Genomic DNA, 288,358 nt, shown 5'->3' with positions numbered 1-288,358 from the left:
AAATAAACTTTAGATGGGGTTACCAAAACCTTGTTTACATAAATCAACCCATCATCCAAGGCAACAGCAGGGGATGTAAGAAATCGCCTAGATAAGACATACTTCCTATATTGCTCTTCAAGCCAGCTTACAGGCTCATAGCAGCATTCTCTAAGGTGAAATAGCGTCTCCAAAGCATGTTCTATGTATTCCATCCTGATTCTACTCGGATCCACCAAGCGAAAGAATTTTGCATCAAGTGCAGGCCCTGGAATGCAGCCATGTTGAACTAGAGAATTGATTTTGAACAAGATTTTGAATTGCAGTTTAATGCCATGAGGTGGACTGATCATCGGGACAAGATCAGTATTGCAAGAGAATGCAGAGCCTGGTACTAGAGTGAACTGCACTGGACTTTCTTTGTAGTAGAAGAAATCTTTCAGAGTTTTCGGAATATGAGCCCCTCTGGGAAGTTCCAAACACATAGCAGATGATTGTCCAATGCTTGAAGATGGAGTAAAATCAACTTCACGAATCCAGTGGACATCTTTCTCATAAATCTTAGGAGCACCATGCAACTGGCAACAGAAAAAAAAGAAAACAAGCTTTTAGCTTATGACATTTGAAAGATGTAAGCTGATCGATCATACATCACGGTATTGAAGTTATAGCTTTCTTGTAAGTGATCAATTTGCAAAAAGCTGCATTTCTTGGTACATGACATGAAGTGATTCTTAAAAAAGAAAATCAGATTAATAATTTGTAATAAAGAATACAAACCTGAATGACAAGATACTTATCAGAGTGACGACTGGAACGGTGAAGCACAATCTGCCAAATGCTTTCATAGGAGAGCTCAAGCTTATAATCTACAGATGCATAAGACAGAAAGAACATAAATTTTCTGAGGTCCGAACACAGTTTCACAGAAACATTTTCCTGTGACCAGAGCACAGAAAACTTGTCCTTGGAAATTTGGCATCCAAAATTCAACTTCAAATCATCATCCAACTTGTAATACGGGGTCCTTCTCTTTTCATCGGAAGCTTTCAGATAAGATTTCCCGTACCACAAAAGACGCCCAGCAGCCAACGACTTGATTAGTTCCGCAGCTTCCACAGTTGTGAACTCAACTATAGCATGTGCTCTTGAACCTTCCTTTTGTCCAACTTCAACATTAGAAACAGTTCCTTCACCGGTATGTAGCTCCAGAAATTCCTTCACAGCTTTGGAAGACACAAGTGAAGCAAATCCAAACAAACTGATCATCTTAGCCATTTCGTCAATGCAATTTCAACTGCAGTTTCAATTGTGCATTATTGAAGTTAGCAACTCATACAACACCAACTTACGCAATCAATTAACGATAAAAGGCGACACATGCTCATACAGAAATATATAACTAGGACAGAAAGCAAATTCAAAACCAAATACAATAAGCAAATGAGTTACCAGGAAACAGTGATTACTCACGGAAGCTTGCAGCAAGCGATGTCAATGAACACTAAGTAGCTTTGTGAGAAACAAATGGTGATCAAGGAGGGAATATATAGAGAGAAAAGCTCGTTAATGCCTTCTTCTTGGTCTTCAGTTTTCAATACTAGGAAACTTATCATATAAGCTGACTTGACTATGACCTTTGGGCCCCATTGATTGTGTAGCTGCTTAAGTTCGCCCAAACTCCCATGTGACTGACACGTCTCGACATCTCATTGGTTGAAATGTGCCAGATGAAATAGCTAGTTTTAATTCAACACACAGGGTCACGCGGAGTTAGAAAATGCCATGTTGTGTCCATAGTGTCTTCGTAAGATTCTTCAGTTAAAGTGGTCATTGGTTCAACGTTGACATGAATTGATCCACTGTGAGAGTCTCCAGAGTTTCATGCAATAAACTGTCAATCATTTACGTACACATCGTCAAGATACTTTCTCTGTTGGGTTGTCGCACAAGATTATTGATCAGTGAGCGAAGTTCTCGAATGTTCCCGCCATATTTTAATGATTTGATAAGAGAATAAAGTGTGCATGCATTTAACTTCCATACAAGGAACACATATTTTAATGCTAGCAAAAAGGCCAAAAGTGATAATGAAAATTAATGTCCCTAGTAGCATTACAGGGAAGGAGAAGGGATCTGAGCTGCTCGAAGAAGGATGAATAAAGAGATAGGTGCTTTTGAAATATTTCTGTTTTGCATAAAGTTGTGGAAAGCGGAAACAATAACGAAACTTGCATGCCACGAAGAAAGACAGTACATGTCAGTCAGGTTCCTAGAAGCTAAAGCTATATCCAATAGGAGTAATAGTCCTCGTTATTCCATACACTTTATTATGACACTTGCATTTAGTTATTCATATGCAAATTATATTTCATTAAACAAGTTGTGTCTCACTTCATTTAGATATAAAATAGTAGTTAAAATAAGATATTGAATAAGCTAATTAAGCTATCCAATAAGATTTCCGATAAAATTTGTATATCCTTAAATGACTGTTATTGCTTTAATTTTTTTATATAGTTTTTTTTTTTAAGTGAAAACACTTTTACAACATGATTAGCATTAAATATTTTCAGAAATCCAAATCTAATCCACTAGGAAAGACAATGACAATCAGACTGGCATGCCATGAAGGTGGAAAGTGCAGTAAACTTAGAAAGACTATCGACCCACCATTCCACCAGGAGAAGCTCAAGGAATATATATACCTTTATGTGTACTAATGGAATATGAAGTTCCATAATGCCATCATTTTCTTGCTTTTTTTTTAATGAAAATCCACTACGATGGTGGGGGGTTAGGCAGGGACCCCTACCTGTAAATAAATCAATCAATCAATGAACATAAAGAGGGGGATATAAACCAAAACCTTTCAAGAGAAGCAAATGATTTAGTGATCAATAAAAAACCAATACAAATCAAGGTGATTAATGTTGAATACATGGAATTTCGAGAGTGTCCAAATGAAGAATGCCTGATAAACCAATTGGAAGGTCTCCGGGATTGAAAAATCGCTGACAAGTATGATGAGTACAAGCCTAGTTGGCCATAAAGTCAGCAGCAGATGCAGCTTCTCGAAAAACATGCCTGATAATAATAGATGGGCTAGAAGCCAATGCTCGAACACGCTCAAGGAGGTAAATAAAATCCCACTACACGAATCCACTTGAAATAGCCCAAGAAACCACTGTGGCTAAATCAGATTTCACCTCAAGATCAAAAAAATCAAGTTGAGCAGCAAGATCTAAACTCTTTAATAAAGCTATCAATTCAGCAAGAAGAATAGATTGGTGCCCCAAAAAGGAACCAAAGGCAGCTAATACCACACCTTAATGATCTCACAAAACACCACCTATAGCAGCCATACCTCAGTTTCCCCTAGAACAACCATCCACACTCAACTTCACCACCCCCGACGGCAGTTTCATTCAAGAAACCAATCGAGGTGGTCTACGGGGAGGCATGATAATCCACAACCCTCCCCAATCTGAGTATCCAAAATATCCCTCAACTGAGATGGATTGAAACCAAACGCGTCACTAGCTAGCCTAATATCCAGGAGCACTCTAAAAATAACATCTTCTGCATTAAAGGCAACAGAATCATACTTAAGGGTGTTTCGAGCCTTCCAAACATGCCATAGAATGAAGTATGAGAGAATGACTCGAATATGTTTTAAAGAACAGCAACACCGCCGCCAGTGACTAAGTAAAGCATGGGGAGACAAAAAAGAGAGATACGGACGACCAATCATTGAATAAAACCGCGGCCAAACCTGTTGAACCATTGGGCAATCCAAAAGTAAGTGTCTGATAGTCTCAACATCCCGATTACAAAGACACCGAGAAACCATGTGCAAACCCCTCAAGCAAAAAGCATCATCCGTGGCCAAGAAACCATGCAACACGCACCACAAGAAAAAAGAGACCCGTGAAAGAATATGTTGTTGCCAAATTAAAGGAAAAACCTCATTCTGGCTATGAGACCCACCAATAAATTCCCAGCTATTCCCTAGAGAAAAATTCTCATCCCTAGATAAGGCCCAACAAAGTATATCTGGCTTTTGATACAGCTTACGTTACGTTGACTGCATTTTACCAAAGGTGCAGGGAAATAATTATTAAGTGGGAGAATTTGATGTGTGCTGAAGGATCATGTGAATTGGATGTATGGCCTTGTCTTATAAATTTGATAAGTGATGTGATTTGTCAAATGGCTTTTGGGAGCAGCTATGAAGAAGGAATTATAAGGATTTATATTGTCCATTAAAGCCTCTATTGGGACCAGTAAAAGGTCTTGGAGCAAATCCTCTCATAAGATTAAAATCAGGCCTAAAACCTCCTCTACCACCTCTGCCATGATACCTTTGAGGCACAAAGGCAGGATTAAATCTATTCTTACATTTATTAGCTCCATGTACAGGAAAAAGCAAATTTAGGAAATAACGGAATCAAAATTGCCACCCTCATTGCTGTTTGAACCTGAATTAAGTGTGTTGCTATTAAAAAAATTCCCTTGTTGATTTCCAGAAACACCTTTAGGCATCACTTGATTTTTCTGAGCAAAATTTGTAGTTAAATTGTGCACAATATCATAACTAATCTTGCCTTTCTTCTGTTCAATTCTCATCTCATGGCTTAAGAGCAATGCATACAAATCATCTACACTCATACTTTCACCTCTGTCTAACAAACTTGTAACAAGTGACTTATATTCCTGAGACTATAAACCAGTCAAAATATAAGTAACCAGATCAGCATGTTCAACTGGTTTACCAGCAATAGCAAATGTACCTGCCAATCTCATCATCATAGTAAAATATGCACATATATTTATTGATCCTTTTATAGCAGTTTGTAATTGCATCTTAATAGACATTATACAAGCTTGAGTTTGAGAAACAAACATACGTGTTAAGAAATCCCACAGCTCTTGAGATGAGACACAGTGAATCACAAAGGAGAGCAAATTTTCTTGAATTGAAGACATCATCCAGCTAAGAAGAAGCTGATCTGTTCTTATCCAGGCTGAGAAATGAGGATTCTTAGTTCTTGATCCAGATCCAGTATTAGAGGAGCTAGCCGCACTTTCATCTTAAACAAGATACTGATCTGGACATATATTTTCTCCAGTGATAAATCCTTCTAGGCCATTAATTGCCTTTAATCGAAGTTAACACTTGAGTTCTCTAGATGATAAAATTGTTTTGATCTAGTTTCACAGGTGTCACAAAGTTATATAAAGTGTTTGTTTGATTAGAAAGTGCTGATGGCTCTGATACCATGATTGAATTCAGCTAAATTGGTCTTTGGTTATAAAGAAAATGAAATGGAAAGTGAAAGGAAAATGTATTTTATTCAATCATAACATCGAACACACAATGTGTTCAGATCTCACTAATTATATTACAAGATGGATACAAGAATCTCATAGTTAGATTGTTCTGGAATCTTCATGTATAGTTAAAGGCTATTGAATCTGTTATATCCAACTTGCCAAGTCATCATAACTAATTCTCATCTGGTATACTAAGCTACATGCTAAACCACCAGCTTTATCATGTTCTTCTATCATACTCTGTAAACTCTGCATAACACCATATCAGAATCACTGCATAGCATCATCAGCTCAACATCACTGCACAATATCATCAGCATCATCAGATACTCTAACATTCCTTATCTAGCTGATTGCTTGTTTTGTTTACGTACAACCCAAAAAAGTAATAAACACCAACGATGCGTGATAACTGGTAGGAATCTGTTATCTCGCAGTCTCCCCTTTATATAGTGTCAGGGTGAAGTTGGATACTTGAGATTATGAATTTTTTGTAGCGTCAGTGTGCAGAGTGTAGTGTCCAAAAAATTATATCTTTTTTTCTTTTGGTTGACTAGTTTTGCATTCTTTATGGTCTTTTGAAGCTCCACTACCCAAAAAAAAAAAAAAACTGATAATAAATCACATTCAGTTTATGATCGGTTCCACCAAGTCATAAAAATATGATAAACTCCTAATAGAATTTTCGTCTATCAAAAGATTAATGATGGACTTATGATTGAATTATTATTTAACAAAAATATATGATAGCACCGTGATAAAAATATATTTTTATCCCTTATAATCCATTAAATGTAACTTTTCACTTACGGATACATACAAATTGGACTAGTTTTGATTTATACATATTTTATAAATTTTAACTTAATATCATCAATTAAAAATGTGATTTTTTAAATAATGTTTTTTATAATAAATAGTGATAAGATGAAGTACTAAAACTTTATTAAGATTGCGCATGACAATAGGAACTTAGGCAAAGAATCAAAGTTTGATTTTCCCCTAATAGAAATTTATTTTGACCATGTTTGACCATATTTTAAATTGTAAATTTATTAAAAAACCAAAATGGGCATTCGCAATCTAATTCCCTCATGTCAAAAAATTGGAAAACCCTAAGCTGCCTAACTCTCTCTCCCTTGTCGTCGTTTCACCAACACACCCTCTCTCGTCAGTGTTTCAGCCTGTCAGTCGCCAGCCCACCACCATTTTGATTGTGCCGATTGACATGACAGACTCGCAGCTTCCATCTTGTCGACATCGTGGCTTCCATCTCTTCGCCATTGCAGTTTCCATCTTGTCGGCGTTGCAGCTTCCATCTTGTTGGGGTTGTGGCTTCCATCTCATTGGCGTTGCAGTTTCCATCTCATCTGCATTGTAGCTTCCATCTTGTTGGCGTCGTCCCATCTAACTCATCGGTTTTGCAACTCCTTCACTTGATGGTAAGTAGTATCTTGACTCTTCACGGTTTCAGTGTGTATAATTTCTTAAAGCTAATTAAAGAAAAAATCTGTTGGTTTTGTGTAAATTGGTGATTGAATAATCAAAGTGATAAATTGTTGTTAATGACTTAATTTTTTTGACATTGTTAAATTAATGTTATTGTTATTGGTACTCTTTTCATTTTTCTGTTCTTATTTGATTGCCTTCGTATTTTAACTTTATATGGGAAAATTTGATGTTTAGTGGGTGCCGTGAGTAAACTAGTGCAATGTATATATATTTTTCTGTTATTTTAGCTTTAGAAATTGTTATTTCAGCTTTAGAAATTGATTGCAATGATTTAGAAAATAAGTTAATTTTATGTTATATTTGTATGATGAAAAATATATAATATTTTTATTATTTTTATTAAATTTATTATTTAAAAATCATTTTTGTAACAATTATTAATATTTGTTGTATAATTACAAATTTTTTCTATAACAACTATAGTTTAAAAAATTACAGTACCTCAATATCCTCGAAAAAGTGAAAGTTTATTTTTTTAATCTTTTTTTTTACCTTTTTTCCATTTTCATTTTAGCATTTATTTTTCCCACATTGTTTTAATCCTTTATATATATATTTTTTTAAGAAAAATACATACATAAATACATATACATATATTTGGAAGAGCGGATAAAAGTATATATGTAATTTATATGTGACCTCACACTTTGAGTATCTCACCACAATAACTGTTTTATCTGTATGTGTATATATATATATTTTTCCTTAAATGGTTGAGAATCCATAATAATGGGCGCCAAGCTAGTGGGATTTAGTCGAGTGGGTTTCAAACAATTTTAACTAGTCAACCAAATTCAATAACCCCATTTTTTTGAATCAACCTCATTAAACTAAAAACTTTTTATTTCTAGTAAAAACTTAATTAATTTAATTATAAAAATAACGCTCTATTCTGTAAATTAAATGAAAAACTGATCAAATCTCTGTTAAAGATGCAGTTTAATTACACTTTTTATCTACAAATTGAAAAATTGCTACTTTTTTTTTTCGAAATATGGAATTTCTAAAATTGAATTAATTAAGTTACCGAGATTCAAGGCAACTGGAGATTGGCCATCCGCATAGCAAGCATCAAAAACAACTTTCAACTTCTAATAATTAGAAACTCCAGCAACCTCCCGTCATTCAAATACATGCCAGATCCTCAATATCCTGCCACAATGATTAAATAACTTTTCCCTTCCTCGCCCTTGTGAATCATTCATTACTTACAAGCTAGACACACAAATTTGTACACCGAACCAAGAATTGCTGTTTCATTTTTTTTGCACAATTAAATGGGCCTAATAAGAACTTTAACATCATGAATCAATCAATAAAACTGATCGTTCTGTTCCTTTTGTGGATATAAGCTAATACAAGTTAGCCCAACCACGTTACAAGCTGTGTGCTGTGTTTCTTTGATTCTGTTACTGTGATTCTATTGCTTTTGTTTCATCATCATTTAAATCTAAGCTTTGATTCTTGTGCACTGATCTAAGATTACTTGTGAAGCATCACGATTGATCAAGATTGAAGGTCTTGGGCAGTGTCTTAAGTTTTTGGTTTCATAAGTCACTACAGTTTTATCTCTTCTTTGTCTAATTGTAGAAATTTAAGAGATTTAAGCTAACTTATAAATGGAATAATTCCCTCCATCTAGTAGACTACACTTTTTAGTTAGATACTGAGAAATCTTAAGCCCAACTCCCAATAAGTGATATCAGAGTCAAACCCTAATAGTCGGAATATGGTGGTGGACTAGCTCAAGTATGTAGGATGAAAGGATTGGGGTCTGGTTATAGTTTGGTCCGATGGAAGATTGTTAAAGGGGGAATTGTAGAAATCTAAGAGATTTAAGCTACAGTTATAAGTAGAATAATGCCTTCCATCCAGTAAGCTAGTCTTTTTAGTTGGACACTTAAAAATGTTAAGTCCAGCCCCAATTAATGGTATCAGAGCCAATGGAATAGCTCACGTATGGAGGACGAAAGGACTGAGTTTGGTGGTAGTTTAGTCCAAGAGAAGATTGTTGAGTTGTGTCCCAATATTGGTTTGGATACCTAGAATGTAAAAGTGGAGTAGCTCAAGTGTGTCAGACGAAAAGACTGGGTTCCAGTGGTTGTTTCGTCCAAGGAGATTATTGAGTTGTATCCTACATTAACTAGTAAAAGACAGTTAATTAGATTTATAAGTATGATAGGTGCCTAGTTAGTAAAAGGAAGTTACTTAGATTTATAAATAAAATATGTGCCATCACCTAATAGACAATTATTTTGGGATGGACACCTAAAAATCCTAAGCTTAACCCCCAATATTGAGGTTTTTTCTAGGGAAAAATAAATCATCTTAAGAAGAACCATAGGAAGTCTTTGAATCAAACAAAGAACCGATGTTCCAGCTACTTCTTTATCTAGTCGGAGAGGATGTTTTGGGTGGGGGGGAGGTCTTAAGAAGAACCATAGATGGCCTTTGAATGAAACAAAAAGCCAATGTTCTGGGTAGTACTTTATCCAGTCGGAGAGATGTAAATGTGACTGCAATATTCCATTCTGTTGAGATCGACCGTACCAAAAATAAAAAAAATCTTAAAACATGTATCAGAGGTGTAAAGTGAAAATAGGCATCCATCTAAGCTAGCCTTTGTCAACGACACAATTATAGATATATGTATCGTACTCGAATTTTCTTAAAATTTGTATTTTAATTTGATAATTATAGCTTAAACAGTATCAAAGTTTTTAATAAATACTTATTGCAATAATTTAAAAAATAAGTTAATTTTATGTTATATTTGTATGATGAAAAATATATAACATCTTTTTATTTTTATCAAACTTATTATTTAAAAATTATTTTTATAACAATTATTAATATTTATTTTATAATTACAATTTTTTTCTATAACAGCTATAGTTTAAAAAATTACAGTACCTAATATCCTCCAAAAAGTGAGTTTATTTTTATCTATTTTTTAATGCCGACTTCAATTTATACTTTAAGTTTGATATATTGCATTACATTATGAACTTTGATTGTACATTTAAACTTTTGACTTTGGTTGTATTGTATGTGGTATATATATATTAAAAAAAATTAAAATTACTATGTAAGGACTTATCATTCAATTAAAATATAGCATTAACAAATGATGTTGTACTCCCGGAACAGAAGCACCTAAGACTTCCTAATCAAACCCTATCTAATAATAACAAGTAGAACATAAAATATGAAATTATCAGTACTTAAAACGTCACTTCAGACCAACTAGCAATTTGGTCATTTACTATCAGATCAATAAGGATGGCAATGAGACGAGTTCGGGGTGGAAATTATGGTCTCTGCCCCATTCCTGAATTAGAAGTAATTCCTGAACCGACCTCGTACCAGCAAATTTATATTTGGGAATAATTTGGGGATATTCTTGATAACTCCTGAATGGGACGAGGATTAAAATGGAGACCCAATCCTCAATTTTTTAATATTTTATTTTTTTAAAATACTAATTATACTATAGTTAAAATTTTAAAAACATAATATTTTTACCGTTACTTGCATCTTTTATTGATGTTCTTATGAACCAAACAAAAAGTTTGTTAATTTACTGAAGGATCATGTGAGCTGGATATAGGGCGGTAATGAGTTGGTTTGTATTGAGTTTTAGATCAACCCATATTAAATAAAAAAATGTCTAGATTCAATCCAAACAAATTTAAATATTTTCTTAGCTTAATCCAAGTTAACTTATTTAAGTTTGGTTTGAATTTTACTATCAAAATATCTTTTGTTTTGATAAATTAATTTATATCAAAATTGTAATAATTATTAATTATTATACATATTAATTATTAAATAAATATTAAAATATGAAACATATATTGTGGATAAAGTTATTATAAAAAATAAATTTTACAATAACTTCATCCGCAAATCAAATAATACTAGAAAAATAAAATAAAGTTGAATAAAGAAAATTTTTATTCTTAATAAATGAGAACGTAAACTCTAACAATAAACTTATACAAATATGACATTAACAAGTTAATTGAAAGAAAGAAAATAAAAATTATTAACCCATTATAACACAAAACTCTAACAAATTCCATATAACTAAAAACAAGACAAGACAACCCATCATAATCATTCCTATCAACAATACTTTCATTAAGAGCTTCCAGGTCAATTGAGTGTGCTCCTTCACTAACAAATAAAATAACAAAAAAAAATATATAATGTTGAATAGTTACAAAGACAAGAGTAAATTTGGAAAAGAACATGCTTCATTCACCAAAATTATTAGAATAACATCAATTCAAAGTTATTACCTTTGTTGTTACACTTAATCTAGACTCTACATTAAATAAAAACAAATTAGTAAAAAAGACTAGTGATAAACAAATATGTAAATACTTTTTCTTATTATGATGAACATTTACCTAGCATCTTGCTTTGAGTAAGTTTCTAAGGAATAAGTATCATGACAACTTTGAGTTCTCATCCATCTAAAATTAATTGAAAAAAAGAATCATATAACTTTGGGCCAATAACTTTAATGTAATAATTAAAGATTTTGATAAATAAAACAACTATAATTGAAATTTTTTGATTTTGCATTTCGTGCAAGAGAAATTATATATGGTTTTAGATGCCCGAAATTTCAAGTTTGGAGCGAGAATTTGACATTACTAATTGATAAATTAGCTACTAAGTTCTTGAGGATGAAGTAATCTAATAGTGGTATTGTATAATCTAAGAGCAAAAATAAAACGAACATTTAAATCGAATAATGACATTTAAATTATATCAAGCACAAGCGAAAAAAAGAGAAAAAAATTAATTTGGTAGGATCACATAAATAATTTCATCACTTGTTGCCTTCTCAGTTCTCACTTTCTAATTAATTAATCTTAAAAAAAATCATATAGCTCAACAAATCTCAAACCAGAATCAAAACCTTTCAAAAGGAACAAATATTGCGATTGAATCACCAAGCAAACAACTTCAATTAACTAAATCCACTAATTCCAAGCATACCCATTAGACAAATCATTTAAAACAATTAAAAAAAATGCTATTCATTCAAATTAAGCTTTACCCATTAAACACAAATGCAAGAGCACCTCATAAATTAAACCATCAGTCTCTTCTAAAGCTAAAGTCTTGGAGGACCACTGCACAGTAACCAAAGAAAAAAAAAGTTGAAGCTTTTGTAGCAGAAACAAAACCTCACCTTAGATCAACAAAAAGGTTGTAATCGAACTTGGGGGCTCTCAAGATTCTGTAATTTCAGTTGAGGACAAAAAACAAACAAACGCTGTTTAGGAAGTTCTGTGTCATGGTTTTAGATCTAAGTTAGTTTCCATCGACGATTGGCGCTGTCGAGAGAGAAGAGAGGCTACTGATGTCGACAATCGGCACAGCCGCTGCGGCAATGTCGAGTTTTTGGTTTGGATTTTGAGTGAATTTTTAAAGGGGTTAACCAAACCCAAACCATACTTCTACTATTTGCTCAACGCCAACCATTTAATTTAGCTTGGGCATCCAGTTGGATGTATGGCCTTATCATGTAAATTCGACAAGTGATGTGATTTCTCGAACGACGTTTTGGAGCAACTATGAAAAAGGAATAAGGATTTTCGTACTCCAAATAGAACTATCTAATCTCCCCTTGCAAGCTTTGCAGTTATTTGAATTAACAAGGTGTTTGGAACGAAAGAAAGTGAAAGAAAATTTGACTAAGAAGATTCTGGAACAATCACAAATCTAATTGATGAAAACTAATGAAATCATTCTTTGTAAACGAGCTAATCACTATTTATAGTTACACACATACTAATTACAAAAACAGAGCTCAAAACTGCAATGTTAACAACTAATTAACCTTCCAATCATATTAAGCCGGCTGGACTATTAGCTACAACTTATTCAGTGCAAATAACAACCCACTCTAGCTCAGCAACTTTTTACACATCATCAGCCAGCTCAGCTTACACTCTTAACAATAGTTGGTTTACATTCCAAGATAGAGATGCAAGAACTAATCTCTAGTTAATTTGAAAAGGATGATAAGTTAAAGCTTTGGTAAGGATATCGGCTAAGTTATGAGAACTGGGAACATAGGTGACTTGAAAACTATTATTAGCAACCTTTTCTGACAAGAAATGAACATCAAGTTCTATGTGTTTAGTTTGAGAATGGAATTTAGGATTACTTGCTAAGGCAGCTGCACTCTGGTTATTACACCAAATGACAGGAGTAGAGGCGAGGGAAATGTCAATTTCAATCAACAATTACTTGAGCCACAAAACTGTTAACATGTGGATGTCATTATATTGATTTTGATGATAACAAATTTTAAATATTTTTTATTAAAATGATGGAGTTTTTCATTAAACGATTTCTCAAAAGCCGTATAATCTTTCTAAATGTGTTCATAAAATATGGATAATCATTAAACTTTAACCGGAAAATCATTCCTTGTGAAATTTCATTAAAACTGTGATGCTGGAAGTAAACAGTGAACCGTTAACTTTGAAACGATTAATCGATAATTTCCAAAGAGGAAGAAATCCTTAAGTTTCAACCATTTAGTAAAAACGGATAAGGCAAATGAGATTTGTAGATTACTGGAATTAAACGGCGAACCATTAACTTCAAACGACTAACCGATAATTTCCAGAACGTCATTCCATGCTAACCTTCAACCGTTTAGCAAGAACAGATAGCAGGAATTTGTTTTGCAGGTCTCTGAAAATTAATGGCAAATTGATAGTGACAAATTGTCAACCGTTTATTTGAAATTTCAGCTTAACAGACACTTAGACCAGTCAAAACGGTTAATCGATAACGGTTAACGGCAATCCGATTTTGAGCAAAAAGTCAACAACAACTATTTTTCAACTCCAACCATAAATAAGCTCAATCAAATGCAAACAAGAGTTGATCACAATATTATCATTGAGCTTATAATCGAGAATACAATATTCATTGAGTTTTAAATTCATTTTTGTTCATTTATTCACACATTAAGCATTAATTTGTAATCTTATATATTGTGTGAGATCAAAACAAATTTGTAATATTTGTTTTGAGTGATTGTAAGTGTTGGAATACACTTGGGTTAAGAGATTGATGATAATCTCTGGATGTAAAGGTTGATTGACACCTAAGAAGTCAATTGTAAATGTTCTTGAAGTCTTGAAGGCTTGACTAATGGAATCCTTAAGCTTGGTGTGCTCGGAGGCGTGGTCGTAGGCAAGGTTGGCCGAACCACATAAAAATTTCTATGTTTGAATCTCTCTTCCCTTATCTTTTTATATTTGGTTGATTTATTCATTATTGTTTTAAATTCATTTAAGATTTGCATTAAGTTTTGTTTAAGAATTGCTTTTTTTATAGAAACCCAATTCACCCCAATTTTGAGTTTTTTAGATATTATTTCAAAAACTTCAGAGGCAGCCATTGTTAAAGCTCTATATTTTGATTCAGTACTTGGCCTAGACACCACTCCTTGTTTCTTTGAACACCAAGAGATTAGATTTGGACCAAAGTAAACACAGTATCCAACAATTGATTTTATGTCATCTTTGTCAGCTGCCCAATCTGCATCACTGAAACAATCTATGTGCAAGAGACCTTGATTAGAGTATTGTAACCCCATATGCATTATACCCTTAAGATATCTAAGAATCCTTTTACATGATTGCCAGTGATTGATGGTTGGAGCAGCCAAAAATTGGCTGAGTTTATTTACTGGAAATGCTTTAAGGTCTGGTTAAGGTAGTATACTGAAGAGCTTCAATTGTGCTTCTATACAAAGTTGCATCAGCAAATGGTTCATTGTTAGTTTTGGTAAGAGGAGCATTTGCAGCCATTGGAGTTGAGCAAGGAGTTCAATCTTGCATTTTGACTTTGTTGAATAGATCAGCTATATACTTTGACTGAGAGAGATGCAAACTTGTTTTAGTTTTTGTGACTTAAATACCAAGAAAATAATGTAGTTCTCCAAGGTCTTTCAGAGCAAATGTAGTCTGTAGATTGTCAATAACTTGCTGAATCTGAGTAGAATCTGAACCCATAATATCATCAACATAGACTAATACCAGCAAAAGATGACTTTGAACTCTCTGAAAAAACAAAGAAGTATCTGACTTGGAATTCTTGAAACCCCATTGTTTAATCAACATTGTTTTTAGTCTTTTAAACCAAGCTCTAGGAGCTTGTTTAAGACCATACAATGCCTTTTGAAGTTTACAGATGTGTGTAGGTTTTGACTGATACACAAAGCCTTCTGGTTGTTGCATATACACTTCTTTAGTAAGGTAACCATTGAGAAAGGCATTGTTAATGTCAACTTGTCTCAGTGACCAGTGATTTAGAACAGCCAAACTAAGAATAAATTTAACTGTAGAAACCTTCACCACTAGACTAAAGGTCTCATTGTAATCAATGCCTTGAGTTTAATGAAAACCCTTTACTACAAGTCTGGTTTTATACCTTGAAATGCTACCATCGACATTGTATTTAATTCTAAATACCCACTTGTTGCCTACTACTTTGACAAGGTATGTAGGTTGAACAAGTGTCCAAGTTTGATTATCAACTAAGGCTTGATATTATTCTCTCATTGCCTGAAGCCACTTTGGATCATTTAGAGCAGTTGAAAATGTAAATGGTTCTGTTGGTTTAGGATCACATTCAACTAGATAGGCCTTTTAGGTTTGAATATCCCTATTTTGGATCGGGTGATCATAGGATGTCCAACAATAGGTTGAGGAGGTGGAGATAGTTGATGAATAAGTGATTACTGATTTATGGGACTAGGAGTATGGGATGGGAAGTGATTTTCAGAGGAGGATAAATTTGAATTTGAAGAAGCTGGATTGGAGGGCAACTCAATTGCTGAAGGTGAAGATTGAGAGGAAGATCTATCAAGCTTTGCAGCAATCTGTGATAAAGTAAATGAGATAAAAAGGATTGACAGAAGGTCTATCAAGCTACTGCCTCTTTAGCTCGCCATTCTGTAGCTAGGGTATTAGTGGAGTATGATGTCACTCAACCTCTGTTGCCACAGATACGAATCAGTGTGGGTGTAACACCAAAAATTTCATAATATTAAATCATGGAAATTGGGCGTTCATTAGGAATCATGCGTGGCCTTATAACCTTTATTAGAAAGGGATATTAAATTATAAATAGGGGTTATTTATGAGATAATTTTTGGAAAAGGGTTATTTTTCCAAATTCAATAAGGTTTCTTAAGACTCCCTATAAATTCATATTTTTTCCTTCCATAACTCTAAACCCACAACATTTCTTCTTCTTCTCTATTGCTCATTACGCTCTTACCCAAACTCTAGGATTCAAACCTTTATTTAAGAGAGAATCAAAGCGATTGGTAAGTTTATTCTCTTTATTCTCCACAAGTTTTTCAATCACTCTATCTAGGGTTTAAATTGGCGTGATTTTAGATTGTTATAGATCATAATGCATGATTTAGGATGTGTTAGGCTTTGTTTAGGGCTCCGATTTATTATGAGTCTAGTTAATTAATCCTTGATGCATTAAGCGCCCAGGATAATTCTGGACAGCGTGAGTACCTCGAATTTAAACCTGTATTTTCTGAACGATTTTTCTTAAGAAATTTATATTTCTGGAAACTAGACATGTAGGGCTTCTTGAATAAATTTTTTTTCATTAAATTTGACTTCGTTTTTTATTTTATCTCTATTTGCGAAACAGACACTGCTGCACTGGAAAACTACGATTCCAGTGCTACGACCAGATTCAAAAAATAATATATACTATCAAATGAACTCGAAAAATTCTAAAATTTTATTTAGAAGTTAATATATGTGTCTAGTATTTCTAGTTTTAATTTTGTAATATTCTGATTAGTATCTGATTTTATAAAAATCTCAGAACTCTCTCTGTTCAGTAAAGGTATTGTGAAACAATTTCAAAATTCATTAAGAAATAAATAGTTTTGAAAATATTTTTTGGTATCGGATCCTCTTGAAAATCTTACATGCGGTACCCATGGATGTCCAGAATAGTTTCATAGAATATTATGTGATTCTGAGTTTTAGATTAAGAGTTAAAATTCTGAGAATCAGACTTGTACGAGTATGAATTAGAAAAACCAGATTCTTAGAATAAGTTATTAATTATCATATCTTGTATGTGTTTAAGGTGTTGGAGGTGATTGAGGCTCTTAGAGGCTTAGAGGTGTGTTAATTCAAATTCTTTTGTCGAGGTAAGTAACTTCATTCTTAATGTACTGGATATATATATATGATTATTTTGATATTATTATAAGTATAAATGTTTTTATACTATTTAAAGGATTAATTGATTTTGATAACAAAATTAGTTTATGTAAATGTTTTCAAACCTAAATTCTTTCTAACAAAATATTTTATAAATGCTTTTTAAGTATGTAAGTTATTTCGTTACATAACTACCTTTTATGATATTGTCTTTAAAATATTATGCAAGCCTAAATTGTTGTTATGAATATTTATAAAATTGATACGAATGTTTTGCGCCCACTTATGATTTTAATTATTTATGATTGTATGGGGGCCACCTCTTGAGGGTCAAAGCGCCGCAAAGTGCCACATATGGTGCAAAGTGCCACGTATAAGTCATTATGTATGAAACACTGATTTGAATGTTTTGGCTCATTATCCGTAGTTATTCTGATTTTGATTTTGATTTTGATCATATTATACGACATATATGTTCTAGACCAATACTGTGTTTCTGTTCTGAGTGTGCACACGATATTCTGATTCTGATTCTGATTCTGTTTCTGGCCGGGTCATCGGGACTATAGGTGACACTATGTGACATGAGCTAACATTTTGTTTTCTGTGAATGTGATATATGATTTGCTTTCATAAGTAACTATGCTTTTGATATTTTGAATTACTATGAATTTGTGTTATTCTATCATGATATATCGTTTTATGAAATTTATGAATTATGATATATGTTTTTAAATAAAAGAAGGCTTGCAATATTTTTGGTATCGATAGGCCTAGTGTGTTAGGAATGGTTTTACTTATCGCGTTGATGGCTCACCCATCGTCATTACTTTTTGCATATTAAGTTTCTTTTGAGAAGAGTGCTTAGCTTTGGAGTTAGAGATTTCGTGTTTGTTTGCTAGTTGAATAGGAGGAGGAATAAACTCATATTTCTCTTAATTTTATTTCTGTTATGAACTTGTAATTTGAGAGTTTTAAGACTTTTGTCATATTTATGTCTTGGAGAGAGAATGATTAATATTAGACATATGGATTTGTGGATTTTATTGAATAAAATTTAAGGTATTTCGGTTTGAGATTTTTGGCATAAGGATTTGAATTTGTAAGTAATCTCATTCTGCACGTGTTAGATTTGGGGTGTTACAGTGGGAGATTCTGGATTTTGGCAGAGTGTAATTTTTTAGAAAACGCCACTCTACTGTGCTTCTTACAAGCACCTTTGGTCATACCATTGAGACATGTTACGTGGCCAATTCGAAGCTCTATCTCCAGCGACCCAGTGGGAACTGGCAGACCATAGTAGAAAATAGTAAGAAGTCAAAAGTTCTGCCGTTAGAAACTCCACAACCCTCAAATACTCCACGACCTGAGCCTTCCATCACTAAACAGATTGCGGATGCGGGGTCTCCGATTACCAATGTCTTACCTACAGAGAACCGAGCTAACGTTACAAATTCTACTTCCGTTCAGGAGCCGATTTCCCAGGATGCCACAACTTATAATTCTAGGGTTTGAAAACCTCGAGATCAAAGCCCTTTTCCCCTGCGGAGCATTGGTGACTATAATTAATCCACATCATCAACGAGCATCCAAGACAGATTTTAGGCATTACAATTCTCATACTGATAATAATGATAGTTCTGGCGAGCACCTGGCGAATAATGACCACTTTTTGTTTGCACCTGAGAATTTTGAGAGAATTGACTTTAGCCTTGATTTTAGTGTTGCCAGTCAACATTCGAAAAGGGGCATTAAATTACTTGCCAGCCGCAAGTATCGTAAGAAATATTATAACCATCTGCATTAGTCATTTTTATTATGCTTTTTACCTTAGGCTATGCCTTAATCATTTCTTTTACTATTGTATTTATTTCTCTTGATTGGAGGGTTTGGTTTATGTCTCCTGGCAACGGCGCCAAAATTTGATGGTTGTCGAAGCCAACAAAAATAAATTCATACTCTAAATAAATTGTATATAGTGATTGAGCAGGGTCGTGTCCACAGAGATCGGTAATTATTTAAATCCTTTTAAAACATAAAACATAAAATGGGGGTTTTGTTGACAATAATAAAAATCAAATTAAAATAACAAGAATGCAAATTAAAGTTGTAATTCAAATTGGAGAAAGCTCTGGTTGAAGAAATTAATTCAGCTTGATTCGACTACTGATCATTGATTCAAATATAGATTATTATTACTTATGAATAGACCGGTTATAGCTACTGAGACCCTCTAATAGCCAATCTCTCCTTAACTAGTCGATAACCAAGGTACGACCGTTGGCTATTTCCCTAATCAATAGACAACCCTAGATACGATCATAAGATTTAATCAATTGATAGCCTGAAAAACTAGAGAGACCCAAATCCTAATCAACACATACGATGATTCATTTAAATTAGATTGTTTATTCTCATAACACAACTCACTACTATGTTATTTGTCACAAACATTAAAATCTTCATACGATGAATCCTTTAATTAACAATAGATTAAGTTGATAATTAAATAGTGGCCAATTACCTAATTAACAAACATAATCATGAAAATAATTCAGAGAATAAACAAATACCCAAAAAGCAATAAAACAATTAAAGCATAAAATAGATCTCACAGTAGTGATGAATCAAAGCTTCATTATCATTCAACCAGAAAAATAGGTTTAATTCTTCATAGAGAGAAGAGAAAAGTTTAGATCTAGGGTTTATTTCTCTTCTCCAAAAAGTCCTTTTTTTCACAATAGATTCCTCCCTTAAATACTCTCTCTCTCTTCTCCTTTAGAGTTCTATTTAAAATAAAATACTAATATCTGAAATATTAAATTTGTAATTACAAAAATAACCAAAAATACAAAACACGTTAAACTAAAAACTGCAGGTCCGTAGTTGACAGCACGCGCCCACGCCTTATCAACAAAGTTCTTCTGACGCTCATAATTTCTCCAAGAGAACAATCATCTTTAAACATCATCTTATAGCTCAATTTTATCACAAATCAATAAAATTGCACCTACAAAAGTAAAACACAAGTAAATCATTATTATTAAGTGCAAAACATCGATATTAAGGGAAGTAAACAATGCAAAACTAGTGCATAAATTGCACTCTAATACATAGGGTCACGCGGAGTTAGAAAATGTCATGTTGTGTCCATAGTGTCTTCGTAAGATTCTTCAGTTGACGTCGTCATTGGTTCAACGTTGACATGAATTGATCCACTGTGAGAGTCTCCATAGTTTCATGCAATAAACAATCAATCATTTGCGTACACATCATCAAGAGACTTTCTCTGTTGTGTGGTGGCACAAGATTATTGAGCAGCAAGCGAAGTTCTCGAATGTTCCCGCCATATTTTAATGGTTTGATAAGAGAACAAAGTGTGCATGCATTTAACTTTCATACAAGAAACACATATTTTAAGGCTAGCATGATAGGGAAGGAGAAGGGATCTGAGCTACTCGAAGAAGGATGAATAAAGAGATATGTACATTTGAAATATTTCTGTTTTGCATAAAGTTGTGGAGAGTGTTGTGTCTCCCTTCATTGAGATATAATATAGCAGTTAACATAAGATATTGAATAAGCTAATTAAGCTATCCAATAAGATTTACGACAAAATTTGTATATCTTTAAATGACTGTTATTGCTTTAGTTTTTTTATACATATACATACACACACACACATATATATATATATTAAGTGAAAACACTTTTACAACATGATTAGAATTAAATATTTTCAGAAATCCAAATCTAATCCACTAGGAAAGATAATGACAATCAGACTGCCAAGCCATGAAGGTGAAAAGTGCACTAAACTTAGAAAGACTATCGACCCACCGTTCCACCAAGAGAAGCTCTACCTTTATGTGTACTAATGGAATATTAAGTTCCATAATGCCATCATTTTCTTGCTTTTGATAGAGCTTATGTTGCCTGCGTTTTACCAAAGTTGCAGGGAAATAATTACCAAGTGGGAGAATCTGATGTGTACTGAAGGATCAGGTGAGTTGGATGTATGGCCTTATCTTGTAAATTTGATAAGTGATGTGATTTGTCGAATGGCTTTTGGGAGCAACTAAGAAGAATGAACCAATCCCAAACAGAACTAGCTGATCTGGCCTTACAAGCTTTACAGTCAGTTTACATTCAAGGATATATGGAGGTGTAAAAAATAATCTCTGGCTGATTTGAAAACATGTGCATCAATCATAAAGTTGAAATTTACTTATGACGATAGTAAGTATTAGTCTCCTATTTCCTTAGTCTTTTTTATTTTCATTTCTATAAATGTTTTTAGAAAAATGAACTTTATTAAGTGCAATTTCCGTTGTTATTGTTGTAAAGACTGAATTTGCATATTTTGTAGAGTGCAGACTTGTGCACTTAAGAAAAACGGTTTCTTGTTAATCTCATTTTAGTAAATTTTTACTGCTTATATATAGATATGTCCCTACTAAGAGAAACAGGACAATGATGGACCTTGACAAGGAAATCCGCTCTTAGAAATAATGAAAACAGGGGAAGCTAAAAAGGATGACTTATTAGGTTTGCTTATGGAATCAAATTTTAGAGAAATTAAAGAACATCGAAACAACAGACTTAAAGGGATCAGTAGGGACGATGTTATCTGTGGCTAAGAATGTAAGCTATTTAACTTTGCTGGACAAGAGGATACTTCAGTTTTGCTTCTTGGCACAATGGTTTTGCAAGTCTTTGGTGATATGAAAGTTGAAAACTGACTTCGATGGATTGAATCACCTCAAAATCGTAAGTATATATAACTCTAGGATTTCATTGTGATCAATATTTTCATCACACAATTATGTATCTGTTAGGATAATAATTTAATATTTATTTAGATACCACTCCCAATGATATTTTTAATATGTATGGATATCATAAATCGTAACATTCTTTATCCATGCATCTGTGAATTCCAAGTAATCACACAACAAACCATATTTTTATTTTATTACAGAAACTAAAAACAAGTTTCAAATTCAAGTACAGATCACACCACACTTGCATCTCACAGCAACAACAACAACTGCAGCAGCAACAGCAACAACAACAAGAAGGTAAAGAAGCCGTCACACAAGCTGCTTATTTAAAAAATAATTGCACACACTTAACTATTTTAATGTCAAATCGCTCCACCAACTAAGAGCACAATCCATGTCTGGAATGGCACTCCCTAGCGATGAAAATTTTCAAGGCCTGGCCTTTAGGAGCTCTGTTTTCCCCTTTTGATCTCAATCAGCTTGTCATGGATGCACCACGGGAAGCTGAGAAAATGGTCTCGATTCATTCCTTCTCGTTTATACCGACCCCAGTAACTTGGATGGTAAGTCACATGGTACCAAGCTGAAGCTTTTGCGTATACAGCTTCATGGCTAGAATCTGACTCATTCTTCTTCTTGTTGAACCAGGTCCTGGCTTCTTTTCTTAATGACCTTACAGCAAAAGTGATTGCTTCCAAGTCTCTTTTCTTATCAAAGGACTTTGCCATTTCCATGATGCACCCACTCAGTATTTCAGCCTCAGTTTTGATCCCATAATAATCCATCAAGTTCCCCAACTTGATAACATACTCAGTTTTGTAGTTGAAAGCATCGATGATGTAGTGCTTAAAGCCATCAACTTCCATATCAGTATCATAGGACTGCATTGCCACTTCCTTAGTAAAGGATTTCATAGTGGCTGTTGATGGTGCAATGCCTTTTACCTCTCGATAAAGCTTCCCAATGACACGCTGTGATTCATAGCAGGTTTTGTTTTGCTTCTCCATAAAGTCTGGATATTTCTTGACACGTAGTCCACTGGGTATTGTGGCTGCGACTCCAGTTTTGGAGAAGTCCACTGCAATGGAGGATAGCTTTGCAAGCTCAAGACATTTGCTGCTCCTCGCCTTGTCAGGTTCTGAATCTGCATGCACGACGTGGGCATTGCAAATTATGCCCAAGCTGTCATTGACTATGTAATCGGCAAAGTATTCCTCTACATCCTGCAGCATAGAAATGTTAAGGGGCAAAAAAAGGATCACGGCAGATTAAAGAGAGAAAAACAAATGATGAGAAGTTTTTCAGGATAAGATGATACGCTGCAATGCCTTTGGCTCGAAGAAATTAGAAATGACAGAGTGTAATTACAAAAGAAACTAAGCAAATAGAAGAGTTTATTCATGCATATGAATGAAATAAATCTTAAAACATTACTAGAAGATTGAGCAATACCTCGATTGTCACGTCACGATCCAAAACCTTTTCTGGTGCCGGAGTATAATCCATTGGTCGAAACTGAAGTGGAGGAATAAGTTCGTGGTCCCAGCAGACAAAGTACACGTCACCGTCCAGGTCACTTCCCGAGCATTCATTTGTATGGGGTCTAACAAATAATGCAACCATTGTCAGTTTACACAGGTATATATCTGAGCATTTATCAAAACAGAACAAGTCGTAAAAAAATGTTCCAATAGAATCTATTGAAACTTTCATTAAGAATAATCTATTATGAATCATACCATAAGTCATTCTTGGGGAAAACCAGAAAAAAAAAAAAGCTTACCTTTTTCCTTTTGCCGGGAAAACAACACAATCCACCATGTGATGCAAAGCAGGTACGTCCACAGCCCTTAGCACACGCATGTCTCCTGGGTGTAGACATGGATTTTTAGCAACAACCACCTTTCCCTCCACAACACTAAGTTCTCCTGACCGATTGTTGCAGGAATTATCCAAAAACTCTCTTCTTCTAGAGGCAGAACATTGAACAAATACCTGACCATATTCTAATGTGCCTGTTTCATCAAGACATCCCATCATTGCTCGTCCATTCTGGATAAATATCCTTGTTCTGGTTCTCAGCTCCAGCAGATTTGATGCGCGGAATGTGTGTAGCATCATTGACAGAAACGGTTCTACATCAGGCTTATAACCACACATAAGCATTTCTTTCAAAACATTTGTGTTCTCCCCTGATGACATCAGTTCCAGTGCTTCATGTGCCTTCAAAGGATCTGTTAAAATGGCATCTAATTGCGCGACGCCCTCTCTCTGCTTCTTTTCAAAAACACGATCTCTAATGCCAAGAGTAGACAAAAGGGTTATCAACTGGCGATTAAGGAAACAGGGCTGATACTTGCTATTTGCCAAAATGTCTAGACTTGTGCTTTCTGATTTGTACTTGAGCATACTCTTCCTCAATGATAACTTTGTTGATGAAGTTGGATCAACTGCTACAACACCTTTGTACCCACCATATCGGATCTGAAATGCAGATGGAGTATAAATCGTGAAACCACAATTTTTAGCCACAATTTCAGCTAATTCGGAAGATATTTTCCCTATACCATCCGAGAAACAATATGTAATCCCATCCTCCTCCACCTCTACATCAGGAATGATTTCAATATCACTACTGTCAACATGCAGTGCCTCTCTAGATGAGCTGAAAGACTGACCAAGTCTAGCAGCATACTTTGCAACATTCTTTATGTCGCGAAAATCACCCATTCTCTCTCTGATATCTGCTGCAGTAAGCTCAGGCCTGGATGCAAACATCCACAAAGAATTATCTTTCACTTGACTATTTGAAAATGCCAGAGTTTCAAACTTCTTATCTCCGATGACTATCCCATTTCTTAGAGTTGAGAGTACTCTTTCATATATTCTTGTATGTCTTTCTTCATTGGTGGAAGATGTCACAGGAGACAAAACTGTTGAGTACAACTTATCCAAGTCCTCATCAACAAAAGAAAGACGAAGAAAGTTGTCAATTTCATCCGGATAACTTCGTAACACACGATTTGACAGACTGATCTCCGGACCACAAAAATAAACCTTAGATGGGGTTACCAGAACCTTGTTAACATAAACCAAACCATCATCTAAGGCAACAGCAGGGGAATTAAGTAGTCTCCCAGATAAGACATACTTCCTATATTGCTCTTCGAGCCAGCTTACAGGCTCATAGCAGCATTCTCTTAGATGAAATAGCGTCTCCAAAGCATGTTCTATGCATTCCATTTTGATTCTACTTGGATCAACCAAGCGAAAGAATTTGGCATCAAGTGCCGGCCCTGGAATGCAGCCATGTTGAACCAGAGAATTGATTTTGAACAATATTTTGAATGGCAACTTAATGCCATGAGGTGGACTGATCATAGGGACAAGATCAGTGTTGCTAGAGAACCCTGAACCTCGTACTAGAGTGAACTGGAGTGGACTTTCTTTGTAGTAAAAGAAATCTTTCAGCGCTTTCGGAATATGAGCCCCTCTGGGAAGTTCCAAACACATGGCAGATGATTGTCCAATGCTTGACGATGGAGTAAAATCAACTTCGCGAACCCAGTGGATATCTTTCTCATAAATCATAGGAGCACCATATAACTGGCAACAGAAAACAAAGAAAACAAGCTTTTAGCGTATAACATTTGAAAGAAGTAAACTGATCGATCATGCAACACGGTATTGAAGTTATAGCTTTCTTGTAAGTGATCAATTTGCAAAAAAGCTATATTTCTTGATACATAACATGAAGTGATTTTATAAAATGATCACATATTGATTAGTTGTAATGCAAAATACAAACCTGAATGACAAGATATTTAACAGAGTGACCTCTGGGACGGTGTAGCTCAATCTGCCAAATGCTTTCATAGGAGAGCTCAAGCTTATAATCTACAGATGCATAAGACAGAAAGAACATAAATTTTCTGAGGTCCGAACACAGTTTCACAGAAACGTTTTCCTGTGACCAGAGCACAGAAAACTTGTCCTTAGAAATTTGGCATCCAAAATTCAACTTGTAATACGGGATCCTTCTCTTTTCATCGGAAGCTTTCAGATAAGATTTCCCGTACCACAAAAGACGCTCAGCAGCCAACCCCTTGATTAGTTCTGCAGCTTCCACAGTTGTGAACTCAACTATAGCATGTGCTCTTGAACCTTCCTTTTGTCCAACTTCAACATTAGAAACAGTTCCTTCACCGGTATGTAGCTCCAGAAATTCCTTCACAGCTTCGGAAGACATAAGTGAAGCAAATCCAAACAAACTGATCATCTTAGCCATTTCGTCAATACAATTTCAACTGCAGTTTAAATTGTGCATTATTGAAGTTAGCTACTCATACAACACCAACTTACGCAATCAATTAACGATAAAAGGCGACACATGCTCATACAGAAATATATAACTGGGACAGAAAGCAAATTCAAAACCAAATACAATAAGCAAATGAGTTACCAGGAAACAGTGATTACTCACGGAAGCTTGCAGCAAGCGATGTCAATGAACACTAAGTAGCTTTGTGAGAAACAAATGGTGATCAAGGAGGGAGTATATAGAGAGAAAAGCTCGTTAATGCCCTGTTCTTGGTCTTCAGTTTCAATACTAGGAAACTTATCATATAAGCTGACTTGACTATGACCTTTGGGCCCCATTGACTGTGTAGCTGCTTAAGTTCGCCCAAACTCCCATGTGACTGACACGTCTCGACATCTCATTGGTTGAAATGAGTTTTGTCCGATAAAATAGCTAGTTTTAATTCAACACATTGTTTTACACCGAGTAAGAAAATGTCATGTTCTGTCCATTGTGCCTTCGTAAGATTCTTCAATTAAAGTTATCATGAGTTCAACTTTGACATGCAATTTTCTAGTGTCACAGCCTCCATAGTTTCATGCAATAAACAATCAATCATTTACGTACACATCATCAAGGTGCTTTCTCTCTGTTGGGCTAAACGTAATTAATCATCGATTGATCAGCTTGAGGCTTTGAAGTAAAGGATAAAGAGTGATACAGCGGAGAGGTCATTGACTCGCTGAGAAATTAAATCAAAGCAAGATATGTCGCATTTGATGAAGTTACCACGATGCCAGCAAAATGGAAAAAAAGTGACAATTAAAATATATATATGTCCCCAGCGGCATGATAGGGAAGGAGAGTGGGCCTTTAGCAGCTTGAAGAAGGGAGAATGATGAGATAGAGATAGATACTTTTGAAATATTTCCGTTTTACATAAAGTTGTGGAAAGTGGAAACAATAAGGAAACGTGCATGCCAAGTAGAAGTAGACAGTACGCTGGTTAATAGAAGCTAAAGCAATATCCAATAGGAGTAAAGTCCTCATTATTCCATGCACTTTATTACATTTGCATCGTAATTCATATGCAAATTAAATTCAGTAAGCAAGCGTGTCTCCCTTCATTAAGATATAATATATTGGTTAATTAAGATATATATTGAATATGCTAGTTAAGCTGTCCAATAAGATCAATGAAAAAATTTGCATATTTTTAAATGATTATTATTGCTTTAATTCTTTTTAATATGTGTTTTTAATTAAAAACACTTCTACAACATGATTTAAATTAAATATGTACATATTTCTAGTAGGTATATAAATTAATGTTCCTCTGAAATTTTTTTAATTAATCTTCTAGAAATCAACAATTAATCTTCAAACCAAAAAAGAAGCGGCTTAATAAACATAAGAAATCTAATCCACATCTTAACTTTTATCAATCAAATCGACTCACTATTTTAGAATTATTATCACAAATTCCAAAAAATGAGTACTTGAGGAATCAAATAATTAGTTTTTTTCTTCTTTTTTTTTGTTTTACTCTGAAAAATCTCAAAAATTAAAATAACTATGCTTTGAAAGTAAAGGTGGGTTTAATAGGAGCAATTTTGTGTAATGGCTTTGTTGCTTTGCTGGGTTGGGACAATTGCAGAGTAAAAGAGTGGTGATATTTTACCCCCTTAGGGTGGTGAGATTTCCACCCTACAATTTCTGAAAATCTACCCTACTTTTAAAAAATAATTATAAAAATTTCTCTTTATTTTTAAAAATTTCAAATAAAGAAGAATTCTGAAGAATTAATCAACTAAAAATTATCTTAATTTATTTTGTTGTGACTTAGATTTTTTTTATTATATTGACTAATAAGATTGTTTTAACCTAAATTTAAATTGACTATTTTACCCTTAAAGGGTAAAAATACCAAAAATTTAATTTAACTTCAACAATTTTTTAATTTTATCCAAAATTCATTGTTTCTAAATAGTTAGTTCTGCTTTATTAGTCTATTTATTAATTTTTAATTAAACTAACATAATGTCTTTATGAGAAATTACTCATTAAATTGTTAGGCTATAAATTTATGTCATTTACATGTAAAATATTGAAAATTATTAGATTTCATTTAAAAAATTAGATTACAAGTCACAAATTAAGCACCTAAAGTATTAGATACAAGAATACATTTTTTTCGGGCAAGTGGGCCATTTTATGTCATAAAGTAAAATAATTAAATAGAACTTTAATAGTAAAAAAAACTAAGTAAGAAAACAAATATAAGAATGATTTAATTGATTAATTTCATAAATTTCTTTTGTTGATTTGTATTTATTAGAAAAAATGTGTGTTTATTATATATATTTGGAAGAATTGGGGTGGGTTTACACAAATAATGGGGTGGAAATATCCCCACCCAACCCCTTATCATATCTCATCAACCCCCACTTATCAGTTAACTCTATTAAAAATTGAGAAATTATCCTTGCATCACATTTGTTTTTAATCTTATATTAATCGACCACTTTAACACTAAAAATTATCATTTTACCCTTAAATGAATTAAAAAATTATTTTATTATACAAAATTTTAAAAAAATAAAAAATTATAATTATAAGAATACATCTAAATTAAAAAAAAATAAATCTCAAAATCAAGATGATAATTTTTTAAAAAAATTATAGTTATAAAAATTAGCATCTTGTAATTATATTTTTTGTAATAATAATTTTATTTAATTTTTTAAATTAAATTAAGTATAGTGAAGTTTACAAAAATTAACATGAAGAGAAAATCTCCCTATAATTACTGTAAAATTCTTTGTAATTAATATTAAAAAGCTTTCTTATACAAATTAAACAAAATTATAATTACAAAAAAAATTAACATTATAACTTTTTAAAATAGAATTATAATTATAAAAAATTAACATATTGGATTTGAGATTTATTTATTTTATTAAATTTAGGTATCTTTGTAATTATTATTTTTTATTTTAAAAAATTTTATAAAATAAAATGATTTTTTAATTCATTGAGGGATAAAATGATTTATTAGCGTCCAAGTAGTTAACAGATACGAGCTTAAAAAAAAAGTAGTGCAAAGAACATGTTAAAATTTTGCGGTGGTGAGATGTAAATATTACAAAACGAAGTGGTGTAGAGATAATTTTTCTTAAAAATTTTAAATTAATCTTTATTTTTCTACATACCCCACCTAATCCCAAATTTACCCTTATTATAATTTTTATCTTTTTTTTAAGCACCCATCATATAAAACTTATAAAATCTATTTTTTTAAAAAAATTATCAAAATCACTATAAAGAAAAAGATTTATATATCATTGCCATAACCATAAAAAAGATTTGATACTTTTTCATCATCCTCTATTGAGTACTGTAAATTAATTTCTTCCATGATTAAAAAAGTTGAATAAACAATAGTTGAGAAGAAATAATAATTTAAAAAGTTAAAAGAAATTAGGATTTAAAAAATTAGATTAGCTATATTAGATGTTAACAAAAATTATTATGTGGGTGCATGTAAAACCTATTTATCCTTTTAAGTCATTTCAAACGAGGATAAAAAAAAATCGGTATTAGAATGGAAGTGATTAGTGGGGTATGGCGAGATATAATGAAGGGGTCAAAATATCACAACTCGGAGGATAAATCTGTTATTCGAAACTCTGTTTGAATCCCATCAAAACAGCACCACTTTTACCAATGAATAAGACTTTTGACACCACTAAAAATTCCTCATAAAATCCTTTCTGAATTAAAATTACCGAAATAATGAAAGACAAAATAATTCTTTCCTTATTTTGAATGAGAATTCAGTTAACCACTTAGCCCTTATATAGATTATTCTTTTAACAAATTTTTTTAGATCAACCCCATTTCATGATTTATATATATATTTAAAATTTAGTTGAAAAAATAAATTATTTTTTTAGATAAGTAAAAGAGTTTAGAGTTATGGGGATATAAACTATATAATGAGAATAAAATAATTTGAGATTTTAGGATTTAGATGTATTTCATAAATGAAACTTAAAAGAAATTTTTTTTTTTTTGTGAAATTTGATTGAAAGATTATTAATTTTAGTTTGTATTTTATATATTAAAGTGGGGGTTATTTAGAAAATAAAACTGAAAAGGAGTGTTGTAAAGACTTTGAAGGGTTTTAAAAGCCCTCACTCTTTACGAATAACTGTCCAAGGGCACTTTCATTAAAAAAAAAAAACACATTAATTTAAGAGCAATGATATTTAATCAGAAGGATGATAAAATTAACTATTACACCATACAACGTAAAAGAAAAGACAAAATAATCAATTAACACTATAAGTCTATAATATTATATTCATTTGTCTCCCATCTGTCTTTCTTTTGTATTTTTAGCATTTTTCTTAATTTAAATATATCGTATTCGACAGTTAATTTGCAGAAGCTATAACTAGGAAGGTAATGAGATAAACTTATAGCGAAAAAGTAAAATGCTTCTTAATTTCATTTCTTGATTAAAAATAATAATAATAATAATTTAGTCATTTCCATGGTAATGCTATCATACATTAAATTCAAAGACATTGATCCCATAACAAATCTATCAGGTTCTGTAATATGCTAATGCTATCATGCATAAAAACTAAAACATATTATGTCCTGACAAATTAAGTTGCTAGTTATTTGATATCTAGTCGGATGTCTGAACTTGAAAACGACAATTTCTTTCTAATCTCTTTTTCAATAAAATTTTTATTGGCAATCAAATTTAAACTTCAAATTTAGCTTCTATTTGAAGGTTATAAACACCTTATTATTTAGTATTATAGCTGGATAGCTATAATAAAATATTTAGTAAATACTTATTACTATAGTCTGAAGGTTTAGTTGATTTCATCTCACTGATGAAAAATATAAAATAACTTTACTATTTTTGTAAATTCTATTTATAATAAATTATCAAAATTTATTTTATTGCTTCAGCTTTTTTTCCCATTGCAAGTTGAACTTTTAAGCCACATACTTTTAACACCAAACATACTCTAAATTGGATCTCATAGATTGCTTTGAAAAAAAATCGAAGTTCATGCCTACATCTAGAGAATTGTCAACGTGCGGTGCCCAACTTTTTGAGAGGCCGGCCCAACATTGCCCCACTTGGACCATGGCTAGCAAGAGGCCCATTGCTTTTTCCTTTTTTTTCCTTCCAAATTGAGTTGGGCTGCTTTTATTATATATATTAAAAAAAAATTCGTCATATATCTTAAGTTTAGTATGTTATCAAAAATACTATAAAAATTTAAATTTATTTAATTTTTCACCCTAACTTTTTAATTTATGTCAATTGTCCACCAAAACGTTAAATATTTAATGAGTAATAATACAGCTACAAACGTTTGTATAAACTTATTTTGTACAAATTGATTTGACATTAACTTATTAGTTGAATAAAAATATAAAATAATAAAAACAAATCATGTGGACCAAGGGACATCTAATCTAATCAATTAAATTATGTCACATTAGTTTGTACAATAAAAATTTATACAAGAATTTGTAACTATATTATTACTCATATTTTTTTTGAAAAATATTATTACTCATATTTAATAGAACCTAAGTAAAATGACTATTTTACCCTTGCATTCAAAGAAAATTATAGTCATCCATCTTAAATTTATCTTGTTATAAAAAATAATACAAAAGTTTGAATTTGTTGAATTTTCCACCTAAATTTTTAATTTGATCAACCTTAACCAAAATATTAACTCTATTAGAATATCTTACAGAATCTAAATAAAATGATCTTTTTACCCTTGAATTCAAGAGTATTTTGACTTTTCAATATAAATAATTAAATTAAATTAAAGAAGAAAAAATAAAATATCAAACCCAACAAAATCCACCAAAGATTTTGATCCCTAACCACAATTTGCATCAAATCATTTGTCAACCAAAAACAAAATAAAATACATCTCATTATGTTCTTTCTTATCTTCTCTCTTTCCAAATTTTTAGTGTTCACAAAATCAACACTAAAATCGTACCAAATCCTTAATCATCAACATCCTTCCTCACTAAATCCTTCAACTATCTACGGTAATTAACAAAAACATGCATTGGGCTATGAAAACCGGCCGTTGAGGAATCCTACGACAGTTGTAGATATTCATGAGGCTAGCAAAAGTGGTAACGGCAGTGATGATTAGCGATAATGGTAGCTATGTTACTGCAAATTGGGGTTGATTGGGTGTTCATGAAATCAAATGTAAGGATTGAATTCATTGGTGTCGATGAAATAGGGTCTAGGGTAATTTGTAGATTGATTGGGTAGTTTAGTGGACAGTTGATGCAAATTAAAAGCTTAGGGTTGAAATGTGAACCAATTTTATTTTTTGTAATATTTTTTATAATAAGGTAAACTTAATGTGAATGACTGATAATTTCTAAATACTTAGCATGTTAAATGTCTAAATTGCTTTATGATGTCCACATCAGTTATGATGATAGCTAACATTTTGGCGGATGATCCAATATAAATAACTTTGGTGGATGATCAATGCAAATGATAAACTTAGGGCATAAAATTAGTCAAATTTAATTTTTTATAGTATTTTTTATACCATGATAAACTTAAGGTATCTAATTGATAATTTCTCTACAAAAAAATTACAAAATTGGCAATCTTGGTTATTAAGCTCAAGTTCTCTAGCACTCCAACACTTTAACCACTAAGCCGAGCCAATTACGGGTAAATAATGTAAACAAAATTTTAAGTAGGGCATAGAAAGTTCAATCGTTCAAATTTTTTAAAAGATAAACAGTAATAAAATTAAAAATTAGTCAAATTAAAATATTTTCCATTAAATTTGATTATAAGGGGAATTAATTAAGGAACTTCAGGTATATTAAAAGAAAAATTTCACGTATGTGTAACATAATAATAATAATAATGAAGAAGAAGAAGACTTAACAAACTATAGTACACTTAATTATAATACAAATTCAATTAATAACTAATTAATTTGTAATTTAGAATAACATAAAGTTAATGAATAATACAAATTCATCCCAATTGAAATGAAACATAATATCATCTAAATTTTCAATTCAATCACATTAATTTAAAGAATATTGTTGGAGGAATTAAATAGAGCGACCATGATCTCCTCCAAGTGAAAGTGAGCAAATGGTTGAGCAGGTCACCTTGACCAGGTGGTATGAGCTTGATCAGATCACCTCGACCAGGTACAATGAGGTTGAGCAGATCGCCTTGACCAGGTGGTATGAGCTTGATCAGATCACCTCGACCAGGTGGTATGAGCTTGATCAGATCACCTCGACCAGGTACAATGAGGTTGAGCAGATCGCCTTGACCAGGTGGTGTGAGCTCGAGCAGATGACCATGTGGTATGAGCTTGAGCAAATCACCTCGACCAGGTGCTATGAGGTGGAGCAGATCACCTCGACCAGGTGCTATGAACTCGAGCAGATCACCTCGACCAGGTGTTATGAGCTCGAGCAGATCACCTCGACCATGTGCTATGAGCTTGACCAGATCACCTCGACCAGGTGGTCTAAACTTGAGCAGATCACATCGGCCAAGTGATGACCAGGAATAAAGACTCAGTTAAAATAAACCACCACAAAGCTCTTCCGAAAAATCAGGGCACGAATTTGATTAATTAATGGTTATTGTCACGATCTAAGGTCGTGGGTGTGGGGTATTTATAAAAACCCCGAGAAAACCACACGAAGAGGGGGAGGAAAGGGGGGGCTCTTTTTCTCTTGATCTCACTGAGAAATTCTTTCTGGAGACTTTACTTTTTTGTAAATTATTTAAAAAGCTTTTGGTTTGAAGGCAATGTTTATGAAGCCATATGAGAGATGGCATATTTAGTTTTTTCTGTAAACTCCATAACTGACTTGAGCGTCGGAGGGTTTACGCCGGAAAAACTTCCGGCACCTCTGACCATTCTCTGTAATTTCAGGTACTTATTAATCGTCAGCTTGAAGATTATATGCTCATGAATGTTCTGCTCATAGTTAGAGAATATTCTTGGAGATCAACCAACAGCTTCCCACCAAACAAATTTAATGCTGATGCAGGGATCCGAAATTGAGTCACTAACCAACTGGTTCGGATTTCGGCATCAACAAATATATTAGTGTAATTAAATTAAAATTTAGTCATAAAATTTAAAACATACTTTTTATGAGTTTTTTCATGTGTCGTGCTTTGACCTGTCTCAAATCATGCCGCACTTTTGAGGCCAACATGCTTGAAAGTTTAAGTATGGCCCAGACTACATGTATGCCATGTTGTGTTGTGCTTCATGACGCTAGGGTGTTGGCCATCTCTACCTACATTAGAGAATCAATAGAGAATTCATGATTGCTATTGGAATGAACAAAATTGATTTTTAGAAACTAATAGTCAATTTAAGTATTTCATAAATTATTTTTAAAATTAATTTTGACCTGGTAAATTACTTTATTCTAAAACAAATTTTAAAAAGAGAGGAATGAATCGGTTTTATCCTTTAATATAATTTTAAAAATATCCTCGATTATGTTAAATAAACCTAAATATGTCTTTAATTCCAAATATAAAAATAAAAAGTTATACAAACAAAAAGCATCTTTACATAAACTGATCTTTCGATTCCAAATCCATCTACAAAACAAAAATAATATAATATTTATTCATCGTTACACTCATTTTAGTCATAATCAAGATTTTAAGAGTTAACATTTGTTACTTTTAAAAAGAGTTTACTAATTGCAATGAACTTCTTTTATTGATTGCTTATACTAGCATAAGTAACAGTGATTATCTTAAAAATTACATCATTAAGAAACTAGCCTCAATATTGCCGCCACAAACATTAATGTCTCGAGTCTCAACTATAATGTTTAGAAAAATGAAAAAAAAATATACACACAAATATTAATGTCTCGAGTCTCAACTATCATGTTTATAAAAATGAAAAAAAATATACACAAAACGTTTTAGCGTATTTCCGCTCTGTGTTATTCCAAGAATTGATTAGAATCCCAATTGACTTGATAGAAATTTACTACAGATGTAAAAGAACCCGTAAATAGCTTGTCAACTGCAGATGTAGAAGAACCTGTAAATGACCTAGTTTGTGTATGGCTTCCATTCTGTTCTATGCTGAATTGGCAATATGCCCTCATTACTTCGGACTTGGTTTCATCGCGTTTGATAAACTTGAATCTGGAACGGCAGCCCTGCCTTCGAGCATGCTCACAACGAAAGACATCAAAGGCCTATTTGTAGGAGTCACAGAAGAGCTACATTGATCATTACCATCACTTGTTCTTCGATAAAATTTGAACCCAAATTTGGAACAACTAGCTCCATTAAGTTTCCTTGCTCTTTTAAGATAAGAGCCTAACTAGAAATAGGTAGAAATAACATTATATTTGGTTTAGTTATAAATTCAATAGCAATGGAAACAAAAACCTGTAAGAGCCAAAGTTACCCAATCTAGAAGATAAAATTTATCCTCCTTTGTCCTGCAAATAACGTTGCTTCTCCCGCTCTCAATTTCCAAAGTAACAATCCCGAAACTACAGACCTCTGCTTTGTCCGTTAAATAGCCATGCTTTGCATATTCTGGTGCCATATATACGCTGCACAGTCATGAATTTGGATTTGAATATTACATTGATTTTCATGAGAAGAAAAAGAGAAAACATTGATCAGAAATTAGCATGCAGCAACCCACAAGGTTCCTGCAATTCAAGTTCTTATGTAGGGGTTCTCTTCTTCATCAAGTTTGGCTATACCGAAATCGAATATTTTTTGGGTTTAGGTCCTTATCAAGAAGCACATTGGTTGCTTTAGTGTCTCTGTGCACAATCGATATAGCTTTACAAGATTAGGGTGTTGTAAAGCAGAAATCATGCCAATCTCATTAACGATTTCTCGATTTCCTTGCTTTGATTTGGAAGAAAGCTGCTTGACTTCAATGACTTTGCCATCTGCCAATAGGCCCTGCAATTTTCAGAAATGTAATCATATCTCTATATTGAAGAGATTATTATTAATTTTTTTTTTTGAAAAAAAGTAATCATATATAAATCTCCTATGCTATGAAACAGAAGGTATTATTTATCATGCATAGAATACTCTGTAAACAGGGCCAAAACCGCCTTCACTAATCTCGTTCTCAGAAGCAAAGTTGTTTGTGGCAGCTTTAATTTGCCGTAGGTGAAAGGAACCAGTATGTAAGTCTAGGCCCTTCAGCTCTATGGAAGAAATAACTGGGTTAATCTTCAAAAACAAGATTCTTCACATGCAGATTCTGAAAAAGAGACAAATCGAACTATAGATTGGAAAGAAAGTTTGTTTTTTATTCTCATTTTAAAGTCCTTGTTCCAATGTATGTTTTCTTTTGGAAGAAAAAAACCCTTCTACCAAAGGACACTAACAATTAAGATTAGAATAAATGCTGCTACTGCCACAATGCCGAGTACTGTGCCTACATTTGTACTATTCCTGCTTCCATTTATTAATGGGGATATGATATATGCTTGAAAAAAAAAACAAATCACTTAATACAAGGAATTCACATAGATATAACATTAGGGGACTTTTTTAAAATCTATGAACTTGCAATGAAACATGCCTCGTGTTAGTATTAAACCTACCAGGAATGTAAAGAGAAATAGCTGATAAAAGAGGACTATAAACTCCTGTATATAAGGGATAGTAGTTGTCCCTTTTCCAGCCCTATAGAGACGAGTCTCCATGGTATTGTTTGTCACAAAAGCAGAAAATGTTTTCAAAATTACTTTACAACACTACCAGCTAATATCGAAATCCTTCAGCTCCAGATTCCCCTGCAATAATGATACCCAATCAACTTAACTTTTCATACAGAAACTGAATTGTGTAAAGATTGAAAACAAATTACCTGAATGTAACCATGAAATATACGTCTTCCTAGACTGCGGTAAGTTTTGTCGTCAGTGAAGAATACTTCTGCAAATGGAGATTGACTATGTAGTTTCCATTTACCATACAATATCCACAGAAAGCTAGAGAAATGGGAGAAATGCGTGCTTCAGTGTACAACTGGGACCCATTCATCAACAATCTAGATGTATTTATCTGAATATAAAAGTCTTCACAGGTACTATTATCTATGAAGTGACCAGTGGTGCTAATTTGGAAGCCCCTGCTGCATCTGAATCGTCTTCAAATGTTGTATTTCCATCGGCAATCACTTGTTTCCCACAGCAGTTTATATGAAGAGACCAGTGATCTGGGACGATAAAGAACTGTCAGCATCTAATGCACAAGAAAAATTGTAGAATAAAAACTTTTAAAAGAAAAATTAAAAGCCAATGATTTTTTCATAGCATTGTTGTACAATATAAACAGCATTAGCAGAGTTTTTTTTTTTTTTTTCTCTTTATAATAATGAAACCGTTATAAGAGCTGTAAGGAAATGGTCTTGTCAATTATAAAATGGATTTCTGTCCCATATTTATTTAATAGTGCTCCCATGTTCCTCGAGTTAAGAAAGAAACTTTCTTGTTCTGACTTACTTGTTGGGCAGGTGAAGCATTTCAATTTCTATAAGGATGCAAGGTGGTGGTCAGAATTATAACAACATAATAAATAGTCTAAACTTGATTAAATTATGAAAGAAAACTAAGTCAAGGCAATGCAAAAAGTTACTTTTAAGTTGATAATGATCTTACACGCTTGGGATTTCACAATTTGAATCTGAGCTCCCAGCAGTGAAATTATTATATGAATGAGCTCTGCAATAGATATTTCTATGAGACTGATCATCTCTCGCTGTGCAATGTAAATTACATGAAACAAGCAAAAGAGATAAGCTGACTGTTGAAATGATCAAGAATGATTATCAAGTCAATCAAAGAACAAATAACCCTTTTAATAACAGAGATGAAAGCAAATAACAACACAAACAATTTTTATAGAGGTTCAGCCATAGTGGCCTAGTCCTCTTGAGAAACGAAGCTATAGCCTTATGTTTTTCTTTGAATCAAGTTACAATCTTACAGAAAGTATTACGAAGAACGCAATGAATCATAATAAAGCCTAAAAGACCTTATATCTAGCTCTAGAAAGATCCAGCAATTTTGTGAGTCATCCAGCTTGCATTCTGGGTTTGTTATACTTTCCCGCTCTTAGTAACCGTTTTTTAACAGCTTCTTCCACGTGCTGAACATGTGAGACCCATTAGTGAATTAAACGGCATCTGCATATGTCGTTTTAGGCGTATAGATGATAAGTGTATCACGTGCAAGTCACATGCTTCACTTAAAACTACATTCGACACCAACTCATTATCATAAACATGATTTAAGCTTGTAACCGACATATCATTAAGAATAAAACCGGCATGTGAGCTATAACTCGCTGATCCATCTGACCATGTCCTCTATTCTAGAATTCGGATTCTGATTTGCATTTCAACACTTATATTTACTTGTTTCATTTACAGATTTACTGACCATCCAATCAGCTGGTATAGCTCCACTTAGCAAGTTTCCAATCAAGTACCTAAACAAAATGACTGTAACTCTGTACAAGTTATGTCTGTCTGTTGATGGAGAGAATGAATTAATGAACATTATGGAAAAAAAAAAAGACATAGAAGTTTGTCAAACAACCTGCACTTGGAGAAAAATAGGATTAAAAAAAAAAATTGCTTACACGTAATTTACTCAAGGACCAGAAAACTTGCTTGGAATTACTCCATTTGGCTTGTTAAAGATGAGATCCCCGCAAGAAAATTCATGACAAAAAAAAAAAAAAAAAAACTGATTTTTCTCCTATGTGTACCTGGGAAGAAGGAATTACAGTGAGTTCAAACTAACAAGACTCTCAAGCCTATCATTTGTGCAAGATATTCAGGCAGCTCTCCTGTAATATTGCAACTCCTCAATATCCTGCAGTGTCACAACCAAACAGTAAGATTTTCAAAATAGTCGAAAGACGCAAAAAAATTCTATCAACTGGGTATTTACAAGTAATTCATCTTCTTCACATGACTAAGTGATGGAAAAGGTCCTTCAGGTTCATTCAGGTCGCTAATTCTCCAGCATATTGAAATTCAACGAAAACCAAACCAAGTATGAATCAAATATGTTGTAGACATGATGTAAAAAAAAATTAAAACCTTTTAAAATGAGAAACCATACATACAGGTCAGTTGATTCTACCGGAGAAGCAATGCCAGAAGGAATTGGCCCAACCAAACGACTTCCCCGGATGACTCTGTTGATGCATATAATTTTTGTTTCATTAATCATTAGCATTATTCACATAATTCTTGTTATAAATAGTATAATAAAGAACGAAGCTAGCAATCTAATTATTTTTATTGTGCTATAATAAAATAAATTAATTAATAACACTGTACATAAATTTTTTCATCTGTGAATTGTTAATGTAATCACCTCATTTGTTGACTCCATACAATCTTATATTTCAATCAAGTAAGAGTTGAATTTTTACATTTAGATACATTATATTTAGATGCCTAATTTGTAGGTTGGTTGATTATTATCGTATATCTAACGCCGCATATATATATTTTTATATCTAACACTAGATTATTTATTATTCTCGTATATAATAAATCGCGGTGTATTTATGTTTTTATTTTTTTAATAAAAGAGGACTAAATGTTTTCGAATTTGTAGTTAAAATATATGAACATATTATAATGTTTAAAATAAATTACAAATTTGATAATGAGGTTTTCATGTAGGCAGGAGTTTTGCCCGACCAAAATGTAAACTAATTTTTTTAATATATATAACTTCATATTGTTGAATGATGATTTTATATTTATTTGATAGAATACTAATTTTTAGAACGAATTGTATAAGAAACTTTTAAATAATTTATTATATAAATTTTGTAACACTTGTATAAGTGCCTGTACATTTTTACTCAAATTAACTTAGTTTAATATAAAATTTTAACTATTATGTATAAACTAACAATTATAAATAAAATAAAATAACATGTTGATTAATGTTAATAGTTGCGCTAAAAAAATATTGTTCTAGTCAAATCTTACCATAATGACTAAATTCTATTTTATCAGGACGATAATACCTAGCTATGATTAATATTGACAACATCAATAATAATTTTAGCGTTACAAAATCATTCATCAAAATGCAAATTACGGCAGACAATCAAATATTAACATTACAAATATACGCTTCCATTATAGAATTATAGTTATATTATATATATTGTTGAGACTTGAAATTTTGTCTAGCAATGGCTGGTGTTTAAGTGGCTTTGCCTCATGTTCTTATTTTATCCTGTTGAATTGTGCTTAGTTGAACCATGAAGTGGCACCTTGACGCCACATGCGTAAACAATATTGCGTGATTAGCAAAATACGTTTTCTAGAAATTTTATAAAAATTATTAATGTGTATAGTTAAAATATATACTTTTAAGCATTGACAAATCTTACTATACTAATTATATATATATATATATATATATATATATATATATATATATGTTTGTTTTTAATGCATTTATAAGGGCAAAAACATAAAGAGTTGATAAATGAAATATTTCGTTAATTTTTTTATGTCAAGGGGGTAATGAATTATTATGAAAATAGTAAGAGATAGACAGTCCGCAATTCTTCATACGAGAAAAATTGACAACCTCTCTTGTAAACTCTGTAGTCAAACTTATGATCAATTTAATCAATCCAATCTACGTAAATAAAAATAGGAAGATTGTCAATTTCTCCTCTACTGTAATTAATATATATTATTTATCCCCTTATTATTTTATAATGGCCAATTACCCCCTCTGATAGCATAAGTTTACGATATTGCTCTTATTTTCAAATACACTTTTAAATAAATCACATGAATGAAAATTAAAAAAAAATTATTTATATTTATTTATATTTATCATAGATTAAATAAATCACATGAATGAAAATTAAAATAAAAAGATTAAATATTAAAAATAAGAAATATATGTTTTGATGTGAAAAAATTAATAATAAAATATTTTTCTTGTACTTTTTTATTTTATAAGCATTTTCTTATAATAAATATATAAGAAAATTATTATAAAATGATAAAAAAATTATGATAAGAAAACTTGATGATAAATAAAAAATTATTATAAAATAAATAATAAAATATTTTTCTTATACTTTTTACATTTAATTTTAAAATATTTTAAAATATTTATTATAAGAAAATGTTTACAAAATAAAAAAGTACAAGAAAAATTTTAGAAATAAAAATTGATTACAATAATGGGGAAGTTTGGCAATCTCCCTAAAAATATATCTATGCGGCGTTAGATATACGAGGAAAATTGACAACCTCTCTTGTAAACTCTATAGTCAAAGTTATGATCAATTTAATCGATCCAATCTACGTAAATATAAATACAAAGATTGCCAATTTCTCCCCTACTGTAATTAATATATATTATTTGTCCTCTTATTATTTTATAATAGCCAATTTCCCCCTTTGATAGCATAAGTTTACAATATTTCCCTTATTTTCAAATACACTTTTATTTATATTTATCATAGATTAAATAAATCACATGAATGAAAATTAAAATAAAAAGATTAAATATTAAAAATAAGAAATATATGTTTTGATGTGAAAAAATTAATAATAAAATATTTTTCTTGTACTTTTTACATTTAATTTTAAAATATTATAAAATATTTATTATAAGAAAATGTTTACAAAATAAAAAAGTACAAGAAAAAAATTTAGAAATAAAAATTGATTACAGTAATGGGGAAATTTGAAAATCTCCCTAAAAATATATCTATGCGGCATTAGATATACGAGAATAATCAACCAACCTTCAAATTAGGCATCTAAATATAATGTATCTAAATGTAAAAATTCAACTCTTGCTTGATTGAAATATAAAATTGTATAGAGTCAACAAATGAGGTGATTACATTAACAATTCACAGATGAAAAAATTCATGTATAGCGTTATTAATTAATTTATTTTATTATGGTACAATAAAAATAATTAGATTGCTAGCTTTGTTCTTTATTATACTATTTATAACAAGAATTATGTATGCTAATGATTAATGGAACAAAAATTATATGCATCAACAGAGTCATTCGGGGAAGTCGTTTGGTTGGGCCAATTCCTTCTGGCATTAATTCTCCAGTAGAATCAACTGACTTGTATGTTTGGTTTTTCATTTTAAAAGGTTTTAATTTTTTGTTACATCATGTTTATAACATATTTGATTCATACTTGGTTTGGTTTTCGTTGAATTTGAATAAGCGGGAGAATTAGTGATCTGAATGAACCTGAAGTACCTTATAAAAATAGTATGGGTAAATGATATATATTAATTATATTAGGGGAGAAATTTGCAATCTCCCACACAAATATTATTCTAATTAAAGTTATTAATTTGTACTTATTGCTGTTATTCACTAGTTAGTACCAATAATATTGAAAATAAAATATTTCACGGTAATTAGTATTTAAAATGTGTGTACTATCAACTCCATAATGAATTTGTTATCAATTTTATTTACAAAAATATAAAGCATTAATAATAAGTATATATATATTTCCGGATTAAAAGACTAATCTGGTCTTTGTCAGTCCTATCTTTAGAAATTTGTAAAAAAAAAAAAAAAAAAAGGTACATTTTTCATTTTCAGTTGAGGGATTTTTGATAATTTTTTAAAATAAAATAGATGTACATGATATTTAGATAAAATGAAGTAGCTTATTGATAATTACCATGGTTTTTTTTTTTTTTTTGGTTTCTTCAGCAATTAGTGGTCTCCGTCGTCTAGGGGCCAATAATTTTAGAAATGAAAATTAAGGATCAGCTCTGTGGGATGCACCGCTGTAACAGCTACCTAGTGTCTCTAACGTCACGTATCTAGTTTGGGCGAAATTCTTTAATACATCCGTGAGTTTATGTCATATTCTAATATGAAATCATTTACTAATAACACTTTAATACTTATCAAAAATTTTATTAATTATTTGAAATATCTTTTTCGTCACTTTTTATTTTCTTTTCATTTTAAAATTTTTCTCTCCCTCTTTCTTTCTCTCCCACTTGTATTTCCAAATTTCAAAAAAACAGAAATCAAACATTAATTATGTATTTTTGTTTCTCTCAGACTCCACTAGGCACTTGATTTCTCATAATTCTCTTTCCTATTTTCTCTCTTTTACTCAACAATTTAGTCATTGTATTTCATATATTTTGTGTACATTTGTAGCTTGGTCTATCATCATCTTCGTCAATTTTGAATTCTTCCGCAATCTCGGTTGTTCGAAGTTGGAGAATTCAACAATGCCCCATGACACAGCATTTGAGCAAGGCTAACTTTGATAAAAAATGGGTTTTGCTTAGCGGCAGCCATGGCAATGCAACTATAGACTATTTCGGTTCCGTCGTTGAACCCTGCGAAGTATTTGTGAAAATGTATTTGAATTGCGTTGCTTTGTAAGAGAGTTTGAAGGGAGAATGGGGACGGGGAGAGTTCAAGAAGGTTCCTGAAGAGCTTCGAAGGTGTTTTGCAAGATTCTTCCTTGTAAATTAGTAACCTTGTTAATGCAAAGACATTCAATTAAGAACATATTTATATATTTTTTTTTCTTTTTGGGGACAAATTTAAGCATATGATTTAAAAATTAATTTCCATATACTACTGTGCATTAAAGATTTCAATGTGGGTATACCGCAATATCCTGTCTTACTTTTAACTTAATTTCAACACAGATCAACTAGAGCATCAGTAGTTTTAGAGGTGCATTTATTATTACTCTTTTGAATTATATTCGGGCAAGCCTAATATCTCCTAGTTCATAGTTGTCTTACTTAAAAGACAAATCGGTTCAAGAATATGGCATAATTGCTAAAAAAATTTCTGAATTTTTTTACCAAAGGAGCGGTGGAATACCTTGTTGTCTTACAATTAATTTACGTCACTATGTCTATACACATTACCTAAAGATCCAAAATGCAAATCCTCAAGGCCATGTACTTTTTGAGTTCGAAAACCATCTCAACGTGGTCATTATCGTGTAATATCAGTGAAATATTGATTAGAATAGAAACATAATCTCATACTAATAAAAGATTAATTCAACTACGAAAGCATTAAGACGAAGAAAAATAACACAACTAAAATGATCATTTCCACATCAGGGATAATAGCCATTTGTCTTCTTATCATACACAAATATGGGACTGTTCAATGAGCAAAAGGAACAAATGGATAGAACCATAAAACATAGCACAAAACAGAACTGCATGCTCTCTCATCTCATTTTCAAGTTTATTCTCAAAACATGTTAATATCATCAAAATCAGAATAATTCAATTAGCTCGTAGCTTCTAATGTGTGCTGTTTCACCATTTTCTGGATGTTTTTCACTCGAAAGCAGGATATAGTCATTTCGCCCACCAATGAAATCACCGGCAAATTATCAGAGTCACATATCTCCCCATCCTCACTCTTCATTCAATTTTATAAAACTTGTTACAAGACAAACCCAGTACTCAATGAACATATTTCAACAACTAAGCTTCCTGCTTCATTGAGACATTCTCACAAACACCTTGCTAAGGAAAAAAAAAAAATGGAAGTCAGCCTTGCTCAAAAGCTGTGTGGCGGGACCATCGTTGAAGTCTCCAATGTGGAAAAAGCCAAGAATGTAGAAAGATTCAAAATTGAGAAACACGAAGATGCACCAAGCTACAAACATACAAAAAGTATATGAATAAAATGACTGAATTGTTGAGCAAAACAGATGAAAGAGGAAAAAGAATTATGAGAAATTAGATGCTAATGAAGTATGAGATAAAATATAATTAATGTTTAATCTTCTAGTTTTTGAAATTTGGAAATTGAAGAGGGAGGAGAGAGATCCAGAGAAACAAAAATTTCAAAATGGAAAGATGATAAAAGTGAAGAAAAAGATATTTTAAATATTTAATAAATTTTAAGAAAATTTTAAAAGGTGTTAAAAGTTATTAGTCGAAAGGTTCACGTTAATTATAACATGAAACCACCCATATACAATATAACAAATGGCCGGCTCGAAATTTCATTTTCTATTTTCCTTCCTCTCTTTCGACTTGACTAATCTCCTTTGCAGTGGCAGCACTATAATTCCTACGCCTATCCCTTCATTCCCTCTTTTAACCTATCTATATTTCAGAAAATTCAACGCTTCATGAACATGGAAAGAGCAAAAAGTGGAGACTTGGTTCCTTTTCCGTCTTTCTTCGCGATGCGAATAGTTAGAAATAATTTATTGGAACTGGAATGGAGAGGGGTCGCCCTTGACTTCAATTTATTGACTTTGCGTACACAAGTCTTCTCTGTCTTGCCAATTCAACTTTTGCATCTTCACCATCTGTTTCAACAAAGATTATTTGATCAAGTGAGGATCAATCTCGTCGCCACATCGCTATTCACCAACAATAATATTTAATAAAACAACTGACAAATTAATAAAAACAATAAAAAAGAAAAAAATATATAGATGATTACACATTATAGGAGAAGTACTAATAAGTAATAACTATATTCATTCGTAGGTGAGGTGAGCCTTGAGAGTTGAGAGCGAGAAATTGAGAATCCACCAAATGCCTGCCTTCAAATTGTTCATGTTCTTTCTCTTTCTGTCTTTTCTAAGAAATTTTCTGGGTTTCACAACTGCAGCCGACCCAACTTACCTCACTGATTTTTGCCCAAATACAACAACTTTCACCAGAAACAGCACTTTCCAATCCAACCTCAATCTTTTCCTCTCTTCCCTGCCCACCAACGCCAGCCGCAGCAATGGATTCTCCGGCGGTTTCTACAACGCCACAGCAGGCCAACCCTCTTACTCTGACAGAGTCTACGGCCTCTTCCGCTGCCGTGGCGATCTCGGAAGCACGGCCTGCCAAGACTGTGTCACTTTTGCTGCCAGGAATATAAGTCAGTGTTGCCCGTTGAAAAACAAACCACTATATGGTTCAACGAGTGCCTTTTACGTTACTCAAACCAGTCTTTCTTTTCTATCACCGACATGTCTTTCCAACTTTCTATGTAGATTACACAGAATGTTACAGAACCAGAAAAGTTTAACAAGTTCCTGGGGAACTTGATGAACCAAGTTGATACACAGGCTGTGAATGATCCCAAAAGGTTTGGGATTAGAAAGGCAAATTACACGGCGTTTCAGACAGTTTACAGTCTTGTACAGTGTACGCCGGACCTGTCAAGTAGGGACTGCGAGGTATGTCTTCGAGGAGCTATTGGAGAGTTGCCGAGTTGTTGTAGCGGAAAGCAAGCGGGTAGAGTTTTGTATCCCAGTTGTTGAAAAATAGCATATCAATATGCTATGGCACATTTTGAATGGGTCCTACTTAGCGAATGTGGGAAATCTTGAGAGGTTTGGATTCTACTCCGTGAATACTTCGAAAGTGTATATTTATTTACTCAAAATGGTGCTTGAGTGAATGAGAAATTAAATCTCAAAATGCACCCTTGAAGTTGGAAATTTAAAAGGAAATGAGGCTTATCCCACAAGGGAAAAATAAATCAAGGGATTTGTGTTTATATATAGACACTTACCCTTGCATGAGCAAGAATTTTAAAGATAAAAGCTCTTTACACACGCGTGTGCGCGGTGCGAATCTAAGATCAATTTGGTTGAACTCATGTGCGTCCTGCGTACACGAATGTCACCCCAAAATTACCAAAGCTTACATGACACATTTTTAATTTCCTTTTGAATTTTTGTAATTTCACAATTATTATTTGTGAATCTTTTGAATTCAATGGCTTTGTAACAGCTTCGCAATTATTTTGGCTGTTATGCAATTCAATTTTTGAATTCAATAGGCTGAATTGATTGTTTAAATTTAACGGGCTGTCATGTGTATAAAAAGGCAGCTTCCTCTTCTATTATAAAACGCACAGAGCACTTAAATTTTTTTTCCTCCTTCTAACGTCTTATTTTTTATCGAATTTGTACGTTGTTGTGGTTCGCCGGAATTATTTGTCTGTACTTGATGGATAATTCGTGCCCGTTGTATCCTGGGAAACAATTACCAGCAAACTTAAAGCACTACAGTAGGTGGTAAATCTGTTTTAAGGAAACTGTGTTACAGGCCTTGGGTTATTTTCTTCTTTTCGTTAATTTCTTTACCTGTTGTTTGATTTCCAGTTACTATTTTTCTGTTGTTTAATTCCAATTGTTGTTCTTGCTGTTGTTTAATTCTGTTACCAATTAATTTCACATAAATTAGCTACTATTTTTAATTGTTAACTCATTGCTATCTTTCTAATAGTTGTAATGTCAGATATGAATTCTACCCTTTTTACAATGAATCAGTCATTGTCGTGCTTCCATCTCCTCCACCTGCTGCCTCCGTAACAAGACCTCAAGGTAAAGTTAAAATTGTTAAATTCAATAATTTTATTAATTATTTTTAACCAATATGTTTCATGATTTCATTTGATTGAGTGGAGGATGATATGATATCTTTGTAGTCGAACGCATTGGCAAATTTCTATTCATCCAAAATGATGACATAACTATAAATTTTTGTATAAACTTGTTTGGGGCGGAAATTTCACCAAGCCACGTGTCATAAGGATGGGTTCTTTCTGGAATTGGGCTTAAATAGAAATCTAGATTAGATGGTATGCGATCCGCCTGATCCCGTTGTGTAGTTCGAAGAGTGAGGCCCAAAAGCGTATTCAGGTGTTGATGTGGCCCAAATAAGCTCTTGTTACGATTTGACCTTGGCTTGAGTAGTCACAGATGCCACAATATTGCATACCACATGATTACTTTATTCTTGGCCTTTGAATACTCCTGGCATGAATAGTACCATATACGTGAACAATGCCGTATACGTGAATAATGTCGTATATCTAAGCAATAGCTTTACTTCAAATAATTACACTCAATAGCTCTGGTGATGCCGTTTATGGATTAGAGAGCGAAGTAGATGCACAACTAAAATGAAAAAAATAAGAAGTAAACATCACACGAGAGACACAAGGATTTACGTGGTTTGACTTTTGAGCCTACGTCCACGGGAGAAGATGAGAATAAGTATTTTACTAATTGTATAGAATTACAAGTATTGTTGTATTTATCTCACAACCCAAAATCCCCAATACACCCTAAACCCTCAAATTAAGAACTTAAAATTTTCAAAATACTCTCTCAATTGATGCTTCTTCCATACTACACTTGATGGCCTCTTCATACCCTTAACTTACCTATTTATAGGGCAAGCCAAGCCTGAAATGTCCATTTTGGTTGGCTTTAAAATAATAATTTATTTTATTTTATCAAAATTGGTGTGCATTAAAATAATAGTTTATTTATAAAAATCAAATCATTATTTTGGTTTATCAAAAATGGTGGGCTTTAAAATAACAATTTATTTGTAAAATCATATTATTTTAATAGAATAATTTGTTTTGTCAAAATTGGTTGGTGATATTTTATTGCTATCATTTTACTGTATTTGGACTGCAATAATAGGCGTTACTGTTGAGCATCTCGAACAGCTAATCTGACTTTTTTTTTTTTTGAAAAGAAAGTAAACCTTTCATTAATCACAACACCTTGATAATACCATACAAATCAGCTGGAATATTTCCCAGCCACATACAGGGAGAGATTTTCTCCAAAGCTATCTTAGCTAGGTAATGGGCACAAGCATTACAATGTCTTGGAATGTGATTTACAACCATTTTCTGGAAGTTCTTCATCTGGTTTTGGATTGCCAGAATTGTCCAAAAAATTTCTGATCTGCTGCCCATGGTGTTGTTCACTAGCTGGACCACCTCTAAACAATCAGACTCAATAATCAAAGAGGATACATCCGCCTTTCTTGCCAGCTGAAGGCCCCAAAGCACTGCCTCTGCTTCAGCCAAGCTAGCTGACCCCTGTAGGAGGTTCTGATTGACCCCAGCCGCAACTATCTTTCCATTAGAGTCTCTAATCACAACGCCCACTCTTGCACTCAGATTCTTTGAATTAAGAGCAGCATCAACATTAACTTTAAAAACATTCTGGGGAGGGGGGAGCCATGCCTGCTGCTTCTCTTTTAAGGAGATAGAGATGTGAGCTTGCTGGGGCTTCCTAACTCTCTGAAAAGCTGACAAAACAGACTCCGCTTTAGCTGCTGATATAATAGGATTAATCTCCCTGCCATCGAAGATCCATTTGTTCCTAGCATACCAGGCAGACCAACACAGAGCAACCATTAATTCCAGATCTGATTTCCTCAGCTCTTTAGCCATATTTTGCAAAGTGCTGAAAATGTCATGAGAATTGGCTTCTAATCTAGGGGCTGGAAAGGGGGATTGGAGCCAAATTTTTCTCGCTGCCTTACACTCCAAGAGAGCATGGCTGATAGTCTCAACACGTAGATTGCATCGCTTACAAGTTGGCTCCTCCACATCCTTCCTTTTCCATAGATTTTCCGCCGATGGAAGCAGATTATTAGAGGCCTTCCACATGAAGATTTTAAGCTTCTCAGACAACTCCAGTGTCCAAAGGGCACTCCAGTACTTGTGGGAAGCCTCTGTGCAGCTGGTGGAATCTGGAAATTTTGATCTCAATGCTAGCTGATACCCACTCTTGACAGAGTAGTTCCTTCTTTTGTCGTAATGCCAAAGCACTTCATCTTCTTCTTTCTCAGCTGGTAGGGGAATCTTGAGGATCTCTGCTGTGTCTACATCCATGAAGTGCTGTCGAAGCTTTATTTCATCCCATTGATTATCAGCCTTAATTAAATCTGCAACAACTGAGCTTACGGGCAAAGATGGAGGGAAGATAGGTCTGAAGGTCTCTGGTCTTGGCAGCCAGTTATCCGAGAAAATTGCTACGTTCTTGCCATTACCTATCCGCCATCTCATACCCTTCATAATCACCTGCCTACCCCACGTGATGCTTCTCCAAATATACGAGGCATTGGCTCCTGCCTTTGCACATAAAAAGCTGGAATTCCTGAAATATCTTGCTTGAAGGACTCTAGAGACCAGCGAATTTGGGTACTGCAGTAACCTCCAAGCTTGCTTAGCTACCAGCGCTTGATTGAAGCAAGAAAACTCTCGAAATCCCAGCCCCCCTCTAATTTTTGCTTGGCTGAGCTTCTCCCATTTCCGCCAATGGATTCCGCGCTTATCCCCTTTCGAGCCCCACCAGAACTTCGCTATAGCTCGCTCAATATCATCACAAAAGCCTCTTGGGAGCTTGAAAACACTCATTGCATATGCCAGAATTGCTTGGGCTGCCGCTTTGATCAGAACTTCCTTCCCCCCACTAGACAACATTTTATGCTGCCATCCTGCAATCTTGTTCAGCACTTTCAGCTTGACGTCGTTAAAGAACCCCATCTTCTTTCTCCCAATCATTGATGGTAGACCGAGGTATTTCTCTGTGAGACTACATTTGATTAAAGATACCCCTTATAGCAGCCCGTTGATGCTCTGGAATTTTTCCACTGAAGAACAGTGAGGATTTCTGGAAATTGAAAAACTGCCCTGATGCTACAGCATATTTATCAAACATTTCTTTTAAATGCCTGCATTCAGCCACTGATGCACGAGAGAATACCAAGCTATCGTCCGCAAACAGCAAGTGCGTAATTGAAACTTCCCGCGCAAATTTGAGCCCTCGGATCAGCTGGTTCTGTTCTGCCACAACCAGCAAATTGGAGAGAGCCTCTGCACAAAGGATAAAAAGGTACGGGGATAGCGGGCAGCCCTAACGCAAGCCTCTTTTTGGCTGGATCATTCCTTTTGGCACACCATTAATAAGCACCGAGAATGAAGTGGAAATAACACATCTCATTATTAAAGCTACCCAATTACTAGGAAACCCCATCTTTAGCATAGTTTGTTCCAAAAAAGGCCACTCAACTCTATCATAAGCCTTACTTATATCCAATTTTAAAGTCACAAGTCCGTTCTTCTTCCCTTTGCTATGTCTAATTTTATTAAGGCATTCATAACCAATAATAACATTGTCGGTAATGAGCCTATTGGGGATGAATGCACTTTGCATAGGGGAGATGATTTGGGAAAGGATCGGCTTCATTCTATTTGCAATGGCCTTGGCTACAACTCTATAAATAACATTACAGAGGCTGATAGGTCTATAATCACTCACTTTCCTAGGATTTGCAATTTTTGGAATCAAAGCTATAAAGGTGTGATTGAGTGTAGATGGGTTACCTTGCTCATTAAGGACATTAAGGCACGTTGAGATCACTCCATTACGGACAGATTTCCAATGTTTCTAGAAGAAGGCAGCTGGAAGACCATCAGGCCCTGGGGCCTTTGTGGGACACATGTTGGCAAGGGCTTTCTCAACATCTTCAGCGGTGAACGGCTTCTCCAGCTGAACATTCATCTCCGAAGTTACTTTTACTGTCATGCCTTGAAGGGCTGCTTGGATTTGGCTTGGAGTCGGGCTGGAAGAAGTGAAAAGCTTTTGGAAATGGCTACAAATCTCCTCCTCTATTTCATCCATTTCCTTCAACCAAATGCCCTGGTCATTCTCAATCCCCCACACCTTGTTCTTTCTTTGTGGGCAGTTGCTTTGGCGTGAAAATACTTCGTGTTCTTATCCCCTTCTCTAAGCCAGTCAGCCCTCGAACGCTGTTTCCAGTAAATCTCCTCATCAACTAGCATAGAGTTTATCTGACTTTCCAATCTCTTAATTTCCTGGCCATCATCCAGCTTTGAACTTCCTCTCATAGCATCATGGAGGCTTTGCATCAGCTTTTCTTGCTTTCTTTGCCTACTATTAAATTCGGTTTTGCTCCAAAGTTTTAGCTGGGCTAAGGAAGATTTGGCTATTCGCTGAAATTGCTGAACAGGGGCTTCCCAAGCTCTAGCCCCATACCGGCTCCACTCTTCCTGGACTATACTCCTATAGCCCTCGTGGGAGCTCCACATATCCTCATAATAATCTCGGGGGAGTGATTTGCCCGCATGTCTCGAATTTTTACTTCGCTCATGGAAATCTAGAATGATTGGGCAGTGGTCCAAAGACCAGTTCACTAGATTTGTGCCTACAGATTCTTGAAAATTAATCCCCCAATCTTTACTACACAGAAAACGGTCCAATCTCTCCTCAATAAGATGATCTCCGTATCTTTTGTTTGACCACGTATAGGGATATCCCTTACACCCCATATCCTGCAAATTGCAGCTTTGCACAGCTTCCCTAAACTCGGCAACCCTATTCAGGTTTCTTTCATTGCCCCCGTTTTTCTCATGCATATGCATTATCTCATTGAAATCACCAAAACAGCACCAAGGATAGGAAAATAGGCTGGCTAACCTTTTCATGAGGGTCCAAGTATTATGCTTCTGGTTGAGCTCAGGATGGCCGTAGATCCCGGTGCATCTCCACCTCAAACCACTTTCACTACTCACTAATGCATCTATATGATGAGAGCTGTATGAGGTAATGCTAACATTAACATCTGCCCTCCAAAGCAAAGCTAGACCACCCCCCCATGCCCGTTCTATCTACAGCAAAACAGTTCTCGAAGTTAAAAACTCTACTAACAGATTCAACCTGCCTAGCCAACATCTTGGTTTCACAACAGAAGAAAATTTGAGGCCGGTGCAGGTGGAGAAATTTTTTGAGAGCTAGGCGCGTTCGAGGCTTCCCTAGACCTCGAACATTCCAACTTAAGAGTTTCATGGTTGTCGGCGGGCCTGAAATTCAGCACCCGCCGATACTTCTTCTTCCATAGCTGCCACATAGTCCCCTTCATCTGATATCTCTTCTGTTATCTGAAGCTTCCGGGCTGTTTTGTTTGAGCTAGTGAAGTTGAACAGCTAATCTGACTTAGTTCCATATTTTCTTTACAAGTTTCTTATTGGGCAATGTCTGACGCAAACTCTGAGAAGCATGTAACATATCCCGTGCCTAAGCCTTATGGGCTGATTTGAGTTATTGAGCCTAACATCGATTTTTAAGTAATAACAAAACTAATGTAACATAAATTTATTGACTAAATTATGCAAGGAAAGAGTTATTTAATCCAATTAACTGATTTGTGCTACATCAGTTTGTATAAAATAAATTTGTATAAGAATGTAGCGCTCAATTATTATTCTTTGATCTTTTTATTCTATTAAAAATCCTCATTCCGTGTATAGTTCAATGATTCCGCTAAGATTCATCAAACACTAGATATCATTCTAGTACTAAATCAAGCCAATGCGATTAGGTTTCAATCTATTCGAACCGTGATTAGATCTCATTCTAATCCAAACGGCTCAATGAGATTTTTAATAGCGCATAAAGCGAGATTAGATGACGCTCTAATCCAAACAACTCTATAAGATAGATTTCGATAGATAATCCTACAGGGAATTATAAAAGAGGGGTTTTATTGAACAATTGAATCTGAGTTATAAAAATAATAATAAGACCTCTCTATTTATAATAGAGAAGACATACTTCTCTAAATTAACTTAAAAAGGGAAATTAAATCACAATTATAATAGAAATAAAAGATTAAAACACATATCATAATGGACTCCAATTAAAATAAAAAGCCCTAGAATAATAAAAATTCTAAAATCCTAAATTAATCTAAATTAACGTCTTAGATCAAGGTGTAATGTCCTTGTCTCTCAACTAAAATTCTTTTTTAAATTTTGGGTACAGTGATTTTGTTGTCAACACGATTGATAATCTTGACTGTTTGATCCTTTAGGCCATTATATAATTAACAAGGTTTTGAGCAAAAAGAAGAAACTTCTGAAGATAGATGTTGATTTTGGTTCTTTAATCATTTAGTTTATTGTTTTACAACCGTGTATTTATACTTTTACCAAACGAAACACATTACTGTTCTTGCAGGAAAGAGTGGAGTCTCATCAACAACAATTATCGCCATTTGTAGCTCTAATTGTTGTAATTGCAGTGCTTTTTATTGCCGCCTTATGCTTCCTAAGAAGGGGGCATAAAAGAAATATAATGTTGTAGCGGAACAAAATGGTAAATACAAAGATCTATTTATTCATTAAATCAAACAATCTTTTAACCAGATTGTGAATTCATAAACTTGTGGTAGCTTCTTTCCAAGAGAGAGTAAATTACTCTTTGTTTGTGCAGCTGATAATGATATTACAACTTTGGAATCCTTGCAATTTGATTTTGAGACAATTGAAGCTGCCACAAACAAATTCTCAACTGATAATAAGTTGGGTGAAGGTGGATTTGGTGAGGTTTACAAGGTATCTTCTCATTTCCATGATCTGTTCTGAAAGCTTTTGAAAATTGATTTAGCAATTCCAAAGATTACACAAAAGAAATCTTCAAATGATTGGTTATTTTACATTTACAAGGTGTACTTCCTAATGGACACGAAATAGCTGTGAAAAGGCTATCAAGAAGCTCTAGTCAAGGTGCTCAAGAAATCAACAATGAGGTTGTGGTGGTAGCCAAACTTCAACACAGAAATCTGGTTAGGCTACTGGGATTTTGCTTAGAACGAGAAGAAAAGATACTTGTCTATGAATATGTGCCAAATAAAAGGCTTGACAATTTCCTATATGGTTAGGACCATTTGCATTTGAAGAAATGATACTTCAATGTCTTAAAAGAATTGACTATCCAAGATTTGAAAAGATTTTTCGAATACATAATTGCTTTTTATTCCCTAAATTTTTTATTTTGATTTATGCTCAGAACCTGAAAAACAAGGCCAATGAGATTGTTCAAGACGCTACAAGATAATTGGAGGGAGAGGGAGGGATTGCTCGAGGAATTTTTTATTTTCATGAAGATTCTTGAAAATTATACATCGTGATCTTAAAGCTAGCAATATACTCTTAGATGTAGAGATGAACTCTAACATTTTAAATTTTGACATGGCAAGGATATTTGGAGTTGATCAAACTCAAGGAAATACTAGCAGAATAGTTGGGGCATAGTAAGTATTGATTACTACAAAAAATTTTATTCTAAAATTAAAATTCGAAATCAAAGTGTCGGATGAGTTTATAACATTGTAAATGAAACTAGTCAAAAAGACAGTTTACAACATTGTAAACTCTTCTCGTATACTTTATGTTTCATTAGTTCACAATTTATGCATCACATCCCTTAGCAAAACCATTTAGCCTAAATTTGTTTGATTAATTTCAAAAGATTCATAGTTGTCTTTATATTGACTTAATTGTTGATTTACAGTGGTTACATGTCCCCAGAATATATTATGCATGGGGAATTTTCTGTGAAATCATATGTATATAGTTTCAGTGTCTTAGTTTTGGAGATTATAGCTGGCCAGAAGAATAACGGCTTTCATCAAACCTATGGTGTCAGAGATCTTTTGAGCTATGTAAGCACAAATAAGATTTTATATATGGACACTTTCCTCTTTGTTAGTGCCTATATATCATATCACATACAACTAAACAAGTAATATGTCTTGTTTTGTATTGAGGTACTGTGTGAAAGGAATTTAGATCTATCGAAAATAGATGTAGGCAATTAAAAACAAAAAAATTAATTATTTAATTAATTTTTTCGGAAGAACTGTTCACTGTTACTGTTCACTGCAACTGTTCACACTTACCATTCACGGTTACTATTCATCCGCATAAAAAATATTAATTTTTCAAAAACACAATAAAATGTAGAAAATAAATGACATGGAGATTTTTACGTGGTTCAGATTAATCAATCCTACATCCACGAGGCCACGCCCAGATGAAAAATAATTCACTAAGTTGAGATGTTACAACCTTTGGATTGACCAAACTTAAGACTCTCACTTACAGTTTAACAACATACAATTTACTCAACCTTAGAATGAATCTGCTTCTCTTGAATAATTGCTACCCCTCTTGATCCACGATCCTCAAGGCACTTCACAAAGTGATCAATAGCAATTCTTCAATGTCTAGTGATCCAAAATCCACATAGACTCTCCACGAAGATGAAAAGAAGATAATAAAACAAATCAACACAACATTATGCACCAAATCTGGATTCTCTAGAGAGCAGGCCGAATTTCGCTTCTCTGCTTTATGCTCTGTGTTGTGCGATCAAACTTCAATTGTGAAATACCTCTTTTTATAAAGGCACTAGGGTTTCACCAAAATAGCAAGTTTTAAAAGACTTGGATTCTTTCCAAATAAGAGTTTCTTTCCTCTTATATTTCCCATGAATCTGAATATGATTAAATATGATCTTCTTGCCTTACTTGTCTTCTAAGAAATATCTAGAGCATTTAATGACTTCATGTTTGAACCAACTTCTTGTTCTAAATAGATCTCATGCGTCAATTATAGAATCCCACCATTAAATGACTTCCGAAAATAAACATCTAATTAAATTAGAAAACAAATATTCCTAATAAATTGGAATCTCACTAAATTAGGCAATTAATAAATTAATCCCTATTACAAGATATGCAATAAATAAACTTCCAATTTAACTAGACTTACCATAAAATGCCAACTCTATAAATAATGGACTTAACAATCTCCCCCTTTAGCATACTTGTGGCAAAAGCAATCCAACACAAGTCTTCCATGGACTTTGGCGCTAAGATATGAACCTGGACAAGTATAAACAACAACAAGGAACTAGCCAAAAATAATTGACAATTAGCATGTTAGTTCATGAAAATAAACCAAGGTAAGAATTAAAATAAAATGCTAATTTTATTGATCAATAAATGGAAAGACAACATTAAGCAGAAAATTAAGAGCAATAAAAATATAAACTCCCCCTAAGAACTAGAATCCAAAAATTAAAAATTCTTGAATAAAATCTCTCCCTAGAATGGAAAATACTACTCCCCCTAACTCATTGCATTGAGCAATTGAAGACTTGAAACAAATTACTCCCCCTCTTTTGCCAAAAGATTACAAAAGAGAAGTAGTTTTGTATGCAATTTGGCCAAGCCAAACGAGTAGAAAGATTAGCAATATCTTGCCCTTGTTTCAAAATGGTGGCCTCAAGATGGACAAGATTAGGAGCAAAAGAGGAAGATGGAGGAGAAGAGCGAACAGAGGTGGCAACAAAAGTAGGAAGATCACGAAGAGTACTAGGAGGAGCTCCACTGGTGACGGCGCGTGAGGGTGCGTGTGGCGGCGGCTGGTGGTCGATAATGGCAGCATGAACAATGGCGGCATTGGTGGTGATCCTAGCGTTAAAGGAGGAAGGGCCAGAGTGAAAACTATCTTCACTAGGATCATTTTCCATGGAGTCGCTGTCACTTGAATGCATGGATTCTTCAGGAGGTATTTGTCCAAATTTGGGATCAAAATCCTCATCATCATCAAGTATATGAATCTCATGAGGCCGTCCACAACCAGAACAAAGGTAAGGTGTAAGAGTGGGACAACGCTTGGGATTAGAGTAAGCATGAGAGCTCTCACCAGTGTTAAGCTTAGAAGCCATGGAAGAGGAATATTAAGAACAAGGGAAAAAAAATTTTAAAAAGAAGAGCGAACAAAATCTGGACCAGCCAAAAGAAGGGAGAAAGAAGCCACAAATTGGAATGCAGAACAAGGATCTAAGGGTTGCTTTATATAGAAGAACTTGACTTGTTCAAGTAAGGTTTGGAAATCCAACTAACATAAGAAAAACATTAATAAAGCGGATTGTATTCCAATTTAATGCACTAACCAGCATAGATTTTATTCCAGATCAGTAATTAAACATAAACCAACTCAAACAAGTCAGAAACAAAGAGGAAAATATCAAAACGAAATCCCATGCAGGATACTTTACGAAACAGACATACAGTGCAGAGCAGAGAATTTGAAAATTAAACTGGGAATGAATGAGACAGAATCAAAATGCAATATATATACCATTGGAAAGCTTATTGAATCAGATTTTTACAGGATTTTACAGAATCAAATTTAGAGTTCTGTAGACAAAGTTATGACCAAAAGATCGCAACATGCTCAGTTGTGACAGGAAAAGCTTGTTAATGCACTTTAAAAAAAATTGAGTTATGCTTAAAAAAAATGTGTCTCTTAAGACTTAAAAGCATATCATTATGTAAGAACATGAGAATGCACATGCAACATGAATTTTTTTTTTGTTTTAAAAAAATGCATTAATAATGAAATTGAACAAAAAAATATTTGAGATTTTTTCACAACAAGCATTAATTCATGTAATCAAGATTATAATTTCCTCAATTAAGTAAAGATTAAAGAAATCTAAGCTTGTGTGTGCAAACAATTCAATCTAAACTTTTTTCCCAAAAATTCATCAATTTTCACAGTCAAAGTCTTAAATATAAAACATAGAGTTTATCAAACTAACCTTATCATCTTGATCTCCAATTTTTGACCATTTCAATTGACAGACCTTTTTTTTTTTTGTGTTCTTGCAAAGCCTTTTATTCATTTTTTTTAAATTTACGGTCAGGAGCTTTCACTCTACCCCTTCAGGTAGCCTTCTTCTCATGATTTGTCCTCTGTCATATTTGTGATACGCAGACTCAGATTACTCAAGGATAGCTTCACTCTTAAGAGTTATAGGTAGTTATTTCTGACCATAGTGTCTGCATATATTTGAGGTCTTATAACAAGATAAGAATCAAGGCAAACAGTTATAACTCAAGTTAAATATTCTCAACAAAGACCATGTCAATATCAAAACCTTGAGTCAAAGTAGAGGCTGAATTGTCATTCATGTGCTTTTGAAGAAAGGTTAAATAACTCTAATAAAAACTTATTCAAGACTTTCAAATCTTTAAAAACATGAAAATTTGCTTGTCGTTAAGAAAATGGAACACAAAAACAATGATTTAAAATTGAAATTTATAAATGCATGACCTATATATAATGTAAAAATGCATGAAAAAAAAAACTAAAGAAAAACATTTGAACTTACATGGAACACACACCTAAAGCTTTCCTTAAAGATTCAAATCGTTTGGAGTCTAAAGCTTTTGTGAAAATATCTGCAAGTGTTTTTATATCAATGTATTCTAAGGGCACGGTCTTGCTCTCAACTAAATCCCTAATGAAGTGATGACGAATATCAATATGCTTAGTTCTACAGTGTTGAACATGATTTTTAGAAATATTGATAGCACTCGTGTTATCACAAAACACAGTCAAAGTATCCTGAACCATACCATAATCTGCAAGCATTTATATCATCCAGAGCAATTGGGTGCAACAACTTCCAGCTGCAATATATTTAGCTTCAGCCGTGGAAAGAGAAATTGAATTCTGTTTCTTACTACGCCACGGTACTAAGTTATTTCCAAGATAAAAACATCCTCCAGTGGTGCTTTTTCTATCATCAATATTGCCAGCCCAATCTGCATCACTATATCCTGCAAGACTTGAATTAGTGTCATTAGTGTACCAAATTCCATCATTAACTGTTCCACTAACAAAACAAATGATTCGTTTGACAGTAGCTAAGTGTGATTCCTTTGGATTTGCTTGGTACCTAGCACATACACCAATACTGAAACATATATCTAGTCTACTTGCAGTCAAATAAAGTAAGCTACCAATCATGCTTCTGTAAAGACTAGGATCAACACTAGAACCACTATGATCAACAGTTAACTTGGCATTAGTGCTCATAGGGATTCTCAAGTGTTTTGCAGAATCTAAACCAAACCTCTTGACTAAACTCTTTGCATACTTACTTTGATTAACAAAAATTTCATTCTCCATTTGTTTCACTTGCAAACTCAAAAAGTAAGTTAATTCTCCCACCATGCTCATCTCAAATTCCTTTTTCATTTGACTCACGAATTCATGCACATGATAAGAAGAAGTAGAACCAAACACTATATCATTAACATAGATTTGAACAACTAAAATCCTTGAATTAAGTTGCTTAATAAATAATGTTCTATCTACTCACTCACGCTTATAGCCATTTTCAAGCAAAAAATTGGTCAACCTTTCATACCAAGCTCGAGGAGCTTGCTTTAAACCATACAAAGTCTTTTTTAATTTAAAAACATGGTTTGGGAAATAGGGGGTCTTCAAAACTTTTGAGTTGTTCAACATAGGCTTCTTCGTTTAAGATGCCATTAAAAAATGCACTATTAACATCCATTTGAAATAATTTAAAGCCTATTAAACAAATAACTAGAAAAACCAAACGAATAGATTCTAGTATAGCAACAGATGCAAAGGTTTTATCAAAGTCAACCCATGCATACCAAGAGAAATCATCTACACACACAAATGCATACCTTTTTCCAGCCAAACTTTCAACTTGCATTAGTCCTATAAGATCCATATGAAGTAGTTGTAGCACCTTTGATGTTGCTTTATCCTGAATGGCTTTATGCGACGCCCTTTGTTATTTTCCAGATTGACATGAGCCACATATTCCAGGTTGTTTCTTTTTAAGCATTGGAACTCCTTTTACAGCACCTGTTTTCACAATTCTAGCTAGTAATCTGTAGTTCAAGTGACCCAACTTTTGATGCCACAATTCTGTGTCATCAAGAGTGGTCTTATGACACACAATTGAGCTAGTCAATTTATAACGATGATCAGATGATTGATGTCCTTCCAAAATGCAATTTCCATCAACATCAAGAACGCGACATTTGTTCATGTCAAAATTGACAAACAAGTTTTGATCACAAATTTGACTAATACTGAGTAAATTTGCTTTAAGATCCTCCACATTGTCAAGTTTTGGAAACCCTTCCACATTTAAAGTTCCCTTTCTAAGCACTCGACTTTTCACACCATCAGCAAATGTTACATTTTCTCGATCAAGTTTTTGATAATTGGTCAAGGCATTTCTATCACCTGTCATATGTCTAGAACAACCACTATCAAAATACCAAAAATCAGTAGTGTAAGTTCTCAAGGAAATAAAGGAAACATAAACTTTATAATCAGTCTTCCTTATCCAAGTAGTTCTAAGTTTATTTTCACTTGTCTCAACCTTAGGTCTAGGTGTCATCCTAGGTTTTACATGAGTATAATTAAAGAACATAGCCTTTTTCATTTATTTAATGAGCTTGAAACAATTAGGTCTTATATTTCCTTTCATATGACAAAAATGACAAGTGGGAATAAATTTGTTGTTCTTACCTTGATGAACTGGTGAGAATGTGCAACAACTTTACCTTTTTGAAGATATGGAAGTTTAACTATAGGTGGAGAAGTTGTTTGTGAAGAAGCTTTAACAAACACACCTTGAGAATTTGAGTCTTTACCATGTTGATATCCAAGACCATGATGATCTAAGCTAGATTTGCCGAGTGACAAGATATGGTTTAACATCTGAGTTCCAGAACTCATCATCTTAAGTGACTTTTTGGTATTCTCCAATTCTGTCGTCATTGCAAGCAATTGGTTATCTTTGTCAGTAAGTAAAGACTTGTAATGAATTACCTTACTCTCAAGTTTCGCCTTATCATCTAAAAGATTGGATACTTGAGTCATCAATGTCACATTCTCATTGTAGACTTCTTCCCATTTAGCGAACATCATCTTGTAGCTTTCATGAAATGCTTTCTTGTCATTTATATCAATGTCACTGACGTTGCTATCTGAATCATTATTTTGGTTAACATGTTGCACAATTGTGTCAAGACGGGAATCAGTGTCTTCCTTGCAAGGAGCTCAGTGCGAGGATTCAGTTGTGGATGCATCTCTGATGTTTGATTCATGTTTATTGCTATCATTATGCACAATAAGTCCTCCAACAAGATCTTCTTCATCAATGCTATCATTCGAATCATCATCACTCCAAGTGGATTGCATTGCTTTCTTTTTCATTAAAGTGTTAGCACATTGTGCTTGTATGTGCCCTATGCCTCCACATTCTCTGCATTGAATACCCTCAAACTTATTAAGATCAAACAATTTAAAATTAGGATTAGAAGAACCTTCTTGAGTTGTTGGAGCCACTGATGTAGAGGTCTTCCTCGATTTGTTGAAGTTCTTATTTTTTCAACATTTTCTTGAAATTATTTGCAATGAGTGCAAGAGAATTATTAACGTACACATATGGTGAAATACAAGTGTGCAACCCAAGAGGGGGGGTGAATTGATATTTTAAAAATTATCCTAACAAAGCCACACAACAATCTAATTTAACGCCTTAATAAATTCGAAAACAATAAGTTCAATAAGAGCACCATAACAAATGAGTAAGAGAGAAGAGAAACAAACACATGAATTTTTACGTGGTTCAGCAATCCCCGCCTACGTCCACGTCTCCAAGCGATCCAAACTTGAGGATTTCACTATCCAAGCCTTCCAAGACTTCAAACGATTACAATTGACTTCAAGGTGTTAATGAATCTTTACAACAAAGAGATTATCTCCCAATCTCTTCACTCAAGTGTCTCACACACTCAAACACTCACAATTAAGATGAAGAAATGAAAGTTACAACCAAAACTCTCTTAAAGAGTAGATGTACAAATTGAAGAACAACAATGATTCAATGAATAATGACTTGCGAATTGAGAGCTCAAGATATGTTGTGTGCTTTTTGTTTTTGCTTGTTGGAGAGCTTGAAAATGAATTGGATTTGAGTTTTTATAGTTTGATCTCAAAAACTAGCCGTTATGCACATTTTGGTGATAACCGACTTACCATTTATGGACATCTAGTTAGCCACTTAATGTTACCGTTAAAGCCAAAATTAAATTTTTGAACATTTAATGGACATCTAGTTAGCCACATTTTGTTATTTTATATAAGCAAGCTTAAGTTAAATGAAAAAGAAAGGTTTACGAAAGAAAAAGAGATCAAAACGAGAAAAATGAACTCATTGAATGAACTTATGATATCAAAATGCTTATTTCTACTCAAGTCACCAAGAATGTAAACATTTTTTTTTGTTTTTGTTTTTGAATCAAACAAAAGAAACGAACCTTGCACAATTTAATTCAAGCATAATGCTTGTTGATCTAATTGAGAAACTTTATTACAAGGTAGAAAAAGCAACAAAATATATCCACACAATGAGTCCAAAAATCTCCTTAAATTGAGGCTAAAAAAAAAATGGTTAAGTAGACGGAGAGAATTAGATGGATAATTGTTAAGGCTCAAACAAAGGTGGCAAATAAAGGTCTTCGGGTAGAGAAAAAGGAAAATGCGAGAATAGAAAAATGGTAAATGGTTTGCCCTTATCATTTTAATGCATAAAATCTCGTAATGTGGCTTCAACATGCATAATAAAGCAAGTTCTAAAATAAACAAACTAGGATTGATATTCACATAACAAAAATAATTAGAGCAAAGTGGTTGCTCATAGGCTCAAATCCTCACAAAGTTGGTAAATTTGCCATCAAATCCTGTACACTCTTCAAATGAATCAACCATCAATAGTGGTGTAGAATGAGAAGAAGGTATGAATGAGATATAAAAGGAAAGGTAAAAAGGATAATAAGCGAGAAAGATGTATGTAGTAATATGAAAAGTGAAAGATAAAATGTGAGTGATGAAAAAGTATGGTAAAATAAAAATAGACATGAATAATTTGAGATAGATAGGAAAAAAGTAGTGAGAAGGAAAAGAAAAGAAAAATAATAATATATGAAGCATACTAACTCCAAAATCATTTAAGGATGAGTAGAGTGAAAATAGATGAGTAGAGTGAAAATAATAATTCCAGGCATCAATAATGCAAAAATCCCTCCCCCACACCAATAACTTACATTGTCCCCAATGTAAGATAATCAAAGCTCACATAAAAATTAAAGCGTAAGGATAAAAGATTAAGGGCAAAAAGAAACTTCCCTGAATTGTGAGCTTTGATCCACATAACGTCTATGGGCTTGGCGGAAATGGTGGGGTAAATCCCACACTCTCGAAGTATGCGGCCAAATTCTGCTCCATCTTGTTCAGCTTGTGCTCCATTTTCTCTAACTGAATACTCAAAGGTGGTGTGGATGTAGAAGGAATAGTTGGCGGGGCAGCAGTCTCGTCGTCAAACTCGTCATCAGAGGTAGCACCACTCCTAGCATAAAGCTTTTCGGAAGTTGAGTGGGTCCTGGTTCAGTAAACTGAAATCTCCCCTCCTTGAATTCAACCACACCTATTCTTTCAAACACAGACATATCCAAAAATTCCTTTTTGCAAGCAGGATGCAAATCATTATTGTCGAGATCAAGCACACATAGGTTTATGCTAACAGAGTAATGTATGGACCAAGAAATAAAGTCCTATACCGTTTAAGCACATTTTGAAATTGATCCGCTAATCAAAAACCTAAATTAGGCCTCACATCATTTAACATGCACCAGATAAAATAAAATTCAGTTTTAGAGAAAATTCCTGAGTGATCTTTCTTGCCTAAAAAATTATATGCTAAGAATCGATGCACACATTTCAAAACAGGATCACGTAAGAAAGTACTCTTTGATTTACTCGGGTCATAGGCATTGTGATCAACAGATAAATTACGCCAAAGACCATAATGCTCAAAATTTTCGCTAAAGTCACAAGTTGTTCCTAAATATGCATCACTAGAAGAATAATCATCATCAATGAATCCTAAAGCTAGGTTAAAATCCGTGATAGAGTGTGAAAAATTTCGTCCCATTAACCTAAACTTAATGACATCCGGGGTATGCAAAGTAAAATCATTCGGCATAGTAAATTGAAAAGTAGCATAAAACTCCCTAATCAACTCAACATAACCCAAATAATCAACATCAATAAATTTACGCAACCCAATCTTATCTATCAAAGAATCAAAATTATCCTTAACATTCAATTTTTCAAGAGTCGGGTAATGCATATACTTAGCTGGAAGTATTTTGCGCGTGGAAATATCTTTGTACCTCTCTTTCTCTTGTTGAGTCGCGAACGCAAGGCACCCTCCGAGATTGGATTCCGCAAGTGGCAAAATACTCATGCCTTTTCCATGCTTCGATCTTTGTCTCACGGCTTGGCGTGAATCTGAAATTGTGTTCCATGGAACCGTAGTAGGAGCGGCAATCTTAGATTTCTTTGCGATGGGTGTCTTTTTCGATGACTTGGAAGTTGATGCTTTCCTCTTCGGTATTGTTACAATAATTGCACTCACGGATTTCGATTTACCCGGATGGAATACAGGGCGTAAGCTGGTTGCATTGCAGGGCGTGCCCGTTGCTGCGTTGCGGGCTTGCGTTGCGCGCTGGTGAGGCTTGCTTTGCGGGTGCTGCGCTGCGTTGCGCGCTGGTGGGACTTCGTTGCGCGCTGCTGGGCTGCCAGACACGGGATGCTGGTGCTGCGCGCGCAGGGGCTTGCGTTGCGCGCTGGTGAGGCTGTGTTGCGCGCTGGTGGTTCGCGCTGCGTTGCTGGGCTAGATCTACGCACTGCTGCGTTCGCGTTGTGTTGCGCGCGAGAGCTGGTTCGCGCTGCTGGTCTGCTGCTGCTCAGCTACGTTGCGCGCGGCTGGAGCTGAGAATCTGGGTTGCTAGGGCTTGCGTTGCGCGCGACTGGTTCGCGCTGGCTGCTGCTTGCGTTGCGGGGTGAAGGCTGGAGCTTAAGCGCACTGCTGTAAAACGATAATCAACAGTAATTTTTGAATTAGGGATATGTGAACAGTGATTTTCGATTTTTGGTTTTTTTTAATAAATAAATAAATAAATATATAAAAGAAAGAACAAAAGAAAATCTCTTTTTTTTTTCGTTTTTTTTAAAAATAAATTTAATTTAATTTAAAAAAAGATTTTTTTTTTTTTTAGTGATGAAACACTTTGAGACACAAAAAATTTCAGAAGTACTTTTTTAATAAGCATGTGGGCACGCCTTAAAACTATTTTACTTTAAAAATTACAGAAGTATTTTTTAGTTAAGACGTGGGCACGCCTTATCAAAAATTTTCTTCTGGCCAAAATAAGCAAACACATTATTTTAAAAAAAATCTGAATCAAAATTAAAAGAAGATATAACAAAAACCAAAATAAATAAATCATTTGGGTTGCCTCCCAAAAAGCGCCTTTGTTTTATGTCTTTGGCTAGACACATTTATGCATCAATCTCCATAATTGGGACTCTCGAGAGCCACATCCTCCACAATATTCACCGAAAAACCTTCATAAAAAGGTTTTAAGCGATGACCATTAACCTTAAAAACTTTGTCAGAGGTCGGACTCCGAATCTCAACTGCACCATGAGGAAAAACATTAGTAACAATAAAAGGTGCAACCCAGCAAGAATGTAATTTACCCGAAAAAAGTTTAAGCTTAGAATGAAAAAGAAGAACTTTTTCACCAACAGAGAACTCCTTTCTCAAAATCATTCTATCATGAAATGTCTTCGTCTTTTCCTTATAAAAAATTTCCTGCGCTATAGGTTTAATAACATCCACAGAAAATACCGAATGTTCCTCACTAGGATATTTCATGGTATCATTCATATTGAATTCTATAACCTCTCCATCAAACTCCATAGTGAGAGTCCCTTTATGTACATCCATTTTAGTCCTAGCAGTCTTAAGAAAGGTCTTCCTAGCAAAATTGGGACAGAATTAGAGGAGTTATCATCTTCCATATCAAGTACATAAAAATCAGCAGGAAAAACCAACTCATTAACTTATACTAAGACATCTTCTAATACCCCATCAGGATATGCATTAGACCTATCAGCTAGTTGAATTATCACGCCAGTTTCTTTTAATGGACCAACATTCAAAGATGAATAAATGGAACGAGGCATGACATTAATAGAAGCTCCTAGATCTAACATAGCCTTTTCAACTCTAACACTACCAATTTTACAAGGGATAGTAAACATACCTGGATCCTTGCACTTAGGAGGTAGTTTCTTTTGGAGAACTGCTGAAACATTCTCCCCCATGTGAACTTTTTCATCTTCTCTTAATTTTCTTTTGGAAGTGCACAGTTCCTTAAGGACTTTAACATATCGAGGTATTTGTTTTATAGCATCTAATAAAGGAATATTTACCTCAACCTTGCGAAATGTCACAAAGATGTCTTTCTCTTGTTCCTCCTTCTTAGATTTTGCAAATCGGCTTGGAAAAGGAGGAGGTATCACAATAGGTAGGGGTTTCGCTCCGGTGGGTTGTGCATCTTGAGATTGAGGCATCAATTCATTCTTCTCAAGCTCATCTTCTACATGCTCTGTCACTTTCTTACTAGGCTCTTGCAATTCCTTCCCACTTCTAAGGATGACAGCACTAACGTTTTGCTTTGGATTCACCTCAGATTGTGAAGGCAATCTCCCTAATACTTGAGACTCCAGACGGCTCACTGTAGTCGCCAATTGACTCATTTGGTTCCCCAAGTTCTGAATGCTTGTTGTAGTTGCCTGCTGAAATTATTGAGTGTTAGTCGCAAGTATTTAACAATTTCTTCAAGAGATATACCTGACTTGGAGTTTGACTATGGAGGTGTTGGTTGTCTTGGTGGATACTGTTGTGGGAATCCTGACGGCCTAACTCCATAGTTGAAGTTGGGATGATCCTTCCATCCCGGATTGTATGTTTGTGCATAAGGATCATACCTCCTCTGAGGCATGCCTAGAAATCCTCCAACTGCATTGGCTTGTTCAACGGGTTCTTCTTGAAGTGTAGGACACATATCAGTTGAATGACCCATATTGTAACAAATGCCACAAGTCTTCACCTGTTGCACATTACCTACAACAAACTTTTCCACAAGAGAAGTAAGTTTATCTAAACGTTGTTCAACAGAAGAAATATTTACCTCATTCACCGTTCTTGAAGTGGCATCTTGTCTGCTGCCAAATTGTTGTGCATTGGCAGCCATATTTGAGATCAACTCCCTTGCTTGAGTAGGGGTCTTGTTCACCAACACACCTCCACTAGCAGCATCTATCATACTCCTATCCATCAATGACAGTCCTTCGTAAAAATATTGAATAAGAAGTTGATCAGAAATCTGATGTTGAGGACAGCTGGCACACAATTGTTTGAATCACTCCCAATACTCATACAAAGTCTCCCCAGGAAGTTGCCTGATCCCACAAATATCTTTTCTGATGTTGGCAGCTCTTGAAGCAGGAAAGTACTTCTCAAGGAACTGCTTCTTCAAACCATTCCACGTTGTAATCGATCCAGGAGGCAATTAGTACAACCAATCTTTAGCTAGCCCATCTACAGAGAACGGAAAAGCACGCAGCTTAATCTGCTCTTCAGTCATGCCTTGCGGCCTCATACTTGAGCACACAACATGAAACTCCTTAAGATGTTTATGAGGATCTTCACTTGCAAAACCATGAAACTTGGGTAATAAATGAATAAGACCAGACTTTAATTCAAAATTTACCTCCAAATCTACATATTGAATGCAGAGTGGTTGCTGATTCAAGTCTGGTTCAGCTAACTCTCTAAGAGTTCTTTCTACAGGTGCAGGTCTATCCATCACTTGTTCTTCTGAATCACTAAATGATTCAACTAAATCAGGTACTGTATCTATTTCAGAAAGCAAAGGCGACGAGGATCGTTGCTTAGCTCGCTTCGTCTGCTGTCTCAACTGGCGAGCTGTCTTCTCAATTTCAGGATCAAACGAAAGTGTACCTGTACGAGAAGAACGAACCATACACCAAGTAAAACGTAAAAAGGATTAAATAAATGACACCAATCCCCGGCAACGGCGCCAAAATTTGATGGGTGTCGAAGCCAACAAAAATAAATTCCCACTCTAAATAAATTGTGTATAGTGATTGAGTAGGGTCGTGTCCACAGAGATCGGTAATTATTTAAATCCTTTTGAAACGTAAAACGTAAAATGGGGGAATTGTTGACAATAATAAAAATCAAATTAAAATAACAAGAATGCAAATTAAAGTTGTAATTCAAATTGGAGAAAGCTTTGGTTGAAGGAATTAACTCAGCTTGATTCGACAACTGATCATTGATTCAAATATAGATTATTATTACTTATGAATAGACCGGTTATAGCTATTGAGACCCTCTAATAGCCAATCTCTCCTTAACTAGTCGATAACCAAGGTACGACCGTTGGATATTTCCCTAATCAATAGACAACCCTAGATACGATCATAGGATTTAATCAATTGACAGCCTGAAAAACTAGAGAGACCAAAATCCTAATCAACACATATGATGATTCATTTAAATTAGATTGTTTATTCTCACAACACAACTCTCTGCTATGTTATTTGTCACAAACATTAAATTCTTCATACGATGAATCATTTAATTGACAATAGATTAAGTTGATAATTAAATAGTAGCTAATTACCTAATTAACAAACATAATAATGAAACTAATTCAGAGAATAAACAAATACCCAAAAAGTAATAAAACAATTAAAGCATAAGAAAGATCTCACAGTAGTGATGAATCAAAGCTTCATTATCCTTCAACCAGAAAAATAGGTTTAGCTTTTCATAGAAAGAAGAGAAAAATTAGATCTAGGGTTTCTTTCTTTTTCTCCAATCCAAATCCCCCATTTTCACAATAGATTCCTCTCTTAAATACTCTCTCTCTCTTCTCCTCTAGAATTCTATTTAAAATAAAATACTAATATCTGAAATATTAAATTCGTAATTACAAAAATAACCAAAAATACAAAACACGTTAAACTAAAAACTGCAGGTCCGCAGTTGACAACACGCGCCCACGCCTTATCAACAAAGTTCTTCTGACGCTCATAATTTCTCCAAGAGAACAATCATCCTTAAACATCATCTTATAGCTCAATTTTATCATCAATCAATAGAATTGCACCTACAAAAGTAAAACACAAGTAAATCACTATTATTAAGTGCAAAACATTGATATTAAGGGAAGTAAATAATACAAAACTAGTGCATAAATTGCACTCTAACAACATCCGGTATGCCGCTCGTGAAATCCGAATAGCCGTTTAAGTTCTAGAAACTTTCTGCCCAAATTCGGTCTGCCGTTTGTCAAGATCCGGATAGCCGCTTGCTACAGTAACTGCTACAGTAACTGCTACAGTGAACTATTTTCTAAAATTACAGTTTGACCTTAAAATTTTATAAAACTGTATTATGGCCCAAAACGTTATTAAAGTTTTCAAATAGGTCCAATTTTAGAATTTCTAAATAATACTTTGTCAATCCTAAAACTTTCTAAAATTATGATATCACCCAAAATATGTGAAATTATAGAATGACCCAAAATATTTAAATATTTTCAAATAGGTCCAAATTTGAAATTGAAAACAATATTTATTAAAATCAAAGATTGTAAAATTCTTTCATTTTAGTCCACAACTTGAAAAACAACTTAACTCCATAAAAAACATTTTCTTATTATAAAAGCACAATACATAAATCTTTGTTTGATCAACACATGTGGTTTGTTATCATCAAATCAATATCTATAACCATATAGGCTAACATATGGATCATCCTTCTCACTTGGTTTGGCAACGGGAACCTGTGTTTTAGCTTGCAAACTAATACCTTTTTCTTCTTTAAAATTCAAATTCAAGTATTTAGTTTTATAAACCATCAATTTTCCTATAAGTGAACCCCTAGTCATAGCAGACATATCAGCATATTCTTCAATAGCCAAAATTTTAGGATGATATCTAGGATGGACATATCTTAAGATTTTTCTGTTAATTTCTTCCTCATAAATAGGTTTTCCAAGAGCAAAAAAATCATTAACCATAGCAAGAATTCTAGAATTAAATTCAGATATGGTTTCATGTTCATGCATTTTTAGATTTTCAAAATTAGATGTAAGTTTTTGAAGTTTAGAACGTTTTACTGTATTGTCGCCTTCAAAGGTACTCTGGAGTATATCCCAAGCAGCTTTGGATGTCTTGCATGCAGAAATTAGTTGGTGCTGAAACACATCAACTCCATTCACAATGGCATTAAGTCCTTTTACATTATATCCGGATGCATCAAGTTCATCATTAGTCCATTCTCTGACTGGCTTGGGAGATGCTACATCATCTTCATCAATTTTGATAGGTGGAGTATATCCTATTAGTACGCATTGCCAAACTCTTTCATCAATAGCTGTTAGATAAATTTCCATCATTTACTTCCAATAAGCATAATCCGTCCCATCTAATACAGGTGGACGAGCCAAAGAGCCTCCATCTCTTTGCAAACTCATACCTACAAAATAGATCTAGGTTCCAAGAATCTCACCAAATAGTTAATGTCCCGCTCTAATACCAATTGAAAGGAATTTAGATCTATCGAAAATAGATGTAGGCAATTAAAAACTAAAAAATTAATTACTTAATTAATTTTTTCGGAAGTATTGTTCACAGTTATTGTTCATCCGCATAAAAAATATTAATTTTCCAAAAACACAATAAAATGCAGAAAATAAATGACATGGAGATTTTTACGTGGTTCGGATTAATCAATTCTACATCCACGAGGCCACGCCTAGATGAAAAATAATTCACTAAGTTGAGATGTTACAACCTATGTATTAACCAAACTTAAGACTCTCACTTACAGTTTATCACCATACAGTTTACTTAACCTTAGAATGAATCTGCTTCTCTTGAATAATTGCTACCCCTCTTGATCTATGATCCTCAAGGCACTTCGCAAAGTGATCAATAACAATTCTTCAATTCTTTAATGTCTAGTGATCCAAGATCCACATAGACTATCCACAGAGATGAAAAGAAGATAAGAAAACAAATCAACACAACATTATGCGCCAAATCCGGATTCTTTAGAGAGGAGGCTGAATTTTGCTTCTCTATTTTATGCTCTGTGTTGTGTGGTCAAACTTCAATTGTGAAATACCTCTCTTTATAAAGGCACTAGGGTTTCACCAAAATAGCAAATCTTAAAAGACTTGAATTCTTTCCAAATAAGAGTTTATTTCCTCTTATAATTCCCATGAATCTTAATAGGATTAAATATGATCTTCCTATCTTACTTGTCTCCTAAGAAATATCTAGAGCATTTAATGAATTCCTGTTTGAAGCAACTTCTTGCTCTAAATAGATCTAATGCGCCAATTATAGAATCCCACCATTAATTGACTTGCTAAAATAGATATCTAATTAAATTAGGAAACAAATATTCCTAATAAATTGGAATCTCACTAAATTAGGGAATTAATAAATTAATCCATATTACAAGATATGCAATAAATAAACTTCCAATTTAACTAGACTTGTAATAAAATGCCAACTCTATAAATAATGGACTTAACACTGTGACTTAAAAGTTATAAGTATCGGTAAAAAAAAACTGTAGTTATGAATTAAATATTATTAGTGCATGTAAATATAATTCTTAAATAATAATTTTGACAAAATAATAAAGATATTTAAGTTTTTTGGTCATAAAGTGTGCAATAAAATTAACTTATCTTCCAAAGTACATCAACTATTGTTTATCTAACACTTCAATGGCTTAATTTAGAAGATACAGCTACCTAACTAAGGGCTATAAAGTCGCACTAAAAAGGAGTTTTGAATGACAAACCCTTTTTATTATGACTTGACACATGATTTGCAGGCTTGGAAACATTGGAGTGATGGAACACCTTTGCAGTGATTCGTTCTCAAGGAATGAAGTGATTAGATGCATGCATATGCGCTTATTACGCGTCCGGAAAGATCCAGCTGATAGGCCATTAATGGCGACAATAGTTCTTGTGCTCGACAGTTACTCTATCATACTTCCAGTGCCCCAGCAGCCTGTATTTTTCATTGGTAGTTGAACGGAGGGGAGCTAGCCAGCAAAAAAAATTTGAGTGCTCTAATAAATTGATGAGCAAGTCGATGCCATGGTCTGTTGATGAAACATCAATTACTGAAGTTTATCCTTGTTAACTGGTAACAATGTGTCTGTCGAAACATGCATTTGTTAGTAAATGATTAACTAAAACAATGAAATTGAGAAGAAAATGATTCTTTATTATTGAGGAAGCACTGTATTATAAGGCTATAGTGCCTACAATTTATAGTGCAAGCTAATGATTCTGCAATGAATATAAATTGGAAATAGTCAAGCTAACTAATCAAACTAGAATCTTCCACAATTGCAAGACAAGGTAGGGTCTTGATATCCCTTGTTAAAAATTTGGGGATATACATGATCATTTTCTCAAACCTGACAGGTGTAAATGCCTTTTTCCCAATAATTTATGAACGAATTGTAATAACAAATTTTAAGTCATTTAGTATATAAATTATGTAACACTTATATAAGTGAATGTGCATTTTTACTCAAATTAGTTTAATTTAATATAAAATTGTAACTATCATGTATAAAGTAACAATCATAAATTAATAAAATAAAATAAAACATTTTTTAATGTTAATATTTGCCCTAAAAATATGTTTTTCTAGTTACAATGTTAATTTGGTTCAAATCTTATTATAATGACTAAATTCTATTTAGAGCTCGTTTAGGATTGCTTTTGAGAGACTAAAAAGTGCTTAAAAAAGCTAAAAGTTAATTTTGTATTTAGTTATTTTTTTAGAAATTATTTTTAGCAAAATCACCTCATCTTACAGTAGATTTTGAAAAACAGGAAAAAGTAACTTTTCAAAATATGATTTTAAGAATCACTTTTATACTTAATATAATCCTATATATATCTTCATATATATAATAAAAATATAATATTATCCTTTTTAAAATAAATCGTTAACTTTAAAGAGAATATTATTATTGTCAATTATATTGAGATAACAAAATAAAAATAAAATTAATAATATAAAATATTTATTTTATTTATCAGTTATTATTTATAAACAATTAAAAATACTTTATATGCATGTTTATAAATGTATAAATAAATTTTATTTAATATTATATCCAATTTACTTATTTAAATTCTTACAATATTTTAATAGTAAAATTTATCAAACATAAACGACTGCTTTTAAAACTCACAGCGCTTTTAAAAATAATTTTTTTTAAATATTTAATTGATTCTCTTCACAACTAATTATTTCTACAACACAACTAATGATAATTATTTTAAAAGTTACAATATTACCAAACTGGCCCTTAATCACAACGATAATAGCTAGCAATGATTAATATTGACAACATCAGTAATAATTTTAATGTTACAAAATCATTTAATCAGAATACAAAGTACGGTAGAAAATCAAAATATTAGCATTACACATATAAGCTTCTGTTGGGTGAATTCTATTGCTATAGGTGTCAATGTGCAAGTGTACACAACATTGCAATTTCAGGCTAAAATAAAATAATCAATGAAACTAATAAACTAATGAAATTAAAAATGAAATAAACACAATGTGATAAAGAAAAATCTTAAATCAAACACGAGAATAAACGCAATGGGAAATGAGTAGTTGAGTGATTAAACTCACTTAATGGTATTAACAATTTTTCCAAATAAGATTCTGTTACTATAACATCTACGACAGCACTGGGCAGAATCCCTCATGAAACCTCAACTGTCGCATGTTGGATATCTTATATCTAAGTGCAACCTAACAATGACAAGTTGTTACACTAACATTAGATATAAAATTATGCGCTTTTGGTTCTAATTGTCCTACAAGGTGAATTCCTATGTCTATCTCTTCACTAATTTTAGATCAAGTATGACCTTATTCAAATTGAGATTAACTCAACTTGGGAACTCAACCTAAAACCATGTATTTTCTTAATTTGTTCTACTCAGTCAGACCTTTTTTAGGCTCCTTCTTAGTTTGTATCCTCGAAATGGGTGGTTAGCTGAAATAGGAATTGCAATAAGTAAAATCAAGGCAAAATACTCCAACAGATTCAGAGCAACACACATATACCAGTCAATTAACCATTAAACTTGTTTATTACTCAACCACAACAAAGTTTAGTTCATGATTTGTGATAAAACAGTAACAAGAATCATTTTAGCCATCAAATATATTCCTATAAATATAAAAAAAAATAAAGATGAGAAAGTGAAGCTCACTTGATCTTGCGATCTCTCTTCCTTTTTCTCCTTGAATCCTTTGTTGCAGCCCTCAAATCTCTCTTATTCTCTGTTTTCTTTTTGTTTTTCTCTATTATTTTTCCTTAATGACGACTCTCCCTTTTTCTTTTCATGCGTACTCTTTTTATAATTTGGAAGTAGGGCACCCAAAAGCATGTGGCTGCGTATCTTCTATTTTTGGAAACTTTGGATCACAATATTTCAATAAACATGAGCGAAAGCTAGTCTACAGTTGCTACAGGATTGCTGCAGCAACGGCTACAACATCTTCACTATTCCAGACTCATTTTATTTCCTTTGTGTTGTGCAAATTTTAATGTACTCGCAAGCGCACGAATCTATTGTAGTATAGACTAATGGTGACGAGTGTTGATCCCACGAGGAGGTGGATTTTAATTATATATAGAATTAATTTTGTAAATGGGTGGTTGGAATTGTGGTGGAAGTGATTTAAATTATCCTAAAATTGGAATTGAAATGGCGATAATAAATTCTAAAATTGGACTTGCAATAGCGAGAATAAATTGAAGAGAAATCTATTGAAATGACGTACTTGGGTATCTGGATCCGTATCAACATACATCATGGGCTAAATATTCCTTATTAATGCCAATTAAATCATGAGGGGGGAATCCACATCTCATGAACCACGCTCTAATCAATATGGTGCTAAGGGCTTATCGTGCCAAATAATAATAACCTTGTACTAGAGGGCCGGTGAAACCAAGGCGGTACTAGACAAGATTAGTATTATTTGTCGACGAGAAGTCAAAACATCCACAAAAACTAGAGGGGAAGAGAAAATAAATTTACCAAATAAAGCTCATGACACATGTTGAGACTTCACCTTCAACCCAAGCTTGAAAGAAAATTAGCCACTCATAATTGAACTAGGGGCAAAATGGGAATTTATTAAAATACGAAGAAAATACAAGATGGAGAGGGAATTACAGAAAATGGAGTCCAAAAATGGATTCAGAGATATCAAATTAGGGGGGAGAGGCCCCCTTTTTATAGATACATGGAGTAAATCATGGCCATCGGATTAAAAACAGTTTGGACGCTCAGGATTGCGCCACGTCATCAGTCAACAGTCCACGGTTTGACCACGCGGATGAACAGTAACACGGTTTGACCCGACTTTGAACAGTAACGCGGTTTGACCCGGATGAACAGTAACACGGTTTGGTTGAAAATAATCCTGTGTGATGCATGCACCGTACGCGAGATTTTCCGTCCACTGATATGCTGCCACGTCACCATCAACAGTACATAAGAATTTTAGTCCAACAGGATCGTGACACCTCATCAGTCAATGCCATATCATCGGTCAATGCCATGTCATCATCCGTCTATGTGAACAGTATCGTGAACAGTAACGTATACAGTACCGTACACGTGAATAGTACCATACATGTGAATAGTGCCATTTTTCCTTTTATGCTCCTCCTAAGGTTTTTGACCGTCCTGAGTTCAAAAGTGATGTCTGTTTTGCCGTCTGATTTCTCCTTTATTGTGAAATGACTATAATGCCCCTAAAATACATAAAATACTTAATTAAAATAAAACACATGTAATTAAATCACAAGAAGGTTAAATACATAAAAGTAAGGGTTGTTAGTAAGACTTGAAATGTAAAATGACGGTTTTCTCCTTTATAAATATGCATTTTCTAACACTCAACACACCCCCCAACCAGCTTATTGCTAGTCCCTAGCAAATAAAGCGAAAACAAAATTCAAATTCAAAATGATTTTTTTTTTTTTTTAGAAATGTTGAGTGTTAGAAAATGCATATTTATAAAGGAGAAAACCGTCATTTTACATTTCAAGTCTTACTAACAACCCTTACTTTTATGTATTTAACCTTCTTGTGATTTAATTACATGTGTTTTATTTTAATTAAGTATTTTATGTATTTTAGGGGCATTATAGTCATTTCACAATAAAGGAGAAATCAGACGGCAAAACGGACATCACTTTTGAACTCAGGACGGTCAAAAACCTTAGGAGGAGCATAAAAGGAAAAATGGCACTATTCACATGTACGGTACTATTCACGCGTACGGTACTGTCTACGTTACTGTTCACGACACTGTTCACATAGACGGATGATGACGTGGCATTGACCAATGATGTGGCATTGACTGATGAGGTGTCACGATCCTGTTGGACTAAAATTCTTATGTACTGTTGATGGTGACGTGGCAGCATATTAGTGGACGAAAAATCTCGCGTACGGTGCATGCATCACACAGGATTATTTTCAACCAAACCGCGTTACTGTTCATCCGGGTCAAACCGCGTTACTGTTCAAAGTCGGGTCAAACCGTGTTACTGTTCATCCGCGTGGTCAAACCGTGGACTGTTGACTGATGACGTGGCGCAATCCTGAGCGTCCAAACTGTTTTTAATCCGATGGCCATGATTTACTCCATGTATCTATAAAAAGGGGGCCTCCCCCCCTAATTTGATATCTCTCTGAATCCATTTTTGGGATCCATTTTCTGTAATTCCTTCTCCATCTTGTATTTTCTTCGTATTTTAATAAATTTCCATTTTGCCCCTAGTTCAATTATGAGTGGCTAATTTTCTTTCAAGCTTGGGTTGAAGGTGAAGTCTCAACATGTGTCATGGGCTTAATTTGGTAAATTTACTTTCTCTTCCCCTCTAATTTTTGTGGATGTTTTGACTTCTCGTCGACAAATAATACTAATCTTGTCTAGATACCGCCTTGGTTACACCGGCTCTCTAGTATAAGGTTATTATTATTTGGCACGATAAGCCCTTAGCACCATATTGATTAGAGCATGGTTCATGAGGTGTGGATTCCCCCCTCATGATTTAATTGGCATTAATACGGATTATTTAGCCGATGATGCATGTTGATACGGATCCAGATACCCAAGTACGTCATTTCAATAGAATTATCTTCAATTTATTCTCGCCATTGCAATTCCAATTTTAGAATTTATTCTCGCCATTTTAATTTAAGTTTTAGCATATACCAAATCATTTCCACCATAAATCCAACAACCCATTTACAAAATTAATTCTATACACAATTAAAATCCACCTCCTCGTGGGATCGACACTCGTCACCATAGATCTATACTACAATAGATTCGTGCGCTTGCGAGTACATTAAAATTTGTACAACAAGAAACACTCGTGTTTATTCAATCAGATTAATGATAGCAATCAAATAAAAGTATAAGCATTATCTCCAGTCTAAAGCAACATCACACCCACATCAACCATCCACATGAATTAGCCCAGTAGACTTTGTTATAGCTACTTTCAAGAATGACATGTCAAACCACAAAATCTCATTGGAAGTAGTGACACTCTCACAAATAAATTAAACCCAATAAAAATAGTCACTCCAATGAATGGTAATTGAGAGAGAAAATAATAAAGAAGTGATATCACATGCTCTCACCAAGATGAAATAAATATGACCTCAGCTTAGAAATAATACGATCTCAAGTCAAATAAAATGTTAGTCAACCCACTTTATTTATCTTTTTTTTTTAATTATGCATCACTACATCTTTTTAGCCCATATAACTAGCTTCTACTTCGGACTATAATTCCCTAAAATCAAGAAGGACTTTTATTAGGACGTAACGTAGGCTAGGGACATGGTTAACAAAGAAGGGAAATAAGGAAAACAAAGTGTATGTTTGAGAAAAATGCAGAGAAATTTTTTTTTTTTTTGGAAGTTGCAAGGTGGATTTCACCTATTATTGTTATTTTTATTCTTTTGAAACAACAACTTTTGTTTTGTTTTTTTTTTCTCTTTTTTTTTTTGCTTTTATTTGGCACAACTTCACTGAACAAAATAATTATTTACATTTTTCTCAAACATAAATAGGTGATGGACCTTATAAGACATCGGGTAATACTCCAAATCGGAGTGGGTCAAGATGATAAGTTGACAAAGAAAAGGTTTCTTTTTTTTTTTTTAAAGGCTCAAAAGGGTTAACTATGGATATATCACAAAAGGGATGGCTAAAAAGGCTCAAACGGGACAAAGATGGCCTTTCCATCGTCTTTTAGGGCTCTAAATAATCATTCATATCTACTAGTTAGATGGGCCTCCCAATGTAGCAACACACATTTTTTTTTTAAGGGTTAACTCAAAAGAAATCTAAAGATCGTATATAAAATAATAAACTATTAAGCTATATAAAGAATGGACAAAAGGGTTACTCTCCAAGAAAAATGATAGGCTCAAAAACTCACTTGGTACTTATTATGACATGTTCATTCCTTCAAGCAACTCATATTTGTCTCTAACATCAACATGTAGAGTAGCAAAAATAATGTAACATCACTTAAGACCAAAGATAATACAAATACTAAAATTTGAAATTAATCATGTCATCCAATGTTAAAACAAATCACACAATTTTTTTTTAAACAACATTTTACCCCCCAACCTATTCTAAACATGAAAGGAAAATATGCATGCAGAAATGTGAAAATGATGCAAAAAAAACAAATTAGAAAAAGTACACTTAAAATGATAGAAAAAGAAAATGGTTTTTTTTTCTTTTTTTTACTAAGAAGATGCGTTTCTAGAGGCACTACACTCTATATTCAGCCATCTTCGACTCAAAAGTTGGAAAATGTATATTCATAGAAGAGAAATTAAAAAGAAGAAAAATAAATATCAAAACTTAATAAAGAAAAAGAAAATGTCTAATTTTTTTTTTGAATTTTTTTTTTGAATTTTTTTTTGTTTTTTTTTTTCAAACAATGAAGATGCGTTTCTAGAGTAACTACACTCCATATTCAGCCATCTTCAACACAAAAAGTTAGCAACAGTTAGTTTCTACAACAAAAAATCAGTAAAAACCTAACCAAGATTCCACAATTGTCGACTATTCCCTCCCCCCAACCAAAATGAAACATTGTCTTCAATGTTTGAAAGGAAAGAAGTAGAGTTTAGAAGACATCACCTGGGTGGTGCAACACAGAAGAAAATATTTACAGGCGGAGAGTTAAATCTAATTTATACTTCTTACTGCTGCTACTGTTACCATCATTATTTGGACGCTCCAACACAAAGGTCCAGGGGTCTGGCTCCGGTCTATAAGCTTGTAACAGATCAAGTAGCTCATTAACAGTGTGAGCATAAATAAAGAGTTTTTTCACATTAGCGGGAATGGAATAGTTTTTTATTGCATGGATAAGAAATGCGATAAAGCCATCATAAAAGTTATTGACATTTAACAAACCGATGGGTTTCTGGTGGATGTGGAGATGGGCCCAAGATGCTAGTGTGATAAGTGCCTCTAGTGTTGCAAGATCTCCTGGAAGGAAAATAAAAGCATCAGCATGATTAAGCATTTCAGTTATTCTTTCTTGCATACCTGAGACGACTAACTCCTCTCCAGTTGATGAGTCAGACGAACTGCCCAATGGTTTTAGGACTCTTGGGATGATGCCTAACACTTGACTTCCTCTGATAAAAGCTGCTTCTGAGACCATTTTTGATAACCCTCGATTACCTCCTCCATACACCAAGTGTAATTTTCTCGCTGCTATGCTTCGACCAAGATCTATGGCTGCCTCAACGAACTCTTTATGTTTGCCATATGTAAATCCAGAAAGCACACAAATGTTCTTGAATTGTCTATTGGGAGTGGCTGACATTGTGATACTTCTCAAAAACAATTTGTGAGTGCTTGACAAAAAAGAAATCACATTTAAGAGTCTCGGTGATAGTGGGTCATGGTTGTGTATGAGGTAATATGTCAGTGTCAAATAACGCGTAAAGCACGTGGCTCGCAAGTCAAAAAGAAAATAGTAAAAAGAAAAAACAAACAGTAATAAAATTATTAAAGACAATAATGCAAACAATAAGACAATAGTGAAATAAAATAACAATAAAGTAAAAGGATATTTACAGGTAGTTGCGACTGTGGCTCACATCTTCCTCTGGTTTTACGTCCAGAAACGGCTTGAACGCCCTCTATGGGTCGAGGATAGGCTTCCTATCCAGTTTTCTTATAAACTGGCAAACAGGGTCGTTTATAGTCAGATTCCCGAGACTATATCGTGCATGCTCTTTCTGGAATAATGGCCATAACTGGAGAATCGCTCCTTGCACATATCCACTGGGATGCGTTTCAAGAGACAAAAGGATATCATCCAATGACTCCTTATTCAAGCCATCCCTAATGAATTGAATCTTATCTTCCCTGTTATCAGACACCATTCCTAAAGAACATGGGTTTTTATTGCAACTCATTCTGGAACACTTATGACAAGCAACAGAAATTCTTCGAGCTCGTCGTTTTCTTGCATAATTTCCTTTACCACAACCAGGCATGTATGCAATAAATTTTGGAGGTAACTCACCTGCCGATCGTACTTTAGCCTCGATTAACCAACGGATGTCAGCAGGTATGTTATTCCTCATGAGTAATCGCATGCGTTCGGACCGAGCTTTATAGATCGTAAGGAGGGCATTCTGAGGAAGTGAAGGGAATCGCTTGTGAAGCTTCGCTAGAATCTCGTTTCTGTCCATACTTTCGCCTCAGAATATCAGTTATTATGGGAAACTGAAGTAACCGACTTGATTGTCACGGAGTACCGTTATCCGCCACTTCACTGGGGTAACAAACTAAAGCACACAAATAGAAAAAAAAATTAAAACACACAAAGAAAATTAAAATCGTCCTCTTATTGAATTTGCCTCAAGCTCCAACTGGATGTCGTAAACACTTCTCTCAATGTCTCTGAGTTGGCGTTCTAAACCCTCAACATAGGCTACTAACTCTGGTGGTTGTAGAGCCCAAATGCGTTGTGTTTTACAAAATTGAATCTGCTTTTTGATATGAGTTTTGACAAGTTGAAGTGGTTTAAGAATGTTCAGAAGGAACGGTCTAAGTATGAGACTCATGATTAAAAATGATAAGAGAAAACTTAATGGTAAAATAAACACACTTATGCAAAAATAATTTCAATTAGCAGAAGAATAATATAAAGAAAGAAAAAAAAATCAAATCAACGAAAAAAAAAAAATAAATTCAACTCTGGTGGGTCACTCAAATTTATTTCGGTGTCTTCTCCATGTGGTTGGTATTCTAGATATGGCTTTAATCTTTGACCATTAACTTTAAACGTGACACCATTCTTTGGGTCCTTAATTTCAATTGCCCCATGTGGAAAAACAGTATGAACAATAAATGGGCCAGACCAACGAGAGCGTAACTTACCTGGGAATAGGTGCAAGCGAGAATTGAATAAAAGCACTTTCTGACCTGGAGTGAATGATTTTCTCATAATTTGCTTATCATGGAAGACTTTCATTCGTTGCTTGTAAATCTTGGCATTTTCGTATGCATCATTGCGAATTTCTTCAAGTTTTGCCAGCTGTAATCTTCTTTCTGAGCTGGCTTGCTGCATGTCAAAATTGAATTTCTTGATGGCCCAATACGCACGATGCTCGAGTTCCACAGGTAGGTTGCAAAATTTTCCATACACTAGCATGTAGGGTGACATCCCAATCGGGGTCTTGAAAGCCGTTCTATATGCCCATAAGGCATCATCAAGTCTTAATGACCAATCTTTTATGTCTGGCCTCACCGTCTTTTCTAATATGTGCTTTATTTCTCGATTGGAGATCTCAACTTGGCCACTGGTTTGCGGATGATACGGAGTCGCCACTTTGTGTGTGATTGAATACTTTGTCAAAAGAGTTTTGAATGCTTTGTTACAAAAGTGGGCACCGCCATCACTGATTATTGCTCGAGGAAATCCAAAGCGTGAAACAATGTTACTTTTCAAAAATGCTATCACCACCTTGTGATCATTGGTCCTATATGGAATTGCTTCTACCCATTTCGATACGTAGTCAACAGCAACCAATATGTATTGATGGCCAAAAGACGGGGGAAAGGGTCCCATGAAGTCGATACCCCATACGTCAAAAATTTCAACCACTAAAATTGGATTTAATGGCATCATGTTCCTTCGTGTAATGCTCCCCATTCGTTGACACCTGTCACATGAAGAACAAAAAGTGTAAGCATCTCGAAATATAGTTGGCCAATAGAAACCACATTGTAAAACTTTAGTCGCTATTTTCTTAGCGTTGAAATGGCCTCCACAAGCTTGTTCATGGCAGAATGAAAGGATATTCTGAATTTCACTTTCTGGGACACATCGTCTAACAATTTGGTCTGCACAATACTTGAACAAATATGGGTCATCCCAAAAGAAATTTTTTATTTCTGCAAAGAATTTAGCCTTGTCTTGCTTGGTCCAATGCTCTGGAAGTTTACCTGTAACAAGATAATTAACTATATCAGCATACCAAGGTAATAATTCCACACTCATTAATTGTTCATCTGGAAATGACTCATTCAATATTAATGGCTTTGTAATTGAGTCAAAATGGAGACGAGAGAGGTGGTCCGCCACAACATTTTCTGTCCCTTTCTTATCTTTGAATTCCAAGTCAAATTCCTGCAACAGTAACACCTAACGAATTAGTCTAGCTTTTGCATCTTTCTTTGTGAGAATATATTTAAGAGCAGCATGATCTGTGAATATAATTATTTTACAACCAATGAGATAAGATCGAAATTTCTCCAATGCAAACACTACTGCTAGCATTTCTTTTTCAGTAGTTGAATAGTTCAACTGTGCATCATTCAATGTCATACTAGCATAGTAAATAACATGGGGAATTCGATCAGCTCTTTGTCCTAAAACTGCTCCTACTGCATAATCAGATGCATCACACATTAGCTCAAATGGTAAGCTCCAGTTTGGGGCCTGAATGATGGGTGATGATGTCCACAATTGCTTTAGTTTTTCAAACGCCATAAGACATGAATCATCAAAGACAAAAGATACATCCTTAGCAAGTAAATTGCATAAGGGTCTAGAAACTTTGCTAAAATCTTTAATGAAACGTGTATAGAAACCAGCATGCCCAAGAAAAGATCTTACTTCTCTGACTGTTTTAGGTGGAGGAAGATTAGAAATAAGATCCACCTTGGCTTTGTCAACCTCAATACCTTTGCTCGAAATGATGTGACCGAGAACAATACCTTATTTTACCATAAAATGACATTTCTCCCAATTTAAGACCAAATTCTTCTCGATACATCTCTGCAGAACTAGTGTTAGATGATGTAAACATTGATCAAATGAGTCACCAAAGACAGAAAAATCATCCATAAAGACTTCAAGGAATCGTTCAACCATATCAGAAAAGATGCTCAACATGCATCGTTGAAATGTAGCAGGTGCATTACATAATCCAAATGGCATTCTCCTATATGCAAATGTGCCAAAAGGGCAAGTGAAAGTAGTTTTCTCTTGATATTTTGGTATTATGGGAATCTGATTATATCCTGAGTAGCCATCTAGAAAGCAATAAAATTCATGTCCTGCTAATCTATCAAGCATTTGATCAATAAATGGTAAAGGAAAATGGTCTTTACGTGTGACAGAATTCAACTTTCTATAGTCAATGCATACACGCCATCCTGTAGTCACTCTAGTGGGTATCAATTCATTATCAGCGTTCGTAACTACTGTGACTCCTGACTTTTTGGGGACAACTTGTACAGGACTGACCCATGAACTATCAGAAATTGGGTAAATGATACCTGCGTCTAATAGCTTAAGGACTTCTGTTCTAACAACTTCTTTCATATTAGGATTTAACCGACGTTGCATTTCCCTAGTAGATTTAGCATTTTCATCAAGGTGAATGTAATGCATGCAGTCTACTGGGTTTATACCTTTTATGTCCGCTATGGTCCATCCTAATGCTCCTTTGTGCTCTTTTAAAACATCCAACAACTTACCTTTTTGTTCGTCATTTAGGGATGATGAAATGATTACCGGCAGAGTACTTTCTTCTCCTAAAAACGCATATTCCAATGTGTTAGGCAATGGTTTGAGCTCGAGTTTCGGTGGTGATTCTGATGATGGGATGAGTTTCTTCTCTGATGGTGCTAGTTGCTCAACTCTTGACTTCCATTTATTAGTGTCCATAGATGGTGCTGAGTCAAGCAGGGCGTTGACCTCATCGACCGATCTGTCAATATCAAAATTCAAACCAAAGTGAGTTAAACATGTTTGTAAAGGATCATCACTAAGGTTTGAAACAAAAGTATCATCAACTAATGCTTCAATTAAATCCACATCAACAATTCCATCATCTGCACTGTGAGGTTGTTTGGCAATGTTGAAAATGTTTAGCTCCATAGCCATGTTACCGAAAGACAACTGCATGTTTCTAGTCCTGCATTGAATGTGAGCATCCGCAGTTGCCAAGAAAGGTCGGCCTAGAATAATGGGGATGTGCTTCCTTGAATCCTGTATTAGTTGAGTGTCAATTACAATGAAATCAACATGAAAATAAAACTTGTCTACCTGGATAAGCACGTCCTCCACAATACCATGAGGTATTTTTGTGGACCGATCTGCAAGTTGTAACACCACTGGAGTTGGGTGTAATTCTCCAAGTCCAAGTTTCACGAATATAGAGTAAGGCAAAAGATTTACACTAGCTCCTAAATCCAACAAAGCATTCTCAATTGTGTGGTTCCCTATACTACATGAGATAGTGGGGGAGCCTGGGTCTTTGCATTTTAAAGGAATTTTATGTTGGAGTATAGAACTAATGTTTTCTGTTAAAAATGCCTTCTTTTGAACATACATGTTTCTCTTTTTAGTACAAAGGTCTTTAAGAAACTTGGCATAAGATGGAACTTGCTTAATAGCATCAAGCAAAAGGATGTTAACACTTACCTGTTTGAAGATTTCAAGAATCTCACCTGTGGATTTTCCCTTTTTTCCTTTAGCTAACCTCTGAGGAAATGGAGCTTTGGGAATATATTCCCGTGGGTTGGTTTCTTCTTTCTCCTCCGGTGATGAGTCCTCAACACTCACAGGTACAATTTGATTTTCTTTTGTCACCGGCATCTCCACTTTGTTGTCGACTTCTTTTCCTTTTCGCAAGGTCATTACTGCTTTGACCTCTCCATGCTGCTGTGGTGAACTGGTACTTGCTTCATGCACTCCTTTAGGATTAGGCACTGGTTGACTTGGAAACTTGCCTTTCTCAACAGTCATTGCCAAGGTCTGAACTGAAGAAGCAAGTTGTCCCACCATCTTCTCGAGGCTTGAAACTGATTGAGCTTGTGAGTTGAAACCTGCTCTCAACTCATTTCGTAGTCCATCAATGGTGCGGTTTTGTTGCTCAATCGTGGAGTGAGTAAGATTTTTGAGATTCTGGAATGAATCCTCCCATGGTCTGGGTTGAGAGAAATTCTGGTTCTGATTGTATGGTCTAAATGGTGGCTGAGAGGCTTGAGGAACTTGAGGAATTTGTTGCATTGGTGGAGCTGGAGCTGCTGGTCCATTCTGTTGAAATCCTTGAGACCATGAAAAATTGGGGTGGTCTCTCCATCCAGGATTATATGTGTTGGAGTATGGGTTATAATTTGATGGCTTTCTCATTACACCTATGGCATTGGCTTGATCTGAGTATGAGTCATGGTCATGTGGTTCTGTTGATTTAGCAGTCGATAACGATGCTATTTGTCGAGCAAGACCTTCAACCAACTCCTTGACTTCTTTGATTCCCGAAGTTGACTCGCCAATTTGAACCTCATTTACTCCTTTAATTCTTCTAGTATTCCTGAGTGATCGACTCCGTTGTTGGGAATTATCCGCTTGTCGTTGGAAGAATTCCCAATCTCGGATGCACTTTTTGACATTAGCTCTCCTCCACTTGTCGCCATTAGCCATTCTTGCACATTTGGCAATAATCCCTCCAAAAAGTATTGGCATTGGTGACATTTCTCGTACCCATGATGTGGACACTTCAAGAGTAGCCCATTGAATCGCTCCCACGTTTCAAAAAACTGCTCGTCATCTCTCTGGGTAAACTCCGAGATTTCCCTGCGAATAGCATTGGTTTTATGCACTGGGAAATATTTATTCAAAAATTTCGTTACCATTTGTTCCCATGATGAAATGCTATTAGCAGGTAAAATATTTAACCATGAACGAGCTCTATCTTTTAAAGAAAATGGGAATAGTCTAAGTTTAACATCATCATCTGAAAAATTTTCATATTTAAAAGTTTGACAAATGGCATGAAAATCATTCAGATGATTATATGGATCCTCATTTTCTAGGCCATAAAATGTTGGGAGACAATTTAGCACACTGGGTTTTAATTCAAAACTCCTAGCAGCTACATTTGGGTATCTTATGCATGATGTGCTCAAATTAGCTAAAGGACTAAAATAGTCTTTAAATGGCCTCTCCTGCGGTGCTTGTAAATCCATTTCAAATTTATTTTTAATGTGCTTTTGTGTGCGAAGTGTTTTTTCTAATTCAAGGTCTATAGGTTCAAGATTAGGTAATAATGACCTACGACCATGTATGCAAAACAAATAAAATAAAAATAAAGATGGGAACAAAACAAATAAAAATAAAGAAGAGGGAGAAATTACGATACTAACCTTATTGCGCTATTACAACCTTACTATAAAAATACACAAAAACAAATACGTGAAATAAATTAAATAAAAATAAATTAATAAGATAAAAAAAATTACAAAGAAAAAATAAATTGAAAATTAAATTACAGAATTTTAAAGAAGAGAAAAAGAAAAGAAATACTAACCTTTAAATGTAGATTTTTTTTTAATAATTAAAAAAAATACAAGAAAACAAATAAAAGAAATTATTCACAAAAACTAATTCTATGAATTAAAATTACTTACCTCCCCGGCAACGGCGCCAAAAACTTGTTGTGCAAATTTTAATGTACTCGTAAGCGCACGAATCTATTGTAGTATAGACTAATGGTGACGAGTGTCGATCCCACGAGGAGGTGGATTTTAATTATATATAGAATTAATTTTGTAAATGGGTGGTTGGAATTGTGGTGGAAGTGATTTAAATTATCCTAAAATTGGAATTGAAATGGCGATAATAAATTCTAAAATTGGACTTGCAATAGCGAGAATAAATTGAAGAGAAATCTATTGAAATGACGTACTTGGGTATCTGGATCCGTATCAACATGCATCATGGGCTAAATATTCCTTATTAATGCCAATTAAATCATGAGGGGGGAATCCACATCTCCTGAACCACGCTCTAATCAATATGGTGCTAAGGGCTTATTGTGCCAAATAATAATAACCTTGCACTAGAGGGCCGGTGAAACCAAGGCGGTACCAGACAAGATTAGTATTATTTGTCGACGAGAAGTCAAAACATCCACAAAAACTAGAGGGGAAGAGAAAATAAATTTACCAAATAAAGCCCATGACACATGTTGAGACTTCACCTTCAGCCCAAGCTTGAAAGAAAATTAGCCACTCATAATTGAACTAGGGGCAAAATGGGAATTTATTAAAATATGAAGAAAATACAAGATGGAGAGGGAATTACAGAAAATGTAGTCCAAAAATGGATTCAGAGATATCAAATTAGGGGGGAGAGGCCCCCTTTTTATAGATACATGGAGTAAATCATGGCCATCGGATTAAAAACAGTTTGGACGCTCAGGATTGCGCCACGTCATCAGTCAACAGTCCACGGTTTGACCACGCGGATGAACAGTAACACGGTTTAACCCGGATAAACAGTAACGCGGTTTGATCCGGATGAACAGTAACGCGGTTTGACCCAGATGAACAGTAACGCGGTTTGGTTGAAAATAATCCTGTGTGATGCATGCACCGTACGTGAGATTTTTCGTCCACTGATATGCTGCCACGTCACCATCAACAGTACATAAGAATTTTAGCCCAACAGGATCGTGACACCTCATCAGTCAATGCCACATCATCGGTCAATGCCACGTCATCGTCCGTCTATGTGAACAGTGTCGTGAACAGTAACGTATACAGTACCGTACACGTGAATAGTATCGTACATGTGAACAATGCTATGTTTCCTTTTATGGTCCTTCTAAGGTTTTTGACCGTCCTGAGTTCAAAAGTGATGTCCGTTTTGCCGTCTGATTTCTCCTTTATTATGAAATGACTATAATGCCCCTAAAATACATAAAATACTTAATTAAAATAAAACACATGTAATTAAATCACAAGAAGGTTAAATACATAAAAGTAAGGGTTGTTAGTAAGACTTGAAATGTAAAATGACGGTTTTCTCCTTTATAAATATGCATTTTCTAACACTCAACACTTTGCAGCCAAGTGATATTGTCATCTCTGGAAGTCTGTTGCAGCTTTCCATGCATAAAATTTGAGCTTTTTGGTCCCCTACAATCATGCACATAATTATAATTCAAAGTATTCTAAACACAACTAATTTTTTAAAAGAAACTTAAATAGATGCTCATGCAAAATGTAACTAAAAATGCAATAAAAACACATCATTTACTCTTTAAGTAATATTGGTTTGAGTCTAAAAATGTCATGATAACTTTCATTTCATAGAGCTATCACACCCCCAAACTTAAACCATTACTTGTCCTCAAGTAATGACAACAACACTAGCACTTCAATCACACAATCATGCAACAAACAACTTAGCCCTGTCATCTAACTTGCTCGAATTTATCAACCCTCAGATTTCATTCTTAAACTTGCAAAATTACCATAAGCAGTTTCAGTTCTAGACTTAGGTCTTATTCTATCCAAAGTGTGTGTATGGCACTTTGATCAAGTTCCAGAGGTGTTGCAGCATTACACATGCATCAAATATAACTTGAAGATAAAACACAAATTCATTCATATCTGGGGGAACATGGGTCAACAATAAGTTCAAACTGTGCTAAAGAATTTTTTTTTTTCAGTTTCATACTCTTCATTGTAACATTGATTTTTTATGTAAATGTCTATCACTTGTAATGATGACATCCAATTACTTGACAAATGTACATATCAGAGTTACTGTAGTAATAACATTTAAGATGTTAGAACATAATCTTATCTTTAGACACCTTTGACTCAAGGCTGAGCATGAGGCTCATGAACAGACCTGGCTACTCAATATCTTCGATATAAGACCTATCTTCCTTTTTTTTTTTAAATCATATCAATTGCTACGACAATACTCATAACTCTCGCTGCTTTTTTACTCAAGTCTACATATGGGGTACATACTCAACCTTGGTTACTCAGCAGCTAAGTCATTGGAGAATTTTATTTCATATCTAGTACATTTTTTGAATTTTCAAGTTCCCCCCAAACTTGAGATATTTTTGACCTTGTTACTCTACTTGGTTTTGTTACAGCATACTCATAAAAATCAACCAAAGCCTAAGTGTTAAGATAGAGTTTCAACCTTCATTTATAAATTGTCCCTGCTTGACAGTCATTTATGCTACATTTCAACACTCAATTCATCCTCATTGGGTTTTCTAATCCAAATACAAATGCTAGGTACACAGAGCTATACACACAATTACACACATTCACAAAAACATTCATAACACTTGAATTTTTTTTAGTGACATTAAATTCCACAAGACAACACACATTCACTCAACACAAACATATTTCAAAATGACATAATCCCCTCCAAACTTAAGAGGTATTGTGTCCTCACATACACACAAAATAAATAAAAAACACACATGCACACACTTAAAATAAAGAAATGCAACATTAACAAGATAAAATAAAGAAAACAAAGAAAAGTTTTAGAAATAGCAAACTAAACTAGGCTGGCGGGGGTACTTCTCTATTGTTGGAAGTTATGTTGCAGCACATGTTGTAAGGGTTCACTTCTTCTTTGACCCACTTCTCAGTCGTTCATTTGGTGAACTAAGTGATGCAGCAACTGGCTGTTTCTTTTTTTAGCTCTTGGTTGGACTGATTGGAAGGGTTTCGACAGCTTCTGTGACTTTGGGTAGAATTGTCTTTGGTTTTTTTTATTCTAGTTCTTTTGGTGCTCGCATTGCTGCAGCATCTCCAGAAAGATTGTACCCTTTTTCTTTTGTTGGATGCCTGAGAGTTGATACAAGAGACTTTGAGGGAGTTTTCTTTGCAATAGCTGGTGGAGGAATTGTTGTGGCTAGTTGCTTGGCAGTGATGCTTGCAATGATTTCTCTCAAACTCCTCTTGGCTTCTGCTGTCCTTGTGGCCCTATTGATGACCTCTTCAATTGCTGCATCAATATCCTCTTCCCACTCTGAATCCATCTCCTCATTGATCAAGATTTTCTCTTTACCCTTACTCTTGGGAGTCACAATTGGTGGTTTCTCTTGATTTTCCTCTTCTTCTTCTTCTTCGTCTTCACTTTCGTCTTCTCCTTCTGCTTCAACATCTTTAGCCTCCCCTTGCTCCTACTGCTGCTCTTCTGCTGACTCTCTTTCACTCTCTACTTCTTCACTTTTTTCCGCTGGAGCAATCTCTTCTACTCACTTAAAATTAAATTGCTGCAGTAGTGACTCAGGGAAATCTACATATTTCATCTTCATATATCGTGCAAATTGATGCTTCTGTACTTTAAGATTCACTAAGTCTAAAACCACTGATTTTCTTCCTTTTGCACTTGGACACATGTATTAATGCTTTCACTGAGTTCTTGCATCATTGTCTTAAACCCTGTGGCTTGCTCTCCTTTAGCTACAGTAGGGTGTACTGTGGTTGCTACAGCAGTAGATTCCACAACAATCCTTTCGACTGTCCTAGCTATGATAGCCCCCTCATTCTTCACTCTTTCATCACTTGCCTCAAACTTTACCCCAAAGGCCTTACAAATGCCTATGATCAGTGAAGGAAATAGAAAGACAACAGATTTTTGCTTCCTAGTTGTAAACTCTCTAATTTCTTTCTTAATGATCTTTCCAACATCGATGGCCAAACCCTTGACTATAGCATAAAGAAGTATGAGTCGATCTTGGGAAATAGTGGTAGTGTGGGTGGTTGGCATCAATCTAGATTTCAAGAATTTTATCAAAACCTTAGCAATAAGTTTCAAATCTATCATATTGACCACTTTACCCTCTTCATTCATCCAATCACTACCCTGAATAGTCAAGGTCTTAAAAACCTCTCCACACTTCTTTATAGTGATGTTCTTAGCAAATTTAGTGTACTCACAATCAATCACACTAGGCAAGTCATAAAAAGTATTAATAACTCGAGAGTCTAAAGGTATTTGCATTTGCCTCACAATAATGTTGCGTTGGTCTTACTTTAACATGTTGGAATAGAACTCCTTAACGACTGGGATAACGAGGTCTTGGGGGTGAACAAAAAATTTCAGCCATCATCTTTGTGCTATAGCAGTATGGATGTTCATCATCCCCGTTGGCTGTTTTGGAAAGTGAAAACCTTTTGCTTCCAATATTTTCTGAGTCTCCATAATGTAATGTCTTCAAATTTTGCCTCGACTTTATAACTATGGAAATGCTTAGAATCCTTCAATTTACCAGCCGTGCTTTAATATTTGGCATTGCTGTAGCAATTTAATTAGAGTTTTATTTTGGTAAAAAGAAAAGTAGAACGTGAAAAAGAATTGTAAAAATATTGAGATTTACAAATGGGGAGAGAAATAGTTGTAGTGAAATTGAAATAGGCAAAGTAAATCCCAAATTTATAATAAACAAAAAGTGGAAAGAGAAGGGTAATTAATAGGATAATCTTGGAAATATATTTAAAGTGAAAAAAAATTTGAGAACTTTGAAATAAATAAGTATTATGTTAAAATTCTAAAGATGACCTCTTTGAAAAGTTTTATAAAGTTTTGGGTCATATCATAATTTTAAAAAATTTTAGGAATAACGAGTATTATTTAAAATTATGAAATTGGATTTGTTTGCAAAGTTTTAAAACACTTTGAACCATAGTCAAATTATTAAAAATATAAGGCAAAAACATAATTTTAGAAAATAGTATTACTGTAGCAAAATTCAAATTGTAATGGTAACTTGCACTATACTTAGCGGTGAGTCAGGATAACATGCACTGTACTTATAGGTGAGCCAACTAATTAAGAGGCTAGTCGCTTGCTTGTTGGAATTTGTCTATAACGGCAAGTTTTTGGGCTGAAACTATATAAAACCAAATCCAATTCATTTTTAAGAACTTTTGCAAGAAAAAACAAAAAGCATACAACATATATTGAGCTTCCATTTCATAAATCATCATATATTGAATCATCATTGTGCTATAATTTGTATATCCACTCTAAAAGAGAGTTTTTGTTGTAATCTTTATTTTCTCATCAAATTTGTAAGTGTATAAGTGTGAGAAACACTTGAGAGAATAGATCGAAAGATAATCTCTTTATTGTAAATGTTTATTGACACCTTAGAAGTCAATTGTAAAGAACTTGATGCCTTGGGAGGCTTGAATGGTGAAATCCTTAAGCTTGGTTGGCTTGGAAGCGGGGATTGCCGAACCACGTAAAAATCATTGTGTTTGCTCTCTCTTCCCTTACTATTTTATTATTGTACTTTATTAAAATTATTGTTTTTTATTTCATTAAGGCAATAGATTGAATTGTTATGTGGTTTGTTTAGCTTAAATTTTAAAATCTCAATTCACCCCCCTCTTGGGTTGCATAACTAGTATTTCAATATTTAGTCCAGTGGCAAAGCTCACAACAGTAAGAGTTCTACTTACACTCACAACTAGTAGAGAATATAAATTGTGGCAAATAGATGTAAAAATTGTCTTCTATGCGAAGAATTAGATTAAAAGATCCATAAACCAACCAATAGGATTCGAGAATAAAACTCATCTGAAGTATATAAGCAAGCTGAGAAAGGCACTTTACGATTTAAAGTAAGCACCAAAGGCAATGGTATGGTAAGATTGCTAAATTTCTAACTCATAGTGGTTATTCAGTAGCATATGCAGTGAAGAAAAGTTAGTAATTATACTAGTGCACGTAGATGATTTGATTCTTACCAGTGGCAATGAAGAAGAGATTTAGTGAACAAGAGAAAACTTATCAATTTGTCTTCATACGAAACACCTTGGTTAGCTTGAGCACTCCCTTATTCTAGAAGTTGATCGAACAAAAGAGGGCTTATTTCATTCATGAGAGCATGAACCCATGTTCTGTACTAGCTTTGTTAGTGCCAAAGAAGGATGCAAGTTGGCAAATGTGTGTAGACAGTAGACGAATTAACCACATTACGGTGAAGTATCAATTTCTCATTCCAACCTTTTGAGATTTGTTGGACCAATTGGATGGTGCTCGGGTTTTCCCAAAGAAAGAGTTGCGCAATGGAAATCATTAGATCATAATTCGACCTAATGATGAGTGGAAGAAGACATTCAAGACAAAAGAAGGGTTGTATGAGTGGTTTGTGATGTCGTTCGGATTATCAAATGCCCTTAGTACTTTTATGTGCTTGATGAATCAGGTTTTGAAACCATCTTCCTGCAAATGAAAAATTTGTTGTGGTTTATTTTAATGATATCTTGGTTTGTTGTGGTGTATTTTTCACTTGACCAAGGCAAGTGCAAAATTCGATCACGGCATGAAGCATATTTTGCGATCTAAGTTTATATCTCTTAGTTATTGTTTGGTACAATAATGTACGAGATCAATTTCTAATTATACTTTTAAGTTTGAACAATTTTATGAGTATTCATATTATTGTGAACCTTAAGAGGATACAATTACAAGGTTTTTGAAGAGGTTAAGTTTTCATATTCAAAATAAGATGCGTACATACACTATCTACAATTTACAACATCTAATTTATTTAGCCACACAAATCGAGTTGCAAATTGAAACACAATATCAAGGAAACTTAGATGATGTGATCAAAAGACTTGATGAAATTAAAGATTTAATCAAGCAATGGCATGTTTCTATGAAAGTGCCTAAAGTCATACCAATGAGTTCACTTATAGTTAAGGAAGAAGACTCGTATACAGTGAGCAAAAAGTCAATAACAGCTAGTTTTCAGCTCCAACTATAAATAAACTTAATCCAATTCAAACAAAAATAAATTCAAGAGTTATCATTGAGCTTGCTATTAAGCATAAAACTATTATTGAGCTTTGAACTTGTTTTTGTTTATTTGATTCACACATTGAGCATTCATTTGTAATCAAACACATTGTGTGAGAGAAAATTCATTTGTCATCTTTATCCTTGAGAGGTTGCAAGTGTTGGGATACACTTGGGTTAAGAGATTGGGGATAATCTCTTGTTGTAAAGGTCCATTGACACCTTGGAAGTCAATTGTAAGCGTTTGAAGCCTTGGGAGGCTTACTTAATGAAATCCTCAAGCCCGGTGAGCTTAGAGGCGTGGATGTAGGCGGGGGTTGCCGAACTACGTAAAAGTCATTGTGTTTGTTTTCTCTTCCCTTACTATTTTATTATTGTGGTTTGTTGAATTTATTATTTTCGATTCCATTAAGGCATTAGATTGAATTGTTGTGTGGTTTGCTTAGCTCAATTTTTAAAATCTCAATTCACCCCCCCCTCTTGGGTTGCCTAGTTAATATTTCACATTTACGGGTGATTGCGGGTGATTGCGGATGATTGCGGATGATGGCGCCCATCGCCCGCTCAAGTGCAGTATTGCCTGTATTTCCTTACACTAACCCAAATGAATTTTTGTTTTTGTTTAAATAATAATCTAATATCTGTTGTGTTTAATTTTCCGATATGTCCTGCAATAAATGCCGCCTTAGACTTTAAAGATACCAATTGAAGATTACTTCTAGGTATTCTAACAAATTTAAAGAAAAGGAAGAGAGTGATTACCTTATGCAAATAAAATTGATAGAAAAACAACAAAAGTTGTTCAGGAAATCAATATTAGGGCATTTTAGTAGTATGAAGGAAATTAGATTTATTGGCATGGTCGTGCATAATTTGTTGATTAGACAAGTAAAAAACTTGATAAATATTAAATGTGGTTTCGTGTTGGCGATGAGTTGTTGCTTAGACAAGCAATACATTGAAAACATGCATTTTACTAGCAATATCTTTTCTATGATCGTATATTTTTGTGCCCTTGTTGTAAAGCGAGTTGTCATCGACTCGGCCGCTTTCTTTCTATCATAAAACTATTGTTGCATTGTAAATCTAAAGTGTTCAACCAACTGAGTAATAAGAAATTTTCTCGGTTCCTTCACTAAAGCATTCATGCTCTCTGCAATGTTTGTGGTCAGAATGCTATACCTTCAAACTTTAAAATGAGATTGAGCCCAATAATTAAAGCCTATGCCCTTCAAATACTTTGTTGCACCTGCACGCATACTAAGGGTGGGCAAAATACCCAACCCGACCAGATCCCAAAAATTTTAGGTTCGGATCGAACCGGGTTATGAATAGAACTCAATCAGGTGCAATTGTGTCAACCCGATCAGATCTTGTTCAGGTTGGTTGAACCCGATCTGATCCGAAAACCTGATCGGGTTGACACAAAATTTAAAAAAAAACCCTAAAAATTAAAACCAAACTCCAAATTTTACATACACCACGCAACATGCAAACACCATACACACAAACCATTACAAACAAACATTGCCATTAACATTACTAGCTAGGCAACAACAATACATAGCACATGCACGCAAGCTAAAGAAGCTAGCCCACTGCTGTTCGGCGATGTACATGGCCACACCTACACACTGTCTCTGTCGCTTGCATCCCACAGTCGCCAGGCGACAGCCACACGGTCCACGCCCAAATCTACACAAACAAAACACAAACAATCAAACACACACACAAACTTCATAGGGCCACCATACGCAGCAACTGCCGCCGACAATGACACCGACCGAAGCTGATTCGTGAGGTTCGTCACCCCGATCTATCGATTTGTTGCTACCAAGAATCGGATCTACTGCGCCACCTCCGCGCCTCCAATCGTCTATTTGGCCTTTTTTGGAATCGGGAGCCATGGCCCTTGATACTTAAGTGATGGTATATATAATTATATACAATCCGAACTCCACCATCACTCGAATCTGATCCGAACTCCAATTGAACTTATAACTCGATCAAATCTAATCCAAATATAATTCGGATCGGATCGGAATGAGTTTTAAGTTCAGGTGGAGTTTGGATGAATTTTAATCCAACCTGAAATTTGATCGGGTTGATCCGAACCCGACCCAAATCTGATTTTGCCCAGCCCTAATGCATACTTCACAACCCCTCCATTTGTTTTTCATTCTCTACTGGATCATACATTTTCACTGTTTGTAAAAAGGTTGCTCTAAAAGAATACTTCCATAGTTTTCTAAAATTCTTGAAATGTGACTTTAGATTACTTTCCAAATGATAAAAACAAAGGCCGTATAATGCAGTAGGAAATACCTTATAAACTGCTTTATGGATAGATGTGCAATAATTGGATATAAATACTAACTCTTGCATGTCTCCAATGACTTCATGCAACCTCATGACAAACCATTCCCAAAAGGCATTATTTTCTAAATCAACAATTCCAATAGTTATAGGATACATTTGGTTATTCTCATCTAAGCATGTTGCAATCAACAAGTTTCCTCCATATTTACCTTTTAGATGGACTTGTCCACTGCGATCACTCACCTGATTAACTGCATAAAACCTTTAATACAAGATCCAAGATAAATTAAAAATAAAGAAGAGGGAGAAATTACGATACTAACCTTATTGCGCTATTACAAACTTTCTATAAAAATACACAAAAACAAATACGTGAAATAAATTAACTAAAAATAAATTAATAAGATAAACAAAAAAAATTACAAAGAAAAATAAATTACAGAATTTTAAAGAAGAGAAGAAGAAAAAAAAATACTAACCTTTAAATGTAGATTCACTTTTTTTAATAATAAAAAAAATACAAGAAAACAATTTAAATGGAATTATTCACAAAAATTAATTCTATGAATTAAAATTACTTACCTCCCCGGCAACGGCGCCAAAAACTTGTTGTGCAAATTTTAATGTACTCGCAAGCGCACGAATCTATTGTAGTATAGACTAATGGTGACGAGTGTCGATCCCACGAGGAGGTGGATTTTAATTATATGTAGAATTAATTTTGTAAATGGGTGGTTGGAATTGTGGTGGAAATTATTTGGAATATGCTAAAACTTAAATTAAAATGGTGAGAATAAATTCTAAAATTGGAATTGAAATGGCAAGAATAACTTGAAAAGGAAATCTATTAAATTGACGTACTTGGGTATCTGGATCCGTATCAACATGCATCATGAGCTAAATAATCCGTATTAATGCCAATTAAATCATGAGGGGGGAATCCACACCTCATGAACCACGCTCTAATCAATATGGTGCTAAGGGCTTATCGTGCCAAATAATAATAACCTTGTACTAGAAGGCCGGTAAAACCAAGGCGGTACTAGACAAGATTAGTATTATTTGTCGACGAGAAGTCAAAACATCCACAAAAACTAGAGGGGAAGAGAAAATAAATTTACCAAATAAAGCCCATGACACATGTTGAGACTTCACCTTCAACCCAAGCTTGAAAGAAAATTAGCCACTCATAATTGAACTAGGGGCAAAATGAGAATTTATTAAAATACGTAGAAAATACAAGATAGAGAGGGAATTACAGAAAATGGATCCCAAAAATGGATTCAGAGATATCAAATTAGGGGGGGAGGCCCCCTTTTTATAGATACATGGAGTAAATTATGGCCATCGGATTAAAAACAGTTTGGACGCTCAGGATTGCGCCACGTCATCAGTCAACAGTCAACAGTTTGACCACGTGGATGAACAGTAACACGGTTTGACTCGGATGAACAGTAACGCGGTTTGGTTGAAAATAATCCTATGTGATGCATGTACCGTACGCGAGATTTTTCGTCCACTGATATGCTGCCACGTTACCATCAACAGTACATAAGAATTTTAGCCCAACAGGATTGTGACACCTCATCAGTCAATGCCACATCATCGGTCAATGCCACGTCATCGTCCGTCTATGTGAACAGTGTCGTGAACAGTAACGTATACAGTACCGTACACGTGAATAGTACCGTACACGTGAACAGTGCTATTTTTCCTTTTATGCTCCTCCTAAGGTTTTCGACTGTCCTGAGTTCAAAGGTGATGTCCGTTTTGCCATCTGATCTCTCGTTTATTGTGGAATGACTATGATGCCCCTAAAATACATAAAATACTTAATTAAAATAAAACACATGTAATTAAATCACAAGAAGGTTAAATACATAAAAGTAAGGGTTGTTAGTAAGACTTGAAATGTAAAATGACGGTTTTCTCCTTTATAAATATGCATTTTCTAACACTCAACACACCCCCTAACCAACTTATTGCTAGTCGCTAGCAAATAAAGCGAAAACAAAATTCAAATTCAAAATAATTTTTTTTTAATAGAAAAACTCGTATTTATTCCATCAGATTAATGTTAGCAATCAAATAAAAGTATAAGCATTATCTCCAGTCTAAAGCAACATCACACCTACATCAACCATCCACATGAATCAGCCCAGTAGACTTTGTTATAGCTACTTTCAAGAATGACATGTCAAACCCCAAAATCTCACTGGAAGTAGTGACACTCTCACAAAGAAATTAAAACCAATAAAAATAGTCACTCCAATGAATGGTAATTGAGAGAGAAAATAATAAAGAAGTGATATCACATGCTCTCACCAAGATGAAATAAATATGCCCTCAGCTTAGAAATAATACGATCTCAAGTCAAATAAAAATGCTAGTCAACCCAATTTATTTATCTCTTTTTTTTTATTTTTATTTTTATTTTTATTATGCACCACTACATCTTTTTAGCCCATATAACTAGCTTCTACTTCAAACTATAGTTCCCTAAAATCAAGAATGACTTTTATTAGGACGTAACATAGGCTAGGGATATGGATAACAAAGAAGGGAAATAAGGAAAACAAAGTGTATGTTTGAGAAAAATGCAGAGAATTTTTTTTTTTTTTGGAAGTTGCAAGGTGGATTTCACCTATTATTTTTATTTTTTTTTATTTTTTATTTTTCTTTTGAAACAACAATTTTTGATAGCAGTTATGGTGAAGTACGTGGCGTTGTTATACCAGAACTACAACAGTTAAGACTGTTCTTAGGACCAGTAGTCCGCAAGCTCGGGTTTCCAGCCGATATACCTCTGTAATCAAAAACCTTTAAAACATTTTTCTCAGGTTATACAACCCAAAACAGACTTTCCTTTAGTCTAAAACAGGGTACCAAACCAGATAAGAAATGATCAAAAGTTTTCTGATGCACAGGATCCTTAGAAAAGGCAAGTGCAGAGCATACTTCCTTAGGTTTTCAAAATGAACAAATTTAATTCTTTATTCTTTTTCTTTCTTAGGACTTCATTTGCAGAGAGAGAGAAGAGTTTTAGGGATTCATGGTGTAAGAAATAAACTCGCATGAAGGGTTGTGAGGACAGTACCGATAACAGCATCTTGGTACTGTTTAAACCGGGTATCAAGCATAGCAAGTCGAGCGGTAACCGGTAATCCTTTTCTCCCATGAAGGGTAAGGATTAATCAGGGAATTTGTCATCTTGTAAAAACATGTTTAATGGCTGGTAGTCAATGACTAGGCGTTTCTTTCCTCGGAACAGTTATGGTGAAGTACGTGGCGTTGTTATACCAGAACTACAACAGTTAAAACTGTTCTTTGGACCAGTAGTCCGCAAGCTCGGGTTTCCAGCCGATATACCTCTGTAATCAAAAACCTTTAAAACATTTTTCTCAGGTTATACAACCCAAAACAGACTTTCCTATAACTTCACTGAACAAAAATACTTATTTACATTTTTTCTCAAACATAAATAGGTGATGGAACTTATAAGACATTGGGTAATACTCCAAATCGGAGTGGGTCAAGATAAGTTAAACAAATAAAAGGTTTTTTTTTTTTACAAGGCTCAAAATGGTTAACTATGGATATTTCACAAAAGGGATGGCTAGAAAGGCTCAAACGGGACAAAGATGGCCTTTCCATCGTCTTTTAGGGCTCTAAATAATCATCCATATCTACTAGTTAGATGGGCCTCCCAATGTAGCAACACACTTTTTTTTTAATTTTGCAATTTTTTTTAAGGGTTAACTCAAAAGAAATCTAGAGATCGTGTATACAATAATAAACTGTTAAGCTGTATAAAGAATGGGCAAAAGGGTTACTCTCCAAGAAAAATGATAGGCTCAAAAACTCACTTGGTACTTATTATGATATGTTCATTCCTTCAAGCAACTCATATTTGTCTCCGACATCAACATGTAGAGTAGCAAACATAATGTAACATCACTTAAGACCAAAGAAAATATAAATACTAAAATTTGAAATTAATCATGTCATCCAATGTTAAAACAAATCACACAATTTTTTTTAAAAAAAAAAAAATTCTACCCCCCAACCTATTCTAAACAAGAAAGGAAAATATGCATGCAGAAATGTGAAAATGATGCAGAAAAATTAATTAGAAAAGTTACACTTAAAATGATGGAAAAACAAAATGATTTTTTTATTTAAAAAAGATGCGTTTCTAGAGGAACTACACTCCATATTCAGTCATCTTCGACTCACAAGTTGGAAAATGTATATTTATAGAGGAGAAATTAAAAAAGAAGAAAAATAAACATAAAAACATAATAAAGAAAAAGAAAATGTCTGAAATTTTTTTTTTTAGTTTTTTAATTTTTTTTTTTAACAATGAAGATGCGTTTCTAGAGTCACTACACTCCATATTCAGCCATCTTCAACACAAAAAGTTAGCAACAATTAGTTTCTACAACAAAAATTAGTAAAAACTTAACCAAAATTCTACAATTGTCGACTATTCCCTCCCCCCAACCAGAACGAAACATTGTCCTCAATGTTTGAAAGGAAAGAAGTAGAGTTTAGAAGACATCACCTGGGTGGTGCAACACAGAAAATAATATTTACAAGCGGAGAGTTAAATCTAATTTGTACTTCTTACTGCGGCTACTGTTACCATCATTATTTGGGCGCTCCAACACAAAGGTCCAGGGGTCTGGCTCCGGTTTATAAGCTTGTAACATATCAAGTAGCTCATTAGCAGTGTGAGCACAAATAAAAAGTTTTTTCACATTAGAAGGAATGAAATAGTTTTTTATTGCATGGTTAAGAAATACGATAAAACCATCATAAAAATTATTGACATTTAACAAACCGATGGGTTTTTGGTGGATGTGCAGATGGGCCCAAGATGCTAGTGTGGTAAGTGCCTCTAGTGTTGCAAGATCTCCTGAAAGGAAAATAAAAGCATCAGCATGATTAAGCATTTCAGTTATTCTTTCTTGCATACCTGAGACGACTAATTCTTCTCCAGTTGATGAGTCAGACGAACTGCCCAATGGTTTTAAGACTCTTGGGATGATGCCTAACACTTGACTTCCTCTGACAAAAGTTGCTTCTGAGACCATTTTTGATAACCCTCGATTACCTCCTCCATACACCAAGTGTAATTTTCTCACTGCTATGCTTCGACCAAGATCTATGGCTGCCTCAACGAACTCTTTATGTTTGCCATATGTAAATCCAGAAAGCACACAAATGTTCTTGAATTGTCTATTGGGAGTAGCTGACATTGTGATACTTCTCAAAAATAATTTATGAGTGCTTGACAAAAAAGAAATCACATTTAAGAGTCTCGGTGATAATGGGTCATGGTTGTATATGAGGTAATATGTCAGTGTCAAATAACGCGTAAAGCACGTGGCTCGCTAGTCAAAAAGGAAACAGTAAAAGGGAAAAAGAAAACAGTAATAAGGAAAAAGCAAACAGTAATAAAATTTTTAAAGACAATAATGCACACAATAAAACAATAGTGAAATAAAATAACAGTAAAGTGAAAGGATATTTACAGGTAGTTGCGACTGTGGCTCACATCTTCCTCTGGTTTTACGTCCAGAAACGGCTTGAACGCCCTCTATGGGTTGAGGATAGGCTTCATATCCAATTTTCTTATAAACTGGCAAACATGGTCGTTTATAGTCAGATTCCCGAAACTATATCGTGCATGCTCTTTCTGGAATAATGACCATAACTGGAGAATCGCTCCTTGCACATATCCACTGGGATGCGTTTCAAGAGACAAAAGGATATCATCCAATGACTCCTTATTCAAGCCATCCCTAATGAATTGAATCTTATCTTCCCTGTTATCAGACATTATTCCTAAAAAACATGGGTTTTTATTGCAACTCATTCTGGCACACTTATGACAAGCAACAGAAATTCTTCGAGCTCGTCATTTTCTTGCATAATTTCCTTTACCACAACTGGGCATGTATGCAATAAATTTTGGAGGTAACTCACCTGCCGATCGTACTTTCGCTTCGATTAACCAACGAATGTCAGTTGGTATGTTATTCCTCATGAGTAATCGCATGCGTTCGGACCGAGCTTTATAAATCGTAAGGAGGGCATTCTGAGGAAGTGAAGGGAATCGCTTGTGAAGCTTCGCTAGAATCTCGTTTCTGTCCATACCTTCGCCTCAGAATATCAATTATTATGGGAAACTGAAGTAACCGACTTGATTGTCACGGAGTACCGTTATCCGCCACTTCACCGGGGTAACAAACTAAAGCACACAAACAGAAAAACAAATTAAAACACACAAAGAAAATTAAAATCGCCCTCTTATTGAATTTACCTCAAGCTCCAACTGGATGTCGTAAACACTTCTCTCAATGTCTCGGAGTTGGCGTTCTAAACCCTCAACATAAGCTACTAACTCTGGTAGTTGTATAGCCCAAATGCGTTGTGTTTTACAAAATTGAATCTGCCTTTTGAGATGAGTTTTGATACGTTGAAGTGGTTTAAGAATGTTCAGGAGGAACGGTCTAAGTATGAGACTCATGATTAAAAATGATAAGAGAAAACTTAATGGTAAAATAAACACACTTATGCAAAAACAATTTCAATTAGTAAAAGAATAATAATAAAAAGAAAGAAAGAAAAATCAAATCAACGAAAAGAAAAAAAAATCAATTCAAATTTGGTGGGTCACTCAAATTTATTTCGGTGTCTTCTTCATGTGGTTGGTACTCTAGATATGGCTTTAATCTTTGACCATTAACTTTAAACGTGACACCGTTCTTTGGGTCCTTAATTTCAATTGCCCCATATGGAAAAACAGTATGAACAATAAAGGGACCAGACCAACAAGAGCGTAACTTACCTGGGAATAGGTGCAAGCGAGAATTGAATAAAAGCACTTTCTGACCTGGAGTGAACGATTTTCTCATAATTTGCTTATCATGGAAGACTTTCATTCGTTGCTTGTAAATCTTGGCATTTTCGTATGCATCATTGCAAATTTCTTTAAGTTCTGCCAGCTGTAATCTTCTTTCTGAGCTAGCTTGCTGCATGTCAAAATTGAATTTCTTGATGGCCCAATATGCACGGTGCTCGAGTTCCACAGGTAGGTGGCAAGCTTTTCCATACACTAGCCTGTAGGGTGACATCCCAATCAGGGTCTTGAAAGCCGTTCTATATACCCATAAGGCATCATCAAGTCTTAATGACCAATCTTTTCTGTCCGGCCTCACCGTCTTTTCTAATATGTGCTTTATTTCTCGATTGGAGATCTCAATTTGCCCACTGGTTTGCGGATGATACGGGGTCGCCACTTTGTGTGTGATTGAATACTTTGTCAAAAGAGCTTTGAATGTTTTATTACAAAAGTGGGCACCACTATCACTAATTATTGCTCGAGGGAATCCAAAGCGTGAAACAATATTGCTTTTCAAAAATGCTATCACCACCTTGTGATCATTGGTCCTACATGGAATTGCTTCTACCCATTTTGATACGTAGTCAACAGCAACCAATATGTATTGATGGCCAAAAGACGGGGGAAAGGGTCCCATGAAGTCGATACCCCATACATCAAAAATCTCAACCACTAAAATTGGATTTAGTGGCATCATATTCCTTCGCGTAATGCTCCCCATTCGTTGACACCTATCACATGAAGAACAGAAAGTGTAAGCGTCTCGAAATATAGTTGGCTAATAGAAACCACATTGTAAAACTTTAGTTGCTGTTTTCTTAGCACTGAAATGGCCTCCACAAGCTTGTTCATGGCAGAATGAAAGAATATTCTGAATTTCACTTTCTGGGACACATCATCTAACAATTTGATCTGCACAATACTTGAACAAATACGGGTCATCCCAAAAAAAATTCTTTATTTCTGCAAAGAATTTAGCCTTGTCTTGCTTGGTCCAATGCTCTGGAAGTTTACCTGTAACAAGATAATTAACTATATTAGCATACCAAGGTAATACTTCCACACTCATTAATTGTTGATCTGGAAATGACTCATTTAATGGTAATGGTTCTATAATTGTGTCAAAATGGAGACGAGAGAGATGGTCCGCCACAACATTTTCTGTCCCTTTCTTATCTTTGAATTCCAAGTCAAATTCCTGCAAAAGTAACACCCAACGAATTAGTCTAGCTTTTGCATCTTTCTTTGTGAGAAGATATTTAAGAGCAGCATGATCTGTGAATATAATTATTTTACAACCAATGAGATAAGATCGAAATTTCTCCAATGCAAACACTACTGCTAGCATTTCTTTTTCAGTAGTTGAATAGTTCAACTGTGCATCATTCAATGTCATACTAGCATAGTAAATAACATGCGGAATTCGATCAACTCTTTGTCCTAATACTGCTCCTACTGCATAGTCAGATGCATCACACATGAGCTCAAATGGTAAGCTCCAGTTTGGGGGCTGAATGATGGGTGATGATGTCAACAAATGCTTTAATTTTTCAAACGCAACAAGACATGAATCATTAAAGACAAAAGGTACATCCTTAGCAAGTAGATTGCATAAGGGTTTAGAAACTTTGCTAAAATCTTTAATGAAACGTCTATAAAAACCAACATGCCCAAGGAAAGATCTTACTTCTCTGATTGTTTTAGGTGGAGGAAGATTAGAAATGAGATCCACCTTGGCTTTGTCAACCTCAATACCTTTGCTCGAAATGATGTGACCGAGAACAATACCTTGTTTTACCATAAAATGGCATTTCTCCCAATTTAAGACCAAGTTCTTCTCGATACATCTCGGCAGAGTACTTTCTTCTCCCAAAAATGCATATTCCAGAGTGTTGGGTAATGGTTTGAGCTCGAGTTTCGGTGGTGATTCTGATGATGGGATGAGTTTCTTCTCTGATGGTGCTAGTTGTTCAACTCTTGACTTCCATTTATTAGTGTCCATGGATGGTGCTGAGTCAAGCAGGGCGTTGACCTCATCGACCGATCTGTCAATATCAAAATCCAAACCAAAGTGAGTTAAACATGTTTGTAAAGGATCATCACTAAGGTTTGAAACAAAAGTATCATCAACTAATGCTTCAATTAAATCCACATCAACAATTCCATCATCTGCACTGTGAGGTTGTTTGGCAATGTTGAAGATGTTCAGCTCCATAGTCATGTTGCCGAAGGACAACTGCATATTTCTAGTCCTGTATTGAATGTGAGCATCCGCAGTTGCCAAGAAAGGTCGGCCTAGAATAATGGGGATGTGCTTCCTTGAATCCTGTATTGGTTGAGTGTCAATTACAATGAAATCAACAGGAAAATAAAATTTGTCTACCTGGATAAGCACGTCCTCCACAATACCACGATGTATTTTTGTGGACCGATCTGCAAGCTGTAACACCACTGGAGTTGGGTGTAATTCTCCTAGTCCAAGTTTCACAAATACTGAATAAGGCAACAAATTTACACTAGCTCCTAAATCCAACAAAGCATTCTCAATTGTATGGTTCCCTATGCTACATGAGATAGTGGGGGAGCCTGGGTCTTTGCATTTTAAAGGAATTTTATGTTGGAGTATAGAGCTAACGTTTTCAGTTAAAAATGCCTTCTTTTGAACATGCATATTTCTCTTTTTAGTACAAAGGTCTTTAAGAAACTTGGCATAAGATGGAACTTGTTTAATAGCATCAAGCAAAGGAATGTTAACACTTACCTGTTTGAAGATTTCGAGAATCTCACCTGTGGATTTTCCCTTCTTGCCTTTAGCTAACCTCTGAGGGAATGGAGCTTTGGGAACGTATTCTCGTGGGTTGGTTTCTTCTTTCTCCTCCGGTGATGATTCCTCAACATTCACAGGTACAATTTGATTTTCTTTTGTCACCGGCATCTCCACTTTGTTGTCGACTTCTTTTCCTTTTCGCAAGGTCATGACTGCTTTGACCTCTCCATGCTGTTGCGGTGAACAGGTACTTGCTTCATGTACTCCTTTAGGATTAGGCACTGGTTGACTTGGAAACTTACCTTTCTCAACGGTCATTGCCAAGGTCTGAACTGAAGAAGCAAGTTGTCCCACCATCTTCTCGAGGCTTGAAACTGATTGGGCTTGTGAGTTGAAGCCCGCTCTCAATTCATTTCGTAGTCCATCAATGGTGTGGTTCTGTTGCTCAATCGTAGAGTGAGTAAGATTCTTGAGATTCTGGAATGAATCCTCCCATGGTCTAGGTTGAGAGTAGTTTTGGTTCTGATTGTATGGTCTAAATGGGGGCTGAGAGGCTTGAGGAATTTGCGGAATTGGTTGCATTGGTGGAGCTGGAGCTGCTGGTCCATTCTGTTGGAATCCTTGAGACCATGAAAAATTGGGGTGGTCTCTCCATCCAGGATTATATGTGTTGGAGTACGGGTTGTAATTCGATGGTTTTCTTATTACACCTATGGCATTGGCTTGATCTGAGTATGAGTCATGGTCATGTAATTCTGTTGATTTACCAGTCGATAACGATGCTATTTGTCGAGCAAGACCTTCAACCATCTCCTTGACTTCTTTGATTCCTGAAGTTGATTCGCCAATTTGAACCTCATTCACTCCTTTAATTCTTCTAGTAGTCCTGAGTGATCGACTCCGTTGTTGGGAATTATCTGCTTGTCGCTGGAAGAATTCCCAAATTTCTGATGCACTTTTTGACATTAGCTCTCCTCCACTTGTTGCCATTAGCCATTCTTGCATATTCGGCAATAATCCCTCCAAAAAGTATTGGCATTGGTGCCATTTCTCGTACCCATGATGTGGACACTTCAAGAGTAGCCCATTGAATCGCTCCTCCCACGTTTCGAAAAACTGCTCGTCTTCTCTCTATGTAAACTCTGAAATTTCCCTGCGAATAGCATTGATTTTATGCACTGGGAAATATTTATTCAAAAATTTAATTACCATTTGTTCCCATGATGAAATGCTATTGGCAGGCAATGTATTAAGCCATGAACGAGCTCTATCCTTTAATGAAAATGGGAATAATCTGAGTTTAACATCATCGTCTGAAAAATTTTCATATTTAAAAGTTTTACAAATGGCATGAAAATTATTCAGATGATTATATGAGTCCTCATTTTCTAGGCCATAAAATGTGGGGAGACAATTTAGCACAGTAGGTTTTAATTCAAAACTCCTAGCAGCTACATTTGGGTATCTTATGCATGATGTGCTCAAATTAGCTAAGGGACTAAAATAGTCCTTAAATGGCCTCTCCTGTGGTGGCAAATCCATTTTATTTTTTACTTGTTTGTGTGTGCGAAGTGTTTTCTCAAGTTCAAGGTCTATAGGTTCAAGATTGGGTAATAATGACCTTCGACCATGCATGCAAAACAAATAAAATAAAAAATAAAGATGGGAACAAAATAAATAAAAATAAAGAAGAGGGAGAAATTACGATACTAACCTTATTGCGCTATTACAAACTTTCTATAAAAATACACAAAAATAAATACGTGAAATAAATTAACTAAAAATAAATTAATAAGATAAACAAAAAAATTACAAAGAAAAATAAATTGAAAAATAAATTACAGAATTTTAAAGAAGAGAAGAAGAAAAAAAAATACTAACCTTTAAATGTAGATTCACTTTTTTTAATAATAAAAAAATACAAGAAAACAATTTAAATGGAATTATTCACAAAAATTAATTCTATGAATTAAAATTACTTACCTCCCCGGCAACGGCGCCAAAAACTTGTTGTGCAAATTTTAATGTACTCGCAAGCGCACGAATCTATTGTAGTATAGACTAATGGTGACGAGTGTCGATCCCACGAGAAGGTGGATTTTAATTATCTGTAGAATTAATTTTGTAAATGGGTGGTTGGAATTGTGGTGGAAATTATTTGGAATATGCTAAAACTTAAATTAAAATGGTGAGAATAAATTCTAAAATTGGAATTGAAATGGCAAGAATAACTTGAAAAGGAAATCTATTAAATTGACGTACTTGGGTATCTGGATCCGTATCAACATGCATCATGGGCTAAATAATCCGTATTAATGCCAATTAAATCATGAGGGGGGAATCCACACCTCATGAACCACGCTCTAATCAATATGGTGCTAAGGGCTTATCGTGCCAAATAATAATAACCTTGTACTAGAAGGCCGGTAAAACCAAGGCGGTACTAGACAAGATTAGTATTATTTATCGACGAGAAGTCAAAACATCCACAAAAACTAGAGGGGAAGAGAAAATAAATTTACCAAATAAAGCCCATAACACATGTTGAGACTTCACCTTCAACCCAAGCTTGAAAGAAAATTAGCCACTCATAATTGAACTAGGGGCAAAATAGAAATTTATTAAAATATGTAGAAAATACAAGATAGAGAGGGAATTACAGAAAATGAATCCCAAAAATGGATTCAGAGATATCAAATTAGGGGGGAGGCCCCCTTTTTATAGATACATGGAGTAAATTATGGCCATCGGATTAAAAACAGTTTGGATGCTCAGGATTACGCCACGTCATCAGTCAACAGTCAACGGTTTAACCACGTGGATGAACAGTAACACGGTTTGACTTGGATGAACAGTAACGCGGTTTGGTTGAAAATAATCCTATGTGATGCATGTACCGTAGGCGAGATTTTTCGTCCACTGATATGCTGCCACGTTACCATCAACAGTACATAAGAATTTTAGCCCAACAGGATCGTGAAACCTCATCAGTCAATGCCACATCATCGGTCAATGCCACGTCATCGTCCGTCTATGTGAACAGTGTCGTGAACAGTAACGTATACAGTACCGTACACGTGAATAGTACCGTACACGTGAACAGTGCTATTTTTCCTTTTATGCTCCTCCTAAGGTTTTCGACCGTCCTGAGTTCAAAAGTGATGTCCGTTTTGCCATCTGATCTCTCGTTTATTGTGGAATGACTATGATGCCCCTAAAATACATAAAATACTTAATTAAAATAAAACACATGTAATTAAATCACAAGAAGGTTAAATACATAAAAGTAAGGGTTGTTAGTAAAACTTGAAATGTAAAATGACGGTTTTCTCCTTTATAAATATGCATTTTCTAACACTCAACACATAACACAACAAGCCTCCCAATATATACTTGAGGACCTATCTACCTTGAACTCAAACTTGTCTCTACTAGTAAAAATGCTAAGCTCCATGTATAATTGTTCTTTCATACTGAATAGCTGCCTAACATAAATACCACTTGAACTACAATTTCCAACTGTACGTGTATCCGAAGCTACCCAATCTGATGGCACAACTGAAACCTTCAATTGTAGTAGGTCAACTATAGTTGATATTGGGGCCGACTTCGGCTATGTGACCTAGGGGTAATAGGCTGACTTTGACGTGGATCATTATCTTCCTGAAATTGAGACATTGCTTCCATATCATTTAATGGATGATCGTAATCTATGTCATCACAGTCACGGAATTGAGAGTAGCTTTCTATAGTTGGAAACATTTGTTCTTCGGTATTGGAGAAGAAGTAATTATCATAGTTTGGCATGGATCCATAGCCAAATGTGCACTCAAAGGCTGAATATTGGGTTGACGGCATCAAAGAAGCTGATTTTTGTTGAGATGGCATTAAAGAAGCTTTGATTTTAATTTAGGCAATGTAGTTACAAAAATAGGAGTCCTACCATAGTTTATTTTATCAGAGTTTACATGTATAATAATTTTTACCATTTTATCATCTAGTATGTCCATTGGTAAAGAAGCAATGGATTGCATATGACAGTTTGTGCCCCAAACTGCTTTCATTGTCATAGAATATTTGTCTGAACTTAAATTCAACACTTGATAAACCCTAGCAATAAATTGTTCGAAAATTAGATCATTTCGCAGAAAAAATGCTTTAATTTTTTCATTCTCGTATTCCATATGACCATCAACAAATGTTTCCCATAATCCATCTTAAAACATTTTAAGCACAATTGTTGATTCCATTAAACATGAAGCAAATTAAAATAAATATAATTATATTACTAAAACAAGAAATTTATTTCTATAATAATATCATTGACAATAAACAATTAACATTAAAAATACAATTACATGAGGTGCCCCACATTTGGACGATGGATGCCATTGTCTAATTGATGGAGATCATCGGCTGCCATTGCCTGGGAGAAGTGAGTGGCAATGGCTACTAGGTGAGAAGTTCGGGCAAAGGTATTCATCATCCGGGTGATGACTGGTATTGCCCGCGAGAAGTGCGAGTGAAGGGTGCCATCACCTGGGCAATGCAAGCCTTCGCTTGCACTTCTCGCGGGCGATATCAATGAGAAATGTGGGCGAAGGATGCCATCACTCGGTCGATGCATGCCTTTGCCCGTACTTCTCGCTGGCGAAATCAGCCATCACCCGGCCGATGAATGCCTTCGCCCGCAATCTAGGTTTTCTCTAGAATCATAGAAACACATAATTTACCAGATTTTTCCTAATTTTTGGATTCATACAAGCAAATATCTACCCACATTATAATAAAAATTAATAATGATATTTGTTTCTACAAATATCCACAAAACCCATATACAAAACTTAATTAATCTTACAATATAAATTTCAAAAAACATTATCCTTAATTCCTTCTTGAGCTTTTTTTTTCTTTTTTGTTTTGATTGATTTTGTCTTTGAAATACTAGTTATGCAACCCAAGAGAGGGGTAAATTGGGTTTTTAAAAACTTAAGCTAAGCAAACCACACAACAATTTCATATAGTGCCTCAATGAAATAAAAAATAATAAATTTAACAATGCTAAAAATTAAAAGAGTAAGGGAAGAGAGAGCAAATACAAAGATTTTTATGTGGCTCGGCAATTCTCGCCTACGTCCATACCTCCAAACAAACTAAGCTTGAGGATTTCACTATCCAAGCCTCCCAAGGCTTCAAATGCTTACAATTGACTTCCAAGGTGTCAATGGACTTTTACAACAAAATATTATCCTCAATCTCTTTACTCAAGTGTTTCCCACACTTACATACTCACAAATTTTACAATGAATTCAAGAAATACAATAAATACTCTCTTTTAGAGTGGATATACAAAAAATAGATCAATGGAGATTTAATCTATGATGATTTGCAAGTTAAGAGCTCAAAATATGTTGTTTACATTTGTTTCCGCTTGCAAAAGTTTTTAAAAATGAATTGGATTTGAGTTTATATAGCTTAGACACAAAAACTAGCTGTTATGGACAAAACACCAAGCAGCCGGTATAAATTTTGGATTTGAAAATTTAAAAATTTACCTCAGGCGGCTAGCTGCTAACCATTGTAGACTAGCCTCTAACTCTCTGTCTTCCCACCATATTGTTTATATTTTCTTTTTGGCCTAAAACTTTCAAAATTAAAATATGGTCTAAAACTTTTATACATTACACTATAGCCCAAAATGTTTTATATTTTTACAAATAGATCCCAATCCAAAATTTCTAAATATGATCGTAATTCTCAAAAATTTTTGAAATTATGTTATGGCCCAAAACTTTATAATACTTCTCAAAAAGGTTATTTTCATAATGCTTATTAATTTCAAAACTTTTTCAATTTAATCCAAAATTTGAAAAACACTCAAATCCACAAAATACTTTATCTTATAAATATGAGACATTTTGGTTTATGAAAAGTAATGATTTATTAAACAAAATTTTGAGTTTCTCAAATGTTAAACCATGCATATATTAAATCATACCAGTTTTACAAGAATTTGTTGCAGTAATGACTTCGTTGAGCTAAACTTTGTTCTTGATCAAGCCGTTGTCCGTTGAGTGTTTTGAGCTTGATTTCATTTGATTCACTTACATAAATATCATCCTTCAAGAACTAGTGAATATGTGAAATACAATATTTATCATATCACTTATGACACATGTTTGTTATCATCAAAATTACAATATGTGTAGCCCTTTAGGCTAAAAGTCTTCAATGCTAGTTAACAATTGTTATCTGATGCATATGGAATCGAAGTAGTTTTGTGTTTAATTGTTGGAGGGAGTTTGAGAAGTCAAATGGGAGGAGTTTCATGGAGTTTGCGTTTAGTTGTTGAGGTAAAATAGTTTGTATTTAGTTGTTGACATGAAACGAGAGAGGAGATTTGGGGAGGGGTAATTTAGTTCATAAAAAGTGTGTGGTTATTATTTTAAGAACTTTTGTTCTATTGCTAGTTTTGATAATGAATTTTTGAAAGTTGTTATATAAGAAAATTTCCCCACTACTAATGGCACTTTGTTAAATAAATGCCTGGTTTTTAGAATATTAATCCACCTGCATGTGCGGACACTAAATAATTAACCAAAATGGATTGAAAACTAAAGATGGTGAATTGAAAACTAAAACACAGAGGACAACGATCAAAATAAGAGAGTTGAAACGAGCCATTAATGTAGGTTAATGTGGAACAAGTTTAGATATATAATATAATTTTGAGGATGAGTTTAAGTTAGAAAATTGGTATATATTTACATATACTGTATATGTGGCTTTCATAAAGGAGAGGCGTGAGGTTAAAGTGCTAAGTTTAATTAGCTAGTAGCTCAAGTGAGCAATTTTAAAATTTTGAAAAGTTATAATTTGGGTTAGGTACTTATGCACTACGTAGCCGGCGGCCCATAATGTAGCTAGTAAGAACTGGATTAATTTAATCCATGCTTGCTTGATAATTAATTCTCCTATTGCTGCCGGCAAATTCCTAGAATTTTGCATGCATATTCAACAGTTAAAACTCTTTTTTTTTTCTCTGTTCATTGATTCAATTGATAAGATCTTTTGGATTTGTTCGAATATTGCATGATGTAAGACATTGTGTAGCTAGTGCTGACTTTGATATGGTTGTATATTTTTTTGGGCTAGAGATACGTTAGATTTGTGAGTATAATGTATTGTTTTGCAAACTGCAATGAAAGATTAAAAAAAGGCCTCCGAGATGTCCGTCGAAGTCTTACCAAATTCTGCTATTTCGAACTTCTAAATTTCATTTGGAGTATTTTTATAACATTTTTGAAAACTTAGCGAGTACTGTAATAAACTTATCATAAAGGTTAAAAATATAGTCGGGAAAACATTAATATGTCATCACTCATTTTAGTTTTCTTCAATTGGAAAAAAGTATGTGTAAGAATTTTGTATACTACGTGGCATTACATAATTCAATTAGATTGGATTCGTAGATGTGAAGAGTTGGATTAGGTTCTTTCTTGTAATGATGATTATGGTAAAACGGCACATAATACTTGACTGTAGAAAATTTTGATAGAATTAGTCGTTGTTATTTAACTAAGACTGTAATCCCACTCAATGATTTAATGATAAAACCTCCCTTCAGATTCATTTAAGTAGCATTCAAGTCTGCCAGTGTGAATTATGTGCTTGATTTACCTTCAAAAATTTAAAAATATAACAAATAATGCACTTGAACTACGCTTACACTATCATAACTTTAGATTCCTGTTTGATAAAAGATAAAAATAAAATATAATATAATTAATATCCAACACATTATAAAAAATAATTAGTGATATATCAGTTACAACGGCACACACTATGTAACTTACAAAAAGTAAGTAGCTCTAAAAATTTCAATTTTCGGGCCTCTAAGGGCCCAGCCTTAAAAATATTTGCTCACCTGCTTAAAACATAATGAAAAACATTAAAAAATCAAAACGAACATTCACCATTCTGGAAGTTGGAGTTTGTCAATGAAATTTTTAGATAATATAATAATACACAAATAGATTGCCATGACTCAGTATTAAAAAACAATATGTTGATGTAAGCAAATGAAGAAGAAAATGTACTGAGATGACAAGTTTCCCCAGTTTTTACAGAGTCACAGATGAACAATTGAAGACTTGGCAAGCCTTCATCGATCTGCTCCGAGCAGGGAAAACAAGACCGGTTCAATAAATCCTCATCTATAAATAAGAGTTGCTAAACTTGCAACATTTCTCACCTCGCACTAAACCAATAATAATAAGTTCAGAGATTAAACAGAGTGAGTTCCCAAAGCTAGCTAGCTAATTAAACACAATGAGAAGTGTTCAATTTCTTACAGGTGTGCTCTCTTGATTTTGGCTTCTTCATTGGCCTCTGCCTTTGACCCTAGTCCTCTACAGGATATCTGTGTAGCCATTGATGAGCCCAAGAACGCAGGTATATTTTGACACTTTAATTTCTCTGTCCTAAAAAATCTTACTTGTTTATGTATATGCGTCGGTCTCAAATTCACCTTACTAATTAATATTCTGAATTCTTGGACGCTGTTTTTGTCAACGGGAAGTTCTGCAAGGACCCCAAGCTTGCCAGGCCAAGAGATTTCTTCTTATCAGGGCTGGACAAAGCCTGGAAACACAGCAAACCGACTTGGTTTCAGTGTAAAAATTGCAAATGTTGAGCAAATTCCGGGACTCAACACTCTCGGAATATCAGCAGTCCGTATAGACTATGCACCCTATGGCCAAAACCCTCCTCACACTCACCCTCGTGCCACTGATATCCTGGCGGTCTTGGAAGGAACACTTTATGTTGGTTTTGTGACATCTAACGAGCTAAACAACACACTCATTGCAAAAGTTCTTAAAAAGGGAGATGTTTTTGTGTTTCCAATTGGTTTGATTCACTTCCAGTTTAACATTGGAAAAACAAATGCAGTTGCCATCGCTGCTCTAAGCAGCCAGAATCCCGGTGTCATTACCATTGCAAACTCGGTCTTCGGAGCCAATCCTCCAATCAATCCTGATTTTCTTGCCAAGGCATTCCAGTTGGACGTAGATGTGGTGAAAGATCTTGAGGCTAAGTTCTAAATGTGTAGCTTATTTGAATAATCTTGCCATTTATTTATGTTTCTCGTTCTAATTATTGTCATTATCAGTTGATTTTGATGTAATAAAGAGATTCGTACATGTGTACCTCTCTCAAGTCGGCTTTGTTTGATTTCCTAATTAACCCTTAATTAAATAATGTATTTTTCGTTCAATGTGATCAATGGTCTCTTATCTGAACTCGGATTATTATTATTATTATTATTATTTTGACGGGGGGCCACAGATAATTGTTCTTAGCTGTGTCGACCTAGAGGGCCCTTATCGGGGGAGATTTTCAAATTATATATGGACTAATCTGAAGGATTCTCAAAAGGTCTCACAAAAGACGTATTTATATAAAGTTCTGGGTTATGCTAAAAGACAAGATATTCAATAAGTAAGTCAAATCTACGCTGGCTAACCTGTTACACGTACCTGAGAATCGTTCATAATGATTTTGAGCATTATGAAACATCTTACTACATGACAGGCCAAAATGAAGATCACCCATGAAAATTACTGCACAAACCATCCAGAACTGCAATTGCTTTCAGATTGAAGCTAATAAAGTTTGTACACATTAACCCTCTCATGTATTATCACTTTCTACAAACTCCTAACTTGGCAACTTGGCCGGTGACCTAAAACCTGTGCAGACCAAAACAACTACGGACATGAACACGGTGATTGGTGAACATGTAGACTGATAGAAAGTTTCACGTCTAGCCAATAGATTTGTGCACACTTGCGAACTCTCAATTATTGGTTACCAGAGTCTCAAATTTAGGGCTAATCAAGGATTCAACAAGTTGAGATGCATTCAAGAGCATGTCATCCTTGCACATCTTAGAAATCACAGTTCTCCACGTATCAAAATCAATAACGTTCCCCCTAATCAGGGTATTCAAAACTGTCCACAGATCTTCCACATTCCCTATCTCACACAGCTGACCAATAAATAAATTTATACGAGCAGAACGAGGTACAAAACCCTTAAAAATCATCTCATTCAAAACTAAAGCAGCTTCCCTGAACTGCTTCCCATCGCATAGCCCATCAAAAAGTATCCTATAGGACACAACATCAGGATTGCAGCCCTGTCTAGGCATATCCTCACACAAATCTTTTGCTCACTGCATTTTCCGTCCTTACACAGCCCCCCAAGAATCACATTATAACTAATAGGATTTGCCTTACAGCCTTTGTCCCCCATTTCATCCAAAATTGTAAATGCGGCTTCAAAATCCTCCTCTTTACAAAACCCACTGATCAATGCATTATATGTTACAGAATTCGGTTTGCACCCACGCTCCTTCATTTCCTTTAAAATCGCAGGAAATTCATTCTTCCTTCCTGCCTTAAAAAGCGCACTGATCAATGAAGAATATATACCTGCATCCATTTCAATCTTATCTCTCACCATCTCTTCTTTAACCCCAAGTGCCAAACTCAACTCACCAACCGCACAAAGCCCTTTTATCAATGACGCAAAGACTTGTCCATCAGGCTTCACATTATACACTCTCATTATATCCTCCTTCAACTTTAATGCCTCATCTACCCTCAACTCCAAACAAAGACCATAAATTAACGTCCCAAATGTCACCAGTGTTGGCTGCAGTCTTCTTTTAACCATTTCATCAAACACCTTCCACGCGTCCTCTAATCTCCGACTTACAACACAACCGTGTATCAATATATTATAACTACAAGCATCTGGGCTAACATATTTCTCCATAATTTGAAACAACTCCTTCATTCTATCAAGCTTTCCGCACGTTAACTTTGGATTCAACAACGTGTTGAAAAATTTGACCGTCATTTGAACATTAAAACTCGACATTTCATCAAACATTTGGAGTGCGCGTTCGAGTAATCGCGCACGTCCATAAAAGCCGATAACATTGCAGAAAATTATTTCCTTGGGAACGATGCGAGTGTCGTGCTTGAGCTGGTGAAGGATTTGCTGCATTTCGTCAAACATCTTGGCTCGGCCAAGCTTGGTGATGATAAGGTCATAGTGAAGGAGATTGTAGCGAAAGGGTTTTAATGGATGGGCTTCAGTGTCATTGGGGTTAGGATTAGGGTTTTTAAAGAGTTGCAGAGCGAGTTTCGGGTCTTTTTGGAGGCGAGGAAGACAGGCGAGCCTGATGGAAGACGTGGGTTTTGCTTTATGAATATGGAAAATGATGTTTGCCCCGGGTCAAACGACGCTGTTTCGGCTCTTAATTTTTTTTGTTTTCAAGCGCTATTGAACGACGACGTTTTTGCTTCAATTTTTTTATTTGTTTTGATTTGCTTTCAACGAAGTCATTTTGGTTTACAAATGGCAGCCTTCTTCTTCCCCTTTCTTTAACCCAGCTAAACCCTTGCTTCTTCTTTTTCTTCGTTCTCTTAACGACATTGTTTCTGCTTGAATTTTTTTTTTTTTTGTTCTGATTTGCTGTGAACGAAGTCGTTTTGGTTTGCAAATGGTAGTCTTCTTCTTCCTCTTTGTTTAGTCCAGCTGAAACAAGTAATTAATTAATCTTCTTCCCTCTTTTTTCTTGATAATGGGTGCTGCTATGCATTATTTCTTCATTATTATTAATAGTCTATTTGTTGAAATTATTATGGTTATGAATTTGGTTGAGAGGGTGGTGAGTTTGAGGGTCAAGGCCATGGTTAAGTAACTTCTGCTTGATGTGTGTATTCCAATAATTCTTTATTTTATTATCTGTGCTTCCTGGTAATATTCCAGCTATCATCGACCACTTGCACATTACACAAATTCAAAACACCCCCCACCCCAAAAAAAAAAAATTTTAGATCTAATAAGAAATAATGCATAACAGCACCCATTATCAAGAAATTCTCGACTTAGAGCTATCCATTGGACTTGCTTCTTCTGAATCTGCGGACTCAAGACCACTACAGCAACGACAACAGCCGCAGCAGCAGAAGCAAGTTGTTGGTTACAACAAGTTTTTTGAAGTGAAGCAAGCAGTTTGTTTGTGTTGGCAACTGGGTTTTGGGAGAAGTGAACTGTTTAAGAATTGTACTCAAAATTCTAGTGTGGTGAAACGAAGAGGAAGAGAAAGCAGATGGGTTCTAGACTTCTGGCATTGCTTTTGCCTTAAGTGTGAGAATTTTGCCTTTTGAAAAACTGCGTCGTTTTACCGAGAATGAAAACAAAAACAAAATAATAGATGAAACGGCATCGTTTTAGAGATCTTTCAGGGTTTGACCCGGGGCAAACATCAGTGCTATTATTAATATAGTTTTGTTCAATAGGGCTACTGACATTTGAAAACGCAGTTAATTATTTTTGACCGATTGTTTAGTCATATGTTTTAAATTTTTATTCGTTGATCACAAAGTTTGAGGGAACTCTATGTCACAAACATCACATTTTCCTTATGCGTAGTTAGGATAATAACTTTCTTTTCAAAAATTTATGTTCACATAATCTTGATTTTTGAAAAAAAAATTCTTGATTTTCTTATATTGATTTTCTTAAATATTAGAGTATAATCATCCCATCTTCATCAAATTTTAATATTTTAAAATATTAGTAATGTTGAGATATATTTTAAAATATTATTAATATTGAGATATTAGGAAAAACTAACTATAGATATTTTTTCTAATAAATTGTTACAGCTTAACTATCTATTCTTAGAAGATTGTTGGAAAATTATTAAAATTCTAATATGTAGAAGAGATATCGATCTAAGTAGTTAATACTAGAATGCCTCTTCACTTATGGTGCGTTTACTTCATGGAATGAGAATGAGGTGTAATGAGAATGGGCTGAGAATGGGAATTGACTGGAATGAGAATGAAGAATGAGAATTAGATTTCAATGTTTACTTGGTAAAAGTAAATAGGAATGGGAATGTGCTGGAATATCATTGATGTATTTACTTAGCAAAAAAAATGGGAATAAGGAATGGGAATGAGAATCAATTTATCAAAATACCCATAGTATTAACAATTAATAAAAAATAATTAATTTATTATTATTAATAATATTATCATTATTGTTGTTATTATTACTATTATTATTATTAAAAATAATATTAACAATAATTAATAATAACTAAAATAATAAAGTTAATAAAATTTAATAATAATAATATTATTATTAAATTTTATTAACTTTATTATTTTAGTTATTATTAATTACTGTTAATATTATTTTTATTAATATTATCATTATTAACATTTATTATTATTATTATTAAATTTTATTAAATTTATTATTTTTGTTATTATTAATTATTGATAATATTATTTTTATTAATATTATCATTATTAACATTTATTATCATTATTGTTAAATTTTATTAACTCTATTATTTTAGTTATTATTAATTATTTTTTATTAATATTATCATTATTAACATTTAATAATAATAATAATATTATTATTATTATTATATTTTATTAACTTATTATTTTTAGTTATTATTAATTACTGTTAATATTATTTTTATAAATATCATCATTATTAACATTTATTATTATTATTATCATTAAATTTTATTAACTTTATTATTTTAGTTACTATTAATTATTGTTATTATTATTTTTATTAATATTATCATTATTAACATTTATTATTATTATTTTAATTAATTTCATTTTTATATCTAGATAATGAAAATTACATTATTATTAAATTTTATTAACTTTATTATTTTAATTATTGTTATTATTATTTTTATTAATAATAATAATAACAACAATAATGATAATATTTTTAATAATGATAAATTAATTATTTTTGTTAATTATTATTTTTATCATTATTTTTATTGTTAATAATGATAATAATAATAATAATAAAAATAATGAATAATAACTAAAATAATAAAGTTAATAAAATTTAATAATAATAATAATTATTATTATTATTATTAATGGCATTTAAAATAATAAAATTAATTGTGATTTGAATTAGGGTAATTTGGGAAATATAAAAAAATTAAAGGGATACAACAGTAAACATATATTCCATTCTCATTCCCTCATTGTCATTCCCAACCCCCCATGGGAATGAGATTCCCATTTCTTATTCCCAATTTGTGTGGAACCCATACATTTTATTCTCATTCTCAAATTACATTTTACCAAATAAACATGAGTTTCATTCTCATTCCTTATTTCATAAAGTAAACACACCATTAATTGAATACATCCATTAACTCCATATGTAAATATATCTTCAATATTTTTTAATTGTAGATTGATTCAATTTGGCTACAACTTGCCAAATTGACAAATTGAATTTAGAATGAATAATCAATTTTAGTGGGCAACAAAATCTTCATGCATGCATGTCAACAACCTGTCAAATATTTGTGCCACCAACGTCCAATTTGTCAAGAAAAACCGTGTGGAAAAATAAGCTTTGGTGGGCTGACGTTTCAACAGTGCACGACGGCGACATAAAATTGCTACTTCAACTTCCGTGTGGAAAACAAAAGATTGCTACTTGTACACGACGGCGACATAAAATAAATTGAGAAACCTTCCCAGATTTATCAGAGGAAATTTACATTTCGACTTTAATTAGATATTCTAAGGTCTTAGTCACTAAAGTCTCTTCAGGTCAAACTCATCAATGAAAAGGGATATTCTACAGGCTGCTCAATCCTAGGAAAATCGTGAAGGAACTTATGATTCTAGATGATGATGATGATGATTTCTTTTTCTTTTCGTAAATGGATAAGATTCAAAATGAGAAACCCGAGGGGCGGTTTCTAGAATTTCAAACAAAAAAATTATGTTAATAGAAAAAATATTCTGCATCAACTGAGAATATTACAAAACTCTTTAGTTTCTAAATATGAGTTTGCTCAATAATTGACATACAAAAATGAAGATAAAATTGGGAACACAAACGACTAGAATAATGACATGGGTATATATATTTTTATCAATTAATTAGTCTTTTTAGTTATTTTCCAAAAACATTAGAGGTAATTAATTTTTGCTTGACCAAGTGGTTTTAAAGAGTTTAATTCATTAATTTGACTTGGTCCGATTACCTACCTATTTGGAGGGGAAAAGAAAATAAAAAAGGAGAGGTTTGTACTTTAGTTAATTTTGGAGGGGTAAAAAAATAAAAAAGGAGAGGTTTGTACTGTACTTAATTTTTTTTCACAACGTTGATGCGTGTATCCTTGCGGAGGTAATAATTAATAGGGTAAGACTATTTGAACCCACAATAGTATTGTTGACACCCATGTTTTTGTAATTTTTTTATTACTTTAATAGCCTTAAGTGAAATTACTCGAAAGTTAAAAGGACAAAATAGATTAAAATAGCATATACACCCAACCTATCACGATTCATAAATCTACCTATTTTCTTTTCATAAATGTTTTATTCAAAGTAAGAGAGAAAGTTTCATGATATTAAACTTGCTAATTAATTATGTATTCAAGTGTAATCTCTGCGTTTCTGGTAACTAGTCTGATAATCAGTGTCCCTAGTTGTGCATTTGGAGTAAAGATACAGGTGCAGAAGGAAAGGCTACGCAAATATAGTTCTTTGATCTTTTCATGCTTTTAAAGTTACAAAATTTATATATGAGTTGATAAAGAATGAATTTTCTCTTTTTCAGTATTTACATCACATCACTGTTGTTTCCAGTTCAAATCGTGCAGCTCGACATGAATTATCTTTTTCCTTTCTTTTTTTTCTCTTTAATCAAGTGATGGCAAGCAACTCAAAGTTCTGTTGAATTTTCGGATGATTTGAAAGAGTTTTATGGCCATTTCTACTTCTAACTTTTCATAAACAGGAATTTGTCTTAATGGAAAGGGAAAAAAAAATTCTTCATGCGTGGGTTTGAGAAGAAAGAAGAAAAATGAATAAAGGAGTAAATTGGAATTACATTTAAAATTTAATGGGTCTTAAAAGTAAAAATGTGATTTTTAAAATTTCATGATGGGTGTATTGAGAAATTGGGTGGAGAGAGTATTTTTGTAGGTTCAAATAGCCCCACCCTAATTAATAACAAGTCATAACTAGTCATGATCCAATTGGAAGGGGAAACTAATTTCCAAGAACATGCAATGATCAAATCAAATAGACCAAAAGCTCTAGACGACCAGGTATTATATTTTTTTACTAATAGTTAATTGTTAACTGAAACTGATGATCAAGTTAAATATTATCAAAAAGGGTTTACTGACATAGGTCCATTCTTCAGTCAACTTGTTATCTTTGAAGACTAAGTTAATTTGCTATATAAAGGATTTGTTGCAATGGTACATGTATCAACTTGATTTCCTGCCTTATTGTTTTGTATTAATATTTGTGAAAGCTAACAGACCAGATCATATATATATATATAGATATAGATATATAGCTGACGGCGGGCAATGCCAGAACCGGTTACGATAACGGCAACGGCAGTGGGAGGTCTCTTAGCAGGGGCCATTCTAGGTGTTGCGCTTCAAGAGATCATGGTGGCGATTAAAGAATCAAAGTCAAGGTGCAGCAACTTCAGAGACGCCCTAAATAGCCTTGAAAACACCATCAACCTGTTAAGTCCTTTGATCAAAGAAATGGATAGGTTAAATCGAGAGCTGGAGGACTCTAATAAAAGAGAAGAGATCATTCGCTTGTTTCTTCAACAGCTGAAGAAAGCGGAAGCTCTGGTTTCAATGTGCTCAAGCATCCGTCGCTGGAACTTGTACAAGAAGAGGAAATACGAAAAAAGGCTTCGGAATATGGATTCTTCTCTTCGTGACCTTTCCGCAGTGCTCCAGGTTGGACAAGCGCTTGATACCCAGCGCCTTCAACGTATAATACAAGATATGTAACACTAATTAATTAAGGGCGCCGGGCACGATTGCTTTTGTTATGCCCAGCCGATGGGTTGCCGCAGCCTAGCTGTTGGAGCCTGTGAGTGCTGATATTAAAAAAAATAAAATGAACAAATAAAATTATGACACTGTGGGTGTTAAAGAAAAAATAATTAATTAATAATATAACTCTGCAAGGTATGATAGTTCATTATTTTGTTGGCTTTTTATCAGCCTTTAGTCTCTTTAGATGTGGTTTTTTTTTTTTTTTTTTAATTTCATCTATGTTTCTAAACAAAAATGTATATACGAACTAGTAATTGTTTTTACCAATCATCTTTTCTAATTATCTATGAACTTTTCTTTGATAGATGTAGTTTTTAATCCATTTAGAGGCCACATTACCTCACTAACAGACCGGATTAAATTAAATCTGAGACATGCATGTATTTAATTGGTCTAATTCTCTAAAGATTATGCTATGACTATGAAAAATGTCGTGAGAAAGAGAGTTTAGGGTATAGGGTTGATTCCAACGCAAGTAATGGTAATGCATATCTAATTTTTATGTTATAATATGGAAAAAAAAGTTTTTTATATTAAAAAATTATCAATATAGATTTTTTAAATTTATTTTTTCAAAATTTAAACATACGCATACTGCATGGGACTTTTGACATGCAGCCTATCCCAGTCAACTCATTTGATTATACATAACTTGATCGCCTGATCTGCAAGTTATATTGTCCTCTCAAATTATTTATAAAAAAATGATCTGCAAGTTTCAATTAACTATTAGTAATAGCATCCATTCTTCTAGAACTCGGCATATTGATTTCATCATTGCATGTTCTTAGAAATTTCATCATGACTAGTTAGTAGTTAACTAACCACCTTCAAAGAAAGAGTAGTATGTACAAAAGAACAAAAGGGAGGACAAAAACGATAAAAGATAAAATAAATAAATAAAAATACAAATCGTTACTTTAAACTAGTTGATTGTGCGTACACATGTCATTATTCAATTGGATCATGTCCTACATTTTCTCTCCATTTTTGTACATCAATTATGGGCTAAGGCTTCAAGCTAAATATTTTATTGATAAAAACCAAGACTATCATGCAATTTATATATAAATGGTTAGATTTAAAACCATTATATATATATATATATATATATATATATATATATATATATATATATATATATATATATATATATAAGAATATTTACAGTATCATAAAAGTGCAAATCCGTTCAAAAATTCTGAGCGGATGTCTGTTTCTGTAAAGAGTTAAAAGAACAAGTGAAGCAATTAAACCCAATTGCAACATTCAACCTGTCATCAATCAAGTAAATTACTGGCTCATTGCTTAATCTTTAATTTTTATTTCCCATTCCAGTATTAAAGATTAATTCTACTTCCATACTTGGTCAAAAGAGGAAAAAAAATGCTACTTGTACATGATGGCGACATAAAAAAAAAATTGAAAATTTGTTCCTAATTCTCATCTGAGGAAAAATGACATGTTGGCTTTAATTAAATATTGAATAATATTACTGTCTTTTTAGTAGTATCTCAATCTCGATACCATTGCGATGCTTATTTAAAAAGTTTATAGTTAATCAATTAATTATTTTTATTATTATTATTATTATTATTATTATTATTATTGAATATCTGGATAAGTACGCTTTATATATGGTGGTTTCAGATTTCAGTCGCCAAAGTCTCTGCACGTGTGATTCATCAATGAAAATGGATATTCCACAGGCGGCTCAGTCCGAGGAAAATTGTGAAGGAAGTTATAGTTCTATAATAATAATAATTATTATTATTATTTCTTTTTCTTTTTGTAAAATGGATGAGATTCAAATTGAAAATCTTGATGGTCAGTTTCTGGAATTTCAAATCAAAGAGATGAGTGTTGATAGGGAAAATGTTCTACATTAACTGAGAATAGTTACAAAACTCTTGAGCTAGTTATTAAGTATAAATTAGCCGAATGATAGACATACAAAATTGGAGACAAAATCAGGAATATGAATCAATAGAGCAATAGCATGTACCAATATTATGATAAATTAGTTAAATAAAGTAAATGATTTGTATTTTAATTACTTTTAAAAAGTATATATTGAATAGATTTTGGGGTTTAAAATGTTATAATTGCTTTAACTTATTAAAAAAAAAGTTATTGTTTCATCTAATTGAAAGATAAATATGTCAATGCATTATAGAATTAGGATCCTCTCCTTTTTTTTTTTTTTTCTTCTCTCTCCTTGCTTCTCCTTGCCTTCATAATCTAATAAAAAAAACTAGCTTGATTGTAAATAAAGTGAAAAAGGCAAACACAAAACTCAATCTTAAGCACTCACTATATAAGGACAGGCAATGACAGAAAAAAAGAGAAGAAGAGGATCCTTCTCCTATATTAAAACATCGATTGTCACTGGTAGTATTATAAAGTTAAAATGGCATATAGTATAATTAATTTAACAACATTTTCATAATTTTATGATTTCTTTTCTTTACAATCATATATTCTCTTTTTCTATTTATTACATCAAATTATTTAAATATGTCACATTCTCTATTAATAAAATAAAAAAGAATTGCATAAATAATTTTTCATTGTACAATTTTAATAATTTATATTATTATAAGCTTATTGTTGCATTAATGTTGTTGTTATTTTATTAAGTATATGTATTTCGCTAAGAGCTTTGATGCCGTGTTACTCGATATATGTGTTTATTTTTTACTCCTCTACATATACCTACACTCACATAAATACTTAAAATAAATATATAAATTTATTTAGACTAATTAAAAGTCTTGGGTCCTGTTTAGTTAATTTGTTGTCTTTGATGCCTTAATTTGCTATATAAAGGAGTAGTTGCAAATGTGGCCCACCTCATTTGACATTCTCTTACTTGGAGATTAAATTGAGAATCAATCAATCTTCACATCATCTTTTCTACTTCACCATTGTCATGTTGCTTACGTTTCTGCTAGGCTACAAGAAAATCTACTCCATACAAATTTATCAGTATTTATCGATTTAGTCAAAACATCTGCTAGGTTCTCCTTCGTATGGATTTTCTATAAATCCATACTTCCATCTTCTACTACTTCTCGAACGAAGTGATACTGAACTCCTATGTGCTTCGTTCTGAAATGAAAGGCTGGATTCCTTACAATATGTAAGGCACTCTGACTGTCACAAAATATAGGAATTTTCTGTTGTTTGTGCCTGAACTCCTCCAATAACCTTTGTATCCAAATAGCTTCCTTGCAAGCTTGTGTAGCTGCCATGTATTCTCCTTCTATTATAGATAAAGCCACAACAGTTTGCAGTTTTGAAACCCAACTTACAGCTGCTTCTGCAAGTGTAAACACATAGCTAGTAGTGGATTTTCTTTTATCAAGATCTCCTGTAAAATCTGAATCCACGTAGCCCTTGACAGTAAACTCCGATCCTCAATAACATAATGCAACATCGGAGGTTCCTCTGATATACCTCAGAATCCTCTTCACAGCTATCCAATGTTCTCCACCAGAATTCGCCATGTATCGACTGACTGCTCTCACTACTTGTGCAATGTCTGGTCTTGTACAAATCATAGCAAACATTAAACTTCCCACTGCTGATGCATACGGTACTCGAGACATCTTCTTTCTCTCTACTTCATTTCTAGGACACATAATTGAGAATAACTTGAAATTAATAGGAAGTGGGGTAGAAATTGACTTACAATCTTGCATCCCTAGAATCTTGTTTGTTGGTCCCAAGTCCTTCATTTCAAATTCCTTAGACAATTGTGCCTTCAATTCTTGAACTCGATCTTTGTTGGGGCCTGTTACCAACATGTCATCCACATACAACATCAAAATAATGAAATCATTGTCTTCAAATCTTTTGTAATATGCACAATGGTCTGAACTCAGTTTGTTGTATCCAAGGCTCATGATGAAGGAATCAAATCTCTTATACCAACCTGCAAACCAAGCTCTCTTTTCCCTTTTTTAGTAAAACCTTCTGGTTGGAGCATATAAATTTCTTCTTCAAGTTCTCCATGAAGAAATGCAGTTTTCACATCTAACTGCTCTAGATGTAGGTCAAATGTAGCACACATCGCCAAAACTATTCTGACTGTCGTGAGTCGAACTACCGGAGAAAATATCTCATTGAAGTCAATATCTTCTTTCTGAACATATCTTTTCAGCACCAATCTTGCACGATACCACTCCACTTGGTCATTACCATCACGTTTGATCTTGTAGACCTATTTGTTTCCAATGGCTTTCCTTCCATGTGGTAGTGGTACAAGTTCCCATGTCTTATTCTTGTGTAGAGCTTCAACTTCTTCCTACATTGCTGTTATCCACAAAGCAACATATGAGCTGTTTAAAGTTTCATGGAAATTTGATGGCTCTCCATCCTCTGTTAGAAGACAGTATGCAACATTGATCTCTGTGACATACTTCGAGTGCCACATTGGCGGTTGTCTCTCATGAGTTGACCGACGAACTTCTGGAGCCTCGAACTCAACTAATTCTTGTTCCTCGTGCTCTAATGTTATTTCAGAAGAATTTGAATCTTCTTTTTCCAGATTATTTTTCACATACACTGGTACAATCTCTAACTTTTCTTTTACAGTACTATCATCCTCATCTCTCATTTGCAGTTGATCTTCTACAAAGATAACATCTCTACTGATGACGATCTTATGGGCAGTGAGGTCCCAAAAACGATACCCTTTTACCCTATCAACATACCTTAAAAAGATACACCTCCTAAATTTTGGATCTAGCTTTGTTCTTTCTTGAGCATTGTACATCACGTACATAGGACATCAAAATGCATGTACATAGGAGTAATCAGCTGGCTTTTCAGTCCACATCTCCATCGCTGTCTTCAACCCAATTGCTGTGGATGGCGACCGATTTAATATATAACAGGCAGTTTTGGCTGCTTCTGCCCAGAATGAATTGGATAGACCAACAGTCCTCAATATAACTCTTATCATTTTTGTAAGAGTTATATTTATCTGCTCTACTACTCCATTTTGTTGAGGAGTGTATACTACCGTGAACTGCCTCTGATTACCTTTTTGCTTACAGAAAGTAAGAAACTCGCCATTTGTATACTCTCCACCATTATTCGTCCTTAAGTACTTGATCATTTTACTAGATTCAAGTTCCACCCGCACTTTGTATTCTTTAAACACTAGAAATACATCTGACTTTTTCTTAATTGGATACACCCAATATCTCCTAAAATAATCATCAATGAAAGTCACCATGTATTTGCACCACCTATGAATATGTCTGATGATTCCCAAACATCAGAGTGAACCAAGTCTAGAATGCATTTACTTCTAGCAATAGATCTACTGAACTTTACTCTATACTGCTTACTTGTAACACAATACTCGCAAAATGGTAAGCTTACTGATTTGAGCCCTGGAAGTAATTTTCGCTCAGAGAGAATTTTCAAACCTTGTTCTGACATGTGGCCAAGTTTGAGATGCCACATCATCGTTGATTCTTCTCCATTTGATGCGACATACACATCAACCTCCTATAGTGTTTCTCCTTTAAGTATAAATAAATTAGTATCGATCTTTTCTGCCTTTATCAATATATTCACGCCTTTAATAATCTTCACAATTCCATTCTCCACATGAGTTTTGTACCCATGACTATTCATTTGTCCTAAAGACAATAGATTTTTCTTCAGGCCATTGACATGTCGTACCTCCTCAATTGTGCAAATTGTACTATCAAACATTTTTATTTTAATAGTACTAATACCAGCGACCTCCAAGGCATGATCATTACCCATATATACAGATCCTCCTGAAATAGGTTCATATATGTGGAATCATTCTCTCCGAGAGGTCATGTGCTAGGTAGCTTCTAAGTCTATAAGCCAGACATCAAATAGTCGTTTTCTGCCTTCTGAAATAGTTGTTGCCTCACTGTAGAGAATTTCTCCATCATTCGAGGTACTTATTACACACCCTTGAGCATTTGATGACTCAGGTTCTTTGCCTTCTTTTCTCTTCTGGTTACTCCAATACTCTTTCTTGACGTGCCTTTTCTTACCACAGTTGTAGCATTTAACATTCTTCTTACTTCTGAATTTTGATCTACCATGATTATGACTCCCACTAGGGCCACGTTACATTGATCTCCATCTCGTCACCAATAATGCCTCCGCTTGCTGCGAACTTGCTTTTCTGTTTTCCTTATTTTTCCGCCTGCTTTCCTCATTTAATACGGAGGGTGCAACATCGTCAAAAACCAGACTGTCTATTAGATTGTTGTTCGTCAGGTTGATGATGAGTTAATCATACGAATCTGGTAGACTTTGAAGTAGAAGTTCTACACGTTCATTTTCCTCTATATTATGACCCAATAATGTAAGTTGTGAAACTAGAGTCTTCAAGACGTTGATGTGGTCAGTCACCGTTGTAGATTCCGCCATTCGAAGAATATAGAGTTTCCTCTTCAAGAATATTTTGTTGTGTAGTGACTTGGCCTTGTACAATTTTGTGAGAGTATCTTATATTTTCTTTGCTGTATTTTTCTCTCCCACACTGGATAATACTACATCTGCAAGTGCCAAGTGTAGATCAAAAATGGCGTTGCCATCTATCTCGTTCCATTTGTCATCAGTTATCTCCATGGGCCTTTCTCCAATTGCTGTCAAGCAATTATTTTTCCTCAATACAACTTTCATTTCCATTTTCCACAACGAAAAATTATTTTTGTTAAACTTCTCAATTTCATACTTTACCGCCATTTTATTGATAAATATTGTACACAGACTAGTGTATCACCTCGAATAGTTGTGAGTATGTGTGAATATGCACACTAGGAAAGTTCCCAGGAAAGACTGGAGGGGTCACAATGGTCCCACTTAAAACCTAGACTCCTTAGACTCTTATCGCCTTTGTGACAGAACGTTCCTAGACATGTACAAAACCACATAGTTGCTTTACTCACACCACTATTCCCTTCTTTGCACTGTAAAATTTTTGGATCGCTCCCCCCGTTTCTCGTAAACAATACCATATATATGATGAACAATGTCGTATACGTGAACAGTTCTTACGAAAACAGTACCCGACTCCAAAAAATACAACTAATAGCTCTTATACCACTATTAGGAAATTGATGGGTGAACCAGACACACAACTAAAGTGAAATTGAGAAATCATCAGACAAAATAATCACACGGACACCAGAAATTACATGGTTCAACTTTTAGTCTACGTCTATAGGCGAAGATAGAAGGAAAATATATTTCACTAGTAATATGAGGATTACAAGTATTGTAATATTTTCACTCACTATCCAGAACCCCAATACACCCAATCTCTCACTCACTAATTATTTAAGAGTTTATTAAAACTCTTATTCTCTCACTCTACAATTTCTTAACTTCTCTCTCTAAATGGAATTAATGAGCTCTCCCTTAGCACTTCTATTTATAGTAAATATCATGGCCAAAAGAAGGTCATTAATTGCATCAAAAATTCAAACAACACAGTTAGCAATCATGACTAAATTTTAGCAAATTTTCCTCCACCAGCTAAGTGCCGAATTTGGTGCTTGTAATGTCAAAAAGGGATGTGGAATTCTTGCTCTTCTAGGAAGAGTGGCCCACCTCATTTGACACTAAATAGCCTTGAAAACACCATCAGCTTGTTAAGTCCTTTGATCAAAGAAATGGATAGGTTAAACCAAGAGCTGGGGGACTCTAATAAAATAGAAGTGATCATTCATTTGTTTCTTCAACAACGGAAGAAACGGGGAGCCCTGGTTTCAAAGTACTCAAGCATCCGTCGCTGGAACTTGTGCAAGAAGAGGAAATACGAAAAAAGGCTTCAGAATATGGATTCTTCTCTTCGTGAGCTTTCCGGAGTGCTTCAGGTTGGACAAGCGCTTGATACCCAACGCCTTTAACGTATACTACACGAGATGTACCATTAAATAAGAGCGCCAGGCGCATTTGCTTCAATTGTGCGGAGCAAATGCGTTACCACAGCCCAACTAGTGGGGTGTGTGGGCACTGAAACTATAATAACACCATACGATGTTGGAAGAAAAAGATAAAATAATCAGTTAATACTCTAATACCACATTGTAGTACAACTTATTTTGTTATCGTTTTATGAGCTTTTAGTCTTTAGTAGGTGGTTTTTCAATTTATTTTGTAAAATTTCATCTATGTTTCTATAATTGTGCAAACTAAACACTTATGAACTTTTTCTTGATAGTTATAGTTTTTATTTCATATCAGTTATAGCCTAAAAATTATGTCATGCATGTTGTACCAAACGAAGCCTAAATTAATTCTTACACATGCATGTGCATCATTGATAGGATTCTTTAAAGATCATATCTGCTACTGACTATTCACACTTCAGTTATTAGCTTCTTTTAGTTTGTGCTTTTGCAAAAATCTGCAATTTTTTTTCGGTTATTAGTTAATAAAGCATCTCAAACTTCAAATTGGTAATGATACCAGATCGCGAAGAGCTAGGTTTAATGATTTGATCATTGCATAATCTTGGAAATTAAGTTAAACTTGCGGGCCAATTTGAATCATGACTAGTTAACGACGGGGTTGAAACCTTGAAAGTAACGCTAAGTTTTATAATTTATCTACGTCGCGTACAAGTAGCACTAATCTTTAATTAAAACAAAAAACCGAAGGTGAAGATCAGTACTTACATGTTCATTTGCTACATAATTGTTTTGGCATCTTTTCAAACCTCTTCTTGTTCTTTAACTTGTTTGACAATAAGATTCGAAATATTTAACTCAATTCCCTTCCTAACTCCATTTGTATCCCATTTATGTGTGCTTGACCAGTTAATATTGAACACCAAATTAATATAATTAAAGGGTACCAGGCTTTTTTAGTCCGACAATGAAAGAATTAGGGGAGGTGCTTTCAACAATTTTTTTGAAAACACCCATTCAAATCTTCATTAACTGAATATTAATCCTCATACTTAATATGGGTGAGATAGATACATCTCACTTAATATCAGTGAGATAGATACATCTTCTAAAAAATTAGTAGAAGGATAGATAGATCTACTTAAGTGCGAGGACAGAGTCGTAGAGTTATCACCTTTAGTGGGTGTAGATTTCTAAACTATTCCTAGTAGACTCTAGCTATTCAGTACACACCTTGTGTTGAGATAGTGCACTCAGTTCTTTAAACATCTTTTAAAAACTCAAACTATGTTTTAACAGTATTAGATTCCGTTTTTTGATGATTCCTATATATTCTAACCTTCGATTGAAAATCTAAAGCTACCATTGGAATCAAGATGAAAAATCGAGTCGGAAGGTGCCAGACCCGACGTCACCGGAGACAAAAAAAGGTGGTGCATCGCACTGTATCGATACTGTAGCGAACTGTAGCAAGCACTGTGTTGCATGGACTGCACGCGCCTGACTGTGAGTGTGATATAATGTATTCAGATTAATATTTTCAATGTATTTTGCTATTCGGGAATCTGATTTGGACGTCGTTTGTACTGTTTGATCCAAAATTTAATTTTCTATTTATTTTTAACTTAGAATCAAAGTTTTTTAATTTTGAAATAAAATTCAGATCAAATATATATTATTTCTTAGATGAGCATTATACATTAATAAATATTTCGCTCTAGGGAGAGCTCGAAAATATTTCTTTCATGGAAAGTGGCTGAAATTTGATTATATCTCGTGTTTTAGTCATTTGTTAACAATCGCTAATATGAATTTTATGTTATTTGTCGTAGATGCCTCTTGTTAGAAAATTGTGGACTGAGGAAGAGGGATTGATGACAATTAGAGCTTGGGTTTCACCTATGGATCCAATTGAAACTAATGATGACTTATCTCATGAAGAAGCTATGAAGAAAATGAAAAATTTTCCTAAGATCATGAATCCTTGGAGCTGGGCCTGTCTGATGGTATAGCTAAGAGTAACCTTGATTTATTAGATTGTTATGGGATTTTTACGGGCCTTGTTGGTGGTTTTTATTGGGTTGTTTTACTGCTCTATTGAGTGATGTTACTAAAGATGACAAATAAATCTGAATCTAACCCACATCCGCAAAGAGGTAGATTTGGAAAAATCTTGATTCACATAATAAATAATGTGGACCTAGATGTAACAATTTAGGATCCATACGAATTTGGATGCACTTGCATCCAAAAAATTGAACATTCAATTTGTATTTTTTAAAAATAAATTAAATAAAAATAAAATCTATATAAGAGAACACAAACTCTAAGCTAAAAACTCATTACACATAAATATTGTAATACACCCAAGTACCTATAACTAATATTTTAGAATATTTTAGATTTGTTTAGTATTGGATGATTATTATTTAAAAAAATAGTTAAAATATAGTAAATTTACATATAAATATTTTTAATGTGTGAACCTAGATACCCGTAATTAGGGGTGGCCAAATACAGGTTCGAATGAACACGATTGAATTTCAGGTTAATCAGATTGGGAAAAATGCAACCCGAATTTAACTCAAACATATAATTTGACCTGATCCGATCTAAAATAAATTTAGATTGGATCGAGTCAGATCGATAATTTATGTTTGTTTGTGCTTTTATTTCTTCATATTTTCAGATTAAATCAGGTGACCGATCCAATCATGATCGGGTAAGATCGATTTGGATTAGGTCATTTGTCCACCCCTACTCGTAATATCCGCCTAGAATCTGCACGAACATTACCCTCATCCGAATCCATAATAAATAATACAGATTCAAATATAGATTCGGATCCAAATTTTACTATCCCTAGATGTGGCTTTGTTTAAGGTAGAAACTGTGGTTGTGATTTATGTTATTGAGAGGCTCTTGCTCGTTGTTGGCATTCTTTGTGGATTGAGTGTGATTTTTCGTCCCATTAAATTTATTAAAAAATAGGCTTAAAATAGAAAATGAGAAAGATAATGAAAAAATGTCCCCACCCACCTACTATCATCCCTCCGTACTATTAGGTTATTTTTTCTATTACTTTGATTAACAAGTTGGCTTAATTTATTAAATGAGTTCATATAATGACAAATTGGGAATATTTCTCACAAATGAAAATATAGGTTGGATAAGATGGGTTCCAAGAAGCAATTCTAATTTGACACAAGTGTTAGCAATCTATGCTGCGTTTACTTTTTGGATTAGAGTGAAAATCCTGAGAAGTGGGAATCCTTGGATTAGAAGTGTAGAGTGGGAGTGGGAGTAGGGTGTTTACTTAGACTAAATGAAAGTATGGATTGTCAATCAGAATCCTAATTATTTGTTTATTTTGTCTTGGATTTGGAGTAAATTGTTTTAAATTACAATTTTATCCTTATGTACAGAATTATAATTTGTAATTAAAAAATTAATAAAAAATATATTTAGAAAATAAAATAAATATTTTATTATATTTATAAATTAATAATAATTACTAATATTCTTAATTATGTAAATCATAATTTTTTATTAATTTTAATTTAAATTATGTGAATAAAAATTATTAATAATAGCAACACAAATGAAATATTATTATTGATAATATAGTATAAAATTAATATTTTTTTAGAATAAAATATTTATTATTATTAAATAAATAAATAATTAATATTTATTAAAATTAATGTTTAATATTATTAATTTAAATATAATATTTATTTATTTTTATTTTATTAAATTTAATAAAATAAATATGATATAATTATTATTTTTAATAAATATGATATTATTTATTTTATTAAATATGATATTATTTATTTTATTAAATATTATTTATTTTTATAAGGATAAAATGGGAAGAGGGGGGAGTGGATTCCCACTCCCACCTCCCCCCATGGGAGTGGGAATCCCACTTCCCACTCCAAAATTGAGTGGAATCCACGGATTCTCACTCCCACTCCCCCTTTTTTTAAGGTAAGTAAACACTGGAGTGGGAGGAATCTACACTCCACACTTCCACTCCAGAAAATAAACACTACCCTAGTTGATTTGACACCACAAAAGAGAATTAGATAGGGAATTTTCCTAAGTTACATTTGTTGTAACTTATAATTCAATTAAAACATGCAAAAATAAGTAACGGGAGAGATGGGGCTTGTAGACCAGTGTGTGGTCTTTACATTTGTTTTAACTAGAATGTATGTTACAACAAATGTAACGTAGTAGGACCCATAGATAGGACATATAGTTAGTCACACGTTAACACTGAATCATACGATCATATCATATCACGCACAAGGACAAACTGCAGTTGATCTACTTTACCAAAGATATTATTGTATTTGAGGAGAGCATGTGAATGTAAATATAGCTATGTGAATATTGCAAGAATTTCTTAATAAAAAGACCTTGTACTTTTCAAATTTGTGAAAATATCCCATCTGAATTTTAAAACTTTGAAAATGCCCCATAAAATTTTGGAAAGTTCTGATTTCCCTTCTCCAAAAATCGCAACGCTCTACAATTTGATTCGTTATTTTGATTTTATAAAAATGGATTATTCATTAAGATAATTAATAACTCACAATAAATAAATCAAAAGGAGACATTCTCTTCTTTTTGTTTTTTTTTGTATTTTTTTAAAAAAAGATTGAGAGTAGACAAAGACCAAATAAATTTTTTTAATGTTTGCCTTCAAATTCAAGCAATCAATAAAATAAAAATGTTTTTAAATGACCAAAACAGTTCCTTGAGGCCTATTTTTAGTGCTTCTTCTTCAAAAACAAACAGCTAATAAATCATGCATCATTTTGAAAACATGAAATCAGCTATAACAATTGTAATGAGTAGAAATATAGTAAATGAATATTATAGTTGTAGTCATAGGTGGTGCCACGCACCCTAACTTTTTAAAATTTACAAATTTAATTTAATATTTACCTTATTTACCATAAAAGTTCCTATTAAAATTAAAAATAATCAAAATATTAAGTATTTATGCTTAACTTTCAACCCACAAAGAAATTGTTATTTTGAGATTCGTTGCACGCTAACTCTCCTCACACAAAAAAAAAATAGAAATTATTTTATCTTATTGAATTTATCAAAATGATTTTTCTTCAATGAATCTTATGATACTTAAAATTTAATTTGATGTTTATATTACATAGGTGGGTTCTAATAACAAATTTTCAAAATTGAAAGAGATTGATAAGCTAATAAGAAAAATAGTTCATACTAAAAAAGATAAATTGTATTCATGAATTTGTTTATTAATAACATTAGCATTGATTTACTAGTTGTCATGACTACAGTAGTAAAAGACATTTTCAACTATGAATTTTGTGAAAAATCGTTTGTGAAATCGGATTAGAGATTAATAATTGAGTAATGTTATTATTACACATGTAGAAAAAAATTTATTTTGTATTCTTGATGATAAATTTATTTTTTTACATTTTTAACATATGAAAACACGTCGATATCAATTATAAATGTATTGAATATATTAGTGAATTTTTATTTTTGATACTTGTTATTTATTGACCTTTTTTAAATTACAATATTATTTAAACTTAGTCCCTGCTAAGTTTAATTTATGGCACCGCCACTGGTTGTAGTCATATTTATTATTTCTAAATCTTGAAAATTGTATCAAATTTTGTGACCATGTCCCTGATTGTGGTTATCTACAACTTTTGCTACAGCTTTTAATTTTATATTCCAGGACCTTGAATTAGAAGACATAACAATCTTCGGATCCTTCGATGTGTCAAAAAGGAATGCATTTACAACGTAACATATATATAATCATCACGATCTTCAGTTCAGTAAAGCAAGTTACCGGCACTTTAAACTTGCAAAACTATCAGCATTCCCTGCTGCTGCTTGGCTCATTATGTTAATTGTTTTGCTTATTTTCAGATCAAATGATTCTATGGTCTGGGAACACTAATAATGGCACTTTGTTAAATAAATGCCTGGTTTTTACGATATTAATCCACCTGCATGTGCGTACCCTAAATAATTAACAAAAATGGATTGAAAACTAAAGATGGTGAATTGAAAACTAAAGCACAGAGGACAAAGATCAAAATAAGAGAGTTGAAACGAGCCATTAATGTGGGTTAATGTGGAACAAATTTAGATATATACTATAATTTTGAGGATGAGTTTAAGTTAACAAATTAGTACACGGGATAATGAGTATCAGTAGTAATATATATATGGCTCTGAGAAAGGAAAGGCGTGAGGGTAAAGTACTAAGTTTAATTAGCACTACGCAGCCGGCGGCCAGTAATGTAGCTAGTAAGAACTGGATTAATTGCATCCATGCTTGCAGGATAATTCTCCTATTGCTGCCGGCAAATTCCTAGAATTTTCAAACATATCAACAATTAAAACTCATTTTTGCTCCTTTCATTGAGTCAATTGGTAAGATCTTTTGGATTTTTTTGGAACATTGCATGCATGTTGTAAGACATTGTGTAACTAGTTGTCACGAGATGAGTGTAATGCACAGCAACCCTATATGGCATTTAGACAACTTTTAGTACAAAAGTTGCTAAATAAGCCTTTCGATTAGGGATGGCAAAAGTCGGGTTCGGGTCCGGATTTGGCCTTCCCAATTCCAGTTCCAGACCCAGATATTGTTTTCATTATACCGGACCCGGATGTTAACTTGGTTTTCTTGCATTTGGGTTCGGTCCAGGTTAAACCCGAAAAAATCCGAGTTTTCAGATTCTGGGTTTTGAACCCGGATCAATAAGAGTAGTTTGAAAAAGAAAAAAAAAAAGAGTTTTATCCCATCACATGAACCAGAAAATTTAAGAATTAACGTGATATACAAAGTCATAAAATTAAAAATCCATCATGTTGGTCAATCACATACTTATTCGAAGTCAAAAAAATGCCATCCAAAAAGAAAAAAAAAGTTGAAAAAATGAGTAATTGCAAAAGCTTTTGAAGTAGGAAAAGTTTTCCAGCAGGAGAAACACATAAGACAGCACATGAGGAAGAAAGTATAACTCTTTCATTTTTTTTCCCAATCTGAGTAGTTTTGCGGGCAATTTCGCAAATCAGTTCAATTTCGCAAGTTGGCCGTAATCGACTTTGCCGTATCAGTGTTGTTTTCTCCACAAGTTGATGAAGATGCGTCTTCAACCACATCATGGCTCGAAATGCGGCAACTGACGATGATGATGATGATGAAAAGAGCTGCGACAATAGCGAAGAACATTGATTTGAGTTGATGAGGAGATGATTTGAAGAGAAAGAAAATGGTTGGCTCTGATTTTGGGCTATGGTGGCTGCGATATACGAGTGAAATTAGGGCACTTGTGTGTTGTGTGTGTGTTTTTCTAATGTTACTATTTATATTAAATATAATTAAAAATAATAAAAATAATATATCCGGGTCTGGGTTCCGGATATGCGGGTTAAATCAAACCCGCATTCGGACCCAGATATATCAGGGTTAAGAAAAATAATTCCGGATCCGGATTTTATTGCACTTTGGTATGGGTTAAACCCGGACCGGATTGTCTAGGTTCGTCCGAGTCCGGGCTGGGTCTGGAAAAAACTGTCATCCCTACTTTCGATCTTCTCAAACTAGCAAGGAAATAATACTTGTGGAAATGCTAGAGAGAAGAGAGAGTAATATGACTAAATATAATTTTATTACTCATTAAAGAGGAAAAAGAGAGCTTTTTGCAAGAGAGCTTGTGTGTTGTGTGTGTGTGCTGGTGTGGTGGTGTGTGTTGTTGCGCAAAATGGTGAGTGCTCACCCCTATTTATAGAGTTGGGTGCTAACTCATGAAGTTTCCTATCAAGTGGGAGTAACTTGCCTAAATATCTAGTTAGGGACTAAAGTACAAAAGTGTAAAAACTTCTAGTAATTTACAAATTGTTAGAGAATTTTAAAATTCAGGCCGAGCATGATTATTTACTAAGTGCACCATGGCTGATTAGTTGTAAAAACTGGCCCATTGTTGAGCGCACTCTACTGCATAGTGCATCTTGCATGCTTTTATTGAGCGTACCCGCACATGCCAATTTAGCCCCATGACAAGGTTCCTTTAATATGGCTGGATATTTATTGGGCTAGACATATATGTTCGATTTGTGAGTATAATAAAGAGTTGGACTATTGGCACCCCTTGATTAATCTTATAAAACCTCTGTTATATTACAATTACTTTTAAGGACAAATTTATCTAGAATTAAACCATTTATATTTTCTTTCTCTCCTCATTTTTATTTTGCTTACACAATATAAAAGTTTTTATTATCATTAAAATAATTTGAATTTGAGAATTAATCTTCTAAGCCAAAACAAAATTTACAGGTTGGATAAAATTGTATTAAACCCATAAAATATTCATTATTTTCTAAGTATATTTTTCTTATTTTTTCTTTAAAAATTAAATAATAAAGAAAGTTTGAAGAGATGAATTTAGATATTAAGATTGAAAGAGTGAGAAAATTATTAAAAACTGAAAAATTCATAAATAAAAAGAGTGTTTATTAAAAAAATATTTTTAGTATTCCATATAGGGTATTTTATAACATTTTTTATAACTTTTTCACTGAGTACTGTAATAAACTTATCATAAAGGTTAAAAATATAGTGGGGAAAACATCATTATCGTCATCACTCATTGTAGTTTTCTTCAATTGGAAAAAGTGTGTGTGAGAATTTTGTATACTACGTGGCATTACATAATTCAATTAGATTGGATTCGTAGATGTGAAGAGTTGGATTAGGTTCTTTCTTGTAATGATGATTATGGTAAAACGGCACATAATACTTGACTGTAGAAAATTTTGATAGAATTGGTCGTTGTTATTTAACTAAGACTGTAATCCCACTCAATGATTTAATGATAAAACCTCCCTTCAGATTCATTTAAGTAGCATTCAAGTCTGCCAGTGTGAATTATAACAAATAATGCACTTGAACTACGCTTACACTATCATAACTTTAGATTCCTGTTTGATAAAAGATAAAAATAAAATAAAATACAATTAATATCCAACACATTATAAAAAATAATTAGTGATATATCAGTTACAACGGCACACACTATGTAACTTACAAAAAGTAAGTAGCTATAAAAACTTCAATTTTCGGGCCTCTAAGGGCCCAGCCTTAAAAATATTTGCGCACCTGCTTAAAACATAATGAAAAACATTAAAAAATCAAAACGAACATTCACTATTCTGGAAGTTGGAGTTTGTCAATGAAATTTTTAGATAATATAATAATACACAAATAGATTGCCATGACTCAGTATTAAAAAACAATATGTTGATGTAAGCAAATGAAGAAGAAAATGTACTGAGATGACAAGTTTCCTCAGTTTTTACAGAGTCACAGATGAACAATTGAAGAATTGGCAAGCCTTCGTCGATCTGCTCCGAGCAGGGAAAACAAGACCGGTTCAATAAATCCTCATCTATAAATAGGGTTGCTAACCTTGCAACATTTCTCACCTCGCACTAAACCAATAAGAATAAGTTCAGAGATTAAACAGAGTGAGATCCCAAAGCTAGCTAGCTAATTAAACACAATGAGAAATGTTCAATTTCTTACAGGTTTTGCTCTCTTGATTTTGGCTTCTTCATTGGCCTCTGCCTTTGACCCTAGTCCTCTTCAGGATATCTGTGTAGCCATTGATGAGCCCAAGAACGCAGGTATATTTTTTACACTTTAATTTTCTCTGTCCTAAAAAATCTTTTAAACTTGTTTATGTATACGTGTACGTTGATCTCAAATTCACCTTACTAATTAATATTCTGAATTCTTGGACGCAGTCTTTGTCAACGGGAAGTTCTGCAAGGACCCCAAGCTTGCCAGGCCAGGAGATTTCTTCTTATCAGGGCTAGACAAGCCTGGAAACACGGCAAACCGACTTGGCTTCAGTGTAAAAAATGCAAATGTTGACCAAATTCCAGGACTCAACACTCTCGGAATATCAGCAGTCCGTATTGACTATGCACCCTATGGCCAAAACCCTCCTCACACTCACCCTCGTGCCACTGAAATCCTGACGGTTTTGGAAGGAACACTTTATGTTGGTTTTGTGACATCAAACCAGCTAAACAACACACTCATTGCAAAAGTTCTGAAAAAGGGAGATGTTTTCGTGTTTCCAATTGGTTTGATTCACTTCCAGTTCAACATTGGAAAAACAAATGCAGTTGCCATCGCCGCTCTAAGCAGCCAGAATCCTGGTGTCATTACCGTTGCAAACTCGGTCTTCGGAGCCAATCCTCCAATCAATCCTGATTTTCTTGCCAAGGCATTCCAGTTGGACGTAGATGCGGTGAAAGATCTTGAGGCTAAGTTCTAAATGTGTAGCTTATTTGAATAATCTTGCCATTTATTTATGTTTCTCGTTCTAATTATTGTCATTATCAGTTGATTTTGATGTAATAAAGAGATTCGTACATTTGTACCTCTCTCAAGTCAGCTTTGTTTGGTTTCCTAATTAACCCTTAATTAAATAATGTATTTTTCGTTCAATGTGATCAATGGTCTCTTATCTGATCTCGGATTATTATTATTATTATTATTTTGACGGGGGGCCACAGATAATTGTTCTTAGCTGTGTCGACCTAGAGGGCCCTTATCGGGGGAGGTTTTCAAATTATATATGGACTAATCTGAAGGATTCTCAAAAGGTCTCACAAAAGACGTAGTTATATAAAGTTCTGGGTTATGCTAAAAGACAAGATATTCAATAAGTAAGTCAAATCTACGCTGGCTAACCTGTTACACGTACCTGAGAATCGTTCATAATGATTTTGAGCATTATGAAACATCTGACTACATGACAGGCCAAAATGAAGATCACCCATGAAAATTACTGCACAAACCATCCAGAACTGCAATTGCTTTCAGATTGAAGCTAATAAAGTTTGTACACATTAACCCTCTCATGTATTATCACTTTCTACAAACTCCTAACTAGGCAACTTGGCCGGTGACCTAAAACCTGTGCAGACCAAAACAACTACGGACATGAACACGGTGATTGGTGAACATGTAGACTGATACAAAGATTCACGTCTAGCCAATAGATGTGTTCGCACTTGCGAACTCTCAATTATTGGTTACCAGAGTCTCAAATTTAGGGCTAATCAAGGATTCAACAAGTTGAGATGCATTCAAGAGCATGTCATCCTTGCACATCTTAGAAATCACAGTTCTCCACGTATCAAAATCAATATCGTTCCCCCTAATCAGGGTATTCAAAACTGTTCACAGATCCTCCACATTCCCTATCTCACACAGCTGACCAATAAATAAATTTATACGAGCAGAACGAGGTACAAAACCCTTAAAAATCATCTCATTCAAAATTAAAGCAGCTTCCCTGAACTGCGTCCCATCGCATAGCCCATCAAAAAGTATCCTATAGGACACAACATCAGGATTGCAGCCCTGTCTAGGCATATCCTCAAACAAATCTTTTGCTTCACTGCATTTTCCGTCCTTACACAGCCCCCCAAGAATCACATTATAACTAATAGGATTTGCCTTACAGCCTTTGTCCCCCATTTTATCCAAATTTTAAATGCTGCTTCAAAATCCTTCTCTTTACAAAACCCACTGATCAATGCATTATATGTTACAGAATTCGGTTTGCACCCACGCTCCTTCATTTCCTTTAAAATCGCAGGAAATTCATTCTTCCTTCCCGCCTTAAAAAGCGCACTGATCAATGAAGAATATATACCTGCATCCATTTCAATCTTATCTCTCACCATCTCTTCTTTAACCCCAAGTGCCAAACTCAACTCACCAACCGCACAAAGCCCTTTTATCAATGACGCAAAGACTTGTCCGTCAGGCTTCACATTATACACTCTCATCATATCCTCCTTCAACTTTAATGCCTCATCTACCCTCAACTCCAAACAAAGACCATAAAGTAACGTCCCAAATGTCACCAGTGTTGGCTGCAGTCTTCTTTTACGCATTTCTTCAAACAACTTCCACGCGTCCTCTAATCTCCGACTTACAACACAACCGTGTATCAAAATATTATAACTACAAGCATCTGGGCTAAAATATTTCTCCATAATTTGAAACAACTCCTTCATTCTATCAAGCTTTCCGCACGTTAACTTTGGATTCAACAACGTGTTGAAAGATTGACCGTCATTTGAACATTAAAACTCGACATTTCATCAAACATTTGGAATGCGTGTTCGAGTAATCGCGCACGTCCATAAAAGCTGATAACATTGCAGAAAATTATTTCCTTGGGAACGACGCGAGTGTCGTGCTTGAGCTGGTGAAGGATTTGCTGCATTTCGTAAAACATCTTGGCTCGGCCAAGCTTGGTGATGATAAGGTCATAGTGAAGGAGATTGTAGCGAAAGGGTTTTAAGGGATGGCCTTCAGAGTCATTGGGGTTAGGATTAGGGTTTTTGAAGAGTTGCAGAGCGAGTTTCGGGTCTTTTTGGAGGCGAAGAAGAGAAGCAAGCCTGAAGGGAGACGTGGGTTTTGCTTTATTAATATGGAAAATGATGTTTGCCCCGAGTCAAACGATACCGTTTCGGCTCTTAATTTTTTTTTGTTTTCAAGCGCTATTGAACGAGGATGTTTTTGTTTCAATTTTTTTATTTGTTTTGATTTGCTTTCAACGAAGTTATTTTGGTTTGCAAATGGCAGCTTTCTTCTTCCCCTTTCTTTAACCCAGCTGAACCCTTGCTTCTTCCTTTTCTTTGTTCTCTTAACGACATTGTTTCTGCTTGAATTTTTTTTTGTTTGTTCTGATTTGTTGTGAACGAAGTCGTTTTGGTTTGCAAATGGCAGTCTTCTTCTTCCTCTTTGTTTAGTCCAGTTGAAACAAGTAATTAATTAATCTTCTTCTCTCTTTTTTCTTGATAATGGGTGTTGCTATGCATTATTTCTTCATTATTATTAATAGTCTATTTGTTGAAATTATTATGGTTATGAATTTGGTTGAGAGGGCGGTGAGTTTGAGGGTCAAGGCCATGGTTAAGTAACTTCTGCTTGATGTGTGTATTCCAATAATTCTTTATTTTATTATCTGTGCTTCCTAGTAATATTCCAGCTATCATCGACCACTTGCACATTACACAAATTCAAAACACCCCCCACCCAAAAAAAAAGTTTTTTTAGATCTAATAAGAAATAATGCATAGCAGCACCCATTATCAAGAAATTCTCGACTTAGAGCTATCCATTGGACTTGCTTCTTCTGAATCTGCGGACTCAAGACCACTGCAGCAACGACAACAGCTACAGCAGCAGAAGCAAGTTGTTGGTTACAACAAGTTTTTTGAAGTGAAGCAAGTAGTTTATTTGTGTTGACAACTGGGTTTTGGGAGAAGTGTACTGTGTAAGAATTGTACTCAAAATTATAGTGTGGTGAAACGAAGAGGAAGAGAAAGCAGATGGGTTCTGGACTTCTGGCATTGCTTTTGCCTTAAGCGTGAGAATTTTGCCTTTTGAAAAACGGCGTCGTTTTATTAAGAATGAAAACAAAAACAAAATAATAGATGAAACGGCGTTGTTTTAGAGATCTTTCGAGGCTTGACCCGGGGCAAACATCAGTGCTATTATTAATATAGTTTTGTTCGATAGGGCTACTGACATTTGAAAACGCGGTTAATTATTTTTGACCGATTGTTTAGTCATATGTTTTAAATTTTTATTCATCGATCACAAAGTTTGAGGGAACTCTATGTCACAAATATCATATTTTCCTTATGCGTAGTTAGGATAATAACTTTCTTTTCAAAAATTTGTGTTCACATAATCTTGATTTTCTTATACCCACATAATCTTGATTTTTGAAAAACAAATTCTTAATTTCCTTATATTGATTTGCTCAAATATTAGAGTATAATCATCCATCTTCATCAAATTTTAATATTTTAAAATATTAGTAATGTTGAGATATATTTTAAAATATTATTAATATTGAGATATTAGGAAAAACTAACTATAGATATTTTTTCTAATAAATTCTTAGAGCTTAACGATATGTTCTTAGAAGATTGTTGGAAAATTATTAAAATTCTAATATGCAGAAGAGATATCGATCTAAGTAGTTAATACTAGAATGCCTCTTCACTTATGGTGCGTTTACTTCATGGAATGAGAATGAGGTGGAATGAGAATGGGCTGAGAATTAGAATTGGCTGGAATGAGAATTAGATTTAAATGTTTACTTGGTGAAAGTAAATAGGAATGAGAATGTGCTAGAATGTCATTGATGTATTTACTTAGCAAAATAAATGGGAATGAGAATCAATTTATCAAAATACTCATAGTATTAATAATTAATAAAAAAATAATTATTTAATTATTATTATTAATATTATCATTATTAATAATTTATTATTATTAAATTTTATTAACTTTTTTATTTTAGTTATTATTAATTACTGATAATATTATTTTTATTAAAATTATCATTATTAACATTTATTATCATTGTTATTAAATTTTATTAACTCTATTATTTTAATTATTATTAATTATTTTTTATTAATATTATCATTATTAACATTTATTAATAATAATAATATTATTATATTTTATTAACTTATTATTTTTTGTTATTATTAATTACTATTAATATTATTTTTATTAATATCATCATTATTAACATTTATTATCATTATTATTATTATTATTATTATTAAATTTTATTAACTTTATTATTTTAGTTACTATTAATTATTGTTATTATTATTTTTATTAATATTATCATCATTAACGTTTATTATTATTTTTTAATTAATATCATTTTTATATCTAGATAATGAAAATTACATTATTATTATCATTATTATTAAATTTTATTAACTTTATTATTTTAATTATTGTTATTATTATTTTTATTATTAATAATAATAATAATAACAATAATGATAATATTTTTAATAATGATAAATTGATTATTTTTGTTAATTATTATTTTTATCATTATTTTTATCGTTAATAATGATAATAATAATAATATAAATAATTAATAATAAATAAAATAATAAAGTTAATAAAATTTAATAATAATAATAATTATTATTATTAATGGCATTTAAAATAATAAAATTAATTGTGCTTTGAATGAGGGTAATTTGGGAAATATGAAAAAACTAAAGGGATACAACAGTAAACATATATTTCATTCTCATTCCCTCATTGTCATTTCCAACCCCCCATGGGAATGAGATTTCCATTTCTTATTCCCAAATTGTGTGGAACTCATACATTTTATTCTCATTCCCAAATTATATTTTGCCAAGTAAACATGAGTTTCATTCTCATTCCTTTATTCTCATTCTCTAATTCATAAAGTAAACACACCATTAATTCAATACATCCATTGACTCTGTATGTAAATATATCTTCAATATTTTTTAATTGTAGATTGATTCAATTTGGCTACAACTTGCCAAATTGTCAAATTGAATTTAGAATGAACAATCAATTTTAGTGGGCAACAAAATCTTCATGCATGCATGGCAACAACCTGTCAAATATTTGTGCCACCAACGTCCAATTTGTCAAGAAAAACCGTGTGGAAAAATAAGCTTTGGTGGGCTAACGTTTCAACAGTGCACTCGGTCGAAAACAAAAGATTGCTACTTGTACACGACGGCGACATAAAATAAATTGAGAAACCTTCCCAGATTCATCAGAGGAAATTTACATTTCGACTTTAATTAGATATTCTAAGGTCTTAGTCACTAAAGTCTCTTCAGGTCAAATTCATCAATGAAAAGGGATATTCTACAGGCTGCTCAATCCTAGGAAAATCGTGAAGGAACTTATGATTCTAGATGATGATGATGATGATTTCTTTTTCTTTTCGTAAATGGATAAGATTCAAAATGAGAAACCTGAAGGGCGGTTTCTAGAATTTCAAACAAAAAATTTGTGTTAATAGAAAAAATATTCTGCATCAACTGAGAATATTATAAAACTCTTTAGTTTCTAAATATGAGTTTCCTCAATAATTGACATACAAAAATGAAGGTAAAATTGGGAACACAAACGACTAGAATAATGACATGTGTATATATATTTTCATCAATTAATTAGTCTTTTTAGTTATTTTCCAAAAACATTAGAGGTAATTAATTTTTGCTTGACCAAGTGGTTTTAAAGAGTTTAATTCATTAATTTGACTTGGTCCGATTACCTACCTATTTGGAGGGGAAAAGAAAATAAAAAAGGAGAGGTTTGTACTTTAGTTACTTTTGGAGGGGTAAAAAAATAAAAAAGGAGAGGTTTGTACTGTACTTAATTTTTTTTCACAACGTTGATGCGTGTATCCTTGCGGAGGTAATAATTAATAACAAGTCATAACTAGTCATGATCCAATTGGAAGGGGAAACTAATTTCCAAGAACATGCAATGATCAAATCAAATAGACCAAAAGCTCTAGACGACCAGGTATTATATTTTTTTACTAATAGTTAATTGTTAACTGAAACTGATGAGCAAGTTAAATATTATCAAAAAGGGTTTACTGACATAGGTCCATTCTTCAGTCAACTTGTTATCTTTGAAGACTAAGTTAATTTGCTATATAAAGGATTTGTTGCAATGGTACATGTATCAACTTGATTTCTTGCCTTATTGTTTTGTATTAATATTTAGGAAAGCTAACAGACCAGATCATATATATATATATATATAGATATATAGCTGACGGCGGACAATGCCAGAACCGGTTACGATAACGGCAACGGCAGTGGGAGGTCTCTTAGCAGGGGCCATTCTAAGTGTTGCGCTTCAAGAGATCATGGTGGCGATTAAAGAATCAAAGTCAAGGTGCAGCAACTTCAGAGACGCCCTAAATAGCCTTGAAAACACCATCAACCTGTTAAGTCCTTTGATCAAAGAAATGGATAGGTTAAATCGAGAGCTGGAGGACTCTAATAAAAGAGAAGAGATCATTCGTTTGTTTCTTCAACAGCTGAAGAAAGCGGAAGCTCTGGTTTCAAAGTGCTCAAGCATCCGTCGCTGGAACTTGTACAAGAAGAGGAAATACGAAAAAAGGCTTCGTAATATGGATTCTTCTCTTCGTGACCTTTCCGCAGTGCTCCAGGTTGGACAAGCGCTTGATACCCAGCGCCTTCAACGTATAATACAAGATATGTAACACTAATTAATTAAGGGCGCCGGGCACGATTGCTTCTGTTATGCCCAGCCGATGGGTTGCCGCAGCCTAGCTGTTGGAGCCTGTGAGTGCTGATATTTAAAAAAAATAAAATGAACAAATAAAATTATGACACTGTGGGTGTTAAAGAAAAAATAATTAATTAATAATATAACTCTGCAAGGTATGATAGTTCATTATTTTGTTGGCTTTTTATCAGCCTTTAGTCTCTTTAGATGTGGTTTTTTTTTTTAATTTCATCTATGTTTCTAAACAAAAAATGTATATACGAACTAGTAATTGTTTTTACCAATCATCTTTTCTAATCATCTATGAACTTTTCTTTGATAGATGTAGTTTTTAATCCATTTAGAGGCCACATTACCTCACTACCAAACCGGATTAAATTAAATCTCAGACATGCATGCATTTAATTGGTCTAATTCTCTAAAGATTATGCTATGACTATGAAAAATGTCGTGAGAAAGAGAGTTTAGGGTATAGGGTTGATTCCAACGCAAGTAATGGTAATGCATATCGAATTTTTATGTTATAATATGGAAAAAAAAAAGTTATTTATATTAAAAATTTATCAATATAGATTTTTTAAATTTATTTTTAAAAATTTAAACATACGCATACTGCATGGGACTTTTGACATGCAGCCTACCCCAGTCAACTCATTTGATTATACATAACTTGATCGCTTGATCTGCAAGTTATATTGTCCTCTCAAATTATTTATAAAACAAAAATGATCTGCAAGTTTCAATTAACTATTAGTAATAACATCCATTCGTCTAGAACTCGGCATATTGATTTCATCATTGCATGTTCTTAGAAATTTCATCATGACTAGTTAGTAGTTAACTAACCACCTTCAAAGAAAGAGTAGTATGTACAAAAGAACAAAAGGGTGGACAAAAACGATAAAAGATAAAATAAATAAATAAAAAGACAAATCGTTACTTTAAACTAGTTGATTGTGCGTACACATGTCATTATTCAATTGGATCATGTCCTACATTTTCACTCCATTTTTGTACATCAATTATGGGCTAAGGCTTCAAGCTAAATATTTTATTGATAAAAACCAAGACTATAATGCAATTTATATATAAATGGTTAGATTTAAAACCATTATATATATATATATAAGAATATTTACAGTATCATAAAAGTGCACATACGTTCAAAAATTCTGAGCGGATGTCTGTTTCTGTAAAGAGTTAAAAGAACAAGTAGTCAAGCAATTAAACCCAATTGCAACATTCAACCTGTCATCAATCAAGTAAATTACCAGCTCATTGCTTAATCTTTAATTTTTATTTGGGTTATTTATCGTCAGCCCCCACAAGTTTCAACCATTAGCACCGGGCACCCACAAATTTTGACCATGTGCACCGCGCCCCCATTTCAGTCAAACTACCGTTAACTTAACTCGAAAAAAGGGTAAAATGATAATTTCATATAAGATTAAAATAATAAATAAAAAACACTCTTTTTTACCCTTCACTCTTTTTCCCCCTTTTCTCTCTCTCTCACGTCTTCTTTCTTTTTTCTCTTCTTCTTCTTCGCGTCTTTTTTCTTTCACTCTTCTGCTTCTTTCTTCTTCGCCTTCTTCTTCTTCTTCTTTCTTTTTTCTTCTTCTTCTTCTTGCCTTTCACTACTGTTGCCTGCCGGTGTGATCTGCCGCCGTCTCAAATCAACAACAACAAAATGGCACACGCTGCGTGATCTACCATCGTTCGAAGCTGCCGACGCCACCGCCTGAAGCAGCCGTCATTCCCACCGCCTCTATAATTTAATTTAGGGTTTTTGATTTTTAGTTCCTTTTTGTTAAATTTTCTTGGTTTGGGTTTCTTTTGTAATAAAATTTTACAATGAAATTTTGGTATAATTATCTTCGGTTTCTTTATTATTGGGTTTTGTTTGTTTTGGTGGGATTTAGGGAATTATTTTGTAATCTACTGATGATTTTGTGTTTGATTTTTTTCTTTTCCTTTGGAATCACCGAAGTTAAAAATGGCAAGAAAATTACAAGTCTTTAAAGATGTTTCAGTTTTGGGAGAATTTGGCAACAACGTTACTGCAGATATGGATAGGGCTAAATTAAGGCTAAGGGTTATGTATTTCAGGTAACAAGGCTCCATGAAAGAAGAGGAAAACAGAGACAGATGGACTAAGTTTGAGGAGATTGATTTAAGATGAGAGAGTGGAGGGTGACTAAAGCAAAGCAGTAATAAAGAATTTATCCGCAAGTTGTGATGACCTGGTCTCCATAAATTAGAAACTTAATTATGATGAGCCGCATTTATCACACACAATTTGCCTATTTGAAACTTGGTTTTATGCAACTAAACACGTAGTGGTCCGATATAAGATAAGATTATAATAAGATTAACATTGCACAAATAGAAATTACAATTAGAGGAAGAGCAGATGAAATTTATTAACGTGCTTGAACAGTTATTCATTCAATTCGATGGCATGCCATATTCAGAGGAATTGGCGGATCCGAATATGCACCACCAGCGGTTTGTTGAAAAATGAACTTGTTAGCCACCTGAGTGAAGTGAACGCCGTCCCACACAACATAACCTGAAGGATCGTCGCACGGCTTCCCCAGTAGCACTTGCTTCCCGTCTGTCATCTTGCTTCCCCACCGCTCTGTCTCTCATCTTGAAAGTTTACTGGTTTTACAATTTTGTTATGATAATGAATGAAGAAAAAATCATTTCAATATAAGATATTATTATAATTAAATTTTATTTTTTAATGTAAATTTTATAAGTTGTAAGAGGTATTTTTGTATTTTAAACTCAATTCAATTCAAATTAGGGGTAGTATGGTCTTTTAAGTTAATAACAGCCTAACCAGTTAGAATTAACTGATTTTTTGACGGAAACGGGGGCGCAGTGCACATAGTCGAAATTTGTGGGTGCACGGTGCTAATGGTCGAAACATGTGGGGGCTAACGATAAATAACCCTTTTTATTTCCCATTCCAGTATTAAAGATTAATTCTACTTCCATACTTGGTCAAAAGAGTAAAAAAATTCCTACTTGTACATGATGGCGACATAAAAAAAAAATTGAAAATTGGTTCCTAATTCTCATCTGAGGAAAAATTACATGTTGGCTTTAATTAAATATTGAATAATATTACTGTCTTTTTAGTAGTATCTCAATCTTGATACCATTGCGATGCTTATTTAAAAAGTTTATAGTTAATTAATTAATTAATTTTTTATTATTATTACTATTACTATTATTATTACTATTACTATAACTACTACTACTACTATTATTATTATTATTATTAAATATCGGGATTAGTACGCTTTATTTATGGTGGTATCAGATTTCAGTCGCCAAAGTCTCTGCACGTGTGATTCATCAATGAAAATGGATATTCCACAGGCGGCTCAGTCCGAGGAAAATTGTGAAGGAAGTTATAATTCTATAATAATAATAATAATTATTATTATTATTTCTTTTTCTTTTTGTAAAATGGATGAGATTCAAATTGAAAATCTTGATGGTCAGTTTCTGGAATTTCAAATCAAAGAGATGAGTGTTGATAGGGAAAATGTTCTACATTAACTGAGAATAGTTACAAAACTCTTGAGCTAGTTATTAAGTATAAATTAGCCTAATGATAGACATACAAAATTGGAGACAAAATCAGGAATATGAATCAATAGAGCAATAGCATGTACCAATATTATGATCAATTAGTTAAATAAAGTAAATGATTTGTCTTTTAATTACTTTTAAAAAGTATATATTGAATAGATTTTGGGGGCTAAAATGTTATAATTGCTTTAACTTATTTTAAAAAAAAGTTATTGTTTCGTCTAATTGAAAGACAAATATGTCAATGCATTATAGAATTAGGATCCTCTCCTTTTTTTTTTTTTTCTTCTCTCTTCTTGCTTCTCCTTGCCTTCGTAATCTAATAAAAATGCTAGCTTGATTGTAAATAAAGTGAAAAAGGCAAAGACAAAACTCAATCTTAACCACTCACTATATAAAGACAGGCAATGACAGAAAAAAAGAGAAGAAGAGGATCCTTCGCTTGTATTAAAACATCGATCGTCACTAGTAGTATTATAAAGTTAAAATGGCATATAGTATAATTAATTTAACAACATTTTCATAATTTTATGATTTCTTTTCTTTACAGTCATATATTCTCTTTTTCTATTTATTACATCAAATTATTTAAATATGTCACATTCTCTATTAATAAATAAACAAGAATCGCATAAATAATTTTTCATTGCACAATTTTAATAATTTATATTATTATAAGCTTATTGTTGCATTAAAGTTGTTGTTTTTTTATTAAGTATATGTACTTCGCTAAGAGCTTTGATGCCGTGTTACTCGATATATGTGTTTATTTTTTACTCCTCTACATATACCGACACTCACATAAATACTTAAAATAAATATATAAATTAATCCAGACTAATTAAAAGTCTTGGGTCCTGTTTAGTTAATTTACTATCTTTGAAGCCTTAATTTGCTATATAAAGGAGTAGTTGCAAATGTGGCCCACCTCATTTGATATTCTCCTACTTGGAGATTAGATTGAGGACCAATCAATCTCCACACCATCATTTCTACTTCGCCATTGTCATGTTGCTTACGTTTCTGCTAGGCCACAAGAGAATCTACTCCATACAAATTTATCAGTATTTATCGGCTTGGTCAAAACATCTGCTAGGTTCTCCTTCGTATGAATTTTCTGTAAATCCACACTTCCATCTTCTACTACTTCTTGAACAAAGTGATATTGAACTCCTATGTGTTTCATCCTGAAATGAAAGGCTGGATTCCTTGCAATATGCAAGGCACTCTGACTGTGACAAAATATAAGAATTTTCTGTTGTTTGTGTCTGAACTCCTCCAATAAACTTTGTATCCAAATAGCTTCCTTGCAAGCTTATATAGCTGCCATGTATTATGCTTCTATTGTAGATAAAGCCACAACAGTTTGCAGTTTTGAAACCCAGCTTATAGCTGCTTCTGCAAGTGTAAACACATAGCTAATAGTGGATTTTTTTATATCAAGATCTCCTGTAAAATCTGAATCCACGTAGCCCCTGACAGTAAACTTTGATCCTCCATAACATAATGCAACATCGGAGGTTCCTTTGATATACCTCAGAATCCTCTTCACAACTATCCAATGTTCTCCACCAAGATTCGCCATGTATCGACTGACTGCTTCCACTACTTGTGTAATGTGTGGTCTTATACAAATCATAGCAAACATTAAACTTCCCACTGCTGGTGCATACGGTACTCGAGACATCTCCTTTCTCTCTGCTTCATTGCTAGGATACATACTTGAGGATAACTTGAAATTAATAGGAAGTGTGGTAGAAATTGACTTACAATCTTGCATATTGAAGCGGCGAATTTGCATCCCTAGAATCTTTTTGTTATTTCTGTCTCGGTGAATTTGCATCCCTAGAATCTTATTTGCTGGTCCCAAGTCCTTCATTTCAAATTCCCTAGCCAATTATGCCTTCAATTCTTGGACTCGATCTTTGTTAGGGCCTGCTACCAACATGTCATCCACATACAACATCAAAATAATGAAATCATTGTTTTCAAACCTTTTGTAATATGCCCAATGCTCTGATTTAAGTCTGTTGTATCCAAGGCTCATGATGAATGAATCAAATCTCTTATACCAACCTGCAAACCAAGCCCTCTTTTCCCTTTTTTTAGCAAAACCTTCTGGTTGGAGCATGTAAATTTCTTCTTCAAGTTCTCTATGAAGAAATGCAGTTTTCACATCTAACTGCTCTAGATGTAGGTCAAATGTAGCACACATCGCCAAGACTATTCTGACTGTCGTGAGTCGAACTACTGGAGAAAATATCTCGTTGAAGTCAATATCTTCTTTCTGAACATATCCTTTCACCACCAATCTTGCACGATACTGCTCCACTTGGTCATTACCATCACGTTTGATATTGTAGACCTATTTGTTTCAAATGGCTTTTCTTCCTTGTAGTAGTGGTACAAATTCCCATGTCTTATTCTTGTGTAGAGCTTCAATTTCTTCCTGCATTGTTGTCATCCCCAAAGCAACATCTGAGCTGTTTAAAGTTTCATGGAAATTTGATGGCTCTCCATCCTCTGTTACAAGACAGTATGCAACATTGATCTCTGTGACATACTCCGAGTGCCACATTGGCGGTCGTCTCTCACGAGTTGACCGACGAACTTCTGGAGCCTCGGACTCAACTGATTCTTGTTCTTCGTGCTCTGGCGCTGCTTCAGAAGAATCTGAATCTTCTTTTTCCATATTATTTTTCACATACACCGGTACAATCTCTAACTTTTCTTTTACAGCTATCATCCTCATCTCTCATTTGCAATTGATCTTCTACAAAGATAACATCTCTACTGATGACGATCTTGTGGGCAGTGAGGTCCTAAAAACGACGCCCCTTTACTCCATCAGCATACCCCAAAAAGATACACCTCCTAAATTTTGGATCTAGTTTTGTTCTTTCTTGAGCATTGTACATCACGTACATAGGACATCCAAATGCATGTAGGTAGGAGTAATCAGCTGACTTTCTAGTCCACATACCCATCGCTGTCTTCAGCCCAATTGCTATGGATGGCGACTGATTTAATATATAACAGGCAGTTTTGGCTGCTTCTGCCCAAAATGAATTGGCTAGACCAACAGTCCTCAACATAACTCTTATCATTTCTGTAGGAGTCATATTTATCTGCTCTATCACTCCATTTTGTTGAGAAGTGTATACTACCGTGAACTGCCTCTGAATACTTTTTTACTTACAAAAAGCAAGACACTCGCCATTTATATACTCTCTACCATTATTCGTCCTTAAGCACTTGATCCTTTTACTGGATTCATGTTCCACCCGCGCTTTGTATTCTTTAAACATTGGAAATACATCTCACTTTTTCTTAATTGGATACACCCAATATCTCCTAGAATAATCATCAATGAAAGTCACCATGTACTTTGCACCTCCCATAGATATGTCTGGTGATTCCCAAACATCATAGTGAACTAAATCTAAAATGCATTTACTTCTAGCAATAAATTTACTGAACTTTAATCTATGTTGCTTACTTGTAACACAATACTCGCAAAATGGTAAGCTTATTGATTTGAGCCCTAGAAGCAATTTTCGCTCAGAGAGAATCTTCAAACCTTGTTCTGACATGTGACCAAGTTTGAGATGCCACATCATCGTTGATTCTTCTCTATTTGTTGCGACATACACATCAATCTCCTATAGTGTTTCTCCTTTAAGTATGAATAGATTAGTACCGATCTTTTTTGCCTTCATCAATACAAGCATGCCTTTAACAATCTTCACAATTCCATTCTCCACATGAGTTTTTTACCCATGACCATCCATTTGTCCCAAAGACAATAGATTTTTCTTCAGGTCGTTGACATATCGTACCTCCTCAATTGTGCGAATTGTACTATTAAACATCTTTATTTTGATAGTACTAATACCAGCGACCTCCAAGGTATGATCATTACCCATATATACAGATCCTCCTGAGATAGGTTCATATGTGGAACCATTCTCTCTGAGAGGTCATGTGCCAGGTAGCTTCTGAGTCTATAAGCTAGATATCATATAGTCGTTTTTTGCCTTCTGAAATAGTTGTTGCCTCATTGTAGAGAATTTCACCATCATTCCAGATACTTGTTACACACCCCTGAGCATTTGATGACTCAGGTTCTTTGCCCTCTTTTCTCTTCTAGTTACTCCAATAATCTTTCTTGACGTGCCCTTTCTTACCACAGTTGTAGCATTTAACATTCTTCTTACTTCTGAATTTTGATTTACCATGATTATGACTCCCACTAGGGCCACGTTACATTGATCTCCCTCTCATCACCAATAGCGCCTCCGCTTGTTGCGAACTTGCTTGTCTGTTTTTCTTATTTTTCAGTCTGCTCTCCTCATTTAATACGGAGGTTGCAACATCGTCAAAAACCAGACTGTCTGTTAGATTGTTGTTCGTCAGGTTAATGATGAGTTGATCATACGAATCTGGTAGACTTTGAAATAGAAGTTCTGCACATTCATTTTTCTCTATATTATGACCCAACATTGTAAGTTGTGAAAATATAGTCTTTAAGGCGTTGATATGGTCGGTCACCGTTGTAGATTCCGCCATTCGAAGAGAATATAGTTTCCTCTTCAAGAACATTTTGTTGTATAGTGACTTGGCCTCGTACAATTTTGTGAGAGTATCTTATATTTGTTGTATAGTGACTTGGCTTCGTACAATTTTGTGAGAGTATCTCATATTTTCTTCGCTGTATTTTTCTCTGCCACACTAAATAATACTTCATCTGTAAGTGCCAAATGTAGATCAGAAATGGCGTTGCCAATTATCTCGTTCCATTTGTCATCAGTATCTCCATGGGCCTTTTCTCCAATTGTTGCCAAGCAATTATTTTTCCTCAATACAACTTTCATTTTCATTTTCCACAACGAAAAATTATTTTTGTTAAACTTCTCAATTTCATACTTTACCGCCATTTTATTGATAAATATTGTACATAGACTAGTGTATCACCTCGAATAGTTGTGAGTATGTGTGAATATGCACACTAGGAAAGTTCCTAGGAAAAACTGGAGGGGTCACAATGGTCCCACTTAAAACCTAGATTCATTAAACTCTTATCGCCTTTGTGACAGAACGTTCCTAGACATGTACAAACTCACACAGTTGCTTTACTCACACCACTATTCCCTTCTTTGCACTGTAAAATTCTTGGATTGCTCCCCCAATTTCTCGTGAATAATACCATATATATGAACAGTGCCGTATACATGAATAGTACCGTACGAGAACAGTACCCGACTCTAAAAAATACAACCAATAGCTCTGATACCACTATTAGGAAATTGATGGGTGAAGCAGACACGCAACTAAAGTTAAATTGAGAAATAATGAGACAAAAGAATCACACAAGGACATCAGAAATTATGTGGTTCGACTTTTAGCCTACATCCACGGGCGAAGAAATAAGGAAAATATTTCACTAGTAATATGAGGATTACAAGTATTGTAATATTTTGACTCACTATCTAGAATCCCAATACACCCAATCTCTCACTCATTAATTACTTAAGAGTTTATTAAAACTCTTATTCTCTCACTCTACAATTTCTTAACTTCTCTCTCTAAATGGAATTAATGAGCTCTCCCTTAGCACTTTTATTTATAGGAAATATCATGGCCAAAAAAAGGTCATTAATTGCATCAAAAATTCAAACAAAACAACTAGCAATCATGACCAAATTTTAGCAAATTTTCCTCCACCAGCTAAGCGCCGAATTTGGTGCTTGTAATGTCAAAAAGGGATGTGGAATTCTTGCTCTTCTAGAAAGAGTGGCCCACCTCATTTGACACTAAATAGCCTTGAAAACACCATCAACTTGTTACGTCCTTTGATCAAAGAAATGGATAGGTTAAATCAAGAGCTAGGGGACTCTAATAAAATAGAAGTGATCATTCATTTGTTTCTTCAACAACTAAAGAAAGGGAAAGCCCTGGTTTCAAAGTGCTCAAGCATCCGTCGCTGGAAAGAAGAGGAAATACGAAAAAAGGCTTCGGAATATGGATTCTTCTCTTCGTGAGCTTTCCGGTGTGCTTCAGGTTGGACAAACGCTTGATACCCAACGCCTTTAACGTATACTAAAAGAGATGTACGATTAAATAAGGGCGCCAGGCGCATTTGCTTCAGTTGTGCGGAGCAAATGTGCTGCCACAGCCCAGCTATTGGGTTGTGTGAGCACTGAAACTATAATAACACCATAAGATGTTAAAAGAAAAAGATAAAATAATCAGTTAATACTCTAATACCACACTGTATTACAACTTATTTTGTTATCGTTTTATGAGCTTTTAGTCTTTAGTAGGTGGTTTTTCAATTTATTTTGTAAAATTTCATCTATGTTTCTATAATTGTGCAAACTAAACACTTATGAACTCTTTCTTGCTAGTTATAGTTTTTATTTCACATCAGTTATAGCCTACAAATTATATCATGCATGTCGTACCAAACAAAGCCTAAATTAATTCTTACACATGCATGCGCATCATTGATAGGATTCTTTAAAGATTATATTTGCTATTGACTATTCACACTTCAGTTATTAGCTTCTTTTAGTTTGTGCTTTTTGCAAAAATCTGCAATTTTTTTTTTTGTTATTAGTTAATAAAGCATTTCAAACTTCAAATTGGTAATGATACCGGATCGTGAAGAGCTAGGTTTAATGATTTGATCATTGCATAATCTTGGAAATTAAGTTAAACTTGCAGGCCAATTTGAATCTTGACTAGTTAACGACGAGGTTGAAACCTTGAAAGTAACGCTAAGTTTTATAATTTATCTACGTCGCGTACAAGTAGCACTAATCTTTAATTAAAACAAAAACCGAAGGTGAAGATCAGTACTTACATGTTCATTTGCTACATAATTGTTTTGGCATCTTTTCAAACCTCTTCTTGTTCTTTAACTTGTTTGACAAGAAGATTCGAAATATTTAACTCAATTCCCTTCCTAACTCCATTTGTATCCCATTTATGTGTGCTTGACCAGTTAATATTGAACACCAAATTAATATAATTAAAGGGTACCAGGCTTTTTTAGTCCAACAATGAAAGAATTAGGGGAGGTGCTTTCAACAATTTTTTTGAGAACACCCATTCAAATCTTCATTGACTGAATATTAATCCTCATACTTAATATGGGTGAGATAGATACATCTCACTTAATATCGGTGAGATAGATACATCTCCTAAAAAATTAGTAGAGGGATATATAGATCTCCTTAAGTGCGAGGATAGAGTCGTAGAGTTATCACCTTTAGTGGGCATAGATTTCTAAACTATTCCTAGTAGACTCTAGCTATTCAATATACACCTTGTGTTGAGATGGTGCACTCAGTTCTTTAAACATCTTTTAAAACTCAAACTATGTTTTAACATTATTAGATTCGGTTTTTTGATGATTCTTATATATTCTTACCTTCGATTGAAAATCCAAAACTACCATTGGAATCAAGATGAAAAATCGAGTCGGAAGGTGCTAGACCCGATGTCACCGGAGACAAAAAAGGTGGTGCATCATACTATATCGATACTGTAGCGAACTGTAGCAAGCACTGTATCGCATGGAATGCGCGTGCCTGACTGTGTGTGTGATATAATGTATTCAGATTAATATTTTCAATGTATTTTACTATCCGGGAATCTGTTTTGGGCATCGTTTGTACTATTTGATCCGACATTTAATTTTAACTTATAATCAAAGTTTTTTAATTTTTAATTTTGAAATAAAATTGGGATCAAATATATATTATTTCTTGGATGAGCATTATACATTAATAAATATTTCGCTCTAGTGAGAGCTCGAAAATATTTCTTTCATGGAAAGTGGCTGAAATTTGATTATATCTCATGTTTTAGTCATTTGTTAACAATCGCTAATATGAATTTTATGTTATTTGTCGTAGATGCCTCCCGTTAGAAAATTGTGGACTGAGGAAGAGGGATTAATGACAATTAGAGCTTGGGTTTCACCTATGGATCTAATTGAAACTAATGATGACTTATCTCATGAAGAAGTTGTGAAGAAAATGAAAAATTATAAGATGAGTCCTGATCGTACTATGTATGAATATAGAAGATATATATGACGTCTTTATGCACTTGATGTGTGGAAAAGTGAATACTAAGTATACAAACTGGGATAATTATCAACGGATCCTCATCAATTTCTTACTTGATGATGATAATACGCTTGTCTTTAAGGCTCCCATGTTAGAGGAGATCAAGGATCCCTCGTATGCATATTATATGCTGAGGTGTGAAATTGAGCTTATGGAGGAGCACCGTCTTGTTTAAAAAATGTGGTGAACTTTAGTATTCAGCATTCACACAAGCCTTCGAAATGAAGGACAAGCTAGTCGCCTTGGTAGAGGGCAAAGATTATGGTATGAGAAAATCATAAACTGAATCATTGAGAAGGAACAATTATTTTTATATGAAAATTTAGATGAGTATAAGTTGGATGAAAGAATCTCGAGAAACAAAGAATGTTTTAAGAAAATGTAGAAGAGTCAAGATATTAGTTTAACTAGGTTTGGTTATTTCTTTCATTTGTTATGTTTTATGCTTTTAGATGTTGTTTTTCTCTTAATTGGTTGAACAATATGTTGTTATGCTTTTAATTGAATTTCTACATTAGTTGTTGCTCTACTTTATATATGTTTTTATGACATCTCATGAATTATTCTATTGAGTGGGAGTTCTGATCAAAATTAAATTTGACGAATTCATGATTAGAACTAATAATTTTGCGCATTAAAATTAAATTAATAATGAATATAATAAAGGGAATCGGATGATGATTGGAAGCTTCGACGACCTTTTGATTCCTTCTCGATATTAATTTATCATTTTTTTAGTTTACGTTTGTGGCAAAATTAATTATTTCTATGTAATTATTAGATGTCTTTATTGATTGTATTTTGAATTGTCGCTGTGTTAAAAGAAAATTAAGATGGCATCTGCATCTAAAAACATTGTGGCTGAGTGAACAAGGACGAGAAGCTGAATGGTGACAACTGTGATATTTGACATTGTAATATTCCATACATCCTTGAAGAGCAAGAAACTCTAGAAGCTCTCAACAACACCTTAGTTGAGCCTGAGCATGGCAATACTACTCAACACATGAGGGATCTTGAGGACCAAGCCTAGAAAAAGAAGAATAACAATGCTCGCATAACGATGTTGAGCAGCATGCAAGATGACCTCATGTGTAAGTTTAGGAAGTATGAAACTGCTCAAGAGATGTGGCTCGCTCTGAAAGATAAATTTGGTGGCACTTCAACCACTAAACTGAAAAGGCTTAAGATCAAGTTTGACTCTTATTGGAAGCGCCAGAATCATACTATAAGGCAGCATCTGAGGGAGATGTCAGACATGATTTAATGAACTTAAGGCTGTTGGACATATTTTGACTGATGAACAACAAGTCTAGGCAGTAATAAGATATCTACCTGATTCTTGGGAACACATGAAGGTGAATATGACTTATAATGAAAGTATCAGAGCTTTCAATGATATAGAACATCACCTAGAGCTGGAAGTAGAGCACCTTGAGACAGTTAAACTTTCTGATCGTGTTTATATAGCCGAGTCAAGTTCGCGTAAAGCTTTGGACTTCAAGCGCAAAAGAGGTCATAAGTATAACCAGAAGGGTGAGAGATCTGATCCTAATCAGAAGAAGCCATATGTTAAGAAGTGCCCAAGGAGTAGGCGTGCTGGCAAGAAAAAGAATAAATCCAAGATGAAATGCTACGATTGTAGCAAGTTGGGTCACTTTGCTCGTGAGTGCACTAAGTTGAAAAAAGTGAGACCCAACTCCACTCTATTAAATTATGTATTAGTTACATGTTCTGTACTCCCAACTGATTCGCGTCCTATGTGGATTGTAGACTCAGAAGCAACAAACCATATCGCTTATGATCGTAATGCATTTGTGGAGTATTGTCGAATTAGCCAAGGGACTAGATGGATATACATGGGCAACAACTCCAGAGTTGAAGGAAAAGGAATAGGCACTTGCAAATTGACTTTGCGTAGTGATCGTTTTCTTTTGATACACGATGTCCTTTATTCACAAAAAATTCGACGAAACTTGATGGATGTAATTTAAACTTTCATGGTGTTTATTTGGAGTTTTTTTTCTAAATTCAGTCTTTATTAGAAATTTTATTTTGATTTATGCTTAGACCCTAAGAAACAAGGCCAATTGGATTGTTCAAGACATTACAAGATAATTGGAGGCATGGCTCGAGGAATTCTTTATCTTCATGAAGACTCCCAGCTCAGAATTATATATCGTGATCTCAAAGCTAGCAATATACTCTTAGATGCACAAATGAACCCAAAAATTTCAGATTTTGGTCTGTCAAGGATATTTGGAGTTGATCAAACTCAAGGTAACACAAGCAGAATAGTGAGGACATAGTGAGTATTGACTAATATTACCCTTTCTACATATATACCCTCTGCTTATTTACTTCACAACTTATTTATTACCTCCCTTAGCAGAACAAGTTAGCCTTGACTTAGTTGATTAATTTCAAAATATTCATAATTGTCTTTAATTATATTGACTTAGTTGCTGGTTTGCAGTGGTTACATGTCCCTAGAATACGCTATGCATAGGCAATTCTCTGTGAAATCAAATGTGTATAGTTTTGGTGTCATAGCTCTGGAGACTATAACTGGCAAGAAGAACAACAACTTTTATCAAACAGATGGTGCTCGAGATCTTTTAAGCTATGTAAGCATAAATAAAATTATATATTTTGACATTTCTAAGTGCTTATATGTGTCATATCAAACACGACTAAACAAGTAATAGAGTGGCCCTAAAAAGGGTAAAGAATGACAAAACCTTTTTTTATTATGACTTGATATACGATTTGCAGGCTTGGAAGCATTGAGGGATGGAACACCCTTGCAGTTGTTGGATTCAAATCTTACAGATTTATACTCAAGAGATGAAGTGAACAGATGCATCCATGTGGGCTTATTATGCGTCCAGGAAGATCCAGCTGATAGGCCTTCAATGGCAACAATAGTTCTCGTGCTAAACAGCTACTCTGTCACACTTCCAATGCCCCGATAGCCTGCATTGTTCATTAGTAGTCGAACAGAGAAGAGCTTTCCAGAAAGAGAATTTGAGTGCTCTGATAAATCTACGAGCAAGCCGATGCCATGGTCTGTTGATGAAGCATCAATTACTGAAGTATATCCTCGTTAACTAGTAATGACGTATGTTGCGGAAACGTGGGTTGAGCAATTACTAATACTGCAACTTCTGGAGAAATATAAATGTGGTGATAAATAAATGCAAAGAAAATAGGACACAATAAATTACGTGGTTCGGCGTAATGCCTACGTCCACGGGCAAAAATTGGAAGATAATTTTACTAACAAATTGGAATTTACAAAAGTGGAAAAAACTCACAAAACCCACAACCCCAATACACCCAAATAGAACCTCACTAGAACACTCAAGTGGAAGCTCTCTCAAATTCTCTCAAACAACTTACTTGCAATTGCTCTCTACTTCTCTCTAATTGGGATGATTTAACAAATGAGGAATTGCCTTCTATTTATAAGGAAAATGGGGTGCACTATTGCACCAACCCCAACAAAGTTGTCAACATAAATTAGGCACCTACCTTGTGAATTTGTCTTCAAATTTGCTTCTCCAAAGTTGAATGCATGCACGGCCACAACTTGTCAAATATTTGTGCCACCAACCTCCAATTTGTCAAGAAAAAACCGTGTGAAAATAAGCTTTGTGGGCTGACTTTTCAACAATTCTCCACCTCGGCGAAAATTTAGTAAATCTGAGCCGACTATCAACAAATTACCTTCCAGTTTCTGCCGTCTCTAATTGCTTTTAAACTTGTAGGATGTTGATCAAGTTTAGACAATGCTCAAACTTGATCGTCGTCACTACCTTAGTCAACATATCTGCGGGATTCTCTGCAGTCTTGATTTTTTGAAGAAGAATCTTCCCCTCATTAATAATTTCCCGTACAAAGTGAAATCGTACATCGATGTGTTTCATACGCGCATGATAAACTTGGTTCTTCGTTAAGTGAATAGCACTTTGACTATCGCAATACACATTAATGTACTCCTGTGCCAATCCCAAGTTTTCAAGCAAACCTTATAACCAAATAGCCTCTTTAACAGCCTCTGTAATTGCCATGTACTCGGCCTCTATGGTCGACAGTGCAACTGTAGACTGTAGTGTAGACTTCCAACTAATTGGCCCTCCAGCAAAAGTAAATACATATCCGGTGGTTGACCGTCGTTTGTCCAAATCACCAGCATAATCAGAATCAACGTACCCGATCACACCTTGACCAAGTGTATCGTCTCTTTCAAACAGTAAACCAATATCCACGGTCTTCTGAATGTACCGTAGAATCCATTTTACAGCTTGCCAATGTCCTTTACCAGGATTATGCATAAATCTGCTCACAATACCAACTGCATGTGAAATGTCAGGCCTTGTACACACCATTGCATACATCAAGCTACCCACTGCATTTGAATACGGAACTTGTAACATGTATTCTCGTTCTGCATCTGTTGAAGGAAATAATTGTGCAGAAAGCTTGAAATGAGAAGCCAACGGGGTACTTACAGGTTTTGTCTGCTCAGTCATACCAAACTGCTGTAGTACCTTCTTCAAATATTGCTTCTGAGACAAGCTTACTTTGCCACGAGCTCTATCTCTGCATATCTCCATGCCAAGAATCTTCTTAGCTTCACCCAGATCTTTCATCTCAAACTCTTGGTTGAGTTGAGTTTTCAACTTCTCTATCTCATCTTTGCTCTTCGATGCTATTAGCATATCATCGACATACAATAGCAAATAAATGAAAGATCCTTCTTGTAGCTTCCGAAAATACACACAATGATCAAATTTATTTCTTGTGTACCTTTGCCCTTTCATAAATTGATCAAATCGCTTGTACCACTGCCTCGGAGATTGTTTCAACCCATAAAGCGACTTTGTCAATTTGCAAACCCAATTTTCTTTTCCAACAACCTTGTATCCATCTGGCTGAGTCATGTAGATTTCCTCTTCCAAATTACCGTGTAAAAATGCAGTTTTTACATCAAGTTGAACTAGTTCAAGATCAAATTGCGCAACCATGGCTAGCAAAATTCGAATAGACGAATGTTTCACAACTAGAGAAAATACCTCATTGTAGTCTATTCCTTCCTTCTGAGCGTAACCCTTCGCTACCAATCTAGCCTTGTATCGAATTTCATTTTTACGAGGAAATCCTTCCTTTTTTGCATATACTCATTTGCACCCAATTGCCTTTTTTTCCTTGGGCAGTGTAACTAACTCCCAAGTTTCATTTTTGTGAAGAGACTACATTTCTTCGTTCATTGCTTTCTTCCACTGTATACTTTCTGGATTACTTACTGCTTCTCTATAAGTGGAAGGAACATCATCATCTACAATTGAAAGTGCATAGACCACCATATCAACAAAGCGAGCAGGTCTGCGAATCTCTCTGTGTGGCCTTCTATATGCAATTGAATCATGTTGTTGTGAAGGTTCCTGGGTCAGAACCTCTTCATCATTTTCTGTCGATGGAGAATCACTATCCATCTCATCGACACCAGCTGGATTAGCTTTAACTTTTTCAAACTCCACCTGCTGCAAAGTGTTACTGGTCTTGTCATCCTCTTGAGAATCTTTTTGTTTCAACATGGTTGATTCATCAAAAGTTACATCTCTGCTGAAAATAATCTTCTTTGTTATAGGACACCAAAGACGATATCATTTTACTCCACCAGTTATACCCATGAACAATGCTTTCTTTGCTCTTGGGTCTAACTTAGATTCTTTTACATGATAATAAGCAGTGGAACCAAAAACATGTAAAGAATTATAATCAGTAGCAGGTTTACCAGTCCACATCTCCATGGGTGTTCTGCCCTCAATTGCAGATGATGGCAAACGGTTGATTAGATGGCACGCATAGACAACTGCCTCAGCCCAAAACTCTTTGCCCAATCCAGCATTGGACAACATACACCGAACTTTCTCCAGTATAGTCCGGTTCATGCGTTCTGCCACCCCATTCTGTTGTGGTGTATCTCGAACAGTGAAATGTCATACAATACCCTCATCTTGGCATATTTGAAAAAATGGATCATTCTTGTACTCACCACCATTGTCTAAGCGAAATCTTTTGATCTTTCGACCAGTCTGAGTCTCGACCATTTTCTTCCATTTCAGAAATATGCCGAAAACTTCATTTTTGTTCTTCATCAAATACACCCACACTTTTCTTGAATAATCATCAACAAAAGTAACAAAATAGTGCATACCTCCCAAAGAAGCTGTTTTGGTAGGTCTCCACACATCACTGTGAACATAGTCCAGAATTCCTTTTGTATCGTGAATTGCTGAACCAAACTTTACCCTTGTCTGCTTGCCCATAACACAATGTTCACAAAATTCTAATTTGCAAGAATTTGTACCTTTCAATAAGCCTTGCTTCGCTAAAGTCTGCAAAGCTTTTTCACCAGCATGTCCCAAATGCATATGCCATAACTTGGTTGCTTCTGAATTTGCATCTTTTTCAGAAACTGTTGATGCTGATCCAATAACTGCACTTCCTTGGAAATAGTACAAGTTATTTCTTCTTGTGTCTTTCATTACCGTCAGCGCCCCAACTACTATCTTCAACAATCCATCTCTTAAAGTGATTGTGAGCCCTTTAGATTCTAGGACTCCTAATGAGATGAGATTTTTCTTCAAGCTTGGTACATAGCGAACATCTGTCAAAACTTGGTTTGAGCCATCATGATTCTTTAATTGGATTGTACCTATTCCCATGGTTTTACAAGCATTGTCATTGCCCATAAAAACAACTCCACCGTCTAGTTCCTTGAAGTTAGAAAACCAGCCCTTGTTAGGACACATATGATAAATACAACCTGAATCCAAAATCCACTCATCTGAGTGACATATCAATGTCATGCCAACCAGACTAAAGTCTAACTCCTCATCATGCTCTGCTACACATGCATCAGAAGTAGCCTTGCCCTTTTGTAACTTAGGACAATTCTTTTTCCAATGCCCTTTCTCACGACAAAAAGCACATTCATCTTTGGTAGGTCTCCCTTTAGACTTGTTCCTTTTTCCAGGTTTGCGGCTTTGTGAACGACCTCTCGCTGTCAGTGCTTCTGCAACTGTATCTCTGTGATCCTTTCTATCTTTCTTTCTGGTCTCAGAGTTGTACAATGCACTGCATACAGCATCGAATGTGACACTGTCCTTCCCATGAAGCAAAGTAGTTGTGAGATGATCATATATCATCAGGAAGGGAATTCAATAACAACAATGCCTTATCTTCATCTTCAAATCTCTCATCCAGATTTAGCAAATCTGCTAATATCTTGTTGAATGAGTTCACGTGGTCATTCATTGACATGGCATGTGTATATGTAAATCGATAGAGTTTCTTTTTCATATAAAGCCTATTTTCAAGACTTTTCTTCCAGTGTCTCCCACAATTTCTTTGCCGATGTCTCCCTCATGACAGAGTATTTCTGATCTTTAGCCAGACATAGGCGAATAGTACCACATGCCTGTCTATTGATTTTTATCCACTCCTTGTCATCCATCACGTCAGGCTTTTCTTCAAGAGCAACGTCCAACTCTTGTTGACATAAGACATCCAACACCTCACATTGCCACATACCAAAATTATTGGTACCATCAAATTTCTCCACTTCAAACTTTGCATTAGTCACAGTAGTTCTCGCTGATGAAGACGACGACGATGCCTCTGCCATCCTTTTTATCTCAAATGATCAGTTTCTTCAACAACTATTTACACTTAAAAAACAGCCTCTATGATGTTTATTTCGCGTGAATAAATGCACCAGGAAAGTTCCCAGGAGACTGGACGGGAACTCGGTCCCAATTAAAAACCAGAATCCTTAGACTCTTATCGCCTTTGTTGACAGAACTTTCCTAGACATGCAAAAATACACACTACTTACAATAGACCGTCTCCTAAGTATAAATGATTGTCTCCACCGTATTTGTGAACAGTACTATATATAGGAATAGTACTGTATACGTGAACAGTACCGTATACGTGAATAGTACCGTATCCCCCCAAGTACGAACCGTCGGCTCTGATACCACTTGTTGCGGAAACGTGGGTTGAGCAATTACTAATACTGCAACTTCTGGAGAAATATAAATGTGGTGATAAACAAATGCAAAGAAAATAGGACACAATAAATTACGTGGTTCGGCGTAATGCCTACGTCCACGGGCAAAAATTGGAAGATAATTTTACTAACAAATTGGAATTTACAAAAGTGGGAAAAACTCACAAAACCCACAACCCCAATACACCCAAATAGAACCTCACTAGAACACTCAAGTGGAAGCTCTCTCAAATTCTCTCAAACAACTTACTTGCAATTGCTCTCTACTTCTCTCTAATTGGGATGATTTAACAAATGAGGAATTGCCTTCTATTTATAAGGAAAATGGGGTGCACTATTGCACCAACCCCAACAAAGTTGTCAACATAAATTAGGCACCTACCTTGTGAATTTGTCTTCAAATTTGCTTCTCCAAAGTTGAATGCATGCACGGCCACAACTTGTCAAATATTTGTGCCACCAACCTCCAATTTGTCAAGAAAAAACCGTGTGAAAATAAGCTTTGTGGGCTGACTTTTCAACAACGTATCTGTCTGTCGAAACATGCATTTGTTAGTGAATGATGAAACTTGAAATATAACTTATCCTTTGAGAATTACAAATTGTAAGATGTATGATTGATCAGTTTGAAACCACGATGCTTCTTCTTTATGTTATTGTATGATCTAATTCTAGCATCGGCACGGCTGGTACGGTACGTAGAACGTATGATTTGTGTTTAAAAAAATAGCTTACAACATATTTAATATGGTTTGTGTTTCGTTGTGTTTGCTTTGTCGAAATTTTGAGCTGAGGAAGACCAAGATCATGTGTTGTACAGGTTCTCTTTTGCACAAATAATTTGGTGTTGGCTTGGCAGTACTAGTGCCCTCTGCTTCAGCATTTAGTGCGAAACACGGTCTCCCTTTCTTTCTTTAAAGCTCAGGGTTCGGGAAATTATCTGGTGCTCTCCTCCAACTGGTTGGGTTACGGCCAATTTTGACGGCAGGATGACTTTAATTAGAGCCAGGAAAATGGGTCATCGGTCTAGTGACGAATCAACATACGACCAGTGGAGGAAGCTTTGCTGGAAAAATAAAAAATAAAAAAAAGTTCTAAAAACTAAGGAAAAATTACTTTGATTTTTAATTAGCGCCCATTAAATCTATAATTTCAAAAACCCATAAAAGTTAAGGGCCTGTTTGGTATTATTTTTTAATTTGTATTTTCTAAGAATAAAAACGAAAATAAAAATGGTGTTTTGCAGTTACTGTATTTCGAATTTAAATATGCGTCTGGTATCATTTTCTATATCCTATATTTTAAAACTGAAAACAGTAATATGCGTTTGGTAGACACAGTTAAAAATGATAAAAACAGAGAATATACGTTTGGTAATGCTTTTTTCAAAAGCAATTTTTACTAAAAAATTTAACTAATACATACACAAACATACCATGGGCATTAAGCAACTCTACCTAATCAGTAACTTTTTGTTCTTTTTTTAACAATTGTTAGTTTGCCCAAAAATTGTTAATTTTAAAATTTTAAAAAATTGATATAAAATGTTAATTGGTATCAATATTATTATTAGGTATAAATTTATTATTAATATAATGTTAATTATATGATTTATATATGTGTTATCATTATAATGTACTGCCAACAAATAATAAGAAATGTAATGGTCAATCTCAATCCATGTGAAAATGACGGATGAATCCATAAATTTTTTTTTTTGTTTTGTTCGCCCAATTAAATGCAAAATCGACGGCATGCTTCGAGCAATCATTCAAAACGAAAAATAGATTCGATCGGTTAAGCAGAAAATGAAATTAAGCCCTCCTTAAAGCAGAGCAGAGATGCAGCAGCAACGGCCGCACCACCACCAGTCGGGACGGAGTCGAGACGCAGCAGCAGCAGCACCAATCAATCCTCAACAGAGATGCAGCAGTATCAGTCGATCCACCATGGCCGAAGCAGAGCAGAGACGCACCACCACCACCACCACTAGTCGAGATGGAGCTGAGACGCAGTAGCAGTAGCTGATTTTGGTTGGAGAACTATCACGGAGAGAAAGAGAGCTGTGGATGAGAGACATGAGAGAGAGGTGTATTTTGATCGGGTTTTGTTTTGTGATTTATTCTAAAATTTGGTTTGTGATTCACTGAGAACGTGTTAAACACGTTCTCAATTTTATAACTGTAAATGGAAATCTGAATTATTTGTTTTACAGTTTATTTTTTGAATTCAGCGTACCGAACGGGTATTACATTTAAACTCCAAAAACGAAAATGAAAATAAGCCCTTCAAAATGATACCAAACGGTTTAATTATAAAATAACTCGTATAGATGATTTTACTATCATTTAATTTAGCCTCAATCAATTGAAAAAACCTCCATTAACTTATAAATCCATAAAATTTCAGTTTCCACATCTAATGATGTGTAATTTAGCCCCAATAAATCTTTTTTTGGATTCATCACTGACTGACACATATTCATTTGTGTGAACTGAATATCATATCAAATTGCGGCTAATCCAACACGATCCGTTTAATAATCAAGTAATCATGTCACCCGATAGGATACAACCTAATAACCCACTTAATATCTATATATTTAACAAGATTTACATCAAACATCACACAATATTTTTTACAAATTGATTATGTATCACATATAATTCTCAAATGCAGATGTGCTCACACGAATTTTCATGTGGATATGCACTTTTACAATTTTGTAGAATATTTTATGATGTTGTAAAACTTTTGCAAGAACATACAAGTGTCTGTCCACGTGAAATTTCTTGCCGACATCTGCATCTAAGAAGCTATATATTCGTGAGCACGCATGTGTGTAAATAATATAATATATTAATATGAGAAAATACAATAATAATAGACCTACAAACAGTTTTACACAAATCAATGTGGCATGAAGAGATTGACTAAAAAATTATAACAATTATTTTTTCAGTTATGTGAACCCATGATGGTTTTATGTAACCAATCTCATATATGTCTACCAAAAATATCACATAGTTACATGTTCATTGTTAAAAAATAAAAATAAAATAAAAGAGAGAGATAAAGAGAGAATTTTTATTTTAATTGGTGGCAATGTAAGTTTTATCTATTAGTAGTAATTTTTTTCAATTAGCATCAATTTAGATTTTTATCAAGGTAGTAACGTTAAGTTTACGTTCCTTTAATTTTATTTAGCATAATTAAAAATGTATTCTTACAATTTTTGTAGACGTCAAAAAGGTCATATTTTAATGGGCCTTGTTATAGGGTTCCGATTGACACAATACGATTATCTTTTTTATAATCTTATTATTAAGAACTTGAACGCTAACTTTACATGGAAAAAAAAAATTGTGTTGACTCGAATCCATCCTATTTAATAATCACATCAAATTTGACGACCCAAACTCATGTATTCAAATTATATTCATGTTAGGTGAATGGGTTGTGTCAAATTTTTCTAGCTCTAACTTCAACACTAGATGAACTAGATAGTTGCCTAAGACCTGAAATTTTAAAAAGCCCTCAAGTTTGATTATTTATTTATTAATACACTAATTACTAATCATTATTCTTTACAATTTCATAGATTTGTTTAAGTTATGTTTATAGGAAATCCTAATTTTAGGCATCTCCCTATTATTACTCTCATTCATAATCATCTAAAAGAATTTTTTTGCACAAATTCTATATTTGATAATATAAGATTTATTGTTAAAAAATAAATATTTGATCATCTTCACAGTCTAATTAATGATTTTAACTGTTAATTTCTTATTTTGCTAATCTTTCCAAGGAAAAAATTTAAATGCTTTCACTTTCCAAAAGAAAAAAATACTATATTAAAATTATGTACCTTAGAATTGACTGTTTGTATTCCTTCAAACTCGAACGAAAACCTCAAAATCAGTATACATTGAATCAACAATAATATCAATTAAAAAATTTCTTGCTCGTTGAACAATAATCTCGATTAAAAAATTTCATGCTCTTTTCTCTAGAAAGAAAATTATTCTCTATGAAATCTATTTCCATAATCTAATCATCATATTTATCTCAACTAGTCAATTTTTTCAGGTGTTATCACTCTAGTTGTACAGTGTAAAACTATTGTTATTTTTTACGAATTTTTTTTATATTAACGTATAGCTCGAATATATTTTGAACTATTTTATATTTCTTTGACAGTCGATGTTATTGAATGTATGAAGGCATAAAAAAAAATTTTTTTTGCCTAAGATCATGAATTCTTGGAGCCGGGCCTGTCTGATGGTATAGCTAAGAGTAACCTTGATTTATTAGATTGTTATGGGATTTTTACGGGCCTTGTTGGTGGTTTTTATTGGGTTGTTTTACTGCTCTATTGAGTGATGTGACTAAAGATGACAAATAAATCTGAATCTAACTCACATCCGCAAAGAGGTAGATTTGGAAAAATCTTGATTCACATAATAAATAATGTGCACCTAGATGTAAAAATTTAGGATCCATACGAATTTGGATGCACTTGCATCCGAAAAATTGAACATTCAATTTGTATTTTTTTTTAAAATAAATTAAATAAAAATAAAATCTATATAAGAGAACACAAACTCTAAGCTAAAAACTCATTACACATAAATATTGTAATACACCCAAGTACCTATAACTATTAGTTTAGAATATTTTAGATTTGTTTAGTATTGGATGATTATTATTTTAAAAAATATAGTTAAAATATAGTAAATTTACATATAAATATTTTTAATGTGTGAACTTAGATACCCGTAATTAGGGGTGGCCAAATACGGGTTCGAATGAACCCGATTGAATTTCAGGTTAATCAGATTGGGAAAAATGCAACCCGAATTTAACTCAAACATATAATTTGACCTGATCCGATCTAAAATAAATTTAGATTGGATCGAGTCAGATCGATAATTTATGTTTGTTTGTGCTTTTATTTCTTCATATTTTCAGATTAAATCAGGTGACCCGATCCAATCATGATCGGTTAAGATCGATTTGGATTAGGTCATTTGTCCACCCCTACCCGTAATATCTGCCTAGAATCTGCACGAACATTACCCTCATCTGAATCCATAATAAATAATCATGATTCAAATGTAGATTCGGATCCAAATTTTACTATCCCTAGACGTGGCTTTGTTTAAGGTAGAAATTGTGGTTGTGATTTATGTTATTGAGAGGCTCTTGCTCGTTGTTGGCATTCTTTGTGGATTGAGTGTGATTTTTCGTCCCATTAAATTTATTAAAAAATAGGCTTAAAATAGAAAATGAGAAAGATAATGAAAAAAGGTCCCCACCCACCTACTATCATCCCTCCGTCCTATTAGGTTATTTTTTCTATTACTTTGATTAACAAGTTGGCTTAATTTATTAAATGATGTTCATATAATGACGAATTGGGAATATTTCTCACAAATGAAAATATAGGTTGGATAAGATGGGTTCCAAGAAGCAATTCTAATTTGACACAAGTGTTAGCAATCTAGTTGATTTGACACCACAAAAGAGAATTAGATAGGGAATTTTCCTAAGTTACATTTGTTGTAACTTATAATTCAATTAAAACATGCAAAAATAAGTAACGTGAGAGATGGGGCTTGTAGACCAGTGTGTGGTCTTTACATTTGTTTTAACTAGAATGTATGTTACAACAAATGTAACGTAGCAGGACCCATAGATAGGACATATAGTTAGTCACACGTTAGCACTGAATCATACGATCTTATCATATCATGCACAAGGACAAACTGCAGTTGATCTACTTTACCAAAGATATTATTGTATTTGAGGAGAGCATGTGAATGTAAATATAGCTATGTGAATATTGCAAGAATTTCTTAATAAAAAGACCTTGCACTTTTCAAATTTGTGAAAATATCCCATCTGAATTTTAAAACTTTGAAAATGCCTCACAAAATTTTGGAAAGTTCTGATTTCCCTTCTCCAAAAATCCCAACGCTCTACAATTTGATTCGTTATTTTGATTTTATAAAAACGGATTATTCATTAAGATAATTAATAACTCACAATAAATAAATCAAAAGGAGACATTCTCTTCTTTTTTTTTTTGTATTTTTTTTAAAAAAGATTGAGAGTAGACAAAGACCAAATAAATTTTTTTAATGTTTGCCTTCAAATTCAAGCAATCAATAAAATAAAAATGTTTTTAAATGACTAAAACAGTTCCTTGAGGCCTATTTTTAGTGCTTCTTCTTCAAAAACAAACAGCTAATAAATCATGCATCATTTTGAAAACATGAAATCAGCTATAACAATTGTAATGAGTAGAAATATAGTAAATGAATATTATAGTTGTAGTCATAGGCGGTGCCACGTTGGGACACCCTAACTTTTCAAAATTTACAAATTTAATTTAATATTTACCTTATTTACCATAAAAGTCCCTATTAAAATTAAAAAATAATCAAAATATTAAGTATTTATGTTTAACTTTCAACCCACAAAGAAATTGTTATTTTGAGATTCGTTGCACGGTAACTCTCCTCACACACAAAAAAAAAAAATAGAAATTATTTTATCTTATTGAATTTATCAAAATGATTTTTCTTCAATGAATCTTATGATACTTAAAATTTAATTTGATGTTTATATTACATAGGTGGGTTCTAATAACAAATTTTCAAAATTGAAAGAGATTGATAGGCTAATAAGAAAAATAGTTCATACTAAAAAAGATAAATTGTATTCATGAATTTGTTTATTGATAGCATTAGCATTGAATTTACTAGTTTTCATGACTACAATAGTAAAAGAAATTTTCAACTATGAATTTTGTGAAAAATCGTTTGTGAAATCAGATTAGAGATTAATAATTGAGTAATGTTATTATTACACATGTAGAAAAAAATTTATTTTGTATTCTTGATGATAAATTTATTTTTTAACGTTTTTAACATATGAAAACACGTCGATATCAATTATAAATGTATTGAATATATTAGTGAATTTTTATTTTTGATACTTGTTATCTATTGACCTTTTTTAAATTACAATATTATTTAAACTTAGTCCCTGCTAAGTTTAATTTCTGGCACCGCCACTGGTTGTAGTCATATTTATTATTTCTAAATCTTGAAAATTGTATCAAATTTTGTGACCATGTCCCTGATTGTGATTATCTACAACTTTTGCTACAGTTTTTAATTTTATATTCCAGGACCTTGAATTAGAAGACATAACAATCTTCGGATACTTCGATGTGTCAAAAAGGAATGCATTTACAACGTAAGATATATATAATCATCACGATCTTCAGTTCAGTAAAGCAAGTTACCGGCACTTTAAACTTGCAAAACTATCAGCATTCCCTACTGCTGCTTGGCTCATTATGTTAATTGTTTTGCTTATTTTCGGATCAAATGATTCTATGGTCTGGGAACACTAATAATGGCACTTTGTTAAATAAATGCCTGGTTTTTACGATATTAATCCACCTGCATGTGCGTACCCTAAATAATTAACAAAAATGGATTGAAAACTAAAGATGGTGAATTGAAAACTAAAGCACAGAGGACAAAGATCAAAATAAGAGAGTTGAAACGAGCCATTAATGTGGGTTAATGTGGAACAAATTTAGATATATACTATAATTTTGAGGATGAGTTTAAGTTAACAAATTAGTACACGGGATAATGAGTATCAGTAGTAATATATATATGGCTCTGAGAAAGGAAAGGCGTGAGGGTAAAGTACTAAGTTTAATTAGCTGGTAGCTCAAGTTGACAATTTTAAAATTTTGGAAAGTTATAATTTGGGTTAGGTACATATGCACTACGCAGCCGGCGGCCAGTAATGTAGCTAGTAAGAACTGGATTAATTGCATCCATGCTTGCATGATAATTCTCCTATTGTTGCCGGCAAATTCCTAGAATTTTCAAACATATCAACAATTAAAACTCATTTTTGCTCCTTTCATTGAGTCAATTGATAAGATCTTTTGGATTTTTTTGGAACATTGCATGCATGTTGTAAGACATTGTGTAACTAGTTGTCACGAGATGAGTGTAATGCACAGCAACCCTATATGGCATTTAGACAACTTTTAGTACAAAAGTTGCTAAATAAGCCTTTCGATTAGGGATGGCAAAAGTTGGGTTCGGGTCCGGATTTGGCCTTCCCAGTTCCAGACCCAGATACCGTTTTCATTATATCGGACTCGGATGTTAACTTGGTTTTCTTGCATCTGGGTCCGGTCCAGGTTAAACCCGGAAAAATCCGAGTTTTCAGATTCTGGGTTTTGAACCCGGATCAATAAGAGCAGTTTGAAAAAGAAAAAAAAAAGAGTTTTATCCCATCACATGAACCATAAAATTTAAGAATTAACATGATATACAAAGTCATAAAATTAAAAATCCATCATGTTGGTCAATCACATACTTATTCGAAGTCAAAAAAATGCCATCCAAAAAGAAAAAAAAAAGTCGAAAAAATGAGTAATTGCAAAAGCTTTTGAAGTAGGAAAAGTTTTCCAGCAGGAGAAACACATAAGACAGCACATGAGGAAGAAAGTATAACTCTTTCATTTTTTTCCCAATCTGAGTAGTTTTGTGGGCAATTTCGCAAATCAGTTCAATTTCGCAAGTCGGCCGTGATCGACTTTGCCGTATCAGTGTTGTTTTCTCCACAAGCTGATGAAGGTGCGTCTTCAACCATATCATGGCTCGAAATGCGGCAACTGACGATGATGATGATGATGAAAAGAGCTGCGACAATAGCGAAGAACACTGATTTGAGTTGATGAGGAGATGATTTGAAGAGAAAGAAAATGGTTGGCTCTGATTTTGGGCTACGGTGGCTGCGATATACGAGTGAAATTAGGGCACTTGTGTGTTGTGTGTGTGTTTTTCTAATGTTACTATTTATATTAAATATAATTAAAAATAATAAAAATAATATATCCGGGGTTCTGGGTTCCGGATATGCGAGTTAAATCAAACCCGCATTCGAACCCAGATATATCCGGGTTACGAAAAATAATTCTGGATCCGGATTTTATTGCACTATGGTATGGGTTAAACCCGAACCGAATTGTCCAGGTTCGTTCGAGTCCGGGGCGGGTCTGGAAAAAACGGTCATCCCTACTTTCGATCTTCTCAAACTAGCAAAGAAATGATACTTGTGGAAATGCTAGAGAGAAGAGAGTAATATGACTAAATATAATTTTATTACTCATTAAAGAGGAAAAAGAGAGCTTTTTGCAAGAGAGCTTGTGTGTTGTGTGTGTGTGCTGGTGTGGTGGTGTGTGTTGTTGCGCAAAATGGTGAGTGCTCACCCCTATTTATAGAGTTGGGTGCTAACTCATGAAGCTTCCTATCAAGTGGGAGTAACTTGCCTAAATATCTAGTTAGGGACTAAAGTACAAAAGTGTAAAAACTTCTAGTAATTTACAAATTGTTAGAGAATTTTAAAATTCAGGCCGAGCATGATTATTTACTAAGTGCACCACGGCTGATTAGTTGTAAAAAGTGGCCCATTGTTGAGCGCACTCTACTGCATAGTGCATCTTGCATGCTTTTATTGAGCGTACCCGCACACGCCAATTTAGCCCCATGACAAGGTGCCTTTAATATGGTTGGATATTTATTGGGCTAGACATATATGTTCGATTTGTGCGTATAATAAAGAGTTGGACTATTGGCACCCCTTGATTAATCTTATAAAACCTCTGTTATATTACAATTACTTTTAAGGACAAATTTAACTATAATTAAACCATTTATATTTTCTTTTACTCCTCATTTTTATTTTGCTTACACAATATAAAATTTTTTATTATCATTAAAATAATTTGAATTTGAGAATTAATCTTCTAAGCCAAAACAAAATTTACAGGTTGGATAAAATTGTATTAAACCCATAAAATATTCATTATTTTCTAAGTATAATGTTTTTCTTATTTTTTCTTTTAGATTTTTTTTAAAAATTAAATAATAAAGAAAGTTTGAAGAGATGAATATAGATATTAAGATTGAAAGAGTGAGAAAATTATTAAAAACTGAAAAATTCATAAATGAAAAGAGTGTTTATTAAAAAAATATTTTTGGTATTATATGAAATATAATTGATAAATGGGTTTTAATAGGATTCTGAAGGGGTGCTAATAGTCCGACTCTATAATAAATTGTTTTGAAAATCGCAATGAAGGATTAAAAAAAGGCCTCCGAGATGTCCATTGAAGTCTTACCAAATTCTGCTGTTTCGAAACTCTAAATTCCATATAGGGTATTTTATAACATTTTTTATAACTTTTTCACTGAGTACTGTAATAAACTTATCATAAAGGTTAAAAATATAGTGGGGAAAACATCATTATCGTCATCACTCATTGTAGTTTTCTTCAATTGGAAAAAGTGTGTGTGAGAATTTTGTATACTACGTGGCATTACATAATTCAATTAGATAAGATTCGTAGATGTGAAGAGTTGGATTAGGTTCTTTCTTGTAATGATGATTACGATAAAACGGCACATAATACTCGACTGTAGAAAATTTTACAGCACGTAACCAATTCATTAAGAATTAGTAGTTCTTATTTAACAAAGACTAATCCCACTCAATGATTTAATGATAAAACCTCCCTTCGGACTCATTTAGGTAGCATTCAAGTCTGCTAGTGTGAATTATGTGGTTGATTTACTTTCAAAAATTTTAAAATATAACAAATAATGCACTTGAACTACGTTTACACTATCATAACTTTAGATTCCTGTTTGATAAAAGATAAAAATAAAATAAAATAAGATACAAATAATATCCAACACATTATAAAAAATAATTAGTGACATATCAATTACAACGGCACACATTATGTAACTACAAAAAGTGAGTAGTTTTAAAAATTTCAATTTTTGGGCCTCTGAGGGTCCAGCCTTAAAAATATTTGCGCACCTGCTTAAACCATAATGAAAAACAGTAAAGAATCAAAACGAACATTCACTATTCTGGAAGTTGGAGTTTGTCAATGAAATTTTTAGATAATATAATAATATACAAATAGATTGTCATGACTCATGACTCAGTATTCCAAAAACAATGTGTTGACGTAAGCAAATGAAGAAGAAAATGTACTGAGATGACAAGTTTCCTCAGTTTTTACAGAGTCACAGATGAACAATTGAAGACTTGGCAAGCCTTCATCGATCTGCTCCGAGCAGGGAAAACAAGACCGGTTCAATAAATCCTCATCTATAAATAGGGTTGCTAACCTTGCAACATTTCTCACCTCGCACTAAACCAATAAGAGTAAGTTCAGAGATTAAACAGAGTGAGATCCTAGCTAATTAAACACAATGAGAAATGTTCAATTTCTTACAGGTTTTGCTCTCTTGATTTTGGCTTCTTCATTGGCCTCTGCCTGTGACCCTAGTCCTCTTCAGGATATCTGTGTAGCCATTGATGAGCCCAAGAACGCAGGTATATTTTTTACGCTTTAATTTTCTCTGTCCTAAAAAATCTTTTAAACTTGTTTATGTATACGTGTACGTTGGTCTCAAATTCACCTTACTAATGAATATTCTGAATTCTTGGACGCAGTCTTTGTCAACGGGAAGTTCTGCAAGGACCCCAAGCTTGCCAGGCCGGGAGATTTCTTCTTATCAGGGCTAGACAAGCCTGGAAACACAGCAAACCGACTTGGCTTCAGTGTAAAAAATGCAAATGTTGACCAAATTCCAGGACTCAACACTCTCGGAATATCAGCAGTCCGTATTGACTATGCACCCTATGGCCAAAACCCTCCTCACACTCACCCTCGTGCCACTGAAATCCTGACGGTTTTGGAAGGAACACTTTATGTTGGTTTTGTGACATCAAACCAGCTAAACAACACACTCATTGCAAAAGTTCTGAAAAAGGGAGATGCTTTCGTGTTTCCAATTGGTTTGATTCACTTCCAGTTCAACATTGGAAAAACAAATGCAGTTGCCATCGCCGCTCTAAGCAGCCAGAATCCTGGTGTCATTACCATTGCAAACTCGGTCTTCGGAGCCAATCCTCCAATCAATCCTGATTTTCTTTCCAAGGCATTCCAGTTGGACGCAGATGTGGTGAAAGATCTTGAGGCCAAGTTCTAAATGTGTAGCTTGTTTGAATAATCTTGCCATTTATACATGTTTCTCGTTCTAATTATTGTCATTATCAGTTAGTTTTGATGTAATAAAGAGATACGTACATGTGTACCTCTCTCAAGTCAGCTTTGTTTGATTTCCTAATGAACCCTTAATTAAATAATGTATTTTTTTTTCAATGTGATCAATGATCTCTTATCTGATCTCGGATTTTTTTTTTCCTGGGGGCCCACAAATAATTAAGTTCTTGGCTGCGTCGAGCTAGATGGCCTTATCGGGGGAGATTTTCAAATTATACATAGATTATCAGAAGGTCTCACAAAAGTCGAAATTATATAAAGTTCTGGGTTATACTAAAAGACAAGATAATCAATGAGCAAGCCTAATCTACGCTGGCTAACCTGTTACACGTACCTGAGAATCGTTCATAATGTTTTTGAGCATTATGAAACATCTGACTGACATGATAGGCCAAAATGAAGATCTGACTGACATGATAAGCCAAAATGAAGATCACCCAAGAAAAATTCCTGCACAAACCATCCACAACTGCCGTTGCTCTCAGACTGAAGCTAATAAAGTTGTACAACTTAAGCCCCTCATGTATTATCACTTTCTACAAACTCTTAAATTGGCAACTTGGCCGGTGAGCTAAATAACTATGGACATGAACACGGTAATTGGTGAACATGCAGACTGATAGAAAGATTCACGTCTAGCCAATAGAAGATGTGTTCGGACTTGCAAACTCTCAATTATTGGTTACCGGAGTCTCAAATTTAGGGCCTAATCAAGGATTCAACAAGTTGAGATGCATTCAAGAGCATGTCATCCTTGCACATCTTAGAAATCACAGTTCTCCATGTATCAAAATCAATAACGTTCCCCTTAATCAGGGTATACAAAACTGTCCACAGAACCTCTACATTCCCTATCTCACACAGCTGACCAACAAATGAATGTATACGAGCAGAACGAGGTACAAAACCCTTAAAAATCATCTCATCCAAAATTAAAGCACCTTCTCCGAACCGCATCCCATCGCATAGCCCATCAAAAAGTATTCTATAGGACACAACATCCGGATTGCAGCCCTGTCTAGGCATATCCTCAAACAAATCTTTTGCTTAACTGCATTTTCCGTCCTTACACAGCCCCCCAAGTATCACATTATAACTAATAGTATTTGCCTTACACCCTTTATGCCCCATTTCATCCAAAATTGTAAACGCTGCTTCAAAATCCTTCTCTTTACAAAACCCACTGATCAATGCATTATATGTCACAGAATTCGGTCTGCACCCACGCTCCTTCATTTCCATTAAAATCCCAGGAACTTCATTCTTCCTTCCCGCCTTAAAAAGCGCACTGATCAATGTAGAATAAATAGCCGCATCCATTTCAATCTTATTTCTCACTATCTCTTCTTTAAATCCAAGTGCCAAACTCAACTCACCAACTGCACAAAGCCCTTTTATCAATGACGCAAAGACTTGTCCATCAGGCTTCACATTATACACTCTCATCATATCCTCCTTCAACTTTAATGCCTCATCTACCCTCAACTCCAAACAAAGACCATAAAGTAACGTCCCAAAAGTCAGCACCGTTGGCTGCAGTCTTTTTTTAAGCATTTCATCAAACACCATCCACGCGTCCTCTAACCTCCGACTTACAACACAACCGTGTATCAATATATTATAACTACAAGCATCTGGGCTAACATATTTCTCCATAAGTTGAAACAACTCCTTCATTCTATCAAGCTTTCCGCACGTTAATAGTGCATTCAACAACGTGTTGAAAGATTTGACCGTCCTTTGAACATTAAAACTCAACATTTCATCAAACACTTGGAGTGCGTGTTCGAGTAATCGCGCACGTCCATAAAAGCTAATAACATTGCAGAAAATTATTTCTTCGGGAATGACGCGGGTGTCATGTTTGAGCTGGTGAAGGATTTGCTGCATTTCGTCAAACATCTTGGCTCGGCCGAGCTTAGTGATGCTAAGGTCATAGTGAAGGAGATTGTAGCGAAAGGGTTTTAATGGAGGGGCTTCGGTGTCATTGGGGTTATGATTAGGGTTTTTGAAGAGTTGCAGAGCGAATTTCGGGTCTTTTTGGAGGCGAAGAAGAGAGGCGAGCCTGAAGGGAGATGTGGGTTTTGCTTTATTCATGTAGTTTTTTTAGATGGGGTGCTGAAACTTGAAAACGCAGTTAATTATTTTTGACCGTTTGTTTAGTCATATGTTCTAAATTTTTATCAGTCGATCACGAAGTTTGAGAGACTCTTTTATCTCACAAATATCATATTTTCCTTTTGCACAGTTAAGATAATAATTTCGTTTTCAAAAAAATTGTACACACATAATCTTGATTTTCTTAAATATAAGAGTGTAATCATTTTCTTAAATATTGACAGTGTAATCAAGACTATTATGTGATTCATTCATTCGTATATAAAAGAGTAATGATACAGCCACAAACTCTTGTACAAACTTATTTTGTACAAATTGATGTGGTATGATAAGATTAGTTGAATGAAAATATAAATTAATAAAAACAAATCATGTGGGCCAAGTGATATTTAATTTAACCAATCTTATTATGCCACATCAGTTTGTACAAAATAAGTTTGTACAAGAGTTTGTGGCTGTATCATTACTCTATATAAAATGGCAAAAATTAAAATCATTAACGTATATACATATGACAAGAATCAAGATCATTATGTCATACATGTATGAAAATAATATTTTACAATACCCAAAGAACTTGTCCGCCCAATATTTTATGTCCTCTTTTAAGCATTTTCATATATATAAATATAAGTAAAGTATTAACGAGAACAAGCAGTTACGTGATTAAAACTCAATTGAAACATTCAACCTATCATGCAATCGAATAAATCATCGGGTCATTGCTAATTTTAATTTTTATTCAATAATCTTAGAGATTCCAAAATTTCATGTGTCATTTATTTATTAGATAATGAATTTCATAACTTCTAAATTTCTTTAACTACTATCTAATGGATAAATGTTACATCAATTAAGACTTAAATTGAGATTTAGATGTTAGGATGCCTAACTCAAAGATTAATGCTACTTGTGCACTTGGTTAAAAACAAAAGATTGTTACTTGTACACGACGACCACATAAATAAATTGAGAAACCTTCCCAGTTTCATCAGAGAAAATTTACATATTGACCTTAATTAAATACTGAATAATATTACACTTTATGATGGTCTCAGTCACTAAAGTCTCTGCAAGTTGAATTCATCAATGAAAATGGATGTTTTACAGGCGGCTCAATCCCAGGAAAATCGTGAAGGAAGTTATGATTCGAGATGATGATGATTATTATTATTTTTTTCTTTTTCTCTTGGCAAATGGATGAGATTCAAATTGAGAAACGTGAAGGTCGGTTTGTAGAACTTCAAATAAAAAAAAAAATTATTGTTAAACGAAAAATATTCTGCATCAGCTGAGAATAGTTACAAAACTTTTAAATTAACTTTTAAATATGAGTTAGCTCTATAACAGACATAAAAAAATTGAAGACAAAATCGGAAACACAAACCAATAGAGTAATGACATGGGTATATATTATGATCAATTAATTTGTCTTTTAATTATTTTTCAAAAACATTAATAAGTAATTAATTTTTGCTTGACCAAGTGGTTTTAAAGAGTTTAAGTTCATTAATTTGACCTGGTCCAATTACCTGCTACCTTTCTGGAGGGCGAAAAAAATTTAAAAAGCGAGGTTTGTACTTTAGTTAATTAATTTTTTTTTCCACGTTGATGCGTGTATCCTTGTCGAGGTAATAATTAATAACAAGTTATAACTAGTCGTGATCCAATTGGAAGGGAAAACTAATTTCCAAGAATATGCAATGATCAAATCAACTAGACCAAAAGCTCTAGACGACCTGGTATTATAGTTTTTAATAAAATCGTTAACTGAAACTTGATGATCAAGTTAAATATTATCAAAACGGGTTGACTGACATAGGTCCATTCTTCACTTATCTGGTTATCTATTATCAAAACGGGTTGACTGACATAGGTCCATTCTTCACTTATCTGGTTATCTTTGAAGACTTAATTTTCTATACAAAGGATTTGTTGCAATTGTACATGTATCAACTTGTTTTCTTGCCTTATTGTTTTGTATTAATTTTTGTGAAAGCTAACAGAGCAGATCATAACAGCAACGGCAGTGGGAAGTCTCTTAGCAGGGGCCATTCTAGGTGTTGCGTTTCAAGAGATGACGGTGGCGATTAAAGAATCAAAGTCAAGGTGCAGCAACTTCAGAGACGCCCTAAACAGCCTTGAAAACACCATCAGCTTGTTAAGTGTTGCGTAAATTAGCAAGTGTACTAGTCGGCACAAGTAATATAATGAAGAGTAGAGTATTGTCCCATAGAGATTGTATATCCTATTAGTTACCGAAATTATTCTAACCCTAATTTATTTAAACAATCGAATAAACGAATTTAGATTAAAATAAAATAAAATAAAATTATTAAAAATTAAATAAAGACGCAGGCAGCAATAGAAATCACCAAGAGATTAAGACACTAGGACATTTGATTTCACCATAACCAATCCAATTTAATCCTCCATCTATGCTATTAAAATTTATTAGCCATGTTGACAGTGAATTTCCCTAATTTATTCAATATCCTCTCTCGAGTAATATCAAAAATATCTCCACATATCAACCCACTATATCTCTATGTGAATTTAAATATGCAAAGATTCATTAAGTTCTATGGAAATTCTTAGATAAAACTGCACGAATCACGTTGGCACATCTCTGTCTTTCGTTCAATTCATGGCATCCATTACACAGAGCAAAAATACATAAATCTCCTCTCGGTCTCATTATGTATCCTCAAATCATTCAAATATTGGCCAGATATTTAAAAGCACTAAGCACAATAATGAACACTCAATCATGGAATAATTAATTAAAAATAACATAGATTTATGGAATTAAATCTTCATAGTTAGGCTACATCGTAGCCCTAGTAAAATAAATTAGTTCATGGGAATATAAAGAAAATTCATTAATTTAATTAGAAACATTCAAGCAAGATAATAGAGAAAAGGAAAAGAAAAACTCAAGAAATTATCTCTCTCCAATCTCTGCAATTGACTTCTCCAAATTGTTGCTCCCGGATTTACAACGGCTTCTCTTGTTCTTTCCTTGCTCTCGTTTTTCTCTCCAATTTTCAGTTGTTGTGCGGCTGCCTTCTTGTCTCTTTTATTCTCTTCGCTCTAAAACCTCCCGGCTGCCCTATTCACTTTTCTTTTTATAATGTTGCGCCACCTCCAAATCCTTAAATGGAAAGGATTAAAATTGCCGCCCCCACCTTTGCAATCTTAGGCCATTATATTTCAAAATCAAAAGGCCCAAGTTCACGTGCAAGCCATATTTTCTTTGACAACTAATTCTTCAAATGCTGCCCCACATGCATGCATGGTTAATGATTAATTAAATTAAATGCTTTGTGATTTATTCCAATTAATTCTCGTTATTTCTTTTCTTTTTTTATTCCTTTAAATGGATTTGCTCCTGAATGTTCCGATTTATTCTTCTTTAATCCCATATTGTACCTAAAATAATAAAATATAAAAATTAAAATAAAATTAACATAATAAAACATAAAATTAATTTATGGAAGCATTAAAATAATAGATAAATTATGAGCACATCATTAAGTCCTTCGATCAAAGAAATGGATAGGTTAAATCAAGAGCTGGAGGACTCTAATAAAAGAGAAGAGATCATTCGTTTGTTTCTTCAACAGCTGAAGAAAGGGGAAGCTCTGGTTTCAAAGTGCTCAAGCATCCGTCGCTGGAACTTGTACAAGAAGAGGAAATACGAAAAAAGGCTTCGGAATATGGAATCTTCTCTTCGTGAGCTTTCCGGAGTGCTCCAGGTTGGACAAGCGCTTGATACCCAGCGCCTTCAACGTATAGCTTTTGTTATGCCCAGCCGATGGGTTGCCGCAGCCTAGCTGTTGGGGCGTGTGAGTGCTGATATTTAAACAAAAAATAATAACAAATTAAATTATGACACCGTGGGTGTTAGAGAAAAAAATAATTAATTAATAGTATACCACTGCAAGGTATGATGGTTCATTATTTTCTTGGCTTTTTATCAGCCTTTAGTCTCTTTACATGTGGTTTTTTTTATAGTTTTTTTACTCTTTTTTTTTTTTTAATTTCATCTATGTTTCTAAACAAAAATGTATATACTTAATTAGTAATTGTTTTTACCAATCATCTATGAACTTTTTTTTTGATAGAAGTAACTTTTACTCCATTTAGAAGCCACATTACCTCACTACCAAATGGGCTTAAATTAAATCTCAGACGTGCATGCATTTAGTTAGTCGAATTCTCTGAAGATTATGCTATGACTATGAAAAATGTGGCGAGAAAGAGAGTTTACGGTTTACGGTTGATTCCAACGCAAGCAATGCATATGGAAAAAAAGTTTTTTATATTAAAAAATATCGATATAGATTTTTTCAATTTATTTTTAAAAAAATTTAAACATACGCATACTGCATGGGACTTATGACATGCAACCTACCCCAGTCAACTCATTTGATAATATTTAACTTGATCGTTTGATCTGCAAGTTATATTGTCCTCTCAAATTATTAAATAAAAAAAATTGATCTGCAAGTTTCGATTAATTAACTATTAGCAATAACATCCATTCGTCTAGAACTCGGCATATTGATTTCATCATTGCATATTCTTAGAAATTAACCTTCTCTCCAGTTATAAAACAGAAAATGAGTGTTTGGCTAATAAGAAAATAAACTGAGATCTAGAAAACTTTCTTCTTTATTTTCTCAAGCTAAAATACTACTAAACGATTACAAGCATATATATACAAGTGTTGCTACTCAGCTGAAGGTTACAAAACCAACTAACTAATTACCAAATGATTAACAAACTTATCACGTGTATGAGTACAAGCAGCTACATAACCACCTGGTGCCAGCTGGCAGTACATGTCATCAACTTGCAACTGATTATAGAAGCTGCTGTGATCCTCTGCTTGACTACAAATATGAGCTTCCTTAACTTCCTTAACATCCCCCCTCAAGCTCAAGGGTCTACTAATGACATTGAGCTTGGACCTGAAGTAGCTGAATTTTGGAAGTGATAAAGCTTTGGTGAGGACATCAGCAACTTGTTCATCTGTAGGAATGTATCTCACTTCTAATTGGTTTTGAAGTACCTTATCTCGAATGTAATGAATGTCCAACTCGATATGCTTAGACCTGGAGTGAAGCACAGGATTTTTGGCTAATTCCCCAGCACTCTGATTATCACACCAAAGTACTGGTGTTGGCAGTTTTACAATGTTGAGCTCAGAAAATAGAGATTCCAGCCAAGAGATTTCTGAACTTGCTGATGACAGTGCTCTATACTCACTTTCAATACTGGATTTTGCCACTATAGCTTGTTTCTTAGAGGACCGTGAAATTAAATTGTTGCTAAGATAGATGCAATATGCTCCAATGGACTTTCTATCATCTGTATCACAAGCCCAATCTGCATCGGAGTACCCATTCAAACCTGTAACTTCAAGTTCCCCTTCCTTCTGAATATATATTCCATGAGTGACAGTTGATTGATGATATCTAAGTACCTTCTTACAAGCAAGCCAATGCTGAAGTGTAGGAGCACTTAGATATTGACTGAGTTTATGAACTGAGTATGCAATATCTGGCCTGGTGAGTATCAGGTATTGGAGCCCTCCAACAATACTTCTATAGAGAGTTGGATCTTCAAATTCTTTCCCCAAACAACCATTTGCTACTTTTTCTAACTTTTGACCTGTGCTAAGAGGTGTATCAGAACCTTTACAGTTCTGCATTGAAGCTCTACTTAAGAGGTCTTTAATATATTTTGTTTGTGATAAATGCATCCCACTATCAGTATAACACACCTCAACACCCAGAAAATAGGATACCAATCCCAAATCTTTTAAGGCAAAAACCTTATTGAACTTAGTGATGAATATTTCCAACAGGGAAGAATCTGGTCCTGTAATGAGAATATCATCCACATAGATAAGAACAAGAATGATACCTCTTGTGTCATGTCTGATGAACAGGGATGTATCAGCCTTGGAGTTGAAGAAATTCCAGCTTGTAAGACATCCTTTGAGTTTGTCATACCAAGCTCTAAGAGCTTGCTTCAAGCCATAAAGAGCCTTGCTAAGTTTGCAGACATAGCCCTCTTTGGTGATGAAGCCCTCTGGTTGTGTCATGTATATATCCTCTGAAATATCTCCATTAAGAAAGGCATTATTTATATCGATTTGCCTGACTTTCCAACCTTTCATCACTGCCAAACTTAGTATAGTTCTGACTGTAGAAGACTTTACCACAGGACTAAAGGTTTCCTTATAATCCACTCCTGCTGTCTGGTGAAAGCCCTTGGCCACCAATCTTGCTTTGTGTTTAGAAACTGTACCATCTGTATTGTACTTGGTTCTAAAGACCCATTTACAACCAACCAACTTGTGCTGAGATGTCATAGGTACTAGAGTCCAGGTATTATTTCTAGTTAAAGCATCAAACTCTAATTGCATTGCAGCTTTCCACTTAGAATCAGACAAAGCTTCATCAACAGTGGATGGTTCCAGGCTGTTATGTGATGTTAAGAATGCTTTAGGCTTGAATATACCAGCTTTTGCTCTGGTAATCATGGGATGATTTGGCAGAGGATGTTGGGATGGTTGTGTGGATTGAATAGTAGATGATGATGGCTGTTGTGTTTGTGAAGTAGCTATGGTAGAGGGTTGAAGATGTATTTGAGAAGGTGAAACATCAAAAGTTGTATTATGACTGTCAGGTGAGGAATGATCACTGAAATGATGAGATGGAGCTTCATCTTCTGCAGAGCTAGCTTCACAGGTTTCTTGATTGTTATTGGGAAGTGAAACAGTATAAGATTGAAGAAGACTGTAATGGAAATCAGAGGGTTTGGATGATGAAGTTAAGAATTGTGAATTTGATGTGTAAGGAAAAGAAGTTTCATCAAATAGCACATGACTAGCTATAAAAATCTTTCCAGAAGAATGCATACACTTATAACCCTTATGTAAAGGGCTGTAACCAAGAAATACACATTTTGAGGTATGAAAATGGAATTTGTGAGTATTATAATCCCTTAAGAAAGGGAAGCATGAACAACCAAAGACCTTGAGAAATTTGTAATCAGGTTTGGTTTTGAAGACACATTCATAAGGTGACTGCATAGATAATATGGGTGTGGGAAGTCTATTGATAATATAGGTGGCTGTATGGAAGGAATCCCACCAAAATTTGAGAGGCAAAGTAGCTTGAGCAAGTAAGGTGAGACCTAGCTCGGTTATGTGTCTATGTTTTCTCTCAACTAAGCCATTCTAATTGTGAGTATAGGGACATGAGTGCCTGAATTGAATACCTTCCTCATGAAGAAAATTAACAAATGATCTATACTCTCCACCCCAATCTGATTGAATGCACTTAATGGATCTATCTAGCTGTTTCTCAATTTGTTTCTTAAAGATTTTAAACACAGCTAGTGTTTCATCTTTGGTTTTTAATGGGAATATCCATGTGAACCTCGAAAAATCATCCACAAAACTCACATAGTATCGATAACCTTGAACTGAAAGCACAGGGGCAGGTCCCCATAAATCAGTGTGCAAAACTTCTAATACATGCTTTGTTTTGGTAGTAGAAACTGGAAAGTGTAATCTATGCATTTTTCCCATTTTACATGCATCACATGAATCAAGAAAGTTACTTCCATTTAAATTCTTGAAAGCTGAACAAGAGTTTATTACATGACTTAAAACTTTGGAATTAGGATGACCAAGTTTCTGATGCAAGACAGAAACACTTAGCATACAATTTGGACTGATACAAGATTCTGCTGCAGTATGCAAGCAGGGACTTGTTTGATTATTGACAACTGACTGAACAACTGAAAACATAGACAGAGGAACATCTGAAAATTTTGATTGAGTGGCTTCAAGAGACCTTTGACATGATTGAGAAGAGACTTTATTAGAGGGAAACAATAGCAATCTGTATAAACCTTTTTCAGCTTTGCCCTGCAGTATGATCAAATTCCTCACCTTGTCCTTCACAAAACAGGATTTATCAGTAAATTCAATAACAATGTTGTTATCTTTGGTAAGCTGAGATATGCTAATAAGATTCTTGGATATTTGTGGAACAAGAAGCATGTTGTTTAATTTGAGTGTATGATGAGCAGAAGAGTTATGCATTCTTAACACAGCATTTCCAACATGTGTTATGTGTAAACCAGTACCATTTCCAATGATGAGTTTAGAGTTACCTGCAAAAGATTCTGCCATAGTCATATTCCTCATGTCATTGGTAAGATGGTGTGTAGCTCCACTATCCAGATACCAGTTGGCATCAGCTGCACCATCCATATCAGCTAGATATGCAGCTTTGGGATTTCTGTTTGGAGGAGGTTTGTAGGCACCAGAGGTAAAGAATTCTTCAAGCTTCCAGCACACATTTGCAGTATGACCAGTTTTGAAGCAGATTTGACAAGTAGGTTTAGAAGCATTCCACTGAGGTTTTGGATTCATTTGAGGCCTGATAGAATTATTGTTACCACCCCCACCATTGTTCCAATTTCCTGAGCCTGATCCCTTTTGATTATCACTTTGAAATCCTCTGAACTGGTTACTATGATTATTTCCAAAACCATTGCCAAAGAAACCAGATCTTCCATAGCCACTTCTGTAATTATTTCCAAAATTTCCAGCATTATCTAATCCAGTAAAATAGTCATGATTACCAGATCCTCTACCACCTGAGAAATTTCCTTTCTTGAAACCTCTGTTCTGAGCAAAATTAGCTTCAAAATTATGCTTAACATCCATTCCAGAAAGCATATGTGCTTGTTGCTCAATTCTAGCTTCTTGAGTCAACAACATAGCATAAGCCTCATTCAAATTCATTTTATCACCACTTATTTGACCAGTAATATAAGTAGCAACAGCATTATAATCTGGTCCTAGTCCTGACAGTACATCCAAAATTAAATCATCACTGCTTAAGGCACTTCCTGCCGCAGCCATGTTATCAGCAATATTCTTCATTTTAATGAAATACTCATTTACTTTCAGATCATCTTTCCTAGTTGAATTCATCAGATATCTCAAATGTAAGAGTCTAGATTTTGACTGTGATCCAAATTGAGTTTCAATAGCCTTCCATACCTCAAGAGAAGTTTCCAGATTAAACACCAGGCTTATAATACCTTCACTCATCGATGATAGCAACCAGCCAAGAAGTACTTGATCTTGTGCTTTCCAGCTTGATGAATCTGGATTCTCAACAGATCTAAGTTCATCGTCAATCCTTTGAGCAATATGAGATGGAGGAGGAGTGACATTTTCATCAATGAACTTTTCTAGCTTATTGCCGCGTATGGAAGCTAGAACTTGGGACCTCCAGATCAGATAGTTTGCCTGATCCAGTTTCACAGGTGTATTGAACGTGAATGAGAAGTTTGTTGAGTTTGTATGAATATTCGAAGTGTGATTTGATGAGGCAATATTCAGAGACGCCATGACTGGCTCTGATACCAAGTTATAAAACAGAAAATGAGTGTTTGGCTAATAAGAAAATAAACTGAGATCTAGAAAACTTTCTTCTTTATTTTCTCAAGCTAAAATACTACTAAACGATTACAAGCATATATATACAAGTGTTGCTACTCAGCTGAAGGTTACAAAACCAACTAACTAATTACCAAATGATTAACAAATTTATCACGTGTATGAGTACAAGCAGCTACATAACCACCTGGTGCCAGCTGGCAGTACATGTCATCAACTTGCAACTGATTATAGAAGCTGCTTTGATCCTCTGCTCTGTGATCCTCTGCTTGACTACAAATATGAGCTTCCTTAACTTCCTTAACATCTCCCAATTGAATCATGACTAGTTAGTAGTTAACTACTGCCACGCAACGACGTTGAAACCTGAAACCTTCAAAGAAAGAGTAGTAGGTAGAAAAGAACAAAAATGAGGACAAAAATGCTAAAAGATAATAAATAAATAAAAGACAAATCGTTACTTTAACCAATTGACTATGCGTACACATGTCATTACTCAATTGGATCATGTCCTCGATTTTCTCTCCATATTTGCACATCCATTATCTTCAAGGTAAATATTTTATTGATAAAAATCAACACTATCATGTAATTTATAAAATGGTGAAATTTAAAATCATTATGACATACAAGTACGATAAGAATCAAGATCGTAATGTCACGTATATATGAAAAGAATATTTACAGTATCATGAAAGTGCACATCCGCTCAAAAATTCTGAGCGGATGTCTGTTTCTGTAAAGAGTTAAAAAGAACAAGTAGTCGAGCAATTAAATCCAATTGCAGCACTCAACCTGATACAACTTTGCCCGAGATTAATGACAAGTCTGCACTTGAAACAGAGGAAGAAGCCCAGCTGGTCGAGGAGCACATAAAAGGTCCAGCTCGTATGCGCAGGCCACCAACATACCTCAAAGATTACATTACCTAAGAAATATTCGAGAAGGCACAAAGAGAGTGGGAAAGATGGCAGCTGTGATTTTGTTATTTTGTTGTGACTATTTTTTTTAAGAATCATTACGTTGTTGGTTAGTTACACGTGTAATGTTGAGGGGTAAAAGATATATGTAGAGGGGAATATGTCATACAAAGGAATGGAACGGCAAATATTTCTTCTTCTCTCTCCGTCTCTCCTGCTATCTTTGTTTCTCAATTAATTTCAATTCTTTCTGCTTCTTTTTGCTGGAGTCAGCACTTGCTCGAAAAGCGTAAATCTATGATATAAACTCTGAGTTGCAGAGTTGTATAACAACCCGTCATCAATCAAGTAAATTACCGGGTCATAGCTTAATCTTTAATTTTTATTTCCCATTCCAATATTAAAGATTAATTCTACTTGTACACTTGGTCAAAAGAGGAAAAAAATGCTACTTGTACATGATGGCGAATTAAAAAAAAAAATTGAAAATTGGTTCCCAATTCTCATCTGAGGAAAAATTACATGTTGGCTTTAATTAAATATTGAATAATATTACTCTCTTTTTAGTAGTGCCTCAATCTCGAAATCATTGCGATGCTTATTTAAAAAGTTTATAGTTAATTAACTTATTTATTATTATTATTACTATTATTATTATTGAATGACTGGATTAGTACGCTTTATATATGGTTTCAGATTTCAGCACCAAATTCTCTGCACGTGTGATTCATCAATGAAAATGGATATTCCACAGGCGGCTCACTCCGAGGAAAATTGTGTGAGGGAACTTATGATTCTCTTCTTCTTCTTCTTCTTTTTGTAAAATGGATGAGATTCCAAATTGAAAATCTTCATGGTCAGTTTCTGGAATTTCAAACCAAAGAGATTAGTGTTGATAGGGAAAATATTCTACATTAACTGAGAATAGTTACAAAACTCTTGAGCTAATTATTAAGTATAAATTAGCCTAACGATAGACATACAAAAATGGAGACAAAATCAGGAATAAGAATCAATAGAGCAATAGTATGTACGCATAATATGATCAATTAGTTAAAGTAAATGATTTGTGTTTTAATTACTTTGAAAAGTATAGATAAGTAATTAACTTTTGCTAGTGGTTTTTAAGGAGTTCTAGTCGAATAATTTGGGCTTTGCCCGTACTCCTACATTCTCCCCCCAACCCAAAAAAAAAAAAAAAAGAAATGATTTGTCTTTTAGTTTTTTTTTCCCCCCTCACGTCAATGCGTAGATGCTTGTGGAGGTAATAACTAGTCATGATCCAATTGGGAGGGAAGATTAATTCCAGAATATGCAATGACCAAGTCAATAGATCGAGCTCTAGACGACCCCATATATATATATATATATATATATAATGAATGAAATAAGATGATCATTATAATTAAAAATTTTTATATAAATTATTTTTGTATAAACTAATGTAACATTATATAATTGGGAGTGATGATATCCCCACTCCACATTTTTTTGTAAATCCACCCCATTTTAAAAATATAATTATAAAAGTGGCACTTTTTAAAAAAAATTTCAAATCGAGAAGAATTTAGGAGAGTTAATTAATTAAATTTATCTTAATTCACTTTTTTTGTGACTTAGATTTTTTTACCATATTTGACTACAAAGATTGCTTTAACACAAGTTTAAATTGACTATTTTACCCTTATAAAGTAAAATTATCAAGAATTTACTTTAACTTCAATATTTTTCTAATTTGTGCCAAACTCATTGTTTCTACTACTACTTTATTAGTATGATTATTATTTTTTAATTAAATTAACATAGTACATTTCTTAGGTTCTTTGACCATCTTTGATCATAAATTTATACACGTAAGGGTAGTGAAATAATAATTACGTTTCATTTAAAAATATTAGATTATAAGTCGCAAAATTAAATACCCAAATTATTAGATACAATAACTCATGATTTATGAGGGTAATTTTTATCTTTTTTTATCATAATAATAAAATAGTAAATTAAAATTTATGATCAAAGATGGTCAAAGAACCTAAGAAAAAAATTAATAGAAAGATTTAATTGATTAACTATACAAAACTTTTATTAATTTGTATTTTTTAGGAATATTGTGAACTTATTGTAATTGTTTTCTAGAAGTGGGGAGGATTTATAAAAATAGTGGGATGGAAATATCCCCATCCTCTAATTGATTGAACCACAAAAATAAGAGTAAAAATAAATCACTTGAAAAATTTTATTAATACCCCTTATTTATTTTAATTGTCATATAATAATATAGTTTTTATTTTATTTTCATGTATGTCCCAAATCCTAGGGGTGTTCAAAATCCAATCCAATCCGCTCAATCCGTTTGATCTATAGAAATCTGATCCGTAAAAATTCAATCCGTGGATTAGTGGATTGAATTGGATTGAAAATTTCAAAATCCATAATCAGTGGATTGGATATAGATTTACTTCTGTAAATCCGTAAAAATTCGTGAATCCACAAAAAAAATAAAAAATATTATTTAATAAAAAATTAAACTTGTAAATATGGCATTAGTACTTACTAATAAATAAATAAGTTAAAATATAGTTATATAACACCATATTATATCTTATCTGATAATAATATAAAATAAAAAATAATTAAATATACATGTATAGCTTCCTAAGCAATTCATTTCATGTATTGATCTAAACATTGAGATTTTTTTTTTCTTTTCAGTGTGCTATATTTTGAAACTTTAAATGTATTTCCTAACTTTATTTAAACAATTAATTTTTTTAATTTTAAATTTGATCGGCAGTAAAATTATTTTTACATTAATTTTTTTATTTAGTTAGTTCGTGGATATGATAGAGTTAAAAATTTTTAGCCCGCAAACCAATATGCAAAATGGTGGATTGGGTATGGATTAAGTCAAATCCGCAGATGTATGGATTGAATTTAAATTGAATTTCACCAATCCGTGGATTGGATTGGATTAAAAATTTGTAATCCGTAAAATCATGGATCAGATATGGATTGATGACCAATCCGTAAAATCCAACCTGCGAACACCCCTACAAATCCAATCCTTTTTTTTTAATCCATTGGAGTTAGAATATATTGAATAGATTAAAATTGTGTTGGGAGTAAAATGTTATTATTGCTTTAACTTATTTTTTTTTAAAAAAAAAGGTTATTGTTTGGTCTAATTGAAAGACAAATATGTCAATGCATTATAGAATTATGAACCTATCTTTTTTCTTCTTTTTTTTCCTTCTCTCTCCTTGCCTCATAATATTGTAAAAAAAAAGCTAGATTGATTATAAATAAAGTGAAAAAGACAAACACAAAACTCAATTTTAACCACTCACTAAATAAGGACAGGCAATGACAGAAAAAAAGAGAAGAAAAGGATCCTTCTCTCCTGTGTTAAAATACCGATCATCAATGGTAGTACAAAGTTAAAATGACATATAGTAACAATTAATTTAACAACATTTTCATAATTTTATGATTTATTTTCTTTATAGTCATATTTTTTCTTTTTCTATTTATTACATCAAATTATTTAAATACGTCACAATCCCTATTAATAAAATAAACAAGAATCGCATAAATAATTTTTCATGGTACAATTTTAATAAATTTATATTATTATAAGCTTATTGTTGCATTAATGTTGTTGTTATTTTATTTTTTTTATTTTTTTGAAAAGAAAGTAAACATTTCATTAATCACAACACCTTGATAATACCATACAAATCAACTGGAATATTTCCCAGCCACATAAAGGGAGAGATTTTCTCCAAAGCTATCTTAGCTAGGTAATGGGCACAAGCATTACAATGTCTTGGAATGTGATTTACAACCACTTTTTGGAAGTTCTTCATCTGGTTTTGGATTGCCAGAATTGTCCAAAAAATTTCTGATCTGCTGCCCATGGTGTTGTTCACTAGCTGGACCACCTCTAAACAATCAGATTTAATCATCAAAGAGGATACATCCGCCTTTCTTGCCAGCTGAAGGCCCCAAAGCACTGCCTCTGCTTCAGCCAAGCTAGCTGACCCCTGTAGGAGGTTCTGATTGACCCCAGCCGCAACTATCTTTTCATTAGAGTCTCTAATCACAGCGCCCACTCCTGCACTCAGATTCTTTGAATTAAGAGCAGCATCCACATTAACTTTAAAAACATTCTGAGGAGGGGGGAGCCATGCCTGCTGCTTCTCTTTTAAGGAGATAGAGATGTGAGCTTGCTGGGGCTTCCTAACTCTCTGAAAAGCTGACAAAACAGACTCCGCTTTAGCTGCTGATATAATAGGATTAATCTCTCTGCCATCGAAGATACATTTGTTCCTAGCATACCAGGCAGACCAACACAGAGCAACCATTAATTCCAGATCTGATTTCCTCAGCTCCTTAGCCATATTTTGCAAAGTGCTGAAAATGTCCTGAGAATTGGCTTCTAATCTAGGGGCTGGAAAGAGGGATTGGAGCCAAATTTTTCTCGCTGCCTTACACTCCAAGAGAGCATGGCTGATAGTCTCAACACGTAGATTGCATCGCTTACAAGTTGGCTCCTCCACAACCTTCCTTTTCCACAGATTTTCCGCCGATGGAAGCAGATTATTAGAGGCCCTCCACATGAAGATTTTAAGCTTCTCAGGCAACTCCAGTGTCCAAAGGGAACTCCAGTACTTGTGGGAAGCCTCTGTGCAGCTGGTGGAATCTGGAAATTTTGATCTCAATGCTAGCTGATACCCACTCTTGACAGAGTAGTTCCCTCTTTTGTCGTAATGCCAAAGCACTTCATCTTCTTCTTTCTCAGCTGGTAGGGGAATCTTGAGGATCTCTACTGTGTCTACATCCATGAAGTGCTGTCGAAGCTTTATTTCATCCCATTGATTATCAGCCTTAATTAAATCTGCAACAACTGAGCTTACATGCAAAGATGGAGGGAAGATAAGTCTGAAGGTCTCTGGTCTTGGCAGCCAGTTATCCGAGAAAATTGCTACCTTCTTGCCATTACCTATCCGCCATCTCATACCCTTCATAATCACCTGCCTACCCCACATGATGCTTCTCCAAATATACGAGGCATTGGCTCCTGCCTTTGCACATAAAAAGCTGGAATTCCTGAAATATCTTGCTTGAAGGACTCTGGAGACCAGCAAATTTGGGTACTGCAGTAACCTCCAAGCTTGCTTAGCTACCAGCGCTTGATTGAAGCAAGAAAACTCTCGAAATCCCAGCCCCCCTCTAATTTTTGCTTGGCTGAGCTTCTCCCATTTCCGCCAATGGATTCCGCGCTTATCCCCTTTCGAGCCCCACCAGAACTTCACTATAGCTCACTGAATATCATCACAAAAGCCTCTTGGGAGCTTGAAAACACTCATTGCATATGCCGGAATTGCTTGGGCTGTTGCTTTGATAAGAACTTCCTTCCCCCCACTAGACAACATTTTATGCTGCCATCCTGCAATCTTGGTCAGCACTTTCAGCTTGACGTCGTTAAAGAACCCCATCTTCTTTCTCCCAATCAATAATGGTAGACCGAGGTATTTCTCGTGCTATGAGACTACATTTAGATTAAAGATACCCCTTATAGCAGCCCGTTGATGCTCTGGAATTTTTCCACTGAAGAACAGTGAGGATTTCTGGAAATTGAAAAACTGCCCTGATGCTGCAGCATATTTATCAAACATTTCTTTTAAATGCATGCATTCAGCCACTGATGCACGAGAGAATACCAAGCTATCGTCCACAAACAGCAAGTGCGTAATTGAAACTTCCCGCGCAAATTTGAGCCCTCGGATCAACTGGTTCTGTTCTGCCACAGCCAGCAAATTGGAGAGAGCCTCTGCACAAAGGATAAAAAGGTACGGGGATAGCGGGCAGCCCTGACGCAAGCCTCTTTTTGGCTGGATCATTCCTTTTAGCACACCATTAATAAGCACCGAAAATGAAGTGGAAATAAGACATCTCATTATTAAAGCTACCCAATTACTAGGAAACCCCATCTTTAGCATAGTTTGTTCCAAAAAAGGCCACTCAATTCTATCATAAGCCTTACTTATATCCAATTTTAAAGCCACAAGTCCGTTCTTCTTCCCTTTGCTATGTCTAATTTTATTAAGGCATTCATAACCAATAATAACATTGTCGGTAATGAGCCTATTGGGGATGAGTACACTTTGCATAGGGGAGATGATTTGGGAAAGGATCGGCTTCATTCTATTTGCAATGGCCTTGGCTACAACTCTATAAATAACATTACAGAGGCTGATAGGTCTATAATCACTCACTTTCCTAGGATTTGCAATTTTTGGAATCAAAGCTATAAAGGTGTGATTGAGTGTAGATGGGTTACCTTGCTCATTAAGGACATTAAGGCACGTTGAGATCATTCCATTACGGACAAATTTCCAATGTTTCTGGAAGAAGGCAGTTGGAAGACCATCAGGCCTTGGGGCCTTTGTGGGACACATGTTGGCAAGGGCTTCCTCAACATCTTCAGCGGTGAACGGCTTCTCCAGCTGAACATTCATCTCCGGAGTTACTTTTACTGTCATGCCTTGAAGGGCTGCTTGGATTTGGCTTGGAGTCGGGCTGGAAGAAGTGAAAAGCTTTTGGAAATGGTTGCAAATCTCCTCCTCTATTTCATCCCTTTCCTTCAACCAAATGCCCTATTCATTCTCAATCCCCCACACCTTGTTCTTCCTTTTGCGGGCAGATGCTTTGGCGTGAAAATACTTCGTGTTCTTATCCCCTTCTCTAAGCCAGTCAGCCCTCGAACGCTGTTTCCAGTAAATCTCCTCATCAACTAGCATAGAGTTAATCTGACTTTCCAATCTCTTAATTTCCTGGCCATCATCCAGCTTTGAACTCCCTCTCATAGCATCCTGGAGGCTCTGCATCAGCTTTTCTTGCTTTCTTTGCCTACCATTAAATTCGGTTTTGCTCCAAAGTTTTAGCTGGGCTAAGGAAGATTTGGCTATTCGCTGAAATTGCTGAACAGGGGCTTCCCAAGCTCTAGCCCCATACCGGCTCCACTCTTCTTGGACTATACTCCTACAGCCCTCGTGGGAGCTCCACATATCCTCATAATAATCTCGGGGGAGTGATTTGCCCGCATGTCTCGAATTTTTGCTTCGCTCATGGAAATCTAGAATGATTGGGCAGTGGTCCGAAGACCAGTTCACTAGATTTGTGCCTACAGATTCTTGAAAATTAATCCCCCAATCTTTACTACACAGAAAACGGTCTAATCTCTCCTCAATAAGATGATCTCCGTATCTTTTGTTTGACCACGTATATGGATATCCCTTACACCCCATATCCTGCAAATTGCAGCTTTGCACAGCTTCCCTAAACTCGGCAACCCTATTCAGGTTTCTCTCATTGCCCCCGTTTTTCTCATGCATATGCATTATCTCATTGAAATCACCAAAACAGCACCAAGGATAGGAAAATAGGCTGGCTAACCTTTTCATGAGGGTCCAAGTATTATGCTTCTGGCTGAGCTCAGGATGGCCGTAGATCCCGGTGCATCTCCACCTCAAACCACTTTCACTACTCACTAATGCATCTATATGATGAGAGCTGTACGAGGTAATGCTAACATTAACATCTGCCCTCCAAAGCAAAGCTAGACCACTCCCCATGCCCGTTCTATCTACAGCAAAACAGTTCTCGAAGTTAAAAACTCTACTAACCGATTCAACTTGCCTAGCCAACATCTTGGTTTCACAACAAAAGAAAATTTGAGGCCGGTGCAGGTGGAGAAATTTTTTGAGAGCTAGGCGCGTTCGAGGCTTCCCCAGACCTCGAACGTTCCAACTTAAGAGTTTCATGGTTGTCGGCAGGCCTGAAATTCAGCACCCGCCGATACTTCTTCTTCCATAGCTGCCACATAGTCCCCTTTATCTAATATCTTTTCTGTTATCTGAAGCTTCCGGGCTGTTTTGTTTGAGCTAGTGAAGTTGATGTAGTTTGAGTTAATGGCTAAGCTTGTGTGGTTTCCCCCGTGTGATTGTTTTGGTGGACTGAGAACTCTCTTTTTTTTGTGTTGTGGGCTGAGCTGATGGTCATCACTGCTGAGTCTTTTTGCTCCTATTAACCCATGATTCTTCGCTCATTTTGCTATGGGAATTCTTGCCTTAAGTTTCCATTTTCGCGCTTTGGGCTTCGCATTGGTCTTGCTTGGCCCACTATCCATTTCTTCCACATCAGATTTGGCCCTCTCGTCAATCTGCTTCCTTTTATCTTTTGGTATTTCCCATCCTATTTTATCCACGGGATTTTCGTTCTCCTTCAAAATCTTTTCTCCTGCCTTTGTACTTTCATAGCTATAGTGGCTATCATTACTTGCCACCCTATTCTGCACCTCGTCGATGTCACAGCCCATACTCTGACTCCCCACTTGCTAGTTTTTCGTCTCTGAAGAGGTCAACATTAAATGCGTTTTGTCAGAGATCAGCAGGTTTCTTGTATCCTCTGGTTCTGCTCCATCGTTTATTTCTCGATCCGAATTGTTCAATTTTGACCCGTCTTGATCAATCGGGTTGTTTGAGCTTGGACTGGTTGGTACTTGCACATTTTTGTTGAGATTGGATTGCTCTCGATTGCCTTTCTCCCTACTACGTTTTTGCTTTATCCTGTCAGCTTGTGTAACAGCTCGCATCCAACCACCATACGGCAAGTCCTCCTTTTGTTGTCCTTTGTATCGCAAGCATTCTCTGTACTGGTGACCGATATGCGCACAACAAAAGCAAAAATCCGAAAGTTTCTCATACAAATTTGGCATTGGAGTTTTGCCGTCCGCTTGTTGTAGGAATACAATCTTTTTTAGAGGCTGTGAAATATCAATGGATATCCGGGCTCTAGCAAACTGCCCAAAACATTCCCCAGCGTCGTCTGCCTCCACTTCCTTGACTGTTCCAATTTTTTCTCCCAACTTTTGGATGGCCTCCTTGTTCATACACATTATTGGTATGTTATGAAGCTGAACCCAAAATGTGACATGTGTAAAAGATTAATTTTTGATGTCTCCAATCCCTGTTGGTTCGGTCAAAACTATCAATGCTCTGTTGAAATGCCACGGCCCTCCCATGAGCACTCTTTTCTTTTCTTCTTCAGATGCGAACTTGAACAGGAAAATATTTTCCCCCATACTTTCTATTTTAACCTCTTTGACAGTTCTCCAAGCCATTTGCATTGCAGCTTTCAAGCCCTCCTTGTTTATACTTCTTGATGTTAGCACTTTGCCTACTAAACAATTTGCAGCTACCTCCTCTCCCTTTATCTTCATCCGCCCCATGAATGTTACTATGTCGGTCTCCTCTTCTTTTGAAACACTCGCCTGACACTTGCGTAATAATTCCTCAGCATCCATTAGTTGCTGTGATTCTATGAATAAATCTTCTCACCAAATTTCTAACCACCGAAATTAAATGCGTTGCAGAAATAAAATTGTAGAGAACACCCAAATAGTGGGTGATAGAGAAAGCCACAGGGGCTTCAGTCATCTTTCATTCCTATGCTTTTTTAGAGAAAAAGCACTGTGGAAGAGAGATGTTTTTTTGAGTAGTAGGTGTATTACTTGTTGTTATTTTATTAAGTATATGTACTTCGCTAAGAGTTTTGATGCCGTGTTACTCGATATATGTGTTTATTTTTTACTCCTCTACATATACCGGCACTCGCATAAATACTTAAAATAAATGTATAAATTATTTAATTTGCTGGGTCCTCTTTAGTTAACTTGCTGTCTTTGAAGCCTTAATTTGCTATATAAAGGAGTAGTTGCAGCTGTGCATGACCAACTTGATTTCTTGCATTATTGTTTTCTATTAATTTTTGTGAAAGCTAGCAAAGCAGATCATATATATATATATATATACATACAGCTAACGGCGGGCAATGGCAGAACCGGTAACGATGACGGCAGTGGCAGTGGGAAGTCTGTTAGCAGGGGCCATTCTAGGTGTTGCATTTCAAGAGATAACGGTGGCGATTCAAGAATCAAAGTCAAGGTGCAGCAACTTCAGAGATACCCTAAATAGCCTTGAAAACACCATCAGCTTCTTAAGTCCTTTGATAAAAGAAATGGATAGGTTAAATCAAGAGCTGGGGGACTCTAATAAAAGAGAAGTGATCATTCGTTTGTTTCTTCAACAACTGAAGAAAGGGGAAGCCCTGGTTTCAAAGTGCTCAAGCATCCGTCGCTGGAACTTGTGCAAGAAGAGAAAATACGAAAAAAGGCTTCGGAATATGGATTCTTCTCTTCGTGATACCCAACGCCTTCAACGTATACTCCAAGATATGTACCACTAAATAAGGCTGCCCGGCGCATTTGCTTTAGTTGTGCCGAGCAAATGCGCTGCCACAGCCCAGCTATTGGGGTGTGTGAGCACTGAAACTCCAATAACACCATACGGTGTTAGAAGAAAAAGACAAAATAATCAGTTAATACTATAATACCACACTGTATTATAGATTATTTTGTTATCGTTTTATGGGCTTTTAGTCTTTAGTAGGTGGTTTATCAATTTATTTTGTAAAATTTCATCTATGTTTCCATAATTGTGTAAACCAAACACTTATGAACTTTTTCTTGATAGTTATAATTTTTATTGCATATCAGTTATAGCCTAAAAATCATATCATGTCGTACCAAATAAAGCCTAAATTAATTCTTACACATGCATGCGTTTAATTGGTAGGATTCTTTAAAGATTATATCTGCTATTGGCTATTCAAACTTCAGTTATTAGCTTCTTTTAGTTTGTGCTTTTGCAAAAATCTGCAATTTTTTTTCTGTTATTAGTTAATAAAGCATATCTCAAACTTTAAATTGGTAATGATGCCAGGTCGTGAAGAGCTAGGTTTAATGATTTGATCATTGCATAATCTTGGAAATTAAGTTAACCTTGCCGCTCAATTTGAATCATGACTAGTTAACGACGGGGTTGAAACCTGAAAAGTATCGCTAAGTTTTATAATTTATCTACGTCGCGTACAAGTAGCACTAATCTTTAATTTTTTTTTTTTAAAAAAAACTAAGGTGAAGATCAGTACTTACATGTTCACCTGGTACATAATTGTTTTGGCATCTTTTCAAACCTCTTCTTGTTCTTTAACTTGTTTGACAAGAAGATTCCAAATATTTAACTCAATTCCCTCCCTAACTCCATTTTTATCCCATTTATGTGTGCTTGACCAGTTAATATTGAACACCAAATTAATATAATTAAAGGGTACCAGGCTTTTTTAGTCCAATAATGAAAGAATTGGGGGAGGTGCTTTCAGCAATTTTTTTTAGAACACCCATTCAAATCTTCATTGACTGAATATTAATCCTCATACTTAATATGGGTGAGATAGATACATCTCCTCAAAAATTAGTAGAAGGATAGACAGATCTCCTTGAGTGCGAGGGTAGAGCCGTAGCGTTATCACCTTTAGTGGGCGTAGATTTCTAAGCTATTCCTAGTAGACTCTAGCTATTCAGTATACACCTTGTGTTGAGATAGTGCACTCAGTTATTTAAACATCTTTTAAAACTCAAACTATGTTTTAAAAGGAAAGGGACAACAACAAACCCAATAAATTGAGTGCGAGGGTAGAGCCGTAGCGTTATCACCTTTATTCCTAACTCCTTTTTTTATTTACATCGATCTAATTGTTTCTTCCGTATAGCTAACGCCACCAGAAAACCAGTTTAACTTCATTCGTAGCATCAGGCAACTCGTGATCATGTTCAATATTTTCCAGTTTAATTGAGAGAAAATTAACTTGATAAGAGTTTTGTCTAATGCAGAAAATCCTTGATTCTAAGCGTTCGGCTATTTGCTAACTAATGTATCATGCCTCGAGCTGTATCCTATCATTCTATTTTTTCAGTTTGTTAACATATAAAACTTCTCATTAAACTTTAAACTCCGTTACTATATACGAATAATAAGTATGAAATATAGATATTGGCGCCCGTTGCCCTTGCCCCTATGGGCGGCGCCCTGTACCCTGCCCCTGCCGCTGCGTCGGGATCTTATTATTATTTATGAAGAGTTTGTGGTCACTTCTTCAAATTCAACAAACCCAATAAATCAATCTCTTCTATTTTTTTTCATTTACCTGAAAAAATAGCTAGCAATATGTCTACGCGTTCATCTTCAGGGGAGAATGAGATCGCTGGTGGTGATGTAGAAAAGAGAAATGTGATTAAGGTGTTTAAAGATAATGGGTACACAAGAAAATGACTTGAGCAGACATAAAGAACAAATATTTCGCTGATTTCATTGATTTATACAGTAATGGGTACACTAAGGCAGTCCCTTTCGTCAACTAGATCAAGGGTTGATATTACATCACGTATCATAGCAAAAGAGTTTGTAACAATCTGTCAGGATAGTTCATCGAATTATATCAATACTTATCAACAAGGTGAATGTTCTAGCTCATCAATCCAACGAGGCCGTGGATCTTGAACTTTAATCCATTTTCTATACTGTTAAGAATTTAAAACTATTTTTAACAAGTGTAGACAAAATAAAAAAAAATTAGATAAGTTAACTTCTCTAATTAATTAATCCTGAAATTAAATAATTATTGTTTATGCAATATTTTTTAAAGTTACCATTCATCATTACTGTTTACAGTTATTGTTCATCATGTATAGTCATTGATCATCATATCTCATTGTTCACATTATCATAAATATATTAGAAATAGTAAATGGCATAAAGTAATACATACAGAGGATTTTTATGTGGCTCAAATCACTATCCTATGTTGATGAGGCCATCGCCCAGACAATAATTACACTACTAGAAAAATGGGCTACCACGACAGAATTTTTGTGATAGATATTAGAAAATTAGTCATTTATCATAAGAATATGATAGACATATGATAGAATTTTTGTATATCATAAATTCATGACAGATTTTTGATAGATTTTTTATATATCAGATAAACATGATAGCGTATTAATATTTAATCAAACCGTGGGTTTCGAGTGGAATTAATTTGGACATAAAACGACATTGTTTAACAGATTTAAAACATTTTTAAAATAAAAATATTTATTTAACATTTAAACGCTATCGTTTCAGTATATTGTAAACCACAAACACAAAAAAAATTCTAAGTGTTGGCACCTTTGACCCATCACTCCATCAGCAAGGGCTGAGAAACCAAAGCAGTGAAACCCCTCAAAATCCGTTTATTAACATATTTTAATCTGCAAATTGGTTTTGAAATCTGTTGCATGGAAACCGAAATCATAGTTTATGCTATTGAAGGAGCCTTCCCGTCCTTATTTTGAACCCCCATTATCTTTAACCCCCATTATTTCGAACCCATTGTTTTTAGGAACAAAATCACCACATATGCTCATTGTTGCACCTTTGCGTCCATTATTGAAGCCGTCGGTGTCACTACTTCTTTGTATTGTTCAATCAGCGTTGGAGAAGCCATCATGTAATCGCTGAATCCCTAGGTTTGTCATCAATTAACTTTTTTAATTTTTATTCAGAATAAATTAATTGGTCATTATAAAATTAATTGTTAGTTTTGTTGTTATTTCCCTTATTTGTTCATAATTTATGCCCTAGGTTTATCTTTATTATTACTTTTTAATTCTCGTTTGTTTCTGTTGTTATATTTTTTGTTTATTTTTTAATTCAAGAAGCTTATACTTTGTCCTTCTGTTAAATCTAGAAATTGCTCAATCATTTAATTTAGCATGTCCTCATCTTTTATTTAAAAAAAATTTGTTCTGAATCGCAGGATTTCACTGCCCTGTTCCCTTTCAAACTTGATTTCTAACATCAGGTTTGTTCAATTTTTTACTTGTCTTTCCGTTCAATGTTTGAAAAATGTTTGCTGCCAATGGTTTGAATGAATATTGTTATATTCTGTAAATTTTTAGTCAGAGCTTGCAGGTGTGTGAAGTGATTTTGGTTGATGATATAGTACTTTTCATTTACTAGTGTCTTTTGTTGGGATTAATCTGAAACTGTGGTCCAATGGTGTTGACATTTTCTTTAATGATTGTGAGCTAGATTTTGTGTAATTTATTGAGTTAAAAAGTAAGGCCCCCTTTTCAATTGTCTTTTTTATGTTTGAAGGAAATGGTACCATGTGGGGGCAAGTTTGGTCATGTGGACCAAGTAATGTTTAGTTGGTTATATATATATAGTCTTGTGGTCTATGAAATGCTGGATTGCTAGAATTTTTTTTAAATAAATGTTAAATGTATGTGGGCCAAGTTATTTAGGATATTATTAGTTGGGTATGGTTAGTCGGTGGTTTTGGTCAATGATGATAGCATGTTGGTAAAGTTATATTTGTTGCACATGATGACAAGTTTTTTTTAAACTTATTTATTTCATTGAATTTATAAATTGAATATTAATAATGTTTTGTTGCTTAATTTATTGATAATGGAAACCGTTTATCATTGCTGCCCATTAGTACATTATGTTGAAATTTATCTCAATTATATGTCAGGTACTAAACAAAAAATGGATAAATCTTGGCTTAAATATGATAGATTGTCCGATGAGTATGAGGCTGGTGTGGAAAATTTATTAAGACTACAGTTGAAAGTAATCAAGAAATTAGTGTTGTTAGGTGTCCATGTGATAAATGTCGGAATTTAGCATTTCATAGGCCTAAAGAAGTGAAAGATCATTTAATTATGTGGGGTCTTGATATGTCATACAAAACATGGGTTTGGCATGGGGAAGATATCCGCAACAAATCTCCTGACAATATAGGTTGCCAAAATGACAGTGGATATATGGATTATGATGGTGGTAATACTGTTGAAATGGTTGAAGATGCTTTTAAGGATTGTGATAGTGATCCTAAAGCATTCAAAAAACTATTAGAAGATTCTGAGAAGCCTTTGTACCCTGGATCAAACAAATTTACCAAGTTATCAGCTTTAGTTAAATTGTACAATATAAAGGGCAGATATGGGTGGTCTGATAGTAGCTTTTCAGATTTATTGAGTGCTCTTTCTGACATGTTATCGGAAGGAAATGACTTGCCTGTATCAATGTATGAAGCCAAAAAGACAATGAGTGCTTTAGGCTTAGAGTATATCAAAATTCATGCTTGTCCAAATGATTGTATACTCTATAGAAAGGAGTATAAAAGCCTTTCTAATTGTCCTGCATGCGGTGAATCTAGGTGGAAGAAAAGAGATGGTAGTGTTGCTGCTTATAGGAAGGGGGTTCCTGCAAAAGTGTTATGGTATTTCCCTCCTATACCTAGATTTAGGCGTTTGTTTCAGTCCTCACAAACTGCCAAAGACTTGACTTGGCATATAAATGAGAGGGAAATAGATGGTAAGCTTCGACATCCAGCTGACTCACCGGCATGGAAGTTAGTTGATGAAAAATGGCCTACCTTTGCTTTATAGCCTAGAAATCTGCGTCTTGCCCTATCAGCTGATGGCATTAATCCTCATAGCTCTCTTAGTAGTACGTATAGTTGCTGGCCCATTCTTCTTGTAACATACAATCTTCCACACTGGTTGTGTATGAAACGAAAATTTATGATGTTATCCTTATTAATTTCTGGTCCACAACAGCCCGGTAATGATATTGATGTGTACTTGGCACCACTAATAGAGGACTTACAAACTCTATGGAATGTCGGTGTGGAAGCTTATGATGCCTACAAAAATGGGTTCTTCAATTTACGGGCTGTACTATTGTGGACTATAAATGACTTTCCCGCTTATGGGAATTTGGCGGGTTGTACGGTTAAGGGTTATTATGCTTGTCCTTATTGCAGTGAAGATATGCCAAAATGTAGACTTAAACACAGTAAAAAAAATGCTTATATTGGCCATCGCTGTTGGCTTCCTCATGATCATCCCTTTCGAACTCAAAAGCAACCTTTTAATAATAAACATGAAAGAGAGCCTCCTCCGAAACCATTGAATAGTGAGGCCATTTTTCGAAAGGTGGAGAGTATTGAAAACAAATGGGGTAAAGTGAAAGATAAAAAGGCGAGAAAAAGGATGATGATGACGATCGTGTTTGGTGGAAGAAAAAATCAATATTCTTTAAGTTAGAGTATTGGAAGTACTTGCTTATTCGTCACCAGTTAGATGTTATGCACATTGAAAAAAATGTTTGTGAAAGCATCTACGGAACATTACTAAATATCCCGAGAAAGACCAAAGATGGCATTAAGTCGAGGTGGGATCTAAAGGCAGAAATTGGCACCTGATGTTAAAGAAAATAATCGTACTTTTTTGCCTCCAGCTTGTTACACCTTGACCAAAGAAGAAAAGAAAAGGTTTTGTGAAGTATTAAAAAGCATAAAGGTTCCTGTAGGTTATTCTTCAAACATTCAAAACCTAGTGTCAATGAAAGACTTAAAACTGCAAGGTTTAAAGTCTAATGACTGTCATGTTCTCATGCAACAACTTTTACCTATTGCTTTAAGGTCTATCTTACCAGATCATGTTAAATATGCCATCATTAGATTGTGCTTCTTCTTTAATTCCTTATGCGCAACGGTTGTTGATGTGACCAAACTTGACCAAATGCAAAAAGACATTGCGCTGACCTTATGCTTGCTGGAAAAATGCTTTCTGCCATCCTTTTTTGACATAATGATCCTTTTAACCATCCATTTAGTTAATGAAGTTAGACTATGTGGGCCGGTATACTTAAGATGGATGTACCCATTTGAGAGGAACATGAAAGGCCTAAAGGCTTATGTTCGAAACTGTAATAACCCTGAGGGATGCATAGCTAAGAGTTACATTGCCGAAGAGGCTCTGGAATTTTGTGCAGAATATGTTTCAAACATGCGTACAGTTGGGCTTGCTCCTGGACATGTTAAAACCTCTTCAATTGATAAGCCTTTGCCTGGTGGAAAATTTGAGCATGTTGATCATTCCTTAATTCATCAAGCGCACCTATATGTATTGCAAAACACAGAAGAAGTTCAGCCATTTATTAGGTTTGTTAATGTTTAACCTTTAATTTGTTCCTTTACTGAATTATTTTTAAAGAATTTGAACAGTAGCTTAATATGTAAATGTCAAATATGTAGTGAGCACATTCAATGGCTAAAGGGTCATCATTCACAAAAAGCCAAGAATGAGAGATGGTTGAGCAATGAGCACAACCGCACCTTTTCAACTTGGCTTAATAAGAAGGTTAATAATATATGTTCCATTATATATTCTTTTTAGTAAAGTTATTGTCATGTTTATACAATAATTCATTCATTACGATTATTATTATGTAGGTATATGAGATGATAGATGATGATGAAGATGTCTCGAACATCTTGAGGTGGTTATCTCAAGGACCCCGTCCTTTTATAGTTAAGCACCCAGGATATGACATCAATGGGTATCGTTTCCATACTCGGGAACGAGACGAACAACGAGTTCATCAAAATAGTGGAGTTAGTCTTATTGCAGCAACTTTACAAGTAGCAAGTACCAAAGACAAAAACCCTATTCTTGGTGACATGTCTTACTATGGAGTTATTAACGAAATATGGGACCTTGACTACCATATGTTTAGAATCCCTTTGTTCAAGTGTGATTGGGTTCAAAATAATGAGGGTATTAAAATTGATGAATTTGGCTTCACTTTAGTGGACTTAAATCGCTTGGGTTATAAATCAGACCCATTTATATTGGCTTCACAAGCAACACAAGTCTTTTATGTCACTGATCGACTTGATAAAAGATGGTCAGTTGTAAGTCATATGCATCGTAGATGTGTTCCAAAGAAGACAAGTGCTGAGGATATAGATATCATGATGGAACACAACCCTCTGACCAATGGGTTACCAAATATTGAAAATTTAAATGATGCGGACAGATATGCAAGAGATGGCAAGCATGGCATCTGGATTGATGCTTGAAAAAGCTGATGGCATTTACTGCTTGTATGTCTTATAATAGTTTTGTGTTAAGTTATCTTTTATTATTATATTTTCCTTGTATTGACTTTAGATTACCTTTTTTGACATTATTTATATGTTATATAATGTTCTAATACTAAATGTGCATTTATTGTAGGAGCAACCTTATGGATAAAGGAAAAGGACTTGATGATGAACTCTCTAACGAGGAAAGTATTGATTATTCGGGTAATGAAGAGGTTCCTGATGAAGATAATTCAAGGGATGAGGAGGTTCCTGATGAGTTTCCTAATTCAGAGGATGAAAATGATGTTCCGAAGAGTTCCACTATGAGAGGACCAACTAAAAACTTTGGCAGGATGAGGATAAGTGGCGAGAAGCTTGTAGTGAGGTACAATGGGCTTGGTGTACCTGTTGGCCCTGAAGCTACTGAATTAGCAAGCTTTATTAAGCTGTTGGGCCGTACTTCTATTCCAGATATTAACCAAGAATGAGGAAAGGTTACTCCAGATTTAAAAAGTCGTTTGTGGGAGTTTATTAAGGTAAAATGATTATTTATATTTATATATCAGAATTGAATAATGTATATGTTAAACTATTTGATCATTATGCTATGTATTTTTCTCAGGAACGTTTTATTGTTCATCCAAATAGTAAGAAGCAAGTTTTCCAAGCACTTGGTAGTGCATTCAGAAACTTCAAGTACTTGCTCACCACAAAGTATATCTTGCCACACAAGCACAATCGTAAAAGGCTAAAGCGGCCACCTTTTCAGTACAGTCATATTACTCAAATGTTTTGGATAAATTTGTGAATTCTAGATTGTCCACTGAGTTTGAGGTGAATACTTTTAAATGTTAAACATTTAGATATTTCATAAAACCATCTTTAAATCTAATTATGGATTGTTTTATGTAGAGAATTAGGCGTCAACAGCAAAATAAGAGAGCTAACAATAAGTGGAACCATCGTTTAAGTAGAAAAGGATATGCTGGATTGCTTGATGAAATTGTAAGGACTATGATACTAACTTGACCATTCTTGTATAGCTATTGGTATAAAGATAGTTGGTTTGATGATGATAAATTGGCAAACCTTTTGTTTTAATTTACTGCTTGCAATTCATGGTTAGTTAAGGATGCATACCAGCTGTGATATTATTATTTTTTTAAACTACAGTGCTCAGAAACTGGACTTGTCGAAACTGAAGTTGACAGGAGTGTAGCATGGAAGCGTGCTAGGAAGATGAAAAACGGTGAATATGATCCTAATGTTGATTCAGTTGTGAAGAAGATTGTAAGTAATAGCAAGGTTTTTTTTTTAAGTAAGTTCTGTTGGAAAAAAAATTGATATTCATCAATATGATTATTATGCAATTAGGATGCACTGGAAGAGAAAGCTAAAAAAGGAGAATTTAAAGCTGATGCAAGAAATGATATTCTTTCACGTTCAATTAGAAGGCCTGCCACTTCTGGACATATGCAGGGTGTTGGGAAATTTATATCACCTAAGATGTACTTTGACACCCCAAACAATTCATTTTAGATGCGACAAGAGCGACTAAACATACTAGAGAGGTTAGATAAGCAAGAAGCAGAGTTGAGTCATCTGAAGAAGAAGATTAAAAAGCAACCTCGACATTCAGATGTTGGAAGCTCAAACTTTCCATTAGATGAGCAAACAATTGAAGATGAAGCTGAAGAAATGACTGCTCGTAATGAGGACAAGGTATGATACAGATTGTTGTGCACAGTCAAGTTAAAAAATGACTTAAACATTGGATTTTAGACAATTTTAGCCGTAGTCAAAACCGTAATAACAAACCTTTTTTTTTTGGCTTGTCAGTCAATCGGCATGACAAGGAATAGATCACCTGCAAAGAAGAAGCATGAAACATTGACAAAGAAAAGGCAATCACCAAGGAAGAGGAATGAGTCACCAAAGAAGCAAGTGACTGCTGATTGTCCTGGAGACAAACCAGAAACTCCAACGAAAAAGCAATCACCAAGGAAGAAAAAGGAATCACCGAAGCAGCAAGTGATTAAGAAAAGGCAATCACCAAGAAAGAAGAAGGAATCACCAATGAAGCCTCACAAGAAACCAAGAATGATTCTTGATTGTCCAAGAGACAAACCATGCAGTCCAAAGAAGAAGACATCACCAAAAAAGCCTCAAGAGAAGCCACTGTCAAGAAGAAGAACAAGGAATTATCATATTGTGCATATGAACCGGGTGCCTGGGCTTGTAATATTTGCAAATCTTTGTGAAAAGAAGTTGGCTCAAATAGGTTATTACGTACCTTATCAGTTGGATGAAGAGGTATACAAGCATCCAACTAAAGTACATATTGGTCTCGATGAATGTCAATCATTGATTTCAATGAAAGAGCTAGGAGCAAATCATATGCATCTATACATCGCGTAAGTTTACAAAATCATAATTACTAGTTTATTTTCAATTTTTAGTTTATTGCTTCCTTTCTCTAGTTTCTTTTTTTTAGTGATATTTTTTATTGGCAACATTCTCACTATTTCATCATCTTAATTGCATCAGGATGTTGCATGCACACATGGCGAATGATATAGTGGGCAGACCATTTGGGTTCATACATACAGGACTCGTATCATTAGCCCATGATAAGGATGCCTTTGCTACAAGGGTAAAAAGGGCACAATTTATTGCCGAACGGTTGAACAAAGCAAACAAAGGGCAAATGATTTTCATGCCATATAACCCTGGGTACAGTTCTATTTACTTTATATTGATGATCATTTACTAAAATTGATTCATAATTTCAATTTCTTTGTGTAATAGTTTCCATTGGGTGTTGATTGTAATTTATATGACGACAAAGCAAGCGTTTTATCTGGATTCTACGAACAACGATTTGGGTGATGACAGTGACCTGAAGGACATAGTTACCAAGTATGGTGATATTGTATTTCTAATATAATTTTATGTATCATGTTTATTTACTTACTGCATGTATTATAATGTAGTGGGATATCAATGCATGTTGCGGTGACTGGTAAAAAAAGGGTGAAACCACAGATCACAAAAGTTTTGGTAAGCAATCATGACTTTCTTTTTTCTTTTTTTTTTTTGGTAGCGCATGACTTGTTAATATTTAATCACTTGAAAGAATTCATATGCATATGTATTAATGATTATTCTGTTGATGATATAGTCCCCAAATCAACCAGGGAGTACTGAGTGTGGATACTATGTGCTGAGGTTTATGAAAGACATAATTGCAGACCCGAGTTTACTTCTCCATGATGTAAGTACACATTCTTTCAGATGCATTGTCGAATTACTTCACTTAATACTTTTAACTATATATAGTTTACTTTAGTCTGACATGTGATCATCATTTCACAGTTTAAAGGGAAATGTGAATACACTCAAAGTGAGCTTGATGAAGTGCGTCTCGAGTATGCTTCCTTTGTGTCAGAGCTGATAGTATGAGCAGTGGAGTTGATGATGATATTGTTTGATAAAGTCTAAGTGGAAGTGAATTTTGTATGCTGGTATTGTTCTAGATGATAGTGAATCTTGATAAAGTCTAAGTGGTAGTGAAATTTGTATGCTATATTGTTTGATAAAGTCTTAAGTATAGTAGTGAATCTTGATCAGCCTGGTAGTGTTTCAGATGATATATAGTGTTGTGATGTTTTTGTATGCTGGTAATGATCCAGAGGGTAGTGTTGGGATGTAGATTTGTGATAATTGAATAGATGATGTTTTGATAATGTTTTGGTTATTTCAAGTGATGATTTAGTGATGTTTTGATAATATTGTTGAGATAATTTGGATGTATTGATTTTATACATATTGTGATTTTTAAATTTCAATGGAATTTATAAAATTATAAAATAATAATATTAATATTATTTAAAATATTAAAAATTTATGATTTTAAAAAAATTAAAAATTCTTTTAATAATGTTATTATTTAAAAAAAATTCACATCGTGACACCATATTAGAATCATAAAGTTGTGACACATAATTACGCGCCATAATTTAAAATTGAATTAATAATACCCGCCAAAAGATTTTTCACAATAAAACAAATTTACCACTAAAATATTAAAACGACGTTGCTTTTGTTGTGACACATTTGTGATAGCTATAAGCTGTCACATACACCTATGATAGATAAATTATTGTCACAGGTTTGTGAGAGGGGCTACAATGACAGATAGAAACTCTGTCATAAACAGGGTCGGATGACAGATATTCTCTGTCATGGTAGCCCATTTTTCTAGTAGTGTTACTTCACTAAATAATATAAAAAATTACATCCTATTGGATTCTTACACAATCTCAAACACCCTCTTACTCTTGTTGCCACATTATTATATCTAACTTAGTCAAGCTTATTTAGCAAAAACCTCTCATCTTCAATTGTGTTTGCTGTTTTCCTTGAGATCCCCTCGACTCTAACAAATGATCTCTTTGTCCCGAGGAGACTAAAGTAAATATAAAGAATGTCTAATAAAAGACTTGATACAATGAAGACTTAATGAAGAAGACTAAAATATCATAGAGATATGAAACATTACATGTAGCCAAATAGGTTTCTTCTTATTCCCTGCATTGGTTGCTTCTCTAATATAAAATTCAATATGTCTTCTTCATTGTTAAATTAGTAAAACACTTCTCTTTATATAGGAATAGCATTTCACCTAAACTCTAGCAGAAGAATATCAAGATATACTTACTTAAGGGTCTAATATTTTATAAATACTTAATACTAGGATATACTTTTTTAAGAGTCCAATATTTCATAAATACTTATTATCCTTACCAAGGTAGTAGTCATCTTTTTTTGGAACACTTTGATATGGAATCCTACTTACATGTCAACTTACTTTTTTTATGCCTCCAAAAATATTTTTCAATATTTCACGTAATCTAATCTTAACTAATTTTCAAGATTAGATAAATCTCTAACAAAATGAAACAAATTCCTAATAAAAGAAATAAATAAATAATAATATTATTGACACAATGATGCCAATAATAAAAGCCTAACATATCCAAAGACTGTTCTTAAGACACCAAGGGCTTGTTTGGTTATTGTATTAAAGCACCTCATTGTATTAATTTTACACAAGCCCATGTTTGGCAAATAAAAAGCTACAGGACCACCACATTAAAAGCCCAAACTAATGCGGCTGTTGCCGCATTAGCTGAGTCGGGTTTAACTTAATGCAGCAACTGCTGCTTGTTTTGTTTTTTTTTCTCTTTCTCCCTTTTTGCTTTTGCAACTGTCGCTGGAGCCTTGCTTTTTGAGTTTTGCTTTATAATAATAATAATTATTATTATTATTAAATATAACTTTTAATTTAATATTATTTTTATATTTTTATAGTTTTATATTATAATTATTAATATAGATTAATAAACATGTAATTTATTATTCAATATTATTATATTATATTATTTTTTACATTATAATTTATTAATAAATTTATAATTTATTATAACTAATAATAAATAGTTAAATATGAATAAATTTGAATAATATTAATTTAAAATTAATAATAATATAAAATATTAATACAATTTAAGTATATTAATATAATATAATATAGTATAATATTTAATTTAAATTAATCAAAAAATTTATTACAGTACAGTGTAGTACCAAACATTATACAGTATTATTATAATACAGTGTTAATGCAATACAATATAATACAATACACATGCATTAAAATAATGCAATACAACATAATACAATACATGTACCAAACGCACCCCAAACGCTCTGTAGAATTCAAATAAGAGTGTTCCTGTAAGAATGCTTCATTGCGGCATTTCGTCGGACACTCTGGCAAATGCATCAAACACCTTCTCATTTTAACTATTAATAATAATAAAAGCAAATTTCTTGTTATATCTTTGAGAATCTAATCTGCAGACTCCAACAAAATTTGCATTCCCCATTAAATAGCCTTTTTTTTTTTTTCAGCCATATCCTAGCGGTATTTCAATTGCTTTGCTTCCAGAAAACTAATTATATATGAATAAAATTCATCCCAATCCCAAATCAATCTATATAATTTTCTATAGTCTTCAGCTTGAATCACCATTTCATCCTGTCTAACCACCATTTATGCCTTCGATAGATCTCGGCTTCTCTGCAATTTAGATTTTGATTATCCACTATACTACTGTTATATTTCTTCTCATCGTAAGTTTTTTTTTTTTCAGAAAAACAAATAAATTTATGACCGTCGAGTAAAATTGAGTTGTTTTTACATTTAGTCTTTATTGTTTTATATAAAAACTTGAAAAAAAAAACTTTGAGGGAGTTTTAGTTTGATTCTAAATAATTATAAATAACGAGAAAGTTTTAAAAAGATTTTTGGTAAACCATATAATTGAAAAGTTACTCTGTTGGCCGTACAATTTTTGTATAAAAAAATATTTCAGTTCCTTTTGGTTCATTGATTGAATTTTGTATATTAATTGAAATTTATCATTAAATAGATTTCAATATTTTATTTCTTGTGATTATATTGTTAATGATAATATGAAGAGAGAATTTGTAAGGAATCAAAGAAGATCCACCTCAGACAGTAAAATTTAATTTTATTTGCACATGTACTAGTGTAATCTTCAATTTGCGTGGATCGGTCTCACCATCACAGTGTGGTGAAGTGATTAGAGGTGGTGCGATCGACTAATAAAAAACAGTCATATAGATTGATTTGGTGATTCTCACCTTAATTTTTTTATATATGATCGGTCCCCACTGATCGACCAGCCCGTAGGGCTGTTTTTTATGTATGATCGGACTGAGGTGATGAAACCCACCCGCACAAGTATTTACAGCAAACAGTTTTATTATTTTCAAAGGCACAACATTACTAAAAACCAGTTTACATGCATTCATTTGTGGTAGCAAAGCACCAAGCAAGTAGCGATCATGTTCATGTATAATTAATTAATAATTAAAATTAAAACTAAAAGAATATATCAGTCTAAAATTGAAACCCCTACTTCGATTTAACGAAAAAGTAGGGGAGAGGAATCAAATTCAAGTCATTAAAGACAAAAGGAGATGTACATATATAATAAGAAAGTTGGCAGCTCCTTTGGGTCTCGAACTAACCGTTACAGAGTGTAATTACATTCAAAAAGCAGCAATTTAAAATCTCAGGCTTTAGCAGCAAAACCTCAGTCTGAAGTCCCTTTTGCTCGCATGCAGATTGCAGATTATATCTGCTGACGGGTCATTTTTATTACCATTCAAAACCTGAACTGCAGCATTACTTTGTTCAGAATCTTGGAGAATATATGTGTGTATACCCATTAAAGAACTTATGGTATTAAATAATTTTAAAAATATTCCAATTCAGGATCTTGGATTTGTTAGTCTGAAAAATTATTAAGTCATAATCCAAAAAAACTATTGAGTTATATGGTTTGATAATGTAATGACGTTATACTATCAAACCATAGGACTTGTATAATTTTTCCAGATTTTAATAAAATTTAGGATATTTAATCAAATAATAAAAAAAAAGAAATAGTGCTTAATTAATTTTCCATAAAATATATATTTATAAGAATGTAATTACATGCGGAATAATTGGATAAATGCCTCCTCAGGTCCAAGGCTCAGACAAAATGCTTGGTTGGTCTTTGTATTTAAAAAATTACTCGAAATCGCTATGTTCTTATACTTGTTTTTATTAAAAAAATAAATAAATTGTTTTATTATGTATTATCCTGGGTAAGATTGACATAATTCAATTTACTCCGTACAACAAATTATGGAAAATAGAGGCAGCATTGATAAAACTTTAATTTTGATCAAACTTTTTTTTCTTTGTACAGCTAATTAAATAGGATGGACTGATCTTTAATATTTTCAGTAGATTGGATATAAATTAAAGTATTGGAAGAAAAAAGCTGGCCTATTATTATATTATAATATATATATTATGAAACGTACATGTAGCAGTAGATGAAACTGTTAATTTATATATGGTCGTACATACAAGAACATGTATGCTTGAGATTTCCTTTTTGACCAGAAACTTTTGACCCAAGAGCTAAGAGTGTTGTAATCATCAAGCTTTCTGTTAGACCGTGGAGATGAAGTTGATGAGACAAATTAATCACCAAACCAACAAGAAAATCTTTAAGCTTCGGGAGCATCAAAAGCCCTGCAAAAAGTAGCAAAAGCAAATAGCTCACATAAGATGAGAAAACTGCAAATATCATCTCTAAAAGGAAAAAGAAAATGAAAATATCACCATTAAGCTTAGGACAAAAAGTACTATATTTGAAAAAAAATTATTTTTATTAAACAGGGAAAAAAAACCATTCTCATTACGGATGTATATAAAAACAAAAGAAAAGAGATAGATGGGAAAAAAAGGGACGTTCTGTGTATCTTAGAACAACAAAGAGTTTTGAAATTAAATGAATATTTTGCAAAAGTAATTTTACCTTCTTCTCTTGTATAACAAATACCCTAACGTAATTTTATCTTATACAATTGCCAAAGAAACTTAATAATTTATAAGCAATGAAGAATTACAAAGTTGTGCAAATTTACCTCAAATCATAAAAATAAACAAGTCGTAAAACATGCCCATTTGTATAATAATAATATATCTCTCGCACAAACGAAAAGTAAATTTGAGAATGAATTTGATTGTGAAATGACAGTCAGAATTAATGATTAATTACAATATTAAAGCAGAAGAATCGCCATCAACACGCCTTCTTTGCTCTCTTAAGTTTGGAGAATGTAAAGAACCGCCCCGAATCCCCCCAGGCGAGTCTATTTATTCTCATCAAAACGGACTTGATAATAATTCTATTCGTAAAGATTTTGCTGAAAATTCGGCAGAGTCTCCTTTATATATATAACACTCCCAATCTATAAATATGAATATAACACTCCTATTACAATTCAATATACAATAAACTCCAGTGCTCAACATCCTCAACCAAAATGCTAAGTTTTATATCTCCAGAGTCTCAAAAGATAATATTATAACTAATATTAATATCAAAAGAATAATATAACAAAAGTATACAATCCCAAAAGAACAAGATGACCAAGATGTCCTAACAAAAACATCTATATCTTTTAACATCATCACGTGGCCAAGACTCAAAATATATTTATAGTCACTGGGTCGGTCTGGTGTACCTGCAACCTCCTGATGAGGGGGGGAAAATATAATAAAAACGGGATGAGTTTAAAACTCAGTGAGATCAGTGAGTGGATAGTAGTTTTGAAAATTAATTCTTACTTTAAAAGAAATAATCATATCATTTCCAAACACGATTTCATTAAATCATAAGCGAAAAACCAGTAATAAATCATTAAACATTGAAATCAGATTACTAACCATGGACATCATATCACAATATCATATAGAATTCACAAATCTGAAAATCATCACCAAACAAGTACCCAGGGAAATAATCTCGTCATATCCGGACCTCAACGGACAGGCAATGACGTACTATCTAGGTACCGCCACGCCCCGGAACTACACGGATAGACAGGGAAATACCATCTCACAAATAATGCACTTGAACTACGTTTACACTATCATAACTTTAGATTCCTGTTTGATAAAAGATAAAAATAAAATAAAATAAGACAATTAATACCCAACACATTATAAAAAATAATTAGTGACCTATCAATTACAACGGCACACATTATGTAACTACAAAAAGTGAGTAGTTCTAAAAATTTCAATTTTTGGGCCTCTGAGGGTCCAGCCTTAAAAATATTTGCGCACCTGCTTAAACCATAATGAAAAACAGTAAAGAATCAAAACGAACATTCACTATTCTGGAAGTTGGAGTTTGTCAATGAAATTTTTAGCTAATATAATAATACACAAATAGATTGCCATGACTCAGTATTCAAAAACAATTTGTTGATGTAAGCATTCGAAGAAGAAAATGTACTGAGATGACAAGTTTCCTCAGTTTTTACAGAGTCACAGATGAACAATTGAAGACTTGGCAAGCCTTCATTGATCTGCTCGAGCAGGGAAAACAAGACCGGTTCAATAAATCCTCATCTATAAATAGGGTTGCTAACCTTGCAACATTTCTCACCTCGCACTAAACCAATAAGAATAAGTTCAGAGATTAAACAGAGTGAGATCCCAAAGCTAGCTAGCTAATTAAACACAATGAGAAATGTTCAATTTCTTACAGGTTTTGCTCTCCTGATTTTGGCTTCTTCATTGGCCTCTGCCTTTGACCCTAGTCCTCTTCAGGATATCTGTGTAGCCATTGATGAGCCCAAGAACGCAGGTATATTTTTTACACTTTAATTTTCTCTGTCCTAAAAAATCTTTTAAACTTGTTTATGTATACGTGTACGTTGATCTCAAATTCACCTTACTAATTAATATTCTGAATTCTTGGACGCAGTCTTTGTCAACGGGAAGTTCTGCAAGGACCCCAAGCTTGCCAGGCCAGGAGATTTCTTCTTATCAGGGCTAGACAAGCCTGGAAACACAGCAAACCGACTTGGTTTCAGTGTAAAAAATGCAAATGTTGAGCAAATTCCGGGACTCAACACTCTCGGAATATCAGCAGTCCGTATAGACTATGCACCCTATGGCCAAAACCCTCCTCACACTCACCCTCGTGCCACTGAAATCCTGACGGTCTTGGAAGGAACACTTTATGTCGGTTTTGTGACATCAAACCAGCTAAACAACACACTCGTTGCAAAAGTTCTGAAAAAGGGAGATGTTTTCGTGTTTCCAATTGGTTTGATTCACTTCCAGTTCAACATTGGAAAAACAAATGCAGTTGCCATCGCTGCTCTAAGCAGCCAGAATCCTGGTGTCATTACCATTGCAAACTCGGTCTTCGGAGCCAATCCTCCAATCAATCCTGATTTTCTTTCCAAGGCATTCCAGTTGGACGTAGATGTGGTGAAAGATCTTGAGGCTAAGTTCTAAATGTGTAGCTTATTTGAATAATCTTGCCATTTATATATGTTTCTCGTTCCAATTATGGTCATTATCAGTTAGTTTTGATGTAATAAAGAGATTCGTACATGTGTACCTCTCTCAAGTCAGCTTTGTTTGATTTCCTAATTAACCCGTAATTAAATAATGTATTTTTCGTTCAATGTGATCAATGATCTCTTATCTGATCTCGGATTATTATTATTATCATTATTTTTTAACACGGTGATTGGTGAACATGTAGACTGATAGAAAGATTCACGTCTAGCAACTAGCAGATGTGTTCGCACTTGCAATCAAGGATTCAACAAGTTGAGATGCATTCAAGAGCATGTCATCCTTGCACATCTTAGAAATCACAGTTCTCCATGTGTCAAAATCAATAACGTTCCCCTTAATCAGGGCATTCAAAACTGTCCACAGAACCTCCACATTCCCTATGTCACACATATGACCAACAAATGAATGTATACGAGCAGAACGAGATACAAAACCCTTAAAAATCATCTCATCCAAAATTAAAGCAGCTTCCCCGAACTGCATCCCAACGCATAGCCCATCAAAAAGTATCCTATAGGACACAAGGCATATCCTCAAACAAGTCTTTTGCTTCATTGCATTTTCCGTCCTTACAAAGCCCCCCAAGTATTACATTATAACTAATAGGATTTGCCTTACACCCTTTATGCCCCATTTCATCCAAAATTGTAAACGCTGCTTCAAAATCCTTATCTTTACAAAACCCACTGATCAATGCATTAAATGTCACAGAATTCGGTTTGCACCCACCCTCCTTCATTTCCTTTAAAATCCCAGGAACTTCATTATTCCTTCCCGCCGTAAAAAGCGCATTTATCAATGTAGAATAAATACCCGCATCCAATTCAATCTTATTTCTCACTATCTCTTCTTTAAACCCAAGTGCCAAACTCAACTCACCAACCGCACAAAGCCCTTTTATCAATGACGCAAAGACTTGTCCATCAGGCTTCACATTATACACTCTCATCATATCCTCCTTCAACTTTAATGCCTCATCTACCCTCAACTCCAAACAAAGACCATAAATTAACGTCCCAAATGTCACCAGTGTTGGCTGCAATCTTCTTTTAAGCGTTTCATCAAACACCTTCCACGCGTCCTCTAATCTCCGACTTACAACGCAACCGTGCATCAATATATTATAACTACAAGCATCTGGGCCAACATATTTCTCCATAATTTGAAACAAATCCTTCATTCTATCAAGCTTTCCGCACGTTAACATTGCATTCAACAACGTGTTGAAAGATTTGACCGTCCTTGAACTTTAAAACTCGACATTTCATCAAACACCTGGAGTGCGTGTTCGAGTAATCGCGCACGTCCATAAAAGCTAATAACATTGCAGAAAATTATTTCCTCGGGAATGACACTGGTGTCATGTTTGAGCTGGCGAAGGATTTGCTGCATTTCGTCAAACATCTTGGCTCGGCCAAGCTTAGTGATGATAAGGTCGTAGTGAAGGAGATTGTCGTTGGAGGGGCTTCAGTGTCGTTGGGGTTAGGATTAGGGTTTTTGAAGAGTTGCAGAGCGAGTTTCGGGTCTTTTGGAGGCGAAGAAGAGAGGCGAGCCAGAAGGGAGATGTGGGTTTTGCTTTATTCATGTAGTTTTTTTAGATGGGGTACTGAAACTTGAAAACGCAGTTAATTATTTTTGACTGCTTGTTTGGTCATATGTTTTAAATGTTTATTAGTCGATCACAAAGTTTGAGAGACTCTTTTATCTCACAAATATCGCATTTTCTTTATGCACAGTTAGGATAATAATTTTGTTTTCAAAAAAATTGTACACACATAATCTTGATTTTCTTAAATATAATAGCGTAATCATTTTCTTAAATATTGACAGCATAATCAAGACTATTATGTGATTCATTCATTCATATATAAAATGGCAAGAAGTAATGTTGCGTTTACTTCATGGAATGAGAATAAAGTGGAATGAAAATGAGATAGGAATAAGAATTGGCTGAAATGGGAATGAAGAATGAGAAATGAGAATGAGATTCCAATGTTTACTTCACAAAAATAAATGGGAATAAAATGTACTGGAATATCATTGATGTATTTACTTGGCAAAATAAATGAGAATGAGAATCAATTTACCAAAATACTCATAGTATTAAATAATATAATTTTCATTAATTAGATACATCTATAAATATTATTATAAAAATGATATTAATTAAAAAATAAATTAATAATAATAATAAATGTTAATAATGCTAATATTAATAATAATAATTAATAATAACTAAAAGAATAATTTTAATAAAATTTAATAATAATAATGACATTTAAAATAATAAAATTAATTTAAATTTGAATGAGAGTAATTCAGAAAATATAAAAACATTAGAGAGATACAAAAGTCAGTTTAAGGAATAGGAATTCCCATTCCTAACCGCCCATGGAAATGGAATTCTCATTCCTTATTCTCAAATTTTGTGAAACCCACACATTTTATTCTCAATCTCAAATTACATTTTGCTAAGTAAACATGGGGTTTCGTTCTTATTTCTTCATTCGCATTTATTAAACCCTCAAGTAAATACACCATAAAATCATTAATGTATTGAGTGCCTTGAGCTTGATTTTGTTGAGGTAAACTTTGTTCTTGATCAAGCCGTTGTTTATTGAGTGCCTTGAGCTTGATTTCAGTTGATTCACTTACATAAATATCATCCTTCAAGAAGTAGTGAATATGTGAAATACAATATTTATCATATCACTTAAGACACATGTTTGTTATCATCAAAATTATAATATGTGTAGTCCTTTAGGCTAACAGTCTTCAATGTTAGTTAACAATTGTTGTGTGATGCATATGAAATCGAAGTAGTTTAGTGTTTAGTTGTTGGAGGGAGTTTGAGAAGTCAAATGAGAGGAGTTTTATGGAGTTTGTATTTAGCTGTTGAGGTAAAATGGTTTGTATTTAGTTGTTGGCATGAAATGAGAGAGGAGCTTTGGGGAGGGGTAATTTAGTTCATAAAAAGTGTGAGTGATTATTATTTTAAGAACTTTTGTTCTATAGCTAGTTTTGATAATGAATTTTTGAAAGTGGCTATATAAGAAAATTTCCCCACTACTAATGGCTCTTTATTAAATAAATACCTGGTTTTTACAATAGTAATCCACATGCATGTGCATACACTAAATAATTAACCAAAATGGATTGAAAAATAAAGATGGTGAATTGAAAACTAAAGCACAGAGGACAACGATCAAAATAAGAGAGTTGAAACGACCCATTAATGTAGGTTCACGTGGAACAAGTTTAGATATATACTATAATTTTGAGGATGAGTTTAAGTTAGAAAATTGGTGCATGTATATATATATGTGTGTGTGTGCGCGCGCGCGCGCGCTTTCATAAAGGAGAGGCGTGAGGCTAAAGTGCTAAGTTTAATTAGCTAGTAGCTCAAGTCAGCAATTTTAAAATTTTGAAAAGTTATAATTTGGGTTAGGTACTTATGCACTGCGTAGCCGGCGGCCCATAATGTAGCTAGTAAGAACTGGATTAATTTCATTCATGCTTGCTTGATAATTAATTCTCCTATTGCTGGCGGCAAATTCCTAGAATTTTGCATGTATATTCAACAGTTTAAACTCATTTTTTTTCTCTGTTCATTGATTCAATTGATAAGATCTTTTGGATTTGTTCGAATATTGCATGATGTAAGACATTGTGTAGCTAGTGCTGACTTTGATACGGTTGTATATTTTTTTGGGCTGGAGATACGTTAGATTTGTGAGTATAATATATTGTTTTGAAAACCGCAATGAAAGATTAAAAAAGGGCCTCCGAGATGTCCGTCGAAGTCTTACCAAATTCTGCTATTTCGAACTTCTAAATTTCATTTGGAGTATTTTTATAACATTTTTCAAAACTTAGCCAGTACTGTAATAAACTTATCATAAAGGTTAAAAATATAGTAGGGAAAACATTACTATCGTCATCACTCATTTTAGTTTTCTTCAATTGGAAAAAGTATGAGTAAGAATTTTGTATAGTACGTGGCATTACGTAATTCAACTAGATAGGATTCGTAGATGTGAAGAGTTGGATTAGGTTCTTTCTTGTAATGATGATTATGACAGATCGGCACATAATACTTGACGGTAGAAAATTTTGCAGCACGTAACCACTTCATTAAGAATTAGTCGTTGTTATTTAACCAAGACTCTAATCCCACTCAATGGCTTAATGATAAAACCTCCCTTCGGACTCATTTAGGTAACATTCAAGTCTGCCGTTGTGAATTATGTGGTTGATTTACTTTCAAAAATTTAAAATATAACAAATAATGCACTATAATAATTAATAAGTTTAGATTCCTGTTTGATAAAGATAAAATAAAATAAAATAAAATTCAATTAATATCCAACACATTATAAAAAACGATTAGCGACATATCAGTTACAACGGCACACACTATGTAACTACAAAAAGTGAGTAGTTCTGAAAATTTCAATTTTTAGGGCCCAGCCTTAAAAATATTTGCGCACCTGCTTAAAACATAATAAAAAACAGTAAAGAATCAAAACGAACATTCACTATTCTGGAAGTTGGAGTTTGTCAATGAAATTTTTAGATAATGTAATAATATACAAATAGATTGTCATGACTCAGTATTTCAAAAACAATGTGTTGACGTAAGCAAATGAAGAAGAAAATGTACTGAGATGACAAGTTTCCTCAGTTTTTACAGAGTCACAGATGAACAATTGAAGACTTGGCAAGCCTTCATCGATCTGCTCCGAGCAGGGAAAACAAGACCGGTTCAATAAATCCTCATCTATAAATAGGGTTGCTAACCTTGCAACATTTCTCACCTCGCACTAAGCCAATAAGAATAAGTTCAGAGATTAAACAGAGTGAGATCCCAAAGCTAGCTAGCTAATTAAACACAATGAGAAATGTTCAATTTCTTACAGGTTTTGCTCTCTTGATTTTGGCTTCTTCATTGGCCTCTGCCTTTGACCCTAGTCCTCTTCAGGATATCTGTGTAGCCATTGATGAGCCCAAGAACGCAGGTATATTTTTTACACTTCAATTTTCTCTGTCCTAAAAAATCTTTTAAACTTGTTTATGTATACGTGTACGTTGGTCTCAAATTCACCTTACTAATTAATATTCTGAATTCTTGGACGCAGTCTTTGTCAACGGGAAGTTCTGCAAGGACCCCAAGCTTGCCAGGCCAGGAGATTTCTTCTTATCAGGGCTAGACAAGCCTGGGAACACAGCAAACCGACTTGGCTTCAGTGTAAAAAATGCAAATGTTGACCAAATTCCAGGACTCAACACTCTCGGAATATCAGCAGTCCGTATTGACTATGCACCCTATGGCCAAAACCCTCCTCACACTCACCCTCGTGCCACTGAAATCCTGACGGTTTTGGAAGGAACACTTTATGTTGGTTTTGTGACATCAAACCAGCTAAACAACACACTCATTGCAAAAGTTCTGAAAAAGGGAGATGCTTTCGTGTTTCCAATTGGTTTGATTCACTTCCAGTTCAACATTGGAAAAACAAATGCAGTTGCCATCGCCGCTCTAAGCAGCCAGAATCCTGGTGTCATTACCATGGCAAACTCGGTCTTCGGAGCCAATCCTCCAATCAATCCTGATTTTCTTTCAAAGGCATTCCAGTTGGACGCAGATGTGGTGAAAGATCTTGAGGCCAAGTTCTAAATGTGTAGCTTGTTTGAATAATCTTGCCATTTATACATGTTTCTCGTTCTAATTATTGTCATTATCGGTTAGTTTTGATGTAATAAAGAGATACGTACATGTGTACCTCTCTCAAGTCAGCTTTGTTTGATTTCCTAATGAACCCTTAATTAAATAATGTATTTTTTTTTCAATGTGATCAATGATCTCTTATCTGATCTCGGATTTTTTTTTCCTGGGGGCCCACAAATAATTAAGTTCTTGGCTGCGTCGAGCTAGATGGCCTTATCGGGGGAGATTTTCAAATTATATATAGATTAGCAGAAGAAGGTCTCACAAAAGACGAAATTATATAAAGTTCTGGGTTATACTAAAAGACAAGATAATCAATGAGCTGGCCAAATCTACGCTGGCTAACCTCTTACACGTACCTGAGAATCGTTCATAATGTTTTTGAGCATTATGAAACATCTGACTGACATGATAGGCCAAAATGAAGATCTGACTGACATGATAGGCCAAAATGAAGGTCACCCATGAAAAATTACTGCACAAACCATCCACAACTGCCGTTGCTCTCACACTGAACCTAATAATGTTAATGTTTGAATAAGATTATGGAGGCAAAGAACAAAAAAAATTTTTTAGGATTTGAGACGTGTTTGCACACTTTCCTTTAAGGTTTAATTTGCCATTTCCAATCTTAGTTTGCTATAGAGTATTAATGGCAAATTACCCCCAAGATATATCAAATCCTGAATGCAATCTCTAGCAAATAAGATTGTATTTCCAGAACATATATGAAACCTGCAAAATCTGATGATCATTTCCAAAATATGTATATTTCTTTTATGAAGAAGATGTTAATTCAAAAGAATGCAACCATTCGAAATGGTACTTCTTCAAAAAACTCTTTTGGTTTGAATTTGCAACGATTAACACTTGAAATTTTCAAGCTTGTCAACCGTTTCTAGTTGACGCCTTTCTGGAAATAAACGGTTAACCGTTTTCTCAATAAACGGTGAGCCGTTTTATTCTAGAATGTCAAATACGTTGCTCTCTGTACATAAACGGTCAACCGTTTTCTCAACAACCGGTGAGCCGTTTTCTCTAGACCATAAAACATGCTCTCTGGAGTTAAACGGTTAGCCGTTTTCTCCATAAACAGTGAGCCGTTTTCTCTAGACCATAAAACATGCTCTCTGGAGTTAAACGGTTAGCCGTTTTCTCCATAAACGGCAAACCGTTTTTGTCCAGAATATCAAACCAAAGATTAAAAATGTTACAATCTCTCTTACAATCCCCACTAGATTGTAATATTTTTCAGATTTATTAATGATCAACTTATACATACAAAAAGGTATCTTTCGATTTTAACCTTTAATTAGTCAGTGTATTTCAAAGCATTTACAAGACAATAGTGTGCTAAGCATTAAACTTTGTCTCTTAAGTAAATACCGGAGATACATCACATATCTCACAAGTATCACATTTTCCTTTTGCACAGTTAAGATAATAATTTCGTTTTCAAAAAAATTGTACACACATAATCTTGATTTTCTTAAATATAAGAGTGTAATCATTTTCTTAAATATTGACAGTGTAATCAAGACTATTATGTGATTCATTCATTCATATATAAAATGGCAAGAATTAAAATCATTAACGTATATACATATGACAAGAATCAAGATCATTATGTCATACATGTATGAAAATAATATTTTACAATACCCAAAGAACTTGTCCGCCCAATATTTTATGTCCTCTTTTAAGCATTTTCATATATATAAATATAAGTAAAGTATTAACGAGAACAAGCAGTTACGTGATTAAAACTCAATTGAAACATTCAACCTATCATGCAATCAAATAAATCATCGGGTCATTGCTAATTTTAATTTTTATTCAATAATCTTAGAGATTCCAAAATTTCATGTGTCATTTATTTATTAGATAATGGATTTCATAACTTGTAAACTTCTTTAACTACTGTTGATGCAAAATTTTTGCTCAATGTGCAGCGATTGATTTGTGTTTCGGGCTTTCTTCTAAATCGAGTTCTGTGGCTTATTTTTTCTTTGAGGCGAGTGTCTCAAATTACATATCTCCTTGTCGTTAATTGTTCTGCAAAAGAAATGAAATTGTCAAAGGGTGCCGGGGTTGCCGGCAATAATCCTCCGACGCTCAAGTCAGCCTTTTAAATTTGATTGTAAAGAGAGAATTTAGAGAGAGAAGGACAACATTTCCTTACCCTTTTTCTCCTCTCTTCAAATGGGGAGTCTTGGTCTTTATATAGACAATTTGATCCCTGAGGTGGAGGTGCCATCATGCACGTGGCATTGTCTTAGTGACAAGTGTCTGCAAAACTCATGCATAAAGACACATGTTATTATGTGTCAAGCTTGTTCATGACAAGTAATCTTTGGACATTTGTCATGTTTTTGGGCTGTTAACCTTTAATGGACTTTAACTTAAATTCGGCACTTATATTGGTTCCTTACAAAGAGGATTGATTTTGCAACATTTTGCCCGTAAGTGCATTCTGGCTGTAGGTGCATTCCGTAAAATGCATATATTTGCCCATATGTTCATTTTGTAGAATGTATATTTGCCCGTAGACGCATTCCGTAGAATGTGTATTTTCCCGTAGGCCCATTCCGTAGAATGTGTATTTACCCGGAGGCCCATTCCTTAGAATGTGTATTTGTCCGGAGGCGCATTCCGTAGAATGTGTATTTGCCCGTAGGCGCAATCCGTAGAATGTGTATTTGCCCATAGGCCCATTCCGTAGAATGTGTATTTGCCCGGAGGCCCATTCCTTAGAATGTGTATTTGTCCGTAGGCGCATTCCGTAGAATGTGTATTTGCCCAGAGGCGCATTCCGTAGAATGTGTATTTGCCCATAGGCCCATTCCGTAGAATGTGTATTTGCCCGGAGGCCCATTCCTTAGAATGTGTATTTGTCTGTAGGCGCATTCCGTAGAATGTGTATTTGCCCGGAGGCGCATTCCGTAGAGTGTGTATTTGCCCGTAAGCCCATTCCGTAGAATGTGTATTTTCCCGTAGGCCCATTTCAAGTAGCTCGTGTGCTCTTATTTAGAAATATTTTTGAAGTATCTAGGTCATTTTTTGTGATGAATGGACCTATGTCGCTCTTTAGGAGGAATGGACCTAGGTCGTTCTTTGTTAAATCATGCCTTCGATATTTTGCCAAAGCCTTGCCCTTTAGGCGTATTAAGAAATATTTTCTAAGTGCCTAGGTCATTTTTTGCGAGGAATGGACCTAGGTCGCTCTTTGTGAGGAATGGACCTAGGTCGTTCTTTGTCAAGAATAGACCTAGGTCGTTCTTTGTCAAGAATAGACCTAGGTCGTTCTTTGTTAAATCATGTCTTTGACACTTTGTTGAAGACTCGCCCTTTGGGCGTTTTACTTAGAAATATTTTCTAAGTGTCTATGTCGTTTTTTGTGAGGAATGGACCTAGGTCGTTCTTTGTGAGGAATGGACCTAGGTCGTTCTTTGTGAGGAATGGACCTAGGTCGTTCTTTGTAAAGAATGGACCTAGGTCGTTCTTATAGAGAACAGACTTGAGTTATTTTATATAGAATAATTTTATTGGGCCTATATTTTTTGTGGGTTTGGGCCTTTCATATTTTGGTCTAACAACTACTATCTAATGGATGAATGTTACATCAATTAAGACTTAAATTGAGATTTAGATGTTAGGATGCCTAACTCAAAGATTAATGATACTTGTGCACTTGGTTAAAAACAAAAGATTGTTACTTGTACACGACGGGCACATAAATAAATTGAGAAACCTTCCCAGTTTCATCAAAGAAAATTTACATATTGAACTTAATTAAATACTGAATAATATTACACTTTATGATGGTCTCAGTCACTAAAGTCTCTGCAAGTTGAATTCATCAATGAAAATGGATGTTTTACAGGCGGCTCAATCCCAGGAAAATCGTGAAGGAAGTTATGATTCGAGATGATGATTATTATTATTATTATTTTTCTTTTTCTCTTGGTAAATGGATGAGATTCAAATTGAGAAACGTGAAGGTCGGTTTGTAGAACTTCAAATAAAAAAAAATTATTGTTAAACGAAAAATATTCTGCATCAGCTGAGAATAGTTACAAAACTTTTAAATTAACTTTTAAATATGAGTTAGCGCTATAACAGACATTAAAACATTGAAGACAAAATCGGAAACACAAACCAATAGAGTAATGACATGGGTATATATTATGATCAATTAATTTGTCTTTTAATTATTTTTCAAAAACATTAATAAGTAATTAATTTTTGCTTGACCAAGTGGTTTCAAAGAGTTTAAGTTCATTAATTTGACTTGGTCCACTTACCTGCTACCTTTCTGGAGGATTTAAAAAGCGAGGTTTGTACTTTAGTTAATTAATTTTTTTTCCACGTTGATGCGTGTATCCTTGTCGAGGTAATAATTAATAACAAGTTATAACTAGTCATGATCCAATTGGAAGGGAAAACTAATTCCCAAGAATATGCAATGATCGAATCAACTAGACCAAAAGCTCTAGACGACCTGGTATTATATTTTTTAATAAAATCGTTAACTGAAACTTGATGATCAAGTTAAATATTATCAAAACGGGTTGACTGACATAGGTCCATTCTTCACTTATCTGGTTATCTTTGAAGACTTAATTTTCTATACAAAGGATTTGTTGCAATTGTACATGTATCAACTTGTTTTCTTGCCTTATTGTTTTGTATTAATTTTTGTGAAAGCTAACAGAGCAGATCATAACAGCAACGGCAGTGGGAAGTCTCTTAGCAGGGGCCATTCTAGGTGTTGCGTTTCAAGAGATGACGGTGGCCATTAAAGAATCAAAGTCAAGGTGCAGCAACTTCAGAGACGCCCTAAACAGCCTTGAAAACACCATCAGCTTGTTAAGTCCTTCGATCAAAGAAATGGATAGGTTAAATCAAGAGCTGGAGGACTTTAATAAAAGAGAAGAGATCATTCGTTTGTTTCTTCAACAGCTGAAGAAAGGGGAAGCTCTGGTTTCAAAGTGCTCAAGCATCCGTCGCTGGAACTTGTACAAGAAGAGGAAATACGAAAAAAGGCTTCGGAATATGGAATCTTCTCTTCGTGAGCTTTCCGGAGTGCTCCAGGTTGGACAAGCGCTTGATACCCAGCGCCTTCAACGTATAGCTTTTGTTATGCCCAGCCGATGGGTTGCCGCAGCCTAGCTGTTGGGGCGTGTGAGTGCTGATATTTAAACAAAAAATAATAACAAATTAAATTATGACACTGTGGGTGTTAGAGAAAAAAATAATTAATTAATAGTATACCACTGCAAGGTATGATGGTTCATTATTTTCTTGGCTTTTTATCAGCCTTTAGTCTCTTTACATGTGGTTTTTTTTTAATTTCATCTATGTTTCTAAACAAAAATGTATATACTTAATTAGTAATTGTTTTTACCAATCATCTTTTCTAATCATCTATGAACTTTTTTTTGGATAGAAGTAACTTTTACTCCATTTAGAAGCCACATTACCTCACTACCAAATGGGCTTAAATTAAATCTCAGACGTGCATGCATTTCGTTAGTCGAATTCTCTGAAGATTATGCTATGACTATGAAAAATGTGGCGAGAAAGACAGTTTACGGTTTACGGTTGATTCCAACGCAAGCAATGCATATGGAAAAAAAGTTTTTTATATTAAAAAATATCGATATAGATTTTTTCAATTTATTTTTTAAAAATTTAAACATACGCATACTGCATGGGACTTATGACATGCAACCTACCCCAGTCAACTCATTTGATAATATTTAACTTGATCGTTTCATCTGCAAGTTATATTGTCCTCTCAAATTATTAAATAAAAAAAATTGATCTGCAAGTTTCGATTAATTAACTATTAGCAATAACATCCATTCGTCTAGAACTCGGCATATTGATTTCATCATTGCATATTCTTAGAAATTAACCTTCTCTCCCAATTGAATCATGACTAGTTAGTAGTTAACTACTGCCACGCAACGACGTTGAAACCTGAAACCTTCAAAGAAAGAGTAGTAGGTAGAAAAGAACAAAAATGAGGACAAAAATGCTAAAAGATAATAAATAAATAAAAGACAAATCGTTACTTTAACCAATTGACTATGCGTACACATGTCATTACTCAATTGGATCATGTCCTCGATTTTCTCTCCATTTTTGCACATCCATTATCTTCAAGGTAAATATTTTATTGATAAAAATCAACACTATCATGTAATTTATAAAATGGTGAAATTTAAAATCATTATGACATACAAGTACGATAAGAATCAAGATCGTAATGTCACGTATATATGAAAAGAATATTTACAGTATCATGAAAGTACACATCCGCTCAAAAATTCTGAGCGGATGTCTGTTTCTGTAAAGAGTTAAAAAGAACAATTAGTCGAGCAATTTAATCCAATTGCAACACTCAACCTGATACAGAGGTTGAGGAGCACATAAAAGGTCCAGCTCGTATGCGCAGGGCACCAACATACCTCAAAGATTACATTACCTAAGGAATATTCGAGAAGGCACAAAGAGTGGGAAAGATGGCAGCTGTGATTTTGTTATTTTATTGTGACTATTTTTTTTAAGAATCATTACGTTGTTGGTTAGTTACACGTGTAATGTTGAGGGGTAAAAGATATATGTAGAGGGGAATACGTCATACAAAGGAATGGAACAGCAAATATTTCTTCTTCTCTCTCCGTCTCTCCTGCTATCTTTGTTTCTCAATTAATTTCAATTCTTTCTGCTTCTTTTTGCTGGAGTCAGCACTTACTCGAAAAGTGTAAATCTATGATATAAACTCTGAGTTGCAGAGTTGTATCACAACCCGTCATCAATCAAGTAAATTACCGGGTCATAGCTTAATCTTTAATTTTTATTTCCCATTCCAGTATTAAAGATTAATTCTACTTGTACACTTGGTCAAAAGAGGAAAAAAATGCTACTTGTACATGATGGCGAATTAAAAAAAAAATAGAAAATTGGTTCCCAATTCTCATCTGAGGAAAAATTACATGTTGGCTTTAATTAAATATTGAATAATATTACTCTCTTTTTAGTAGTACCTCAATCTCGAAATCATTGCGATGCTTATTTAAAAAGTTTATAGTTAATTAACTTATTTATTATTATTATTACTATTATTATTATTGAATGACTGGATTAGTACGCTTTATATATGGTTTCAGATTTCAGCACCAAATTCTCTGCACGTGTGATTCATCAATGAAAATGGATATTCCACAGGCGGCTCACTCCGAGGAAAATTGTGTGAGGGAAGTTATGATTCTCTTCTTCTTCTTCTTCTTCTTCTTCTTCTTCTTCTTCTTCTTGTAAAATGGATGAGATTCCAAATTGAAAATCTTCATGGTCAGTTTCTGGAATTTCAAACCAAAGAGATTAGTGTTGATAGGGAAAATATTCTACATTAACTGAGAATAGTTACAAAACTCTTGAGCTAATTATTAAGTATAAATTAGCCTAACGATAGACATACAAAAATGGAGACAAAATCAGGAATAAGAATCAATAGAGCAATAGTATGTACGCATAATATGATCAATTAGTTAAAGTAAATGATTTGTGTTTTAATTACTTTGAAAAGTATAGATAAGTAATTAACTTTTGCTAGTGGTTTTTAAGGAGTTCTAGTCGAATAATTTGGGCTTTGCCCGTACTCCTACATTCTCCCCCCCCCCCCCCCCCCCCCCAACCCAAAAAAAAAAAAGAAATGATTTGTCTTTTAGTTTTTTTTTTTTTTTCCCCCTCACGTCAATGCGTAGATGCTTGTGGAGGTAATAACTAGTCATGATCCAATTGGGAGGGAAGATTAATTCCAGAATATGCAATGACCAAGTCAATAGATCGAGCTCTAGACGACCCCATATATATATATATAATGAATGAAATAAGATGATCATTATAATTAAAAAATTTTATATAAATTATTTTTGTATAAACTAATGTGACATTATATAATTGGGAGCGATGATATCCCCACTCCACATTTTTTTTGTAAATCCACCCCATTTTAAAAATATAATTATAAAAGTGGCATTTTTTTAAAAACTTTTCAAATCGAGAAGAATTTTGGAGAATTAATTAATTAAATTTATCTTAATTCACTTTTTTTGTGACTTAGATTTTTTTAGCATATTTGACTACAAAGATTGCTTTAACATAAGTTTAAATTGACTATTTTACCTTTATAAAGTAAAATTATCAAGAATTTACTTTAACTTCAATATTTTTCTAATTTGTGCCAAACTCATTGTTTCTACTACTACTTTATTAGTATGATTATTATTTTTTAATTAAATTAACATAGTACATTTATAGCACAATTCTCATATAAATTATTAGATTGTCAAATTTATGTCATTTACACGTAAAGGTAGTGAAATAATAATTACGTTTCATTTAAAAATATTAGATTATAAGTCACAAAATTAAATACCCAAATTATTAGATACAATAACTCATGATTTATGAGGGTAATTTTTATCTTTTTATATCATAATAATAAAATAGTAAATTAAAATTTATGATCAAAGATGGTCAAAGAACCTAAGAAAAAAATTAATAGAAAGATTTAATTGATTAACTATGCAAAACTTTTATTAATTTGTATTTTTTAGGAATATTGTGAACTTATTGTAATTGTTTTCTAGAAGTGGGGAGGATTTATAAAAATAGTGGGATGGAAATATCCCCATCCTCTAATTGATTGAACCACAAAAATAAGAGTAAAAATAAATCACTTGAAAAAAATTTATTAATACCCCTTATTTATTCTAATTTTCATATAATAATATAGTTTTTATTTTATTTTCATTCATGTCCCAAATCCTAGGGGTGTTCAGAATCCAATCCGATCCACTCAATCCATTTGATCTATAGAAATCTTATCCGTAAAAATTCAATCCGTGGATTAGTGGATTGAATTGGATTGAAAATTTCAAAATCCGTAGTCAGTGAATTGGATATAGATTTACTTCTGTAAATCCGTAAAAATCCATGAATCAGCAAAAAGAATAAAAAAATATTATTTAATAAAAAATTAAACTTGTAAATATGGCATTAGTACTTACTAATAAATAAATAAGTTAAAATATAGTTATATAACACCGTATTATATCTTATCTGATAATAATATAAAATAAAAAATAATTAAATATACATGTATAGCTTCCTAAGCAATTCATTTCATGTATTGATCTAAACATTGAGATTTTTTTCTTTTCAGTGTGCTATATTTTGAAACTTTAAATGTATTTCCTAACTTTATTTAAACAATTAATTAATTTAATTTTTTTTAATTTTTGATAGGATACAATCTAATAACCCCCTTAATACCTATATATCTAATAGGATTTACATCAAACATCACACAATATTTGATACAAATTGGTTATGTATGTATTTATAATTCTCAAATGCGGATGTCCTCGCATGAATTTTCGTGTGGATATGCACTTTCACGGTTTTTGTAGAATATTTATGATGTTGTAAAACTTTTTGCGAGAACATGCAAGTACCTATCCACATGAAATTTATCGCAAACATCTGCATCTAAGAAGCTATATATGTGTGTGTGCGCGCATGTGTGTAAATAATATAATATATTAACATTAGAAAACAAAATAATGATAGAGGCACATACAGTTTTGCACAAATCGATGTGGTATGAAGAGATTGACAAAAGTATTATAACAATTATTTTTTCAGTTATACGGACCCATGATGGTTTTATGTAACCAATCCCATATATGTCTACTAAAATATTACACATTTACATGTTCATCCTTAAAAAATTTATAAGAGAGAGAGAGAGAGAGAGAGAGAGAGAGAGAGAAATTTTATTTTAATTGGTAGCATGTAAGTTTTTATCTATTAGTAGTAATTTTTTTTTTCAATTAGCATCAATTTAGATTTTTATCAAGGTAATAACATTAAGTTTAGATTTTTTAATTTTATTTAGCATAATTAAAAGTGTTGGAATTATGAAGCTCAAATCTGGTCTCAGGGATGTGTATGACACGTCGTTTGTTTGTCAGCAAGGATAAACGATATGTCAAGCATTTGAGTTCAGAACAACTAATTGATATAAAAGTTATGTCGGCTGGAGTCATTAGTAATGCATGTGATGCGTCACGTGTTTCACTAATCCAAACGGCAGCCAACTCTGCGTTTTAATCAACAGATTACATGTGCGTTTGACAAGTGTCCCAAAGCTAATTCAAGAATTGGTTTTTTACCGTTAGCTCACGCGGGAAGCAGTTGGAGGTCCTCTTGGCTGGAAACCCAGGAGCGTGAACTGGTTTCTTGGGTTTCTTTCAGATTGGTTAGAGTGGAGTATAAAAGACCATATGATCTGTTGTTAAGAGTATCTGTTCATTTACATGTTTTCTCCAGATTTGTAACTTGTTCTCTGAAATCAGTGAAAGGGTTGCTTCGTTTTCCACAGTGGATGTAGGCAAGAAATTGGCCGAACCACTATAATCCTTGGTGGAAAGTGTGTGATCTGATTTTCTTTGATTGTGTGATTGATTTCCAGTGGTTATTCTTGTTTCTTGTCAAAACTTAGTTTAGTGATTAATTCCAGAACAAGATCAAGTTTCATAGAGTGGGTCTTGGGGGTTCCAAATTGGTCTTGGTGATTGGTTTGGTTTCAACAAAAAATGTATTCTTACAATTTTTGTAGACGTCAAAAAGATCATATTTTAATGGGCTGTGTTATAGGGTTCCGATTGATACAATACAATTATCTCTTTCATAATCATATTATTAAGAACTTGAGCGCTAACTCAACATGGAAAAAAACAATTCGTGTTGACTCGGATCCAGCCTATTAAATAATCGCATCAATACGATCCAGACTCATTTATTCGAATCATATTCGTGTCGGGTAAATGGGTCATGTCAAATTTTGCTAGCTCTAACTTCAATACTAGATTAACTAGGCAGTTGCCTAAGACCCGAAATTTTAAAAATCCCTCAAGTTTGAGCATTTATTTATTAATACACTAATTACTAATCATTATTCTTTACAATTTCATAGATTTGTTTAAGTTATGTTTATAGGAAATCCAAATTTTAGACATCTCCCTATTATTACTCTCATTCATAATTATCTAAAAGAATTTTAATTTCAATACAAATTCTATATTTGATAATCTAAGATTTATTGTTAAAAAATTAATATTTGATAATCTTCACAATATAATTAATGATTTTAACTGTTAATTTCTTTTTTTGTTTAATCTTTCCAAGGAAAAAATTTAAATGCTTCACTTTCCAGAAGAAAAAAATACTCTATTAAAATTATTTACCTTAGAATTGACTCTTTGTATTCTTCAAACTCTAATGAAAACCTTAAAATGAATATATTTTCAATCAACAATAATCTCAGTTAAAAAATTTCTTGCTCCTTTTTTCTAGAAAGAAAATGATTCTCTATGAAATCTATTTCCATCATCTAATCATCATATTCATCTCAACTAGTCAATTTTTAAGGTGTTATCATTCTAGTTATACAATTTAAAATTATTGTTATTTTTTACGAATTTTTTTTATTAATGTAGAGCTTGAATATATTATGAACTATTTTATATTTATTTGACGGTTGATGTTATTGAATGTATGAAGGCATAAAAAAATACTCACCTAAGATCATGAATCCTTGGAGCCGGCCCTGTCTGATGGTATAACTAAGAGTAACCTTGATTTATTAGCTTGTTGTGGGATTTTAAGGGGCCTTGATGGTGGTTTTTATTGGGTTGAATGCTGCTTTACTGAGTGATGTGACTAGAGATGGCAAATAAATCTGGATCTAACCCGATCCGTAAAGATTTAAATTTGGAAAAATCTTGATTCACATAATAATTAATGTGGATTTAGATGTAAAAATTTAGGACCCATAAAAATCTGATGCACTTGTATTGGAAAGACCGAATATTCGGTCGGCATATTTTTTTAAAATAAATTAAATAAAAAATAAAATTTATATAAGAAAACACAAACTCTAAGCTAAAAATGCATTACACATATATATTGTAATACACCCCAAGTACCCATAAATATTATTTTAGAATATTTTAGATTTGTTTAGTATTGGATGATTATTTTTTTTAAAAAATAGTAAAATATGAGTAATTTTACATATAAATATTTTTAATGTGTGAACCTAGATACCCGTAATTAGGGGTGAGCAAATACGGGCTTGGATCAACCCGATTGAATTTTAGATTATTATGTCTTATTTATTATTTCTAAATCTTGAAAATTGTATCAACTTTTGTGACTATGTCCCTGATTGTGATTATCTTATACAACTTTTGCTATAGTTTTTAATTTTATATTCCGGGACCTTCGTGAATTAGAAGACATAACAATCTTCGAATACCTCGATGTGTCAAAAAGGAATGCATTTGCAACGTAAGATATATATGATCATCACGATCTTCAATTCAATAAAGCAAGTTACTAGCACTTTAAACTTGCAAAACTATCAGGATTTCCTATTATTGCTTGGCTCATTATGTTAATCGTTTTGCTTATTTTCAGATCAAATGATTCTATGTTCTAGGAACACTACTAATGGCACTTTGTTAAATAAATGCCTGGTTTTACAATATTAATCTACCTGCATGTGAGTACACTAAATAATTAACCAAAATGGATTGAAAACTAAAGATGGTGAATTGAAAACTAAAGCACAGAGGACAACGATCAAAATAAGAGAGTTGAAACGAGCCATTAATGTAGGTTAATTTGGAACAAATTTAGATATATACTATAATTTTGAGGATGAGTTTAAGTTAACAAATTGGTAAATGGGATAGTGAGTATCAGTAGTACTATGTGTGTGTGTGTGTGTGTGTGTGTGTGTGTGTTAAGAAAGCACACACATGTAGCATAGTCAACAAAGCAGAGGGTTACAGTGGTTACAAAGCAAGGGATTGCTGCAGCTATTGCATACCATTACAAGTTGATCATATGAGCTACCAGCTAGCACCTGGTAGTTACGTGACTACTTGTGCACATGATAGTCAGCTTAATTAGTTATAATTTTTTGCAATTAGGTGAAGTTAGTTATAGTAATTAGCTAAAGCTCAACACTGTATATAAACAGTTCATGTGTACATATTTTTCGTAAGTTTCTAATGAATGTGAAAAAAGCTTCCAGATTCAGTTTTTGTTTTCTTTACTTTTTATTAATTTTCTCAGTTTCCAAACACTCAAATTGATCTTTTCGACTTGGTATCAGTGCCAATAATGCCCATTATGAATCTTGCATCTTCTTCTAATCAAGTTCCTAATGCTGCAACTAACTCAACAAATGTTTCATTTACCTTTAACACACTTGTTAAGCTAGATAAATTAAATTATTTGATCTGGCGATCACAGGTTCTTGCATCAATTCGTGGTAACAAACTAAAAAAGCTCATTGATGAAATAATTAATCCTCCTCATTTTCACATCACTCAAGGAATTGGTGTTAATGCTAGATCTGTGGAGAATCTAGATTATGTAACATGGAGATCATAGGATCAGGTGTTGCTCGGTTGGTAGCTCTCTTTAATGAATGAAGGCATCATTAGTCTTGTGTTCAATCTGGAAACATCACTTGAAGTATGAAAAGTTGTTGAGGTTCAATTTGGATCACAATCAAAATCCAGACTCCCGCATCTGAGGTACATGATGAATTTACTAAGAACGATGATTTGAAAATAACTGACTATTTCTCAAAATGAAAACTATAGCTGATAATATGGCTGCGGCAAGAAGTGCAATGAGTAATGATGATTTGATTTTGCATATACTCTCTGGCTTAGGACCAGATTATAACTCAGTAACTACTTACATTACTAGACAAGTAGGTGCTGGCAAAATGAATATTAATGATACTTATGCATTGCTTTTTGACTCAAGAAGCTAGAATTGAACAAAAAGCTCAAAAGCTTGCTAATATGAATGTGAAGCAGAATTTTGAAACTAATTTTGCATGGAATAGAGGACCTAAGAAAGGAAATGAAAGTGTTGGTAGTTATGGCTATACCTTTGGTTATGGTAATAATGGAAACTTTGGCAATAATGGATATAAAAGAGGATATACGAGCTCTGGTTTTACTAGTAATGCTTTTAGATCCAATCCTCAATTTAGAGGTTTTCAAGGAGATAACCAAAAATGAGTAGGAAATTGAAACACCAAGGCTATTAGTGTAGATTTAACAATGGAAGAGCACCCAGAAACTCTAAATCTCAACGGAATTCCTCTAAGCCAACCTGTCAAATCTGCATGAGAATAGGATATACAGTAAACATTTGCTGGAAATTGGAAGAGTTTATTGCTTCTGGATCCTACAGGCCACCTCCAAACAGAAATCCAAGAGCTGCATACTTGGTTGATATGGAAGGTCCTTCTTATGCCAACTGGTACCTTAATAGTGGGGCTAATCAACATCTTACAAATAATAAGAACAATATGCAAATCACATACTCTTTTGCAAGTACATCCAAACTTATCATTGGTATTGGAATTGGCCTGAATATCACACACAGATTGGGAATGCTACTCTTAGGGTGCATGATTCATTAAATTCCACCACTACACTTAAACTGAATAATATACTATTAGTTCCACAAATAACCAAAAATCTTATAAGTATATCTCAATTAATCAAAGATAATGACATTGTTGTTGAATTTACTAATAAGTTCTGTTTTGTGAAAGACAGGGTGAAGAATTTGATCATACTACAGGGCAAGGCCGAAAAAGGTCTATACAGATTGCTATTGATCTCCTCTAATAAGAATGTCTCTGAGTCTTCTACTCAAAATCTTGTTATTAATGTTAAATCAATTGTCTTAAATGTGTCTATCATTCCTCTTTCAATGATTTCAGCTATCATTTCTGATTCCAATAATAAAACAATAGCATTTACTGATAATGTAAACTTTAAATGTTTGTTAAGTGCATCTATTTTACATCAAAGACTAGGGCATCCAAACTCTAGAGTACTAAATCATGTAATTCAATCATGTTCTTCCTTTAAAAACATAACTGGAAACAAAGCTTGTGATTCATGTGATGCTTGTGAATCATGTGATGCTTGTAAACTTGGCAAAATGCACAAACTGCATTTTCCAGTTACTGAAACTAAAACAAAGCATCCTTTAGAAATTCTTCATACAGACCTATAGGGACCAACTCTTATACTTTCAACACAAGGATACAAATACTATGTAAGCTTTGTTGATGATCTCACTAGGTTCTCATGGTTCTTTCCTTTAAAAACTAAGGATGAAGCATTACAAGTCTTCAAAATCTTGAAAACTTAAATTGCAAAACAACTAAAAAGGCCTATTAAGTGTCTTCATTTTAATTGGGGGGGAGAGTTCAAACCTTTTGTCAATTATCTTCATGAAAAAGGAATTCAATTTAAACATTGATGTCTTTATACTCATAACCAAAATGGTCTAATGGAGAGAAAACATAGGCACATCACATAACTAGGTCTTACTTTACTTGCACAGGCCAATTTACCTCTTAAATTATGGTGAGATTCTTTTCACACAGCTACTTATATTATCAATGGATTACCAACTCCCACATTGTCTATGAAAATTCTTTATGAGTCTATCTTTCATCTTAAACTAGATTATACCTTCCTTAGGACCATTTTTTGTTCACGAGCCTAGCAAACTCATTGAGGTGAGGGGTCAGGTACTCTGGTTGGTCTTCCGGCAATCGATGTTTGGGTCTTACTGGTGGGGGGAGCAGCAGGACCAGCGTCGCTCGCAGTTCCACTAGTTTCACCAACCGTAGGAGGAGGAGGTGGCAATGCCTTCAAAGGGGAAGTTTTCTCTATAGCATTGACTCACTTTCCAGGGGGAGCCTCCTTGCTGAGACCTCCTTTAGCAACATTACGACGAGGATGTTTTCTACTCAAAGCCCCAATCACAACATCCTTCATAGCGTAAGCGTCGGATACCAAGCGAGATTCAACCAAGTTGCGAGTAGACAGCAGGTCTCTCCACGGGCAAGAATTCGCCAATGCAGTCTCGACTCGCTTATGTAATTCAAGTTTAAGGCCGTAATGTACACCCCAAGAACTTGCAGCATGAGCAGAGACCATGTTAGAAACAATGAAGTCACTAGGACAGATGGGGTGCAATACATCTAAAGCGAGCAGGTAACTTGGAACTGTGAAACGGGAGGGGACATGAACGTTCCGACCATTAGTCTGTGCCATTTAACCCTAGGGATCCCCAACGAAAAAGAATTTCTTTTTCCAATTCCCACCACCACCACCTGTTGGGAGGTCAGTTATAGGTTTTCTATCTTGGTACTCGACATGAAAAAATACCAACAACATCCTTAGGGCTGCTTTTTAGCTGATACAGGTGTTTGACGTCGTCAACTGTTGGCTCACTCTGACCACACCTGTCCCATAGAACGAACAGACCAAAAAGTACTCTCCATCCATTTTGGTTAAGTTGATCAGGAGCTAAATGTAATCCACTAAGCATTTTGATGAAATAAAGCTGCAATGGAATCCTAATCCCCAATTTAAAGCTTTCTAAAACAAAGTAACGAACCCTTTAAGAGGTCGGTTGTGAGTATTTTTTTTCCCCGGAATTCTAAGGTCTATACCACTAGGGATCTTGTAAACGGTTCGAAGCTCCTCAAGGTCATCTACTGTGGTTAAACAGGTCATGAGGTCAATAGGGTAATGTTCGGCCAGAGTTCTACCACTTAATTTCCTCTTTTTCTGTGGTCGTGCTATTTCTGGTGAGGATGCTTCACCAGACTCTTCACTTGGGTGCCCACTTATGGTTTCCTCTAAGCCAAAAGATCCTTCATCGTTACTGTTGCTAGGCGAGGTGGTTACTTCAGGGGACATCCTCATAGCACTATTCTTAACACTAGAGGGTCTTACCGGCTCTAAGGAGATCCTAGGGTTGAAAGCGGGCTCTGTGAGCAGATCAGGCAAGAAATCTAGTTCATCATCATCAATCTCAATTACATTTTCTTTGCCTTTTGACATTTCGTAAACTATATCCAGAACAATACAACCAAATGCCACTCAACCCAAGAGAAAATGACAATTATCCAAGACTGAAAAGAGGAAATAATACCTGAAGTAGTGGCACGCCAGAACAGAGGCAAGAAAAGTGGCTTCAACTTCGGTAGAGGAAGATCGCTTGGTCACCGGAGGATGAAAAGAAGACTAAAAAAGGAAATTTTCTTTTGATGGTTAGGGTTCTCAAGTAACGCGGAAACCTTTAGTTTATTAGCATTTAATGGCACGCACTTCGAAGGTTTCATAACCGTCAATTTGAAATTTAAACGAACGGATGGATTCCTTCCACATCACCAGCGTTTAATTACAACGCGACTCTTCAGGGAAACGACTGTTAGCAGCTAAAAAAGGGAGTGAATGTAGAAAGTGAGCAGTTCCTCCTCTCAACATCAAAAAGTCGTAATATACCCCGAGCAAGCCAGGACTACTGAGTTTCTAGTATTGATCCATTGCATTACCAATACCAGAAACTGAGGGACTGATGTTTGGGGGTATATTATGACGTGACCTGTCATACCCTAAACGAGGATTTATCTTTCTTGTAATTGAGGAGCAATATGACTTTCGAGAGCAGGCATCCGGGAACAAGAGTTTTCTACTTGTTTACGAGGATGCCCTTTGCTAGGCGCCGAGAACATTTCCTGTTGAGGGTCGAAGTCAGCAGATCCAGTCTACGGCAGTTAACAGGATGTGCGCTACTATCCGAGAATCCAGGCACGAAGTCCACTCAGCCGCAACCATAACATTCAAGCATCCACTTCCAGGGACTCAAGTGAAGTGGTGAACGTGAGTCATGGGGGGTCAAATTCTCAGAAAGGCTATAAAAGCGGCAAACAAAAAAGGTAAAAGGGTTGGTTACAAAAAACACTAAAAATTAACTGAAAAGAAAATCCAGCGGGTGTTCTTATTGAAACCTCGAGAGAATCCAGACAGATTACAGTACCTTAGAAATAGTGATAGAGCCACAAGATTAGTGGCAAGGATTTTCCACAGTAAACCCCGATTGCTGACTTGAGCATCAGAGGGTTTACGCGGGAAAATCACCGGCGTGCTCTGACTGGTTTTTTTGTGTGCAGGAGCTTAAAGAGAAAATGCAGTAAACCTTTTGGTCTGATACAACTAGAAGGAGCAGCGCGAAATCATTCCCTATCAACCATAAATTCAACTGTTGAAGAGGAATCCTGGTCGTGCATGAGTAGACCCGAAATCTCGTATGAACAATATGTATAAGAATAGTTGTCCAAAGCTCGATCTATTGACTCGATCATTGCATATTCTGGAATTAATCTTCCCTCCCAATTGGATCATGACTAGTTATTACCTCCACAAGTATCTACGCATCGATGTGAGGAAAATAAAATTAACTAAAAGACAAATAATTTATTTTGGGAAAAAGGACAAACACACCTCCAACGTTTAGGTAAAGGGATAAAAAAACCCCCTAACATTTTAAAAAAGATATTTACATCCTAATTTATTATAATTTTACCATTATACTCTTCTAGCATATAAAAAAAATTATTAAATTATCCAATTTGTCTATATATTGTTAATAAAATTGCCTAAACATTTATATCCAAATTCAATTGAGTGTTTTTTTATTACAAATTTTAATATCTAATTCGGAACGATTCTATCCAAACTTAGCGTTTTTTAGTTAAGAATTCTAATCTCAATTCCACTATCTATATATTGTAATTGAGTTACGTTGAAATTTTTATAATTATTTTTTAATTATATAGGGAAATTATCAATTGTAGACCCTATAGTTACTCTGTTATAAAAAATACTACAGCACTTTAAGGGTATATCAATTGTCCATCCTAAATTGACAAAAGTTATCTGTCGACCACCAAACCGTTAGCTGCCGTTTGACAGTTAACGGAATTATAGTGAATTGACAATTTTATCCTTGAAACTTAAATTAAAGTAAAAGAAAATTATCACTTGTATATCCTTAAATTCTTTTATTATCACTTGTATCATATGAAAAAATCAAATTATCCCTCTGGCGTCATCCTATTTAAACGGCAAATAATAGTTTGGTGGACGGCAAATAATAGTTTGGTGGACGGCATATACATTCTGTCAACTTAGGGTGGACGATTGATACACCCTCAAAGTGTTGTAGTATTTTTGATAACAGAGCAACTATAGAATATACGAATGATAATTTCCCAATTATATATGAACCTTAATATCAAATTATAAAATTTTATTAAAAAATCTACGATTAAAAAATAATGAAGATATATTTACATATAGAGTTAATGGATGTATTGAATTAAGTGAAGAGGCATTCTAGTATTAACAACTTAGATTTACATATTAGAATTTTAATAAGAACACATTGTTAAGCTCTAACAATTTATTAGAAAAAAATATCTATAGTTAATTTTTCCTAATATCTCAATATTTCTAATATTTTAAAATATATCTCAACATTACTAATATTTTAAAATATTAAAATTTGATGAAGATGGGATGATTATACTCTTATATTTAAAAAATTCAATATAAGAAAATCAAGAATTTGTTTTTTAAGTATAAGAAAATCAAGAATTTGTTTTTCAAAAATCAAGATTCTGTGGGTATAAGAAAATCAAGATTATGCGACGACAAATTTTTCAAAAGAAAATTATTATCCTAACTGCGCATAAGGAAAATGTTATATTTGTGACATAGAGTCCCTCAAACTTTGTGATCGACGAATAAAAATTTAAAACATAAGACTAAACAATCGGTCAAAAATAATTAACTGCGTTTTCAAATGTCCGCAGCCCTATCTAACAAAACTACATGAATAAAGCAAAACCCACGTCTCCCTTCAGGCTCGCCTCTCTTCTTCGCCTCCAAAAAGACCCGAAACTCGCTCTGCAACTCTTCAAAAACCCTAATCCTAACCCCAATAACACTGAAGCCCAACCATTAAAACCCTTTCGCTACAATCTCCTTCACTATGACCTTATCATCACCAAGCTTGGCCGAGCCAAGATGTTTGACGAAGTGCAGCAAATCCTTCACCAACTCAAGCACGACACTCGCGTCGTTCCCGAGGAAATAATTTTCTGCAATGTTATCAGCTTTTATGGACGTGCGCGATTACTCGAACACGCACTCCAAGTGTTTGATGAAATGTCGAGTTTTAATGTTCAAAGGACGGTCAAATCTTTCAACACGTTGTTGAATGCAATGTTAACGTGCGGAAAGATTGATAGAATGACGGATTTGTTTCAAATTATGGAGAAATATGTTAGCCCAGATGCTTGTAGTTATAATATATTGATGCACGGTTGCGTTGTAAGTCGGAGATTAGAGGACGCGTGGAAGGTGTTTGATGAAATGCTTAAAAGAAGATTGCAGCCAACACTGGTGACATTTGGGACGTTAATTTATGGTCTTTGTTTGGAGTTGAGGGTAGATGAGGCATTAAAGTTGAAGGAGGATATGATGAGAGTGTATAATGTGAAGCCTGATGCACAAGTCTTTGCGTCATTGATAAAAGGGCTTTGTGCGGTTGGTGAGTTGAGTTTGGCACTTGGGTTTAAAGAAGAGATGGTGAGAAATAAGATTGAAATGGATGCTGGTATTTATTCTACATTGATCAACGCGCTTTTTAAGGCGGGAAGGAAGAATGAAGTTCCTGGGATTTTAAAGGAAATGAAGGAGCGTGGGTGCAAACCGAATTCTGTGACATATAATGCATTGATCAGTGGGTTTTGTAAAGAGAAGGATTTTGAAGCAGCGTTTACAATTTTGGATGAAATGGGGCATAAAGGGTGTAAGGCAAATCCTATTAGTTATAATGTAATACTTGGGGGGCTTTGTAAGGACGGAAAATGCAATGAAGCAAAAGACTTGTTTGAGGATATGCCTAGACAGGGCTGCAATCCGGATGTTGTGTCCTATAGGATACTTTTTGATGGGCTATGCGATGGGATGCAGTTTGGGGAAGCTGCTTTAATTTTGGATGAGATGATTTTTAAGGGTTTTGTACCTCGTTCTGCTCGTATACATTCATTTGTTGGTCAGCTGTGTGAGATAGGGAATGTGGAGGTTCTGTGGTCAGTTTTGAGTACCCTGATTAAGGGGAACGTTATTGATTTTGATACATGGAGAACTGTGATTTCTAAGATGTGCAAGGATGACATGCTCTTGAATGCATCTCAACTTGTTGAATCCTTGATTAGGCCCTAAATTTGAGACTCTGGTAACCAATAATAGAGAGTTTGCAAGTGCGAACACATCTGCTAGTTGCTAGACGTGAATCTTTCTATCTGTCTACATGTTCAACAATCACCGTGTTCATGTCCGTAGTTGTTTTGGTCTGCACAGGTTTTAGCTCACCGGCCAAGTTGCCAAGTTAGGAGTTTGTAGAAAGTGATAATACATGAGAGGGTTAATGTGTACAACTTTATTAGCTTCAATCTGAAAGCAATTGCAGTTCTGGATGGTTTGTGCAGTAATTTTCATGGGTGATCTTCATTTTGGCCTATCATGTCAGTCAGATGTTTCATAATGCTCAAAAACATTATGAACGATTCTCAGGTACGTGTAAGAGGTTAGCCAGCGTAGATTTGGCCAGCTCATTGATTATCTTGTCTTTTAGTATAACCCAGAACTTTATATAATTTCGTCTTTTGTGAGACCTTCTTCTGATAATCTATATATAATTTGAAAATCTCCCCCGATTAGGCCATCTAGCTCGACGCAGCCAAGAACTTAATTATTTGTGGGCCCCCAGGAAAAAAAAATCCGAGATCAGATAAGAGATCATTGATCACATTGAAAAAAAAATACATTATTTAATTAAGGGTTCATTAGGAAATCAAACAAAGCTGACTTGAGAGAGGTACACATGTACGTATCTCTTTATTACATCAAAACTAACTGATAATGACAATAATTAGAACGAGAAACATGTATAAATGGCAAGATTATTCAAACAAGCTACACATTTAGAACTTGGCCTCAAGATCTTTCACCACATCTGCGTCCAACTGGAATGCCTTGGCAAGAAAATCAGGATTGATTGGAGGATTGGCTCCGAAGACCGAGTTTGCAATGGTAATGACACCAGGATTCTGGCTGCTTAGAGCGGCGATGGCAACTGCATTTGTTTTTCCAATGTTGAACTGGAAGTGAATCAAACCAATTGGAAACACGAAAGCATCTCCCTTTTTCAGAACTTTTGCAATGAGTGTGTTGTTTAGCTGGTTTGATGTCACAAAACCAACATAAAGTGTTCCTTCCAAAACCGTCAGGATTTCAGTGGCACGAGGGTGAGTGTGAGGAGGGTTTTGGCCATAGGGTGCATAGTCAATACGGACTGCTGATATTCCGAGAGTGTTGAGTCCTGGAATTTGGTCAACATTTGCATTTTTTACACTGAAGCCAAGTCGGTTTGCGGTGTTTCCAGGCTTGTCTAGCCCTGATAAGAAGAAATCTCCTGGCCTGACAAGCTTGGGGTCCTTGCAGAACTTCCCGTTGACAAAGACTGCGTCCAAGAATTCAGAATATTAATTAGTAAGGTGAATTTGAGACCAACGTACACGTATACATAAACAAGTTTAAAAGATTTTTTAGGACAGAGAAAATTAAAGTGTAAAAAATATACCTGCGTTCTTGGGCTCATCAATGGCTACACAGATATCCTGAAGAGGACTAGGGTCAAAGGCAGAGGCCAATGAAGAAGCCAAAATCAAGAGAGCAAAACCTGTAAGAAATTGAACATTTCTCATTGTGTTTAATTAGCTAGCTAGCTTTGGGATCTCACTCTGTTTAATCTCTGAACTTATTCTTATTGGCTTAGTGCGAGGTGAGAAATGTTGCAAGGTTAGCAACCCTATTTATAGGTGAGGATTTATTGAACCGGTCTTGTTTTCCCTGCTCGGAGCAGATCGATGAAGGCTTGCCAAGTCTTCAATTGTTCATCTGTGACTCTGTAAAAACTGAGGAAACTTGTCATCTCAGTACATTTTCTTCTTCATTTGCTTACGTCAACACATTGTTTTTGAAATACTGAGTCATGACAATCTATTTGTATATTATTATATTATCTAAAAATTTCATTGACAAACTCCAACTTCCAGAATAGTGAATGTTCGTTTTGATTCTTTACTGTTTTTTATTATGTTTTAAGCAGGTGCGCAAATATTTTTAAGGCTGGGCCCTAAAAATTGAAATTTTCAGAACTACTACTCACTTTTTGTAGTTACATAGTGTGTGCCGTTGTAACTGATATGTCGCTAATCATTTTTTTTGTAATTATTTTTTATCATGTGTTGGATATTAATTGAATTTTATTTTATTTTATTTTTTTATCTTTTATTAAACAGGAATCTATAACTTATTATAGTGCAAGCGTAGTTCAAGTGCATTATTTGTTATATTTTTAAAATTTTGAAAGTAAATCAACCACATAATTCACACCGGCAGACTTGAATGTTACCTAAATGAGTCTGAAGGGAGGTTTTATCATTAAGCCATTGAGTGGGATTCGAGTCTTGGTTAAATAACAATGACTAATTCTTAATGAAGTGGTTACGTGTTGCAAAATTTTCTACCGTCAAGTATTATGTGCCGATCTATCATAATCATCATTACAAGAAAGAACCTAATCCAACTCTTCACATCTACGAATACTATCTAATTGAATCATGTAATGCCAAGTGGTATACAAAATTCTTACGCATACTTTTTCCAATTGAAGAAAACTACAATGAGTGATGACGATAGTAATGTTTTCCCTAGTATATTTTTAACCTTTATGATAAGTTTATTACAGTACTCGCTAAGTTTTGAAAAATGTTATAAAAATACTCCAAATGAAATTTAGAAGTTCGAAATAGCAGAATTTGGTAAGACTTCAACGGACATCTCGGAGAATCAAATTTATTTAGCTAAGTTGTATTGTTTGATTGTCCAGAAAGTAAAAGAAAAAGACACAGAGAAAATTCTGATTGAAGCAAAATCAATGAATCTATCTTATCAATGAATCTGATTATAAGGCTTTTTATAGTTACATCTGGAATATTCTATACATGCTAAATGCATGAGCTTAAGTAACATAATTGTGCTAACAAACTAAGCTGACTAACAAAAATACAACTAACTTGCTAACTGGTACTACCACATCACCATCCTATAACTAACTTGCTGACTTGTATTGCCACATCACTATTCTTAGCATATTCCTTAACATCCCCCCTCAAGCTTAAGGTATGGGAAGGACATTAAGCTTGTTGCGAAGATAAGCAAAAGCATCAAAGGAGAGAGGCTTTGCAAGAATGTCAGCATATTGATCTGAGCTGGAAACATGAGTGATTTGAAGCTGCTGCTGAGCAATATGTTCCCGAACAAAATGAAGATCCAGCTCGATATGTTTTGTCCGAGAATGATACTTCGGATTACTGGCCAATGCTTCAGCACTCTTGTTATCACAATATAAAGTGGGAGTCTGAACTAAAGAAACCTTAAGCTCTTTAAAAAGATAAGTAAGCCATAAAACTTCTGAAGTGGCTAGAGCAAGCACTCTGTATTCAGATTCAGCTGAAGAACGAGAGACTATGTGCTGCTTTTTTGAAGACCATGAAATAAGATTGTTACCCAAAAATACACAATAACCACTAATGGATTTTCGATCATCAGGGTCAACACCCCAATCAGCATCAGAATAAGCATTTAGAGTTAAGGAACCTCAGTTAAAAAACTGAAGACCATAGTGTGCAGTACACTGAAGATACCTTAGAACTCATTTGCATGCTTGCCAATAAAGAACAGTAGGTGCAGCTAAAAATTGACTAAGCTTATTCACCACATAAGCTATATCAGGTCTGGTTAGAATAACATATTGCAGAGAGCCAACAATGCTCCTATATAAGGAAGGATTGCTAAATGTTGTACCTTTATCTTTATGAAGTTTATCAATAGTATTCATATGAGTATTATAACCCTTGCTATCCAGCATATTAGCCTTCTTCAAAATGTCTCCAATGTATTTAGTTTGAGATAAATGCAGACCTTGTATAGAAGGAGTGACCTCAAGCCCAAGAAAATAATTGAACTCACCCACATCCTTAAGTGCAAATTCTGAACTGAGATTATGAATAACTTACTCAACAAGCTGAGAATTTGAGCCAGTGATGAGAATATCATCCACATAAATGAGAACAAGTAAAATATCATGCTCAATATGCTGAAGAAATAAGGAAGTATCAGACTTGGACATAAAGAATCCTAAGTTCAATAAGGAGCCTTTTAATCTGTCATGCCAGGCTCTTGGAGCCTGTTTAAGACCATATAAAGCTTTATTAAGCCTGCAAGCATAAGAAGGATGAGCAAAGTCTATAAAGTCCTACGTTTGGTGCATAAAAGCTTCTTCTGTCAGAACACCATTGAGGAATGCATTATTGATATCAAATTGTCTAATTGGCCAATGATGTATAACTGCCAAGCTCAAGACAACTCTCACAGTGCAAGGCTTAACTACTGGGCTGAAGGTCTCAAAGAAGTCAACACCCTGAGTTTGATGATAACCCTTAGCCACTAAACGAGCCTTATATTTGGATACAGTGCCATCAGGTTTGTATTTAACTCTGTAAACCCATTTATTACCAATAATTTTAGTAACTGTAGTAGTAGGAACCAATGTCCAGGTGTTATTTCTTTGCAAGGCTTCTATTTCTTTTTTCATGGTAGAAAATCACTTAGAATCTTGGAGTGCTGCTTTGACATTAGCTAGTTCAAGGTCTTGAGATACTGCTAAATAGGTTTTGGGCTTAAAAATACTAGTCTTAGCTTTGGTAATCATAGGATGTGAGGGAGGGATAGAGGGAGAAGGAAAAGATTGAGATAAAGAGGATGATACTGAATGTGAACTTGATGTTGAAGACAAAGTAGATACAGGGGTAGCAATTGATGAGCCTTCACGATTACTATCAACAGGAGTACAACTTTGGAGGAAAGTGACTTGAGAATGTGTTTGATCAGCAGAATTAGACATAACGAAAGGAGACTGATCCAAAAACAATTCAGTATAGGGAACTTTAGACTCATTAAAAGTGACATGCCTAGCAATGAAGACTTTGCCAGATTTATCCAAGCACTTATAGCTTTTATGTAAAGGACTATAACCAATAAAGACATTGTTTTGGGTATGGAAATCAAATTTATGTTGATTATAAGGTTTGAGTAAAGGAAAACAAAAAACAAAAAACAAAAACTTTAGTAAATTGGTAATTTGGTATTTGGTTATGCAGCTTTTGAAAGGGTGAAATATTTGCAAGTGTTGGAGCAGGCATCCTATTGATAAGATAAATGGTTGTATGGAAGGCTTCCCACCAAAATGAAAGAGGCAAGTGAGATTGAGCCAAAAGAGTAAGGATTGTTTCAACAATGTGTTTATGCTTCCTTTCTACCATTTTGGTGATTAGTGTGAGGACAACTATATCTAAATTGAATCTCTTCTTGTTAAAGAAATGGTTTAAAGGCTATGAATTCACTTCTCATATCATATTGCAATGCTTTGACAGGTAAAGAAAATTTTTTTCCCACAAGTAGTTTGAAGTGTTTGAATGTGTCAAGGGCCTCAAATTTTAATGATAAGGGAAATATCCAACAATAACGTGTAAAGTCATCAACAAAAGAGACAGTATTTGTAACCATCCATGGACAGTACTGAGGCTAGACCCCATAAATCAGCATGTAAAAGCTCAAGTGGAGATTTAGTTTTAATTTCAGTAATAGGAAAATGTAGTTAATGTAGTTTGCCATACTGGCAAGCATCACAAAAACCAATAGAGCTATTGTTAACAGAATGTAAAGGAAGACATTTTATTATAGCTTGTAGAGTATGTTTATTAGGATGACCAAATCTGTTGTGTAACAGTTTGATAGACTCACTTCCTGAAGACAGAAAACTTGCAAGATAACGACCAAAATTAAGAGAGTTTGACTCTTGTGAAGAGTTTACAATTTTATTAGTAGAAAAAACAGACAACATAGAGCGAGGATTAAGATTTTGATTTGCAGATTCAGAAGAAGATTCAGCTTGTGACAGTAATCTATAAAGACCACTTTCAGCAATCCCCTGTGCCAGCAGAGTTCCCTCCATCTTGTCCTTAATACAACAAAAATTGGAAGAGAATTCAATTATGATGTTGTTATTTAAAAGAAGTTTAGATATACTGATAAGATTTTTAGTAATTTTAGGTACACATAGAACATTGGTAAGGCTTAAACTGGTTCCAAAAGAAGTTAAGAAGCAAGCATAACCAGTGTATGTAATTTCAAGACCATCACTATTACCAACTAGCAGCAATTGAGATCCAAGATAAGGTGTACCTTCAGTTAAGTTGTGAACAATGTTTGTAAGATGATGTGTTGCTTCACTATCCAAGTACCAGCCTTGATCTGCAACACCTACAGAACTCACCATATAGGCTGCCTTAGAAGTTTGATTTATTGGAAAGTAACCCTAAGCTAGAAATTTTGGAACAAAGTTTCTGTTAAATCTATCTCTGCAATCTACTGCTGAATGATTATATTTGAAGCAAATCTGACAAATAATACTTCCTCTGCCACCTCCTCTGCCAAAGCCATTAAAAGGACCTGAGAAACCTTCATTTCTAAAGAAACCACCCCTGCCTTGATTAGCATTCCAACCTCTTCTTGAATTTTGTCCAGAAGAATTACCAGTACCAGAAAATCCTCCTCTTCTTGATCCAAAACCTCCTATATTGTTAAAGTTTCCATTCCAGCTACCATTTGCATTTTTATTTTCAGAATTTCCATTCTAATTCCCATGATTATTATTATTCCAGCCACCATTATTACTTTGCTTCTTCTGATTGTTTCCAGCTTGAGCAACATTAGCAGCATAGTTCATCTTGATTTCCTTACTAGCATTAGAATTAGCATTTTCTAGTCTAGCCTCATGAGTTAACAGCATAGAGTAAGCCTTGTTTATGCTCATCTTAAAGACATTAGCCTCAATGTAAACTACAACAGGATAATAAGGCTGACCTAGACCAGAAATCAAGTGAGTGATAAAATCTAAAGAACTTACTAGACTTCCAGCAATAGCTAATTCATCTGTTATAGTTCTCAATTTTCTAAAGTACTCAATGATAGTCATAGATCTTTTTTTAAGATTGTTTAACATCATTTTTAAATGAACTTTCTTAGCTACTGTTTCATATCCAAATTGTTGCTCCAAAGTTATCCAAAGTTCACGAGATGATTTAGAGTTTACCACAAGACTGAGAATCTCAACATTGATGGAAGAAATGAGCCAACTCAGCAGCATTTGATCTTGCTTCTTCCACGCAGCACATGCAGGGTTCTCTAAGACAACAACATCTGAGCTTCCCGATTCATCAGAGAGAAACTGATTTGGACATAGTTTTGATCCATCGAGTAATCCTTCAAGTATTTGCTCGAACTGAAGAAAATATTTGTGACTTCCAAATTGTGTAATTAGATCGGTCGAGTTTGATTGGATTTGTGAAAGTGAAAGATGAGACTGAAGCAGTTATTGGAGAGATAACGCTTGTATTCAAGCTAGATGAAGCCATAGCAAAACTTGATCGTTCCTCTAATACCAAATCAAAGTTTATTTAGCTAAGTTGTATTGTTTGGTTGTCGAGAAAGTAAAAGAAAAAGACAGAGAGAAAATTCTGATTGAAGCAAAATCAATGAATCTATCTTATCAACTAATCTGATTACAAGGCTTTTTATAGTTACATCCGGAATATTCTATACATGCTAAATGCATGAGCTTAAATAACATAATCGTGCTAACAAACTGAGCTGACTAACAAACTTACAACTAACTTGCTGACTTGTACTGCCACATCACCATCCTATAACTAACTTGCTGACTTGTACTGCCACATCACCATTCTTAGCATATTGTCACGGGATGAGTGTTTTGCGCAGCTAACCCGTGCGGCACTTAGACAACTTTGCCGAATGTTGCTAAGTAAGCCTAGAGATTCTCGAACAAGAGAAGAGAGCAATTGAGCCAAAGAAACTTGTATTACACAAAGAGAGATTACAATGCTTGTTGGATACAAATGCCTAATGCCATCCCATATTTATAGGGGAGGCTTTGCCTAACTTTGCCTAACTTTGCCTAACTTTGCCTAACTTTGCCTAACTTTACCTAACTTTGCCAAACTTGGTCAAACTCTAGAGTATTTTACAATTTCCTAGTTATTTGCATGTGCTGGAATTGTATAAAGTATTCTAGAATATTTACATGTTCACATGTGCTAGAGTTGCCTAGAACCTTCCGGAATTGGGCCAAGCTAGCACTCTTGGCCTTGTGTTGGCTCTCTAGCCCGAAATTGTGGGCAATTGGGCTAGCGAATTGGGCGGTCCGCAACATCCTCCCCCACTTAAGCTCGCGGCGTCCTCGTCGCGCTCTCGTGCTTGAAGTGCTAGATGTGCTCAGCGAATTGCCACAAATCATCTTCCCGTTCCCAAATGGCTTCGCTCTCGGGGAGGTTTTTCCACTTCACCAAGTACTCGCTCTGTGCTGGCACGCCCCTCCTCGAAACCGTTCGGTCCGCAATGATGTAGTCCACATCTTTGTCGAACGCGGTGACAACGGCAGTTGGCGCGCGCCTCGATTCTCCGCGACTTGGTTCTCCCATGTCTTCATGATATGGCTTGAGAAGGCTCACATGGAAGACCGGATGGATCTTGAGTCTTGGCGGAAGTTGGAGTTGATACGAGACGTTGCCTACACGTCGAACAACTCGGAAGGGTCCCTCGTAGCGCCTCACTAACCCCTTGTGAACTTTCCGCAAAGTCTTGAATTGTTGGGGTAGGAGCTTGATCATGACTTGATCTCCTTCCTTGTACTCAACATGCCGTCTCCTTGTATCAGCCCATTTCTTCATTTTCCTCGCGGCTTTGTCGAGATAGGCTCGCGTGATGTCCGCTTCCTCATGCCATTCGCGGGCAAGCTTGTGTGCCGCGGGGCTTTTCCCTCCGTAAGTCGAGGCTATGGCATTGGGGGTCATGGGCTGGAATCCCATGATGATCTCGAACGGACTCTTGCCTGTAGCCTCGCTTCGCTGCAAGTTATAAGAAAATTGGGCGATGTCGAGTAGCTTCGCCCAATCCCGCTGGTGAGCGCTCACATAATGCCTCAGGTACATCTCGAGGAGGCCATTAATGCGCTCGGTCTGCCCATCCGTTTGTGGGTGGAAACTTGTCGAGAACTTGAGATCGGTCCCCAACATCTTAAAGAGCTCCGTCCAAAACCGCCCAGTAAACTGAGGGTCTCGGTCGCTCACAATGCTCTTCGGAACTCCCCAAAACTTCACAATGTGCTTGACGAATAGGCGGGCTGCCTCGTCCACTTTGCAATTGACGGGTGCGGCAATGAATGTAGCATACTTGCTGTATCGGTCGACAACAACCATGATGCTACCGCAACCTTCGGACTTGGGCAGCGATGTGATGAAGTCCATGGAGACACTCTCCCATGGCCTTGTTGCTAGTGGTAGCGGCTCTAACAATCCCTCTGGAAGTTGATGATCCACCTTGTCTTGTTGGCACACAAGACAAGTTCGCACATATGCCTCGATGTCATCCTTCATGTGCGGCCAAAAATACGAGGCTTGAACTAGTGCGGTGGTGCGCTCAATTCCTGGGTGACCAGCCCACTTAGAGTCGTGGCACTCCTTGATTACTTCCTTCCGCAAGTTTCCCCACCTTGGCACGAACAGCCGATCTCCCTTGGTGAGGAGGATGCCTTCCTCTTGCCAAAACCGCCTTGTCTTTCCCTCGAGCACCTTCTCCAGCAAATCCTTTGCTAGCGGATCTTGTTGGAGGCCTTCCTTGATGCGTGAGACAAGGTCGGACTTCGGTTGGCTCATGCTAAGTGTTGTCAATTCCGCCTTGCGGGTTAGAGCGTCTGTAACAACATTGGCTTTCCCCGGTTTGTACTCTAGCCGATAGTCGAATTCCGCAAGGAAATCTTGCCACCGTGCTTGCTTCGGACTCAACTTCTTTTAAGTTTGAAAGTAGCTTGTCGCCACGTTGTCCGTCATGATCGTGAAGTGTGAGCCAAGCAAGTAATGTCGCCACACTCTTAGACAATGGATGATGGCTGTCATCTCATTTTCTTGCACCGTGTAGCGGCGTTCCATGTCATTTAGCTTTCGACTCTCGAACGCTATTGGGTGGCCTTCTTGCATAAGGACTCCACCTGTGGCGAAATCCGAGGCATCCGTTTGAACTTCGAAGGGCTTGGTGTGGTCCGGAAGAGCAAGGACTGGTTCCTCCGAAATTGCCTTCTTCAACTCCTCGAATGCACGTTGGCACTCTTCGGACCAATGCCACGTTCTGTTTTTCTTGAGCATATCCGTCAAGGGTGCCGCCTTGGCTGAATAGCCCTTAATGAAGCGGCGGTAGTAATTCACCAGCCCAAGGAATGAGCGAAGCTCGGGTACTTTCGAGGGAGGCTCCCAATCGAGGATGGCCTTTACTTTGTCATTCTCCATCATGATCTTCCTGCCCGCAATCTTGTGGCCAAGGAACTCCACTTCTTGTTGGGCAAACGAGCACTTCTCTAGTTTGAGGAAGAGCTCATTGTCTCGAAGTACTTGGAGGACTTGTTGCAAGTGTTGGGCATGATCCTCGAGTGTGGTGCTATACACCACAATGTCGTCCAAGTACACGACCACGAAGCGGTCGAGGAATGGTTGGAGTACCTTGTTCATGAGTGTGCAAAATGTGGCGGGTGCATTAGTAAGGCCAAAAGGCATCACAAGGAATTCGAAAGACCCGTACCTTATTGTGCATGTTGTCTTCGGTTCGTCTCCCTTGGCGATGCGCACTTGGTAGTACCCGGAGCGCAAGTCAAGTTTGGTGAAGTACCGCGCTTTGCCAAGCTGGTCGAACAAGTCCGCAATCAATGGAATCAGATACTTGTTCTTGATGGTGATCTTGTTGAGCGCTCTATAGTCGATGCACATTCGCAGCGATCCATCCTTTTTCTTTTGAAAGAGGATCGGTGCACCGAATGAGGCCTTTGAGGGGCGAATGTAGCCTGCATCCAGCAAGTCTTTGAGTTGTCTCCGCAACTCCTCTAATTCGGGTGGCGCCATGCAGTAGGGTGCCAAGGCTGGTGGCTTCACGCCTTGTTCCAGCTCAATCGCATGATCTACCTCTCGCGGAGGTGGGAGTTTCTTCGGAAGTTCTGGAGGCATCACATCCTTGTAATCTTCGAGGACGGCTTGAATTCATGGAGGGACTTGGCTTGGCGACGTTCTGCTATTTCCTTCCTCATTTAGTTCCCGAATGGAGACCAAGAAGCTTGGGTCCTTCTTGAAAGCCCTTTTGAATTGCATGGCAGAGAGTGTCTTCTCCTCGGACTTGCCTCACTCCGTGGGTACCATGCATGCTTTACTCCCGTCGAGGATGCTTAGGGAGTTTGTAGCGGGCAGTGGGAAGGCATGGACTTGGTCGAAGAATTCCATGCCGAGGACCATCTTGAAGTCGTCCATGGGCACGATGGAGAAGTCAAGCTTTCCGCTCCACGTACCAAGTGTGATGTGCACGCCTTGTGCGATTCCCGCAATTGGCTTGGCGGGTGAGTTCACAGCCTTCATTGTGCCTCTTTCCTTGGTGGCCTTGAGGCCTAAGGGCTTGGCCTCGTCTACGGACACGAAATTGTGTGTTGCTCCCGTGTCTAGCAGCGCGCGAACGGACTGACCGTTTACCTTTGCGCTTACATACATGAGCCCTTTCTTGACGAGTGCGGGCTGTTGGCGATTGAGTGCGCCGAGGCGTTGGAGATAACCCATGCTGAGTTGGGGTTCCTCCGTGGACATTACGGGGTTACTCTTGAGTTGGGTAGCAAGAGCATTAAGCGACCTCTTCTCCGGACAGTCGCGTACCCAATGAGGACCATTGCATATAAAGCATGGGCTTTGCGGCTTTGGCGCCTCCTTCTTGCCCTCCGATTTTCCTTGCCAACTCTTATTGCTAGGCGGCTTTTTCTGCCCCCAATCTTTGCGGTTGTTGCCCTTGTCCTTGCGACTCTCTCCCCCACCTTTGCCTTGGTTGGCCTTTTTGTCCTTGGATTGGGTAGAGTATTCGGTGAGCCACTCCGCAACGGCAATGGCATCGTCAAGTGTTTGAACACCACGCCTATCAAGCTCGGTCTTGGCCCAATCCTTGAGACCATCTTGGAAGTAGAAGAGTGAATCCTTGTCGGACATGTCGCTTATCTCCAACATGAGGGTAGTGAACTCGTTGATGCAGTCCCGAATGCTACCCGATTTCTTGAGGCGACGTAAGCACACTCGCGCTTCCTTCTCCGCATTGCTTGGGGCGAACTGCTTTCGGAGTTCTTGCTTGAAGTCGGCCCAAGTGTTGATGGCGCAAATGCCCTTGCCCATCTCGCCATGCTTGCGACGCCACCATAGTTGTGCAGTGCCTCTAAGATAGGTGGGTGCAGTGCCCACTTTCGATGCCTCATCTCGGACACCCATGGCATCGAAGTATTGATCCAGCCCAAAGAGGAAATTGTCCACGATGGTGGCATTGCGTGTGCCATCGTAGGTGTCGGGCTTTGGCACGTCAATGCGGCGCGCATCACTCGAGTTTGCGGAAGCTGGACTTGTGGAGAGTGTGCACTTGTGCCATGCCCAATCCGAGCGGACTTCATCCACTTCCGCACGGACAGCACGTAGTTCGTCCTGAACAAAACTACGAAGTTTGAGCAACTCATCATGGAAAGAACGAAACTCACCTCGGAGAATGTTCGCTTGCTCATGGATGAAAGCTTTTGTGGCCACCGTGAACTCAGCGTATTCTCCCTCGAGACCATCCACTCTTTCCTCCAATCCCACGAGGCTATCTTGAGCGGCGGACAATGCTATTTCGAGAGTGCCTACACGAGGCTCCAACGCATCCACGGATAGGGCCTTGGACTTGCCGCGAGTCTTGCCTTGGGCGCGTTCTCCCTCTCGGCCACGGCTTGGTTCCGGTGGAACATCCACACCAACAACACCCTCTTGTGCTACGTTCGAAGGGTTGGCCATTGCTTCGTGAGCTAATTTGCATGCGTGCAAACCTTAGCTCTGATACCACTTGTCACGGGATGAGTGTTTTGCGCAGCTAACCCGTGCGGCACTTAGACAACTTTGCCGAATGTTGCTAAGTAAGCCTAGAGATTCTCGAACAAGAGAAGAGAGCAATTGAGCCAAAGAAACTTGTATTACACAAAGAGAGATTACAATGCTTGTTGGATACAAATGCCTAATGCCATCCCATATTTATAGGGGAGGCTTTGCCTAACTTTGCCTAACTTTGCCTAACTTTACCTAACTTTGCCAAACTCTAGAGTATTTTACAATTTCCTAGTTATTTGCATGTGCTGGAATTGTATAAAGTATTTTAGAATATTTACATGTTCACATGTGCTAGAGTTGCCTAGAACCTTCCGGAATTGGGCCAAGCTAGCACTCTTGACCTTGTGTTGGCTCTCTAGCCCGAAATTGTGGGCAATTGGGCTAGCGAATTGGGCGGTCCGCAACAATATTCCTTAACACGGAGGCCCTTTTTTAATCTTTCATTACTGTTTTCAAAACAATATATTATACTCACAAATCGAACGTATCTCTAGCCCAAACAAATATACCACCATATCAAAGCCAGCACTAGCTACACAATGTCTTACATCATGCATGCAATATTCGAACAAATCCAAAAGATCTTATCAATTGAATCAATGAACAAAGAAAAAATGAGTTTTAACTGTTGAATATGTATGCAAAATTCTAGGAATTTGCCGGCAGCAATAGGAGAATTATCATGCAAGCATGGATGAAATTAATCCAATTCTTACTAGCTACATTATTGTCCCCCGGCCGGCTGCGTAGTGCATATATACCAAACCCAAATTATAACTTTTCAAAATTTTAAAATTGCTGACTTGAGCACAGACATGCAGCATAGTCAACAAAGCAAAGGATTACAGTGGCTACAAAGCAGGGGATTGCAGCAGCTATTGCATACCGTTCCAAGTTGATGATATGGGCTAACATATTTCTCCATAATTTGAAACAACTCCTTCATTCTATCAAGCTTTCCGCACGTTAACATTGCATTCAACAACGTGTTCAAAGATTTGACCGTCCTTTGAACATTAAAACTCGACATTTCATCAAACACTTGGAGTGCGTGTTCGAGTAATCGCGCACGTCCATAAAAGCTAATAACATTGCAGAAAATTATTTCCTCGGGAATGACACGGGTGTCATGTTTGAGCTGGTGAAAGATTTGCTGCATTTCATCAAACATCTTGGCTCGGCCAAGCTTGGTGATGGTAAGGTCACAGTGAAGGAGATTGTAGCGATAGGGTTTTAATGGAGGAGCTTCGGTGTCATTGGGGTTAGGATTAGGGTTTTTGAAGAGTTGCAGAGCGAGTTTCGGGTCTTTTTGGAGGCGAAGAAGAGAGGCGAGCCTGAAGGGAGTTTTGCTTTATTCTTGACTTCATGTAGTTTTGTTAGATGGGGTATTGAAACTTGAAAACGCAGTTAATTATCTTGGACCGCTTGTTTAGTCATATGTTTTAAATTTTTATTAGTCGATCACAAAGTTTGAGACTCTTGTATCTCACAAATATCACATTTTCCTTATGCACAGTTAGGATAATAATTTTGTTTTCAAAAAATTTGTACACACATAATCTTGATTTTCTTAAATATAAGAGTGTAATCATTTTCTTAAATATTGACAGTGTAATCAAGACTATTATGTGATTCATTCATTCATATATAAAATGACAAGAATTAAAATCATTAAGGTATATACATATGACAGGAATCAAGATCATTATGTCATACATGTATGAAAATAATATTTTACAACACCCAAAGTGCTTGTCTGCCCAATATTTTATGTTCCCTTTTGAGCAATTTCATATATATAAATATAAGTAAAGTATTAACAAGAACAAGCAGGTAAGTGATTAAATCTCAATTGAAACGTTCAACCTATCATGCAACCAAATAAATTATCGGGTCATTACTAGTTTTAATTTTTATTAAATAATCTTAGAGATTCTAATGTTTCAGTTTTAACTTGATTCCTAATTCCATATATCATTTATTTATTAAATGATGGATTTCATAACCTGTAATTTCTTTAACTACTATCTAATTGATGAATACTATATCAACCATTTACTAAGAAAAAGAAAAGAAAAATAATCATCATCATCATCATCTCGAATCATAACTTCCTTCATGATTTTCTTGGGATTGAGTCGCCTGTAACGCATCGATTTTCATTGATGAATTCAACTTGCAAAGACTTTAGTGGCTGAGACCATCATAAAGTCTAATATTACTCAGTATTTAATGAAGGTCAATATGTAAATTTCCTCTGATGAAACTGGGAAGGTTTCTAAATTTATTTACGTGGCCGTCATGTACTGGTAATAATCTTTTGTTTTTAACCAAGTGCACAAGTAGCATTAATCTTTGAGTTAAGCATCCTAACATCTAAGTTTTAATTTAAGATTGAAAACCTCGAAGGTCGGTTTCTAGAATTTCAAAAAAAAAATTGGTATTATAGGAAAAAATTATGCATAAGCTGAGAGTAGTTAGAAAACTCTTAAGTTAGCTTTTAAATATGAGTTAGCTCTATACAGATATTATAAAAAAATGAAGACAAAATTAGGATCACAAACCAATAGAGTAATGACATGGATATATATTATGATCAATTAATTTGTCTTTTAATTATTTTCCAAAATCATTAGAAGTAATTAATTTTTCCCTGAGTAAGTGGTTTTTTTTTTTATTAGAGGGGGCTCGTCAAAACGATCTAAACAGGAACAAAACGGGATTGAATAACCCCAAACATGTCTTGCGAAATAATAGCATAAATATCCATAGGCAGGCTAGAAAATAAATGCAAACCAAGAGGAACTGAATGAGCCATATTAGCCATAAAGTCTGTAGCTGAATTTGCTTCACGAAAGATGTGAATGATAGCTGTCTGCCAGTTTCTACTTAATAATTCCCAAACAGCAACAACTAAAGCATAGAACACGTTAGGTATGACCACCTGCTTAGAGATCATTTGAGTAACACAAAGACTGTCCACTTCCACCAATAGTCGTTTTATGCCTGCATCCCAAGCAAGAATTAAACTCTGATACAGACCCCAAAGCTCAGCCATAATCACTGAACTCTCCCCAATTCTCATACAAAATCTGAAAATCCAGTGGCCGACAGAGTCTCGAATAACAACACCAGCTCCTGCTTCCCGTGTATTGTTACAAGATCCATCAGTATTCAATTTGCACCCTGGCCATGGCGGAGGTAACCAGCCAATAAAAATCTCATTTCTCCTCGGTTGCTGGCTTATGTGAGAGTTATTTACTCTATGAATTTCATTAGCTCTGGCCATAGTATCCAGATAGATTGTTAAGCTATCCACCAACTTCCCAGCAACGAAAAATTGATTCCTCTAGAACCACAACCTTCAAATAGCCAAGTCAAAGATACAATCCTAAGGGAGGGGAGATATAATCTTCCACTTATTTTGTAAGTTGGCAACAAGCCAGTCCCGTAAATTAGAGTGAAAGAAAGTGCTATGATTATCCACTGGAGCAAGCTGAATCCAAACCTACTTAATATAGCTGCAATCTCTCAAGGCATGGAGGATATCTTCAACCGTACCCCCACACCTATCACAGCCCACAGAAACGGGAATATGACGCCTAACAAGCTCATCGTGAGTCTTTAGTTTCCCATGTAGAATCTACCAAAGAAAGAGGCGGATGGATTGAGGCCCCTTCCAAGTCCATGGTAAGTTCCAAGTTTTGTCATGAGTAGCAAGGTGTTGATAACAAAGAGAGTCATAGGCTGACCGAACCGTAAAAATGCCTTTTGGGTCAAAACACCAGTAAATTTTATCAGCACCAAGATGGGAAGCATGAGGCATTACCGAAGCAATTTGCATGAGAATAAAATTTGGCAGCAAATGTTCAAATCTCGACCAATTCCGACCCCCAGGCACGTTAGTAAATTCACTCACAGTGGCATTTATAGAGTCATGAGGAATCGGCTGAAGGGCGAGACTGATCAAGGGATTGTGCTTCGTAACCCAACAATCTATCCATAATCGAGTTCTTGCTCCATCACAAACGGACCAGCGAGCTCTATGCAAAATTGCCGACCACGTTCTCCGAACAGCTATCCAGATTCGAGACCCCGGTTTATCAGGAAGAGCAATCAGTAATTTACTAGGATCCAAGCCGTATTTAGAGCAAAAAAACCTTCACCCACAGTTTGTCCAAGCTAGAAACAACTTCCCAACTCAATTTCATCAACAACGCCTGGTTCATCACGTCTATTTTTTTAAACCCCAGACCTCTATGATTTTTCAGCATGCAAATTTCATCCCACCCCACCAAGCTCATCTTGTGACTCTTCGACTTCCCATCCCAAATAAAATGCCGACAAGATTTATCTATTTTATGACACACTGGGGAAGGAAGCAAGGTCGTTTGCATAGCGTAGACGGGGCATTGCTTGAAGCACTGATTGAACCAAGGTGACTCGACCAGCAAAAGATAAGTGAGCCGCATTCCAGCCAATAAGCTGCTTGTCCACCTTGTCAAGAATAGAGTGATAAATATCTTTATTCACCAGCGAATGGATTAAGGGCATACCAAGATAGTCACCCAAATCATTTGTAGCCGAAAAGCCCAAAGCAGCACTGATGAGATGTGCATCTCTAAATAAGACATTCTTTGAGAAAAAGACTTTGGTTTTTGTTTTATTGACCTTTGCTTTAGAACTCCTACAATAATTCTCCAGAACAACATCAATGATATAAGCTTGATCGATCGAAGCTTCCGCAAATAAAAGCAAATCATCTGCAAAAAATAAATGCATTAAAGGAGTTCCATGTTTAGCCAACCGAATAGGCTTCCATCTTCCATCTATCCCCGCTTGGGTTATACCATGGCTCAACCGCCCAATGCAAAGAACAAAAAGATAAAGCGATAGAGGATCTCCCCGACAGATACCTCTCCCCGAAAAAAATTCCTCTGTGGCCTCACCATTCCACAAAATGCTCATACTAGCTGATGTTACACATTCCATGATGAGCCTAGATAAATGAATCGGTAAACCAGTCTATTGAAAAGTATCAAAAATGAAATCCCAGTTAAGTTGATCATATGCCTTCTCAAGATCAACCTTAATGGCCATAAACCCTTTCTTACCAGTTTTCCTGTGCATGGAATGAACCACTTCCTGAGCAACAACAATATTATCTACAATATGTCGCCCATGAACAAAGCTTGTCTGATTGGGGCCTATTAGATCAGGTAGTAAAGCTTGCAATCGATTAGCTATAATTTTAGTCACTGTCTTGTAAGCAATTGTGCATAAGCTTATGGGCCTGAACATTTTTAAGCTGGTAGGATGCTCCACTTTAGGAATCAAAATCAGAAGGGTAGTATTAATTTCTTGAGGGACCTTGCCCGTGATAAAAATATCATCAATAAACTTGCAAAAGGAAGGACCAACAATATTCCATTGAGACTGATAAAAAATAGCATGCAGACCATTAGTACTTAGAGTTTTAAGAGGCTTCATACTAAACACATCTATTTTAATTTTCTCCCCCAAAACTGGGGCAGCAGCACAATCAATATCATAAGTATCAAAGACTGGAAAAAAATTGGAACATCGTAATCTTGATAAATTGTAGTTTCACTTTTAAATAAGGAAGAAAAATACTCAACTGCATGGCTCCAAATATATTCCTCATCATACAACCAATTCCCTGAATTATCCTGAATGGCCTCAATTCTATTCCGCCACCTTCGAGTAATAATTTTTTTATGAAAGAAATTCGTATTTCTGTCTCCATGCAATAGCCAATCTTTTCAAATTTTTGTAGCCAAAGAATCTCCTCCTGGCCCATCACCATTTCTAACTCGTTTCCAAGCGGGCCTCTAACCGCATCAAACCTCTAGAGCTATAATTCTCTAAGGTTGCTTGAATCCCATTAATCTGATCCATAAGCCGGCGTTTTCCCTGAAAGGTATTCCCAAAAACCTCTCGATTCCAAGCTTGAATCGTCTGGACAAAATGAGAAGCCGTTGTATTATAATGGGCATGCGGATCCCACACATGCTTTACAAAAGTACTAAAGTGCTCATGTGTTAACCAAGAAGCCAAAAATCAGAAAGGCATGTTCACCTAGTGTCCAAACACAGCTCTTTCAAACCGAACCAGCATCAGCCTGTGATTTGAGGCAACCTTCAGAAGGTGGAGAACATAATTGTCTGTAAACTTAAGTAACCATTCATTGTTATACAAGGCTTTATCAAGACATTTAAAAAGCAATCCACATGACCAGGTAAACCTTGGACCTTTGAACTTTAAGTCAAAAATTTGATGCCCATCAAACCACTTTTGAAATAAGTTGCACACTCTCGAACTCCTTACAACACCCCCCTGCTTTTTTGAAGCATATAAAATAAAATTAAAATCCCCGCCAATCAACCAAAAGACCTTGGATTGAAAGAGCAAGGTTTTCCATATGACTCCACAGCTATCTCCACAACATTGGATTTGGACTGGCATAAACAGCTGTTGCCTAAGACACAAAGACATTATTCATACAAATTCTAAAATGAATAAATTGCCTATGATTAAGTAAACCTCCACCTCTATAAAATTCCGCCAAAGGAGCCAAATTCCTCCAGAAAAGCCCACAGCTTCCACTCGATGTGATTTATCAAAGCCATTTTTCATGATAAACTCATCTGCTTTAATCCCACTAATACGAGGTTCCATCAAAACCACTAGAGAATAGTTATACTTTTTAACAATTGTCCTAAAAGAGCGCCTAAACTTGCCTGAGGCCGCCCCTTGGACATTCCAGTACATGATACTTATTGACATAAAATACAAATAGAGAAGGACAGAATCCTACTGTTGCTGACCATTGACATCCATCAACGCCAAAGGTGTTTCTTGAACCATCGAGTCTTCATCATCAGACATCCCATCCCCATCAACACCACTCATAGGCACAGCTAGATGGGTATGAGCATTTCCAACTTCCTTCACACAAGAGATGTTATGAACATCTTGAGAGTCAGCCAAATGTTGTGGATCCGGTCCTTGCCTATCTCTATGCTTCGTGGCCACTTTCCTCACATCCCTGTTATGAAGGGTTTGGGAAGAACAAAACACCACAGTATGTTTAGTAGGGTCCAAGGTAGTAGCGAGAGGGGAGACATATTGATTACTAGAGACAAGCTGAAGAGTAAAGTGTGAGTTAAGATTATGGTTTGCTGAGGTAAGGAATTTATATATTTCTCTCTGATATTAAGAGCAGTCGACTGGAAGGGATTGTGAATAGGGTTCTCTGAGACATTTGGTTTCCTACTCTAAGTTTTTGCAGCCATAGCCTTGGTATGTGGCTTGCATCGTACCAAAGTCTTTACTGTGATATCTTTATTGGAAGTAAATGTAGGGTTTGAGATAGGTAAAGAGGCTGACGTGAGGTGGAGGGGATATCTGTGAAGGCTGCATGCACATGATTTTCACATTCATCTGTGACCTGAGCTAAGATTTAGAACCTTGAAGTACCAGCCCCAGCATGCTCACGATTATGGTTTAAATCACTAATATTCTCCTTACCACTATTAGGTTTCCTGCCTCTCCTGGTCGCAATCATCCAAGGTCCAAAGGGCACTACATTATCATCATCTTTACGACTAACATCCTGTTGGGCAGGGGCCTCGTTACCCGGCATAGCCTGTTGAGCCTGACCAACATTTCCAAAGTTTGTCGAAGTGCCAACTTCCTTGCAGTTGCTGCTATTATGGCCGTATCTTCCACACTTAAAATAGATCACTGGCAATCCCTCGTATTCTGCCTTTTGAACATTCCCATCCAACTCAAACTGAGATACCAATGGCTTAGCTAAGGAGATATTTACTGCAAGTCGGGTAAATCTTCCACGAGTAGAAGAGGCTATATTCGAATCGATTTTAATCACGATGCCCACTAACTGGTCGAGCTTCTATAAGATTTTACGATCATAAAGATGAACAACAAGGCCAGGTAACCAGATCCATACCATGACTTGATCAAAAGCCGTATTTGTGAAATCAAAAGACGGCGTCCATGGCTGCACCGTTAAGTAATGACCCATTATAAGCCAAGGGCCCTTAGTTAGAGCATCAACAACATCACCTACCGAGCGAAAACGAACCAAAAAATAATTGTTCTCTAAATCAATCACCGAGAAACCCATGGTTGTTTTCCACAATACATTCAATCTTGCACAGAGAGTTCTGTATCCAATTGTGCGGCCAAGCAACTTCACAACAATTGAGTTCTTCCACAGTTCACTCAACTTTTCATGAACCCTAGCCGAGAAAGTGATGGACGGCATAGGTCCCTCGTTATTCTCAATCACATCCCCTTCCTCAAACTCCCCTAGTCTACCTCCAAAACCTTGCTCCAGCGCTTGCGACACATTCACGAGAGTTTCTTTGTACGAAACCTGCATAAGGTTATCACCAGCTTGTTCCTCATCACGAAACCTTGCTTTCTTGGTCGTTCTAGCCTCTCTAAACGGCGGAGGAAAAATCCCTCCCAAAATAGGATTTTCACCACGTCCGAGATTTTCGGACCTTTCAATCATTTCTTTTTTAGAGTAGTTAAATATTAATCTGAGTAAGTGGTTTTAAAGAGCTTAATTAAGTTCATTAATTTGACTTGGTCCGCTTACGTACCTAGTTGGAGGGGAAAAAAAGTTAAAAAGGAGAGGTTTGTACTTTAGTTGATTTTTCTTTTTCCTCACGTTGATACGTGTATCCTTGTGGAGGTAATAATAAGAAGTCATAACTAGTCATGATCCAATTGGAAGGGAAAACTAATTTCCAAGAATATGCAATGATCAAATCCAATAGACCAAAGGCTCTAGACGACCTGGTATTATATTTTTACTAATAGTTAATTGTTAACTGAAACTTGATGATCAAGTTAAATATTATCAAAAAGGGTTGACTGACATAGGTCCATTCTTCAGTCAACTTGTTATATATTGAGGCATGTTGGCCGGATAGCATAATTTCTCTTTTGGGTGCAATTGTTCATGTATCAGCTTGATTTCTTGCGTTATTGTTTTTCTTAATATTTGTGAAAGCTAGCAGAGCAGATCACACACACACACACACAAATATATATAACGGTGGGCAATGTCAGAACCGGCAACGATAACGGCAATAACGGCAACATAGCAGATCATAACAGCAACGGCAGTGGGAAGTCTGTTAGCAGGGGCCATTCTAGGTGAGGCGTTTCAAGAGATGACGGTGGCGATTAAAGAATAACTTCAGAGACGCCCTAAATAGCCTTGAAAACACCATCACCCTGTTAAGTCCTTTGATCAAAGAAATGGATAGGTTAAATCAAGAGCTGGAGGACTCTAATAAAAGAGAAGAGATCATTCGTTTGTTTCTTCAACAGCTGAAGAAAGGGGAAGCTCTGGTTTCAAAGTGCTCAAGCATCCGTCGCTGGAACTTGTGCAAGAGGAGGAAATACGAAAAAAGGCTTCGGAATATGGATTCTTCTCTTCGTGAGCTTTCCGGAGTGCTCCAGGTTGGACAAGCGCTTGATACCCAGTGCCTTCAACGTATAATACAAGATATATTTACCACTAATTAATTAAGGGCGCTGGGCGGGCGCATTTGTTTTTGTTATGCCTAGCCGATGGGTTGCCGCAGCCTTGCTGTTGGGGCGTGTGAGTGCTGATATTTAAACCAAAAAAAATTAATTAACAAATTAAATTATGACACTGTGGGTGTTAGAGAAAAAAATAATTTATTAATACTATAACACCACGACGTGTGATAGTTCATTATTTCGTTGGCTTTTTATGAGCCTTTAATCTCTTTACATGTTTTTTTTTTTTTAAATTTCATCTATGTTTCTAAACAAAAAAGTATATATTAACTAGTAATTGTTTTCACCAATCATCTTTTCTAATCATCTATGAACTTTTCTTTGATAGATGTATCTTTTATTCCATTTAGAAGCCACATTATCTCACTACCAAATAGGCTTAAATTAAATCTCAGAAGTACATGCATTTAATTAGTCAAATTCTCTAAAGATTATGTTATGACTACGAAAAATGTCGTGAGAAAGAGAGTTTAGGGTTTACGGTTGATTCCAACGCAAGCAATGCATATTGAATTATCATGTTATAATATGGAAAAAAAAGTTCTTTATATTAAAAAATATCAATATAGATTTTTAAAATTTTTTTTTTTAAATTTGAACATACGCATACTGCATGGGACTTATGTGACATGCAACCTACCCCAGTCATCAACTCATTTGATAATATTTAACTTGATCGCTTGATTTGCAAGTTTCGATTAACTATTAGTAATAACATCCATTCGTCTAGAACTCGGCATATTGATTTCATCATTGCATATTCTTAGAAATTTCATTATGACTAGTAAGTAGTTAACTGCAGCCACGCAACGACGTTGAAACCTTCAAAGAAAGAGTAGTATGTACAAAAGAACAAAAATGAATACAAAAACGCTAAAAGATAAAATAAATAAATAAATAAAAAGACAAATCGTTACTTTAAACTAGTTGATTGTGCGTACACATGTCATTATTCAATTGGATCATGTCCTCCATTTTCTCTCCATTTTTGCACATCAATTATGGGCTAACGCCTCAAGGTAAATATTTTATTGATAAAAATCAAGACTGTCATGTAATTTATAAATGGTGAGATTTAAACCCACTATGACATACAAGCACGATAAAAATCAAGATCGTAATGTCATATATATATATGAAAAGAATATTTACAGTATCCTGAAAGTGCACATCCGCTCAAAAATTCTGATCGAATGTCTGTTTCTGTAAAGAGTTAAAAGAAACAAGTAGTCGAGCAATTAAACCCAATTGCAACACTCAATCCGTCATCAATCAAGTAAATTACCGGGTCATTGCTTAATCTTTAATTTTTATTTCCCATTCCAGTATTAAAGATTAATTCTACTTGCATACTTGGTCAAAAGAGGAAAAAAAAAATGCTACTTGTACATGATAGCGACCTAAAAAAAAATTTGAAAATTGGTTCCCAATTCTCATCTAAGGAAAAATTACATGTTGGCTTTAATTAAATATTGAATAATATTACTTTCTTTTTAGTAGTATCTCAATCTCGATATCATTGCGATGCTTATTTGAAAAGTTTATAGTTAGTTAGTTTATTTTTTTATTTTATTATTATTATTATTTGTTCGGGTTGGATTTTTCTAAAAAACTTCAGAAGTATAGTCGACCCTAATTTACTTAGAACTCATTGTTGTTGTCGAGCTGATCACGTAAGTACAACCTGGAGCCTATGTTGGCGACCTGGTTCACAAGTACGACCTGAGATTTATGTGAATAACCTGATTTAAGAATACAACCTTAGACTTATATGAGCGACCAGGAAATTCACCGGTCCGACCTCGAAATTTATTTGCCCGACCAGAGAATTAGCTTGACATAGAAAGCTATTGGTTAAGATAACGTGGCCTAATTTCTAGGAAAGTTGTGTGCCACGATCTATTTAAACTATCTCCAACCGATGACCACGTGCAACTGCTGAAGAAAGTGGGCAGAAGTTAAAGGTGGTAACCACCCATGACCAGGGGCCTATTTAAGCTGAAAATGGCAACTGAGGTAGGGGTTAGCAAAAATCAACCAAAAAACTCTAGAAGTGACCTATCTAAGAGCCTTAACAGAGCTGACCATATTTTGAGTTCTTTGATCGGAAAGTTCCTTTCTTTTGAACCCATTCACAATTCTTCCCTCTCATTTTTATCTCTTTATACACAATTTCTGACTTAAGCATCGGAGGGTCTGCGCCGGAAACCCACCGGCGTATCCTAACCGTGTTTTCTGGTTGACAGGTACGGAAAATTGCGGTCATATTGGCGTTTGAGCTTGGATTCGTGCTGTAATTCCCCTAAAGAAACAAATTCAGCTGTTGAGGTCGTTTTTCGGCATCAACATCTTGGCGCCGTCTGTGGGGATCAGTGCGAAAAGCCATACGTTTGAAATTCAGAAGGAAGAGGCTATCAGATTACGGAATAACGATGGATGACAACGACGGAGATAGGCAGACCTTGCGCCAATTGGCGGAGGAAATGAATGCCACAGCAGATAAGAGATGGAGAGAAGGGATTGAGAGGCAAATGGCAAAGTTTGAAGAGATGATCAGGGGGCTGGTTGATGCCCAAGTCAGAGGGGCTCAAGTTCGAGCTAATGACCCAGAGAGTAGTGGAGCGCGAGAGAGGGAAGAGCTTGGTGGTGAACAGCAGAGCGGAATGGGACTACCACAAGTTGGGGCACGACAAGAGAATAGAAGTGCTGGAGAACAAGTGAATGAGTTGAGAGGGAGAATCAATGACTTGAATCAAGAAAGGGAGAGGGAAGAGCTGAGAGACCCCCACCGGGCAAATGAGCTTGAGCAGCGAATGATGCAATTTCAAAAAACTTTAGAGGCATTAGAGGCAAAAACAGAGGGCAAGAAAGTGGTAGGAAGGTTGTTACTTGATGACGAGTCCCCCTTGGTACGTGAAGTGATGGCGGTAACCTTGCCACCCAAGTATGTGGTTCCAGCCTTGGTGTATGAAGGCAAAACTGACCCGAATCATCACATGGAGAAGTTTAATGAGATGACCGGGATCCAAGGCTTGAATGATTTTCAAAGGTGTCGTGTTTTTCCTTTAACCTTAGAAGGACAAGCACGGGAGTGGTACCGGAGATTAAAGAAGGGAAGCATAGGGAATTTCAAGGAGTTATGTGAGCTTTTCGCTGTGCGTTTTAGGGGTTCATGCATACCAGAGCAAGATACGAGCAGATTAACAAAATTGGTCCAAGGAGAATTTGAAAGTTTGAGGAGTTTTGTGACCAGGTATCATAAGGAGGTTACTGATCTAGGAGCCTTTGATCATCTAGATGCTCTGGAGGGATTAAAGAAGGGGTTGAGAATCAACCGATTGTGGAATAGCTTATATAATAAGGGGATAACAACATATGCTGAGGCGTATGACCAGGCAAAATTGGATATGAAAACTGAAGATGCAGAAGAAGAAAAGAGGAGAATGGAAATGCAGACAGGGGGTCCAATGAGAAAGGGAGACCTGAGAAGGAGAGGAGATAACTCTGGGTATAGCTCGAGGATGAACATGGGTGATAGACGTCATTATGATAGAGGGTTGCTCAATTATAGACAACCAGAAAGGCCGGGTCGAAATTGGGAAGCAAATCGTGAAAGAAGAGAAATCTCATTAGTAGGAAGGGGCCGAGAGGGAGGAAATAATTATGGGAGGAACCAACGGGAGAACGGAGTAAGAGATTACAATAGGTTGCCACCACCTGTAGACCGGAGAGGACTGAGATCTGACAATGGGGTGAATTTATTAGAACAGAGTGGAAGATACACACCACTGAACACGAGCAGAGCAGAAATATATGCTGCAATAAAAGATAAGGGGTTACTAACACCGCCAAAGCAGATTGTAAGGGGTTTGGGTGGAAGTGCTCACCACAAGTATTGCGAGTTTCACAAGGTGACCGGACATGGAACTGTAGATTGCATTGACTTGAAGGAACAGATTGAATGGCTAGTGCAAAATCAATATTTAAAGGAGTATGTGGATGACCAAGGAAGAGGTAGGAGAGGAGACATCATAGATAATGTAGCGATGATGATTATGGGAGGGCCGACTTTAGCAGGAGACTCAAACCGCTCAAGGAGAAATTATAGCCGATATTCATTAAAAAGTTTTGAGGTGAATTTTAATGTTCCGATACCAAAGAAGCAGCGGATTCAAAGGGTGCCGATCATGTTCACAGACGAGGACGAGGAAGCAGTCGCACATCCACATGAGGATGCGCTTGTAGTGAAGGTTGTCTTGGCAGGGCAGGAATTGAACCGAGCTTTTGTAGATGGGGGAAGCTCGGTTGACATTTTGTTTAAGCAAACTCTTGACGATCTACAAATAGGAGACCTCAGGCTTGATCCGGTCAGAACATCACTAAAGGGGTTCGGTGGGGCTGAGTTGATTCCCCTTGGGTTGATTGACTTGCCACTTACAATAGGGTCCAGCCCACTACAAAAGACAGTGATGTTGACATGGTTGGTAGTTGATGAGCCAAGCCCTTATCAAGTTATTTTGGGCAGACCATTCAATAGAATAGCAGGAGCAGTGAGCTCAACCCATATGCAATGTGTGAAGTTTAGAGTTCAAGGTGGAGTTGGAGTGATGAGGGGCCAGCAACAAGTAGCTCGAAGCTGTTACGCTACAGCTGCAAGAGAATCCATGCAGATCACAAGTATCGATCCACGAGCTGAAAATAGGTTATGCCAACAGCAACCTAATGAAGAAATGAAACAAGTGCAAGTAGATGAGGATGATCCGAGCAGAGTAGTGAGAGTGGGAACAAAGATAACGGATACCATTTTCAATGAGCTTCAGAATTTATTGGTGGAGTATAATGACATATTTGCTTGGAGCCATGAAGATATGCCGGGAATAGACCCACGAATTATGTGTCACCGGTTGGCTATAGATAAAAAATATAAGCCTGTGAAGCAGAAAAGAAGAGTGTTCAACCAGGAAAGGTATGAGGCCATCCACGATGAGGTGGATAAATTGTTGAAAGCGGGGTTTATAAGGGAAGTGAACTATCCAGAATGGGTTTCGAATGTGGTGATGGTTAAAAAGGCGAATGGAAAATGGAGGATGTGCGTGGACTTTACCGACCTCAATAAAGCTTGTCCCAAAGATAGTTTTCCTCTCCCAAAGATTGATCAGTTAGTGGATTCAACAGCCGGGCATGGCTTGATGAGTTTCATGGATGCATTCTCAGGATACAACCAGATTCGTATGTCCACAGCAGATGAAGAAAAGACAGCTTTTGTAACCGACCAAGGATTGTATTGCTATCGTGTGATGCCGTTCGGATTAAAAAATGCAGGAGCTACTTATCAAAGGTTAGTAAACAAGCTTTTCAAACCCTTGATTGGTAAAACGATGGAGGTATATGTAGATGACATGATAACCAAGTCTGTTAAGCCGGTCGAACATACATCGCATTTGCGTGAGACGTTTGAGGTTCTGCGAAAAAATCAGATGAAGTTGAATCCGGAAAAGTGTGCCTTTGGAGTGGAATCAGGGAAATTTTTGGGCTTTCTAGTTAGCCAGAGGGGGATAGAGGCTAATCCGGAAAAAGTAGAGGTCATTCTCAAGATGAGGTCGCCGAAGGATCTTAAAGATGTTCAGAGCTTAGCTGGGAAAGTTGCCGCGCTGAGCAGGTTCATTTCGAAATCATCAGATAAATGCCATCCGTTTTTTGAATTGATGAAGAAAGGAAAAAGATTGAGGTGGTCGGAAGAATGTGAGACAGCATTTCAACAATTAAAGGCATATTTGGCTAACGTACCAACTTTGGCTAAGCCCTTAGTTGGCGATGTTCTCTTGATCTACTTGGCGGTGTCTGATTATTCAACTAGCTCGGTCCTGGTAAAAGAAGAAGATGGAGTTCAACGTCCTGTATACTACACGAGCAGATCTTTTACAGGGGCGGAAGTTAGATACCCTATTGCAGAAAAGTGGGCGATGGCTTTAGTTGTAGCCGCAAGAAAGCTGAGGCCGTATTTCCAAGCTCATAAGATCGTGGTCGTCACCAATCAACCTTTAAGACAAATTTTGCACAAACCAGACATTTCAGGAAGGTTGGTTAAGTGGTCAGTAGAGCTAAGTGAATTCGACATCAGTTACCGACCGAGGTCAGCAATTAAAGCACAAGCTCTGGTCGACTTCATTAATGATTGCAGTGACGGTAATGAAGGAATGGATGCTGGGCAGGAGATTAAAGAGGCAGAGAAGAATAATGATATATGGGAGCTTAATGTAGATGGAGCTGCAAACCCAGAAGGGTCAGGCGGAGGAATTGTTCTTGTTTCGCCCGACCAAGAAGAAGTATGCTACGCTCTCAAATATCAATTTCATCCTACAAACAATGAAGCAGAATATGAAGCTCTCATTGCGGGTCTAAAACTAGCAAGAGCATTGGGGGTTCGGCATTTGAAGGTGAAGAGTGACTCGCAACTGGTAGTAAACCACCTGAATGGGACATTTCAAGCCAAAAGTGAGAACATGTCTAAGTATTTGAGCAAAGCACTGCAACTATGGGGTAACTTTGATCAAGCTACAATGGAGCAAGTTCCGAGGGGAGAGAATTACCGAGCAGATTATATAGCAAGACTGGCAGCTGCAGAATGCCCAAAGTTCCCACGAGGAATCCCATTGGAATCGGTTTCAAAGCCATGTATAAGCGATCCCGAGATGGAAGTTTGTGTGGTAGAAGATGAGAAGAGCTGGATGATGCCTATCATGAGGTACATTGAATTTGGGGAACAACCTCGAGATAAAGCAGAGGCAAGAAGGCTGCGATGCAAGGCAATACGCTACTCCATTATCGAAGGTGTACTGTATAGGAGAGGTTACACTTTACCTTACCTACGATGTTTGGGCTCGGTTGAGGCCAACTATGTGATGAGAGAGGTGCATGAGGGAATTTGCGGAAATCACGGCGGAGGTAGAGCGTTGGCCCATAAAATAATAAGGCAAGGTTATTTTTGGCCGACCGTGCATGAAGATGCACATGAGTTAGTTCGAAGATGTGATGAATGCCAGAAGTTCGCTGTAATTGCAAGACAACCACCAGAAAACATGATGACAATGGGGAGCACTTGGCCATTTGCACAATGGGGGGTGGATCTTATCGGACCAATGCCGACTGGGAGAGGACAAATGAAATACGCGGTGGTAGCCATTGATTATTTTACTAAGTGGATTGAAGTTGAACCGCTACAAACGATAACCGAGAAGCGCACAACAGATTTCATATGGCGGAATGTGATTTGCAGATATGGCCTACCGCAAGCTATTATCACCGATAATGGAACCCAATTTAATAATGAGAATTTCAAGAAGTTTTGTAGTCAGCTCGGCATTGAACTACGGTTTATCTCACCTGCCCATCCGAAGGCAAACGGACAAGTAGAGGCGGCGAACAAAACTATAAAGCAGTTGCTGAAGAAAAGGTTGGGTGAAAAGAAGGGAGCTTGGGTGGATGAGCTTCCAGGAGTGTTGTGGGCCTATAGAACGACCGTGAAGACTTCAACAGGGGAGACTCCATTCTCACTTGCTTTCGGCCATGAGGCTGTAATCCCAGCTGAGGTTGGCATTGAGACACATCGGACAAAGTATTATGATGAGATAGTAAACATGGAACATATGTTGTTGGATTTGGATTTGCTTGATGAGAAGAGAGAGGCGGCAAGAGGTCGAGCGGCAATTTACCAGCAAAAAGTGGCTAAGTTCTACAACAAAAATGTCCGGCTACGACAATTTCAGGAGGGGGATCTGGTGCTCCGCAAAGTCAACCAGTCAACCAAAAAGCCAGCCGATGGAGTTCTGGGGCCGAGCTGGGAAGGACCATACAGAGTACTACACGCATTTGGTAATGGCGCATATAAGTTAGGTTATCCGAACGGCAGGGTCGTCGGCAAGGCGTGGAATGCAGAGCACCTGCGAAAATACTATCAGTAGGCCAATCTCATCTATGATATTCTAGTTTGTTTATTTTCTTTAAATATGCTAGGAAAGTTTGTTATTTCAGTTTGTTATGTGTGTAGTTCTGTTATTTCTGCTATATTAATCAATGAGGTTATTCAGAAGTGCAACTCTATCTTTTATCTATTGTGACCGGTCTTATTGAGTTCGGTAATTTTTCGACCTTATTGAGATCCTACGTGAAAATACTTATCCAATCTTATTGAGATTGAGATCGACATTCGACCTTATTGAGGTCCAACGTGAAAATATTTATCCAATCTTATTGAGATTGAGATCGACATTCGACCTTATTGAGGTCCAACGTGAAAATATTTATCCAATCTTATTGAGATTGAGATCGACATGGCGACCTTGTTGAGGTCAAACGTGAAAATATTTATCCAATCTTATTGAGATTGAGATCGACATTTCGACCTTATTGAGGACCAACATGAAAATACTTATCCAATCTTTTTGAGATTGAGATCGACATGGCGACCTTGTTGAGGTCCAACGTGAAAATATTTATCCAATCTTATTGAGATTGAGATCGACATGGCGACCTTGTTGAGGTCCAACGTAAAAATATTTATCCAATCTTATTGAGATTGAGATCGACATTCGACCTTATTGAGGTCCAACGTGAAAATATTTATCCAATCTTATTGAGATTGAGATCGACATTTCGACCTTATTGAGATCCAACGTGAAAAGTTTTTCAATCTAATTGAGATTGAGATCGACATATTTGGGCATAATTGAGGTCTAACGTGAAAAAATTCATTCAATCTTATTGAGATTGAAATAGACATTTTTTGACCTAATTGAAGCCCATTAAAATAATAATAATAATAATAACAATAATAATCTATCCAATGAGATTGAGGTTGACCATTGCCTTGTCGAGGGCGGCCATAAACTTAGCAATTAAGTTCTACAATTTCTTATTTTGCTGAGCTCGGCCATTTCCTTGTCGAGGTCAGCTATAGCCATAACATTTAAGTTCTACAATTTTCAAATTATTAAGGTCGACATTTTAGTTTCGTAAAGCCTACGGTTGAGGTCGACATTTTAGTTTTGAAAAGCCCACGGTTGAGGTCGACACTTGCTTTGTGAGCTCTACCTTTGAAGTCGACACATGTTGCTTTGAAAGTTCTACGTTTGAGGTTGTTTATTAAGGTCGACATTTTATTTTTGTAAAGCCCACAGTTGAGGTCGACACTTGCTTTGTGAGCTCTACCTTTGAAGTCGACACTTGTTGCTTTGAAAGTTCTACGTTTGAGGTTGTTTATTAAGGTCGACACTTGTTGCTTTGTGAGCTCTACGTTTGAGGTTGTTTATTAAGGTCGACATTTTAGTTTCGTAAAAGCCTACGGTTGAGGTCGACATTTTAGTTTTGAAATGCCCACGGTTGAGGTCGACACTTGCTTTGTGAGCTCTACCTTTGAAGTCGACACTTGTTGCTTTGAAAGTTCTACGTTTGAGGTTGTTTATTAAGGTCGACATTTTATTTTTGTAAAGCCCACAGTTGAGGTCGACACTTGCTTTGTGAGCTCTACCTTTGAAGTCGACACTTGTTGTTTTGAAAGTTCTACGTTTGAGGTTGTTTATTAAGGTCGACATTTTAGTTTTGTAAATTCCACGGTTGAGGTCGACACTTTCTTTGTGAGCTCTATATTTTTGCTTTGTGAGCTCTATGTTTGAGGTTGTTTATTAAGGCCGACAGTTTAGTTTTGTGAGGTCTACGATTGAGGTTGACACTTCAGATTTGTACGGCCTATGGTTGAGGTCGACATTTTAGCTTGGTAAGATCTATGCGCGAGGTTGACACTTCGTAAGAATCTATAGCGAGGTCAGCTTCGATCTTCCTAAGGTCAACTTTCCAGCTTAGTTACAATCGGCAGTAGCCTAAACATCTTCAGTCTTGTTGCGGTCGGCATTAGCTTTATTAAAAATAAGCGTGCAAGCTATGTAACAATTATCTAAAGTACAAACACAAAATGAAAGCGCAACAAGAGTTATACGTTCGTAAAACTACAAAAAGGCAAGCCTTATAGCAACTTTTCAAATCTACTTAGAAAGCACTCTCCTCGTCTTCAGCAACTCTGCTTGTTAAAGATGCCTCACCCTCAACTCTAATCTCATCACCCTGAAGAACTCGATTAGCTTCTTGATCCGTACCCAATGACTTCCTCTTAGCCTTTTCTTTGCTCACATAAGCGGTCAACATCCATTGAAAGTCCATGTCTGGGTGTTTCTCTTGGAACAATTCGATGCATGTCTGAATGACATCCGCCTTCAATTGCCTTTTCTCTAGTCGAATGCGTTGATCAACATCAGACTTAACTTTTTCCAACTCATAGCTAAGATCGGCAATCTTGGAGTCTTTGCTCACATTAGATTTCTTTTCGGCTACCAAGTCTTCTGCCAAGCGAGTATTTTCATCGTTGCGAGCATTGAGATCACGCTTGAGCCGATCTCGTTCGCTTGCTGTTTTTTCGTTCGTGAGGTTGGCTTTCATCAAAGCGCGCTCGAGTTCTTCTATTTTTGCATGGCCTTTCAATGACTTGGCAAACGTCTCGATATGCGCGGCCATGATCAAGGATTGCTGGAAAAGAAAGCATGACAATTAGGATGGAAAGTATAAACATCACAGAAATAAAGGTTGTGAATTAATACCCACCTCAACTTGGTTTCGAGCAAGCGCTTCAAGAGCATGAGTAGCTGACAAGTGGGAAAAATTCTCGAGGGTATCCTGGCTCACAAAACGAGCAGCTAAGTTCACCATGGGTAGTAAGTCCTCCGCTCTTCCTCGCTTTGACTCTATGATGTCACTGCTTTCAAGCAAGCTTCCTTTCGGACATATCGGGGAAGGGGTAGGTGGCAAAATGCGCAGGGGACGAGAATCACTAGCTCGGTCACTTTTGCTCTGAGGTAGCATGTTGCGAGCTGAAACCGCGGGCTGTTTCTCTTTTTTCTCATCAACTTTGTTTTTCTGTGATGCCCGCCGTGGTTTCTTATTACGTGGTTCGCCTTCTTCGTCCGACATCTCCTCGATCAAGGCTTTTGCAATTTCTGCAGGGGTACGCTTGGCGGTAGACATGTTTCCTGCAACAATAGCAACCACACTAAAATTAGTGAATCTTTGGCGTATGACAACATGGGTAACCACTTAGTAAAATTTTACCTTTTGTTCTCTTTGTTTTCTTTTTCTTGCTGTAATGTGGTAGACTGGAAATGAGGTAAGTGCTCAACAATCTCTCGGATGTCAACAACAACTTCCAATCCTCCGCATTTAGCAATCCTTTCTCAACTCTAACACTCAGCTTGTCACCTATATCAACTTTCTTCTTCCAAGTCACTGCAGTAAAAACATGCGTTAGATTGTATCCTTATTTCGACCTTAACCTGAACAAAACTTGTATTACCTGGTCTACTAAAATGAGTGGGAACTTTAAACCAACCCTTGGTCAGCTCTACATCCCTACCCCAATTTCCACCTACCACGAAATACTTGTTTTTCCAACCTCTACATGAACCTGGAAAGTCAAGTACTATTCTTCTACTCTTTGTTTTTGACATAAAATAGTACCATCCTTTGTGGTTGATCCCATGCTCATTACAAAAATATAAGTGAGTAAACTCCTTGAAACAAGGCTCAGTTTTATTCTGCTCAGCCCATACAACATACATACCACCTAAAACCCTCCAGCCATTCGGGTCAAGTTGACCTGGACTCAAACCCACTCTCACCAACATTCGAGCAAAGTAAGGTTGAATGGGCAACCTGAAACCAAGATCAAACATTTCCAGATAAATCGCAGTCTCTCCATTACTCAATTTGCTTGCCACCTCATCTTCGCCCAATAACCTAAGTGTAATATCGTCTGGGATCAAATATTCTTTCCTCAACTCTTCAATCTCTGTCTCCGTTGTATCAAAGTTTAGCCTGTTCACGCCGTATTCTTCATGCTCATCTCCCTCATCTTCAAATTGTGCACAACTCGATTCCTCATTCACCTCATTTCCGCAGCTTGTATTCTTAGACTCATTTTCGGCCGTATTACAATTTAATTCTGCATTATCTTCCCTGACTTTTCCATTATCATCTATACCCGATGCAGTATCACTGATCCCATCCAACAACTCCTTATTCGCATTTTGCGAGTAGCTACAAAGTGACCCATCTTTACTCCTTAAGTCCATTCCCGCCTAATATTACATTTAACAAAACTTCATTCCCAGTCAATACTAACACCCATTAAATCAACAGTTTTTCATTACCAGCACCACATCCAACACAAAACAACACATAGCCAATCCTAAATGCCCAGCAAAACTCACATTTAATATACACATGAATACAACAAGCAGATGTGTCTGGGATGAGATAACTCACCGGATCTCCTTCAACCCGAATGAATTCGAGTTTTGCTGAAGGTCAACAGCAGTAACATCATTCAGCATTCTATTAGTTCTGCATCAGTAGTAAACGGCAACATGAGCTCGATTTTGACAACACAACCCCAAAAAAAAAAAAAAAAAAAAAAAAAAAAAAGACGCAGAAAGAACGCAAAAAATTTAGAGGGAAGTGAATAACGAGAGTGAACAAACTAGAAACGAGGGGAGCAGGACACTCACCATGTAGCTCCATTTTGGCTAGCTTCGTCAAATTCGCAGAGACGGCGGCTGGGTAACATTTCTCTGGATTTCAATGTGAAAAAGTGTGTGGAAAATGAAAGCCCTGACCCACGAGCCAAGTAGCTTGAGGATATGACGTGTGATTTTCACATACACACTTCAAGTCACGTGCCCTCTTTTCTCTTTATAGTTTTATTATTATTATTTAGTTTTGTTTTGTTTTGTTTGTTTTGTTTGTTTTGTTTGTTTTGTCTTTTTCCTTTTTCTTTTGTCCGTTCTTTTTGCCAAATTTCTCTTTATAGTTTTATTATTATTATTTGGTTTTGTTTTGTTTGTTTTGTCTTTTTCCTTTTTCTTTTGTCCGTTCTTTTTGCCAAATTTCTTCTAACTTTTACAACTATTAATTTCGGTATTATTTCTGCTCCACTCTTCAACATCCACCACTTGCGGCCATATTGCTCTTCCCTTTTTTGTTTTAGTTTTCAATACCGTTCACGTCTTCTCAGTATTGAAAACTAGGGGACTGGTGTTTGGTTTACACAATTTTTTCTATTTCCACTGATTAGTTTCCAATACCGGTAATGACTTTCCGATATCGAAAACTAGGGGACTGGTGTTCGGGTTGGATTTTTCTAAAAAACTTCAGAAGTATAGTCGACCCTAATTTACTTAGAACTCATTGTTGTTGTCGAGCTGATCACGTAAGTACAACCTGGAGCCTATGTTGGCGACCTGGTTCACAAGTACGACCTGAGATTTATGTGAATAACCTGATTTAAGAATACAACCTTAGACTTATATGAGCGACCAGGAAATTCACCGGTCCGACCTCGAAATTTATTTGCCCGACCAGAGAATTAGCTTGACATAGAAAGCTATTGGTTAAGATAACGTGGCCTAATTTCTAGGAAAGTTGTGTGCCACGATCTATTTAAACTATCTCCAACCGATGACCACGTGCAACTGCTGAAGAAAGTGGGCAGAAGTTAAAGGTGGTAACCACCCATGACCAGGGGCCTATTTAAGCTGAAAATGGCAACTGAGGTAGGGGTTAGCAAAAATCAACCAAAAAACTCTAGAAGTGACCTATCTAAGAGCCTTAACAGAGCTGACCATATTTTGAGTTCTTTGATCGGAAAGTTCCTTTCTTTTGAACCCATTCACAATTCTTCCCTCTCATTTTTATCTCTTTATACACAATTTCTGACTTAAGCATCGGAGGGTCTGCGCCGGAAACCCACCGGCGTATCCTAACCGTGTTTTCTGGTTGACAGGTACGGAAAATTGCGGTCATATTGGCGTTTGAGCTTGGATTCGTGCTGTAATTCCCCTAAAGAAACAAATTCAGCTGTTGAGGTCGTTTTTCGGCATCAACATTATTATTATTATTATTATATATAATTGAACATCTGGATTAGTACGGCTTATATATGGTGGTTTCAGATTTCAGTCACCAAAGTCTCTGCACGTGTGATTCATCAATGAAAATGGATATTCCACAGGCGGCTCAGTCCGAGGAAAATTGTGAAGGAAGTTATGATTCTATAATTATTACTACTATTATTTTTCTTTTTCAAACCAAAGAGATTAGTGTTAATAGGGAAAATATTCTACATTAGTTGAGAATAGTTACAAAACTCTTGAGTTAGTTATTAAGTATAAATTAACCTAATGATAGACATACCAAAATGGAGACAAAATCGGGAAAATGAATCAATAGAGCAATAGTATGTGCACATATGATCAATTAGTTAAGGTAAATGACTTGTCTTTTAATTACTTTTCAAAAGCATAAATAAGTACTTAACTTGTGCTAGTGGTTTTTAAGGAGTTCTAGTCCAATAATTTGAGCTTTGCACGTACTCCCACATTTTTTCAAAAAAAAAAAAAAAAAAAGAAATTAATTTTATTTCTGTTAATTTTTTTTCCCTCGCGTCTATGCGTAGATGCTTGTGGAGGTAATACTAGTCACAATCCGATTGAGAGGGAAGATCAATTCCAGAATATGCAATGATCAAGTCAACAAATCGAGCTCTAGACGACTTGGTGTGTGCATATATACATATAGATTGTTATAGTTACAAAATTTTATATAAATTATTTTTGTATAAACTAACGTAACATTTAATGACTTGCCAATTTCAAAGTCAATTTAAAAAAAAAAAAAACAAAGTTGGTCGGCTTGCCAAATTCAAAAAGCAAACCCAATTTCAAAAAGCAAGGTTGGTGGCACGGTTTTTGTTGAAGTTGCATGGAGAAAAATGTGATGGTTTTCTAGAATTCTCCACCTCGGCGAAAATTTAGTAAATCTAAGCCGATTATCAATAAATTATCTTCCAGTTTTTGCCCGTGGACGTAGGCATTACGCCGAACCACGTAAATTATAGTGTCCTATTTTCTTTGCATTTATTTATCACCACATTTATATTTATCCAGAAGTCACAGTATTAGTAATTGCTCAACCTCGCGCTTCCGCAACAATTGGTATCAAAGCCGAAGGTTCGTGTTTGGGGCATACGGTATTATTCACGTATACGGTACTGTTCACGTATACAGTACTGTTCATTGATACGATGGAGACGACCATTTATACTTGGGAGACAGTCTATTGTAAGTAGTGTGTATTTTTGCATGTCTAGGAAAGTTCTGTCAACAAGGCGATAAGAGCCTACGGAGTCTGGGTTTTAAGTGGGACCGTTGTGACCCCTCCATTCTCCTGGAAACTTTCCTGGTGCATTTATTCACGCGAAATAAACATCATAGATGTTGTTTTTCAAGTGTAAATAGTTGTTGAAAAACTGATCATTTGAGATAAAAAGGATGGCAGAGGCATCGTCGTCGTCGTCATCTTCATTAGCGAGGACTACTGTGACTAATGCAAAGTTTGAAGTGGAGAAATTCGATGGTACCAATAATTTTGGTATGTGGTAATGTGAGGTGTTGGATATCTTATATCAGCAAGAGTTGGACGTTGCTCTTGAAGAAAAGCCTGACATGATGGATGACAATAAGTGGATAAAGATGAATAGACAGGCATGTGGTACTATTCGCCTATGTCTAGCTAAAGATCATAAATACTCTTCATGAGGGAGACATCGACAAAGAAATTGTGGGAGACACTGAAAGAAAAGTATATGAAGAAAAGCCTTGAAAATAGGCTTTATATGAGAAAGAAACTCTATCGATTTACATATACACCTGGCATGTCAATGAATGACCATGTGAACTCATTCAATAAAATATTGGCAGATTTGCTAAATTTGGATGAGAACTTTGAAGATGAAGATAAGGCACTGTTGTTGTTGAATTCCCTTCCTGATGAATATGATCATCTCACCACCACTTTGCTTCATAGGAAGGACAATGTCATGTTCGATGTTGTATGCAGTGCATTGTACAACTCTGAGACTAGAAAGAAAGACAAAAAGGATCACAGAGATACAATTGCAAAAGCATTGACAGCGAGAGGTCGTTCGCAAAGCCGCAAACTTGGAAAAAGGAACAAGTCTAAAGGGAGACCTGCCAAAAATGAATGTGCTTTTTGTCGTGAGAAAGGGCAT

At 35.0% G+C, this 288,358-nt stretch overlaps 19 protein-coding genes, 1 long non-coding RNA gene, 3 other non-coding genes and 3 pseudogenes across 26 annotated transcripts in view; 17 read left to right on the top strand and 9 right to left on the bottom strand.

Moving 5' to 3' along the window:
* The window catches only part of LOC102611575 (probable RNA-dependent RNA polymerase 1), a 4,441-nt gene extending 2,890 nt beyond the window's left edge, over positions 1-1,551 (bottom strand). The window contains exons 1-3 of one of the 2 annotated variants that reach the window (XM_052436648.1): positions 1,432-1,551; positions 760-1,276; positions 1-557 (exon numbers count right to left, since the gene is read on the bottom strand). The exon at positions 1-557 is cut by the window's left edge and continues 1,266 nt beyond it. In XM_052436648.1, coding sequence (XP_052292608.1) covers positions 1-557; positions 760-1,257 — 1,055 coding nt within the window. In that variant the 5' untranslated portion in view covers positions 1,258-1,276; positions 1,432-1,551. The remainder of the gene's footprint in view (positions 558-759; positions 1,277-1,431) is intronic. The other variant, XM_052436649.1, reaches the window with a different exon arrangement.
* Positions 1,552-22,019: 20,468 nt separating this feature from the next.
* Positions 22,020-26,434, bottom strand: LOC102606638 (probable RNA-dependent RNA polymerase 1). The gene is made up of 5 exons (XM_052436652.1): positions 26,322-26,434; positions 25,668-26,166; positions 23,643-25,465; positions 23,312-23,462; positions 22,020-23,082 (listed from the first exon to the last, which is right to left on the bottom strand). The coding sequence occupies exons 2-5, from the start codon at positions 26,145-26,147 to the stop codon at positions 22,303-22,305; spliced, it is 3,234 nt and encodes a 1,077-aa protein (XP_052292612.1). The 5' UTR covers positions 26,148-26,166; positions 26,322-26,434; the 3' UTR covers positions 22,020-22,302.
* Positions 26,435-68,086: 41,652 nt separating this feature from the next.
* LOC127901689 (small nucleolar RNA R71) lies at positions 68,087-68,193 on the top strand. Its single transcript, XR_008053933.1, has one exon. It is a non-coding gene; the product is annotated as a small nucleolar RNA R71 (small nucleolar RNA).
* An 18,752-nt stretch (positions 68,194-86,945) lies between these two features.
* LOC127901601 (small nucleolar RNA R71) lies at positions 86,946-87,049 on the top strand. The gene has a single exon (XR_008053845.1). It is a non-coding gene; the product is annotated as a small nucleolar RNA R71 (small nucleolar RNA).
* A 28,098-nt stretch (positions 87,050-115,147) lies between these two features.
* On the top strand, positions 115,148-116,346 carry LOC127900571 (germin-like protein subfamily 1 member 17; annotated as a pseudogene).
* Positions 116,347-116,679: 333 nt separating this feature from the next.
* Positions 116,680-118,351, bottom strand: LOC102624028 (putative pentatricopeptide repeat-containing protein At1g53330; annotated as a pseudogene).
* On the bottom strand, positions 116,680-144,507 carry LOC127898679 (putative pentatricopeptide repeat-containing protein At1g53330; annotated as a pseudogene).
* Positions 123,525-123,968, top strand: LOC112498347 (RPW8-like protein 1). The gene has a single exon (XM_052435724.1). It carries the CDS (start codon positions 123,525-123,527, stop codon positions 123,966-123,968), a length of 444 nt encoding a protein of 147 aa, XP_052291684.1.
* On the top strand, positions 141,430-142,482 carry LOC102612167 (germin-like protein subfamily 1 member 17). Its single transcript, XM_006477812.3, has 2 exons — positions 141,430-141,649; positions 141,770-142,482. The coding sequence occupies exons 1-2, from the start codon at positions 141,526-141,528 to the stop codon at positions 142,306-142,308; spliced, it is 663 nt and encodes a 220-aa protein (XP_006477875.2). The 5' UTR covers positions 141,430-141,525; the 3' UTR covers positions 142,309-142,482.
* Positions 144,508-148,668: 4,161 nt separating the features above from the next.
* On the top strand, positions 148,669-149,112 carry LOC127900570 (RPW8-like protein 1). Its single transcript, XM_052435723.1, has one exon. It carries the CDS (start codon positions 148,669-148,671, stop codon positions 149,110-149,112), a length of 444 nt encoding a protein of 147 aa, XP_052291683.1.
* Positions 149,113-162,237: 13,125 nt separating this feature from the next.
* LOC107176904 (probable receptor-like serine/threonine-protein kinase At5g57670) lies at positions 162,238-163,860 on the top strand. The gene is made up of 4 exons (XM_052435722.1): positions 162,238-162,811; positions 162,956-163,193; positions 163,362-163,489; positions 163,661-163,860. Exons 1-4 carry the CDS (start codon positions 162,238-162,240, stop codon positions 163,858-163,860), a joined length of 1,140 nt encoding a protein of 379 aa, XP_052291682.1.
* A 16,395-nt stretch (positions 163,861-180,255) lies between these two features.
* Positions 180,256-181,081, top strand: LOC102613376 (germin-like protein subfamily 1 member 17). The gene is made up of 2 exons (XM_006477816.4): positions 180,256-180,422; positions 180,543-181,081. The coding sequence occupies exons 1-2, from the start codon at positions 180,299-180,301 to the stop codon at positions 181,079-181,081; spliced, it is 663 nt and encodes a 220-aa protein (XP_006477879.2). The 5' UTR covers positions 180,256-180,298.
* Positions 181,082-181,642: 561 nt separating this feature from the next.
* Positions 181,643-224,334, bottom strand: LOC127901373 (putative pentatricopeptide repeat-containing protein At1g53330). The gene is made up of 2 exons (XM_052438522.1): positions 222,989-224,334; positions 181,643-181,995 (listed from the first exon to the last, which is right to left on the bottom strand). Exon 1 carries the CDS (start codon positions 223,827-223,829, stop codon positions 223,134-223,136), a length of 696 nt encoding a protein of 231 aa, XP_052294482.1. The 5' UTR covers positions 223,830-224,334; the 3' UTR covers positions 181,643-181,995; positions 222,989-223,133.
* On the bottom strand, positions 181,917-183,385 carry LOC107176905 (putative pentatricopeptide repeat-containing protein At1g53330). Its single transcript, XM_052438525.1, has one exon. The coding sequence runs from the start codon at positions 183,250-183,252 to the stop codon at positions 182,203-182,205; it is 1,050 nt and encodes a 349-aa protein (XP_052294485.1). The 5' UTR covers positions 183,253-183,385; the 3' UTR covers positions 181,917-182,202.
* On the top strand, positions 210,525-211,298 carry LOC127901375 (uncharacterized). The gene is made up of 3 exons (XR_008053529.1): positions 210,525-210,657; positions 210,751-210,856; positions 210,949-211,298. It is a non-coding gene; the product is annotated as an uncharacterized LOC127901375 (long non-coding RNA).
* Positions 211,334-212,029, top strand: LOC127900568 (uncharacterized). Its single transcript, XM_052435721.1, has 3 exons — positions 211,334-211,602; positions 211,736-211,969; positions 212,017-212,029. Exons 1-3 carry the CDS (start codon positions 211,523-211,525, stop codon positions 212,027-212,029), a joined length of 327 nt encoding a protein of 108 aa, XP_052291681.1. The 5' UTR covers positions 211,334-211,522.
* Positions 212,741-215,362, top strand: LOC127901372 (uncharacterized). Of its 2 annotated transcripts, none has more exons than XM_052438521.1 (8): positions 212,741-212,874; positions 212,959-213,306; positions 213,424-213,998; positions 214,132-214,317; positions 214,393-214,503; positions 214,578-214,644; positions 214,782-214,858; positions 214,960-215,362. In XM_052438521.1, exons 2-7 carry the CDS (start codon positions 213,124-213,126, stop codon positions 214,809-214,811), a joined length of 1,152 nt encoding a protein of 383 aa, XP_052294481.1. In that variant the 5' UTR covers positions 212,741-212,874; positions 212,959-213,123; the 3' UTR covers positions 214,812-214,858; positions 214,960-215,362. The 2 variants fall into 2 exon arrangements, with proteins under 2 accessions (XP_052294481.1, XP_052294480.1); XM_052438520.1 differs by having other exon boundaries at positions 214,766-214,858.
* Positions 221,684-222,750, top strand: LOC102613668 (germin-like protein subfamily 1 member 17). Its single transcript, XM_006477817.3, has 2 exons — positions 221,684-221,894; positions 222,015-222,750. The coding sequence occupies exons 1-2, from the start codon at positions 221,771-221,773 to the stop codon at positions 222,551-222,553; spliced, it is 663 nt and encodes a 220-aa protein (XP_006477880.2). The 5' UTR covers positions 221,684-221,770; the 3' UTR covers positions 222,554-222,750.
* A 3,086-nt stretch (positions 224,335-227,420) lies between the features above and the next one.
* On the top strand, positions 227,421-228,482 carry LOC102615033 (germin-like protein subfamily 1 member 17). Its single transcript, XM_052438523.1, has 2 exons — positions 227,421-227,640; positions 227,761-228,482. Exons 1-2 carry the CDS (start codon positions 227,517-227,519, stop codon positions 228,297-228,299), a joined length of 663 nt encoding a protein of 220 aa, XP_052294483.1. The 5' UTR covers positions 227,421-227,516; the 3' UTR covers positions 228,300-228,482.
* Positions 228,483-232,849: 4,367 nt separating this feature from the next.
* LOC127901374 (probable disease resistance protein At5g66910) lies at positions 232,850-233,765 on the top strand. The gene has a single exon (XM_052438524.1). The coding sequence runs from the start codon at positions 233,136-233,138 to the stop codon at positions 233,520-233,522; it is 387 nt and encodes a 128-aa protein (XP_052294484.1). The 5' UTR covers positions 232,850-233,135; the 3' UTR covers positions 233,523-233,765.
* Positions 233,766-242,130: 8,365 nt separating this feature from the next.
* On the top strand, positions 242,131-242,269 carry LOC127901698 (small nucleolar RNA Z247). Its single transcript, XR_008053942.1, has one exon. It is a non-coding gene; the product is annotated as a small nucleolar RNA Z247 (small nucleolar RNA).
* Positions 242,270-244,222: 1,953 nt separating this feature from the next.
* Positions 244,223-245,392, bottom strand: LOC127900567 (uncharacterized). The gene is made up of 3 exons (XM_052435720.1): positions 244,944-245,392; positions 244,712-244,788; positions 244,223-244,548 (listed from the first exon to the last, which is right to left on the bottom strand). Exons 1-3 carry the CDS (start codon positions 245,390-245,392, stop codon positions 244,223-244,225), a joined length of 852 nt encoding a protein of 283 aa, XP_052291680.1.
* Positions 245,393-248,146: 2,754 nt separating this feature from the next.
* On the top strand, positions 248,147-249,879 carry LOC102614731 (putative pentatricopeptide repeat-containing protein At1g53330). The gene has a single exon (XM_006477821.4). It carries the CDS (start codon positions 248,228-248,230, stop codon positions 249,623-249,625), a length of 1,398 nt encoding a protein of 465 aa, XP_006477884.2. The 5' UTR covers positions 248,147-248,227; the 3' UTR covers positions 249,626-249,879.
* A 507-nt stretch (positions 249,880-250,386) lies between these two features.
* Positions 250,387-251,450, bottom strand: LOC102614448 (germin-like protein subfamily 1 member 17). The gene is made up of 2 exons (XM_006477820.4): positions 251,046-251,450; positions 250,387-250,925 (listed from the first exon to the last, which is right to left on the bottom strand). Exons 1-2 carry the CDS (start codon positions 251,167-251,169, stop codon positions 250,387-250,389), a joined length of 663 nt encoding a protein of 220 aa, XP_006477883.2. The 5' UTR covers positions 251,170-251,450.
* Positions 251,451-274,622: 23,172 nt separating this feature from the next.
* Positions 274,623-280,151, top strand: LOC127900566 (uncharacterized). The gene has a single exon (XM_052435719.1). It carries the CDS (start codon positions 274,623-274,625, stop codon positions 280,149-280,151), a length of 5,529 nt encoding a protein of 1,842 aa, XP_052291679.1.
* Positions 280,152-282,081: 1,930 nt separating this feature from the next.
* Positions 282,082-284,940, bottom strand: LOC127901343 (uncharacterized). Of its 2 annotated transcripts, none has more exons than XM_052438459.1 (6): positions 284,799-284,940; positions 284,557-284,634; positions 283,586-284,479; positions 283,345-283,518; positions 282,841-283,265; positions 282,082-282,765 (listed from the first exon to the last, which is right to left on the bottom strand). In XM_052438459.1, exons 3-6 carry the CDS (start codon positions 284,361-284,363, stop codon positions 282,232-282,234), a joined length of 1,911 nt encoding a protein of 636 aa, XP_052294419.1. In that variant the 5' UTR covers positions 284,364-284,479; positions 284,557-284,634; positions 284,799-284,940; the 3' UTR covers positions 282,082-282,231. The 2 variants fall into 2 exon arrangements, with proteins under 2 accessions (XP_052294419.1, XP_052294420.1); XM_052438460.1 differs by having other exon boundaries at positions 283,586-284,369.
* Positions 284,941-288,358: the final 3,418 nt, after the last annotated feature.

Source organism: Citrus sinensis, chromosome 3, assembly GCF_022201045.2.
Source record: "Citrus sinensis cultivar Valencia sweet orange chromosome 3, DVS_A1.0, whole genome shotgun sequence".
In the NCBI taxonomy this organism is placed as follows: Eukaryota; Viridiplantae; Streptophyta; class Magnoliopsida; order Sapindales; family Rutaceae; genus Citrus; species Citrus sinensis.
This window is presented reverse-complemented; position numbering and strand designations above follow the sequence as displayed.

Excerpts from the sequence above, each read along its gene's own strand:
- LOC102606638 (XM_052436652.1), bottom strand. The coding sequence starts at position 26,147 with ATGGCTAAGATGATCAGTTTGTTTGGATTTGCTTCACTTATGTCTTCC. Across the intron at positions 25,466-25,667 it reads TTAAATATCTTGTCATTCAG|TTATATGGTGCTCCTATGAT; the intron begins GTTTGTATTTTG and ends TTCTGTTGCCAG. Across the intron at positions 23,463-23,642 it reads TTCCCGGCAAAAGGAAAAAG|ACCCCATACAAATGAATGCT; the intron begins GTAAGCTTTTTT and ends ATTATTTGTTAG.
- LOC112498347 (XM_052435724.1), top strand. The coding sequence starts at position 123,525 with ATGCCAGAACCGGTTACGATAACGGCAACGGCAGTGGGAGGTCTCTTA.
- LOC102612167 (XM_006477812.3), top strand. The coding sequence starts at position 141,526 with ATGAGAAATGTTCAATTTCTTACAGGTTTTGCTCTCTTGATTTTGGCT. Across the intron at positions 141,650-141,769 it reads TGATGAGCCCAAGAACGCAG|TCTTTGTCAACGGGAAGTTC; the intron begins GTATATTTTTTA and ends TCTTGGACGCAG.
- LOC127900570 (XM_052435723.1), top strand. The coding sequence starts at position 148,669 with ATGCCAGAACCGGTTACGATAACGGCAACGGCAGTGGGAGGTCTCTTA.
- LOC107176904 (XM_052435722.1), top strand. The coding sequence starts at position 162,238 with ATGAAGGTGAATATGACTTATAATGAAAGTATCAGAGCTTTCAATGAT. Across the intron at positions 162,812-162,955 it reads ATTGACTTTGCGTAGTGATC|ACCCTAAGAAACAAGGCCAA; the intron begins GTTTTCTTTTGA and ends ATTTATGCTTAG. Across the intron at positions 163,194-163,361 it reads AGCAGAATAGTGAGGACATA|TGGTTACATGTCCCTAGAAT; the intron begins GTGAGTATTGAC and ends GCTGGTTTGCAG.
- LOC102613376 (XM_006477816.4), top strand. The coding sequence starts at position 180,299 with ATGAGAAATGTTCAATTTCTTACAGGTTTTGCTCTCTTGATTTTGGCT. Across the intron at positions 180,423-180,542 it reads TGATGAGCCCAAGAACGCAG|TCTTTGTCAACGGGAAGTTC; the intron begins GTATATTTTTTA and ends TCTTGGACGCAG.
- LOC107176905 (XM_052438525.1), bottom strand. The coding sequence starts at position 183,252 with ATGAATAAAGCAAAACCCACATCTCCCTTCAGGCTCGCCTCTCTTCTT.
- LOC127900568 (XM_052435721.1), top strand. The coding sequence starts at position 211,523 with ATGATGCGGACAGATATGCAAGAGATGGCAAGCATGGCATCTGGATTG. Across the intron at positions 211,603-211,735 it reads GCTGATGGCATTTACTGCTT|GAGCAACCTTATGGATAAAG; the intron begins GTATGTCTTATA and ends CATTTATTGTAG.
- LOC127901372 (XM_052438520.1), top strand. The coding sequence starts at position 213,124 with ATGCGACAAGAGCGACTAAACATACTAGAGAGGTTAGATAAGCAAGAA. Across the intron at positions 213,999-214,131 it reads CATATGCATCTATACATCGC|GATGTTGCATGCACACATGG; the intron begins GTAAGTTTACAA and ends TAATTGCATCAG. Across the intron at positions 214,645-214,765 it reads CACAGATCACAAAAGTTTTG|TCCCCAAATCAACCAGGGAG; the intron begins GTAAGCAATCAT and ends TTGATGATATAG.
- LOC102613668 (XM_006477817.3), top strand. The coding sequence starts at position 221,771 with ATGAGAAATGTTCAATTTCTTACAGGTTTTGCTCTCCTGATTTTGGCT. Across the intron at positions 221,895-222,014 it reads TGATGAGCCCAAGAACGCAG|TCTTTGTCAACGGGAAGTTC; the intron begins GTATATTTTTTA and ends TCTTGGACGCAG.
- LOC127901373 (XM_052438522.1), bottom strand. The coding sequence starts at position 223,829 with ATGTTAACGTGCGGAAAGCTTGATAGAATGAAGGATTTGTTTCAAATT.
- LOC102615033 (XM_052438523.1), top strand. The coding sequence starts at position 227,517 with ATGAGAAATGTTCAATTTCTTACAGGTTTTGCTCTCTTGATTTTGGCT. Across the intron at positions 227,641-227,760 it reads TGATGAGCCCAAGAACGCAG|TCTTTGTCAACGGGAAGTTC; the intron begins GTATATTTTTTA and ends TCTTGGACGCAG.
- LOC127901374 (XM_052438524.1), top strand. The coding sequence starts at position 233,136 with ATGACGGTGGCCATTAAAGAATCAAAGTCAAGGTGCAGCAACTTCAGA.
- LOC127900567 (XM_052435720.1), bottom strand. The coding sequence starts at position 245,392 with ATGTCAAAAGGCAAAGAAAATGTAATTGAGATTGATGATGATGAACTA. Across the intron at positions 244,789-244,943 it reads CACAACCGACCTCTTAAAGG|GTGTGGTCAGAGTGAGCCAA; the intron begins GTTCGTTACTTT and ends TCTATGGGACAG. Across the intron at positions 244,549-244,711 it reads CAGCCCTAAGGATGTTGTTG|TTCCAAGTTACCTGCTCGCT; the intron begins GTATTTTTTCAT and ends CCCGTTTCACAG.
- LOC102614731 (XM_006477821.4), top strand. The coding sequence starts at position 248,228 with ATGAATAAAGCAAAACCCACGTCTCCCTTCAGGCTCGCCTCTCTTCTT.
- LOC102614448 (XM_006477820.4), bottom strand. The coding sequence starts at position 251,169 with ATGAGAAATGTTCAATTTCTTACAGGTTTTGCTCTCTTGATTTTGGCT. Across the intron at positions 250,926-251,045 it reads TGATGAGCCCAAGAACGCAG|TCTTTGTCAACGGGAAGTTC; the intron begins GTATATTTTTTA and ends TCTTGGACGCAG.
- LOC127900566 (XM_052435719.1), top strand. The coding sequence starts at position 274,623 with ATGGATGACAACGACGGAGATAGGCAGACCTTGCGCCAATTGGCGGAG.
- LOC127901343 (XM_052438459.1), bottom strand. The coding sequence starts at position 284,363 with ATGGACTTAAGGAGTAAAGATGGGTCACTTTGTAGCTACTCGCAAAAT. Across the intron at positions 283,519-283,585 it reads CACTCATTTTAGTAGACCAG|TGACTTGGAAGAAGAAAGTT; the intron begins GTAATACAAGTT and ends TTTTTACTGCAG. Across the intron at positions 282,766-282,840 it reads TTGCTCGAAACCAAGTTGAG|CAATCCTTGATCATGGCCGC; the intron begins GTGGGTATTAAT and ends TTTCTTTTCCAG.